The following is a 288,358-nucleotide window of genomic DNA, read 5'->3' on the forward strand; positions in this document are numbered from 1 at the left end:
GGTACACACTGAATGCACTCCCACTGTACTCCCATGGTGTCCTGCATTTACTTTATAAACTCAATACAATTGTACTTAATGTGTCTGTCTTTTTCTCTTTATTCTCTCAATTTAACCGGTACCAAAAACAAAGTGAGAGTACAATACACTTTTGTTTAAAATATAATTGAATGAATTAATGAATTAAAGTTGTGGCTCCAAGACCACTGTGTTCTCTTGTCAAGATTCATTAATGAGCTCTATTAGTAAAAATTTCACCTCAGCTCAAAGAAAGTTAAATTGAATGAAAACTTAGTGATAATATAGTTTAATTCCAAATGAGCAAACTGAGTTTCCTTCAAAGGTAATTTCCTTAGGGATATTTCTGTTGGTGGACTCTAAAATGGATGATTCTAACAGAGTTATAAAATGATATGTGTTTCTGCCCCTAACCTCTGGGCAGGGACATTTATTCTTGAACCTTGCCTTTTAACTGAGTCATGCAAGTCCAGGGCCCATAGAAGAGGAAATTTATGGGCCCATGAATTTTCATTTGCAACTCTTGAAAGTATAATGATGACTTCTGATTTAGAAATTCCCCAGCGATGCAGCTGAGCTGGTGCTAAAAGCCCTTAGCTATTTACTAAGACATCAGTCCTTCTCATCAGGACATTAATTCCTAGGAATGCCTTAGTCCCTCAATTGGTGATTTCCATCACTCATTCCATGACTAGCAATTAATATCCATTAAAGGCCCATAGGGCACCTAGCCCTCTCCTATGTTGGGCAGGCATCTATTGTCAGCAAGAGACTGGGACTTGGATCCCAAAGTCTTAGTTTATTTTAAATATTAGGTCGTTTTAAAAAAAAAAAAATTGTTTTCTATTTTACACCATGACCTGATACACACATGCACCCACACACTGAGACACACAAATACACATATCTGAAACAATAGTATTTCTAACTATGGTATTACTTTGGTATTTTCTTTTTCTATTTGAGTCTACTCCATTCCATGCTGCTCCGGTCTACTTTACTTTATTCTGTTTTTATTATTTTTTTAAATGCTGGTCAAAATCATTTTAACTGATTTTCAACTTAAAGATTGAAAAATACTGTACAACTTCAAAACAAAGATCAAGTATACAAAGTTTATTTGTATGTGCTGTTTTAAGAGCAATATGTATGAAGACTCGTGAACAACTTCTCTATATAGGTGTATAGAACTAGGTTTTGTCTGGTTGGTTGCTTTGGGTGTGAGTGGGGTCTGTGGCTCTTTTAATTACTGTTTCACAGGTATGAAAATTTAAGTTTGGAGAAGTCTAAAGTTACATAGCTGGCAGGTGGCAGAGTCAGGTTTGGAACCAAAGTCAACTGACACCATGTTTTATACCCTATCTATTTTTCCATGCTATAGGCATGCCTAGATCTAGGTATTCATGTGTCCTGAAACAAAAATCAAGATGTGTTCTAGACAATAAGAACATGATATTTGAAATAAAGACTGTATTAAAAAAACCTACGTGGTAAGTGCTTCTTGCTTGTGACTTTCATATGCTTTTCTGCTTTAGAGCTTGTTGGTATATCACTGTAGATGGAGATCTTTGCATTCAATCCAAGAACAGATGAGCTATGCCCCATCTTCACCCTGGCTGGTGTTTTTCTGGCAGTGGCAAGTTGAAGGAGCTATGAGACAGTGTAGTAGTCTCCATGAAGCCTGAGATATTTTTAACAGTTAAATTTCAATATTCTTATTTCGTTTTCCATCATTAAAAATACCTCCCCACACTCTTTTATTTATCTCTACTATTCAACCATTATAAGACACTGTAGTCCCATCTGGCTGTATTTATCACCATCCCTCCTTGCAGTTCACATGCCTGCCACACTAACCTCCTGCAAGTTTCAGGAACATGACTTGCTCATTATAGTTCCATTTCTTCGCACTGCCATTTCTGTTTCCTCTGCCTGGAATCTCTCCTCATCTCTTTGATTGAAGCATTACATCCTCTGGAAATTCCTCTAATGCCCCAGACTAACATGAGGGCTCTTTCTTTTATCTCCCATTGTATTATATGCAAATGTGTTATAAAGAATTTATCTTGTTGTTTTACTGTTTTGCAAAACAAAACTCTATGACTACAGCTAAGAAATCAGTATCCTTTATTCAATTTTCATCCTGCCAAACACTTGTAGCACACATCTGTCATTCTTGCCTGCCCAGTGCCCATTCTGCCTATATCTGAAGGCTGCCTTGAGGCTCTGATTTGGGAATCTACTCCTCTTCCATTATCTTGGTGGAACCATCAATCAAGATGACCCATCATCTCGTGGCCAAGAGTAAGTGTGTGACTCAAGCTAAACAAATTAGATAATCTGTTTTTCCCTAGAATTTGAATCTTGAGTAGAGTGACACAAAGACTGAAAATGGTTAGTTTTTGTTTTCATATGTCCTCTGGGTATAAATAGATGACAAAATAGATTAAATATTGAAAAAAAGATAACCATAACTATACTAATTGGCTCAAAAATATACACATTCCTTTGAATGAGAGTGGCTGAAACCATGGACACAAAGTAGCTGAGAGTTTGGGGTTTGACCCTGTGACTCTTTCTGTGATTTGTCCAACACCACCATGCGACAATCATTCCCAATCTCCTTAAAAATTTTAAAACTTCTACATAATTGAAAAATACCTTAAAAAGTTAAAAGACAGGCCACATATTGGGAGACTATATTTACAACACCTATAACCAACCAAGGATTAGAGTCTAGAACACATAAATAAATTTTATAATTTATTTAAGGAACAAGGAAAAGGAGAACAACTAAGTAGAATAATCCGCAAAGGATGTGAACATGGAGTTCATATAAAAGGAGACATGAATGATAAATAAGCTTATGAAAAATGCTTAATCTCACTAATTATTAGGGGAAATCAAGTTAAAACAGCAAAGAGCTACCACTTCACACTGATTGGCAAAAATAAGAATGGGTAACAATTCCAAGAGTTAGCGAAGATGTAGAGAAATCGAACTCTCATGTTATCCAAGGGGGAGCAATAAGGAGATAAAATAGCTCTTTGGCACTAGTTAGTAACATTGGAAACACATGTACCTTTATTTCCAAAGAAACTCTTGCATTTATTCAACAGGAGATATATACGAGGATGTTTCTTGCAGCATTATTTTTAATAGTACAAATTAGGAAAAGAATCTAAATATCTGAAATAAATTACTAAATAAAATTATAAATAACTGATATAAATCAGTCAGGCTCCAGGTGCAGGACCTTTAAATCACCCTGGGTGATTTAAGCAGGAAAGGAAACATTTACAGGTATGAAGTGGCTTAAAAAATCATTGCGGGAAGCACTGAAGAAATAGACTAGAGATTACAGGAACGGCCTCCAGAGTCACACCTCAGAACCCAGTAGCCAAAAGAACTGCTGCCTCCTCTCAGATCTCTGGCTCCAGAACCACCCTACCACGGACACAGTCAGGGAGCTGCCAAGATCAGAAGCTGTAGCTGTTGATTCCAGGACCATGCCTCCCCTGTTTTGACCTGCTTTGGCAGAATGGCTGCTCCAGAGGTTGTTTCTCAACACCCACAAAGCTAGCACCTGGACACTAGAAATTCTGTTATCACTGACGCAGAAATATCAAACCCTTTCAAGGCTCTGCTTGCCAGCAGAAAAGCAGAAGGAGCGGAGGCTGAGCTTCCACCTCACTCGCTCCTTTCAAACCTCATGCAAGTGCATCTGATTGGCTAAACCTAAGCCACATACACAGCACTAAGGGAGGCTGAGAAATTTAATTTTGTGCTTTCTGGGCTCCATTTTATGTCACACTAGAAGAAAGACAGGATAAATGTTGCATGTCAAACTACATCGGTAGTAGTAGACTATCGGTCTGTTGTGGCTGCTGAGGTGCTCTGAGCTTCTCTTCTAGCTGGCACGCCCATTCCCCAGTGACTGGATTTCCAGATGCAGGAGGTTCACATCTGTCAACCTCATGGGAACTGTCCTTGCCTTCTGGGAACTGACTCACCCAAGGTTATGTTCCTTCCCAGGGGTATAACCGCTAACGATTGGTTAATCTGGTGGTACAAAGGCCTGGCCACCTGGTCTCCATCTGGGACAACAATGAAGGCTATCTCAGTTTCAGAGCTTTCTGTGGCATGGGCCAAGTCCCCTGCTGCAGCCACATCTCAGTTCAACTTCTCCCTCTGCCAATCCTTCCTTCCTCACTTTCTTATGTGTATCTCCCAAGAACACTTCCTAATAAGCCTTATAACTCTCCATTTCAGAGTTTTGATCTAGAGAACTCAATCTAAGAAACCAAATTAAAGAGAGAGAAAGAATGAGAAGGACAGACAGAAAGAGAGAATGAGAAAGAAAGGGGACTTATTTAGATAATGGACTATTACACTACCATGAAAATGAATGAACTAAACCTACCTGAATCAATATGGTGGAAACTCAAAATCAACAGGTTGAGCAAAAAAAGGCATATCACAAAACAATACAATGTATTTTTATATATCCAAATACGTAATAAAATAATAAAAACATACTGTAAAGGATAAAAAGAGTCATGACCTTTGGGACAGAAGAGTGAGATAGGAGAGGGAGTACACAGTATCTTTAATGTTTTACTAAAACAAATATGACAACGTGTAACAGTTTGGTCCTGCTGGGTGGTGGGAACACAGGTGTTTATTGTGTGATTTTTTTATGACTGTCTTTATGTCTTAAATACTTTAAAATGTAGAAAAAAAGAAATAAAAATAAAATGGTTGGGTCTGACCCATCCCCTGTTGGCATCATCTGGATATAGGCATTCCTTTTAACATCCTGAAATCCCTGGGCTGCTCATTCCCTGCCCTTCTGGTCATTGATTCTTCCGATAGCTCTTCAATTCTCAGCAGAATAGATTTCTTTTGTTTCCACTCACAGTGCACTAACTAACTGACACATCATTGTCTTAAGTGTGTTACTTTATTACTCGTTAAATAAGAAATACAATAATGTATGGGAAAATACTTTATAAACTCCAAAGAACAATATAAATGTTTAATGAGGGTGGGGGAGGGTGAAAGGGGTAACAGGGCACAGGTGGACAGTGACGGATGGCAACTAGAGTTTTGGTGGTGAACACGATGTAGTTTATGCAGAAGTGGAAATATGATGATGTATACCTGAAGTTTATATAATGTTATAAACCAATGTTATCTCAATAAAAAATAAAAATAAATAAATACGTAAATAAATGTTTAATGAAAGTTTTCCTAAGAGCATAAGCTTGTTAAATTCTGAAATATGAGGAAAAGTGAGCCTTCAAGACAAACAGATCTGATTATGTAGTGCTCTGCTTAAGAACCCTTGAGTGGCAGCCTTTTGCAAGACACCTTAGCATTGTATGTGAGGCCCAGATCATCTTTCCAGACTTACCTCCCACCCACCCCCTCACCTTGTTCCTTTGGATTCTGGCTCATCCTTTCCCCTCAGTCTAGGCAGCCTCTCTGACTAGTAGACTGTTGTATAATCCTCAAGCCCTAGTCCCAGATTACGTTATTTGTAGGCCGTCCCACCCTGCATTCCTAGTGGAAGGAATCCCTCTCTCTGTACCACATTCATAGCATAACACATATTGTGCTGGGACAGCTCCTCTCACACAGTGACAGAGAATCTTTGTCCATTCAGGGACTGTCTTATTCATGTCACAGTTCCCCAGCCTCTTGCACAGCACTGCTACTCACAATATTGCTTCCCTCTCAGCTTGCACCATTGTAACAAACAAGGACATCTTTTCCCTTCCAGAGATGGTCCCTTAAGCCTCCCATTGGTTTCAGAACAATAGGCCAGAGTGAGGCTGCCCTGGATTTGATCTAGATTGGCCATTCTCATGTTACAATGGCTCCAAACGTGTTGGGACTTTAGGGAGTGCATGATTCTAAGAGACAGATGAGGACACTGGATGCCATCTGGATATAAATTCTACTGCAAAGCTCATTGACCACCATCCCCAAAGAGATGTTGGAAATCTCTGCTGGCATCAGCCCTTGTGGTCCTCCCCATAGTCTTCCTAGTCTAGTCAGCTGTGCTTCTGCAGGTGCCAGACTTTCCTGACTTGGGACATGGTCACTCCTGCAAGGGCAGTACTCAGAGCTCCTCTTTAGAAGTGAGGAGGGGCGGAAATTCTCAATTCTGGGGAACCTGCTGTGTATGTTTATGAATATCAGCTCATTAATCATAACATTCGACAGATGAGGTGACTGAGGTGCAGAGGTGAAGGGGCTTGATCAAGATCGTATACCCAGGAAACAGTGGGAACTCTGGTCTGGCTAACTCAGTCTCATCCTTTTTCCACTCCCTTATCTCTGGAGAGATGTCTTGTAAAATTCCACTTCAATTGCCTGATTAAATTTCCCTGGAAACTTACCCTAGACTTTTATGATCCAAGGCAAAATGACAAATGACTAAAGAGGAATAGAAATCATCCTTTAATCATCTCCAAGGCCATAAGATTCACATAAATGACTTTCCAGGGTGGACAAACTGCTTTCAGAGGGCAGTCTAAAATCTGGCTGAATAACATCAATAACAATAACAATAAAACAGAGAAAGCAAGAACCATATGGAGAAGCCTACTGAGGGCTTTGACACAATCAAAAGTTCACATTCTATGAAGGACATTAATATTTCAACATTGAATTCCTTTATTAACCTAGATCCCCAAAGGTCATCTAGAGAGATTTTTCAGGTTATCAGCTTGACAATCTTTATCTGGAGAAGAGACATCAGAGATTCCCACATCAGAGATTCCCAAGGTGAGATAGAAGATATCCTTCAGTTCGCCAGATGTGATGACCAGACAATAATTAGCAAGCTCATTACCACCTGCCATTTCAGAACTTCGTGTCAACCCAGATTCATTTGATGTCCAGTTGCTTCTTGACACTGAAAGAGGCATGTCAAGATTTTTCTGAGGGCCCCTTTAATATTGTCACAACAGTGTGTTTGTATGTGTGAATTCCTGTCCAGTTGAGAGCTGCTTAGGCAACGGCTGTGTCTTATTTTTTAAATTATGATAAAAGAGGGGATTAATCAGCTAAATAGTGTTTACTGAGGACCTTCTGGAATGCAGAACATTGAAGAAGACAGTGGAGGCAGTCAGGAAGTTCAGTATGGACCTTTTAAAATTTTTGTGTGTGTGTGAGGAAGATCAACCCTGAGCTAACATCTGTCGCCAATCCTCCTCTTTTTGCTGAGGAAGACTGGCCCTGAGCTAACATCTGTGCCCATCTTCCTCCACTTTATACGGAACGCTGCCACAGCATGGCTTGACAAGCGGTGTGTCGGTGCACACCCGGGATCCGAACCCTGGGCCACAGCAGAGGAACACGGGCACTTGACTGCTATGCCGCCACCGGGCAGGCCCCTTAAAGTTTTTTATGAGGAAATTTAAAATGATCTTTAATAGAGACACCTCTACAAGATATACACATATGTTTGCATGATTTTGATGTTGGTAGGATTGTCAGCTGCATAATTAGAGTTGGATAGGATACATCCATTCACGGAATATTTGTGACGAGATTACAATGAGCCAAGAAACCCTGGGAAGAGGACTAGACAATGATCAATAAAAATGAGTAGCAGAGGACCCATCAAGAGGAGACAAAGTGGGGACAAAGGAGGAGATACTTGAGGAGAGTCTAGGACCATGTTTCCAGAAAATGTGCTCCAACACAGAATGGCTTATTTGGTCTTAAACCATAAGCTCTGGATCCAAACAGACCTGGATTCAAATGCTGTCTTGGCTACTTCCTAATTCTTTTTCGTGGGGTGGGTTATTTAACTTCTCTGTGCCTTGTTTTCCCCATCTATAAATGGAAATAGTAAGAACCTCCATGCCACAAGGTTCTTCTGAGAGGCTTATGGACGTCATTGCAGTTCTTAGTACAATGCCTCACATATAAAAATCAGTTCGTATGTGTTATTACGACTGTGATTGATATAAGAATAAAAATTATCCTAAGGTCAAATAAGCGCCAAAAGCAAATTTTTAAAAAATGTTAAATGGATTTCTTTACTGTTGGAATTTTCATAGCTTCCAGTATAAATTCTACATCTGAGGGTGGGAGGGTATAGAGTACAGTGCTTTTCCAACGTGTAAAGCACAGACCTACCCTCACCCCCACCACCATTATGTTTTGGGTTTTTTTCCTGATGATCTGGCAGATCATACTTCTATAAATGCTGATCTGGAGAAAAGTGAAGATATGGATAAAAAGACCACAAACCATGTGGGCTTAGGGGTGGGAGACTGAGGGACAGGAAAAGATTATGATTTCTGAGTAAAAGAGGGGACAGGGAGAGGCAGCTCATATGTCTGCTTGTCTGTTTATCTGGAGATGGAAGGTTAGAAGTTGATTGGCTTTTGGACCTTGTCTATTAAGGATCCTGGAAAACCAAAGGGCCTTTCCCCTCCCCCTGAGATAGTGGAGGCTGGCATTCATCTTAGCTATGCTTTGGCAGACCAAGAAATCTCAATGTTCTGCACTTTCTTCCACTTGACATGTTTCTATCCTGTTTTATTCCTCCCAGACAAGTAGTCTGGGCTAGTATTTCAGTAGCAGAGGATTCATTCATTCACTGAGTCATTCATTTACTCACTTTTTGACTCTATTTTTTTTTTGAGGAAGATTAGCCCTCAGCTAACATCTGTTGCCAATCCTCCCCTTTTTTGCTGAGGAAGATTGGCCCTGGGCTGACATCTGCGCCCATCTTCCTCTACTTTATGTGGGATGCTGCCACAGTATGGCTTGATAAGCCGTGCATAGGTCCACGCCCAGGATCTGAACCTGCAAACCCTGGGCCGCCGAAGCAGAGCATGTGAACTTAACTGCTACGCCACTGGGCCGGACCCTGTTCCTTCTATTTTTCAATGCATATATCATTCAACAAACTCTTAGGGAAAACTTACCCTGTGCCAGGTATAATATTAGCTCCCAAGACACAGAAATGAAAAATACACAGTCCTAGCACTGAGTGAACACAAAGCCTATAAGGATATATGAATTATGTGAATTTAAACCTATCTCAGCAAAAATTTCCATAGAAAAACTATTCTAACACAATCTGGTGGCATCTGTAATAAAGGTAAATAAAATATGGTTTGAAGGCCTAATATCTGTGATCTCAAGCATTCATTGATGCTGTTCCCTGCCTGGAATGTCTTCATAGTCCTGTTTATACTCTAAGATGTTCATCTGGTCCCATCTCCTCCACAAGGCCTTCTGACCACTTGGGGTAAGGCTATTTCCATCTCCTTTCACTGAACTATTTCTCCTCAGCCCATCTGATTGTCCCCACTCTTTTAGGTCTTGGATGTGAACTGCCTTCCATGAGACTTAATTGCTTTATGAGATGATACTCTGGACAGCAGAAGTCATGTCTACCCTTATATTTATATCCCTAACAGCACAAAGAACTTGTAACACATTGTGATGTCCATAAATTCTTTGATATTTCACTATTCAAGAAGTGGAGCCTAATTCCCCTCCCCTTGAGGCTGGGCTGCACTTTGCAACTTGCTTCTATTGAACAGAATCAAGCAGAACTGATGGTGTGTAATATCAGAGTCTAGGTCATAAAAGACATTGTGGCTTATTGCTTGTTCTCTTTCGGGTCACTCCTTCACGAGGAAAGCAGCCATTATGTCATGAGGACACTCAAGCAGGCTAGGGAAAGTTTATGTGATAAGAAACTGAGCCCTCCCACTACACATCAGAACTAATTTGCCAGTCATGTGAGTGAACCACATTGGAAGCAATCCTTCCAGCCCCACTCAAGCCTTCAGATGACAGCAGCCTGAGCTGACATCTTGGCTGCAATCTCATGAAAGATTCTAAACCAGACCACTCAGCAAATCGTGCCTGGATTCTTGACCCTCAGAAACCACTGAGATAATAAATGCTTGTTATTTTAAGCCACTAAATTTTGGGGTAACTTGTTACATAGCAAAATCACCAATAACCGATACACATATATACTTGCTGTATGAAAGAAAGAAAATACTTCTTAGACAACCAATGACATTCATATTGCTGAATCCTATGGATACTTTTTAGTCTTAATTTTACTTGTAGTCAGAGCCCTCAACAACAAAGTTGAATGTCTTCTTTCACTCTTAAAAATTATTATAAAATATTTTTGGTATAAAATTTAAGTGTTTCATCAATCCCGTTCTCCTTACTTCCCCAGAGGTAATTATGATCCCTTGCTGCAACTTGCCTCTTTGTGAGTACAGCATTATGATGTTTAGATTTATCTATACTGACACATGTAGCACTAGAGCATTCATATTAACTGCTGTCTAGTATTTATTCTATGACTATACCATAGTTTATGTATCAGTTCCCTTTTGGGGGCATTTAGGTGGTTTCCACTTTTTCTCTCTTATTAACATCACTGCATTGTCATTCTTGTAGATGAATACTTAGCTCTCTATATGAGATTTCTCTAGGGTATATATTCATCTTTAACTTTTTAGATATTATCAAAATATTCTCCAGAATGGTTGTACTAATTTATGCTTCCATGTGATGTATGTGAACAGTCCCATTTCTCCACATCCTCACCAACATTTGTATTATAAGGCTTGCTTTCTTTTCTCTTATTTCCCTTTTTCCTTCCTTTTTTCCTTTGAATCTGATGTAAGTTATAGTTTTTGTTTAATCATTCATTTTGTGTTTCTAGGCCACTTACATTTCTTTGTCTGTGACTTGTTTATACATTTTGCTCATTTTGTCTTTGATCATTTTCATATTTTGGATTGATTGATAAGAATTATTTACATATTGTGTATACTAATATTTTCTTGAGTAAATGTATGGCTTGTCTGAGACACGGTTTTTCATAACTATGGTATCTTTTATTAAGCAGAAATTTAAAATTTTAATGTAGGCAAATGTAAAATCTTTTACGCTTTAGGTATTTTGTGTCCAGTTCAATAAATCATATACACCTTGGCATGAAAGTATTGTCATACATTTTTGTAGACATAAATTTTACTTCTTCACATTTAAGTTTTTTTCCCAGCTTTTTTGAGATATAATTGACATATGACATAGTGTGAGTTTAAGATGTACAATGTGTTGATTTGATATTTCACATTTAGGTTTTTAATCTACGTTTAGTTGTTTGGAGTAAGGTGTGATGTGGAGATCCAATTTCATTTTTTTAATAGATAACTCATTTCCTCAGCACTGTGCATTGTATAGTCCATTCTGTTCTCCCTCATTGGTATTCTTTCCTCTTCTCAGAGAAATCTCCTCCTCCTACTTGCCTTCACTCACTTCCTTCTGATTCCTTAGGTGTTATTGAAAATGTCAATTTTTCCAAGAAGTCTCCCATGACATGCTCACACTTGGAGTACCCATAAAACCTGTACTTTTCCTTTCATAGCACTTATTCTCTTCTAAGATATTACTTTAAAAATTAGCTACCAACGCACTGAACTTAAAAAATTCTGTGTGGCAAGTTGCCACATCAATCTTGCTCAAGCTGTTTTCCCAGGACCTAGCCCAGCATTCAGTGCTCAATAAATAGGATGGCAACAAATATGCTTTCGATCAGTGAATTTATATTTTTTCCCTTATAAGCATAAAATATCCCTGCTTCTATTAGACTGGTAACTATTCAAAACTCTGGTTGGAGATAAAGTCGGGCCTTGCTTGATATGGTAAATGTGTTTCTGAAGAAGTAAATTGAATTACTTTTTAATTTTCTAAAAGAGATTGCTATTTAAAGGATCCATTTAGTAGATCTTTTCATGAAGCAAAGAACGTGATTACAAAAGTAAGCATTGCTTATTCTTCTGCAACCTAAGGCTTTTGGAGGCTGCAGAGCCTCAGAAGGTTGAGTGCACCTGCTCATGGCTGAGGGGCATGGGAGAAGCAGTTCTTGCTGGACTTGGAAGAAGATTAAACACAAGATTTGATCAGTAACATAACTAGCACATTTTTACAAAATTTATCGTTCAGATTTTTGACCTCTCTTAATAGATCTCTAATATTTCAATCTTTTCACTTACAGATGAGGAAACTGAGACCACTTACTCTTACTTGGAGGAAATCTAGCATGGATGGGTAGTCCCTAAAATTCCCACGTCACAGGATGTTGGGACTGGAACGGAACTCTGAAATCAACTGTTCCAAATCCTTTGTGGTACAGGTGAGGAAACTGAAGTCCAGGTGGTAAGTGACCTTGCCAAGGCCAAAAACTTATTTATTAGTGGGATGGATTGCAACAGAGATCTTAGGTCTCTCAGTCCAAAGTTCTCTCTAAATAACTACATATGGCCAAGATACACAACTCAAAAATAAACTCCAAATTGAAGCAATTGGCTAGAAAGAAGTGGTTCTAACTCTTGAATAGATAGAAATTGACTGCATTTAACCTTGCTAAATGTAAATATGCTGCTAACAGCCTCTAATCTAACAGAGCTGATGTCTAGCCCCTACTTTAGAAAAACTACTGAGCAGAGACATTTATTTTTCTTCTCTTTCCCGGTTGTCTTCTCACCTCTGCCTTAAACAATAAACACATTTTCAGCCCCCAAATCAATCAATAAATAAAAAGCAAAGTAAAGCCTTGCTTTAAATCCAGCTCCAAGCAAAAATAAGAGGAACATTCTGTAGGTTCCAGAGCTGAGGATGCTTATTTTATGACTTTTCTTCTCTTCCTCTCTCTGCAGGCTTTGAAAATGTTAGGAAACAAGAGAGAGAGGAGCTTGAGCGTTGCAGCTTTTGGGTGAGCTGATTCCTAGGGGCTTTCTGCTTCCTAACACTACATATTCTTAAGATCACTTTAGTTTTCTTACGTAAAATTCCTGTTTCTTCTTCTACACATTTCAAAAGAAAATTTGCCCCCTTGGCTGTTTCCCCATAAAATATCAGCTCACACAACACAGACAGGGAGGACACTATTTTGTATCCTGAGATTAGATTTGAGCATCACCATTTGGAAGAGCATCACAATGTGTAGGAATGATCAGTGATGGCACTTAGGCTATGATGATGAATTTCCACCTGGAATCTGAAAAACATTGTGGAGCAGTAATTAACTCATGTGCCACTAACATTCAATGCAGCCCAGACAAGAAAGACATCATCTAGGATAAATACCCTGTAGTCACATTGTCATTGCTGTGCTGGCTGAATTCAATGGTACTTATCTTTCCAGCTTTGCCATCGCCCTGCATGGATCGTGGCACCTTCTTTTATTCTCTCGTGTTGTCCTTGACTGTCCGTGGTAACACGGCTGCTTGGATGGAGAGCTGGTCCCACTGCTCTCTTACAGCTGCTGGTATTGATGCTGCTCAGTTGCAGTTTGATTCCTCTTAGTGTCACAATGGGGCAAGTGAAGTAGTGCTCTGTGCTTCTCTACTCGTCTCACCATTTCACAAGCATGTTGTCTTTAACTCACCCACTGGCTTACTATCCCTTCTACTTTCAAGGGTGCCAGAGAAGGCCTTTGTCAGGGGCTCCACTAAACAGACAAAGGATGCACCTTAGTCTAAGGGAAACAAACCAGAGGGTGACCAACAAACAATTGGATTTCTTTTTTGAGAAATGACAGAATGAAACAGAGACTGTTGCGGGTTTTCTTGTTTTCTGCTTTTTGTTTTTTTTCCCTAGAATACTGTGAGACTTGAAGAGACAGGTCATGTGGAGTAAGGGGCCTGGGGCTGGGGGTGGATGGTCATTTTAAGCTATGTGCAACTGATGAGTAAGTGGAACAATACTTTTGAGCAAAACTAGAGCAAAGCAGGCACCTGTAGAAAGGTAGAGATTACATTAAAGAGAAATGAGGTAGGTTTTCCAATTGTCCATGAAAGGCAGAGACATTGACCATATTCCCCATGCGTGCCCAGCCCCTTCAATGCCTAGGAGTCAAACTATACACATTGAAACTCTCTGCCTTTTTCCTTCCTTCTTCTCTTTTCCTTTTCTTTTCTTCTCCCTCCCTCCCTCCCCTACTCCCTTCCTTCTGTCCTTTTCCTTTGTTTGGATCAAGTAAGTTTATTTTCCTTACAATGCCAGTAGTCTTTCCAAGCACACATGTCGCACACTTCTACGTGTCATATGTTTGCATATGGCAGTTCCCTTTAACTTTTCTTCCTGTTCTTCTCTATTACCTGGAAAATCCACATTCACTTTTGAAGAATCTCTTCACATGTAAGTACTGCAAAGCTTTCCTCTGCATCCCCATGCAGGGTGAATCATTGCTTTCTGTTGTTCCTATTACAGCATTACTCTGCATTGCCATTTTCTATAACTTCCAGTCGCAGGCCCCTTCACTTGCTCTTCACGTCCCACTGCAAATTGGAAAATCATCCCCAGGCCTTTTCTCGCATATTCTCCAAAGACGGAATGTGATTGATGACCATGAATTAGTTTCCATTGGTCAGATTTCACCTCTAATCCATGTGCCCTCTCCTCATCTCAGTGGGCTCCTCTTGTCTTATCCATCTCAGTATAACCACGTCTAACATTGGAATTAGCTCAAATGCTCGCCACATGCAATGAATGAATGATAGGCCTCGTGGGGAATAAGAAAAATATGCCTCAAAGCTATCATTTTCCTTAAGTTTAAAATTTCATTTGGGGAAAAGTCTTTGTATGCATTAAGTAGAAATCAATACAAGCAGTAAAGAGAAGCATGTGGTAGATGATATTTGTACAAAGAAAACATTGCCATCCTTGCAATGATAAAACTTAGAAAAATATTTGCAAGAGAATCAAGATCTACAGTTATTTGTATTTGCCTCGTCAGTGAAACTAGTTGTAATAGAAGGCATCCACTTCCTGGATCATTTTTCTGGTATCGCCCCCGACTACAACTGTGTGGTTATAGTGGTGGCCTCTGATGACAGTGCCTCAGTTGGTTGACAGGATTGGGAAATGTATTGTAAGCTATGCCGATCAAATTTTTCCTCTGAGAGATTTTGACTTTCCAAGGGAGGAAAAGCAAGTCATTCTTTCTGGGCAAAGATACAAGAGATGAGGTCTGAGAGTCTCCAGCCACCTTATTTCATCTATATTTTATCTATGCTAAAAGAATGAAGCTAGTTTGAGGGACTAATGGTGACTGTTCTCTGGAAGAGAGAAGCATAAACAAGGCATGGAGGGTGGCCTGGAATGTTTGAGTATTTCCAATTATATCTGAGGCCAGCTGCAGCTCAGCCCTTTGTACATTTAAGTGAAATTTCCAATCATTTGCCCTTTGTGTTTAAGGTAAATCTACCTACAGTTGGGTTTCTGTCACTTGCCACCAAGTATCCTGATGATGTAGATGCTAGCTCTACTGCTGCCCGGTGAGGACTGGTTATGCTGATCTCTTTCTCAGCTATCTCTATCCATCTCTCAGCAACCCAAGAACACATTTCAGAACACAAGATAACCACTGTTATTGGTAACACATTGCTTTTTAAATATCCTGCAATTGATCATGATAAGCCATTATGCTGTGGTAACAATGATTTAGACCCTGCCACTAACTACGTGTGATAACCTGGGCCAAGTCACTTCACTTACCTGGGCCTCTACTTCCTCTGTAGAATGAAGTGTGTAGATTACATGCCGTCTGTCTCCAAGTACAAGTTTGCATGGTATTATACGAAAGAGCACTTAAGGGCTAACAAAGGTTCACAATCTGAACCAGGGATTACCAATGGTCAGGCATGATACTCTCCAGGGCTGAAAATATGAAGGAGGCACAAAAAGGAATCTAGAATATTTGTTTTTTCAAGCTTTCAAGCCTCCCTCCCAGCCTTTGCCCATTTTGATACACCCGACGCTGGATCCCAGGAGAGAAGTTTGAAATAAACACAATTTCATGCTAAAAGCATGCTCCCAGAGCAGGAACTGAGGTGGAGGATCTGGGAGCAATAAAACCAGATGAAACAGCCTTTCTCAGCCCAAACCCATATCACTGTGGCCTCCTGGTGTATCTCGTCACTTTGGATCCCTCCATTCCAGTTTATCCTTTGTATGGTTACCAGGGTGATGTTTCTGAAACACAAATCCGATTGCAACATCATTTCTGGTTAAAATTCTTCAGAGATTGCTTTTGCCTCCAGGAAAAGACCAAACTTCTTAACATGGCATTCAAAGCTACAAGGTCCGCATCACCAGTCTCATTGCTCACCACGCCTGGCCCCCACATGCCTCGTGCTTGCAGGACGTACTGAAAAGCTTCTGCTTACGAATGGGCTACACTGTTCCTCGCCTCTGTGCTTTTGAACATGCTGCTCCTCTGCCTGAGCACTCCTCCTTCCTCCCCGACGTCTCCCCTACCTGCCCAGCAAATTCCTATCCATCTTTCATTGCAGCTAAAATACCTTCCTTTTGGAGCAATCCCTGATTCCCTCCTCTCTCAGGCATTTAGTCTCTGCTTCTGTTTTAATACTTCCTCTGATTTAATGTTTTTATTTATTTGCATCTCTGCCTCCCTCCTAGTTATCAGCAACCTGAGAGCCTAGATCATTGTAGGTAGTCAATAATGCTTATTGATAGGGCCCGGCCCAGTGACGTATGGGTTAAGTTTGCATGCTCTGCTTCAGTGGCCCAGGGTTCACAGGCAGCCTGGAGTTCACAAGTTTGGATCCCGGATGCGGACCTACACACCGCTCGACAAGCCATGCTGTGGCAGCATCCCACGTACAAAAATAGAGGAAGATTGGCACACATGTTAGCTCAGGGGCAACCTTCCTTATGCAAAAAAAAAAAAAATGCTTATTGATAAATAAATGCTTCTGAGCCACAGGATGAACCTAATTGTCTTCTTATGTATCTGAAAAGGAGAAGATGAAAAATTAACAAACATATCGGTTTCCTAAGGAAATCTCATAAAGAAGCATCAGTAAATGTCAAGAATTTGGCTTTGGGGTCATGGACAAGGCGCAGGACGTATGTTTTTGATTTTTGTTTTTTTCAAATGGCTGGGGCCACTGACTTATTGAAGCTGAGCGATTTGACTGAATTAGTAATGACAGCACATCACCTGGTGACAATCAAAAGGCTGGAAATAACTTCTGTACTGTGAGTGTTAGCAGCACCCTTTCTCGCAAGTAGGATTTATGAAAGTCTTAAAGGACCACTGAAAAGCCACACTTCTTGTGTGAGTGACATTCAGGTAACATTTTCAGAAGATTACGGCACTTCTATCAATCATGGTGACACCGAGTTGAATGGCCTCCACCCTCTTCTTGCTACCTTCATGTCTGAAATGTAGATAAAATATGGGATGGAAAAGAATAACGAGATGTTTGCATGGCTCTGAAAAGAGGAACATGAGTCTTCCCTAAAGATGTCAAGTCATTTGATTGTACTTTCCTCCTGACACCCGGCTAGGCTGGTTTCCCTCAGAGGTGCTCTCACAGTGCTGCATGTGTTTCCTTTGTCACTATGTATCCAGTTTCCAATGTATATTGATCATTGTAAGCATCTGCTTATTGCTTTTCTCTCCTGATGGATGGTAAGCCCCACGAGGGCAGTGGACGCATTCTTGGTACCCAGCACTGGGTCTGCCACATGGTCAGTGTGCCTTGCTGAATAAAGCGATGGGCAAAGACCCTGTGCAGAGAGCACGTGTACGTGTGTGTATGTTGGCATGTGTAGGTACATGGAGTGGGAGATGGGAATAGGAGTGGAGTATGTATAAGTGATGTGTGCGTGTGAATACACATGTATCTGCTCTGTGCTGGTCCTTTAATGCAAGTCAACAAACTTCACCCCAACCCTGCCAGTTTATAAAAGCAAGCTGCAAATGCTCACTAATATTCTTGGCAAATATTTCTCAAATTGCCCTTTCTTCAATAAGAACTCCCAGGCAGTTTATCTTATGAAAACAACAGATTTTTAAAACCGCTTTCCAGTAGGAATGTATAGAATCATTTGGAATATGCTTTTTAAAAAACTACGCAACTACACATCTCATCCCTGTTCCCCTGGAGATGTAAAAACCAGCTCATGGCGAGGTATGTAGGCCCTCTCCTTTACTCAGTTGAGAATCATGATTGCGGGTAATTGCTAAAGGCAGGCTCCAGACTCCTGGAGGGCCAAGATCATGTTGCCTTTGCTCACCATTTCAACGTCTGTGTTTAGAAGAGGGCCTGACACATGACAAATGCATAGTAAATATTTGCTAGGTGAATCATTGAATCTCCCTCCTGTTGTCTATATTTGTACCTGCTTTTACTCATTTGGTTTGAATTCTTGGCTCTGTATTTTAACACCCCTCCCTGTCTCCCTAGGATTTGACTCTCATCTGGAATTCTTTCTTGTCAGTTTATACTTCAGTGCTCTGGCCTGTCATTTACTCCACCTGTCTGTATGGCCTTGGCATCTTCCATCATCTCGGGAGAGAGCTCCCTGCCTCAGCTCCCTGATTTCCTGGAGGTGGTATCTGCTCCTGCCCTTTGGTTCTTGTCTAAATCTGATCGCCATCCTTTTTTCCTCAAGGTGAGAGATCTGGAAAATATTCCTACTGATGGAGCAGAACAATACACACGAGTGATACCTCCCCAAAGAGAGTGACTATTTGCTTAACAACTGCCTTCATTGGCATTTATAGTCAGGCCGTTAGATGTTGAAAGGACACTGGATAGGAAGGCCCAGAATTTGAATCCTAGTCTAAAATCTTCTCCTTGGGCAGTGTAATAGTCAGAGTTCTCCAGAGAAACAGATCTAATAAGATGTGTGTATATACTGAAAGAGATTTCTTTTAAGGAACTGGCTCATGCAATTATGGAGGCTGAGAAACTCAAAATCTGCAAGGTAGGCCAGCAGGCTGGAAACCAGAGATGAGCCAATGTAACTCAAATCCAAAAGTCATCTGCAGCATAATTCCCTCTTGGGAGAGGTCAGCTTTTTGTTAGATTAGACCTTTGAGTGATTAGATGAGTCCCACCCACATTATGGAGGGCAATCTGCTTTCTCAAAGTCCACAGATTTAAGTCTTAATCTCATCTAAAAGCACCCTCACAGAAACATCCAGAATAATATTTGGTCATATATCTGGGCACCGTGGCCCAGGCAAATTGACATATAAAATTAACTATTAACCATCACAGACAGTCTGATGTAACTCTGGGTCCTGATTTCTTCATTGAAAAATAAGAAAGTGGGATTTGATGTCTTCCAACTAAAATAGTGAATTCTATGTTTAAGAAGAAGACTAACAGCGTAGAGTCCTGGACTCAGGGACAAAGGATGTTCAAACATTTCTACCTCTTTTGATGCCTGACATCTCACACATTACCTGGTGCCTGGCTGGGAATCACTAATAGTTTGTGGATGGGACCAGAAGGCCTGGCTTCAAAAGGACCCCACCCATACTTTTTGCTAAACGTCAGTAGGTGGCATCTTCCTATATCAAATGAGAAATACATCCTAATTTTAATTTTAGACACATTACAATTTTTGTGTTGCCATTATTATTCCTTACCTTTCATTTTGATCATTAATTTTCACATGATTTAATTGGCCGTTTGGGCTTTAAAATCAGTTTGGCATTCTGTACCCTGGCCTCTTCAAGAGATAGTGTTTCTGGAGCTTTTGACTGCAAATCATCCTCTTGAGGCCTGCCACCTTTTGGTCAGTCCTGCTGCCTTCCACAGAAAGGACACTTTTTTTTTTCCTTAATACTTTGCATTTTCATAGGAAGTACAGCATGTGACAAATTTCAGAGATTACGTGGTTTCTATTAAAATGTGAATCTTGTCTTGTGACTCTCCAAGAAAAAAAAAAATGACCCATGATCAATAAGGGAGGGTCTGTCCAGCATTCATAAGAGGCTAGAAGGGAAAGTTGGAGTGTGAACACCACTAGCCTGTTGAACACTTTCACAACACTTTGCAGTGAACCAATGCCACAGGGCAGGCTTACAGATTCAAATACCTAGAGGGTGAGGCAGGAAGCAGAGATTACTGGCTGGGTGGGGTCTTTGGCAAACTGTAAAAGCATCGCTGAACTAAAACAAGCCCCCTTGTTGCCAGGTGGGAGTGGGAGCCCAGTGCTGCTGGAGTTTTCAATCAAAGCTTGAAATCTGGGGTTCTATGTAAAATATAACTTTTAAGGCTGACAATTCATTCAAATTGAATGTGAGAATCCTGTGAGAACCAGCACATCATGTCTGCAGGCCGGGTCCCAGCCTGCCAATGGCCGGTTTGTGGCCTCCCTCTGCCTTACACTTTACAAAGTTGATATAATATGCCAGTCTGTTTCAAACACTCACTCAAAAGATGTTTGTTCCTGTTCAGCGTATAGCAAGATGCTAACCTGGGACTCTGCCGGCTGCCTCTGTTTCGGTGGGGGTGGGAAGACAAGATTTACCCCGAAGCTGATGAAGCTGAAGCTTCAGGACCCCGCAGTTATAAGGCCCTTTCTAAGGCCCTGGGAGAGCCTGGCAGTGTGATTACATGATCATATGTTTTTGCAGAATTTGCAAAAGTAAAATATTCTAGCTGCAATGCTTTAGGACCACAGTCCGTATCCGCTCTGAGTTTTCTTTCTTTATACTTCCCCCAGTGTCCAGTGGTGTTATAGTGACTGGGGGCATATTTTGGAGATCCAGCTGGCAGGATCCGACTAGCAAGGTTTCTCAATCTTAGCACTCTTGACATTTGGGGCCAGATCATTCTTTGGTGTGGAGGCTGTCCTGTACGTTGAAGGATACTTACAGCATCCCTGGCCTCTACCCACTAGATGCCAGTAGCAACTACTACCACCCACCCCCACGGTTGTGACAAAGTCCTCTGGGGCAGGAAAATTGAATCCCCATCCACTGAGAACCACTGAACTAATGGGAAGTTGATTTGTGGGTACATTTAGCTTGGGTTGGAATATAATCGTGTGGCTCAAGGTCACATTTGTGTCAGTTTACGTTGTTGCTAATGGTTCCGGTGTGAGCGTGGCTTCTGCAAATGCTCAGACTGCTCTTAGTGCCAACTCACTCAGCCTCATGACACAAAGGGGCAGGACCAAGACAATAGATGCCAGCGTGGAAGCACGTGGGAGGGAGCAGAGAGAAAAGTTGGAAATGATGGAGCCAGAGACCAGTCTGTGGACATTTCTTTCCAATCTTACAACTCATGTATGAGAGAAACTTCCCCAGTTCTGGCAACAATCCTAAAAAACCTGTGACTTTACCAACGATGTATTGTGACTTTGAAAGAAAATTATCCGATCTATCAACAGTAAAAATAAATTCCAAACAACCATGCTAGAGGAAAGACTCGATTATCTTACTTTTTGCAATATTGAAAATATTACAAAGTTGTTGCTTTAGATAGAGGGAGTCAAAGAGTCTAGGGCTAAAATATACTGCTAAAAATATAGGTAAAAGTATTATAGAGGAATGTCAGGTAGTTAGTTAATAATGATATTTTTTTGGAATTTTATGTTTATAGTATTTGTCAGCTTTTTAAAATTTTTATTTTATCATGATTTATTGCCTCATTCAAAATAAATATTCATTTAGTACCTAGTTTGGTATTCATAGTTTTATAGATTTTTTTAAAGAAGGCACATTCCCCCTCCAAATTACATAAACTTCAGGCCCCTTAAAAGCTGGATTTGCACCTGGGTTTTAGATATCAAAGTGAGTTGTGAGATAGAAATCCCTGGAGTATTTATGAAAGAAGTGTCAGAGAGGGCTGCTGGTGTGCCATGTGTTCCCCCTCCTCCTCCTCCTACCCCACTCTCTCCAATCACCAGGTGAGGGGAGAGAATGTTCTACTTTTTGCGTCAGGTGAAAAGAAGTGCTTCAACAGGACCACTCTGAGAGCTCCAAGTTTAGCCCCTGCAGCTGGAGTAACAGCAGGGCTGGTATCTGACTCTCCGCTGGAACCTAAAAGAGAGAGTCAGGCTGGCTGCTGTCCAGGCAACTGCAGCCAAGGGGAGGTGACTACATCGGGCCATCGACACTCACAGAGTTTATTTGGGGTAAAAATGCAGGGGTGTTTCCCGTGAGCCAGAAAGAGACCACATGCATCTCTCTTAAATCCTGCCCAGGAGGTCCCCTCAGAGACAGGATGGGGCTCCACAGAGAGTCTGTGTGAAGTGGTCTGCTGAAGAGCTGGGGGCTGAGGGGTCGCCTCTGGCCAAGGAAAATGTGTCAATGCATCACAGGACGTCCTGCAAAATGTTCTCAGGGGAAAATTATGAAGAACACATAAGGATGCCAATAAGACACAGTGCCAACCTTTGAACACCAGTCAGACCCAGATGTGTGAGGCCAAGTTAAAATGGTACCAGTTAAGTAAGAAGTTTCCTGTTCCCCTTACCTCTCCTGAGTTCCTCCATACTCAGGGCTGGCGTTAATCGAGAGGAGGTAAAGAAGGTAGAAAGAGGAGGGCACACTACTTTCCACACTGAAGGCAACTAGCCTTCAGAATTAACATCACAGGCTCAACCTTAGAAAGGGCTACTTACACGGTTGGCCCTTGGCTGGTGTCCGGGAACTTGGATTTCGAGAGTTTTCCTATCCCTCCAATTGATCAGAGTAGCTCACTTGGCCTAAATTGTTTATGCAAACAGTATGTTTTACGCTGAACTCCTGCTTTTCTCCTGGGAGTCTGGAATTTTGGTACATGCTAGGCAAGGACACCTATGGGATAAGCTCCCAGTAAAAATGCTGGTCTCTAATGAGCTTTTTTGGTTGGCAACCTTTCACACGTGTTGTCACAGCTCATTGCTGGGGGAATTCAGCTCATCCTATGGGACTCCATTGGGAGAGAACTATGGAAGCTTGTGTCTAATTTCCCCAGACTTTGCCCCATGCGTCTTTCTCTTTTGCTGATTTTGCTTTGCATCCTTTTGACATAAATCAGAGCCATGGGTACGACTATATGCGAATTCTGTGAGTCCTCCTAGGAAATCATCAGAGAAAGGGTGGTCTTGGGGACCTCCCGACACAAGGCCCTGGATGTGGAGATAGAGAAGTTTTACCTTTGGATGAAGCTCAAAGCTCTCATTATTATACGGACTAGACACTTTGAATGATTGAACTGACACTGTACTTTTGGTTTAAAGTGGGCAGAAATGCCATGAAGCTGATCAAATGTTCATGTAGTGGTAGAACAACCCACCCTATGTAATAAGTCTAATGGAGTGGTGGAAAACAAAACTAAAATTGCATTCCGATTATATCCTATGAGGCAGGCTTAAGGTTCAACATGTTGATGTCATACACATTATTCCATTGAGTTCTCATAGCAACCAGCATAGACAGGAGGAGCTTTACAAACAAGGAAACCAAAGCAGATAAGTGTTAAAAAGACTTTCCCAAGGTCACATGGTGATGAGCGGATGGGCCAGGTATTGAGATTAGGCTCTCTGCCTCCAGCATCTCAGCTTTTTCTACTTGGCTACATTGACTTTGCTTCTTAGTGTAGCAAAAATCTATCCTCTAAAAATAAAAATGATTTTACTGCTCTATGGACTCTCCGTCTATATTCATTAAGCTCGTGTTCTTTGAGATATATATTCTATCTGGGGTCTTCGTTTAGACCAGGTCATCTCCTCTACTTGAACTAATGACCCTAGAGCAAACTGGCTTGTAAGAGAATTTGAGCCTGCATCCTTGATCTTATTGACTCAGAAAAGCCTTGGGTGATGGCCTATGTGTATTTGTGTTCACACACACAGAGTAGGGGATAATTCTGTCCCACTTGAATGACATACTGAATGTGTCACATCTGCTGTAATGCTGATCAATAGATATGAAATCCAGTCTTTCCTAAATGCCTCGGCTGGATTAATTCAACAAGAGCAAAATCCAAACCAAACTCTCTCAAACTTCCATCTGTTCAACAATTGAGCACTGATGTTGCCAGATGCTATGCTAGATATGAGAGAGGCAGTAATGAACAGAACATAGATGTTGGCCCGAGGAAGTTCAGAGTCTAGTGGGGAAGATAGACAAGAGAATCAGATAACAATTTCAATGGGATGTACTACAGTAGAATCAGGAGGACAGGCTATTTAGATAGACTGCTTGTTTTGGATCATATCGTAGCTCTTCTATTTTCTAGCTTTGTGACCTTGGGCAAGTTGCTTACCCTTTCTATGCCGCAGGTTTATCATCTATAAATATTCAACCGGCACCAATTATATGTGAGACTGTTCAACTATATGTGAACCAACTATATGTGAGCTTCTGGGTTACAATTTTGACAAGATCGTCATTTCTCCTAGGAAGTTCTCCTACTGGGGGAGATGCACAGGTAAATAGGCAGCCGTTATAGTCCAGAATAAGTGTTCCCATGGGGACAATTAAGGGTGGTGTGGGAGCACATTGCTATCCAAATGTAAAGACTGCTCTTTGTTAACTAATTGTTATACCTGGTTACAGGTTCCATACAGAAAGAGGGACCAGATACCCTGACTCACACTCAAAGGAAATGGATGGGTAGATTCAAAGGATGATGAAGGGCTGCAAAATCAGGTGACAGGAAGAACAAGGGAATGAACTAGGGAGATTTGTTGGACCTGAGGAAGAAAAGATTCAAGACACATGACAGGAGATTGTCATTATCTGAGGGTCTGTCATTTGAAAGCTTCTTGGTTTGGGCCCTACTTCTATTCCTTACATACAGCAGTTTCTGGGAGAATGATCTTACCAGGGTCTTCCCTCCCTGCTTTGTCCCCATCCCACTCTGTTGTCTCCCTGACCTTCCCAGTGTTCTCTCCTCAATTACTGCTCTGATCACAAGGGCATCCTGCTGTTCCTTAAATACTCTGGGAACATTTCCTCCTTAGGGCTTTTGTATTCCTTGTTCGTTGGGCCTCTTCTGCCCTGTCTCCAGTTACCTGCTTATGTACTTACCTTCTTTAGGAACTTACTCACCACCATAGGTCCTCCTATTGCCCTTCCCTGTTTGGTTTCTCCCTGTAGATCACGTCTTCTCCAACCTAAACTAGATATGTCACATACCTCTCTTTATTGTCTATCTTCCTGAACTAGAATGTAAGTCTCATGAGGACAAAGATATTTGTGTAATTCGTTTATGTTGGGTCCCAGAGCCAATGACAGTATCTGACAGTAGGAGACCCTCAGTACGTATTTGCTGAAAGGAAGCACATGAGAATGGACTCCATGACAGCCAGAGCTCTTAAAAGGTTGAATTGGAGGCCTTGGAATGAAGTGAGAACACTATCATTGGAGAGGTTGAAGCTCAGGTTGGACAACCCTTGGCAGTGGTATTGTAGAGGGTATTTGAGCATCGGGTGGTAGTAAATGTGTTTTGTTCTTTTAAAGCACTAACAGTGTCTAGTTTATAATTAGATGAAGGGTAGCCAACACCATGTTTTAAAAGAGCAATACTCTTCCTGTCTGGATCTCAGATTGTGCTGCTAACAGAAAGGTACTTAATTGCTTTATTGGCTGGATTTTAAAATAATCACCAATGATTAAATATTTATAATTTATTTAATGCATGTTAATTATTAAATTATGTTTAATGATTAAATAATTTTACTAATCAAATACTTTTTTAATAATTAAAATTTAAGCTGTGCTGTATTTCAGATAAATCGCACCATCCTAAACCCAATCTTTAGGGTCATGTGATCCTAACACAAACACTATTCACCCCAGTGGCATTTTACCTCAATTGCATGACCCAATCTTAAATTGACATCTTGAAAACTAGAAGTATAAATTCCACCGGCAAAATAGAAACAAATATGTCAATCTGGATTGTGTGTTTTCTATAGTCATTCTTTTTTACATATTTGATCTTCTTAATGGACAGGACACACTCATTTTTAAAAGAACATCACATGGCAGGAAAATAGGTCATTTAATCATATCTCGTTCGTGGTTTTGGATCTTTTAAATTAAGTCTTCTTTTCTTATACTTGCTATGGCTGCAAATCCCTGGCCCCTTCTTTCAGGCCCTCTAGAGATACTGAGTCTTAAGCATTTTTATGTTCCTCCCAATTTAAAACCTCAGCATTTCCCTACTACAAAATGACAACAAACTCTTGTTAGTTTTCGAGGGCTTGGCTCACATACCATGTCTATTGTATTCACCTCACTCCCATCTCTCACATGTGAATCTGCATAAGACCTGTTGTGTGCAAAGACAAGAATCTATAGAAATTTAATGTTTTATATTTTTGAATTTTCAAGTATTTTACATTATTTGTAATTTTTTGTTGTGTGTGTGTACATGTGCATGCACACGCATGTTTTAATCTCATTCTAATTAGTTTATTTGAAACACCTTAATTGTCAATACAAACTCTAAATGAGCCCTTGAAAGACTAATCAGAAGCCCACAGTTAGCAGTTCTATTAGAAGGATACAATTTTCTTTATCAATGATCAACACCAGAGAGTTTGTTAATTGATACAATGGATGTTAAACATGATTTTTATTTATTTTTTTTATTTTTATTTTCTTTTAATTTTTTGTTTATTGCAGTAACATTGGTTCATAACATTGTAAAAATTTCAGGTGTACATCATTGTACTTCTATTTCTGCATAGATTACATCATGTTCACCACCAACATACTAATTACAACCCATCACCACGCACATGTACCGAATTATCCCTTTGACCCTCCTCCCTCCCCCCTTCCCCTCTGGTAACCACCAATCCAATCTCTGTCCCTATGTGTTTGTTTATTGTTGTTATTATCTACTACTTAATGAAGGAAATCATACGGTATTTGACCTTCTCCCTCTGACTTATTTCACTTTGCATTATACCTTCAATGTCCATCCATGATGTCACAAATGGCTGGATTTCATCGTTTCTTATGGCTGAGTAGTATTCCATTGTGTATATATACCACAGCTTCTTTATCCATTCGTCCCTTGATGGGCACTTAGGTTGCTTCCAAGTCTTGGCTATTGTGAATAACGCTGCAATGAACACATGGGTGCATGTACCTTTACAAATTGGTGTTTTCAAGTTCTTTGGATAAATATCCAGCAGTGGGATAGCTGGATCATATGGTAGTTCTATCCTTGATTTTTTGAGGAATCTCCATACTGTTTTCCATAGTGGCTGCACCAGTTTGCACTCCCACCAGCAGTTTATGAGAGTTCCCTTCTCTCCACATCCTCTCCAACACATGTTGTTTCCTGTCTTCTTAATTATAGCCATTCTGACGGGCATCAGGTGATATCTCATTGTAGTTTTGATTTGCATTTCCCTGATAGTGATTTTGAACATCTTTTCATGTGTCTGTTGGCCATCTGTACATCTTCTTTGGAGAAATGTCTGTTCAGGTCTTTTGCCCATTTTTTAATTGGGTTGGTAGTTTTTTTGTTGGTAAGATGCATGAGTTCTTTATATATTTTGGAGACTAAGCCCTTATCAGAAGTACGGTTTGCAAATATCTTCTCCCAATTGTTAGGTTGTCTTTTCGTTTTGTTGATGGTTTCCTTTGCTGTGCAGAAGCTTTTTAGTTTGATGTAGTCCCATTTGTTTATTTTTTCTATTGTTTCTCTTGCCCGGTCAGACGTGGTGTTTGAAAAGATGTTGCTAAGACTGATGTCGAAGAGCGTACTGCCTATGTTTTCTTCTAGAAGTTTCACAGTTTCAGGTCTTACATTCAAGTCTTTAATCCATTTGGAGTTAATTTTTGTGTATGGTGTAAGGTAAGGGTCTACTTTCATTTTGTTGCATATGGCTATCCAGTTTTCCCAACACCATTTGTTGAAGAGACTTTCTTTTCCCCATTGTATGTTCTTGGCTCCTTTGTCAAAGATTAGCTGTCCATAGATGTGTGGGTTTATTTCTGGGCTTTCGATTCTATTCCATTGATCTCTGTGTCTGTTTTTGTGCCAGTACCATGCTGTTTTGGTTACTACAGCTTTGTAGTATATTTTGAAATCAGGGAGTGTGATACCTCCAGCTTTGTTCTTTTTTCTCAGGATTCCTTTTGCTATTCGGGGTCTTTTGTTGTTCCATATAAATTTTAGGATTCTTTGTTCTATTTCTGTGAAAAATGTTGTTGGAACTTTGATAGGGATTGCATTGAATCTATAGATGGCTTTAGGAAGTATGGACATCTTAACTATGTTCATTCTTCCAATCCAAGAGCATGGAATATCTTTCAATTTCTTTGTGTCTTCTTCAATTTATTTCAGAAATGTTTTATAGTTTTCGGTGTACAGATCTTTCACCTCTTTGGTTAAGTTTATTCCTAGGTATTTTATTCTTTTTGTTGCAATTGTAAATGGGATGGTATTCTTAATTTCTCTTTCTGCTACTTCGTTGTTAGTGTACAGAAATGCAACTGATTTTTGTATGTTGATTTTGTATCCTGCAACTTTACCATATTCGTTTATTACTTGTAAAAGTTTTCTGGTGGATTCTTTAGGGTTTTCTATATATAAAATCATGTCATCTGCAAATAGTGACAGTTTCACTTCTTCCTTTCCAATTTGGATCCCTTTTCTTTCTTTCTCTTGCCTGATTGCTCTGGCTAGGACTTCCAGTACTATGTTAAATAGGAGTGGTGACAGTGGGCATCCTTGTCTGGTTCCTGTTCTTAGAGGGATGGCTTCCAGTTTTTCACCATTGAGGATGATATTAGCTGTGGGTTTGTCATATATGGTCTTTATTATGTTGAGGTACTTTCCTTCTATACCCATTTTATTCAGAGTTTTTATCATAAATGGATACTGTATCTTGTCAAATGCTTTCTCTGCATCTATTGAGATGATCATGTGATTTTTATTCTTCATTTTATTAATGTGGTGTATTACGTTGATTGATTTGCGAATGTTAAACCATCCCTGCATACCTGGAATAAATCCCACTTGATCATGGTGTATAATCTTTTTAACGTATTGTTGTATGCGATTTGCTAGTATTTTATTGAGGATTTTTGCATCGATGTTCATCAGTGATATTGGCCTGTAATTTTCTTTTTTTTTGTGTTGTCCTTGTCTGGTTTTGGTATCAGGGTAATGTCAGCTTAGTAGAATGAGTTAGGGAGCTTCCCCCCCTCCTCAATTTTTTGGAAGAGTTTGAGAAGGATAGGTATTAAGTCTTCTTTGAATGTTTGGTAGAATTCACCAGGGAAGCTGTCTGGTCCTGGACTTTTATTTTGGGGGAGGTTTTTGATTACTGTTTCGATCTCCTTACTGGTGATTGGTCTATTCAAATTCTCTACTTCTTCTTGATCCAGTTTTGGAAGGTTGTATGATTCTAAGAATTTATCCATTTCTTCCAGATTGTCGAATTGGTTGGCATATAGCTTTTCATAGTATTCTCTTATAATCTTTTGTATTTCTGAGTTGTCTGTTGTAACCTCTCCTCTTTCATTTCTGATTTTACTTATTTGTGACTTCTCTCTTTTTTTCTTGGTGAGTCTAGCTAAAGGTTTGTCAATTTTGTTGATCTTTCCAAAGAACCAGCTCTTGGTTTTATTAATTTTTTCTATTGCTTTTTTGGTCTCTATTTCATTTATTTCTGCTCTGATTTTTATTATTTCCCTTCTTCTACTGATTTGGGGCTTTGTTTGTTCTTCTTTTTCCAGTTCCTTCAGGTGCATTGTTAGATTGTTTATTTCAGATTTTTCTTGTTTGTTGAGATAGGCCTGTATTGCTATAAACTTCCCTCTTAGAACTGCTTTTGCTGTATCCCATAAATTCTGGCATGTTGTATTTTCATTTTCATTTGTCTCCAGGTATTTTTTGATTTCTTCTTTGATTTCTTCATTAACCCAGTCGTTGTTCAGTAGCATTTTGTTTAATCTCCACGTATTTGTGGCTTTTCTGATTTTCTTCCTATAATTGATTTCTAGTTTCATACCATTGTGGTCAGAAAAGATGCTTGGTATTATTTCAATCTTCTTAAATTTATGGAGACTTGTTTTGTGGCCTAATATGTGATCAGTCCTGGAGAATGTTCCATGTGCCTTTGAAAAGAACGTGTATTCTTCGGTTTTTGGATGGAATGCTCTGTATATATCTACTAGGTCCATCTGTTGTAGTGTGTCGTTTAAGGCCAATGTTTCCTTATTGATCTTCTGTTTGGATGATCTATCCGTTGGTGTAAGTGGAGTGTTAAAGTCCCCTACTATTATTGTGTTACTGTCTATTTCTGTTTTTATGTCTGTTAATAATTGCTTTATATATTTAGGTGCACCTACATTGGGTGCGTAGATATTTACAAGTGTTATATCCTCTTGTTGGATTGTTCCCTTGATCATTATGTAATGCCCTTCTTTGTCTCTTTTTACAGTTTTTGTTTTAAAGTCTATTTTGTCTGATATGAGTACTGCTACCCCGGCTTTCTTTTCATTCCCATTTGCATGGAGTATCTTTTTCCATCCCTTCACTTTCAGTTTGTGAGTGTCTTTAGGTCTGAAGTGTGTCTCTTGTATGCAGCATATATATGGGTCTTGTTTTTTTATCCAGTCAGCCACTCTATGCCTTTTAATTGGAGCATTTAGTCCATTGACGTTTAAAGTAGCTATTGATAAGTATGTACTTACTGCCATTTTTTAACTTTTTTTTTCTCAGTGTTTTAGTAGTCCTTCTCTGTTCCTTTCTTCTTCTATACAGAATTGATGGTCACTTTAGTTTGACCTCTGTCTGAAAGCTGTACTCTTTAAGTGCCCTCCTCCCTCATGTTTTTGATATCATATCTAACCTCTTTGTTGTGCATTTGTATCCATTACGTTCTAATCATGGAAATAGATAATTTTTCCTATCTGTGGTCTTCTCTTTTCCCCTTAAATCAGTCTCTTTAACATTTCTTGTAGCACTGGTTTCTTGGTGACAAACTCCTTTAATTTTTGCTTGTCTGGGAAAATTTTGATCTCTCCTTCCATTTTGAATGATAACCTTGGTGGGTAGAGTATTCTTGGCTGTAAGTTTTGCCTTTTAGCACTTTAAATATATCGTGCCATTCTCTTCTAGCCTGTAAGGTTTCTGCTGAGAAGTCAGCTGATAGCCTTATGGGGTTTCCTTTGTACATAACTTGACATTCTCTTGCGGCTTTTAGGATTCTCTCTTTATCTTTAATTCTGGACATTTTGATTATGATGTGTCTTGGTGTGGGCCTCTTTGTGCTTGTTTGGGGCTCTCTGTGCTTCCTGTACCTGGATGTCTGTTTCCTTCCTTAGGTTAGGGAAGTTTTCATCTATTATTTCTTGAAATAGATTCTCTGGCCCCTTGTCTCGCTCTTCTCCTTCCGGGACACCTATAACACGGATGTTAGTGTGCTTGATGTTGTCCCAGAGGTCCCTTAGACTGTCCTCAGTCTTTTTAATTCTTTTCTCTTTTACCTGTTCACCTCAGGTAATTTCTCCTAGTCTTTTGTCCAGCTCACAGATCCGTTCTTCTGTATCCTCTACTCTGCTTTTGAGTCCCTCTAATGAATTTTTCATTTCCAGTATTGTATTCTTCATTTCTGATTGGTTCTTTTTTATATCTTCCATTTCTTTGTTGACATTCTCACTGAGTTCATCTATTCTTCTCCCCAGATCAGTGAGCATCCTTAACACTCTTAGTTTGAACTCTCTGTCGGGTAGGTTGCTCATTTCTGTTTCACTTAGTTCCTTTTCTGGGGTTTTGTCCTGTTCCCTCACTTGGAATGTATTCTTTTGCCTCTTCATTTTGCCTCTTTCCCTGTGCTTGTGTCTACATATTAGGTAGGTCAGCTACGTCTTCTGCTCTTGGATAGGTGACCTTATGTAAGTGATGCCTTAGGAGGCTTCCAGTGTGCTTCCCTCAGTTCTCAATGTTCCAGGGGTGACCCCTATGTGGGCTATGTGTATCCTTCTGATGTGGCCTGTTTGCTCTCTCTGTAGGTGCCCAGGGAGGCTGAGTTATGCTCCTGGCCAGCTGTTGTAATGCTCAGCTGCTTGTAGTTGTTGTGGGCCCTTCAGTCTCCTTATCAGGTGTGGGGAGCCCCAGCAGAGTTGGCTGCAAGTTCTAATACCACATTTGTGTTGCAGTATTTCTTTTAAGTGAGTAGGCCCCCACCGTGGCAGGTTGTTAGGCTCAGGGCCTTACAATTGCTGTAAGCCTCTAGCCTATTAGGTCTCTTGTCAGCTCTCTGAGGATTGCAGCTGGGTGGGGCTGGCCTCAGGCACAGGAGCACCCAATTGTTTCAGGTTTTGGAAGGTGGAGCAAACCTCCTACGTGGGTCTTTGAGAAGCACAAGTCTTCTGCAGCTGACAAGCCCTGCCGCCCACAGGTCCACACACACAGTCAACACAGTCCTGCCCCGTGTGAGCGCCCCGACCTCCCCAAGCGGACCCAGTCTCTCCACGGCGGGAGCCCCACACTCCGCCACCGCCCCACACTCTCCACCTGCTCCTTGTGCACACCCTGCCTTGCTCAAGTCGGCTCAGTTGCCAGGCTGCAGAGAATCCAGTCACCAATCTATGCAGGCCCACAAGTTGCCTGAGGGCTTGTTGTTGGGTGGGGCCAGTCTCTAGGGTGGGCTGCCTGCCCTGGCTGAGCTGGATTAAATCGGTGCTCTAGCGGGTGGGGCAGACCCTGGGCTAGCAGGCCTCAGGGAGATCTCCAATGGCGTCTGTGTCAGCACACCCACACCAGGCCACAACAATGGCCGCCGCCAATGGCCCCGTCCCTGGAGACGTCTCACCCCTCACCGAGATGCATTCAGGGCCTATTAGGTGAGTCTCTTGTCACCAAAGCACTGTACACCTTTTTTTCTGGTGATTTTAGGATGCTTTCTGAAATGGGTGAGTTTGCGTGCGGGGCCTTTAAGAGCCAGTTTTAGTTTCTTTGTGAACCGGGCTTTCTGGGGGTACTCCCCCATGCTTTAGTAGCAGGCACAGTCAGATATTATGCTGCTGGTGTCGATTGTGCTGGGTCCACAAAATGGCCACAGCGGGGGGCGCTCCCCGGCTCAGGGCCCGGAGCCTCCAGGGAGGGTGTGTACCTGTGAGCTGCTCCCGGCGGCCGTGAAGCTGGCGGCTTGTGAAGACGGCGTTTTTCCTCTCCAGAAGGGAGTCTCTGCCTCTTCCACCTCAGTTAGGATTGTCCATTGTTGCAGGAGTTCCTCTCATCCAGTTTTCAGTTCTGTCTCAGGGGTAATTTTTCCAGGAGTTGTTGTAAATTGGCCGTGTCCACGGGAGGAGGCGAGTTCCGAGTCTGCTTACGCCGCCATCTTGACTCCGCCTCCTCTCTAAACATGATTTTTAAATTGGTGAAATGACTGGGTCCAAGATACATAGATTGGCCAGATGACTTGCATGAACATGCTATAAAGATCTATTGATATAATTACTCCAATTCAGGATAAAGCTTTGGTTTTGGGATTCTATCCAGGTCTGTGTGTAGATCCTTACCTAGGATTCTGTCACCTCATCCCTACTGGAGTGTAGCTGAATCCTGCTATTAGACTATTGTAAGCCTACCTCAAGAAAACTTTTCATCAAATGCATGTGTCAGAGTATATAGAAGAACAGAGAGTGGAGATATTATCAAGCTTGCACAATTTGTTAAATTACTGTTTTGTTATTGCTTTACTAACAAACATCTGAATACCTGATCAAATTTGCTCAGAGACTAGCTTTTGTGGGAACATGCCAGTTGGTAGAAAAACTCTCAAGGAGGAAACCCATCACACTCACCAAACTCCGACCGTGGAAGCCACTCATATCTAACAAAAAATCTGTTAGTTATCAACAACCACGTTGGTTAATGGCAATGAAGGTATGTCCTTCACACTCACCGAGGATTTCAAGAAATTAAAAATCCCAGAAGTTTAAGTATATGATAACAGTCACAAACATTTTCCAAGCAAGAAGAAAGACAACAAATCATAAGATTTGTAAAAATCAAGTGAGCTATGAACTTTCTAAAATCCACTAATTGCTTATATCCCAGTATAAACTATCACACAAATGAAGTATGTCCCCAAAATGTAATTGTGAGTGGGCCGTTTGAAATTTATCCTCAGTACCTGTATAAATACTATTGTGAATGGTGGTTAAATATGCTATTTATGCCGTAAACCCACCTAAACATAACATAACAGAAATACTGTAGCTGCAAAGACAAAAGGTAATTAAACATCAGTAAATTATCTAGCAACTAAATAATCCCAAAATATGCAAGTCTTGATGATGAAATATAGTTTCATTTATTTGAGTAATTGAATCATTTATTTGAATAATGAACTTGGAAAAATGCAGAGAATGGGATTTCTGAAGGGGAATCCTGGGCATATTTATGGGTTTTAGATGTTGAGGACAGTTAGAAACTATACTTCTTTTACTCCACAGTGCAGTGATTTCCTCTTCTTTGATAGACCTATTTTTATAGAAAGCTCAAGAAGCTGGGATTGCTTGGATGTTCAAAAAAGTAACAAGGTGGGAAAGAAGATAGAGGTTTTTGAAATAATTTAATATATTATGAAGAAGAGAGGAGAGGATACAAGCAGCTAAGGGGAATGCATATTGTTTGGGAATTAAAAAAATGACCTGGGATGATATTAACTTAGCTATGACTAGAGGTGAAAGGCGGAGAGGAACAAGAGAACAGTATGGCTTGAGTGATTTATCCTGAAAGGGAAAGGAGAGAGGAGGTTGTGGCAGAAGAAAATCTTTCTAGGGAATAGATTCCCACACTCATCACTAGGGCACATGTAGCTGAAAACAAGGGTTGCTTTTTAGCAGTGACATCTGGATCGTCGATCCATAGGGTGGCAACGCATGCAGTGATCCTCTCCCCTTCAATCTCCATTTCCATTGCTTGGGTTTGTAAGTCAGAGACTTTCAGTATATGTATAGCATGACTTATTCTCTGCTTTCAAAACATCAATTTTAAATCTTAGGTCTTAACTTTTAGGCTCACATTTAAAAAAAAATTCTACTTGTGACATAGTTGATGATTAAATACAGTCAAATTTCAATTATGTTCCTAAGACAGCCACTAAGCAATGCAAAACAAAACCACAAAACCCTGTTGTTACACAACTAACTTATGAACTCACGTTAGTACTTGCTTCCAAAGAATAATACTATAAGATGGAAAGACAAAGGAAGTAACAGCAATTGAAGTAATTCCGTACCTACTATGTGACAGACACTGTAGTAGGGATGGTGCAAACGCTGTCTCCTTCATTTAAAATTCTATGAAGAGGATATTATTTCCCTCCATTTTACAAACAATGAAAACAAAAGTCAGATACAGCATGTTAAACATGGAAAGTGACACATGTGAGTAAATAGTAGCTTTCGGATCCAAAACCCAGATTCTGTTCCGTTACGCCATGCTGCTCCTCAATGCGTTAAATTCTTTACTTAATCACCTAACGGGCGTCACATCCAAAGGAGGAAAAGATTTATCAGACTTAACCTCAGAAGACACGAGAATCGGTCACTTTTTAGATTTGGCAAGTTGGATTGCAAGTAGGGTGGCAGTCGTTGATCGCTCCATCTATCATTGTTGCCAAATACCACGTCCAGACAAAAGTTCCATTCCAAATGACCCAAGTGTCCAATAGAGATAGAGATGACCCCGTCATAAACGAGGCTGGGAGTAGGTTCTGTGCCCACTGACCAACAGTGCCAGTGATTGTTGATGTCAAAGGTGCTATAAAGCCCATGGAATGTTATGCCAACCCGAGCGCTCACATGCTAATGGAACTCATTAACACACCAACAATTCTGGGCTTTTTTTTTTTTGATAGAAAGTGCTAAAATCCAAAATAAATGGCTGAATGCATTTCGTATTTATATCTGTCTAGTTTTTATTTGAGCACAAATAAAATCTTTCCACACATACCGATGGAAACCAGTTTTGCTTTTCTATTTATCTCTAGGTTTGTTTTCTGGGAAAAGAAAAATAATAGGTCAGGTTCATTCTCTGTCATCAAGGGTAGTGATTACAGGAAATCAAATCCAAAAGTTAATCATAACAATTCATTGCTACAAGTATGTATTGAATGGTGCTAGTCTCTCAACAAAGATGTATTAAGCATCTATTCTATGCAAATCCCTCTGAGGACACAAATATGAATAAGACATGCACTGTGCCTTTGTGAATTTCAGACTTTAGTAAAGGAGATGAACAAATGCTCGCCAATAGCTCTAAGAGTGGGTAGAAATGAAATCAGCATCATAAAAGAAGCAAAATAAAAATGGTGTATGTGGTGTACTTGGAGCTTAAAAAGCAGTACATGGGCTTTGAGGTCCAAAATAACTGGCTTAGAATCCCACTTTGGACATATATTGTGACACTGGATACATCATCATGCTGAATCTCAATTTCCTCTTTGTAAAATTATTTCAGTAACACCTATTCGTTGTCTAAGAGTTAAAAGGCATAATGTATGCAAATTGCTTACACAGAACCAGGCAGAAATTGCTGTTATAAAGATAAAAGTTTATTTCAAGTTAAGATCATTAGGAAAAGTTTCACGGAGGAAGTGACACTTTATCTGAGTCTTGGAAGCTGGATGGAAGGAATGACAATGCCAAAAGAGCTGACACAGAAGGGCACAGGACACATTTAGGGAACAAAGTGTTGCTCAGTTTAGCAGGCCCGGTAGTATGTGGATGGCGAATTGGGAACGGTAAAAGCTAATGCTGATGAGGTGGCTGGATTGTGAATGAGAATTAATTTGGATGTTGGCCAAAAGGGCTTTAGACCAGGGAGTCAGGAAATTGCAACCCAGAGGTCATATCCATTTTGTCACCTGTTTTAGTATGGCCCATGACCTGAGAATGGTTTCACATTTTTAAATGGTTGGGAAAAAAATCAAAAGAAGAATAATATGAGCATTTTATCAGATTCAGATTTCAACGTTCATAAATAAAGTTTTATTTGAACACGGTCACGCCCATTTGTTTACATATTGTCTGTGCCTGCTTCTGCGCTACAGTGGCAGAGGGCACATTTGAGTAGTTGCAACAGAGATCATCTGGCCTTCAAAGCCAAAAATATTTATTATATGACCCTTTATGGATAAAGTTTGCTGACCTCTGGTTGAGAATGTCTTCCATAGGCAATGGGAATAAAACGAAGTTTTTTGAATTGGGAGGTAATAAGCAAAGACATGTTTACAAAATTAATTTGGCAGTTGAATTTGAGATGGGAAGGGCAAGAGTTTATGACACTTCGGATGAAGGTGATAAGAGCTGGCCCAGAATGGGGCAGGAGGAATAAAAAGGAAGGGGGACATTGGAGAAATGCTAAAGGCAGCTACCAGCCTGATCACTCCCTATTTCTGAGTATCTCATTTTGGAATTTCAATTCACTTAAAAAGGCTACATTAAGATCTTTCACTCACCAAAGACCTACTGAGCATCTATTCAGAGGAAGAAAGTGAGAAGGAATTCTGTTTATCCAAGATCGGACTGGACTTTAACGGACCTATTGGCCCAGCTGGTAGTACCAGGTATATGATAATGACCCCAAGCAGAGGGAGAGATTGGGAGATGGTCCAAAAGTTGAATTACCTGGCTTTTTTCCATGTGCATAGCAAACTAGAACTAGTCCTCTAAGCAGACTTGCTATCCTAAGGTGCCATCATCCATCTTTTCCCCCCAGAAGACAAAAACCCTTTGTGAAAGGAAGATATTTATTTCTGTGGCACTGGTATAACCCTAGATGAGGAGGGAATATTTTGTGATCTAGGTCTCAACTAAAAAGAGGCCAGCTCATCTCTGTTCCAGTGTTAAATATTTTAGAGACACCAGACACTGGGGCAGCATTATTTACAGACTATTGTCAGTAGTAGCCAGAAGAAATTAGAGAAGGCTTATCAGGCCGAAGTGTTTTGCTTACAACTAGTCATTAAAAAAATTATAATTGCCTAAAAGTTTTCTATACCATTTGCAATTTTTAAATACAACAGTGTTGCTTTACCATGAACAAACGTCAATAATACCATGGGCTAAATGGCACATGAATATTTATTATTGTACGGATATTGTTATTATATATTTATAACACAGTTGACTCTCACTCAAAGCAAATGGCTTCTACTGGCGTGGCATTCGTATGCTGTGACTATTCTATGACTTTCTGGATTTGAAATGTTGTATTCAGTTGTTTTGAGACATTCACTCTTTCTAGACCCAGTGACCTGACATTTTTGTTGGGTAAATACGGTTATCATGCATCTCTGGGGGCCTGGTTGTCAAACTGATTTGTTGGGTTGTAACAAGGAATTGCCCAGTGATGTAGTTTTCTAAGTTGCAGAAATTGATTCAGGGTTCTATAAGATATTTAACTAATTCAGTGCTGGCTCTGCCAATTGCCAGGCATTTGACTTTGGGCAAATATAGTGGACACACCAGTTACCTATACAGCCCATTCTCCCTTCTTCGCTCTTATAAGCACCCTATTTTTGTTCACATATGCACCTCTCACCTTCATGATTTGGAGGAAAGTGTCCCATTTCCAGGTCTAGGAATGGTCCTCATTAGTTTGAGCATCCCAGCACATGATATCCCTTAGCAACAGTTATTAATTCGGGTGTTATTGTGCGACCTAAATTGTCCCGTCAGCTTGAGGGGAAGAATAGATAGTCTATACCAAGTAGAAGAAGGGTTCTCTCTCCTGCTGGACAGAAACAAGGAAACATGCAGCTCTGATTATCACTGTGACCCATCTTGTGTGAACATCCGGTGGTACAGATACAGGACGGAGCTGACACTGACAACAGAGAGAATTTAGGTCCTTGTACGACACCTAGAGACTCTCTCCCACTGCACTCTCCATTGCAGGCAATAATGTGTTTCCTTGTTAATTGAGTTTAAATAGGGGTTTCTGTTCCTTGCAGCCAAAGCATTCTAGTGGTTTGTTAAATGTCCTTAAAACTAAGCTCACTTATCTCAAGTATCCACCTCATAGGGTTTTTGTGAGAACTGATTGAGAGTAAGCGCTCAATTAATGTAGCAACCACTCTTTGGTAATCCCCTTAGTAGATAGTATCCTTCTGGGCCCAAATAACAGATACTTCATCATATTTGTTCATTCACAGTTGATGTGAAACCTGCTCCATTTGCCAACTGCTCACTGGCTTAGTTTTGATTTTTTTGTTGTTTCTACATTCGCTTAAATAAATTCTTTTACCAGATGAACAATCTGTGGTGTTAGCAATAGCTTTTAGAAATGAACACTCTCCTTACTTCCCAAACATCTTTTCCTTTTCCCCAATCTTTAAAATAAGATAGAAACCTAGAAAAGAGAGGTTGCTTTGTCCAGGGTCCAGTGGAAGAGCTAGTCATGTGAGAAGACAGTTTTCATATTTTGTTTAATATCAGTGGCAATGTTTTCATTTAACATCACTAGTTAGCAATGAAGTTAAAGCTAGAATCCAGTTCAAACCCCTCCCCCTATTTTTGGTCCACTTTCATTTTTTTGTTTCCATACACTATGGGTGCTTAAAATAACTCAATGCTGTGGCAACAGGTCTAACAATAAGTTATCGTTAGTTTTATTAATTTTCAGAATGTATGGTTTATTGGCCAGGATGTGTTAATCTGCCATTATAATTTTATCCCTGTACATATTGAGCTGTAGTCTTTTTTGCATTAGCACTTCTTTATTATCCCATGTCTGGGGGCTGACTGTGGGTGCGTAATTGAAATGATGTTATTAGGTTTGCTGGTGTAGTCCACAGGAACCCAGGTGGCACAGTCTTGAATAATGTGTTTAATTGCTTTGTTAAATGATATATATCTTCTAGACCTTTCATTATGTTTCCTTTGTTACATGCTTGCAACAATTGCTCTACTGTCTCTAGCCAGTAGATTTCAAACTGCCATTACTCTGGGGAACTTCAGAGGTGCCCTGGGGAGCCATAGACTAAAACCAGGAGGAAATCAAAGTTGGGGGATGCAGGCTGGTGGACGAATCCTTAGGACATATCTCAACACAGCCCCTCCAATAGTGGTTACCAGGGGATTGGAAGCAAGATATAGTCTCTTTACCATTCTGAGTGTAAAATAATTTTTAAAAGGTATCTGGGAGTCTGGCCAAAGGTGAGAGGGAGAGGTCTAGGTGGATAACAAGGGTCAGAGAGGTCTGGCTGCAGAGTTCTGACCACAGGGGACAGCACTAGACAGTACTCAGGATTAATCGTGTGGCAGGCAGTGCACTAAGCCTTTTTAAACATTATTTCTCTATTTAAGTTTCATAGAGGTAAGCCAATGTGTTCAAGGCTATTTAGCTTGTAAATAAAGGAACAAAGCTCTGCCTGTCTTCAAAGCTTGCATCATTATTTTTATAAAATCCCAATATGTTCTAAATATAAGGGCTGGAGTTTGTTGGCCTCTACTCTCTTGAGTGAAAACTGAATGGGAGCATGACCTAAATGGAATATAGATTTAAGGCACTGTAAGGAGTCCAATTTAAGTAGAGAAACAACATGCTAATCTAGTCGGATCTAGAGACTAAATATATTCCCATTTTCTTTTGTCTGATGTCAACCAGCCAAGTCGTTCCAGCTGCTTGGCTACTAAGAGCTGCTTCCATGGTGAATGCTCTCATGGGCATTAAACTACAATTAAAAGATGGCCCCAGGGCCGGCCCCGTGGCTTAGCAGTTAAGTGCGTGCACTCCACTACTGGCGGCCTGGGTTCAGATCCCAGGCACACACTGACTCACGGCTTCTCCGGCCATGCTGTGGCTGCGTCCCACATACAGCAACTAGAAGGCTGTGCAACTACGACATGCAACTATCTACTGGGGCTTTGGGGGGGAAAAAAAGGTGGAGGATTGGCAATAGATGTTAGCTCAGAGCCAGTCTTCCTCAGCAAAATGAGGAGGATTAGCACGGATGTTAGCTCAGGGCTGATCTTCCTCACAAAATAAATAAATAAATAAATAAATAAATAAATAAATAAATAAATAAATAAATAAATAAAACTGTTTAAAAAAAATAAATATGGCCCCATGTCCTGGCCCCTGGCATAGGCCCCATCCTCATGCCTCTTCTCTAGACCACTTGGACCCTGATCTCCCAATCTTTCTCCTTTGGACCTCTGACCAATTGACCATGCGATTTGCCTGCCCATGTGTCCATATATTTCCTTATCTCGGCCATCTTTCTTCCAACATAAAGTGGATGACCAGGTGCACTAACCAAAGCTCTGCTCACTGGGAAAATGAACCTCCCCCCTGTTTTCAGAGGCACCCTCAGTATGTCTTCAGTTCAGCAGCTGTCCATTTTCAGCTTCAAACCACATACCAAGCCAACCCATCATTTAACCAAGCTTAGCCCTTTTCCTGCTCTGTCAGCTGGTCATAAAGTGTGAACAGATGGAGAGGCACAGTGCAATAGCAATGGGTGGCATGAAGAAATCGGCCACCTCCTCGTAGAAACTACTTATATCTCATTAACATTTAATTCTTGCATCTCTTTCTCAAACTGTGAGGTCTTTGATGGCACAGGCCATGACATTGAAAACCTAACCCCAAGAGAGATCCTGGCACAAAGTAGGTCTTCAACAACTGCTTATTGAAATGATGTTAATGGTTTATAGGGACAGGACAAGAAGTTAGATGAGCACACTTAATTTAGGGCCTCTTCTTCCACGTCTTCCAGAGTAATCCTCTATGAAATTCTTAGTGGAACATCTGAGAGACCAAAATGACAATGAATGTGGTGGGGGCAGGAGCACTTCTCTGTGAGGCCTGGATGATCATCCTAATTGATCAAATGACTTAGATTTAACTCTGAAGTTCCTATTTCCCTTAATAATAGCTCAAATAAACCCAAGAAAAACACAATGCACAACTTCTGCTTTTTTTATTTTTCTTTGAAACCCAATCCCTGAGAGATTTCAGGGCCAAAAAGAACCCAAGCAGCATCTTCTTTCTCTTCTTAGAACAACTTCTCCATTTTATTTCTTCCCTCTCTTTTTATTTCTTCACTCATGGAGTATTTCTGGGAACACAAAGACAGAACAAATTATTACATAATTTAATTAATTAAATTAAATGGTCTTTTAACTTCTGTAATAGAGAGAGATTGAGTGTTTGATAGTGTACAACGAGAAGTGATAGGATCAGGGGAGTCTTCTCCAAGGAAGTGGTACTATTTAGGTTCAGACTTGAAGGTTAAAAGATTTTACTAGGTTAAGTGTAGCCATCCCCTAGAGTGGGGAAGGAATGTGGCATTTGAGAAAGTGCCCAGAATACCTAGAGTCTAGAGATGGAAGAGGAGATTCACCCAATAAAGATGGAGAGATTTTCTGATGTCAGACCACGGGGAGTTGTTGGAAGATTTATAAATTTTTACCTTTATTCTTAAGTATGTTGGAAATCCATGGAAGTGTCTAAAGGAAGGAGTTACACTTTAACAATATCAGATTTAGATTTTTTTTTCATATATCACTATAACTATAGTGTGGAGAATAGACTGGGGGAAGGTCAAAGAGGCTGTGGGACTAAAGTTAGGAGGCTATTGGCAAAGGAACAAGGTGGCTTGGATTAAGTTGATGGCATGAGGAGAAGTGGAGAGATTCAAGAGAAATAGATTCAACTTGGTGAATAGTTGGAGGAAAGGCACAGAAAGAGGGAGATGTCAGTTTTGACTTCCATTTTTATGGCTTGAGTAACTGGCTGGATGATGGTGCCAGTTACTGAGCTCAGGATATAGGAAAAAGGAGCAGATAGAAGGGCCAAAACGTGAAATTGTGTCTTGCTCTATAAAAGAAATTTTTCTTAACGATAACCTCTGTATAGTCAGTTCTATTTTCTCATTGGCTCTTATTATAAAATAAGAATTCTGGATCCTAAGAGTGAAGAAAACTTTAAGATTTCATATTTCATGGAAAACTATACCACTTTGATGTAATGGAAGTAGAAACCATTATCCATAAAATCACAGAAGTCTCTGATAAAAATGTTTGCATTCCCAAGGTTGCCATCCTTGGCCTCTGTTCTACGTCTTCCTTGACAATCATATCTTCTCCCATGTTTTCCACTATCATGTATAGTTCAATGATTCTCAATTGCTTATGTCTAGCTTGGACTTGTCTTTTCAGATCCAGATTCTTATATCAACTGCCTACTTGATATCCTCACCTGGACATTAATCAAAATATCTTAACCTCAAATATGTCTATGCATGAACAAATTGTCCTTCTTTATCTACTCTTCTGCATTTCCTATCCTGGTGAAAATCTCTGCCATCTACCCAGCCACTCAGTTTGAGCTTGCGAACTTGACTCTCCTCCTCTACTTCACCACCTACGTCCAGTGAGTCACCAAATCCTGTGGATTAAATCTCCTAAATATTTTTGATCTCAGTGCTTTCCTTTCCATTCTCATTGTGATCATTTTGACTCAGGTCTTCAACATTTGTTACCTTGATGACTACAAGAGTTCCCACTGGTGGTCATTCCCCTGTGTTTCTCTCTCCAATCCATTCTTTGTACCACCACCATAATAATCTTTCTAAGGTGCATATTGGATCAGTGCTACTTCCTAGTCTCCCATGAACTACTGGATAAAACTCAATGTGCTTATTGAGGTACACATACCCTTCCATGATTCATTTTGTTTCATTCTTGTTCACCCTTCTATTCAAGCTTGAACCCCAGGGAACTGCTGAAGATTTTCTGATCAAGCTCTGCTCTATCATGTCTCAGTGACTTCACATGTTTCAACTGCTTCAAATGCCACTTTCATCTTCATCTCTGTATTAGTTTCCTAGGGCTGCTATAATAAGTTACCACAAACTGCGTAGCTTAAAACGACAGAAATTTATTCTCTTATGTTGTGGCCACTAGAAGTCTCAAGTTAAGTGTCAGCAGGGCAATATTCCTTCTGAAAGCTCTAGGGGAGGATCCTTTCTGTTTCTTGCAGCTTCTGGTGGCTCCAGATTTTCCTTGGCTTATGGTTGCCTAACTCTAAAATCTTCCTCCATCTTCACATGGCCTTCTTCTTTGTGTCCGTGTCTTCTCTTCTGTTTCTTATAAGGTTACTTGTCATTGAATTTAGGGCCCACCTAGATAGTCCAGAATGACCTTGTCTCAAGATCCTTAATTTAATTATTCCTGCAAAGACCCTTTTTCAAATTACGTCACATCCACAGGTTCCAGGGGTTGGGATGTAGACATATCTTCTGGGGAGACATTATTCAACCCACTACAACTTCCCTAGAGAATTACTAACTATCTTTCAACACCCGTTTCGGTCAGTATTGCGAAGAAGCAAGAGTGCTTCAAAATCAAAGACGTGATCAAGGTTCTCCAGGGGCACATGCCTGTGCATGCCAAATATCTGGAAAAACTAAAGCTAGGCAGTTCCCCAACCGATGGAAACTCCATGGTCTTGTCCCTGTCAGAGAGCAACTCTCAGTATGTACCACTCCTGCACAGTCTTCTGCTTTTCCGCCTGCCTTAAAATAAATAATGTTTGGAGCACCTCTAAGAAAATGGGGGTCTCTCTGCAGCAGAATGCTTGGACTCCGTCAGACCACTAAGCCACACGGCACCCTCCCACCTTTGGTGCCAGTGCTGTTCTTGTAGAGTTCTCTGTTATAGCACTTGTCACACTTGATTGCAATTCTTTGTTTATCTGTCAGTCTCCCCGACAGGCTGTGAGCTTCTTGAAAGCAATAACTCATCTTCTTTTTCTCTGTGGTCCCAGAAACTACCATAGTATATATTCAAATAGCATTGAATCAGATTATAAGAGAGAAAATGGTGGGCACTGACATCTAGAAGTTATGCACTTAGGCAAGAGGAAGCAGTGAGTTAAATCTCTTGGATAGAAGGCTCAGTGAGGATGAGTCAGATTTATAATGTCTTTTTGTGCTCAGTACCTAAATTTGCTTTCAATGGCTGAGATCTTTCCCCTCAGTCTGCTTTCCCAGAAGAAGCCCAAATACCCACAGATCCTTCTCTTCATTGCCCAAATCCCATCCTATTTAGGATCCAAATGGAATTAACAGTGAGGTACAAATGTCCTGGTAGGAAAACAACCAGAGGTTTGAAATGAAACTTCCCAGGAATCCTCAATGATGAGCTCAAGAATGACCCTTCGCTCGCTGTGTGGCCTGGAGGAAGTCATTAATTAGCAAGATCTGTTTCCCTATTTAAAAAATGGAGGGGAAAAAACTCAACGTTTCCTTCTTAACTCCATTCTTGGTCGTCTTTTATTAAACAGTCTTTGACTGCCTACTATGGAATCCCCTGTCACATAGCCAGGAGGTGACAAACCCGGCTTTGAACCCAAATCTGTCTAATTCCAGCCATTAAGCTGTGTAGATTATTTCCATGCAGGGTGGAAGAAGCATAACAACAAAGAGGTCTCGTGGACAAGGTCACTGAGATGCATTCCAAGCAGAGGAAGTAGAGAGAAGACCATGAGCAGGGCCATAGATTTGTAACAATGCAGAGTATGTATGAGGAACAATGAGTAAAGAAAGATAGGAAATCATCAGGCAGTGTTCTCTCAAATCAGTTCTTGAATTTTCCATTTCAAATATATGTTCAAAAGATTTGCCTGGATTCTACCTTAGAGTATTCTGCAAAGGCTGGGTTTCCTTGCTTTGAAGGGCTTTACAATGTGATTTGTTTCTCAACATTTGAGCATGATCTAGGCACATTTCTCTGAGGTGGCTATATGGAATTATAACATCTGATTGTAGTACAATAAGTTTCCAGTACAGCATATGGTGTCCACTAAGCCCTCAACTCGTGTTTATTCAATGAATATTGCTTTTAATTGAGATAGGCTTTAATTGGTGGTATGGTAGGGCAGTGGAGGAGGGGAGGGGAGGGCCTCCCTAAGTATGTAATTTGATTTCAAGTTTGCTCTGCTAATTGAGTTTAGGCAATTAGTCAGTCTAAATTTCAGGGTGTAATTGACGGCATCACGAGTAATAGAGGGGTAATTTCTTACACTAGTGCAAAAGCATTAACAAGCAGGAAAGAGGAAAGAAAAAGAACGAAAGTCACTGAGAACAACTAGACTATGTGTAGTTGGGAAAATTCAAGCTTCTTTGTAAAACCCCTGATGATATACTTGCAGTTTTAGGCTAGCAAACCCTCATAAAAAGTGAAACCAAATGAAAATCAGCAGAGCCATAGATTTTGAAAGAAGTAGGAAAGAGGACTCATTTATCGACTTCTCCAAAAAACATAGTAATATTTTGGAATGCATTCTGAGATTGTCACTGCAAGTGAAGGCATTTGAAGATGTTATGCACAAATGCCTCTGAATAAAGATATGTCTCTGCTTCTGGGAAAGATTTATTTACAATGATTTTTTCACATTCCAATGCTTTAAAATTGAGGTGGTATTAGTAAGATACACTGTTTATATGGGTCAGACCCTGTACTAGACTCTTCATAAACATTAACTCTATTTAATTCCTTAAAATAATTCACCGTTGTTGGTATCATTCCCCTCAATTAGCCTTGTCTCTGGAATATGTCAAGCCTGCCTTCTGCTTTGCCATCCCTCTTCATTTTCCCTTGTACTCATTTTGCACTTACTATCTCTGGCTGCACATCTCACCTCTCACATTTTATCTCAGCACCCTCTTCCTTGTTATTTATAGCCATAACCACAGTACAATACCTAGTACCCTTGGTATGCAAGTGATTTATCAAATGGATGACCATTTGAAACCCTTGATCTTCAACATTCCTTTTTGGATGTAAGACTTAGCTCCTCTCCTTGTTGCTTTAGGGAAAAGAAATTCTTACTTTCTCATCTCATGGACTAAATGTTCTATGAGCTCTAAGCAATTCTGCTCTAGCCACTAGACAGTCCCTGAAAGCCATTGGGAGTGGCATCATAATCTGGCAAGAAATTATAGCACGGGTAGGAGGCCAAGAGAAAAGCTAAGCATTCACTGCAGGAGTCCAGAGGAGAGGTAATGAAGAGCTGAGCCAGGGAGGAGGCAGAGGGACACTCTTCCATTGCTGATGTGGCTGCTATGGGCATTAAAACCATGAGACAGTGCAGATGGAGGAAAGGCTAAAGAGCCAGCCAAGGCAGGGTTCAATCTCAGGTTCCTAAATGCCAACTATATGACCTTGAGTCAGTTTACTCATTCCTGGGCCTCTCGATGCTTATCTGTACACAGAGATAGTCGTTTTTCATAGGGTTGCTGATAAATCTTTAAATTAGAGAGTATTTGTAAAGCATTTAACACAGTGCCCAGGCATATAGCAAGTACTTAATATCAACCCGAGAAACAATTTCTACCTAAAAAATACCAAACTGCAGGATCATAATGTTGTAAAACCAAGGGGAAAAAAATGATGCAGGGAAAAATGTCAAAATGCTATCAATGAAGAATATGGTCAAATCTTTAAAATATTTGTAATTTTCAAAATTTCTGTAATGATCATGCATGCATTTTATTTTTTAATTTCTATTAAAATTTTTCAATATCCAATTTTGGTGAATATAGGTTTTAATTCATAACATAAAATTTCACCACAGTTTGAAAGGTAAGCAGTGGAAAATAAGTCTGTCTTCCATGTTGGACACCAGTTCTCTTCCCACAGACAACGGCGATTCTGGTGTGTCGTTCCAGACATGTCTACATATGTATTATCAATATTAGTATTTTGAAACCATCTTAAACTTACACAAAAGTGCAAGGACAGAACAAAGACTTTTGACCTAAACCATTTGAGAGTTGCCAATCCGATGCCCCATCACTCCTGAATTTTTCAATGTTAATTACGTATATATGGGTATTCTCCTACATAACCAAATCACAACCATTAAGATCAGAGTTAACAATGATACATTACCACCTTCTAATCCTCAAGATCCCATTCAAATTTCTCCAGTTGTCCCAATAACGTCTTTACAGCCAAAAGATCCAGTCCAGAATTGTGTGTTGCCTTTAGCTGTCAAATCTTCTGTTTGGTTTCCTTCAGTCTGGAACAGTTCTTCTGTCTCTCCTTAACTTTCATTATGTTGACACTATCAAACATTACAGGCCAGTGACTTTGTAGGTGTCCCTCATTTTTGGTTTGTCTGATGTTTCCTCATGATTAGATTCAGGTTGTGCATCCTTGGCAAGACTATCACAGAAGTGATGTTGTATTTTTCTCATTGCGTCTTATCAGGAGGCAAATGATATTGATTTGTCTCATTACTGGTGATGTTAACTTTGACCATTGGATTAAGGTGATGTCTACCAAGCTTCTCACTGTAAAGTTACTCTATTCTTCTTTGTTGTTAATAATTATTGTGTAGGCAGGTTGTTTGAAACTAAGTACATATCCCATTGCTCATCAAAATTTTATTCATTTATATATGTATTTATTTATGTTATAAATGGATTTATTTGTGTATGTATGGACTCATCATTTTCAGTTCTATTAGTGGGCTATAATCTGTTACTATCACTATTTATTTGGATGTTCCAATTGCATCTAATTTGGCCAATAGGAGCTCCTTCAAGCTGGCTTCCTTTTGACAAGTCCCCAACATTCTTTGAGTACTTTTATACTTTCTGGCACAGGTATTCCAGGCTCATCTTGTACTTTACCTGCCCCTCTCCACTGAAACAGCCATTTCTCCAAGGATCTCTAGTTCATAGTAGGGGAGAAGGATATTTGGCAAACTCTGGATGTGTTGATTGCTACTAGGATGTTGCTATTCCCAGACCCACTCAGTAGACAGATATCTTCGGATGCTCATTTCTGTAGTCAATGATAGATTCAATTTCTGCTGAAATTGATAGCAGGGCAGAGTTTCCTCCAAGGACACTAAGGGTACTATTGTCAGGAGAGGGGGAATATATACGGGATAGCATCAACAGCATATGTTTGTGAGAGCTGGAGAATTAGGATTGGAAACTGGGTCTGTTTGACACAAAGAACAATGACATTTCCATCATTCTGGGCTGCCCGTAGTAACTGGATCCCCTAAGACTAGCTATCTACTGTAGAATTGTGTAGTCATTTAGATATTTCTGGTGATTATTTTTCCTTTTATAGAATAGTAAACACATCAGCTCACCTAGGCTAGGTTGTGAAGCTGCACTCAGAAAACCCAGGTCAGCATCTTTGTAGGAAGACACAAGAGATATCAGCTTATAACCCTAGGTAGAAGGATACGTGGTGAATCTTTCTTTCTCAACAGCTAATGACTAACCTTGTAACATCCAAATTCAAATGTTGGTATGTGACTTTCTGTCCTTCAAGGTTCTCAGGAACTTAAAAATGTGCATAGGATCCAAAGAAACAAACACATTATGGAAATTTTTTATACTATGCTGTAATTTTCATTTTTTCACTCATTTATTCAACAAGTATGTATGGAGAACTTATTATAAGCCAGAAATAAATGGTTATAATACTTATATAACATATATATATACTTAAATTCATATAAATAATTGTTAAGTTTTAAGCTATATTTATAACACATAGTGGCATGTACACACACTTTATCATTAAATGTATTTTTATTATTATTCCCAACTTACAGACAAGGAAATTGAGATTCAGAGACTATAAGCGAATTTTCTAAAGTAAAGCTATTATTAGTGATTAAATTCAATCTGTTCTATTTTAATGAAGTTATAAATCAGCTTTTTATCTAAGGCCTATAAGGTTAAACATTGAACTAAATCCTAGGACTAATTCTAAATTGTGTGTCCTTTAATCTAGAAGTTGCCTTCAAGTCTCCAGTTTGGCCTGTTGTGTAATTCTCATTCTCTCTGCCTCACTTCTTCTTTTCTTTCTTTTCCTCCCTTCCTCCACTCTAGCAGCATAGTTGGTATTCAAAGCTTCAGAAATTCAACGACAGATTTCATTTCTGTTAATAAAGCAGTGTGGAGTTTGAAATGATTTAAGAGATAACTGGCATCTTACATAGAAACTGTAAGAAGGCAAAGCATCTAGGAAGTGTCTATACAAAAAGGGAAAAATTCTGTTTTGATTTCAAGTTCACTGTGTTTAAGGAGGAGAGTAGCTGTCTGTTGAAACATCCATTTCCCATCATTGGCCATTCTTTTCCAATGATATAATACAGTGGTTAGCCTACTACCAGGCACAAGTTAAGTTCTCAGAAAAAATTTGGTTGTATGAAGATCATACTACAGTTCCTGGGTTGGCAAACTTTTTTCTGTAAAGGGAGAAGTATAAAATATTTTAGCCTTTGTAGGCATACAGTCTATCTCTCAACCCCTCAGCTCTGCCACAGTAGCTCAAAAGCAGCCATAGACAATGTAAGGAAGCATGTCCTTCCTGTAGAGAAAATCGAAGAAGGCCAACGTGGTAGGAACCAGATTGCAGGGAGTGGTCTTTGATGGGTAATGTACCTGGAGAAGCAGGCAAGGAACAGATTACAGGGGCTTTTAAAGCTCTTGGTAAGACAATTTTGACATTTTCCCCAAAGAAATGGGAAGTTACCCAAGGATTTTAAGCATGTATGTGACACAATTGGGTTTGCTTTTTTAAATAGTTGTCTGACTTGCGGTGTGGAGAGCAGATTGGAGCAGGGCAAAGGTAGACCCTGGGGTCTTTGAAAGGCCTGATAGCAGCTTGGTACGAGATAGTGGCAGTGAAGACGGAGAAGAGTAGGTAGATTCAAGAAAAATTAGGAAGTTAAATTGGTTGGCCTTGGTGATGGATTAATTACTGGGAATGAAGGAGGCCTCAAGGAGTGCAGATGCAGGTTTCGGACTTGCAGGAGGGTGGTGTCCTTCACTGAGAGAAGAGATGCTGAAGGGGGATTGGTTGAGGGATTTAGGGTGGAAGTAGTTCATGAGGCCTGATTTGAACATGTTGATCTGGGAAAGTATAATGGCTTACATTTGCCATATTTGAGACAATAAGCGAATATGTTCATTAGCCAGGTAGAAATAAGTCTAGGACACAGAGGTATGTTATAGGGTAAAGACAGAAATTTGGTAGCCATTGGAATGTAGTTGGTTGTGGAGCCAAGATACTGAAAGATGGAACTTCTTAGAGAAATAACATACAATGAGAAGAGAAAATTACACATATTTATGCTTCTCAAAATGGGGTACATACCCCAGAGGAGTATCCTCTGTATCCAGGAATGATTGAGAAGGGTAGGGAAGATTTCAAGTCATAGACACAGCTCAAATTCCTGGAACACCAGTTTTATTTGAATCTTTTGAATGCGGAATGCTGTGGAGTAGAACACAAAATTCACATAAATCACGAGACAAGAAAATAAAATTAAGTTATGTGTTTGACGTTGTTGCCTTGGACTAAAACCTCAGCTCTCCAACCCAGGGTGTGAGAAATAACCAGAAAAGAAGTTGGATCATAATTATAGCTGCTAATTAGATAGTAATTCCCTTTCTTTCTTTCCATTGTATAGTAGCTGATTTAAACTGGGAGAGAAGAGTGTCATGCTTTTGTGACACTTGCTTGGCAACCCCCAAAGCAGAGTTAGCATGCCTTAGGAGGTCAGAGAGGGGGTGATCGGCTGAAAACTGTTCCCTAGCAAGTGAAAGTCTAATCCAAATGCTTCACAAGTAACAGGACTGTAATGTGTTGGGTAAGAGAAATTTAGCCCAGGTTTTTCCAACCTTAGACCACATTTCTTCTTTGGAGGCACTAAGTAGCAAATAATAAGGAACGTCCACTTAGTATTAATGAACATAGCTAACACATATATAGCTCTTCATCTGTGCCAAGTTCCGTTCCTAGTACCTTTTTTTGTTTTTTTTTTTGGTGAGGAAGATTGACCTTGAACTAACATCTGTCCAATCTTCCTCTATTTTGTATGTGGGACGCTGCTACAGCATGGCTTGACAAGCAGTACATTGATCTGCACCCAGGACCCAAACCCGTGAACCCCGGGCCACCAAAGTAGAGCACGTGAACCTAATCAATAGGCCACTGGGTTGGCCCCCCTAGTTCTTTACTTATATTAATGCATTTGCTCCCGTAACAACGTTGTGAAATAGATGTTTTTATTATCTACATTTTCTAGATGAGAAAGCTGAGACACAGGAAGGTGAAGTAATTATCCAAGGTCACACTAGTGTATGTTGGATCCAGGATTTGGACCCAGAAAATCAAGAGTGTTCTCTTGACCAAAAAAACTAACAGCCTCTTTGGTCATCCCATGGGGTCCACCTCCTCTGGGTGACTCGGGGACAAACCATCTCATCAGAATGAAAGAAGAAGAAACAGTCATCAACCAGCTAAATGTTATTGCTAGTCCCAATGCTTAGTAATCCTCATTTACGAGGAACAAAATTATTCCCCTCTCTCTAGCACTCTTCTCATATTCTCTCTAGTTATGACTCCACTGTGCCGTGTCTTGTACCTACTCCATCATGAAAAATCACAAACAAATTAAAAAAAAAAAAAACCTGGATTTATATATCAAAGTCAATTACGCAATTTTCACACCAAACAACTTGAGGCTCCCAGTGATTGCGGGTAATTTTCAGGGCAGGGTGTATGGAATAAAAAGAATTAGGATCCAACAGACACAGCCTCCCTGTCTTATTAAACAAAGCCTTTTATCAGAGGAAGACCAAAACCTAATCTACATGCATTTCTGAGATTCTGACAAGCAGGTACTGTATCAGATTAATGCTGTATAACTTAATTGTTTCTGCCACCTCCTGATACTTCAACTCTGGGATAATGTGGTACATGAACAGAATGTTGATAGATAGTAGAAATTCATGTTCTGCTGCCCATTTCCCCACGTCAGGCTCCTCTCCCACCCAAATACACACACCATCCCTCTCGTATATAATTTTGATTCAAATCACATAAGACTATAATTCTTAAAGGCAACTGCTGTGAAGAGCAAAGCCACAAAGCCTCTCTATACATGATGAAGTAGTGAAAGTAGCAGAGGTGTACATCAGAGGGATACCCACCCTGAGTCAGGTAACAGCAGGTTCAAGATCTTTTTAAGCCAATACTTTCACAGATCTAAGTTAAAAGACAATAGGAAAAACGTGGCAGATCTAAAAATGATCTTATTTAGTTGTGTTCTTCAGTCTGAACAAAATCGATGAAGATAATGAGATTCAAATTCAAATTATGATAACAATTAGTATATAGCAATGAGTAAGTTTGCTGACTCTAGAGTTAGATTTGTCTGGTTTGAATCTAGACCTTGAGCACATTAACCTCTCTATGTCTCCGTCTCCTCACTTGAAAATAGAGATGCAGAGGAATGCAACACAAGGTGTGCACAGGAACTTGTAATAGTCTGACACTGCAGTAGGGGAGCAAATATACCCACACCTGCGTACCTGTGTGTGTGTGAGTGTGTGTCTGTGTGTATATGCATGTGAGTGTTGGGGCTGGAAGGGTTGAGGAGGCAAGATTTTGGAGTGTAGGCAGGGACATGATCTTGAAGATGTGTTCAATGCTAAGGACTTGGAAATTATCCACTAGGTGATAGCTCACTGCAGTGCCATGAACAAGTTTTAGTTGTGCCAAGATAACCATCCCCTCAGTCTTCAAGGTGACTAGATAGGACCTAGAATAACCACAACTCATTTCAGATCACCTCCAGCTGCAAGCATCTTTGTCCTGTGACCACAGTGATCTATACAAATATTAGTATTTTCTACTAGTGTTTTGATGTAAAGTTTGGGAAGCACTGCTATAGGCAGTAAGGACCCAGAGAAGACATTGCAGGAGAGTGTCATGTTCCGGAAGGCTTACGTGACATGATGTTTCTAGTGTTAACTTAGTACTACATCTGGTTTGTTGTAAATGCTCAGCTAAGGTATGTGTCCGGCTATATATGTGCTAGTTGAGAGAAATACACTGAAAAATATTTGCCATGGATTCAGTAATAGAGTTAAAATAAAATCAGAGTTTGTTAATAACAATAGATTAACAAATACAATAGATCATACAAACATTTTTCCAGCATTTCATATATAAGACATATTAATGATTTGATTCTTTATGCAATGCTTAGAGTGCATATAGATTTGAGGAACTCTCAATAAATCCCCAAGTGCCCAGGAATTCTAGGCCTTCACTTTGGGATCCATTTCCACAAAAACTGGGAAACCAACCAAGATATCCTCAACAAATTCTTCCAGCACTATACCATTTCTTGGCCCTCTAATAAAGATTATAGAAGAATAGAGAACTTAGAAACAAATCAGAAATGGTCATTTTCCTTAAGAAGGTCACATTCTAGTAGGAGAGGTTAGGTATATACATAAATAATTGTGATGCATGATAGAAAGTGGTAAGTTCTGCCAGAGGGATACAGAAACAAATACTATAGGACTATACAGAATGAAATGCTGTAAGAGGAGAGAAATCAGCTCTGTTTGGGAGGATTAGAAAGGCTTCATGGCATGTGTGTCCGTTAGGGCTCTGTTAGTCATTACCGATAGAGAATCCAAATGATAAAGGGCTTAACCAAAAAAGAGAAGATATGGATTTCCATAACTGATATTCCAGGGAGAGCTTTAGCTTCAGGAAAATCTTGATCAGGTGTCGCACAGCCGGGACCAGTGTTTCCCTCTTCCCTTTTCAGCTTTGCTTCCTCTGTGATGGTTGTATTCTCAGACAAGCTCTCCCCTCAATCCTGCACCCTCCCAGGTTCAAGTCCAGCTGCTTGAACTTGGAGAAATTTGTTTCTCCAGCAGAATGGAGAAAATTGTTTCCTGATAGATCTCACACGAGTTCTAGGAATTGCTCAGATTTGCCCAGTTTGGTTAAATGTCTACCCCTTGGGCAATCACTATGATTCTGGGGAATGAATGCCCTTCCTGCCTTAGACCTAGTCACATACACTGCTCCTGAGCACATGAGCTGAGGAAGGGCATTTTCCAAACAGAAAACCAGGGTTCTGTTTCCAAAAAAAGTAATATCTGCAGGATAGCAATCAAAGGGTTTGATCTTTGACCTGGGCCTTGGAGAATAGGTGAGATTAGAAATGCTGAGATCAGAGTAGAGTGGAAGGAAGTGAATAAATAAATTATTGGCACACTAACCCTTTTACAAAATTTCTTCACATTCCGCCGATACTGTCCTTGAACTCCATCATGGTCATAACCTTTCTCCAGGGACACACTTCAATGCCTTTAATTCTTCCCCTCCCCTCTTTCATTTATGTCATAGGAATAGCAGCAAACTCTGAAACTGAGCTACCCCAAATGCCAAGGAATTCATTGAAATTTAGAAGTGAGTTCTTTAGGCTTAACTGCCTCTGTAGGATCTGCCAGTTAATGGGACAAGAAGATGCCTGGAAGTTCCATATTTCGGGAAGAGAAAGGTGGATTATGTATCATGTACCTCTCTTATGCCTGACATATTGCTTATTAATGTCAAAAACGATCATGATAATGACAGCAACGAAGAATTTTTGAGTGCTTAGGACGAACCAGGTACTGTGCTAAGCATTTTACGTTGATTATTCCACGAGATCTTTAAAACACTACAAGGTAAGGGCCATTATTATCTCTATGTTATGGACAGCAAAGCTGATGGAGAGGTAGGTCATATTGTCTAAGGAAACACAGTTAAAGGGAAGGGTGGATCTTGGATCCTAAAATGAACTCTGATCCCTGTACCTCCTTTCTCCCAAGATTCTCGACTCTTCCCTGGTCTTAATCTCAGCATCTATGTAAATCTAGTAGCTCAGTCTGGAAACCCACAAGTCATCCCTAATGCCTTCTCCTTTATCCTGTGTAGAGATTGTTATGTGTTCATAAAACCCCATTTGTTTTTCCTACGGGGTCCACAACTGGACTACATTTCCCCAAATGTCTGTCAGTTAATGACTATAGAACAAAATCTTGGCCAAGAGACTATGATGTGCACCTCCCCTGTGATCCTCCACATTCCTGCCCTGTCCCCATCTGAAGGGAGAGGGCTCTGAGGAGGCAGGACGGGGGCAGAGGTGGGACTGTGCTGTGGATGACATGGTTCCCTGGATGACAGCCTGAGGCAAAGCCACTTTGCTAACGTGCAAGAAACACACTTCTATTGGTGTGAGAAGCTATTGAGATTGTGAGCAGTTAGCCTTCCATGATCAATACACCCCCATTGAACTCATTACCAAAATATATCTTCAATGTATCCATTCTCCTGATTTCCATGCCTCCATCCTAGTCCAAGTCACCATCATCTCTTGTCAAGATCATAACAATAGCCACTTAACTAATTTTTCACCACTATTCTTGCTCCAGCCACATTTTCCACATACTTTCGAATTAGTCTTTTGTTTAATAAAAATATTATAGAGTGGTAAAATTATTTTGTATGATTCTATATGATACTATCATGTGTGATACATGACATTAGGCATTTTTTAAAACCCATAGAAGCATACAACACAAAGGGTGAACTCTAATGTAAAAAAATGGACCTTAGTAATAATAATGTATCAATAATAGTTTATAAATTGTAAAAAATGTACCACACTAATGCCAGATGTTAATAGTAGGGGGAACTGTGGGAGAGGAGAGAACACGGGATACATGGGAACACCCTGTACTTTCTGTGCAATTTTTATGTAAACCTAAAACTGCTCTAAAAATAAGGTCTATCCACTTTAAGAAATATGGTTATATCCCTTCTCTGCATAACATCCTTCAATCGCCTCCCACTGTCCTTAGAATAAAACGTGATCTGGAGAGACCCTGGTTGTCCAGCCCTCCCCATGCCACCAGGTTTCTTTCCCACTCCTTCAGCTCCCTTACTATGCTCTGACAAGGGAGCCTTACACCAGTTCCTCACAAGTAGCAAATGCTCTTCAACCAGTGCCTTGCACCTGTCATCTCCGCAGACTGGGTGTTTTATCTCCCCTAAGTCACCTAACTCTCATCCCCTCAGACTTTGGTTTTCAGATCCAACGACATCTCTTTTCCAGAGAGATGCTTTCTCACCATTCAATAGATTAAGTCACCCCACAGCCCCATTATTTTCTCTCATAGCTCTCTACTCCATCCCATCATGATATTATTAGTGGTCTACAAAGTGAGGGATAGTACCTTCTTTATTCCCTCTCCAATCCTCAGCACCTACTGTGGGAGTTGGAATATAGCAGATGCATGGGGGGAAAACAGTAAGAGCAAACCTTATATGGTGCCCATGATGTGCCAAGCACAGTTTCAATCAACCTACCTGTGTCAACTCATGACATCCTCCTTGCAACTTTGTGAAATAGATATCATCATGCCCTTTTTGCAGATGAGTAAACGGAAGCCAGAGAGGTTAAATAACTTACCAAAGGTTGCACAACTTGTCTGTGGTAGAATTGGGGTTTGGTTCTAATCACTCTGGCTACAATGTCTACACTTTTAACCATGATATCATGCTCTACATTGTCAAATGAATTAATTAATAAATGAATGAACCAGTGAACTTAGGTGTGTCTGACTCAAGCCAGTACTCCTAAACTTTCGTATACTGCCCTCCCTGTTCCCTAATGTTCACTGGAATGTTCTTGACTGTTTCGCCTTATGTTTTTGCTCTTGAGCATCAATTTTCTTCTGAGTCCAAAACTGAGGTAACTTCATTATCATTACTTCAATCCCTCCTCTTTTCTTCCTTTTTATTATTTTTTCCAAATAGCAGGTGCTTTTGAGGTCTTTTGTTTAAGGGCTAATACAGATGTTGCCTTTCTCAGCAAAAGAGTCCTGGGTGAGTGGTATTCTGATTTTAGAGGTGATCAATTGACTTTAGAGAGTATAGGAAGATAAATCGGTGTGTCCCATATTAAGCCAGTTTTTTCAGTGGATTGTTACTTGAAGATCAAGCTATAATAATGAAGAAAAAATCCTCTAGAAAACACTGGGGTATCATCACATTTTGAGTCAATGGAATGCATTTCTCATTTATTAGCTTTGGGACTTTCTGCTTATAGTCTGAACCTGGCAATGTAGGAATGTAAAGACAGAGGCAAAAAGAGAGAGCAAGAATAATCAAGAAGAAATAAGAGTATGTATAGTACTACCGCAAGGGCTCATCTTTAAATTTAGTTGTAGAAACACAGGCAACAGCATGCAAAGACATATCAACTGACTTGGAATAATGTGATCCATGGGCTTAACTGAGAACTTTGCCACAGGGAAGTCATGCACACCAGCGGTTGCTGTGTATCCATGATTTGAATTGTTGTTTCCCTCTGGGGGACCCAATGGTTTTAAAGAGAAACGGCATTTGCTTTCCATCAGCTTACAGCATAGAAGCAATTGCCTCTTTGAAAGATATATCTAAATAAAATGTCAAGATGATACATGCTTTTAAAGGAAGCTTATAGAATGCTCAACGTAGCTATGATTCTTTCCAGCACAATTCAATAGTGTTCTCAATTTTCTTTGAAGGGAAATATGCAGTATGCAAAGAAATCCACGCTATAGAAATGACAAATGCAGTTGCCAAATCAAAGCAATGCTTTTAGTTATGGTTTAAGTATATTAATTTAGATTTTAGTGGTGGATTACTTTTCTGTTTAGTTCATTGAATTCATTAATGTTAAGATACAGATTTATTGTCTGTATTTCCTTGTGGGCATCTATATGAATTATCAGAACGGAGATGGTGAGGGGAAGGCAAAAAGTAAGCAAAATAGGATTAATATTTTAAAAAGAAAATGATAGGATGGTAGGTGCTCTGAGCTGTAGTTTTGGTACTAATCAATGAGCTGTTCGATCTTAGATAAGTGACAACTTTTCTAGCCCTCATTTTCACAACTTACAAATAATAAAAACTAACTCTCTTATTGTAGGGTTTGATGAAACAGTGTGTATATAGATTTACTAGCTGTGTCACCTTAAGGAAATTAAAACCTTTTTCATTTAATTATTTTTTGACAAATATTTATTGAATGCTTACCACATGCCTGGTCTGTGCTTGGCATCAAGGTTACCGTAGTGAATAAAGAAATATGTAATAACTTCTCCGATTGTTCCTACAATGTACTAAAAGTGAAAAACCTTAAATAACTGATCCTGCTAATAAGGGTGTAATTATATTCTGAGCCCAGGACTGGGCAGGAGAGGGGTATGGTTCTCTAAAGCATGACCAGGGATACTGATCGCTGGAAGGAAGGGAAAGCTTCCTTGAGAAGCTATCCTTGAGCTGAGATCTAAAGGAAATAACAAAACAAAAGAGGGACTAGAAGTCCAGACTGAGGAAGTAGCATGTGCAAATATCCTGGGGTCTGGGAGAATGGTGGCTTTAATAAACTGAAAGAAGGCCACAGTGGCTGGAGCAAGAGTGTGAGTTGGAGCAAGTTTCAAAAGGAAAATGGAAAGGAAAGCAAAGCCAGAATAAACAGTCTGGAAGGCAGCCTTCAGAGTTTTAGCTTTCTTCCCAATAACAGCAGGGACCTCAATTTCCTCACTTAAAAATGGGGGAAATGGGAGAGGTGAAGACTTAATGTGCTTGATTACACAAGTAAATCACACAACACGGAACCAGTATACAGTAGACTCGCTAAAAACAATTTTCTCAGCACACGTTCTGAGCTATGAAAATCTTTCACTGTTAGTCCCACTTTTCATCAATAGGTGCTTATTTAATGCATATTTACAAAACCTGATCCATTTTCTCATAGACAATTTTCTGTCTTTATAGCTGTAACGAATAGCGAATAGCAGATTAATACCAGTATCATAGTATCTAATACAAGTATTCTATGCACAACTTGCCAAAAGAAAACTTGTCTCTACTTCTTAAATAGTTTATTGAAACATAGTATACATATAGAAAAGTACACAAACCGCAGGTGTAAAGCTTGATGCATTTTCCCAAAGTGCACACACACATACCACTACCGCCCAGATCAAGCAATAGTGTACTTCCAAGAGCCCTCTTCATGCTCTCTTCCCACCACAGCCCCCTTCCTTCCCAAGGGTAACCACTATACTGACCTCTGCTATCACTGATTCATTTTGCTTTTTTTGGGAATTTTATGAGTGAACTCATACAATATGTATTCTTTTTGATCTAAATTCTTTTGCTCATCACGATGTAAGATTTTTCTATACTGTTGTATGTGGTAGTAATTTATGCATTTTCATTATTACATAGCATTCCACCATGAATACGTTAAATTTATTTATCTATTCTAGTGTTGATAAACATTTAGGAGAATTCAATAAACATTTTTGACTGAGCTAATGAATGAACTTGTCTAAAACTCAGTTTCCTCGTCTGTAAAACAAATTCAATAACAAAATCAATACTTATTCCATAAGACTGCTGTGAGGACTAAATGGGACAAAGCATGCAATATGCCCATTCAGAGACATATAATAAATGTTCATTAACTGGGATCTACTTATAATTATTTCAGGAGCCTCTGTCTAAAGGATTAGACAATGAGGGAATTATTACAAGTAGAAATACTGCCCTAATCAAAAATGTCTAGAATAAAGTTATAGAATCATGAGGAATGAAACCAATATGAATATTTGCTGTCTGTCACAACCCTGTACTTGTGAGCTGACTTGGCCCATCCAAGAACCATGTCCTTGATAAACAATCAAGTCAATATACGGATGCTTAAGCACTGTAATTGCCTGAGTCTTCCATCCTCTCCTCCTTGGTTTACACCCGCTCTGTCTTTTTCTACCTGTCTCTTACCCTTGGCATTGTCCTCTGGTTTCTGCAACACTCTTGCTCTTTGGGTTTGCTAACCCATCTTGATTATTGCAGATTGACACTTGATGTTTTCTATGCCTACAACTACAATTTACTCTGCAAGTTCCTCCTACTCTTGGTCACCTCATCTAGGGTCCTTTGCCTTAATTCTAGCCCAGCATATCTAAAACTCAGAAGAGAATTCAGGTAGTCACTATGCTGAATGTATCTGGGGCACTCAATATATAGATATTGATTGGCATATTGGCTGAAGATTGAAATCATAGTAAACAGGAATCAGTGGAAGCCTAGTAATAGATTAATGCAACAAGGTCATTGGAGTGACCCTTAGGAAACTGTTTGCTTGGTGTGTCATTGATTACAGAGAGGAATTATAACAGCCCCAGGATAGCTGTGAAGGGCTAATTCACACAATGCTGTCACATTTCTCTGATTCCTCTGTTCATGGACCATATTCAATCAAAATTCTTACTGTAGTATATGCTGATGCCAAGAAGATCTCTGAGTCTGTCACAGAGCTCTCCTGTGAGTACAGTCAATTCAACTACTTGGTGATCATCTCCATTTACATGACCAACAGACAGATGAAACTTAACATGTCCAAGTACAACTTATTATCATGTCCTAACCATTTCTCCTGTATTCTCTAACTCCAGTCGGAAACCTGGGTATTGTCTTCAACACCTCCCAACGGTCACCTGCCACATCCAATCAATCACCAAGACCCGCCAATCCTATAACTAAACAGTCTCTTTACAGTTTGCCTACTTCTCTCGATTCCCTCTCAGTTTTCTTAGAAAGCATAATTTCTAGTCCATAATAACACATAAGAATTCCAATGGAATGCCTGTTTTTTAACTTGATCTCTCCACCTCCACCCATGCTTTCTCCATTTTGCAGTCAAAGAGGTCTTTCTAAATTTCATACCTGATATGTCACTTCTCTGCTTAAAATCCTCTCATACTTCCTTCTTGGCCTGTGGGTGAATTCAGGCTAACTATTTAGCGTGGACTATAAGTTCCTTCATGATTTTGTACCTGGAGGTTCACCTTTTGTAAACTTTTCCTCTCCAGCCATTCTGAAATATTTGCTGTTCCAGGAACACGTCATTTTGACACTCATTTCTAGACCTTTTCATATACTCTGACCTCCCCATGAAACATTCTCTTTCCCGTTCCACCTTTCCAGGCTAGTCCTAAGTATCTTCAGGTTTCCACTTCAATATTAGCTCCTCCAGGAGAGGGCTAGGTGTCCTTCCCTTCCCCTGGGACCCTATACTTACTCCATCCAGCCAATTTGTTGACTTCGTTGAAATTACTTGTTTATTTGTCTTATATCTCAACTGTAGACTGGTTTAAGAGTGGAGATATTCTATCTTGTTTTCATTTATCACCAGCATCAAGTACAACACACAGCAGAATACCAACTCAAAATATATCGACTGAATAAATCGGTAAATCCATTAAAAGTTAACCAAAGATGTGCTTATAGGGAAGCATCCCTCAGCTGCCATTCTATTCTAAGATGGCAGTGTACTAGATATCAAACCAAAAGAATCTCAATGTATTTAAAAAATACACACTTGATCAAATGTGTTCTGGAAGAGACAGATAATCAGGCAAATGCTAGACGCTAATCAGGTGCATTGAAGTAAATGCTTTCTCCCAAGAAAGTCATGTTTTCCCTCATATACAGAGCTGACATCACTGACCCAATGTCGTTCATTTTATTCTTTCCATAGGACTTTTACTATTCTTAGCAAAAAATCCAAAGACCATAAAATTTGAGTTCTTTTTCCACTTTTGGGGATGCAATGCTGATTTATGCATACAGTGATTCTTTCTCTTTCAGTGCCTAATTGTTTATAGGTATCTAGGTTAGAGGAGAAGGTAGCTATAATGTAGGGTAAAAGATATTAGATTTGGAGTCAAATATGTGGGCTTTGCCATGTACTAGCTGAAGGACATCCTATCAATTCTATCACCTAAACATCTTTATATCCTTCTACTTCTCTCAAATTTCTGTTACTAGTCAAGCCGAGGCTACCATTACTTATCATTGAGTCTCCTCATTTGTCATACCCCAATCCATTCTCCATCTCTCAAATAACCTGGGTTATCTTTTCAGAAGACATTATCATGATATTGCTCTGCTTAAAATTTTTTAGCAGTTTCCCATTTGTTTCAAGATAAAATTCAAACTCCTTATCATTGCCTAGAAGGGTTTGCGTGATTTGGCCTCTGCTTACTCTTACCTTCCATCTAATACCACATTTCCTCTTGTTCTCTCTTTCTCTCTCTTTTTTTTTTTTTTTTGCTTTCCATTTACACTGGATTTTTCTTGGGTTTTCATATGAGCAATACTCAGAGCCATTAATATCTCTTGTTGTTTGTGAATAGTCCAAACTCTTCCACTGTCTTCAACCAGGCAGGATGTGGAGCTCTCATTGCTCTCTGCACAAGCCCTATGCTCTAGGAACATGGTGAATTGTAGAGTGCACAGCTCCAAAGGCAAAGAAGTTTTAAATGCCTAAATAAATGAGTATTTAATAACAATAATAAAAATAAGAAGAATAGAAGGGGCCAGCCTGGTGGCGTAGTGGCTAAGTTCATGTGCTCCACTTTGGTGGCCCAGGGTTTGCAGCTTCAGAACCCCAGCGTGGACCTACACCACTCATCAAGCCATGCTGTGGAGGCGACCCACATTAAAAATGGAGGAAGACTGGTACAGATGTTAGCTCAAGGCGAATCCTCCTCAAGCAAAAAGAGGAAGATTGGCAACAGACGTTAGCTCAGGGCCAGTCTCTCCCACCAAAAAAAAAAAAAAAAAGAAATAAAAATATTCACTGTTTATTATTACTGTAGGTACTAAACGAAATTGGTTTTCATGTATCACCTCTTTTAGGCTTCAAAACAATCATATGTATAATTATTCCCATTTATATATAAAAAAATTAATATTAAAAGAGGATAAATATCTTTCCCAAGTCATCCAGTGAACAAGATGAAATAGCAATTTAAAGCAGAGTCTGGTGATTTTAGACCCAGAACTTAATTTCTGTACCCATACATCATATATAGGGGATATGCTGTAATAAGTACTTAGCGTGGTGCCTAGAGTGTGTTAACTTTTTACTATAAATAATTGTCCTTGCTATTCCTCCTTTATAAAGGGAACCAACCCTATTTCCTCTCTGTCTAACCGCATTCTTTTCTATTCTGCAATGTTAGGCTCAAGCATAGCTTTTTTCAACCCCTGGTGTCACCCTGGATCATCCTCTTACTGTGTCCACCATTCATTATGGCTTTTTATTTTTTCACTCACTGTGCAGGATCACACACTCCTGGAGGGCATTGGTTGCTTTTCATGTTTTTCTGGCATCCCTCTCAACCCTTTGCGTGGTGCAATGTAATTGTAGGCCACTCAATAAATGCTTGTTGACTGAATGCATTAAACCTCAGAAGGATCAATCTTCTGACCTTGAACTAATTAGTACTATGCTCTAAAGAGCTGAGCTAACTTGAGTTAGACTAAGCACAATTAAAATAAAATAGATTTTATTTTTTTTTATGAAAGGAGAGCTTCGGGAGCCCAATCATTGGTTTGTCCACTGGTTCTTAACTGGGGGAGACTTTTTTATCCACAGGACACATTTGGCAATGTCTGGAGACACTCTTGGTTGTTACAATTGGGAAGTCTAGAAGCATGTAGAAGCCAAGGATGCTGCTAAACATTCTACAGTGCACAGGACAGCCCCCAACAACAAAGAATTATCCTGCCTCAAGGTCAACAGTGCCGAGATTGAGAAACTCTGGGGTAGATAAGGCTATCAAAAGAGATGATAAAATGTACGTAGAATTTATCAAACAGTTTATAAATTTGTACTATGTGTCTATGTTGTACGTGACTTTAGATCGTGTATAAACACATGAAAAATAGGACAAAATCTCTATTGCTAAATACTTTTGAATCAAAATTTCAAAGATACTGGAAAAATTCATGTATAGTTAAATTTCACTAATTCAAAATAACTTGAGGGAAATCTATTCCTTACTGTGTGATTTATATAAGAGCATCCAGGTTTGTTAGTTGACACGAGGTGCAATAATTCAACGTGGCAACTAACAAAGTGATGTTCATAGTTTCTTAAAATAGCTTTTGTGAATTGATAGGAATCATCTGTAATTGACGTGTTTATACTTAAAGGAGCCATAATAAATAGATTTTAAAAATACTTTGAAAATTGTTTCTAATAACCTTAACACTTGCTTCTCTCACACTTTTAAAATTTCAGCTAAGAATTGCAACCTGCTTATCAAATAGCACAGATTCCAATTAGCAGCAACCAAATTAACAAATTGTTTGATGACAATATCATAATCACATAATTCTTATGAAATAGATTTCAAACACATACACACACAATCAATCAGAACAATAAGATCTTTGTACAGAAGCTAGCAACAGGGTTATGAATGAAGCAAAAAATGGCCTTAAGAAAGCACAGGATTACAAAAGTAGAGACTTTATTTGGAGTACAACTTATGTACCTTCAACAAAGGAATTTTTATATCAATTATCATAATATATTTTTAAAATACTTGATTTTATAAAGAAGATTTAGATTCACAGCAAACTTGAGCAAAAGGTACAGAGATTTCGCACATACCCTCTACCCTCACACATGCTCAGCCTCCCCCATTACCAACATCCCACACCAGAGAGATACATTTGTTATAATCAGTGAATCAATGAATCTACATTGATATATCATTATGATCCAAACTCCATAGTTTACATTAGGGTTCACTCAGTGTTGTACATTCTATGGGTTTAGACAAATGTATAATGAGAAGTACCCACCATTACAGTATCATACTGAGTAGTTTCACTGCCATAAAACAATTGTCTTAAATTTTAAAATAAAAAGTCAGAATAGATGAAGGCCTATAAAGTTTCCCAATACCAGGAAGGTAGTTTTTATGTTAAAGAAAAGCGTGTCTTTCCTAGGTCATTTACACAAAGATATTCCATTTCCTAAGGGGAACTGGAAACTCTGTTAGACATCAGATATAGACATGCTTCCACATTCAGCCCTTAGTTTTCTCTTTAACCACATTATCCCTTAGAGTATGTAGGAAATCACTTGATAAAAATTTCCATCTTGAAGCATGGAGAAAGTTGTGAAGCCTCTGACAAAGATGAGAAGATTGGTTATAAATGAGACATCTTATTAAACAGTGAGTTATAACCAAGAATTCCTCTAATTCTGAATCCTTCAACATCAGGGAAAACTTGAAGAAATTAAAATGTTAAAACTTTCAGGCAAGCCAGATAAACTTGTAAAAGATATTTGCAGCCCTCTTAGAGAACCTGCTACAAAAAGATATAATGGCAGTTTGGATCAAAAATGGAATTAAACTCATCATGAATATTGCCAGCAAAGCTAACCAAAATGAAGATGTCCATGTGCTTAAATAGTTCATCCATGTGATCAGGAAGAGAACACTGAGATTGAAAAATAACTGATACATCAGGCTTGATTGTTGATGACTGTATTGTTCGAAGAATGCAACTACTTCAATTATGAATGGAATTCCTTTATAATTTTGCTGGAAATATATGAGACTTTTGAAAGTGAGACTAATTCTTATAGTATCAATAGCACATTTGCAATGTCATAATAATTTTTTCAACTGATTCTTAGGAGAGGCATCCTGGTGCAGTGTAATAAGTACTGGATTAAGTACAGAGGTCAGACAACCTGTGTTCTATTCAGCCCTGCCACTAGCTAACCATGTGGCCTAGGACATGTCCCATAACTTCTAGGAGCATCAGTTTTCACATGTTAAAATGGAAATGAGAATGTTCACTCAACTCTGAATTTTGTTAACTGATAATATTTGCTTAAATACTAAGAACTGGAAAATGGATAACAGTTGGTGATGAAGGATTGACAGTAAGGCAAAGTAGAGCTTGAGTTGGAGGTGACATGTATTTGGTTTGGAGGAGAATTAATACAAGCTGAGTTTCATTTCCTTATTCAACACGATTTTGAACCTTGATTGTATACACTACTCTTATTATGAAGATATGGGGGTGAGACGTTCGCTGGGAAGAGAATACATGCTAGACCTCCCTAGAGTGTCTGAAGGAGGAATTACACTATGAACAACATATGTGGAGTGTTTGCTTAAATTCTCCATCCACAAAGCACATCTTTGGGTACAAGTGGCTACTAGCCCCACGTGTATGTGTACATGGTTGTGTGGAGAAGAGAGATGAATGGGTCCTCTCATTTGGAAGATTTTATCTTTTAATTATTTGATGACTGTCTTCCATTCTGAAACTCCTCAGAGTCCCTCTCATTATAAGTGACGTTAATAATTGCCCTTATATGTTGGTTACTATTCACATATAAATCCCCTTTAATACTCACAATTTCATAACGTATATGTTATTACTTGCATTTTACAAATAAGCAAATCCACGTTCAGATAGGTAAAGTGATTCGACCAATTCCTCACAACTGCTAAGTAAAAGAAGCAGGCGTCATCCCTAGGTTTGCCTGCGTGGAAATCTGAATTTACCGGGCATTCTTTTTATGGAGACATTTCACTTTCTTGCATAAAATTGGAGAAGCACTCAATGCCTGGGATGGACTCCAGGCTTGCCATTGTTTCTAATGATGAATTATAGCCATGGTTACCCCTTAACCCCAGCCTCTCAGAACACTAGCTTGGCGATCACTGGCTGGAGTGATTTATTGAAATGTAGCTGCTCTTGTTTCAATGCACATAAATGCATCGCCAGTGCACCTTGGGGTGATTATATTGTGGATGAAGAACTGCCATGGCAACCACCCATGGAGTTGTTTATGTCCTGGATCTGCAGTGCATGGCCCCCCAGAGGGCTCTTCCTCCTGCTTCCGGTTTGCTATGGGTGGTGGAGGTCGGGGTGGGGGTGGGGGATGAGCACTAACCTATTACCATGGAGACAGGGATGCTGATAAAGAGCAGACATCCTAAGGAAGAAGCGCCTAGAGTAGCCGTATTGCTACTTTTTGCTGACTTTTTTCAAAAGGCTCATAAATAATTTACAACTCATCTCCTAAATTCGTTCCCCCCACCTTTTTTGCTTCAAACATTCAACTCTTTAAGCAATAATCAAGTTCCAATTGAAAATATATTCTGATTGTTAAAACATTTTCACCTTAATAAGCTCTTTGATTGAAATTAGTAATGATGTGGCTCATCTACCTTCAATAGCAGAGTGGACATTCGTGGATTTATTTTTGCATTTGAATTCCCTGTAAATAGCACTTTATGGTTCTTTGAATAAAAGCTTCACCAAAGAGCCTTTATTTTCAGCTGTATTTAATTAAAATTTTAAGAACAGATCTTCTCCTCTACATTGGAACCCAACCAAATTTTGCAAATAAAAAGTGAAGGAGAAAGTTAACGGGTATGTGTTGAACAACCGTTTTTTAAAATCAATTTTACTTCTATGTTCTCATAAAATGGCAGTACTTATTTCATAGAGCTTTTTCAAGGATTAAGATGTGATGCAGCTGTGGCAAATTGAAAAGTCTTCAGGGGCCAAGAAGATCATGTACACGGGCAAAATGGGCTGAGTGCCATGCAACAGGGCAGGGTGGGGCCTGAAGCAAACCGGAAAGCACATGTCTAACCTAAAATTGGCATTTGCTATTCAGCTAAGCCATTTTTTAAAAAAGGAAGCCAGAATTGGGAAAAAATGGTGAACTTTCCCCAGCTTTAAAGGATGACTAATTAAAAAATAATAAAACATCTAATAATTTTAAAACATGCAAATACACAAAAAATATGTCATGGACTGCCAGTTTGAAGCCTCAGATGATACATGGTAAAAGCTTAGCACAGTGCCTGACACCTAGAAAGCTCCCAATAAAGGTTAGCTATTCTCATTTGCTTTACTTGGAGAGATGCTGAGAGGTTTGTATTTTTGTCTTATTTACGGATGGGGAATCTAAGACTCAAAGATCTGAGCTAGGGTGTTACATAGCCTGACTTAGGTCTTTCAGATCCCAACCCTCAGCTACCTTACCCAGTACTGGGTGTTTAGGAGTGTCATTAACAGCTTATGTTTTTTCATGCTGACTTGATACCCATGATGTTTTTTAGCAAAACATTTTTCTTGCTGCTTGCGTCACTCTTGTATTGTACTTTTGTCTTAAATTCAGGGAATTAATAGGCAGAAGCTTCAAGTGCCTTATTTATTCATTTATAAAGGAAGAAGACTCGTGCATAGATGTCTCCATTAAAATAAAAAGAAAAAGAAAGAAAGGCCTGACAGGTCTTCTGGATTCACTGCTTCTAGGCTGAATTATTTGCACTGTGGCAGCCGCAGGGTCTGAATTCATAGCTGTAATGCCCCTTGCTTATCTCCAGAGAGAACGTCTCTAAAGACCCTGTATGGTCTGAGCAGCCTAAATACTAGGATCTCTAGTGCTTTGTCACTTTTAGGATAAAGAGATTTCAAACAGGCAGAGGTCTCTTTCATTCTTGGTATTGCTTACAAAGCAAGAACTGTGAAGATAATCATTCATGTTTTTGCCTCTTCGTTTTCCAGGTCCGAACACATCTACCTTCTAGTTGGGAGAACCAAGAAGTAAATTAGGGTCAGTTAAGAGATGTGAGCTAATGACCCAGGAAGCAAAACAAGGTCAGTGAGTGGAAAGGTGAGCTTTTGATGCCGGAAGTAGAACTAGATCAATAAAACAAAGATGAACTCATGTCCCAGGAAGTAGAAGGTGGTCACTGAGTGGAACAGTGAGCTTGTGAGGAAGTAGAATAAGGTAGGCAAAGTAAATTAAGTAGAAAGTAGCTGGATTTCATCGTTTCTTATGGCTGAGTAGTATTCCATTGTGTATATATACCACAGCTTCTTTATCCATTCGTCCCTTGATGGGCACTTAGGTTGCTTCCAAGTCTTGGCTATTGTGAATAACACTGCAATGAACACAGGGGTGCATGTACCTTTACAAATTGGTGTTTTCAAGCCAAAAAAAAAAAAAGAAAGTAGCTATTGGAAGCCAGAGATGGTGTTTTTTTTATTTTCCTGCCTTCATGCCAAGCAAAGGCCAGCAGCACAAGAGGATTATATGAACGACATTTCTTTCAAATTACACTTTGTAGATTTTCTGCCTCTGCGGCTGTAAGGCTTTGGGAATTTACTTAACCTCTCTCTGACTCAGTTTCCTCATCTGTAAAATTGAGAATAATGTTGTCTGCCTCACAGGTTGTTGTAAGAATTAGATGATACATGTAAATGCTTAGTATGGTGCCTGATACAGAGTAACTATTCGATAAATATCTATTATTACTATTATCGTTACCATTCTCATTTAAAATTTTTCAAGTAGTCTTTCTCCTTCTTAATGAGCATATGCTTTCACCTACTGGTGTGTCTCTCACTTACCTCCTGGCTTTTTTACTGCACACAAGCATCTACTAATTATTAATTAATAGTCAACAAGGGGGTACTTGGTGAGACAGGCTCTCTCACGCTATTAAATGCTATTGAAATCACATCTACTAATTCAGTAGCGCAGAGCCCCACAGTCCCAGGGCACTCTCTCGGAGTGAATCTATGGTAAATAAATTTATAACACATGAGCTGTTTATTTCCTGGTAAAAGGATCATGGGAGGACTAAGAGAAATTTGTTTTGTTTTGTAAAGTGGATTTTCCTACAAAGGATAGCTTTAAATTAGACGATCTGAGTTTGGTACACGTAGTGCCTGGAGATGGATAAAGAAATTTCTGCCACCTTTTCTTAGCATCACTTGTCAGTTGAGTGGCAATTTCCTCTCTATTGCATGGACATGAGTATGATGAAAATCACCTCTACCTGGCTTGGGGTTCTTATAAAGATGAGTTTGGGTAAGTGCTACATAAGTATTAATAAAAAGCACACTAAATTTCTTCCATCTATCCCCCTGGAAGTGTGCTTTTCCATCCAAAATCTTTTTGTTATTTCCTTCTTGCTTTTCATTGTTCATTGATGTGCATTTTATTAAAATGCTGCAAAATATGTATTGTTTATCACAGGGTGTGGTTACAGGTCCCTGGCAAAGAAAAAGTCCACATTAGTGTATTGTATGTGTCCAGTGTTAATAGCCTGATTTCTATTGGTTTGCTGGTTACTTAAACTACTGAGCTATAATCAAAGCAGAGCTACTACACACCATGTATACTTAGCCTTTGCCCCAAGTTTCCACATTTCACATAAAATGGCTCAAGGAATGTCATTTCTGCAAAATAATAACCATTCTTCCCGTGTGCATGGTGCACTACATTTGCAAAAGCTCTTTCCCGTGCATTTTGTCATTTGATTTTCGTAACAAAACTGAGTCCAGCAGGGCATTATTAGTTCTATTTTATATATAAGGAAAATAAGGCTGAAAGAATATAATCAATTCATAAAAGGACAGAGTGAGGATTTGAACTCAAGAATATATGACTCCAGGGTCCTTGCTTTATCCTCTATTCACAGGCAGGGAGAGGTGATTTCTCAAAACCTCCCTATTATTTAGAGTGCCTCTTTTTCTAAAAGGATCTATATTCCAAAAGAATGCTTAGAGGCACAATCAGAGCAATGAAATGCTGTCATTTTTATCCAGGGTGCCTCTGATCCTGTTCTAGTTCTTTACAGTTTCAAAACTCTCATGAGAAAGTCATAAGGAAGTGCGGATTCTTTCTGAGTTTCAGGTTTGTTGGGACAAAAAAAATCACCCTGACGTCACTGATGTCACTTGGCACTGGTGAGGTGGCATAAAGAAGTGAAGTGGAGTTAGACCTGGGTGTGGATACTGAATCCACCAGATTCTAGCTATATTATCATTGACAGTCTCTCTGGGCCTCAATTTCTTCATCTGGTAAATAGGATAATAACAGTATCTGCCTTTGATGGATGGCATGAAGATTGAAAAACATACTTCCTGTAAACTGCTTAGCAAAGAGCTTAGTTTCATAACCACTCAAATAAATAATAGCTGTGGTTACTATTACTTACACTAATTTTGCCTTTGCTATTTGAATGTCATAATATAGGGAAATCAGCGGATCGGAAGTTCCTCAAGCGTATTTTGCCTTTGAGGTCTTACAGGTCTCTGGTTCTTCAGACCCCCAAAAGGATGAGTAAAGAAAATGATGAATAATAAGTGTTCTTTACTCATGCCTTCTATGCCCTATTTCACCTTCTGCAAAGACTTAGCATAATACTTACCACATTCCTTTCAAAAAATTCAATTAAGTTTACCAATGTTATCTGAGGGCCTGCTATATGTCATGCACTGGGGTGAGAGGTGAATAAGACGTGATCGTCAGCTTCAAGAAGGCTTTGGATGAATGGAGATGATGGAAACATGTTTTTAAAACAGCGCTGCAAGTGCTATGATGGTTATATGCTGAGAATGGTATGAAACCTCTAATAGGGTGACTTAGGCAAGACTAGGGCTTAGAAAATATAGGGTTCTTAGAAGCATTTTGGTGTTACCAGAGTATAACGTTAAAGTCAGGAAGAGGTGGAAGATAACTGGGAAGAGGAGTTCTGGAGCCAGGTCATGGGATACTATTGACAAGGTGATGGGCTTTATCTTACAGGTTAGAGGCCAGAAAACAGCATACCGTTAGCCATATACAGCCCATACAGAGTGTTTGATCTGGGTCTTTGAAAAAAATAAATGCAAAATGTGATTTCACTTACAAATCCCAATGACTACCTTCTGGGGAAATCACTCAACCCACTTTTCCAAGTAGTATCAATTAACTGCGGCTAAAGTAAGGCTGCCTATAAAATAGTAGGCATGTGCTCTCAGATTTGCCACAGTCCCTACCAGTCCATTTTAACTATACTTGGCCTACTGAGTTCATTCTTATTACATGTTTGACACCTATAGGCATTTGAGATTGCTTTCTGCTTCTTCCGTTGTCCAGCCCTTAGCAAGCATATGAAACTGCAACTATCAGAAAACTGCATGTCAATCTCTTTGTTGTGTGGGTACTACCTTTCAAAGAGCCAAGAAACTGGTTTGCTCCTCAGACACAAACAATCTCATCAAGCCATCTCTAAATCCAGCATTTTCATCGGAGTGGGAAGCAGGTGGTAGCAAATAAATAGCCACAATGTTGGTACTAGTACTTATGTCTATTAATAATAATAGCTAACATTTATTTAATTCTAAGTGCCAGCAACTGTGCTATTAAGTTTACATGTATAATTTCAATTAATACTTTTATAACATCAATACTATTAATAGCCTCATTTTACAAATAAGGAATAAGAACTTTAGAAAGGTTGATAATTTTAGGTTGGCTATCATTTTGTTTCAACATTTTGAAGATATCATTCAGTTGTCTTCTGGTTTCTATAGTTTCTATGCATAAATCAGCTGTCTTATCACTGCTTGTCTGAAGGTAATATGCCTTCCTCACTTCCTCTTTGTTCTTAAGTTTTTTATCTTTGTTCTTGGTTTTCAGCAACTTTTTAATTACGTTCTTTGGTGTGGTTTTCTTTATATTCGTCGTGCATGGGATTTGAGTCGCTCAAGCTCTTTGAGGCTTACTTTCTTTATTTATAATATTGAGATAATGGTACCTAACTCTCAGAGGTAGGTTAAATAGATATTAGACAATGCATGTCAGTGGGATAAGTAAATTACTCTAAAAATGTTAGTACTTATTATTACTCACGGTTTATGCAGCTTCCAGCTGAATTATGAGAGTGGCTTTGTTATGGACTGAATGTTTACGTCCCCCCTAAATTCATATGCTGAAATCCTCAATGTAGTGGTATTAGGAGATGGGGGCTTTGGCAGGGCTTCACCCTCATGAATGGGATTAGTTCCCTTATAAGAAGAGACATGAGAGCTTGCCCTTGCTCTCTGTTCTCTGCCATGTGCAGACACAGAGAGAAGACAACCCTCCATGAATCCTGAAGCAAGCTCTCACCAGATACCAGATCTGCAGGCATCTTGATCTTGGACTTCCCAGCTTCCAGAACTGTGAGAAAAGAGTGTCTGTTGTTTAAACTATCCAGTCTGCAGCATTCTGCTATAGCAGCCCAAACTGATTAAGAAGGCTTTTAGTTTTCTTTTCAGGGGATAGTCATTTCCATGAATAAATGATTTGTTGTGGAACAGTGAAGACAGCTCACTGTATTTGAAAACATAAATCTTTTTATTATAGGTCTCAGTTAGCACAATCCAAATCTAGCTACATAGTAACAAGCATTGCTTCCTTCTACAGAATTCTACAGAACTGGATCTCATCCTCAAGTCTTTGTGATCTCCTATATTAACCAGTCAGGTTACTCTTCTAATAGAAGCTGTTGTCCCTATTCTGAGCATGCGCATTTCTTATTCAGGGTATATGTACATGCTCTAATTCTGGCCAGAGTGGCCTTGATTCTGTGTCTTCAATTTCCTTTTCTGCATGAATGCTTTCTTCCTATCTCCAGACATACATCATCCCTGGTCAGTCCTTGTTAATCTTTTAGTTTGAACTCCACAAGCGCATTATCAGGTTAATCATATTCTTTACTATCCTCCATTACCAATTTAGGATTGTGTGGGTTACATTTTGCACAAACATTTATGCTGGAATTCCAACTAAACTGTAATTAACTGATGACCATAAAAATCTGTCTGACAATAAAACAATGTTCATGACTTAGCATTACAAAGAATAAGGAAGTAAAAATTATGTGTACCACACAATCTACACTATGTAAAAATGAAGCAAAGAGATTAGAAAGAATTGGGCTTCGTGGTGAGAGTGGTGATGTCTAGGGGGTTGGATTAGCACTTTATTTCAGAAAATTGGTTTTATGAAGCAATAGTTCTCTGAGATATTCCAAGTTGTCAAAATGTTTGAGAAATTCTACAAGCAAAACCATCATCTCAGAAATTTGCATCATAAGCAAAAGTATTAAGTGATATGATAAATAATTTAGTAAAAAAATACCTTTAACTTTTTTTACTCCAGATTCCTAAATTTATTTGGAAAAAGAATTCTTTAAATTTATTATCAAATATAATTCCCTGGAACATGCTTTGGAAACTAAACATTCCAAAATGTCCTCTGTGGGCATAAATTATTTAAAAATATTTTTTTATTTTTTCTTCATTTTTTATATTACTAAAGTAACATAACCTATTTTGAACCGGTAAAACAATGCAAGTTTGTATTTAAAAATTAATAATCTCATCCCATCCCATTTTCATTTCTTTCTCCTGACGTAACAGATATTATCATATCAATGTGCGTTAACCCATTTATTTCCCCGCAAAACAAGTATATACATTCATATGCACAAATGCTTAGGGCTAATGTTATTATTTTACAAACTGATTATTTTCAAAAGCAGGATCATATTAACACATTATCCTGCCTTTTTTTATTTTCATCTACTAAATATGTCTATCTCTCAAAGTCTAATTCAGCCTTTTGAATAGCTGGATCATTTTGAAAAAATGGGTATACCACACTTTTACAGCCATTCCCCTGTTGATAGACATTTCACTTGCTTCTATTTTGTTGCTAACACAAACAATGATGCGTCCTTGCACAAATATATTTATTTAGAGGCAGTTTTTGTAATGAGATCAATTCCAATAAGTAAAATTCCTGAATCAAAGAGTATATATTTTTATTTTAGTAGGTAGTGCCACATTACTTATCAATAACATTGTAGCAATCATGTTCCCTTCCAGTAAATATGCTCATTGCTCGACATCTTCACTAGCACTTGATACTGCGATTATTTTTATTTTAGTCTTATATTTCCTTAATAATACTGCCACATACGTATATATCTATAAAATAAAATTCTTTGTTTTCGAACTTGACAAAATTGTATTGTACTATAATTATTCTTACACAACTTGCTCTTCTATTCCACTTTATGTTTTTAAAATTCATCCATGTTGAAAAATATAGCTACAATTCTTTTTTCACAGCTCACTAGTATTCTACTGTGTGAATATGTTTAATTAATTTATCCACTCTCCTTTTTTTTTTTTTTTTTACATTCAGTTTCTTTCACTTCCTGGTTTTTATTTTTTTTTTATTTACTTTTTTTTTGTGAGGAAGATCAGCCCCGAGCTAACATCCGTGCTAATCCTCCTCTTTTTGCTGAGGAAGACTGGCCCGGATCATGTTAACATCTATTGCCAATCCTCCTCCTTTTTTTCCCTGTTTCTCCCCAAAGCCCCAGTACATAGTTGGATGTCGTAGTTTCACATCCTGCTAGTTGCTGCATGTGGGATGCCTCCTCAGCATGGCCGGACAAGCGGTGCGTCAGTGCGCACCCGGGATCCGAACCTGGGCGGCCAGCAGCGGAGTGCGTGCACTTAACAGCTAAGCCACAGGGCCAGCCCCTCCATTCTCCTTTCAATGGATATTTGTGGTGCTTCTATATTTTATTCTACCTATTTCTATTAGTATCAAGACTACCATAAAGATTCCTCCAAGTATCACTTGATATACATGTTCAAAGTTCTTTACAGTTCCATACCTAAAGATGAGATTACTGGGTTATAGGATATACAAAATTTCTACTTCATAACTTTATTTAACAAATAATTTTTGAATGAATTGCTATAAGTTTATATATTAGAGTTTTATATGAGTTCTCATTTCTACAAATTCTTGCTTATACTTGGTGCTGTCAGGTCTTAAAAATTTCTAACAAAAGTGATTTCTGATGGTCTGTCACTATGGTGTCTCATTTTAATTTTCATTTTCCATATTAAAAATGAGATCATACAGATATCCTTTTATGTTTATTAGCCTTTCACATTTCCTCTTCTTGGAAATGTGTATTCAAAGCTTTTGTTCATTTATCTTATAAGATGTTCGCTATCTTTTGTTTACTAATAGTCTAGAGAATTCTTTTTCATTTACGTTTGTGGAAAATATTGGTTAACAGTTGGGGCTTGCCTTCACTTTATTTAATGAATTTTCCATAGGGTTATGTTTGATTTGTTAAATTAACATTTATTAGGTAGAACCCCTGGGTGCCAGATGGTGAGTCATGGTTCAACAGAAGTAGAACCCCAGGATGCTAGACAGTAAGTCATGGTTCAACAGAAGAACACAAGAGAAATCGAAACAGAGAAGTTTGTTACTCACTGGTCCTGGAGGAAGTACACAGCACACCTGGAGAGGCTACATGAGGAGGTCAAGACAGGGTGCAGGCAAAGAAGGAGACAGGACCTGGGGAACATCTTTTTATTAGAGTCTGCAGGTGGAGTGCTTTGGTGTTTCAAGGCTATTGCCAGATTGGTCAATTCAAACCAAAAAGAAGTGGGTTTTGGTAAGCTCCATGAAGGTCTTATCTAAAGGACACACCAGGGGAAGCCCTTGAGAGGAAGGGGAGACTGTTGATCACAAGGGCTGTTGGGGGAGTCATATCAGGAACTTCCATTTGCTGTGACTCTGCTGGCTGTTATCTAGGGCATGTGCTTGCGTGAAGGGCTAGTGTCAGTTGACTGCGGCGCAGGCTGCTTGGACAAACCAAATGGATGCCGAGGCCACAATACGGTGGAGTAAGCTGAGCTAAACTCTCCACAGTCACCAGCTGTGCTGGTTTGTTTGGGACTGAGGGGTTTCTCGGGACACAAGATTTTAAAGTGCTAAAACCCTAAAAGCCTCAGGCAAACCAGAGCAAACTCATCACCCTTGTTTTCAATGACTATAAATTCTTAATTTCAGCAAAATTGAATTTACTAATCTTTGCAATAACGGCTAGTGCTTTTTGTGTTTTTTTAAAAAAATACTTTCTTTCCTAGATCAGAAAAATGTATTCTTGTATTTTATTGTGAAAGTTTAAAAGATTGTTTTTCATATTTGTCTACAAATCATCTGGAATTTTTTAATTTTCTGGGTGTTGTGATATAAAGATTCAATTTATCGGGGGCTGGCACTGTGGCTTAGTGGCCCAGGTTCAGATCCTGGGCACGCACTGACACAACACTTGTTGGGCCATGCTGAGGCTGCGTCCCACATACAGCAACTAGAAGGATGTGCAACTATGACATACAACTATCTACTGGGCTTTGGGGAGAAAAAGGAGGAGGATTGGCAATAGATGTTAGCTCAGAGCCAGTCTTCCTCAACAAAAAAGAGGAGGATTAGCATGGATGTTAGCTCTGGGCTGATCTTCCTCACACACACACAAAAAAGATTCAATTTATCATTTTTAAAAAACTTAGTTTATTAACAAAACAATTATGCATTGTTTACATACAGTAAAGCCTACCCATCTTAAATGTACAGTTTGATGAATTTTGGAAGTTGTGTATAGCACTTTAACCTCCAATGTAACCAAAACATAGGGCTGTTTTCCCACCTTAAAAATTTCCTTATACTTTGCAGGGAAATCCGCTGATCCACACTTTGCAGTTGACCCACTCCCAAACCCAGGCAAACGCTGATCTGATTTTTGTCCCTTTAGTTTTGCTTTTCTAGAATTTCATTTCAATGGAACATGCACAATGTACTCTTTCATGTTTGACTTCTTTCACTTAGCACTTATTCTGAGACTAATCCACAGTAATTTTTTTCCTTTTATTGTTGAGTGGTGTTTCATAGTATGGATATGCCAGATTTGTTTATCCTTCACCAGTTGATTTGTTGACATCCTTTGAGATTAGTTATTTCCAATTTTGAGCTATTATAAATAATGCTGCTATGAACATTCACATACAAGAGTTTGTGTGCACATATATTTTGTTTTTATTTCCCTTAGATAAATACCTAGGAACTGAATTGCTAGGATAGATGGTAAGTACAGACTTGACTTTTTAACATAAGGCCATATTGTTTTACAAAATGGTTATACCACTTTTTTTCTTTGTAGTAATGTTCATATATATATAAATATATATTTTTTGGAGCTGTTTAAGAAATACTTTCCTAACTGTACTTCAAAAATTTTTCTCCTGAGTGACGTCAGCATCATGGTGGAGTGAGCTTTCCCGTGAAATCTTCCCCTGACAAGATACAACAAAAGGAACAGTCACAGACCAACAACGGAATCCCAGACAGTGAAAAGCTAGATGGGAAAGATCCACACTGCTGCACATGTGACAGTGGAACGTGCTGGGCCCTGGGAGGAAGTGGGGAGAGGTAAGGAGAACTCCTCTCCCTCCCCATCAGATCAGAGATCCGGTCCACCTGGCTCCCAGAGAGGGGGGAGGGGCGGCCCTCTGCAGGGAAACAGTAGCTCTTCCGGCCCTCACAGCCAGTGGGAAACTCCCGCACAGAGGACTCAGAAGAGCCACAGGGCTACCATCAACATCTGAGCACCCCAGAGAGCATATAAAGAGGGGCGAACGAGAAGCCCCCCACATCAGGGACCCAGAGGGCAAAAGAGAGCGCTCCCCCCTCCCCACAAACCGGACCCTGCAGCTCAACTGACCAGACCAGACCAAGCGATCTGTGGCAGACCAGACCAAGCGACCCGCGGCAGACCAGACCAAGCAAATAAAAATCACATGATCATCTCAATAGATGCAGAGAAGGCATTTGACAAGATACAACATCCATTTATGATAAAAACTCTTGACAAAATGGGAATAGAAGGAAAGTACCTCAACATAATAAAGGCTATTTATGACAAACCCACAGCCAACATCATACTCAACGGGGAAAGACTGAAAGCCATTCCTCTGAGAACAGGAGTGAGGCAGGGCTGCCCACTCTCACCACTCCTGTTCAACATAGTACTGGAGGTTTTGGCCAGAGCAATTAGGCAAGAAAAAGGAATAAAAGGAATCCAAATAGGTAACTAAGAAGTGAAACTCTCACTATTTTCAGATTACATGATTGTATATATAGAAAACCCTAAAGAATCTGTTGGAAAACTATTAGAAACAATCAACAACTACAGCAAAGTAGCAGGGTACAAAATCAATCTACAAAAATCAGTTGCATCTCTGTATGCTAATAATGAACTAACAGAAAGAGAGCTCAAAAAGATAATACCATTTACAATTGCATCAAAAAGAATAAAATACCTAGGAATAAATCTTACCAAGGAGGTGAAGGACCTATACAATGAGAACTACAAGACATTATTGAAATAAATCCATGATGACATAAAGAAATGGAAAGATATCCCATGCACGTGGATTGGAAGAATAAACATAGTTAAAATGTCTATATTACCTAAAGCAATCTACAGATTCAATGCAATCCCAATCCCAATCAGAATCCCAATGACATTCTTCACAGAAATAGAAAAAAGAATACTAAAATTTATATGGGGCGACAAAAGACCCCGAATAGCTAAAGAAATCCTAAGAAAAAAGAACAAAGCAGGAGGCATCACAATCCCTGACTTCAAAACATACTACAAAGCAATAGTAATCAAAACAGCATGGTACTGGTACAAAAACAGACACACAGATCAATGGAACAGAATTGAAAGCCCAGAAATAAAACCACACATATACGGACAGCTAATTTTCGACAAAGGTGCTAAGAACATACAATGGAGAAAGGAAAGTCTCTTCAATAAATGGTGTTGGGAAAACTGGACAGCCACATGCAAAAGAATGAAAGTGGACCATCTGCTATTGCCTTTCACAAAAATTGACTCAAAATGGATCAAAGACCTGAAAGTGAGACCTGAAACTATAAAACTCATAGAAGAAAATATAGGCAACGCACTATTTGACATTGGTTTTAAAGGAATCTTCTCGGATGACATGCCTACCCAGACTAGGGAAACTAAAGAAAAAATAAACAAGTGGGACTTTATCAGATTAAAGAGCTTTTATAAGACAAATGAAACCAGAGTCAAGATGAACAGACAACCAACCAACTGGGAGAGAATATTTGCAAAACATACATCTGACAAGGGGTTGATCTCCATAATATATAAAGAACTCACACAATTGAACAACAAAAAAACAAACAACCAGATCAAAAAATGGGCAGAGGAAATGAACAGACACTTCTCCAAGGAAGATATACAGATGGCCAATAGGCACATGAAAAGATGTTCAACATCACTAATCATCAGGGAAATGCAAATCAAAACAACACTAAGATACCACCTCACGCCCGTTAGAATGGCTATAATCACCAAGACAAAAAACAACAAGTGTTGGAGAGGATGTGGAGAAACAGAAACCCTCATACACAGCTGGTGGGAATGCAAACTGGTGCAGCCTCTATGGAAAATGGTATGGAGATTCCTCAAAGAATTAAAAATAGAGATGCCCTATGACCCAGCCATCCCACTACTGGGAATCTATCCAACGAACCTGAAATCGACAATCCAAAGAGGCTTATGCACTCCTATGTTCATTGCAGCATTATTCACCATAGCCAAGAAGTGGAAGCAACCTAAGTGTCCCTCGTCTGACGATTGGATTAAGAAAATGTGGTATATATATACAATGGAATACTACTCAGCCATAAAAAAGACAAAATCATCCCATTTGCAACAACATGGATGGGCCTGGAGCGTATTATGTTGAGTGAAATAAGCAGAAAGAGAAAGACAAACACTGTATGATCTCACTCATATGTGGAATATAAACCAACACATGGACAGAGAAAACTGTACTGTGGTTACCAGGGGCAGTGGGGGTGGGGGGTGGGCACAAGGGGTGAAGGGAGTCATATATATGGTGATGGACAAACAAAAATGCACAACCCAAAATTTCACAATGTTAAAAACCATTAAAACATCAATAAAAAAAATTTTTCTCCTATGTTTTCTTCTATGAATTTTATAGTTTTAGATCTTACATTTAAATCTCTGTTTCATTTCAAATTATTTTGTGTATATGGTGTGAAGTAATTGTCAAGATATTTATTTTCCAAACATATCCAGTAGTTTCATCACTACCTTTTGAAAACATTAACCTTTGAAGTACGTTGAAATGCTTTGGCACTTTACTGAAAATCAGTTGACCATAAAAGTGTGATCTATTTCTGGACTCTCCATTCTTTCCATTGATTTATAGGTCTGTCTTCATTCCAACATCTCTCTGTCTTGACTACTGTAGCTTTGTACTGCCTTGAAATCAGATAGTATGAGGTCCCCCAACTTTTTCCCAAAATTATTTTGGTTGGTCTATATCCTTTGCCTTTTCACATAAATTTTAAAATCAACTTAGATCAATATGCAAAGGATTGCCACATTAACATGGCATCATCTACTTCTCCACTCTAAAGTTACTGTTTGTCCTATGTAATCAATACATATTTTGTGGCAAGTAGTTTAAAACTACATACATATTCCATCCCTCATCAAACTTGCAATTTATTTACTTGCTAAATAATATTTGTATGATTTGCAGTTTACTATTTTATTCAGTGGGTTATAATGTTCTACTATCATTATTTATTTTAATACTTCAGTTGTCTCTAGTTTGGCCAATCAGAGCCCCTTCAAGCTGGCTTCTGGTCTTTTTGTCACATCCCATCATTCTTTGAGTACTTTCTTGCTTTCCCGCACAAAAAGACGTTTGGGGCTCATCTTCTACTTTTTGTGACTCAGCTCTGGATCAGCCGTATCTCCAAGGAGCCGTGGTTCTTTTTGATGGAGAACGTTACTTAGAAGTTGAGATCTGTGGTTATGTGTGCTCATTGCTATTGCGATGTTATCGATCCCACGATCTCCCACTGACAGAACTAGGGAATAATGTGTGTGTGTGGATTATCCTAGATCATCTGGGTTGGTCCAATGTAATCACAAAGAATCTTAAAAGTGGAAGGGGAAGGCAGAAGACAAGGTCAAAGAGATGCGATGTGAGAATGGCTTGACCCATCATGGCTGGTTTTGAAGATGGAGGAAGGAGGGCACAAATCAGGGAATGCAGACAGCCTCTAGAAACTGGAAAAGCAAAGAACTGGATTACACTTAGCACTTCTGTAAGGGCATGCAGCCCTGCCAAAACATTGATTTGAGCCCAGTGACACTTGTGTTGGATTTCTAACTTACAGAACCGGAAGATAATAAATTTGTGTTAAATCACAAAGTATGTGGTAATCTGTTAAAGCAGCAATAGAAAACTAATACAACGTTGATACTTCCAGTTCTAATCCAATAGCCCAGGGTTATTCTAGTTTTCTCCTTTTTTTTTGCGCATGTAACTCCCTTCTCCAACAATAAGAATTTCAACTCCCATTATCCTTAATAAACTTATTTGATTAATCCTCTTGTGTAATCAACTTCTCATCTTCACCTCCACCCACCCACAAGCATAGACATGCTCCTCAGCCTACTCGGTCTGACTCTCCACGTCACGTCTTCCCCACACTGAGTCACTCTCAAGTAAGGATGACCTCACCTTTCTCAGGTTGTGACACCACGTGCTGGGCCACCCCTCAACAGGTTTACTTTCCTCACCCTGCTTGGGAGAGAATTATCAATATTGCATCCCCTCTCGTCTTGCTCAGTTCTGACACTCCACGCAGCTGATTATTCAGAGAAGCTATGTAAAGGGAAAGGAAAGCATGAGAGAGAGGGACGATCTTTTCAATATTTTCTAGAGAGCAGATGTTTTACATGTTTTCTATTTCTTTTTTTTTTTTTTTTTTTTTTTTTGTGAGGGGATCAGCCCTGTGCTAACATCCGCCAATCCTCCTCTTTTTTTGCTGAGGAAGACGGCCCTGGGCTAACATCTGTGCCCATCTTCCTCCACTTTATATGGGATGCCGCCACAGCATGGCTTGCCAAGCAGTGCGTCGGTGCACGCCCGGGATCCGAACCAGCGAACCCCGGGCCGCCGCAGCGGAGCGCGTGCACTTAACCGCTTGCGCCACCAGGCCGGCCCCATGTTTTCTATTTCTTCACTCTGCTACATTCTGGTTAATTTCCTTGATTTTATTTTCCAGTTCTTTGATACCTTCTTCAGCTATATCTCCCATGGTTTTTTTTTTTTTTTTTTTTTTTTAATTTGCTGTTTGTTTGGTTTTGTTTTACTTTGACTTTCTCAAACAACCAGTTGGTTTGAGCTAAGTTTATTATCATTTTTTTATGCTTACTAGAATTTTGTCTTCTGTAAATTACTTAGTCATATTTGTTGCCCAGATTTTTATTGGGCATAACAATAAAACATCCTAACAACATAAATGTAACATAACAACATCTCAACAATAAATATAACAACATCCTAACAATGGTTATCTCTGAATGATTGATTGCACTCTGGTTAGTTTTATTTACTTGTCTATAAGTGTATGCATTTTCTAAATGCAGAAAATGAATTCCAAAATAAAACAACTAAAAAGTAGTTCTGTGATTTATTCTATAATTTTTTTTTTTTTTTTTGTGAGGAGATCAGCCCTGTGCTAACATCTGCCAATCCTGCTCTTTTTTTGCTGAGGAAGACTGGCCCTGGCCTAACATCCGTGTCCATCTTCCTCCACTTTATATGGGACACTGCCACAGCATGGCTTGCCAAGCAGTGCGTTGGTGCGCACCCAGGATCGAACAGGCGAACCCCGGGCCACCGCAGTGGAGAGTGTGCACTTAACCGCTTGCGCCACTGAACCGGCCTCTATTCCATAATTTTTTTGACAAAAAGAAAATGGGAAATGGTGATAAATGAGAGAAGATGAGATTTTTCTCTATCTCCTAACTAATTGGATTACCCAGGTAAGGCACATTGCCCCTATAGCTTCCATTTTCCCCCTTCAAACCCAGTGATCTATTTTAAATTACCTACTTTTAAATAACAATTAAAGCCTTTCAAATATTCTACATCCAGAGATGGACGATGGTTGATTCTCATGAGGTCTTAGGAGAAAGTTACTATCAGATGGCCAGTGAAATGTAGGACTCTTCATGAAAGGTATTACATTATCTCATGAATTCAGTCCCTGTGTTTGGCATTCAATAGATTAATTTTGCTTTCATTGCTTTCCTACAAACACACCATCCTCAATATTTGTAGTTGCACACTGTTCATAAAAGGATTAACTTTACAGAAAAACATCACTAAGCTTAGAAACACAATCTGTGGAGAACAGAGGAGGCTGGCAAGCCAGTGTTAGGGCTCCAGCTGAAGTGATCAATTTTATTTTTTTTGTGAGGAAGATCAGCCCTGAGCTAACATCCGTGCTAATCCTCCTCTTTTTCCTGAGGAAGACCGGCTCTGAGCTAACATCTATAGCCAATCCTCCTCCTTTTTTCTGCACCCCCAAAGCCCCAGTAGATAGTTGTATGTCATAGTTGCACAGCCTTCTAGTTGCTGTATGTGGGATGTGGCCTCAACATGGCCAGAGAAGCAGTGCGTCAGTGCGTGCCCGGGATCCGAACCTGGGCCGCCAGTAGCAGAGAGCGAGCACTTAACTGCTAAGCCACGGGGCCGGCCCCTGAAGTGATCAATATTAATCTACGTTTTTTTTACTTCTTTTTCTTCTTACTTACTCCTCTATTTTGCCATCTCTGCAGGTACCTTTGTAGAGTATAAAATTTTTCTTTATAGGAAACTCAAATTTTGAAGGTGATTTTAGCCAAAAAAAAAATATTGAGCCACATGGAGACCATGCACTATGCCCTGTACTGTTGAGAAGTCAAGGTTAAATTCTAGAATCAAGAGGTAGAAAGGGGAAGGAAAGAACTGGGCTTTGACATTAGACATACCTGAATCTTAGCTCTACTACGTACTGCCTCTGGGAGCCACAATTTCCTCATCTATAAAAGGCTAACAATAATTAACTGACAAATTCATTTATTAACTCGGTACACATTTACTGAGCACCTACTATGTGTCAGCAATGTGAAATATTTAAAATATTAAATCACAAGAAAAATGATGCATTTAGGAAGTCAATAAATACCAATTTCCTCCCCATAAATAAGAAAGTTGATATTGAGTTCGTGGAATTATAAATTTCCAGTTCCCTAACGATAACTTTAAACTTAAATAACCCCATTATTGGTCCATTAACTTGGGCCTTTATGGTGAAAAGCACTGTCTTATTACTTGGGAATTGACTTGTGAATTTAATAAGTAATAACATTCACCACCTTGAAAATCTCAGGAGAGAAATGTCTCGGAATGTAATTGAGATATTCTCTGTCAATTTATTTAGTGGCCATTGAGGAGTAAGCGTGAAGTTCTAAATAAAGTCCTTTGCACAACACCTTACACACATGAAAGTACTCAATTAATTGAAATTCTGACCATCATCTTTATCACTTCAAATGGGATCCTTTAATTTGAGTTCTGAAAATAACAAAAGAATCATACAATAGTGTTTCTTCAACAATTTGTCTATTGCATACTGTGCTAATCAACAAAAATCACTCACACTTATACACATAAAATACACATACATACACACACACACAGAGCTCTCAAAATGCTGATATATTTCCTTTGGAGTTGAGAGGAAGCGATAGCTAAGAACAAGCTCCATTTATAATCACTCTATTTGCCATATACCTCCACCAATCAAGGTATACTTTGTTATTATAAAATGATGACTCTTTTTTTTGTTTTTCCAAGTATAAATTAAATAAAATTGTATCTGAATATTAATCCAATTTTTCTCCAGTGATGTGCTCTGGAGAATCACTGATGTAGCTAATTTCCAAGTTTTGTAAGTCCAAACGTTGAAGCCCAGAGAGGAGACTTGATCTGTGAAGTACACACAAAAAGCTTGAAGTATACACAACAAGCTTGAAGTATACAAGCTTGTTGACAGAGCCAGAACAAGACACAGCTCTCTTTCCCTCCAGCCCAGCGCTGCTCATTCTGTGTCTCACGCCTGCCTTCTTTAGAATCAAGGAAAATGATAATGGGATCTAAAATAAAGCCTATATCAACTTCAGAAGTTTTCTTCCAATAATTGAATCAGTAGGTTTGAGGCTTCTTGGGAATCATTACGTTAGACCTGGGATAGAAATAGCCTGTCCCTTGGTTGAAACGTGTTACATTTAAATTGATACTGCTGTTCCCCAATGTGCAATCAGAAAAGTCCAAGACCTACTTTTGTGACTGTTGTTAAGGGAAAATGGAGCAGGTGTCTCCTTCCTCTAATTTCTCTAGGTCAGTCGTATTCCGGGAGTCTCTCTCTGTTTAGATGTCTATTGTTGTTCTTAATTGCCAGGAATGATTCTCCTGGTGGCAGCAGATGATTGCTCTAGGTGAAAAGACTAAGTCACAGGGCCAGAGGAAGGGGACAGTTAGCATGTGCCAGACGCTTCCATACACTGGCTCATTCAGGCTTCACAACCACCCTGCGGGCGAGGCGTTATCGTTCCTTTGCGTATTCATTGTCCGTTCATTGAATACATCATTATTTAGTGCCCACTGTGTGCCAGCGCTGTGGAGGTGATGCTGAATAAAATAGACTTTGTTCTAGTCTTTGTGGACCTTGCTTTCTAGTACAAGAGTCAGACATCAAATCAATAATTAAATATAACCGTCATTATCAACCCCATTTTAAAGATGGGGAACCTGAAGTTTAGTCAATTAAAGTGCCTTGCACAGAGTTATTCACCAATCAGCCAGGAGAATTCAAGGTCCACAGCTTGCCCAGATCCCGCCATGCTGGCTCTTAGTTTTATGTTTCCAGAGAGCATGCATAGATGAGGTGTGCCCTTTACTTATATCTGCATGATGTTTTTCTGGAGTAGAGATCTGCTTGTCCCCTAGACTTAGTATTTGCCAGACTAATGTTCTGGGCCCATGGTTTTGGGAAACAGCAATCATATTGCACAATTTCTCAAATTGAGATAAAATTACGTTTTCTTCAGTGTACTTGTTGGAAGCTTTTATCCAGACACTTTTACACATCCATTTCCCCTGATAGGTTGAGCTTCTAGAAAGCCCATACTATATCTCATTCCTCTTCATACTCCTGGCAACTAGTCTGCCACATATTAGATGCTCAGTGAACAGTTGCTGATCAGAGAGTGAAATCAGATTATTAAAGTCTAGTGCAGCCTTACTATAGAAATCCTAAAAGCATTTTTTTTTTACCCCATCCTCTAAGATAGGGTATCTCAACTTCACCACTATCGACATTTGGGGTGGGATAATTTTTTGTTGTGAGGGGCTGCCCTGTGCATTGTATGATATTTAATAACATCCTGGGTCTCTACCCACCAGATGCCAATAGCATCATTCCTTACCCCACCTAAGTTGTGACAATTAAAAATGTCTCCAGATATTCCCAATATCCCTGGCAGACGAAATTGCCCCTGGTTGAGAATTACTATTCTAAGATAACTTGGTGACTACCTCACCCACCATAAGTTTCCAATTAAACTTTTATCCTCTCCATAAAATGCCTTTACTTCCTTTTCTGATATAGCAGTATCCCAAGATGCCCAGTGACTCAGGCTGAAAACCTCAGAGACCTCTGTAATTCCTTTTTCCCTTTGTTTTCCTCACATCAAATCCACGGTTAAGTCTTGAAGTTTCTACTCTCTGCTTGCCAGACAAAATATGAGACACCCAGTTAAATCTGAATTCCAGAGAAGCAACAAATAATATTTTTGCATAAATATGTCTTGACTGTTGCACAGGATGCACTTATACTAAAAAAGTAGTCGTTGTTTTTCTGGAATCCAAATTTAACTGTGCATCTTGTAGTTTTATTTGCTAAATTGGCCACTCCTCCTCTAGGCCTAAAGTACCTCTCGAATTTGTTCAGCTTGTTCTGTTCTTGAGGACATTGTCCTAACTCAGGCCGTAATCACCCTTTGCCTGGATCGTTGTAATGGTCTCTTTATCCATCAGCAAGTTTTTGGCTTTCAGTTATATAAAACTTTGACCCTATTGGCTTACCTGATGAGGAAATGTATCTTCTCTATAATAAGGAACCCAAGGTGGCTCCAGACTCAGTATGGTAGGGCTTCAGGTCGGTTTCTGTGCATTCCCTTGGCTCTGTAGGCCTTATTGGTCAGCCGTGCCCGCAGACTGATTGCATGTTGGCTACAGCCCTTCTACATATCATATGCAGACACAAAAACATCCCGAGGCAAGAAAAGGGCTGGTCTTCTTTCCTTGTATTCCTCTAGCAGAATTCCCATATGTCTCCATAGGCCAGAATTCCAACATGTACCCAAGCTGGAGGAAGGACTACCAGAATTCTTCTGGCTCAGCAGGTCCCAGTCCCTGGGGCTGGAGCCACCCTCCTCTGAAGTGCACTCCTTCATAGAGGCGTGAGGAAGCCAGAATGAAATTCAGGTTCTGTTTGAGAGGAATAGGTGGGGAGATGGGGTTTGGGTGTGTGATGGACAGTGTGTTACAGCCGCCGAATTGGATTCTCTACTTATCATTTCTATTTTTTTCACAGCATATTTTACTTTGCTGCCATTCGTCCACAGAACATTTGTTGAGTATCCACTCCGTGCCAGATACCAATGGATAAATTTTCCTAAGACGCAAATCTGAACATATTCTCTCTCAGTCTGAAAGCTTCAATGGTTGCCCCTTGCCCGCCTAATTAAATATCCACTTTTCAGGTTGTCCTTCATGGTCCTAATTCTTGTTCTTCTTGACTCACACTAGGCTCAGCCAAGATGCACGCTGTGTCTTCTGAAGATGGCTTAAGGGTTTTCCGACTCCGCCCTTTGCTTATCATGTTTCCTCTGGCTAGACCACGTCCATCCACCACTCTTGTCTCTGCCTGTCAAAATTATAATTCATCTTTCAAAGGTAAAATGCTACCTACTACATAACAACCAACCAAATTTTTACAGCAATGATACTGACTACTCTTTATTTTGTCTGCTGTATTACTAGGAATTTTATACTTTATCATTTATTCCACACAAAGAGCACAGAAAGTGAGTATAATTATCTCCATTTTCTAAGAAACAATCTAAGATTCTTACCTGAGATTCACATTCCTAGCAAGTGGGAGAGCCTGGACTTGGACCTAAAATTTCATTTTCAAACTGAAGTTATCCATTATAATGTTTAAATACATACATATAGGAGGCAGCCAGATCTAGTTTTCAAATTCCATTTTCCCCGTGTGGCGTTGAAAAGTCCCTGAATTCCACTGCTTATCAATATCCCACTGGTTCTCTGTGCCCCAGCAAAATGGGAATTTTTTTAATTCATAACACAGTGTTTCTCTAAGTACCAGATCAACCCATTATTTGGTCATGACCAATAGTTTTTAGCAGCCTTATTGAGATATAATTCATATATCATACAATTTTATCAGCCCCAAAAGAAACTCTGTACCCTTTAGCTATCACTGTCCCATTCCCCCATCACCCTCTCAACAGTGGACAACCACTAATCTACTTTCTGTCTCTGGATTTGACTATTCTGGACATTTTATATAAATGCTATCATATAATATGGGGATTTTTGTGACTGGCTTCTCTCACTTAGCATAACATTTTCAAGGTTCACCCATGTTGTAGCATGTATCAGAACTTCATTCTTTTTTATGGTCAAATAATATTCCATTGTATGGATACACCACATTTTGTTTATTTGTTTATCAGTTGTTGGACATTTAAGTTGTATCTACCTTTTGGTTATTACGGTAATGCCGCTATGAATATTCATGTGAGACTTTTGTGTGGACATATGTTTTCATTTTCTTGGATATAAACCTAGGAGTGGAATTGCTGGGTCAAATGGTAACTCTTTGTTTAACTGTTTGAGGAACTGCCAGACTATTTTCTAGAGTAGCTGAATCGTTTTACATCCCTAGCAGCAGTGTATGATCTCTGCATCCTCCCCAACATCTGTTATTATTTGTCTTTTTGATTATAGGCATTCTAGTGTATATGAAAGGGTATCTCATTGTGGTTTGATTTGCATTTCCTTCATGATTAACAATTTTGAGCATCTTTCAAGTACTTATAGGCCATTTGCAAATCTTCTTTGGAAAAATGTCTACTCAGATCCTTTGCCTATTTTTTAATTGATTGTCTTTTTATTGTTGAGTTGTAAGAGTTCTTTATATATTTTAGATGCAATTCTCTTACCAGATACATGATTTGTAAATATTTTCACCCATTCTGGGATTTGCCCTTCTATTCTTGATAGTGAACTTGAAGCACAAAAGTTTTAATTTTGTTGAGATCTTTTTGATCTACTTTTTCTTTTGGTGCTTGCATTTTTGGTGTCATGTGTAACAAATCATTACCTAATCCAAAGTCATGAGGATTTGCGTCTATGTTTTCTTCTAGGGGTTTTTAGTTTTAGCTCTTAGACTTATGTCTCTGATCCATTTTGAGTTAACTTTTGTGTAAGGTAGGGATCTAGCTTAATTCTTTTGCATATGGCTATCCAGTTATCCCAGAATCATTTATTGAAAGAATATCCTTTCCCCATTGAATGATTTTGATGCCCCTATTGAAAATAAATTCTTATTAGTCCAGGCTACTATGACAAAATACCATAGACTATGTGACTTATAAACAGCAGAAATTTATTGCTCACAGTTCTGAAGGCTGGAAGTCTGTGATCAGCATGCCATCACGATCAAGTGAGGGTCCTTCCTTCCTGGTTGCAGACTTCTTGTTGTAAGGGACTAGGGAGCTCTCTGAAGCCTCTTTTATAAGGTACTAACCCCATTCATGAGGGCTCTACCCTCATGACTTAAGCATCTCCCAAAGGCCCCACCTACTAATACCATCACGTTTGGGGATTAGGATTTTAACATACGAAGTTTGGAGGGATACAAACATTTGGATCATGAATGTGTCTCTCATATATGTATATGAGTTTATTCTAGATTCTCAATTCCATTCTATTTTTCTGTGTGCCTTTGTTGTGCCAGTACCACAATGTCTTAATTACTGTTGCTTTGTAATATGTTTTGAAGTCAGAAAGTGTAAGTCCTCCAACTATGTTTTTCATTTTCAAGACTCTTTGGGCTATCCTGCGTCATTTGAGTTTCCATGTGAATTTTAGGGCCAACTTGTCAATTTCTACAAAGAAGCCAACTGGAATTCTGACAGAGATTATCTTGAATCTGTAGATCAGGCAGTATTGTCATCTTAACAATATTAAATCTTCCAATCTATAGACACAAAATGTCTTTCAATTTATTTAGATCTTCTTTAATTTCTTTCAACAATATTTTGTAGTTTTCAGAACATGAGTTTTGTACTTTGTTAAATTTATTGCTATGCATTTTGTTATTTTTTGATTACACAGTAAATAGATTGTTTTCTTAATTTCATTTCTGGATTATTTATTGCATGTGTATAGAAATACAATTCCTTTTTGTGTTTTAATTTTGTATCTTGAAACTTTTTGATCTCATTTATTAATTCTAATAGTTGCTTAGTGGATTCTTAGGGATTTTTATATACAATATCATGTCATCTGCAAATAGAGATAGTTTACTTCTTCCTTTCTAGTATGTATGAACTTAATTTCATTTTCTTACCTAATTGTCCTGGCTAGAACCTCCTCCAGTACAATGTTGAATAGAAGTCATCAATGCAGACAGCCTTGACTCGTTCCTGATGTTTGGGGGAAAGCATTCAGTCTTTCACCATTAAGAGTGATATTAACTGTCGGTTTTTAATAGATTCCCTTTATCAGGTTGAGAAAGTTCTCTTTTATTCCTATTTGTTGAGTATTTTTATAGTGAACAGGTGTTGGATTTTGTCAAACGCTTTTACTGCATTTACTGAGATGATCATGTGGTTTTTGTTTTTTATTCTGTTATTATGATATATTACATTAATTTCCAGATGTTAAACTAATCTTGCATCCCTGGTATAAATCCCATTTCATTGTGGTATATAATTTTGTTTTTCTAATGTTGCTGAATTTGGTTCCTCGGTATTTTCTTGAGGATTTTTCCACATATATTCTTAAGATAAATTGGTCTGTCACTTTCTTTTCTTGTAATGTCTTTGTCTGTTTTTGATATTAGGCTGTTACTGGCCCCACGGAATGAGTTGGGATGTGTTCACTCCTGCTCTATTTATTTTATTGTGGAGTTTTTGTTGTACATTATCGTTTATAAGTGACCATGTAAGTGCATCCCTCCACCCCTTGTGCCCACCCCCAACCCCCCTACCCCTGGTAACCACCAAACAGTTCTATCTGTGCGCGTGTTGGTTTATCTTCCACATATGAGTGAAATCATGCCTGTTTGCCTTTTTCTTTCTGGCTTATTTCAATTAACATAATACCCTCCAGGTCCATCCATGTTGTTGCAAATGGGACAATTTTGTCTTTCTTTATGGCTGAGTAGTATTCCATGGTATATATATACCACATCTTCTTTATCCATTCATCAGTCGAGGGATACCTGGGTTGCTTCCATGTCTTGGCTATAGTGAATAATGCTGCGATGAACATAAGCCTCTTTGGATTGTTGATTTCAGGTTCATTGGGTAGATACCCAGTAGTGGGATAGCTGGATCATAAGGTATTTCTATTTCTAATTTTTTGAGGAATCTCCGTACTGTTTTCCGTAGAGGCTGCACCAGTTTGCATTCCCACCAGCAATGGATTAGGGTTCCCATTTCTCCACAGCCTCTCCAGCATTTGTTGCTTTTTGTCTTGGTGATTATAGCCATTCTAACGGGTGTAAGGTGATATCTTACTGTGATTTTGATTTGCATTTCCCTGATGCATATCTCTTTGGAGAAATGTCTTTTCATTTCCTCTGCCCATTTTTTTGATTGAGTTGTTTGTTTGTTTGTTATTCAATTGTGTGAGTTCTTTATATATTATGGAGATTAATCCCTTGTCAGATACACAGTTTGCAAATATTTTTTCCCAGCTGGTGTGTTCCCTATTCATTTTGATCCTGGTTTCATTTGCCTTGTAGAAGCTCTTTAATCTGATGAAGTCCCACTTGTTTATTTTTTCTTTTGTTTCTCTTGTCTGAGGAGACATGGAATTCAAGAAGATCCCTTTATGACTGATGGCAAGTAGTGTACGACCTATATTTTCCTCCAGGAGTTTTATAGTTTCAGGTCTCACCTTCAGGTCTTTGATCCATTTTGAGTTAATTTTTGTGTATGGTGAAAGAAGATGGTCTACTTTCATTCTTTTGCAAGTGGCTGTCCAGTTTTCCCAGCACCATTTATTGAAGAGAATTTCCTTTCTCCACTGCATGTCGTTAGCTCCTTTGTCAAAGTTTAGCTGCCCATAGATATGAAGTTTTATTTCTGGACTTTCAATTCTGTTCCATTGATCTGTGTGTCTGTTTTTGTACCAGTACCATGCTGTTTTAATTACTATTGCTTTGTAGTATGTTTTGAAGTCAGGGATTGTGATGCCTCCAACCTTGTTCTTCTATTTCAGGATTGCTTTAGCTATACAGGGTCTTTTGTTGCCCCATATGAATGCTAGTATTCTTTGTTCTACTTCTGTGAAGAATGTCCTTGGGATTCTGACTGGGATTGCATTCAATCTGTAGATTGCTTTAGGTAGTATGGACATTTTAACTAGTTTATTCTTCCAATCCAAGTGCATGGAATATTTTTGCATTTCTTTATGTCATCATTGATTTCGCTCAATAATGTCTTATAGTTTTCATTGTATAGGTCTTTCACTTCCTTGGTTAAATTTACTCTTAGATATTTTATTCTTTTTGTTGCAATTGTAAATGAGATTGTCTTCTCAAGTTCTCTTTCTATTAGTTCGTTGCTGGTATATAGCAATGCAACTGATTCCTGTAAGTTGATTTTGTACCCTGCCACTTGGCTGTAGTTGTTATTTCTAATAGTTTCCTAATGGATTCTTTAGGGTTTTCTATATATAAGACCATGTCATCTGCAAACAGTGAGAGTTTCACTTCTTAATTGCCTATTTGGATTCCTTTTATTCCTTTTTCTTGCCTGATTGTTCTGGCCAGAACCTCCAGTACTATGTTGAATAAGAGTGGCGAGAGTGGGCACATTTGTCTTGTCCCTGTTTACAGAGGGATGGCTTTCAGTTTTTCCCCATTGAGTATGATGTTGGCTGTGGGTTTGTCATATATGGCCTTTATTATGTTAAGGTACTTTCCTTCTATACCCATTTTGTTGAGAGTTTTTATCATAAATGGATGTTGGATCTTGTCAAAAGCCTTCTCTGCATCTATTGAGATCATCATATGGTTTTTATTCCTCGTTTTGTTAATGTGGTGTATCACACTGATTGATTTGCTGATGTTGAACCATCCCTGTGTCCCTGGTATAAATACCACTTGATTATGATGTATGATCTTTTTAATGTATTGCTGTATTCGGTTTGCCAATATTTTGCTGAGGATTTTTGCATCTGTGTTCATCAGGGATATTGGTCTGTAGTTTTCCTTCTTAGTATTGTCTTTGCCTGGCTTTGGTATCAGGGTGATGTTGGCCTCATAGAATGTGTTGGGAAGTGTTCCATCTTCCTCTCTTTTTTGGAATAGTTTGAGAAGGATAGGTATTAAGTCTTCTTTGAATGTTTGGTAAAATTCTCCAGAGAAGCCATCTGGTCCTGGACTTTTATTTTTTGGGAGGTTTTTGATTACTGTTTCAATCTCTTTATTTGTGATTGGTCTATTCAGGTTCTCTATTTCTTCTTGATTCAGTTTTGGGAGGCTGTATGAGTCTAGGAATTTATCCATTTCTTCTAGATTGTCCAATTTGTTGGAATATAGTTTTTCATAGTATTCTCTTATAATCTTTTGTATTTCTGTGGTATCTGTTGTAATTTCTCCTTTTTCATTTCTAATTTTATTTATTTGAGCCTTCTTTCTTTTTTTCTTGGTGAGTCTGGCTAAGGGTTTGTCAATTTTGTTTATCTTCTCAAAGAACCAGCTCTTTGTTTCATTGATCCTTTCTACTGTTTTTTTAATTTCAATTTCATTTATTTCTGCTCTGATTTTTATTGTTTCCCTCCTTGTGCTGACTTTAGGCTTTGTTTGTTCCTCTTTTTCTAATTCTGTTGGGCATAGTTTGAGGTTGCTTATTTGGGCTTTTTCTTGTTTGTTAAGGTGGGCCAGTATTGCTATGATTTTCCCTCTCAGGACCGCTTTTGCTGCATCACATATGAGTTGGTATGGTGTATTTTCATTTTCATTTGTCTCCAGATATGCTTTGATTTCTCCTTTAATTTCATCAATGATCCATTGGTGGTTTAGTAGCATGTTGTTGAGTCTCCACAGCTTTGTCACTTTCCTGGTTATTTCCTTGTAGTTGATTTCTAACTTCATGGCATTATGGTCTGAAAAGATGCTTGTTACGATTTCAATCTTCTTAAATTTATATAAGCGTGCCTTGTTTTCCAACATATGGTCTATTCTTGAGAATATTCCATGTGTGCTTGAGAAGAATGTGTAATCTGCTGTGTTTGGATGGAGTGCTCTGTATATGTCTATTAAGTCCATCTCATCTAGTTTTTCATGTAGGTCCATTATTTCCTTATTTATTTTCTGTCTGGATGATCTGTCCATTGATGAGAGTGGGGCGTTAAGATCCCCTACTATTATTGTGTTGTTGTTAATATCTCCTTTTAGGTTTGTTAATAGTTGCTTTATGTACCTTGGTTCTCCTGTATTGGGTGCATATATATTTAAATGTGATACGTCTTCTTGGTGGAGTCTCCCTTTTATCATTATATAATGCCCCTCTTTGTCTCTCATTACCTGTTTTATCTTGAAGTCAACTGTGTCTGGTTTAAGTATGGCAACACCTGCTTTCTTTTGTTTGCTATTAGCTTGGAGTACTGTCTTCCATCCTTTCACTTTGAGCCTGTGTTTGTCTTTAGAGCTGAGATATGTTTCCTGGAGGCAGCATATTGTTGGGTGTTGGTTTTTAATCCATCCCAGCACTCTACATCTTTTGATTGGAGAGTTCAGTCCATTTACATTTAGGGTAATTACTGATATATTGATATATTATTGACATATTATTGATATATGGGGGCTCATTGTTATTATTTTATCACTCTTTTTCCAGTTCTTTTGCATTTCTTTTGTTTCTCATCCCATATGTTTTGGACTACCAATGCAGTTTGGTAGTTCTGTATGGGGGTTCTCTTAGTTTTCATTTTCTTTATTGTGTGTGATTCTGTTCTGATTATTCAGTTATTGGTTACCATGAGGTTTGTACAAAAAATCTCGTGGATGTGATAGTCCATTTTTTAACGGCCTCTTATTCCCTTAGACTAAGTCGATTCAATCCCCTACTTTTTCCCCTTCTATGTTATTGTTGTCACGTTTTATTCCTTCTTGTGTTGTGAGTTCGTGTTTAACATGATGAGGTTATATTTATTCTTGGTGCTTACCCTCCCTTGATCTTTGGTTTTATAATTAAGTATTTGCTAATCTATTTTGATAGAGGACTGCAATTTTTCTGGTTTGACCTATTTTCCTCCTTGTTCAAAACTTTGAATCCCCTTTCTCTTTTTCTCCTCAGGGATGAGGGCCTCCTTGAGCACATCTTGTAGTGGGAGTCATGTGGCAATGAACTCCCTTAGCTTTTGCTTATCTGGGATAGTTATTATTTCTCCATCATATCTGAAGGATATTTTTGCTGGATAGAATATTCTTGGCTGAAAGTTTTTGTCCTTTAGAATTTTGAATATATTGTTCCACTCTCTTCTGGCATGTAAAGTTTCTGTTGAGAAATCGGCTGACAGCCTGATAGGAAATCCTTTGTATGTTATTTTTTTTTGTCTAGCTGCCCTTAATATTTTTTCTTTGTTGTTGACTTTTGCCAGCTTTACTACTATATACCTTGGAGAGGGTGTTTTCGGGTTGATATATTTAGGAGATCTATTGATTTCATTCACTGGTATTTCCAGCTCCTTCCCCAGGTTTGGGAAGTTCTCAGATATTATTTCTTTTAATAAGTTCTATGCTCCTTTTTCCCTCTCTTATCCCTCTGGAATACCTATAATCCTTATGTTGGATTTCCCAAATGAGTCAGATATTTCTCAGAGAGTTTCTTCATTTCTTTTTAGTCTTAGTTCTCCTTCCTCCTCCATCTGGAGCACTTCTGCATTGCTGTCCTCAATATTGCTAATTCTTTCCTCCATATTGTCAGCTCTGGTGCTTAAGGCTTCTGGATTTGTCTTTATCTCCTCTATTGTGTTTTTCATCTCTAAGATTTCTGATTTTTTTTTTTTATAGTTTCAATCTCTTTTGTGAAGAAACTCCTGATTTCACTGAATTGTCTGTCTGTGTTTTCTTGTATTTCATTAAGCTTTTTTATGATGGCTATTTTGAATTCTCTGTCATTAAGGTTATGCATTTCTGTGCTTTCCGGGTTGGCTTCTGGGTGCTTATCATTTTCCTTTTGGTCTAGAGATTTAACATATATTTGCATGGTGCCTGTTGGTGTTGGCTTACCTTTCCTCATAGTGAAAACATATGGTCACATTTTCCTCTTGCTGCCGCTTGATGGGGGTCAAGCGCTGTATATTGCCCACCTCAATCCATGGGCACTCTCGTCAGCCCCTGGTTAATCTGAGGTGTGGCTGAGTGGAGGCTGCTGGGGGGGGGAGCGTGGAAACAGCTGGAGCTGGAGCGCAGCTAGGCCAAAGTAGCTGGGGCTCGGGTGTGGGTGGGTTGACGCAGCTGCAGCTGAAGTGCGGCTGGACCAAAGAAGCCGGAACTGGAGGGCGCTGGGCCCAAGAAGGAGGAACTGGAGGGTGCTGGTCCCAAGAAGCTGGAACTGGAGTGTGCTGAGCCAAAGAAGCTGGAACTGGAGTGTGCTGGGCCAAAGAAGGAGGAACTGGAGTGTGCTGGGCCGAAGAAGAAGGAACTGGAGGGCGCTGAGCCGAAGAAGCTGGAACTGGAGTGTGCTGGGCCAAAGAAGGAGGAACTGGAGGGCGCTGGGCTGAAGAAGCTGGAACTGGAGTGTGCTGGGCCAAAGAAAGGGGAGCTGGGGCGCCGCTGGGCCAAAGAAACTGGAACTGAAGTGCACTGGGACGAACAAGGAGGAGCTGGAGTGTTGCTGGGCTGAAGAAGCTGGAACTGGAGGGCGCTGAGCCAAAGAAGCTGGAACTAGAGTGCCGCTGGGCCAAAGAAGCTGGAACTGGAGTGCCGCTGGGCCAAAGAAGCTGGAACTGGAGTGCCGCTGGGCCAAAGAAGCTGGAACTGGAGTGCCACTGGGCCAAAGAAGCTGAACTGGAGGGCACTGGGCCAAAGAAGCTGGAACTGGAGGGCGCTGAGCCAAAGAAGCTGGAACTGGAGTGTGCTGAGCCAAAGAAGGAGGAGCTGGGGCACCGCTGGGCCAAAGAAGCTGGAACTGAAGTGCACTGGGACGAACAAGGAGGAGCTGGAGTGCTGCTGGGCCGAAGAAGCTGGGACTGGAGCGTGCCGGGCCAAAATAGCTGGAACTGGAGGGCGCTGAGCCAAAGAAGCTGGAACTGGAGTGTGCTGGGCTGAAGAAGGAGGAACTGAAGTGTGCTGGGCCAAAGAAGCTGGAACTGGAGTGCACTGGGCTGAAGTTGCTTGCGCCAAGTCAGCTGGAGCCTGCGCACAGGCCAGGCCAAAGCAGCTGGAGCCAAGGAGATGGAGGACTGTCAAGCCAAAGGAGCTGGGGGTGGGGCACATTCCAGCCAAAAGAGCTGGGGCCGTGGCGCAGTGGAGCCAAGGAAGCTGGGGCTGTGGCTTGGTCCAGCTGGAGCAGCTTGGGCTGTGGTGTGGTGGGGACTAAGCTGCCACTGCCTCTGGTGCTGGGGTGCAGGCTCGCCCCACTGCTGGTCAAGCTGGGCACCTGGGGGCAGCTGCCTCTGGGGACGGGCTGAGCTGAAGTGCCGCTGTGCTGAAGCACTAGTCAGGCGGGCTGGGTGGGGGAGGGGCACTTAGGTTCCCCTCCCCTATCTCAGAGGTTTCTCCCCTCGCTGTTGCTTTCTGCTCTCCTGAGGGGCTAGCTTGTTGAAACTACCCTCACAACAGTTCTGCTCCCTCCATAGGGGGATTCCCTCAGGCTGTGAGGGGTCTTGGAGAATGCCGTTTTTCACCCGGTAAGCTCCCCCCGCCTCCTCTGAGAGCCACATGGTCTCAGTCTCTGTGTTGCTGTCCTTGGGGAAGGAAGGGAGCTCCTCTTACCTCCTTCCACTTACTCTGGGGATTCCAGCACCTCAGTCCTCGGGTGTATAGCTGCCTGGGTGCCTCAGACGTCCCCTGTGTTTTGTGAATAGCTTCTGTTGGAATATGAATGTCCTTTGTGTTGTGTCTTAGAGGGGGAGAGTTCAATGGGAGAAGTTCACTCCACCATGATGCTGACATCACTTCCTGCTCTATTTTTTGGAAGAGTTCATGAAGTATTAGTATTAGTTTTTCTTTATATGTTTGGTATAATTCACCAGTAAAGCCATCTGGACCTGAGCTTTTCTTTGTGGGTAGGTTTATTTTTACTAATTTAATCTCTTTACTTGTTATAAGTCTATTCAAGTTGTCTATTTTTTCCTGAGTCAGTGTCCAGAATTTCTCCATTTCATCCAACTTGTCTAACTTGTTGGTGTATAATTATTCATAGTATTCTGTTATAAACCTTTTTTATTTCTGTAAGGTTGATAGTAGTGTCTCCTCTTTCATTTCTTTTCTTTTATTCCTCTGATTTGAGTAATTTGAGTCTTCTCTCTTTTTTCTTGGTCAATCTTGCTAAAGTTTTGTCAATTTTCAAAGGACTACCTTTGGTTTTGTTGATTCTTTCTATTATTTTTATATTTTCTATTTCATTAATTTCTGCTCTCTAATATTTATTATTTCCTTCCTTGTTCTTGCTTTAGGTTTAGTTTGCTCTTATTTTTCCTGTGTGTTAACGTGGAAAGTTAGGTAACTGATTTGAGCTCTTTCTTTTTTCTTCCTCTTTTTTTAAAAATATAGGTATTTACAGCTCTAAATGTCCCTCTAAGAACTACTTTAGCTGCATTCCATATGTTTTGGTAAAACGAATGTTAATTTTCATTCATTTCAACCTATTTTCTAATTTCCCTTGTGATTTCTCCTTTGATCCATTCGTTACTTAGTGGTGTATTTTTAATTTCCACATATTTGTCAGTTTCCCATGTTTATTTCTGATACTGATTTCTAATTTCATTCCATTGTTTTCAGAAAGAAATTTGAATTTAACTCCTTTTAACTTTATTAAGGTTGATTTTATGGGCTAGGATATGGTCTTTCCTGGAGAATGTTCCATGTGCACTTGAGAAAAATGCGTATTCTGGTGTTGCTGGATGACATGTCCCATTGATGTCTTCTGTTTCCTGGTTGGTCTTCTGCCAAGTTGTTCTATCCATTTTTGGAAGTGAGGTATTGAAGTCTTCAAGTATTAGTATTTGAATTGTCTATTTCTCCCGTCATTTCTGTCTGTTTTGCATCACATATTTTTGTGCTCTGTTGTGAACTGAAACCTCAAATTTTCAAGTAAAAGAAAATATAAGAGTGCATTTTTGCAGTAATGTTAACAATGTCTGGGCAAGTCTTGCTGCACTTATGTGTGTTTGAGTCTGTGTGCATGTTACACTATAAATACATTTCTTATTATAAGTTGTGGTCAAAAGCATTTGAAAGCCATGACTTTGGCAAGCCCTGGTCTTGTTTCCTTTGGGCTTTTACAGGCTGAATTAAAATCCCACCCTATTTCTCCCCCTTACGTGGCTAACCACTACTATTTTTATTAGCTTCAATTTAGATAATACTTCCGTGAGGGGACTCTCCTAATTCTACATGACAAGACACCTTACTTTTGCTACATGCTCCCATAGCACCCTGTACTTCCTCTATTGTAGAACTTACTGGCATGATTTATCTCTGTCTCCCTTCCACTACTATAAAGCTTGTAAGGACATGGATCATGTAAATCTTATTCACTACTCCATCTATAGCAGCAAGCAGATGCTTGGCAAGTTGTCCATGTTCAAGAAATAATTACTGAGCATATGATCGAAGCACAAGACAGTGAAAAATGATACCTTCTATATTACCAAAGGCTGGTAAATAAATACGTATGAAAATTTCCACAGTGCGTTAGGCACTGTGCTAATTGCTTTACATGTATCATTTCATTAAATCATCTTAACAGCCTCATGAGTGATATTCTATGGTGGTTCCCATTATATAGAGAAGCAAACTGAGTCTTGACTAAATAAAAATAACTTCCCCAAATGTCACACTGTACTCTCTAGAAAGGAACAAAGCAAAAATATTATAACAATCTAAGAAATAGAGATAGTAGTGGACTGCAAAGGTCAGCGAAGGCTTACTACAGGAGAGGAAGCCACCCTACGTCTTGGAGAATGCTGGAATCTGAGACAAGGGAGGCAGATAAGGCAAGCAGCCTATGTTTAGAGGTGGGGGTGGGAGAATCAGAATTCATCTCGGTTGGCATTTGAAAATACTCAAATTCTCATCACAGCATCAATATTAAAAAAAATTAAAAAGCTTCAAGATGAGCAAAGTTAAAGATGTATTAGGCTCAGCTCCTCACAAGATCATCAGCAAGTTAGGAAGGTAACTGGAATGATAAATTAAGATAGCTATGGTAAGTGTCTCTTGTAAAGGACTAAATTCCCTTCCTGGTTTTAGTGTTCATGAAATGTGAAGGCATGGCACCATCTAGTGGTTTTATGGACACGCATCTACATTGGTTTTTCTTGGTTGGTTCTCACTAATGTTACCTGACACAATGGAGATTCTAGTTTGCTGAAGGATAGGATATGTTTTTGTCCTTCAAGATTCTCAAGGACCAAGGTGTGTTGATAAAGCGGAGAAAGGAATCAAGACTTTCAGGCACTATGGTGGATGGAGATGTCTTGACAGATCTGTTTGGCTGCTCCAAACACCTGGAAAATCTTATGTAGATTTTACAAGAAAATTTTTAGAAACGTTGATCTTGAATTTGACAGAGAGAAAATTTCCAAGTGTTAGAAACAAAAAGAGATCTCAAAGCCAGAGTTCTGAGCCGCAGCTCAGTCAGAATCTATCTGGTTTGGGGAACAAGTTCTATCACCTGTCATTTCTGGGTCAGTTTTGATTAATTGATTTATATTCTCATTGTGGTTTGTATGATGTTGCTTTTGCATGCCTGGTCATTTTTGATTAGATGTCAAACATTGTGAATTTTACCTTGTAGGGTCCTGATATTTTTGTATTCCTATAAATATTCTTGAGTTTTGCCCGAGGACCCAGTTAAGTTGCTTAGAAATAGCTCGATCCCTTTGAGCTTTGCTTTTAAGCTTAGTAAAAGTGGTACTAAAGCAGTGTTTAGTTGAGGGCAGGGGCTTCTTCACGCACTACCTACAAGCCAAGAATGGATTTTACATTTTCAGATCATAAAAGAAAAAAGAATATGCAACAGAGACTGAATGTGGCCTGCGAGGCCTAAAATATTTACTACCAAGCCCTTTATAGAAGGTGACTAGGGTTAATTTTTCCCCAGTACCGAGGCGGACCCTTCTCAGTATTGTAACGGATGCCCTAGCTATTATGAGATTTTTCCCTCTGGCTCTTGATGACTCTTACAACTTCTGCTGGGATGTGTCTTATGTCAGATCCATTAGCCTGCCATTAGCCAAAGCAGATCATGTGACAGTGGGATGGAGAGGTAAGCTTCCCCATAAGGAAACACTTCAAGTTATGCCACTTCATGTCAACAGGAATGGACCTACAACCATTTTACTGGAAGAAAGAGTGCACAATGGTAAATCAAATCTAACGTACACGCCTAGATTAAATAAGATAAAGAGATTCTTTTAATGCAATACCAACTCTGAGCCTTTAATACGTGATTGTAGAGTTTCTCCTAATGCCAATGAGCTCTCAAGAATTTTTGTTTTCACTTGTATTTATATTCCAGGGAGTGTTGCAACAATTTTATACAAGCTTGTCTGAAAATATTAATGAAAATCTTGAATTTAACTATTGCTGAGAGTTTTAGAGCCCACATTTACATTCACAATTTTGATGAGAAGGGATGGAAGCAAGAAACAAACAAGCGTACAAATATATTTGTGTGTCTATGATCTTGCAAGCATTGTGTAGAACCTATATATTTGTTCATTCTTTTCATCCTCACCAAAACTCTCCATGTAGGTGTTAGTAAGCCCATTTGATGGACAAGGAATTTGAGTTTTATAGTAACTAAGTTGATCATAGTTCAGATTGTCAGGAAATGGTGAAGTGGGGATTAGAGTTCAGGTCTGTCTGACCCCACACCTGTCATCTTATCTGCCATGACATCTTGCTCCCCCACAGCAATCAGGGAGGGAGGTGAAGTCAGAAGCCGTGAACAGTCAGCAACTTATACCTCCAACACCTCCTCCCTATTCATTCATGCATGGTGGCCATTAAGAAAATGAGATCACTTTTGATGAGAAAATGTCTGAGACTGCTGGCTCACAGTAACTCATGATTCTTCTCTGAAGAGGAATCCAAATTTGATACTCACATTTCCTGATTCACGAGGGCTGAAAGCAACGATCTGGTCAAAGCAGTGTTTTGGGGATGGTCCCTTGATTAATGCCAATGATACTGTGAAAAATTAAATGCTCTGTATACTTAAATATTTGTAGATTCTCAAAAGAAATAATTACTTATGATTATTTCAAATCGATCTAGTTAAATGGCAATTGCTCTTGCTGTTAAAAAAATTAAGCATAAAGCATAATAATCCTTTGTGTAGTTTGTCCATAGTTTATTCAATCAGTCTCCTATTGATAGACATCTGGGTTGCTTCCAATTACTTGCTATTACAAATAACGCTTCCTTTGTATCAGTTTTTGCTACAAAATGCAATGTAGCAAACAACCACAAAACGTCACTTGAATATAAAAATAATCGTTTATTGTTTACATCTCTTAAAGCCCAGCTTTGGGTCTGGCACACTGTCGCTTCCGTTCACACGCCATCATTCAAAGCAAGCCTTGTGGTCAAGCCCAAGCAAGCCTCGTGGTCAAGCAAGCGTCATGAGTGGAGAACTGCTCCTCCACCGATGATGAGGCCATGACAAGGCTGGAGATACAAGGAAGGCTAAAGAGTTGGAGTGAATGACACAATCTACCACAGCCTTGTGTAACATTTTGTCAATGTATCTTTGAAATATATCCTAAAGGTGGAATAGCTGGGACAAAGATTAAGTCCACATATAATTTTTCTAGATATTACCAAATTCTCCTTCCTAGTAGTTTAAATATACATATTTTTTATTTCTAGAAGCAGTATATGAGATTGTTTTCCCACAGGCTGTTTGTCAGTCAGTGTAGTTTTAACTTTTATTTCTCTTATTATCGACAAGGTTAAGGATCGCTTAATGAATTTAAAGCCATTTACATTTCTTTTTTTTTCCGTGAACAGTTTGTATCTGTTGGCCCAAGAGCTGGACCCAGGCAATTGGAGGCTCTTCACCCCCTCCCCGTCCTTGAAGTGTACATTCTGCCCACCGTTCCCACAATGGGAACCGTTGTCAAATATGTAGCCTTGAGAGAGTAAGGTGTTGTTGAGACCATCTGGACGGTATATGTGACTGACCCTAGTTAAGTCTTCTATACAAATTCTTAAGATTCTGTCTGGGCAGATGCAGAGATCTATTTGTCTCGCAGCCACCCAAGACAAGCCTCCTAAGTAAATTCTCTTGCTTCTTAAACCTGCCACCTACCAATCTGGAGTGGTCTGCCTCTTTCTTCTTTCTTTGTTCTCTCTTTCCCCTCCGTGAATGAGGGCCAGTTTCAGATTTCACCCAGGAAGCTCCCCGAATTTGTGAACGAACAGTATCTCTGGCTCTCTCTCTCTCTTTTTTTTAATAAAGTTTTAACCTTTTACTTCCTTATCTTTAGAAGCTGTTTATACAATTGGGAAATTACCAGTTTGTAAGTATTTTTTCTGTTTCTTACTTGGCTTATTGTGTTTTAGCATACAAATGTTTTAAATTTTTATTTAATCGAATTAACCAACTATTTTCCTTTTTGCTTCTGGATTTGGAGGCATAGTTAGGAAATTTTTCCCCATTGATGAAAATTCACTCATGTTTTCTTCTTGTGATCATATGGTTTTGCTTTTGTACTTAAATCTTTTACACATTTATATAATTTATTCTGTTGCAAGTAATGAATCAAATTTTAACTTTTTATATAGCTACCCAGTTATCACAATATTACTAGTTTGAGATGCTGCCTTTTAATATATTAAAAGTTATATGTAATTGGATCTATTTCTGGATTTCCTATTTCATTTCATTCATATGTCTGCCTATTCAGGTCCTGAACAAACTTTTAATTATTGAGGCTTTATATCATGTTTAAATATCTGGTGGGCTAGCCTACCCAATACTTATAATGTTTACCAATTTTGTTCAGAGTTTACTGTATATTTGTATTAGTTACTCCTATTGTTGCGTAAAAATTACAACAAACTTAGCAACTTAAAACAACACGTTTATTTTCTTGCCGTTTCTCTGAGTCAGGAGTTTGGACAGTCTCAGCTGGGTCCTCGGCTTGTGGTCTCAGGAGGCTGGTGTCCAGGTGTCGGCTGGGCTGCATTCTTCTCTGGAGTAATGGGGTTCTTGATAGTAAACCACATTTGAATCACTGGCATAAATCATCCTTGGTGATGATGTACGTTGTTAATGTGCTGTAGGATTCTATTTGCAAATGTTTTATTTAACATGTTTGCGTCAACATTTAAAATGGAGGTTTGTCTCTAGATTCCTTTTTTTTTGGTTTGTTTGTAAGATTAGCCCTGAGCTAACATCTGTTGCCAATTCCCTTCTTTTTGCTGAAGAAAATTGGCCCTGAGCTAACATCTGTGCCCATCGTTCTCCACTTTACATGTGGGACGCCTGCTACAGCATGGCTTGATGAGCAGTGTGTAGGTCCGCGCCTAGGATCCAAACCTGTGAACCCCGGGCCACTGAAGCAGAGCATGTGAATTTAACCACTATACCATCAGGCCAGCCCCTCCTTTTTTTTGTATAATTTTTATCAAATTTATGGATCAATATTATTTTACTTCATTAAACTAATTTGGAATTTTTTGGTTTTGTTTATTCTTTTAAATAGCATTGGGTTTATCAGAATTTAAAAGATTTGGAAGAATTCCCCTGTGAAATTATCTGGGACTGGTGTTTTTTATGGAGGAATTTTTCAACTGTTTTACCTATTTCTCATAAATATGTTCTTAAACTCCGTCTTTACTGGGGTCAATTTAAGTTAGTTGTGTTTTTTTAAAAATTACTGATTCCACTTAGATTTTGTAAAGTAATCTCTCATGAATTTTAAAAATTTTTTCTATTTTTGGATCATTTCTAATTTTGTGTATTTGCATTTTCTGTTGTCTTTTTTGTCTAGATTTGTTAGTGATTTATCTACGTTTTTGTTGGTTTTTTACAAAGAATCAGCTTTTAGATTTATTAGTTTTACTATTTTTCTCTTTTTCTAATTCTTTATAGTCTAATCTTTATTAAACTTTTTCTTTGTTTTTTTTGTGTTTTTCATATTTTGCTAACTTTTGGAGTTCAGCAAAACTTATTTTCATTTTTTGCTTTTTTATTGATATACTTTTTCAAGGCTATAACATGACCTTTGATAACTACTTTAACTATATCTCATAGAGAAGCATATGCTATGTGGTCATTATCATTATTTTTGAGAAATTTTGAAATTTTATCTTCCCCATTGAACTAAAACTTGTTTAGCAACATATTTTTTAAAAATTCTGGGTAGAAGAGCCATTTTTTTGCTATTGTTACTAATTCATAGTTTTACTGCATTATTGTCAGAGAATGCTCTTATTGCTATTTCAATTCTCTAGGAATTATAGAGGTTTTCTTTGGAACAGATATTTAATTTTTGTGAATATTCCATGTGTACTGGTGAAGAAAGTATATGCTCTAACAGTGCAGAGTTCAGCTATATGTATATATATAGTCTACTTTAGAATAGATACATATTTTTGTATATTCTTTCTATTTATCTGTCTATCTTATATATATATATATTCTACTTAATTGATTATGTAGTTATCCATGTATGGATCCCCTCAGAGCAGACCCTCAGACAAGGACTTGTGTTGTACAGATAGTCTATTTATAAGGTCATCCTGGAAGCACGAGTGAAGGACTGGAAAGAATGAGGGAAGGAGGAACAGTCAACATAAGAGTGTGTTATTGAGGATGCCACTTGGCGACCCTAGGGCTCGATGCTCCCCAGGCTCTCCCAGATCTTGCAAATCCTCTCGCAGTTGTCCATTCTGGGTTGAGTAATGAAGTAATTTTCTCCAGTGTTGAGGGTCATCCTTAGAGGCTATGCTTCCCTGTGCTCTGGGGCTGTGCCTATGTGCTTGCCAAGTGGGTTCTGGCCGGTGTCTACATGAGAATTCCTGCAGAAGAAAGTGAAAGGTGTGTGGAGATATGTGCCTACGGTGAGACCCTGTCAGCAGGAGTTGAGTCAAACCTCACCTGGAACTGTCTACCACCCATGTGGCAGAAATGAGAGGCGAGGTCCAGGGCTTTGCATCAAGATACTAGCAGCATCAGATGCAGTTGTTTAAGTCTTAAACGTACTCCCTAGTTTTGGGTTGGCTTCATCTCTCTTGAATCGAGATATGTGTGTTCAAGTCGCCAGTTATTAGTTTGTGTATTTTTTCTTTTGTTCTCATTTAGACAATCATTTATAAAAAGTGTTGCTCTGTTGTTAAGTGAAAAAATATAAATATCTGCAATTGCTTTATTATAAATTGTTGCCTTTAGCATTATAAAGTGATTTTTAATACTTTGAGATCTAAAATGATCTTGTTAATCATAAAGCTTGTGACCCTGATTTCTTTTCTTTTTTCTTATTTGCTTAATATAACCTTTAACTCTCCTTTTGTTTATTTAAAATATTTTAGTAGACTACTTTTTAGAGCAATTTTAGATCCACAGCAAAATTTAGCAGAGAGTACAGAGATTTCCCATAAACCCCCTACCCCCCCCCCCCACAGTCTCCCCCATTATCAACATTCCACACCACAGTGGTACATTTGTTATAATCAGTGAACCTACCTTAATGCATCATAATCATCCAAAGTCCATAATTTCCATTAGAGTTTACTCTTAGTGTTATCCATTCTATGGGTTTTGACAAACATATAATAATCTGAATTCGTCATTACTCTGTCATACAGAATAGCTTCACTGCCCTAATAAATCCTCTGTCTTCTACTGATTCATCCCTCCCTCTCCCCAACCCCTGGCTACTACAGATATTTTACTGTCTCCATAGTTTTGCTTTTTCTAGAATGTCATATAGTTGGAATCATATAGGATGTAACCTTTTCAGATGGTCTTCTTTCACTTAGTAATATGTGTTTAAGGTTCCTCCATGTCTTTCCATGGCTTGATAGCTCATTTCTTTTTAGCTCTGAATAATATGCCATTGTCCTTTAGTTTTTAATCTTTCTGAATCTCTTTGTATACAAATATGCCTCTTGTATACAGTACAATATTGTGTTTTGCTTTGTTAACCATTCTGAAAATCTTTTCCTTTAATAGGTAATATAAGTCCATTTATATTTACTGATACAATGATATGATGATATGGTTGGTCTCAGTTCTGATATATATATGACTATATTACATATATATTATATATGATATATGCATCCCTATATATTTAAATATGTAATGTTGCATACGTAATGAATGTTGTATATTTGTATATGTTACATATAAAACCTATTATAAAATTACATATATTGTTATTTGAATATGTACGTAACTATGTATAATTATATATAAAATTATCCTTCAGTATCTTATCTATTTAATTTGCTCTCTCTTTGGATAAAGCTTTTGTCATTTAGGAAGGTTTATTTATTTGTGGTTATAATTACTTGTGTATCCATATTTTTATATAATACCCTTAGGTCATCTTTTTCTTAGCTATTATCTATTGGTTTGGTTCTATGATACTGTTTAAATTAGCTGGTACCCTCTTATTTTTCTCAGCATCTGGATTGAAGTAATACTCTTTTACCCCAAATACTGCATAAGGCCTTCAGCAAGTTTAACGTACATTTCATATGATCTCTCTGTTTCCCCCCGTTTTCTGATAGTTGTACTATATATTGTCAGAACATGTAGCGGTTACGTGCTCTACTGTCTCATTTAATTATTTAGTCTTACAACTACAAGTATATGTGTGTGTATAGATTCATATACACACATATGTGTATACACATACACATATGTATATACACACATGAACACATGTACACACACACACGCACACACACTCACATATCCATCTCTCAAATCCAGGTATACAGGTATCAGTCTCTCTGCTCTTGATCTCTCTTTCTAGCTCCATGGTAGTGTACTGATATTTAATTTGGCAGGCAAACTATGACATTTTTCGTGTTTTCAGAAATTCCTTCTCTGTATCTTGTTTCCCAGAGAGCACATTCCATTCTTGTCAACTAGATCTAAGGGAATTCCTTCTAACCAACTAGGATATGACCCCCTTTCTTGTTCTCCTCCCTGACTTAAAAGCTGAAATTCCCTATCACCTTATAAAAACACCCAAAGAAAGTCCTTTGTTTCCTCATGTTTGCTGTTCAAAGTATCCTATTTCTAGCATTTTTCTCTGTAAAGCTAGATAACTTATGGGGTACACTGGGATATCAGACTTTTGCACAGTTGCTGGTTAAATTTAGTCATGGCCATTATAATTGCTAACCGTTAAACCAATCATGATTGTGGCACCTGGAAACAATAAAGAGGTGGGAGAGGAAAGAGAAATAAGTAATTTAGAAAAGAGTAGCAGACAAGAAAGTAGTGGAATATTTTAGAGAGAATGATAATTAATTTGGATATGAATGGAAAAGGACAATGCACATTTGCCCTTTCCTTTAGAGAAGAGCTATTGTTGGGAGACTTGACATCTATTCTTTGGTAGAATTTTGTTGTTTGGAGAAACAAGTTCAAATATTCAAATGTAGAGAGAATCTTCAACATGCCATCATCATACAGATTTGAATGTCAAGTCTTACCACTGTTAACCATGTGATCTCAATGTCTTATCAAATGTAAATTTGACACTTTGAAGTATCAAATTTACAGATTTATTTTTAAAAACCATTAATATGAGAAGCATTATTTGTGTGTGTGTATGCTGATACAGACATGTAAGAAAATGTTACTACATCCAACCATTGTCTGTCCAATTCAGCATTTGTCAAAGATGGAGCACAGAGAAGATTCAGAAATAAAAGCAATTACTTTGCACTTTATTACTCATTTGACTGAATGGTTATACTATGTACTGTTTTCTTTATCACTGTTGAGAAAGGCATGCATATTTTTTAACCAGTAATGTGATTTACTTGAAGTCTCATTTCCAATGTTGATAAAGATAGATAAAATGATTTTAGTTTGCAATAAATGGGATTTTCCTTTTACCTTTAGGAAAGAACTTTTGGACCAGATGGTTGATTGCACTCAAGTATGAGAACACAGTGCAGAATGGACTCGGTCCACTCTTCATGTGACACCTGGCAGGGTCCAGAGAACAATTTGTTCTCCAGCTTATTAGAAGCTAAAACTTCCCATTTTGCTCTCATTGAATCCAGAGTATCTGTAAACTTGGGTTTCCAGTTAACCTAAACTCTCAGACATTTTTCCATTAACCAGGCAGTGGACATATCTTTCCAGGTCTATATGGAAATTTCTCTTTTAAACTTACATACAGCTTCTTGTTCTCTGCCACCTACTTTGGCAAACACCACAAAATGCTTCCACCATTACTTTCATGAGTAATGTCTTGCTTTGTCCGAAAGCTTGTTGGGGGTAAAGGGAGTATGGATTACATATGTTTCAAAACAGGTTTCAGGTTAATGTGGAATTTGATCCTGGCAATACCACTTACCAGCTGTGTGTACTTAGTCAAACCACTTGGCCATTTTGAGCTTCAGTTTCCTATGTGAGATGGGAACATCGGCCTTCCTAGTCTAGGTGCTGTGCTAAATGCCTTACAGCTATCAACCCATCTTAACATCACAATTAGTGTGTGATGAAGATACTGTAATTATCCTCCACTTACAGATGAGACGGTAGCAACAAAGATGGTTAAGTGAGCTGGGACTGAACCCAGAAGGTCTACCCTCTTTGCTCTTAACCCCTGTCCTGAACCACCATGGGAAAGTGCCACACAGAATGCCTGGCATACAGAAGATATCCAATAAATACATGTATCTCCAAATAAATCATTTAAAAGTTGTTACTGAACTAACAGAAAAGGAATTTGCATGCAGAAGCATGGTATTTCTTAAGTGTTGTTTGTGGTCCATGCACAGCAGAATCTTGAACTCAACTTCACACCTACCAAATGAGAAACTGCAGGGCCTGAGACACAGTAATGCTCATTTTTTGACTCTCTCCTCTGGCATATGTTTTGAACACGAAAGCTTGAAGGTTATCAATGTGGTTAAAAGATTATGAGCTGGGATGCAAAATATCCAGGACATTAATATAATATCTGGGAGATATTACTATCTGGGATCTCTGTAGTTTACAATTTGCTTTTGTGTGTTCAAAAATCATTTAAAAAATATATGTGTGCATATTCAAAATAATTTAATAGCAAAATCCCAGAAAACAGCTTACAGCAAGCTTCCCACGCCCCCAGGGTCAAATATGTTTATTTGTTTGTAAACTGTTACTAAGCTATTGCACTTCTTTTTTTTGTTGAGATATAATTGGCATACATTATATTAGTTTCAGGTGTACAACATAATGATTTGATACTTGTATATATTATGAAATGATCACCACAATAAGTCTAGTTAACATCCATCACCATACATAGTTATAAATTTTTTTCTTGTGATGAGAACTTTTACGATCTCTCTTAGCAACTTTCAAATATACGATATAGTATCATTAACTGTATTCACCATGCTGTACATACAGCCAGCTTTTAGGTACCACCTTTGCAATCAGCAGTATGGTTTATGGTGGGAAAGGGGAAATAATCAGATGATACCTGGACACCAACCATCCTTCCTGCTGGACTATGGGTTTTGTGGGGTTGTAACCAGTCTCTCTTGCTATATTAAGAATGATGCCCACATATAGCTGATATTTAATATCTGTGTAATTGAGGAAAAGAATTACGTACAATGGAGAAATAGTTCTTCAACCAACACCCAACCCAGCCATTGCACTTTTGCTACCTAAATCCAGGAAGGTCTATAAAATGCTTTTTACCAGGGCCAACATTTTTATAGTGGCTTTCACAGGCAGAAGGAATTTATCAGAGCAAGTTCCCCCTGGAAGATGGCTTTGCCTTTTAAAATTTACGAATTCACCCATATTTTGCATTGCCGAGTTAAAAACAAAATGCACAATTACATAAAAAGATTTTAAGAACTTCCTACAATTAGCATATTAGCTCTGAGATAAGAAAGTGGCAGAGCTGCTATGAACCTGGATGTGATGATGCCAAATTAGGTAAAAAAAAAAAAAGAAGAGAAAGTATTTTGTCACTGTTTTCCAAGGGGAGAAGGTGGTGTCCTGGTAAATTGGTAAGGAGGGTAGGTAATTAACAGCACATCTGTACCTTAGTTAATACGGGCACAGACCAGTGTGCGCAGGAGCAGTTATTTATATAACTTTAACCAAAGCACTGTCACCTACTACCCACCTTCTCATAGCCAAACTCACAGAACGCCACAGAAGAAGGGGGACCCATCAGCCTTGATGACTCAATTATCCAAACAATCTTGATGATGCCAAAGCTAGAAACTACCAGGTAAATGATATCTTTCAAAGAATGGTACCTTTTGAATCCTTTCAAAGCCATTTGATCTTTATTATAATGCTGTTTTAGAGATGGGAAACTGAGGTTGGAGAGGGTCAAGAACTTGCTCAAGGAAATAGCTAGTGAGGAAATACATAGTATTCAAAAAAGAGGTTTCCTAACATGGTGGGATGTTCCTCAGACCACAGTACAATTTCTATTAACAAGCTAACTGACTTTACTGAGTGAGGCTTTTCAACCCCACCTTCTTCATCTTTAAATGAATTAAGTGGAATAGACCAACTCTAATATTCATGACGAGGAATCCTTTCCTAAATTACTGACCTCAGCACAAACTGCCAGCAGAGGGCGCAAGAGCCCTTTCAAAGTTTGTTTTTTCCCGTCAGCGTCTCCGCATTCAAATTACTCAGCCTGCCTGAATAAAATTATTGCTTGGGGGTTGGGAGGGAGGTGCCGCGGAGTTATCTGACTCCCTCTTTCATTTTCTTAAGGAGAAAGAAAAAAAGAAAACCTCTTCATTAAATTGTAAGGGATATGCAGTTACAGCATTACTTGTTAATCAAAACAGGATTCCCAAATCCAAATGCAATTAAAACTGAGTTTTCACACCTTTATCTCCTTCCTCCTGGGTGTGCAGCCCCCTCTGGGAACTCCTGCTGGGAATACTGCTTTGAAAACACTAATATGTGTAGCAGGCCCCTGGGTATGGCACCACGGAAAGAGGAGGAGGGGAGCTGGCCTGTCAATTACAGCGACAGGAGTCTGAAAGATGAGAACAGATGCAGTGGCATTCTGTGGTGACAGAAATCTCTGCAAGGCACGCCCCAGAGACCAATAGCAGAATCATTCTCTCCTGCGGTCTTGGACGAAAGAATCGCTAGCCAAGCTTCACGGGCCAAATTCATGGCGAGTTTTTTGGGGGGAGGGGCAGGTAAGGGAAGAAGGCACTATAAAAGAGGAGTGTTAAATAGGATGGATTCATGTCTGACACCTCGGAAAACATCCTCAGCAGCATTATTTAAGACTTTTATGTAACTGTGACATTTCAGGTGAGGTAAATTACCCCTCTGTAGGACAGTTATACTTGTGGTGTATTTGATCCTCTTATTAGATATTTCTGACTCAATTAGAGTATTTCTGAAAATTGTTTAAGGAAATAAAAATGTGAGACTTTAATCTTAGTTTGAATACTTTTCTTGTATTAAACAAAATTGAAGGTGGAAGATATCAAAATTATACATTCTATTTGCTCTTCTCATCACTAAGTTAGGAATAATCTGACATTTGCATCACCATCACTTCTCTTTCAAAGGTTGGTTTTCAAGGATGCTATGGGAGGAGGAAAGAAGGTCATCCACCCCAGGGTGGGGAGCGCATAAGGGAGGTGGTATCTAATTTGACACCTGAAGGATGCGTCAGATCTGTCCAGGCATGGAGGGGTCTGGGATGCATGTTTTGGACAAGAGGAAGGCTCAGAAGGGAGACAGTGCTCTCAGAGCATGTTGCCCACTTTTCCAGAAAGGCAATGCAATGGAAAATGATCACCGTCCATGATACTGCTGTGACTTAAAAGAAGAATGAAATCAATTCATCAGCAATATCAAATATGAGCAATGGAAGAATTTGGTCAGATAGAATTTATTTATTCCAAATTGAGAATTGGACATTGGATAGGTCTAGAAAGAATTTTCTATTCCACAGAAATCTTGTGGAGACAGAAGACTCAGATCTGATCTGAAAACCCACAGGACCCATATATTTCCACTTATATTTCTGTCAAATCTGATCTATAAAGTGGGGAGAAGAGAAAGAGCACTGACCCAATTGAACAGGTTTAAAGAGGGCCAATTTAACTTAATTACCCACAATGCCAGCCTATTTTCAGCTTAATACATTTAACTTGAGATGTTCCAGATCTATTGTTTTATATGTGAATGGCTATCGAATGCTGTTCCCCAGGCCTAGAGACATGCACCATGTTTGTGTTGAAACATGCCTTATCTTGTTGCCTCAATTTCCCAGCAACACCTGGGGAAGACGTCAGTAGATTAAAATCCAAATTTGAAATCTCTGTTTTTTTCTATTTTAATTACTTGGCTAAAGAGCAGTCTACAAGCAGCTGAAAGGCCACCGTCACCAAAGACCCGACGAAAAGTCTAAGGAAAAGATGGCCACCTGCATTCCTGTGGTTGCTTCTTTTGCGTTTAGAATCTGAGGAATTGGTCTGGGGTGGAGGTGGGGAGGATGAGGGCCACCTTCTAGGGGAATCTGGAGGAAGGGAGTTCCAGTAATGTGAGTTCTCTGGCTTTAGGGAGAATATTTGAGCTTTAACGGAACTGTGGGTGTCCTACAATTCAAATCCCACTTGTGATAAAAGGAGAAATGAAAGCCCAGACAAGTTAAGCAAGAGGGTAAAAGATTTTCCAGTACCTCTTTATGTTTCAACTATTATTATCAACTTTAATTCCAAATGTATCATTCCCTCAGTTCCTGCTATGTTCATGGCACAGAAGCTTTAGAGACACGAAGATATTTAAGACATGGCTGCTGTCTTCAAGGAGACAATACACAAAAAATTCATGAGTCTGGGGATCATCTGATGGCAAGGATTCTGTCTTATTCTGAAATTCATCCCAGATTTGTCATTGCAAAAATACTTCTTGAATGAATGTACTGGGTAATATGGAAGGATACAAGGAAGGGATATTCTGTTGGGGATTTAAAGATGGCATCAGAAATGGCTTCAGAGAAACTGTTTCAGCAGAACTGTAAAGGATGAGAGAAAGTTGGCAGACAAGGCTGGGAAGGGCATTTCAGAAAGAAGAATTAATATGTATGCAGTGTTTGGAGAATTGTCAAGGAGCTTCACAGAAGGGGAGAGGGTATAGGAGTTCCAGAAGATGTTGGAAGAACCACAGACATAGGCTAGATAATGAAGGATTTGGAGTGAAGCCTTTGGACTTTATTCTGTAGTGCCATGCTTCTCAAACTATTTGTGGTGAAGGACCGCTTGTTGGTTTTTATTCTCCAAGCTTTCACAAAGCAAGAGGAGTATGGCATTTGTGCCACAGATGATTCACCATGTGAGTTCAACAGCACTCTGTAGGGCCCTGTTCAATGACACAAGTCTACTCACCACACACTTGGATAACATGGCAATGTCAAAAGTCTATAAAGTTTCCAAACCCTTGCTCTCACTTCTCTACTTACCTTGTCACGGACAGGAACAAAGTTCTCGGGATGGCTCCTGTCCATCAACCATGCTTTGAGCATCATGGTGGAGGATGAGGAACCACCAGGAATGACCTAAGCAGGAAAATGACTTGATAAAATTCTTGTCCTGGGAGGGTGACACTGGCAGCAAGGTGGAGAAGGGTTTACAGGTAGAGACTGAGTCTGGAAGACGATTCAGGAAACTGGAGCATGAGTGCAGATAAGAGATGGTGAGAATCTGAACTGAGGTCTTAAGCGTCCTACGGGGGAATCGATCATGCCCTCAAGGACCATTTCAGAAACAAAAATACCAGGACTTCCTGGCTGGAATATGTGAGAAGAGAAAGGGAGCGTTAGAGATTTCTGAAAAACTGGGGATGTTGGGATCCAGTTAACAGAGGTTTGAGCTTGAAACCTTGAAAGGGGATCCTGAAGACTCCAAGGGAAGGGGACAGCTTCCCTATATGAGGGAAGGCGTTTTTCTTAGGACAGAACAAACATAACACTCAAACTTTAAGAATGAGCACCAGCTCCAAGCAGCCACATTGGCCTAAAGACATGTATATATATTTTAAACTTGGTTGTAGCAATGCAGCTTTGCAGGGGACACTTCTCTGCTCTAAAGTCATGAGCAAAGTTATAGATTTGTCAGTGTACCTCTATCTCCACTTCCTGTTGGAGAGCTTCCTATCTTTCCATAGACTCAAAAACAAGCCCCAGCTGGCCTGATAACATTAAAATTGCTCTTTAGGAGCAAAGAGCCACCAGATCTGCTGTGCGGTACAGAATGTTGTTTTGCTGCTGGGGTTCATGGGGCAATAAGGTGGGGAGCATGGAGGTGGGGGACTCGTAACCTGGGACACTGACTTCATATCTCCTATTACTTACTAATAGAGGTAGCAATGATTCTGAAGGCGTTTTTCAGTTTGCTGATACTTGCCCAAACCTCCCACCCCTCTACGCCTCGACACTTCATACAACTCAGATGGTCTACTCACCTGTCATTTTCCAAATGTACATGTGTCTCTTCCCCGTGACAGTTGCTTGGCCCTCCAACCCCATTGCCAACACAAGGCCTGTTTTAGACTGTCAAACTGAATGAGGGCTGCCTTGAACTTCCAGTGCTATGTTGAATAAAAATGGTGAGAATGGATATCTTGGCCTTGTTCCTGATCTTAGGGGGAAAGCATTCCGACTTTCACCTTTCAATATGATATTAGCTGCAGGGTTTTTTGTAGATTTTCTTTACAAAATTGAGGTAACTGCCCTCTATTCCTAATTTGCTGACTTTTTATCATGAATGGTTGTTGGATTTTGTCAAATGCTTTTTCTGCATCAATTGATATGATCATGTGTTTTTTCTTCTTTAGCCTGTTGATATGATGGATTACATTGATTGATTTTTGACTATTAGACCAGGTCTTACATAACTGGAATACATCCCACTTGGTCATGGCATATAATTCTTTTTATACATTGCTGGATTCAATTTGCTAATATTTCATTGAAGATTTTTTCATCTAAGTTTATAAGAAATATTGGTGTATAGTTTTCTTTTTTTTGCACAGCTCTTTTTTTGGTTTAGTATCAGGGTAATAGCTAATAAAATGAGTTAAGAAGTGTTCCTTCCTCCTCTATTTTCTGGAACAGATTGTGTAAAATTGGTGTTGATTCTTCTTGAAGTGTTTGGTAAATTTGTTTGGTAAATTTCTTCAGTGAAACCATCTGGACCTGAAGACTTCTTTTGCGGATCTTTAAATTATAAATTAAATTTCTTTGGTATTTATAGTACTATTCAGGAGCCTATTTCATCTTGGTTGAGTGATGGTAGGTTGTGGTTTTTGAGAGATTGGTCCATTTCTTCAACGTCGTCAAATTTATAAACATAAAGTTATTTGTATTACTCCCATATTATCCTTCTAATGGTCACAGGATCTATAGTAATATTCCCTGTTCTATGCTTGATATTGATGTTTTGTCTTTTCATCTCATATCTTTGTCAGTCCTGCTAGAGGTTTATTAACTTTATTGAAGAAACTAACTTTTTGTGTCATTGATTTTCTTTATCTTGCTGTTTTCAATTATGTTTATTTCTGCTCTTATTTTTATTATTTCCTACCTTCTCCTTGCTTTGTGTTTATTTTGCTCTTCTTTTTCAAGTTTCTTGAGATCAGAATTTAGATTATTGATTTGAAAGTTTTCTCTTTTCTAATGTCTTAGGTGCTATAAATTACCCTTTCAGCACAGCTTAAGATGCACCCCACATATTTTGATATGTTGTATGTTCATTCAGTTCTACATATTTTTTTAAATTTCCTTTGAGACTTCTTTTTTGACCCATGAATTATTTAGAAGGTGTTTAATTAAGTCTTTTGAAATTTTCCTTTCGTTTTTCTGTTATTGAGTTTTAGTTTGATTCCACTATGGTCTGAGAACATACTCTGTATGATTTCAATTCTTTTAAATTTGTTGAGGCTTGTTTTATGGCCCAGAATATATCTGTCTTGGTGAACGTTTCATGGGTGCTTGAAAAAAACATGTATTCTCCTGTTGCTGAGTGGATTGTTCTGTATATGTCAATTAGATCCTGCTGCTTGGTTGTGTTGTTCAATTCTATATCCTTGCTGATTTTCTCTCTAGTATTTCTGTTTTTTCTATGATGGAGTGTTCAAGTTCTCAACTATAATTGTGGATTTGTCTGTTTCTCCTTTCAGCTCTATCAGTTTTTCCCTCATATATTTTGAGACTTTATTGTTGGTGCATACATATATATTTAGGATTGCTGTTTTCCTGGTGGATTAAGGCTTTTATCATCATGTAATGTCCCAATCATATCTTTTTTCACTATATAATCCATTCTCTTTCCATTTTACTGTGATATATCCCTGTTTTCATTTAAGAGATTATTATCATCAATATAGCAGTTGACATATGTCTATCCAACTGGATTAAAAAAATGCTTTTGGTTGCAAAAGTCACAAACTCAATGGAAACCAACTTAAGCAACAAAAAGACAGAGTTACTATATTTACATAACTGGGAAGTTCAAAAAGAATGGTTCTAGTTTGGGACATAGCTGAATTTAAGGAAAAAATAAGTTATTCTCTCTCTCAGTCTCAGTATCTCTCACCTGTTCCCGCTCTGTCTTCTGTATTAGCTTTATTCTCACTTACAACTTTCCACACAGTGTCCAAGATCACCACTCACAGTTTTTCACATGCTGTTAGCAATGTCAGATAATCTAAACTGTCTCTTTTTCCAATGGCTTCAGGAAAAGATCCTAGGACGGCTTTGATTTGTCTGGGGCCTGTGTCATGTCCTCATGCCTAAACCAATCATTGCAGTCAGGGACATGAGATATTCTGATTGAGTAGTTTGGATAATGGTGCCAAATCTATGGGCCATATAATTGACTAACTCAAAAAGAATAGAGTCGTTGTCGGGGGGTGAATTCCTGAAAGAAAGATATTGTGGGAGATAAAAAGTAACCAAACTCTTCTGTAATACCTTGAAATCTTAAGATACTATTACCCAAAATACAATTCCCCTATTGTATACTTTGAGTAGAAATGATTTGTGTAGCCAACGAGGCAATAACAATAAAAAGCCACGTTGTTTCTAAGCCCTTGGATATGCCACTTTCCTGAAAATGTAAAAAGAAAAAAAAAAAAAGATGAACCCTCTTTCATATTAGGATCTTTGACAAAGCAAAATTTTTCTCTCGTCCATTGTTAAGCAAAAATTAGTGGAAGCAAAAATCTTTGCCCCAGGAGGTCAGGAGTGAGTAGCTTAGAGATGGGGAGTCAGAGGAAGATAGGATTTGAATGATGGATGGATTGATATACTGCAAACATATGTTTTGGGGAGTGCATTCCACATGTCAGAAATGAAACAAGTACAGATGTAAACAGGTAGGAAGCATATATTAGAAGGAGTAAAATAGGAATGGAAGGTTGTTGAGAGGAAGAATGAGAAAAGGGTGACAAAATTCAGACAGGGAGCAGAGTACTGATTAACACGTGTATGAGGAGCAATGAAGGACCCACAGGGACAAACGCAAAAAAATTGTGCCAAGGAGACCACTTTGCACCTTGGCAGCCTTAACCTCTCTTCTCTTTTTGCTACCCTCCATCCTCCTCTTCTCCACTCCCCGCATTCAGCCGCAGCCTCATCCATCTTCTCTTCAGTCTGATGTGCGTAGTAGGCACAGACCTCCATTGCGGCGCATACTCCACTGGTAACTGCCTGTTTATGTGGCTTTCTCCAGCTTGCTACTGTTGAGTTTCTCAAGATGTGGGACTGTACCTTATTTATCTTCGCGAATGTGGTGAAAAAACCTTTTGGAGCTGATCAGTAAAGTATGATAGGAGATTTTCAGTCTCATTAATTGTAATAGCAGAAGTGATCATTTCTCCTGGTCAACTATTCCTTTTGATTAACAAATGTCTTAGTTTCAGGAGGGACCAAGCCTTCTCTTTGAAGGATTGTTTCTTTTAATTGATTGATGTACAAAAATATGATCATGAAATCTTAGCTAAACATGCAGACCTCTAGGTTCAACAGGAAATACGTGAGCATCAGGGACCTCCACCATCTGCTTCTCTCTTTCACTTTGCTTTTGGGAAGAGGTTCTGTTGTTTCAGAAGAGGTTCTGTTTGGAAAGAGCTCAGGCAGTCAGGGTGAGAACTGCCCGTGTCGTTGGAAGGGCTTTCTCCCCCAGAATCCCTAATTGACATGCTCAGCAGCTGTACCACACCGCTGCCTGCGTATTTTGAGACTGTAATGACTGTTTTCAGGGTTCCCTGGCCTGTTAATTGTCCCTCTCCTGTTACTCATCGCTCATGAGTGATACTGACATTGTTTATAAGTCCAGGCATTCTGGATCAGACAGGGACTCCCAACTCCAGACTCCCTAGGCTGGTCTGCTGGGAGTTGGAAATCTTCTGGTATCTCATTCCACAAAGGAAGTGCTATTCTCCCAGGAGCACTCATCCTGGCCACCCAGGCTGCTGATAACAAGCCTCACTGTCATCCACGGGGGTGAGGGACCCTCCTGCCTCCTTTCTCAGCTTTTAGTAACGGCAGCAGCTGCCTCAAGCCATACAATCTCTCCTTGATGTTCTTATTCTCTTTCTTTCTTCAAAAAAAAATTTTTTTAACGGAGTCTACCTTCCTCAAACTGCTTTCCCAATGTGAGGCCAAGAGATTAAATGGCCTCGGGGTAACGCAGACCCACCAGCTGTTGCCGCTGGCTTCCTGTGATGGTCAGTGACTTCATTGAAAACGTATGTGTGATCTTTCAACATGTCCACAAGTGGAGTGGAAAAAAAAAAACAACTTACTGCTGGAAAAAGTTTCCTAATGTGTCACTAAGTGCACCCACATGATGAAACGGGATCTCAGGACGTCAATTCCAAGGACTCTCTGGCTGCTCTGTTCCTCCTTCCTTTGGTTTTAGCAGCTGGATTCCACAGCTTTGCCACACAGAGAGTAGGGTCTTTGGGCTGTGCAAGCGTGGGGTTCCAGAGGAGGGCAGGAAGGGTGAGCAAGGCCTGGCTACCCACTCAAGGCCATTATCAGTGTTTTCAGCAGTACAGTTACTGCGTTTCCAGCAACTCCCTTTCTAAGAGTGATCTCAGCCCTGTTCGGGAATTCATTCAGCAAACCGACCCTAGGATATGCCCTGCAGATGGGGTGGCTTCTCTCAGGGAGCTTTGGGTCCAGTAGGGAAGTGAGATACTGCCCAGGTAAATATGACTGTGAAATGCAGAAGTGTCAGATGCTGTGGGGACTAAAACAGGAGGACTTACCTAGTCTGGGGTGGAGGAGAGACAGAAATGTCTTTTTGAGAAGAAGCTGACTCTGCAGTTAAATTTGGTACATTATTTCATTCACTCAACATTATTGAGCTTTTGCAAAGCCAGTCCCTGTGCTATGTGTTGTGACTACAATATAAATAAGACATGGCACCTACACTCAGATATATAAATATTTGATTAAAACATATTGTCACAGTCCTGCAATAGAGATAAACCAGGGGCTATGAACACATATAAGAAGGGGCAACTCCCCTAATCTTCCCAGCCTCTCAAGGTTATAATAACTGCTCTTCTTATGTGTGTTCATCGTCCCTGGTTTATCTCTACCACAGGACTGTGACAGTAATAATAACTGCCAACAGTTCTGGAGGCCTTGCATGTGTCAGGCGTTGTTCTATTTGCTTTCCATGTATTATCTCATTTAATCATGGCAACACCTCTATGATGTAGCTACTATTGTTAGCCACACTGTACAAGTGAGGACATTTTGCCTTCGAGAGATTAAATCATCTGCCCAGGTCATGCTAGAGGTAAAGGGTAGAGCTGGGATTCCAATGCAAGGTCTCCCTTTTCTGTTCAATTGTCTTCCTGGAGTTAGCAGGAAAAGAAGGGAGAAAAGTATTCCGGATGCTGGGATCAACCAACAGCAAAGGTACAGAGCAGTGAGAGGGCATGTTCATTCCAGGAGATACACGAGTTTGGTGTTTCTGAAACCCATGGCACACCTGGGGAATGAGGGAGGAGATGAGGCTGAGGAGGGGGCACATGATAGATTTTGATAAACCTCTTTTTCTGAGGTTTTATTCATGACCATGGCCAACATTCTAAAAGGAAATTTTTGTCAGTAGAGAAGGAAATGATGAAAAGAAAATTCACGCATTAAAAAAAAAATCAAGAAAAAGAGTGAAAAAGAAAATTGCATTGACCAAAGGAAATAATATACTTTAAGTGGAATGAAGCCTAACATGGAGGATGAATCCATATGAAAAATAGGAGCTCCATAAGGGCAAGGATAATAATAATAACAATAATTATAATAAATTAAATAATAAATTGTTGTTATTATTATTTTGGTCTGATGCCTAGAATAGTGCCTGTCTCATAGTAAGTACTCAATTAACATTTGTTGACTGACTGACTGGATGAATTAATGAAAGAGGCTGATAAGATGAGTTGGACTCAAATCATTGAGGTGTTTGAGTGCTATATGAGTAAAAATTTTAAATTTCTTTTTTCTCTGTAGAAGGATTTTGTGTGTGTGTGTGTGAGGAAGATTAGCCCTGAGCTACCATCTGTTGCCAGTACTCCTCTTTTTGCTGAGGAAGACTGGCCCTGGGCTAACATCCGTGCCCATCTTCCTCTACTTTATATGTGGGATGCCGCCACAGCATGGCTTGATAAGTGGTGCATAGGTCCGTGCCCGGGGTTCCGAACCCATGAACCCTTGGCTGCCAAAGTGGAGCGCGTGAACTTAATCACTATGCCACTGGGACGGCCCCTCTGTAGAAGGATTGTGATCAATGGTTTTTGAATGGAAGAATGATATAAGTGAATCTAAGAAGAATATCTTTGGCTATAATGAGCACTATGGATTATGACCAGGAAAAATGGCAAGACTGCAGAAATAGAGCATTTAAGGGGCCTTTGCAGAAGCAGAGCAAAGAGTGATGAAAGCCATGTGTTCCTTTTGAGACATGCATTTGACTCAACCATCTATATGGGGATGTCCAGTAACTACTGGAAATCTGAGGTCTGGAACTTAGGAAAAAGGTTAGGGCACAAAGAGGGAAATACAAGTTCAACATTCAGAGAACAACGAAACTGACCGAGGAGAAGGAACAGGAACAGAAGGAAGGAGAAGAGAGAATAGACTTTTGGAGAATGCCTCCAGAAGTGGTCAGAAAGCCAGGAGCCAGGGAAGGACAGTGAGAAGAAACAGTCAGAAATGTTGCAGAGAAGCACTCAGAATAATATGATAGAAGGGGGAATGATATTTCAAGCAGGCGGGCATTACCAGGGCTAAATGCTACAGAAAGGAAAGAGAAGTAACATGAGGCCTGAGGAAGATCCTTAGAACTCATCACTAAGATGGCCATTAGTGACCTTGGAGAGAGCCATTTGTCTCAGGAGTTAAACCACATTCCTATGAGTGGAAGAGTGAATGGCGGAGGGGTGTGAGAAAGTGTTAGATGTGCTTAGTGTGTTTAAAACAAAACAAAAAATGCTTGTTTTGTTTTCTGAATGCAAGCTCTCAAAATAACTGAAGAATAAGGACTTGGCCAAAGGGAAGACATGAAGAAAAGTGAAAATGGATACCAAAGGAAAAGGCTGAGACTGGAGAGGAATGCAGACGAAGAAACTAGACTTGCAAAGTAGGAAGCGTTTCTTCCTTAGACCGAAGAAAGTGTGGATCGAGTTTGAGACAGTTTGCAAGCAAGGAGAGACAAGTGTATTAAAGGTCCTGGTATTCTTTCTGAAGTAGTAAGACCATTTTAAATAAGTGAATGAATGAATGAATGAACAAATGAGTCTCAGACTTCCCTTAGTGTGAGTAGTCTTCTTGCAAACCACTAATCTGGTTCATGGAAGAGACTGAGTAAATATTGACTGAGTAAATTAGGACATGTGGGAAGAAAAGAATTCATTCATGCTGAGAGGGAAGGGCTGGCATAACAGCTTCCTGTGTGGAAAGTGGGAACCTCATTATGGAAAGTGGGAACTAGGTATGACTAACAGAGATGCCTCTTAGCATTCTGAACCCAGCTGAGGCTGGGTATGAGTTTACAGTGTTGCCAATTAGCATCCATAAGTTTTCTCCTGACAGTACTGAGGAGGCCTGGAACTAGAGGGTGGAAACTGGCAGATGATGTGGAAGGTTAAGGAGAGAGAGTAGAGGGCTTGCAAGATTGCTGTTGAAACAGCTCCCTCGTGGTCTCTGGCTAGCAGGGACTCAAGAATGACAGATCTGGGGAAATGGGAGATATTTAGGAAAAGAGTAGGAAATATGGCCAAAGAGAAATTTTAGTGGAAATGAAGAAGTGGAATGTAGAAGAATAAACGTTTGCTTGTGGGGGCCGGCCTGGTGGCTTGGCGGTTAAGTTCACACACTCTGCTTCAGTGGCCCAGGGTTCCGGGGTTTGGATCACAGGCGTGGACTGACGCATCACCTGTTGAGCCATGCTGTGGTGGTGTCGCATATAAAATAGAGGAAGATGGGCATGGATGTTAGCCCAGGGCCAATTTTCTTCAGCAAAAAAGGAGGAGGATTGGCAGCAGATGTTAGCGCAGGGCTAATATTCCTCACACACACACACAAAAAGTTTGCTTGCATTTTTTAAGGTAACATTTATCAAGTGCTTTTATATTCCAGGATTTCTTGTACCTAATACTCCCATAAAGAGATAAATGTCAATATCACTCCCAATATTGCAGAGGAGGAAACTGAGGTGTACAGAAGTTAAGCAATTTTCTCAAGGTCACACAGCTTGTAAATTTCAGAACAGGAACTAGCATCCTAAGCCATCCAATTCCTGAGTCTGAATTCTTAGCCCCAACATTATGCCAGCACCTTAGGTTGTATAAAAAAACATGAATTTCAGAATCTGAGACATTAGAATTGTATTGGGTTTTGGTGATGGTGATAGCTAAGAGAGTGGTCTTGTATGCCAAATGGTTGAAGGGCAGTGAAGGTGAAGGTTAAAGACTTAGCTCTAGATATTGTGTCAACAATAGGAATATTGAAATTTCCATGATCGATTGCCAGAAAAACCCAGGCCTATGGAGCTCTCTTGGACACCATCATCTCCCCTTGTAACCATATGTGTGCACATACAGATTGATTTAAATTTCCAGAAGCTGAGTTAGAATCTGTTTTTGGGAAATTTTCACAAGAGCCATGAAGGTCTTTTTCCTTCCCCTATCCGGGTTTCCCAGAGGGATCAGTTGCATTTCAGTAGCAAGAAAAAAGACATTCATCTCCATGCCTGAACAAGTCTTTGGAAAAATAAGAACTAACATAATCCTAACTATCTGGGTTTTAAGTCAACTCCTTAATTGGGAGTTGACCACTTATTGACAATTAACTTGGAATTTAATGGACCTTGGTTTTCCTTGTCATTAGCTCGACCACACTCTGATAGATTTGTCTTCTAACTGAATGTGGCATGTCCTGGTCAGACACGCATTAGCATAAGATACCCAGGTTTTACAGATAGTTGTTAAGACACTTGGAGCCTAAGACATTTGGAGCCTAGGAATTGAGAAAATTCTCTACGTAATCTATCCAAGTCAAACAGGTTTTAAAAAATGAGAGAGGTGACACCTGATTGATCACATGTCCTCATTTTACAATAGAAGAAACTGAGGCTCAGAGAGGCAAAAGTTTTCCTTCCCAAGGATCTTGGCTAGTTAATATCATAGCTGGCTTACAAAACTTTTTTTTGTTTTATTTTTAGCTAATTCATTGATGACTGTGGCAGAGATCACCTATAGCTGAGCTCATAATCCATTCTCCTTTTTCATTTAGTAATAGGTCCTAATTTTTACCTGGGCACATAGCTGCCTGGCCAAATTTCTCACCTTTCAACAAGGTGTAATCATATGACTACATATTGGCCAATGTTAATATCAGCAATAGTGTCATTGGGATCTTCTAGGAACTTTCTTGAAAAGAGAGGAGACTTGTCCCTCTCTCTTCATTCATTTTTTTTTCTTCTGGAATAGGAGTATAATGGCTAACTTCAGCAGGAAATTTGGATCATGAGGCTATTTTGGGAATGGAAGCCATACATTTTTTGTTAGTGCCATTGAGTCCATTCCAACTGCTAATGACCCTGAGTACCCCAGAGCAGAACCCTGCCTGGTCCTTTTGTGCCATCCTTTCACCTTCTGGTGCTATATCAGATTAATGATCCAATGCTATTAATAGGGTTTTCATGGCCAATTTTTTCAGAAGTGGGTGGCCAGTTCCTTGGTCCTAGTCTGTCTTGGTCTCAAAGCTCCACTAAAACATGTTCACCATGTGTGATCCTGCTGGTATTTGAAATACTGGTTGCATAGCTTTCAGCATCATTGCAACATGCAGCCACCAGAGTATGACAACTGATGGATAGGTGATGTGGTTCCCTGACTGGGAAACAAACCGCGGGCCGCGGTGGTGAGAGCTCCGAATCTTAACTACTAGACCACCAGGGAAGCCGTACTTAGAGGACTAAATATAGAAGGATCCTGGTTGTTAACATTGTGGACCCCACGTATCAGCTCTTGAATGCCCACCTCAAGACTTCTTAAATGTGAGAGAAATTAACTTTTTCTTTATTTAAGCAACAATTTTCTGGGTTTTTTTTACTCATAACAGAACTTAATCCTAATGCACTCAAATATGTATGACTTTCTACCTTGGAAATACCATCCCAATGTCACTTTGACCTCTGATGTTTGAGTTAATACCAAGATACTTTGTGTTCCCACCTAATTTTCTCTAGGTATCAGTAATTTTGAGGTCCTAGCAGCACTGGCAGTTTGACATATTCCCTGTTCCTAAATCATCCATTGTGATGTTTGGGTCTCCCATACTGCTGAGGAATTAAAGAGAAGTAGGATTCTTTGTGGCCAGGTAGATGTTGAAAATCAGGATTCCTGTGATTTGGGGGCTCCCGTTCTATTCCAAGGATATAAAAAATTAGGATTCCTGTGGGTCTCTGGACTTCTGTAACTGCTTCCAGCTTCAATGGTCCCTCTAGAAACCCCAAGACTGGTTGGTGGCCAAAATCAATCTGATCTTGACCAAAGGAAGCATTTTGCAGGAATGACACATCCTCATGTATGGAGCACTTATACACATAGCTCTAGGCTGAACCACTTGCAAGAATGAGCGTGATAAGCAATTTTGCAACATTCTAGATTCTTTATCTGGAAATATCCTAATAACTATAAAGTATGTGGGAGAAGGGACTATGGCAATGTTGTTCCTTTAGTGCTTGGCACAGGGTAGACCCTTTCACGAATGAGTTTAAAGAAAGAAAAAAGAAGAGAGAAAACAGAGAGGATACAAAAGAGGAAGAGGAAAAGAGGAATGTCTAAATGATATATAAATGTGTGTGTGTTTAGATCAGTTTTAGGTAAAACTTTTTGATAACTAGACTCCTCTTTTCCGTTTCTCACCCAGGTTCTCTCAATTATTAGTGAGTTTTGCTAGTGAAGATGTTCTCTCAAATGTCAAGATGCGGATGCCTTTCAGCCAATTAATCTCCCAACTCAGAGTTAACTCTGCTGCTTGTTTTAAAAGGCCCCAGGCCATTGACCAAACAGTTTGCTAAGAGTAATTAGCTTTAACTTCTCCTAACTTAGTTTTCCCAATGCTGCCCCTACATGTTGGAGATTTCTCCAGCTTCCTTAAACTCTGCTGTAGGGCATCTTCTTGAGGAAATGGTTTTCATGAAGGGCCTTGGGAGATCTCTCAGTTTCTATGAACACTTGGCAGGCCCCAAGGCAGCTAGCCTGTGACGTGGAGATTGCTCTCAAAAGACTCCCATTTCAAAGATCTTTGTTGAAGAAAGACTGGAAGGCTCAACCTAGACCCCTGGTAGATGACGAGCTCATGGGACCCAAGGACAAAATAGAAGGTCACCAGCTGTCTCGTAAGTAAGAAGGAACAAGGTTAGTGGTGGGTTTATGTCTCTCCAACTTAATTGCAGCCTATGGTCATAAAGATACCTCCCTGAGCTTTGCAGAAGCAATCCCAGTGGTAGCAGTATGTACAAGATAAACCAACAAGGTTACTTTCTAAAAATCACGTTATTGAGATATAATTCACATATCATACAATTCACCCATTTAAAAGTGTATAATTCAATGTATGTTAGTATATTAGAACAAACTCATTCAAAGAACTGCTGATCGCCACCCATGATCTTGCTCAGGGTGAACCCTTATTCAGATGACATACCACTGCTCAGAACATGTTTGGACATTCCTGAGAAATGCCTTCAGAGCTTAAAGCACATTCTTTGGACTCTTCCCTATGGTGCTGAATCTTTATTCTTTGAGGGTGGAGTAGATTCTGTGTAAACAGAGCCAATTCTGTTGAATTAAGTCTGTGATCAAGTTGTGTAATAACGTTTGGGGTCCAAAACCAATGGGTGGATTTAAAGTCTTCATTTATTTTCTTGTGTGGCTGGGAAGTGGGTCCTGAATGGAGTGAAGAAATCATTTGACTTTAATCTCACTAGCTAGCATTATTGGATTAATTGGCCAAATTTCCATTCAAAAAGCTAAATTGATTTCTTTCCCTTATAGTCACACGTATTTGCACATGGTCTCTTCACTAGAGAGAGAATGGTGGACAGAACACTGGACCAGAAAATGTAAGATCAGAGGAAAAATCCAGGTCCCACCACTTACTATCTGTTTGACCACAAGTATGCCACTTAATAGGTTTCCATTTCTGCTTTTATAATTGAGGATAATACCATCTACCTTGTATATTAGGTGAAATTATACATGTGATTCTGCTTTGTAAACAGTGAGTGGATAAGTGCTGTACATATGAAAGGGAGACCATCTAGTCTAAAAATGCTCAGTGTTACCACTTCAAGAAAAAATTTTTTCCAGCATTGAAAACCATGAGTACTAGGGATTGGGTGGAGATTTTGCTTGGAGGCGTCAGTTTCTAATAGGGCCAGGTAGGGAGAGAGTAAATCTATGAGTTTCCTATTCTAGCTCAATTATCTTGATTAACTTGTCCTTAAGGAAGCTTTACGGTTCACTTAAGGTACATTTTTCCGTGTTTCTTTCTTCCTACTCTTCACCTAGTTAATTCCCATTCAGCCTTCATATTTCAGTTTAAATATCATTTCCTCATGTATTCCTTCCTGATATCTTCCTACAACAGGGTAACATCTCCTGACACATGGTTCCATAACGTATATACTTCTCTTCTATCCAAATCTTTTTCTATTTACATTATTTGTTAATATCTCTCTCTGTTTAGGTCATCTCTATATTCCAGTAGCTACCACAGTACCTGGCATGAGTTAGCTGCACAGCAAATATTGACTGACAGTGTACAACCAGATTCTCTTTCCCTAATATCCTTAAGCTTGATAGGATATCTCACACAGGAACTCCTGCTGTATTTTTCTAAAAATTATCATAGGGTAGTAAATTTAAAGAGGAAATCTTAAGGTAATGCCCATATTCTGCTGAGGGGAAAACTGAGGCTTTAAAAAAGAAGTGATTTATTGAATATTAACAAGCTAACTAGTGATAGAAGCTGGACCAGAACTCGCCTTAGTTGTTATGGGTTATCCAGTGACCATTTCCTGGTTCAGGACTCAATGTGTTGTAGCATGTTGTATGAATAGCATTGCTAAAGTTTTCTGAGTTTCAGCTCTGTATGAGTCAGGATTCTCTTTAACTATATGGGAGAGAAAACATCATTTTTTATTGTTTTTTTAAACTGAGGATTATTTCCCTTTTAGGTCTAAGGGGGCCCATATTAGGGACCAGAGTCTTCCTATCTTTTACTTCTGTACATCTGTCTTCCATTCCCAAGTTCATCTCAATATCCAAGATGGTCATTCCAGCTCGCACTTCTAGAGAAAGAGGAAGCAAGAATAGTCCCCTCTGGTTAAGAACATTTCCAAGAAGTTGCACTCACCACTTCTGCTCACATCCCATTGGGCAGAACTAATCACATGACCACACCTAGTTTCAATGGAGGCAGGAAAATATAGTGTTTATCTGGGGCAACCATGTGCTTAACTGAAAAAGCAGGCTTCTGTTACAAAGGAGGCAGCAGTGCATGGACACTGGGAGACAACTCCTACAAAATTCCTAGATTTCAGAGGACGGTTTGTTCATGTATGCATGTACGTAAAATATTGGAGTGGAATTTGCCAGAGCTGGAAGAAAAAAAGTTTTTAAAATACTTTAAGCACTCTACTGTGGTTATGCATGTAGAAATGTCATGAGAGTAAAATACTCTGGCATTTTGCCTTCAGAAAGACTAACTTGGGGAGTGGGTAGGTATGTGTGAAATGGAAAATTCACAGCACTGGTCTTATAAAATAGTCCATTCTTTTTTTTTCATTTATACACTGATTCACTAATTCATTCATTCATTCACTGAACACTCAGTGGGGGCCTGCTAGGTGCCATGCATGAATTCAATTTCCAAATGTTGCCAAGGCAAGAATAAACAAATCTTCCCTCCTCAGTTCTGCAAGCCCAGTGCTTTATCTGAGTGCTGATGGAGCCCTGCAGCTACCATCTGAAACGTTCCATCTTCTCAGTGATCTTATCTAAAACCTTGAGAACTAAGAACTAAGACAGTGTTTCCTAAGTGAATAAGTGAATGAGCTCTCAGGCAAGAATGTGAATGTTCAGATCACACCGAGGGAACCCCCTGAGGAGCTGTGCCCTTGTTTCTACAGAGCTAATTGTACTTGGGGCAGGAGGATGCTGATTGATAACATTCATGCACAGCTAAGTGTCTCTGGAACCAGACAATGGACCACTTAGAACTTTAAAGCAGGACTTTCGAGAATTAAGTCCAACTCCTTTATTTCATAGTTGAATAAATGGCGGCCCAGAGAGCTGCAGCAACTTCCCATGGTCACACATTGAGCTAGTGACAGGAGTGAGACAATAGCCCAAGTCCACTGCCCACTGTTACTGAAGACCCTTTATTCTCCACTATGTGGGGAATGAGTAAAGAAGGGGGTAGATTCATAAGGCAAAAGGGTGTGTAATCATGGAGTATAAGGATCTTCTGTTTACTCTATTTAGAGGTTAATGTTTGAGAGCTGTGGAAAGACTAAATTATGGCTGACTGGTAAATGATGGGGGAGAAGACACTTAAATCATTTCCCACCCCCTCTTGGAGTGTGTAGATATGAATAAGCCCACTCACTCCATTCCCACTGGAAGTGGTTCACACCTTAGTTGTTATCAGTTACACCTTAACTACCCTATCCAGTAACCATTTAATGAGGATCAGTTGATAATCAGTTGAATAAAGGCAGATGATATCAGAAGGAGGATCATGGGGCTTGCTAATAGAGTACTTCATATTATTTCCTTGGCTCTGGTCATATTGCTTAAAAAATTTCATTTGTGCCAACATCGTATGGCAGAAAGGGCTCCTCGATTAGAATCCTGGTTCTATCCTGTGCTCCACTCACCCTAGGACTTGGGGCACAAGTCAAAACCAACTTCAGCTACAGGAAACTAATTCTCCCGACCAGATGTGTTACGACAGGGACCCTGTCAATCTATTCATCAACGTATCCTCAACATGGAGTGCATGCTGGACATAGTAAGTCTTCAATTAATAATTGTTGAACAAACTGAGACTTGTGAAAAATACTCAGAATTAAAAGGGGACTGGGAGTTGGAGGGGGACTATTTAGAAGCTATTTTCACAATAAGGAGAATGAGGAAGCGGCTCATTGCCCAGGACAGAAAACATGATATTAACAGATGACAGTGAGGAAACAGAGCTATGTAGTCTTATAAAATATGTCATCTCTTCAAGAAGAATGATCTTCCAACTGCAAAGGGTAGAACATGGAGAGGAGGGTACATGAGGAAACACTATGAAAGCACAGAGGTCAAGATGCAGAAACAAAGCACACAACTCTGTGGAGCAGGGACAGACGTTTATTAAAGGACATGTCAGGCACTGTGTCAGGAGTTTTAGGTATGCTATTGAATTCCTTTCTCATAACAATGCTAGAACACACAGATTATATCTATTTTACAGATAAGAACACTGTGGTGCAAATAAAATAAATAATTTGCTCAAGGTTACCACCGTGAATAAATAACTTTAAATAGAGACAAGATTTGAACTCGCATCTAAATCTCATGCTTTTCCTACTAAGAACATAAAAATACATTTGTAACTCTAAGTGATGTCCAAGGAACTGCAGAGGACAATTCCAGAGGACTGAAGATGGACAAATTATTCAATGTTAAGTAAGATGGGAAGATGGATGTTAGAATTTGCGTCTAAATTTTATATCTATCCCTAAGAAAACTCTTCAGTTGAGAAATATGTATATATTTCTCAACACTTAGGGAAGGAAGCTGTGATTACAAGGAACTGGTGTGGATTACCTAAGAATAAGAAGAGGTGATGACAGGAAAGGAAATTCACCTCTTTCCTTTTCTGATAAGGTTGCTAGACTAGCAGAGCACTGGGTGCCACCAAGGCCATGTGAGTCAATTTCAGCAAAGCAACTTGGAAGTTTCTTTCAGAATATTTTGGAAGAAAAACTTGAGAAACGAAGGCTGAATGATCCCAAATTTCAGTAGAGACACACTGGTTGAAGAATGAGGTAACTTGTAGCTACCCACTCTATCTGTCTGTCTTTGACTTTCCTTGTAAATATTTAAGTGATTGCTTAAAATGAAGACTGACTTTGTTAAAGTGTCTGATGCCATGGGGTTGGGAAAGATTGTTGGGTAGGGACCTGGGATCAAGACTCCAACCCAAGAAACAAGTGTGATGAGAATGGACCAGTCATGAAGAAGAGTGGTTTTAAGACAGGGGCACACTCAGAAAATGGCAACAAGACTCAGTGATGAATTGAGCTACCAGTTGGGGAGTTGAACATGGACATAAAAGGAATGCAATTGTAGTAATGACCACATAAGTGCTGAGTTGCACCATCAGCAAGCTTCACTTTAAAGGAAGTCTCCTGACTTCCTTTTAAAGTCTTCACACTTTACTTAGGGGCAACATCAATCTCAGAGTTTTAAAGAAGGAGAGTTGAACCTGCCAATTGATAGTGTATGTGTGTGAGTGCGTGTGTCTAGGGAGAGAGTCATGTGACTCTGGACCTGGGAATCGGAGCTAGGCAGAAGTGGTATTTAAGCTGGATGGAGAATAGAAGGATTAGAGGATTTATTAGTCATCTTCGAATAATCAATAGGCTTTTTATGTGGAGAAGAAATCATTTGTTTCTTTATTTTATTTATATACGTTTGCTCTTCATGTCTTTCTTCCAAAAAGGTTTTGAAGTTGTGAAAAAGTATTCAAAATGGACTCTGAGTAGCTTCAGAAGTCAGAACTAGGACAAATGGTGAATATTATAAGGAGCCCATCCTAACTACTTGAGTTACAAAACAACGGACTGACCTGCCTGGGCAAGTAGTTACCTCCCATGCCTGGAAGTATGTAAGCGCAAGGTGACCAGAAGTGATGTGTGAGCACACACACACACTCACACACTCATACACGCACTCACACTGAGTAGACTCAGTTGGCTTGCCAAGGTGTCTTCCCGTGTAGTTTCTGTACGTATTTATTTAATTAAGTTGGATCACTCTCTTGTATGTATTGTTTTATTTTCAAGATTTTCTTTTTAATAACAAACATACTAGAGTTCCAACAAACTTTAGGCCCTGGATCCAGTCATTAATGTCCTACACAGCTAAACCCAAGCCTGTGAGGATAACACTGTCTTTTGGAAACATAGCTAGTTAGACCTATCTTCCTAAAACACATAGTGATCATGAGCTTATTATTAAATAATTTCTAGTTATTTTGGAATGAGACTAGACACTGTGGCAGAGTTCAGAGCAAAATATACAACAAGACTTTTTCTCCAATGCCCCAGCCCCTTCTTTCTGGGCAACGCTATTCTGCATATATGGGCTCTTCATTTTCCCTCTCCTCTGCCCATATACAAACTTGCCTGCCCTTGACTACTCTTTAGCTCCTGGAGGAGAGGGGATTAGAAGAAGCTGTTGACATAACCAAAAGAGGCATTTCACATTTCATCAAGGGAGTTTATGTTCAAAGAAAGGGAAAAAGATATAGAACGTGACTCACTGCTCCCCGCCCAACTAAGGACAAATCAAGCAGCTATGAAATTACAACCGTCAAACCCTCCCTCTTGTCTTTAAAATCATGGCCAGAAGAATACGGACTTTGCTATTTCTGCAAGAGTCAGATTTGCAAATGCAAGAAAACAGACAGCATTTCCTAGAGAAGACTTTTCTGGCCTCCCCGAGAAAGATTTCCTTTCCTTCCTCTAACCCTTGTACACACATCTTCTATGTTATCATTTATTTCCATGCTTGTCTGTGTTTAAGAGGCAAACTAACAGAATGCTTGCAGCATGTGTCCTGGAGCAAGACTTCCTGGGTTCAAATCCTGGGTCTGCCACTTACTGACTTTGTCTTGGACAATTCATTAATTGGCACGATGAGAATAACAGTGTCTACCCCATGGGTTGTTTGAGCACATCCTGAGATCACGATGTATGCAAAACCCTCAATAAAAGTCAGCTACTGAGATGATAGTGGTTAATAGAATGGGCTCTGGAATCTGACCTGCTTGGGTTCAAGTTTTTTAGGTTTGTTAAAATGCTCTGTCGTTATCCTCTCTTAGCCTCAGTCTTCCTTGGATGTAAGATGGGAATAACCACACTCTCTGTCTCAAAGAGGTTGTGGGGTAATGCAGGGAAAGTGCCTGGCATCAGGTTTTTCAGGGCAGTGACTTGCTCTAATTCGTTTCTGTACTCTTAGCACCTAGCCTGGGGCTGGCACATAGTTGGAACTATAGAATCTATAGACTCTGGATCTCTTGGCTAACTACCCCCTTTATCCTGCCCTCCTCCTACACACACACGACAAACACCATACACACCACACATGCCCACACATATATACAACATAACACACCACACACACAAGCACCACACACGCACATATACCCTGCATATACAGCATACACATACAAATACCACATCAACCACACATACCACATACCAAGCACATGGGATCAAACACCAGACCCCCACCACCACCACACCGTACCACACACATATACCACACACATACACACAAACACCATACACACCATACACACTCACACATACATAAAACACACACACATCACAAACACAAACACCGCACACACATATGGATAACTCTCCCTTCTCCCTCAGCGGCTCTGTTGAGCTAAAGGGAGCTATGTCAGTTTCAAGGATATGATTCAACTTCCAGGGCCTGTTGCCACAAGCATGAGGTCCCTCATCAGCTGTGGCCACCTCCCTGGAATGGCATGCAGGGTGAGCTCCAGATCTGCATTTTGGTTGAGGAAAAGGGTGTGGAGTTATTTTCTTTCCCCTTCTGATTGTCAAATAACACATCTGCCCAGGCCAAGAGACCATTTCTCCAAACAGAGGTATAGGTGAGGCTGGTTATTCTTTCCAAAATTCCACACAGCTCTAATGAATGCCATATGTGTCACAGCTAACAAGCATTTCTCCCTGAGTGGTCAACACCACAGAAAATGATATACTTTAATGCCACATGTCAGAGAGGCACAGAATGTTGGGGCTAGAAGGCTTATTGGAGAGTATCTTTCTTGTCCAGTGGTTCTCACACTTCACTGGATTTTAAGAACCCCTGGAGCTCATGCTATTCATCCGTATTACTGGGATCCAGTCCTCAGAGGTTATCATTCTGTAGGTCTGGGGTAGGTCTGGGGTTGTGTCCAGAAATTTGCCTTTTTTAGTGTGTGTGAGAAAGATCAGCCCTGAGCTAACATCGGATGCCAATCCTCCTCTTTTTTTCTGAGGAAGACTGGCCTTGGGCTAACACCGCGCCCATCTTCCTCTACTTTATATGGGATGCCGCCACAGCACGGCTTGACAAGCAGTGCGTCAGTGCGCGCCTGGGATCCCAACCAGCAAACCCTCGGGCCGCTAAAGCGGACGGCATGCACCCAACTGCTGCGCCGCCTGGCCGGCCCCGGAAATTTGCCTTTTAAATCCAAGTGATTCTGATGCAGATGGATTCACAGATGATACTTTGAGAAACACTAAAATCTCTTATTTTATATATGGGGAAAACTTGATCCCAATTGTCAACTGATACCCACACTTAGTTAGTGGCAAGGCTAGGGCTGGACCTCCTTGGTCTCCTTCTTCTAGTCTAGTTCTTTTTAAGTATTTGACTTGAGTCCATTGGTTCTTTCTGCCTTTACATCTCCAACCACTTGAGAATAAGTCTGTGGCAGAGAAAAGCACTGAATTAAAGAGAAACAAGGCTCCTCTGAGGCCACAGTGGGAGACTCAGTTTCCCCAACAGAGCCTGCCTCTTGGCTGTCAAGTCTACTGATTATCACCTAATTCTTAACCAACGCTGGCCAAGTTCCAATTGCAGAGTATCACAAGAAGGGAGACGTTAAACTTCTCAGTTGAATTGGCCTGTGCCTCATCCAGCTCAGATGCCAAACTTATTCTCCAAAGCAACACACCTCAAATCTTCAGAGACATCCTGATAGCTTAGATCAGTTGTCAGAAAATTACAGCTCGTAGGCCAAATCCGGCCCTCCATCTATTTCTGTAAATAAAGTTTTATAGAAAAACAACCATGGACATTTGTTTACATATTGTCTATGGTTGCTTTTTTGCAAAATGGTAGAGTTGCAACAGAAACCATATGGCCTGAAAAACCTAACATATTTACCATCTGGCCTTTTACGGAAAAAATTTTCTTAACTCTTGGCTTAGATTGTGACTTGGGGCACTCCCAGTGGCCATGGAACATATAGTGCTAATTAAACCTGAGCACTCAAAACAAAGAACCTCCACTGAGTGCTATGATATACTCTACAACGTCCCTTTCCACCCCATAGTGTAGCCTTTATTGATGATCAAAGCACAGCAACCTGAAGACTATCGTGCTGAACAGTCTTGGTCATTTCAGAAGATTATTTAATAGGCTAATGAAATTTTCATTAGATGAACTGACTTTTTACTTTGAGGAATTTTTTGGAGAGTCTGCTTTATGAAAGTCTATCCTAAGTCAGGCTTGATAAGATGTGATGTTGGTTTCTTTATTAAGTGCCAGGCATGTCTTCTTCCCCTACTCTTCTTCATTCTCACCCGCTATTAAATATGGTTAGTTGCGTTTCATGTTTGCATGGGTATATCCCTTCCTGGGTCCAGCATCTTTGTGAAAGTAGGTCTAGAAGGGATGGACACAGAGCAGAGGGATGCTCCCAGAAGCAGATTCTTTCCCCTCCCCATTTTTGTTGTTTTTGCTTAGCAACAATTTGAGAAGGGCAAGAGAGATTCCAGAGGCCTGAGGACTTGGCATAAAATGATGTATGGGCCATTATTGAGAAATGACCCCTGAATTATATTTTTCATTGCACCTCTCAGTTTCATATATGCTTGTATATTCACACTCCATTTGGCCATTCAAATAATTTGCACTATAAGAAGGAGTTTGATGTATAAACTCTTCACTAAAGAGTTTTTACTGGGAGACAGGAACAAAGTGTAACAAAAGGCCATCATCATAATAGATATTCCTATAGGTGACATAATTTCAAACCTGCTTTTACAGGAAAACTGACCTCATGCTTAAGCCCATGGAGTTTGGAGTTAGAACATTTGACTTGAAACTGTAACAGTATCTACTTTACAAGGTTGTTGTATGGATTAAATAAAAATATTTGTTATAGTCTAAGCACAGCAATTGGTATTCCATGAAGTGTAATTGTTGTTGCTGTTGTTGTTGATGATAATGTTATTTCCAGAAGGGATTAAATTAGTTAGGGCATTACAGCTATACTCTTATGAGGTACACAAGTCAATAGGAGAGTTTGGAAAGTGGTAAATTAGTTGCACTGATGGGCCCACTTAATAGCTTCTTGTTATTCATGCCTTTTATTTTGCAACTTGAAGCCCCTCTCCTTCTGACTTTGGACTAACAGTGTTCTTTGCTTTGGCCATTAGGATGCTGGCAAACATGCCACAAGGAGAGGCTTGGAAAGCCCTTGAGTGTCTCTGCTTCTCTTGCATGATTGAGTTTGCTTGAACATGGAATCCTACCAAATCCGTGGGACCAAGCCTGGATTAGCCTGCTGGAGGATGAGAGATCAAACAGAGCTAAGTTGTCACAGCCAAATTCATCTTGGACCAGTCCATCTTCAAACATGAGACACAGGGCCAGCCCTGATGGCCTAGTGGTTCAAGTCTGCTGCTCACCACTTCGCAGCCTGGATTTGCTTCCCAGTTGTAGAACCACACCACCAATCTGTCAGTAGCCATGCTGTGGCAGTGGCGAACATAGAAGAACTATAATGGCTTACAACTAGGATATACAACCATGCACTGAGGCTATGGAGAGGAAAAATAAAAAATATGCAAAATAGAAGCTCAGCCAAGATCAGCAGAGCTGCCTACCTCACTCAGCTGACCGCAGATGCATGAGTGAGCCCAGGCAAGATCAACCAAGCTCAGATTGACAAAACTTCCCAGATCATCTGTAAGTTCATGGGAAATAATACAAGTTGTCATTTAAAGCTACTAAATTATGGAGTGATTTGTTGAGGAGCAATAAGCAACTGGTAGAGAGAGTATAGAGTGTTCATTTAGTACTCATAAATGATTAGTTCATGAAGGGACTTGAAGTCTGAAATGTTCTGGGGTCATCAGATATTTTCCTTCCCTATACAAATGCTGGTGGTCTAGAAACCCAGAAATAAAAATCAAGCTCAAATTAGCATCTATTTCCTTTGTCAAAATACCAACCCAGCCTATAGAGATGGCTAACTAATAAATAATATGATTGCTAATACATTAAAATTGAGGATGCATTCTGAAGTATTTTCCACTGCCTACAGAAAGGAAGTCTCCTGGAAAGAGACACACCTAATTCAGGCTAAAAATAACACAGCTAAATTTCTGGGAAAAGGGACAAGATTGGAAGAAAAAATACTCAGCTAGAACAAAAAAAAAGAGAGGTTTTCTTTTTCTGTAGACATTATGGGCTTCCTGGATGCCTGTGTCAGCTTGTTTGTGATAAGAGAGGCTGAGTGAGATATTATTATGGTTTACAGTGCAGCAAGAAACAGAATTGGTTTATGAAGGGAGAGCAGAAAAATGTAAAGAGAAGATCGTGGGTGAGAGGGATGCTATCATCCAGCTTTGATGCTGTGCTTTGTGGATGATTCAGCTCTGAGTGATAGGGTTGAACAGTTCTGCACCTCCTTGGCCAAATTTAAGAGTTCTCAGCATTGGAGAATCAAAGCAGTGAGGAAGAGCTGCAGCATTCTTCAACTATAGGCCTGCAGCAAAATTGTGAGGTACAGATCGTTCAAGCTGGTAGACAACATATGATGAGGAATCAGAGTTAGTTATAGAAAGTATACAAGTATATATCATTCATTCATTTCTTCACGCAATTCTGTTATAAGATATATTACGAGCCATAAGTATGGTATCCTCTGTCCATTCATTGACCTTTTCATCCATCCATCCATTTTTGAAGATATTTATTGAGCCAGATAATGTGATAGACACTGGAGATACAAAAATGAAGAAGAGCATGGTCCCTGTCTTCCAGGAATTTACATGCTAGGGAGAAGAGACAGAAAAAGAAACTGGTATTGACCATACTGAAAACCATCATGAAGGAGGTATCAGGTACCGACTTTTCCTCTGTCAAGTTCTGAGTCAGTTGAGAGGCACAAGGGAGAAACATATGGACAGCAACACGCTAGTTCTCTTAGTGATAAAAACTGGATTTGAGGATGTGATACCAGATCCGTCACCTAGAGGTCTCACTAACAACACTTCAGACCAGAATTGAACTTAGCCACCCAGCTTCTCTTATACTGGGACAGCAGAGAGAAGCTCTTACCACCTGGTGGAGAGCAGACCAGAACACGTACATCCTGCAGACAGTCAAGCTTCGGGGAGTAGAGGAACAGAGAGGGAGAGAAGAAAAGAAGAGGTCAGGATAAACTTGCTCATCCCCTTCTCCCAAACCCAGGAATCAGATACCTCACTCATTCCTTCCCATGGAAGGACTGGAGAGAGAGAACCCAAATGTGTTTCTCTCTCAGTGGTGTCTCCTTATGGAAGGAGGGAGCCAAAGACAAATGAAGGTTTTCCCCTAAATCTTTGGGATAACACAGAAGGAAGCCCAATCTTAACCTGGACTTGAAATCAAAGAAAGTTTCCCTGAGGCATTGACCCATTCCTATCACTGAGGAGGAGCTGTAAAGGTAAGGAAACAGTGTGTTATTGGGTTTCAGAAAAGACAGCCATCAAGAAATGGTTCACAAAGACATAGCACCTAAAACGAGCCTTGATTGGTCAGTATCTTGCAGTAAGTGGAGTGGCTTGGTAAGCTCATTCAAGACAGGAAAAGAAAGGTAGCTGCCATACAGTGATAGGAATGCTCATGTTCACGGAGATGAGCTGCCCACTTCAGCAAGTCTGTGGAGAATATGTAGGAGTGCAGTGTTTAAGATAAGAACTGTGTTTGGGGCCACGTATTGGAGCTTCTAAGATGCCAGGATACAAAGATGGAATGTGAGCCCATTTTCTTTGTACTCTATCACACGTGACCTCCTGGCAGGACCCCAGTGAGAGGTGATGAGGTCCTGGAACGAAGTAAGGTGGGATGGAGAAAGGAATAGATATGGGTAAGATATCATGGAGACCAAGAAGGTAGAATCTGTGGGACCCTGCATAGCTAGCATTGGTGAATGAAGACCCAAGTATGATAACAAGATGTTTGAGGAAAGGGAGATACAAATAGAAATTAGAAAGTCAATACCATGGGGACGATTCAGTTCTCTGAATGTCCAGTTTGAGAAACAGCATTCTCCCCAAGGTAGAAATACCTAGAAAAAGCTGGAAAAATGGGCAAGATAAGAAAAAAATGTTAAGTCGAGATTTAAAGATTCTAGCTAAATTCTGAGAGTAGATGAAATCACATACATACGAAAAAGTAGTCAAGAGAAAAAAAAAGTCAAGGAAATTACTTTGGAGAAACTCTTCTGTTTAAGGAGTAGAAGCAAGAAGAGAATTCCTCAAAGACAAAACAGAAGATACAATTATATTGGGCAATTTCCGAAGTGCAGTGTCACTAAAGTGACAGATATTTAACTTGAGGTATTAATATATTAGGATTGATGTGCACTCGATTTTATTTCTGACTTTCTTCATTTTTGTCTTTCTTCTTATCTGAAAAATGGGAAGCAAGATTGCTGCTCTAGTATTTGGTGACTGAGAATCTGGATACTTCAGGATAAAAATAATGTTATTTTAAGATATCTATCAATTGATTTTACTTTAATATTTTTGCCTTCCTGTGTCCTGTCTGCCAGTATAGCACAGGGTTGGACGCCCTTGGGAAGTAGGAGGATCACGCATAAGGTAAGGCTCCCTATCTCTGAGCCTCGAGGACTGAGAAGGCAGTCCGAGATAGGAAAGGAATGCATCCCCATTTCCCCAATAGTGTACTTCCATCTCCCACTCTGGAGGGGGAAGGAGATGTGCTGGCTAGATTGGGGGACCTATAAGGCAGAGGGCTCTGGCCCACCTCCCTGCTGAGGACTCGAGGAGGACACCATAAAGCAGAGCAGCCACAAGCCAATAAGAAAAGTCCTGGCATGGTTTAAGGGGATGATCTCACAGAGAGAGGGGGGTTTATCGGCAATCCTGAGATTCCTTAGGTTCCAGTGCAGCATATGAAACACAAGATTTAGAGCCCTTGGGGGCCGACTAAGTTGGAGTTGAGGAGACCCTTCAACAGAAGTCAACGATGGCTTCCTGGGCTAGGGCTGGAGGGAGGAAGTGGCGTAGATTCAGAGAAGTCTGTGGTGTAAGTGAGAACTGAGGAGGCTCTTGGTGGGGGCTATGGAGTGCAGGCATCTGACTCAACTGGGCTGAGAAAAGTCTTTAGAAGAGTTCACTATTCATGGATGTCTGCACCAACGTCCCTGAACACCCAGGGGTGAAGCAAAACCAAGGATACTTGATGAGATGCTGCCCAAGATACACTCAAATATCAGTTCTGAGGAACTGCCTTCCACACAGTTCCATGGGGTCATGTCAGCCATTCTCTCATGTAGCCAAAGATGAGCAGGGGTAGGGATGGGACCAAGAAAAACAGCAATTATTTCAAAGAGATGGCCTTAAATACAAATAAATGGTTTAACTATTGATTAGATTCATTCTTCAATTAGCATGGACTAAATTTTTAAATATTTTTCCTTAAATCTTTAGCAAATTTGGGATCATGTGAAGAAGAACAAAGTAACAGTAGAGAATAAAAGAGCCACATGTTCTTTGTATGTGGAAGTTTGACTTCATTCTCCTTCAGAACTTCAATTTCTCTTGTTTGCCATAGTTCATTTACTGTTTGCCTAGCTTGTATAATCTCATGACTAGGATGGTAAGCTCTGTTAAAGGTGGGTACACTTGTGTGTTGTTTGCTGCTTAACTTGATGTCTGGTAAATAGTAGGTATTTGATAAATATTATGAAAAGTGAATGTTTCCTTCTACTGTTTATCATATCCAAACTGTAATCAAGGGTCCTAGCAAAAGTGTGAAAGGGTTGACATTTGGTTTGAGGTCATCTCCTCAGTGTCTCTCCATCCTTATCTCTCAAAATCTGTGTCTCAGTCTTTCTCCAACCAATTTTTAATTGGAATAAAGGATCAGAATCTCATTTAGACTAACAAATGGCAGATAACAATGTAATACGTCATGTCACCTACAGATGTTGGTCCATTAACTGATTCCAGTCGTTGGGCTCAGGATGGCATTCCTGCAATGGGGTGGAACCTATGGGAACAGTTGGAAGAGAGATTTTAGATTGAGAGACCCTTCACATTATACCTCAATGGCACTGGGTTATTCTGCTTAGGTGAAGCCCCTGCTTCAGCAGTAAACTCTGCTGAATTTAACTAACCAGTAATGCAGAGATTTTCATGGGGAACAGAGACAACACACTCTCTCTTAATCCCCAAAAAGGGAACGAAAATCTAGTCTTGGAGTTTTAAATTTCCACCCAAAATGAGCTTTTTAGTTTAGTTTTTTTTAAAATCCAATTTCATTGCTTTCGCCTTGTGAATGAAATATCACACGGGCATGGGTTTCTGAAGGTTATCTATAGCATTGCCTAAAATGGTTATAATTGGAGAAATGAAATAGTGCTAACTGCAAAGCCTGAATAACCTTATAACATTATGCAAAATGAAGGCACTTTAGAAGAATAAAGGAATGATGACAATGCAAATCAGAGCCAGTGAAGGTCAGATGTTTTGCATAAAGTGTCTTGCAATCTAATTCATGTGAACTTCGCCCGAGGAGAGAAAAGTGACTTATTAAAGCACAATGTTTTTTCAAAGAGCATTACTGCGGAGCTCTGGATCTGCTTACAAGTCCCACAGGCGGCTGCAAGGATTGGGTGAGGAGCTGGATATAGGCATAGCCAAGCTGAAATTATAGAACCTTTGTTCAGAAATAAAATATCTCAACCTCATGACTGCACTCAAGCCGGCTTTCTTAACCCTCTGATGGCTGAAATGAATGGATATTGTTTAGGGAACAAAACTGGGCAGTATTTTACAGTTATTTACAGGCTACCATGTTTATTATCTCCTTTTATTCTCAGATCCATTTAATGCAGGAAGTTTTTTTTTATTCTTTTTACAATTGAAGCTTTTGAGCCTCCTAGTGTTAAAGGCATTAGCTTATGGGGCCCATACTTGTAAGTGTTGGAGCTGACGTGCAAACTCTGTTAGACTCTGAGGTTCAAGGTTAATCCACTGTATCATATGACCTAGAGATAATTGTTGTCTGTGCCTTATGAGAAGATCAAGTCCTTGCACTTAGAGTGAGGTCTTACACACGGAAGGAAGGTTCTTTATCTTGACTTCATAGCATTTTAAGTCCCCTGACAGCTAATGACTGCCCTTGTTTCTCCTATATCAGATTCCCTTGCTCTAAGACAGAGTTCCAGCCTGATCTTGGGTTCTAACTTCCTATCCTCTTTTCTGGCTCAGTAGAAAGGACAATACTTTATAATGCCATTGAGAAGCTCAAATGTGATTTAGAGCAGGAAGCACTGTACGGAGCTAAAACCAAAGACTAAGGGTCACACTTCCTGGATTGGACCTCTGCTTCCACCTTTGACTAACTGGATGACCTTAGGCAATTTTCCTTGTCTGTAAAATGGGGTAATAGCTCAATGAGTAGTGTAAAGAAGAAAATAATCATTCAAAGTTCCAAGTAATTTGCATTGTAGTAGAGGTTCTATAGATGTTAGCTCTGTTATGTTTTACAAAACCTCCTAACACTCTGCTGGCACACTCAAGCCTAGGACTAGAATAAATTCTCCCAAGAAAGAATTTGTACTTTTCCCTCAAAAAGGTCATATATGTGGCCAGTCTTGTATAGACTAGCCTGATCATTAGAACCTCCTAAAACTGTTGGGTAAACACCTCAGTTCCATCTTAGAACTGCGGTCTGGGCTGCACGTGAAAACTTAGGGAGGTTTTAAAAAATACTGGTGTCTGGGCTCCACCAAGGTCCCACTCCAAACTAGCTAAACCAGCCATGCTTGAGTACCACTGTATACCATAATTTTAACAAAGTACCGTATTCTTCAATAATGCAAGGGCACGAATGTCAAGTGTTCATTGGGAAGCTTTCTTTTAGGCTCTGATATAAAACCCTACAAAGAAAACTCACTTGGCTAGTTAGACATGGTAGAGGATAAATGACCAGGACTACTAGAGGATCTCCCTGCCCCTAGAAGGTGGAACTCTTTTTGTATAATTTACACAAATAAGTAATTCATAGAATCCTCTACAGGAGAGGATAGAGGCTTTGGCAGTACTCTAAGTTCCACAGGAATTCAGTAGAGAAAATGAGCACATACGTTAGAGGGGAAAGAGAGAATGTCTTTGGATCCAGATAGAGTTGAGTTCAAATCCATGTCCCACTTCATACTGATCATGGTGACTGTGGAAAAGTTACTATATGATGAAGGATGTTACCTATTTGGCAGGATTGTTGTGAAAAGTATCATAGTATTTCAAATTTAGCCTAATGTCTGGCTTATAGTAAACATTCAATCAATGGTAGCTATAATAACTGTGGGCTAAAGTCTTCTGAGATGGCTTCCTGTAGGAAACCATTCAGGAAGACATAAGCCAAGCCTTGAAGAATGAAAAGGTGTTATTTTCTGTTTGGGGTGAAGGCAGAGGAGGGGGAAGAAGAGACAGAGAACAAGGCACTGAAGGTAGAAAATGGTCATCTGATGGGACAGAGGTGTTAGTTATCTGCTTAATGTCCACTTCCATCTTCCTCCTTGATAACAACCTCTGCAATGTGCACAGTCCCAGGCAGCAAATCATGATTGGTTGAATTCAGTCATCAACACCTTTTTCTCTTTGCAAAAGGCAATTTTCTTGCCTCCCTTCAAGCTAAGGGCGATGATGTAATCCAGTTCAGGCCAATGAGAGTAAGGGGAAGTTGGCTGGTAGCCTGGGACATTTTCTTTCCAGATAAAAGGGACAGATACTTTCTTCCCTCTTTCTTCCTACCTTCATTGAAGTTGTGTTTCTTGAAGCTTTGGGATCCATTTTGTAACCATTAGGTGATAGCAATGAGGATGCAGTACCAATTTACTACAGGTAGTGAAGTTGAAAGATAGAAGGAGTGGGTATTCCTGATAGGTATCCTTGAGGTACCATAATACTTTAGGACTGTCTATCTACACATTTCTTGATACATGAGGGAGAAAAACTCAGTATTTGCCACTGTTAGAACAATTTTCTCTTATTTGCCACCCAAAGCATTCGTAACTGATACACATAGCTAAAGCACTAAGAAATATTACTTCCTCTTCCCTCTCTAAAAAACACGGCCTGATTGATCCTCTTCTTATAATTGTACTCACAGATCTAAGAGAAGACCCAGAAGGGCCCTTTTTTGGTAGAGGGATAAATAAGATGAGAAAGAGACCTTCATCACCTAGGGTTTTTCTTCCAGGAAATACTTCTCAAAAGTTTCTTTTTATAGTATATATTTCTCCTACAGCTTAAGGAAAGGCCACGTGGAATCCAGCCAAGATGGAATAACCATTACCTGCTTGAGACAAATGATTCATCCAATTTATGGAAATCACAATCACACCACCCAAAAGAAGAGAGCCAGTCCATTGTTTCAATACAATGTGAAGCATTCCCAACAGTTTGCTCAGTGTCTTCCACCAGACCATAAAAGCTAAATTCCTCCTCCCGAAACCTAAGTGAGCCTGGCCACTCTGGGGGGGTTGGGGTCACATTTTCTGGAGGTAGATGATTCCTTTGTCACTTCAGGTATAAGCCGTTATACATGAGCACTGTGGGCACTGCTACTAGTGCAACATCTGCTTCTATCAAGTTTCAAGGAATATAAGGGTATGAATCATACTGAAATTGTATATTCTCATGAAACCACCCTGTGATTGGTGTAACACACTGCCCATTATTGCTGCTCAAACATCAGATGACGTTATTCCTGGATTCAGAGTTATCAAGCACAGTATGCCGATAGATGAAGGATGTGGATATCCATACAATGTATTCTACGGAGCCCATGAAAATTGCTGTCCTCCAATTTTTTCCCCATCCTGGTGCTTGAAATTCCTGCATTCCTTTCCTTTAATTCTCATTTAAACACATATGCTGCTAGGAGAAATGTCATATTGACTAGCTTATACAGTATAGGTCATTAATTTCACCCTATTCTCTTGGCTGAAGGACCCAGATAAGCTGAGGCAGGAAGTTCTAGACACACCACACTCTTTCTTATTCCACAAACATGCCCTGTACTTTTTTACCCTGATTCCTTTGATCACGTGTTCTTGGCTGGACTATACTTTCCTCTTCCATCTGTATCTGCCAATATGGTATTGACCATCCAGTATTTAGCTCAAGATGGTTCAAGGGTCCTCTCTGTGGTTCAAGGGTCCTCTCCTCCATAAAACTTGCAGCATACCTGCTCAGAACTAACGCTTCTTTCACCACCTTTGTGCTCTGTAACTCATGCATTGGTTCACTCACTCATTCACTCACTTGTTCATTTCTCACGATCCCTGCCTTTGTGGAGTTTAGAAAGGGAAATGGAGGTTACTCAAAGACTCACAGTATTCAATATATAATTACCACTCTGGAAAGCATAATGAAGAGGTACTTGGCTGTAACAGTGTGTTGTAGGAGAATTTGACCTGGTCAGGTAGGTCAGGGCTTCTCTAAGGAAGTGAGGATTGATCTGTGTTTAGAAGGGAGAAAAGGCATTAACTAAGCAGCTGCAATGGACTCGGGGCACTCACAGGATTGTGGATTGTTAGGAGGAATAAATGAGTCTGTGAATGCCCTTAGCAGGGTTTCTGGCATCATATGCAATAGTTTGGCCTTTTAGCCTTTGGCAAAGTAGGCTCAAGTCATCTAGATACAATGTCTATCCAGGAACTTATCCTTTTGGTAGCTCAATTTTTACACCATGATATGTGGGACTGAAAAAGCAACTGGACTACTACTCCAGCTATGATATTGGTCTCATTTCTTTACCCTCCCTCCTAAGATATGGATTTTTGTCTTCTGGCCACTATTGTAGTTTGAAAAGTAGAAATCTTATTTCAGTGTTTATCAAAATTTTAAATGTGCATATTATTTGACCCAGCAATCCTCCTTCTAAGAATCTAACCTGTGGAAATACGTATATGCCTAAAAACGTAAGTCCAAGATTGTTCACTGGAGCATTATTTATGTCAATAAAGTACTAGAATCATTTAAATGCTCATCAGTCAAAAAGTGGTTCTATTTATCTCTCTATATCCTATCTATGAAAGACTATGCAGGGGTTAAAAAAATGAGGCAGAGCTGTATGAACTGACACATCAGGAAGTCCAAGGCATATTTTGAGTGAAAATAAAACAAATCATGTGTAGTATGATCCCATTTATGAAAAACAAAGCCAAAAGCAAAACACTATGTGAATCATTGAGAAAATGAATAGTATGTTGGTCAACAGAGCGTGCTCTAAAGTCAGACTACCTGGGTTCAATGCCCAGTTCCTCCACTTCCTAACTAGCTGAGTTTGTGTAAGTTATTTAGCCTCTCTGGCATCAGTTTCTCCATTTGTAAAATGGAGATAAAAATAATACATACCTTAGAGGGATGTTGTGAGGATTAAATAATTTAATACATACAAAATGCTTAGAATACTGCTATGCTCTAAGGGCTTACATGTGATGATGATGATGATTATGATTATTATTACTAAATGTATGTGTAGTACATAGAAAAAGGACTATAGAGAGATTGCATATTTTTCAGTAGGTTATGGATTGATAAAAACAGATGACACCTGTGTATGTATCATAAGTTCCTGCTTTATTTAGCCAAGGATACACAATGCAAGGGAAGCAAGCATGATCCCATGGAGCTCACCTTGTCATGGCTTTCACTCTGGAGACTTGGATCCTTATCAGGGCCAAAAGCTAAAGGCAAAATTATTTTCCCAGGTTGGGCTCTGCAATGTTGCGAATATTCGCAGCTGGGGAGGGACTTCAAAACACTACAACCATGGGGGAAGAACTTAACCTTTACCAACTGGGCATTTTGGTTTAAGGGAATCTTTGCAAACTTCAGGCTCTTCTGGACGATAATCCACACTCAGTATTAGGAAGGCCATATTTTCCTACTGGGGAGAATGCAGAGTGAGCACCTAGGTGTCTTTCCAAAAATAATATACTGGCATCCAGCTTTCCAGCGATTCAGAAACCTTATTTCCTCTTATTCTGCTCCTGTCCCCTACCCCACCCCATGACTCTGCTTTTATCATTTTTTTCCTGGATAATTTTGGCATTGAGTTTGGCCCAGGATTTGTGTCCTACTCACTTCCACTAAACTGTTAATGGTGGGAGAGGAGTGGGGCAGAAGCTACTGGGGGGGGTGGACAGGGAGAGGGCAATCCAAAGAGAAGGACACTCACTTGTTACTCTTTATATTTCTTGATGGTTAGAAGTTTTTGCAATGAGTAAATATTCGTGTACTAGTTACCCGTGTGTGCTTTTAACGTCAAAGAAAGGCATTCCTGTTCTCTATATTATAGCATCTATTTTGGAGGTTGACCTTTGTCTGGTGAAACAAGATAATATAAGGTGATGTTCCATGTCTCTTTTTTTCTAATTCTAACAGAATAACTTTATTTCTTTTCTTAGTTTTTAGTATTCAAATTTTTATATACAGAAAAGTAGAGAAAATATGATAATGGATGCTTATACCTTGATTTAACACTTACTAACATTTTGCTGCATTTGCTTTCTCCTTTTTTTAAATTTGCTTAGTATTTTAAAGTAGTTTCTATTTTAAAGAAAATTACAGACATTATGACATTTTACTCCCAAATATTTCAGAATGCATCTCTAAAAAGTGAGGCTATTATCTTACATAATAATAGCATATAATGCCCAGTCGAAATTCAAATATCTTCAATTGCAGTGCCGGCCCAGTGGCGCAGCGGTTAAGTGCACGCGCTCCTCTTCTGCGGCCCGGAGTTCGCTGGTTTGGATCCCTGGTGCGCACCGACGCACCTTTTGTCAAGCCATGCTGTGACAGTGTCCCATATAAAGTAGAGGAAGATGGGCATAGATGTTAGCTCAGGGCCAGTCTTCCTCAGCAAATAAAGAGGAAGATTAGCATCAGATGTTAGCTCAGGGCTGGTCTTCCTCACAAAAAAAAAAAAAAAAAAAAGTCTTCAATTGCCCCAGACTTTTCTTTCATAGCTGATTTGTTTAGACCACACACTGCATCACTGCCCTGGGGAGTCTTCTGCGTCTTTTTGAAAGGCGCCTGAAGGGCATCAGGATTAGGAGGGCTCCATTGGTCCTCAGCTGGAAAGAGGCAGTGATGGAGAACGGCCTTGCATTCCTTGGGTGATGACTACCTGGCAGCATTCTTGTTTAATGACCGAGAACCAGAACAGGAACAGGCCTGTGATTACCCAACAATGTGCATCAGGAATTGGGTGACCAGTATGGAAATCACATGCAAATCTAAGCAGACTTTGCTAACTTCCCTCAAAGAGGTCAATGAGAAGTGACATGCATGAGGATTATTGCATCTATTAGGAAAGAAAATATGTTCTGTTTCTAAATTTGTTGAATTGAGGCTTTGTGGGTGGAAAGCAGTTTTAACTTCATTGTCCCTCTCCAGAGAAGAGAATGTAGCCACTTATCCACTGCTTTCTGCTTAAACATTGAAACTTGAATTATTTGTGTTCAGCAGCAAATCTCCTTAGCTGATTACTGCATATGCTGTCCCTTAATTACCCCAGGAGTCCCGAGTTCAAGCCCTAATTCTACCAATAACCCCATGTGACCTTTACTTCGGCTTTGAAAATCACTCATATACACCAGAAAATGGGTGGTTTGACCCAATACTCTTTAAGATGATTTCTGGTTCTGATGTTGCAGGTATCCCTGAAAAAGTCTGACTTTTTTGACTCCAAATTTCTCTCTCTATCGTTTAGTGGAGATAGAGTTCATACATATTCCTTTAGTGTGCACTATTAGGAAAAAAAAAATTCCTGTTAACTTTATTAGCTGTCTTCTTATATTGTAATTTTATTGCCCAACTTTGTTTTTTGTTTGTTTATAGGAGAGACTATCAATAGGGCATTTGGATGTCTTCATCAAAACTGGAGTTTTGCTTCCTTTGAAGGATCTTAAACAAACTAACACCCTTTTTAAAATAATGTCATGGGGGCTTTATGACAGATCTTGATAACTCAATATTCATTAAGACAGAAAAGTCAAACCCCTTCAAAGATGGAGGATGAGTGAGGGGACCTGGGGTTTGAAGATTGTGTCTAGCTTCCCTGAACAACTGTCAACTTCTAACTTTGAACACTGAAAAGGGGAAGGGAGAAAACATTCCTTGAGCCCTTACCATGGGCCAGGCATCATCCATGCATAGCTTTATTTAATCTCCACTACAACTATAAGAAGTAAGTATTATTATCCCATTTTCCAGGTGAGGAAACTGAGGTTTAGAAAGCAGGTTTAAATCATCTTCTTAAGGTCACACAGAAAGGAGAAGTCAGTGGATTCATGGCCAGACTTGATGCCAAAGCCCTCACTCATTCTCCATCGCATTGCCAGCTCACTTGTCCTTCATTTCTCTCTCTTAAAATGATAGATGTTGACACTGGCCAAGACTAAAAATTGGGAATGTATATATGGCAGAAGTAGCATTCAAGAGATTTTATTTGTGAGTGTAAAGTTGGTTTATTTTTGATCTGCAGTCTTCTTTGGGAATCAAGTACTATTCTATCACATAATATTAAATTAACTAAGCTCTCAATTAATTCCAGGTCTTCACCCCTACTCTTGCACTGCTGGGGTGACTCACGCCTTTTTTACCTGGGTTCTCATCACCTCCTTGGCATCTTCTTTCTCATCACCTCATCAGAGATCCTTCTCTGACCACTCAGACCAGGTTAGGGCTCCCTGGTACAGTCTCCTAGCTCTCTGGCCATCTCCTTTTAGAGCATGTATATACATATATACATATATATATGTATTTAGTTGTCTGGTTAGCATAGAGCTTAAGTGGGCTGCAGAACTGACCTGTCTGGGTTCTTAACCTAAGTTGTACTACTTACTGGCTGTCTAGCTCTTAGCTAGGTTACTTAACCCCTGCATGCCTCAGTTTCCTCATCTGTAAAATGGGCTAATGATAGTAACTACTATCCATTGGATAGCGGTGATGATTAAATCATTTAATCCATGTAAAGTCCTTAGAACAGTGCCTCGCACACAGCAAGCACTCAATTGTTGTTAGCTATCACTATTTTGTCTTACTTTCTCAATGTGTAGTAGTTCTATTGGGGCAGACACTATACCTGTCTCATTTACTGTTGCATTCCCAGTGTCTACCCACATTGTGGATACTCAAGAAATGTTTGTTGCGTGCTGTAGTTACTACCTGTCTGAATCATACAGCTCTCCATCCTACTGAATACTTACTGTGTGCTGTGAACTTTCACATATATATATATATATATATATATATATAATCTCTCATGACTCTCATAAGTTAGTTATTACTGGCATAACTATTTTATGGATAGGGAAAGTAAGGTTCCGAGAGGTAAACTGCTCTGCCTCAGGTTGCACAGCTATTAAATAGTTAAGATTGTATTAAAACCCATCTCTGGGCAACTCTGGACCCACTGTCCTTGCTCTTTTCTCTCCTCTAGGCTGCCTCTTTGTGCCACAGAAAGAACAATGAACCTTATGTAAACCCTATGTAAATAGGAGGTTCTGGTTTCATGAAACCAAAGCCAAAGCAAAGTAAGCAGAAGTTAACAAAAGAGTCACAGTCATCTGATCTTTTAATATAAAAAAAAAAAAAGACATCTCCTCCTTTTTTCCTAGATACTAGAATGGATGTTGATTCCTGAGTGGAGATCAAAAATCCTTAAGGGCTCTCCCACGGAGGTCACAGATTTCTGTATGGGGGACTGAAGAACCACTCGCTAATGCTAATTTAGAAGTAACTATTATGGTCCTCTTGGGCTCCTCTGAACTGTACTAATAGCCAGTGTTGGACTAGTGAGCTAGAAGGCTGTTGGGGCACTGTGAGTGTTTGTACTGAATTAAGGACAGTTTGTGTCGGTGCTGCTCACTCGGGCATGTGCACATGGATCACCTGGAGGCCTCATCACAAAGGCAGGCTCTAATTGAGTAGGTCCGGGGAGGGGCCTGGGATTCTGCATTTCTAGCAAGTTTGATGCAAATGCTGCTGGATCACGGACCACCCTTTGCAAAACAAGGGTTTATGGGACTTCCTTGGGCTGTCTTCTAGCCAAACACAGTGACTCCAGTAAGGGATGGCCTTTGCAGTCACAGAAAGAGCAGGAGTCTGCTGGACGAGCCACCTGCATTCAAATCCATCTCTGCCACTTGATGGGAATGGACCTGTGGGCCAGATTCTTCTTTTGAGATTTGGGCGTCCTTATGTATAAATGGGCGTGCTGAGCATTGGGAAGGAGCAACAGTTTGATGCAAATTATCTCCAGGGCCCTTTTCAGTACTAAGATTGCATGACTGTCCAACTCATTCTAACGCTGGCATTAAAGCTGAAATTTGTATTTTTTAAGAAGGAAGCCAGGAGGGGCTTGGAATCTTGTGAAAGAGACTTCTAAGCAGTAGCCTTGGAAGCCAGTCAATGCCCAGAGAGACCCCTGTCCATGATCCACCTCCTTTGCCCCTTTCTGCTCCTCTATGATCAATGACCACTCCACTAGCTAGCCAAGAACATTTTGTCACCATGATACACTGGTATTTGGTCCTAAAATTTCCTGACCATGAAGGAAGCTTTGGAAAAATGACAGTGACCTTTAGCTAGAGCAATATGTCCATGGACCTTCAGAGCTGTAGTGACACTTGGGATGCCACGGAGCCAAAAGACCTTATTTCAGAGGGGAGAAGAGACTTATCCAAGGACAGTCAGCTGGAAAGAGATCTGGGCCCAGAGTTCCTGTTGGCACACTGCCAAGCCCACATTCTCCCTACAGTGTAAACGAATGCAATGTGCGGGTTTTAATAATATGTCCTGGATGTCCTTAGGCAACTGTCATAAAATAAAATAACATTCCAATATAAGGAACACTACCTGTGTTTTCAAGTTCCTTTTGATGTTCCTATTTTATTTATTTATTTAGGCCATCCACTTTAAAAATAAAATTCCTAATACTTGTCTCAGGTATTAGGTATTGTTGGCAGTAACTGAAGACACTGAACTTGAAAGCTGCCTTCCTCCTCCAATAATATGTGGGGAGAATTAGGCCTATTTCCCAGGGACTGATGCTGCCATCTTGCTCCAAATATACTGAATACTGAGCAGTGCTTTTTATGTTACAGAGCCATGAGAGATCAAGGAAAGACAGAAAAGGAGACAAGAAACACAGGGAGAAAAACTCTACTGCTGTTCATGGCATTACAGACAAGATAAAAGGCACTCACCATCTTTCACACTTCTCATCTTCCTGGGTCCCGTACTTGCTGTGGAATTTGCATTCTCTGCCACATTCAGGGCTTTTAGAATGTTATTATGAACAGAAAGAAAGTGAGAAGGACGGTAGAGAGGGAGGGAAGGAAGGAAGAGCAGAGAGGAAGGAAGGAAGAAAAGCTTACTGTTTCCCTACGTTTATTAACATAAAACTTTATGAAAATATGCTTTATCATAGAGTATTATTAGCATTGGCTTTCTTTCCATGAAATGAGATATTAGGACTCCTATGAGAAGAAAGATGTGCCCTCACAAGTAGACAGAGTCCACATCTCATGGTGAGAGCATCTCACTGCCCACCATCACTGACTTCTATGGATAAGCTGTCCATCAACGTATATTCAGAGCTGATTCAGTGTCAGGTGCCAAGGAAGGTGTCATAGGAGGTACAGATACACATCGTACATGGAACCAGGTTCCCAGCATGGTGAATTGTCAGGTCTCCTCCTACGAGAGCTGCCAGAACTATAAACTATCAGGCATATCCTTGCCTTGTCATAACATAGACAGGCATTTCTCTCTCCCTTCCCTACCACTGTTTAAAGTTCTGGTCTTGAACCACATACCGCTTGCTCCCTACATCATACCCTCCCCTGTCCTTGATCTTCCCACTTCCTCACCTTGCTATTTGCTTCATCCCATCATCAAGTCTTAGTGCTGAGGATGACTGTTCAGGCTCTGCTCATCTTTCTCCTCCTTGCCTTGTCAGGTCACATTCTCTTCTGGCTACACTATTCCAGGCCATCTGAATAAACTATAAGGCAACACTGTCCCTGGGAGCTCCCACATTACATAACCCCACGGGTCAGTGTATTAGTTTCGTGTTGCAGCTAGAACAAATTACCACAAACTCAGTGGCTTAAAACACATTAATTATCTTATGGTTTGGAGATCAGAAGTCCAAAATGGATTTCCCTGGGCTAAAATCAAGACATCAGCAGGACTTTTGTAGGCTCTAGGGAAAATTCTGTTTCCTCGCTTTTTCCAGCTTCTAGAGGCTCCCACATTCCGTGGCTCATGGCTCCCTTTCTCCATTTCCAAAGCCAGCAATACCCCGGTGAGTTTTTCTTGTGATGCTATCTCTCTGGTTCCCATCCTTCTGCCTCCTTCTTCCCCATTTAATGACCCTGTGTTTACACTAGGCCACCCGGATATTCCAAAATAACCCCCCTATCATAAATACAGCTGATCAGCAACCTTTATTCCCCTTGCCACGTAGTATAACCTATTCACAGGAGCTGACCTCCAATTTGTTCCCTGGACCTGGGAGAAGATTCTACCTAGAGATGGGAAGGAGATGGCCTGGGGAGGCAATTGGTCAGAGAAGACAAAAAAAAGGCCTCAGAAACATTCTTGCCACCATACTACACAGCTTGCTCTCACTGACTTCACAGTTTTGCTAGAATCATCAGGTCTTGCTGAAAAACATCTTAATCACTCTGAGACTACAACAGAAATTTGATATGTAGCTATTACCATCAAAAAGGCAAAACAAAGATGAGTTAAATATTTAAATCACAACGTATGGAACATCTATTATTAAATGCTACATAGTTATCAGTGTAATAAATAATAATAATGTATAGTTTTAAATATTTTTAAGACAACTGTCAAACAATGAGCTGAGTACTCTACACGCAGATTATCTTTTTTAATTTCTAAAACAACTTTACGAGTTAGGTGGTATTGATATTCACATTTTTAAATAAGGAAATGTAGGTTTAAAGAGGCTTGGTATATTGCAAAAGATAACACAGCTAGTATATAGAGAGGCAGGATTTCAACCTGTGATGGATTCCATTGCCCAAACATAACCACTAGGCTACACCACCACATTAGGAGTTCAGAGAAGGGGACAATCGGAGTGAGGCGTACAGTAGCTGAGAAATGCTTCCTGGAGAGGGTGATATGTGAACATACATTTAAAGCGTTGCTCAGAGGGAATCCCCTTAAAATTCCTCTAAGACTGTAGGGGAAATCAGAATTTATTTACACTCCAGCTACTGACACAAGTTCATCCCCTAGGGCTTGCCTGTGCTATTAGGGCACTGTTAGGGCCATGTGCACTTATCAACAGTGCTTCTTTTATTTCAACTTCCCATTCCCACCTTTGTGAGGCCATTAAAAGAGAAGTCACTTTTGTTTTCTTTATGCCTGAGATCGGCTTCTACCCTGCAGCCCTTAAGGGAACATTTCCCAGCATGGCCCCATGAAGGAATGCTTGAGTGTGGGGAAAGGACAGATGGGAGGTACTGAGTATGGGGTGTACTCCCAGTGCGCTCTAAAGGCCATTTTATGGAGCACGAATGAATATGGTAGAAATTACTTATATCCCAGTAGAGACTCTGCAGGCCACACAAGTCATTTATTCATTCATTCATTCCTTATCAAGCCTTCATTTTGCAAGCAATGTGGATATGGAAATGAGCAAGAAATGGCCTCTTCTTTTAAAGATCTAAGAACCACAGGAGAAAATCATCCTTTATGAACAAATAGATTCAGATTCAGATGCAGCAAATAAATATTAAGCACAGACAAAATTTCAAGAATCTATCATATATATATCATATGTATATATATATATCACTATATTCTAATGTATTTGTATACATATTGTAACTTGTACTAGGGTGAGAGCTCTTTGCAGACTGAGTCACCTTTGTTTCTTTAGAGAGCACCACATGAATTCTTACCCACAGTAAAGCCTAATAAATGATAGTGTTGGGACAGATATAAGCCACTTTATTACACCAAGGAGACTCCACTGAGGTGGCCGTGCATATTTGTTTTCTTTTGCACCAAGTCGCTAATTCTGAGACAGGAAAAGACATAGCGTTGCTCCTTGGAGTGGTTTTCAGAAGGCCCTTAGGTTTCAGGGGTAGCTTGGTTTTCAGGCATCACTACTCCTGGGCACTTGATGCAGGACAGCCTCATGCTTAAGATCCTAAGCTTCAGAGGCAGAGATATCTGGCTCTTAAATTTGCTTCTGCCACTTTTCCTTCTGGGAGACCACGGTTCACAAGTTAGAATATATCCACGATGATAAGGATGATGTTTATGATGATAATGAAGAAAAGTTCATATTCATTAAATCCTTACTATGGCCAGATACTAGTTTGAGAGCTTACATATGTGAAATCATTTAATTCTCACACCAACTCTCAAAGGTAGGTAATATTATTGTCCCCATTTGTTAGATGGAAAAACTGAGGCACAGAGAAAGGTTAAGTAATTCTGTCAAGGTCACCCAGCTAGGAAGTGGCAGGATGGGATTCAAATCAGATTAAGCTCGCTATAGAGCCTGTACTTAATTATTATTAAAATTCCTATGATATTGGTGGCTTCTCCAGGGGAATTTGTATGAGGAATTGTGATTTCAATAGAACTGGGATGGAAGTTTCTCAAACCTGAGTTTGGAACCAATGGTGGCTCTTTCTTTCATCTTTTCCCTCTGAAATTATGAGCACTATAAAAGCAGAGACCACATCATCTGCTTATGAATTTTTTTTTCATTCATTGAGCAAGTGGATGGTGCTGCTAGAGAGTGGAAGTCTCCACCACACCTCTCCATTCTTCTATTAGCAGATGAGTCTTCCTCTGTGTGGTGTGAGATTATTTGTGCTGTGGTGGTTAAAGTGGGATTGAGGGGAAGAGCTGTGTGTTCACAGGAGCACAGCCATTGTGGTGAGAAGACTTGAGACAGTGGTTATATGCAGGTAGTCAGTCTCTAGAAGAGAAGTTTCAGGTCTCATTTTCATGGTTACAGCCCTCAACCATCTGACAGATGGATGTTGCACAGAGACTGTCGAGCATCATGGTCAAGCCCCTGATGCATGGTGGGCTATGAGTGAGGATGACCTGTGTCTCACACCCGACTCCACACTTCTGAGCTGTGTGCATCAGGGAAGCTACTTACAAAGACGCATGTTCTTTATTTGCAAAATGGAAATAGTAATACAAATCCAAAATGCCTCATTTCCGTTTCTGAAATCAAAAAGTGTCTGAAAACTGAAAATATTTTCAGAAGCCTATGGCAAACTCATTTGGCAGCTAAACTTGACCTGAACTGGCATGAAGCTTGTTATGGGCTGTCTTTATTCCACTCTGCGTGAATATGCATGTGTTTTGTTGCAAAATATTAATGTGTTTGATTAAAACACATTATTATCCCAGGCCCTGCTGATGGTGTCAGATTAACTACTATATGTTTACTATATTACCTCTCTAAAATCATAAAAATAGTTATGAATTTCAAAATGCATCTTGCCCCAAGAGTTTTGGATAAGGGGTGGTGTACCTGTACTAACTACCTCATTAGGTTTCTACGTGGATTAAGCGGAATAAAATGTGGAAAGGGTTTAGCAGAGTTACTAGCACATCATAAATCAACAACAAACATTTCATTTCCTAAATAGTTATTACACTCAATGCATTAGGCACATCAGTTAAGCAATTTTGTTGTATTGTGCCATCAATTTTATTCCCTTTATAAGAACATTGTAATACAACATTGTTTAAAAGTGCACCACTGAAGTTTCCAGGATTTTTTTTTCAAGGTGCCTTCTGAATGTTTTGATGCTTGTGCTTTGTGATTTTCAGAAAGTTTCAATTGTTAGGTTTTTTTTAGGGCCCAAAGAGGACTTACATTCCTCATTCCAAAACTACTTAAATATTTTGATGACAGATGTTGAGAGGTTGTGGTTTACAGCACACCACCAGGAATAGCCAAGCTCACACAAGCATCTGTGTCACATCCACTGCCCAGCCAAGCACAGTCAAAAGATGCCTTCAATGGTTAACAAGTGCTCCAAGTTCAGAGATCAAATGTAAACAAACATGCATCTTAGAATTGATGAATTGCAGTACTCTCCGACAAAGAGTAGAATTTAGGTGGAGTTCAGGGAGGCTGTTTAGAGCAGGCTGTGAAAAACCAAACATCAACTACAACAAAACTTCCTCACAAATAGATTTGTTCAAAGATGGAATGGGCTACCTTCGGTTTTATTAAACTCCCGTTCTCTGGCAGGGGACAAGCTGAGCCTGGGCAAATGCTTATTGGGGATATTGTAGCAGGACTTCAAATTCCTCAAAGTGGTTTGCATTAGATGACCTTTGAGAACGCTCGTAGCTCTGAGATTCTACGCGACTCGAGGAAGCAGAAGAAATACCCCAAGCATCTGGGAGAGAAGCCCATGAGATTTCCTCAACCTCTCAGGTTTTGCTTGGCTCTTGCACAATTCTTTTTTGAGTGACTGGTTTTGAAGGCCAAGTTAAGTTCTCATCAGTCATACATTCTGTTCTGCTTCTGTCCAAAGAGCAAAGTATAGAAAAATAGTGTTGAGTTTTGAAACATTTTTCAACTGTGATGAAGAAAAGCATTTACATTTTACATGAAATTGTGGATCCACTTGGCATTTGTAGAAATCCTGAGGAAGCTACTCACAGTCCTTAAATTAGCTACTGCTAATGCATATTGACATTCTCTGATGGAAGGGGTGAACACAGCACACTCTTTATCCCTATCAGAGCTCTGAATCAATAGGAGGCATAGGAGGTTGACAGATGGAGAACAAAATGCCAGCTTTATTACTGACAGAGAATACTGGAGATCAAGGCAACAATGGGCTTAGCAAAATTGCTTGACCTTTCCACCCGGCCACTGACAGTGCTAGGAAAGAAGACATTTTTCCCTTTGGGACAGGACCTTATTCTACATGGCAGGGAACACAACTGCCCTCTGCCAGCAGTTATGGGATGTTAAAGTGGGGGAAGAAGATGGGCTATGTCCCAAACTCTCCAATTAGATGACATTGAGGGCTCTCTATGGGGAGCAACAGGCAGGGGGCAGGAGTGTTTAAGGAAAATTTCTCTCAGGGAGACCTGTGGAGTGGGGAATAAGCATTTCCCATGTAATTAGTCTTTTCTTGTTTGAAGCTTTTATTTTGTGAAAGAGCCTACATTCTTTATGGTTTGGGAAACATTCCACACTCCTGAATGGAATTCTATATTTTCAAACTTTCACATACAAATAATTGTAAATAACCCTGACCTTGATGTTGGGGAAAAAAGAAGTCACTTATTCGATCAAAAGGAGGCCTCCGTTTTACGGCGTAATGATGTGATCGTGAAGCCTTCCTAGAAAAGTCTTCTTTAGATACATCTGTGCAGAATGAACTAGCTGTGTGAACTTGGCCAAGTCATGAACCTCTCTGGGTCTCTTTTCCCTCAGGGGTTAACGCAGTGGTGTGTTGGATGGCTGCCTTAATCCCTTCCATCTCTCACATTCTCTCATACTCTGCTCTCCTATTTCCAAGAACAATAATTACCGCAGAAAATATCATCTTGCCCTAGATTGTAATCTTCATGACTTCATCTGTGTGAACAGACAAACATCAGAAAACAGCTGAAGCATAACACAGGATCTACGGTGATGTCAAGGGGCCCCTCCTTAAAACCTCCCGTTGAGATGAACTTTCAAACAAACAGCACTGTGTGTCAGCAGGGAGGTGGGAGAAGGTGGTACAGTATGAAGCAGAGTCTTTATTCAGGGTATAAGCTTCCATTTCCTGTGACAGCGAGAACTCTGTCTTTTCAGAAAGCCAGCCTGTCATGCTCGCCTGTGTTGTTGCTTGAGGACAGGGAAGAAGAACGGGCTGTGTATGAGTTGCTTCCTTCCTAAATCCTTCAATCACTCTCTCAACCCAAGTCTGCAACGTCTGTGGCTTCTGGTTAGGCTCCTGTGCAGGGAGAGTAGGCCAACTTGCACATGTGCACACACACACAAATATCTATACACACAAGAATAATTATACACACACCTTTCTACTACTGAGTTGAACTAGGACGGAGTCCCCTGTGGAGGAAGAGACAACCTGCTCCATTGTCCTCACACAGTGTCCACCCTTGACTCACCTGGGAGGACTTAACTGCTCCTCCCTCAGAGTCATCACAGCATGATTGATACACATGTCTCCATTACACTTTTTTGCCTAGTAGGACACCTATGTTGTCTCCATATATGACTATTCCTTCTAGACCATGAGCTCTTTGAATGGAAGGACTGTAACAGATTTATTTTTGAGGCCCTAGTATATAAACAGCAATCGATAAATGATTTTTGAATGAATTTGGGGTTAAGGAACATAGTAAACACCATTGGGGTCTCTGCCTATTTCCCAATCACCCCTAGTTACTGAAAACAACCACTGCTCACTAATAGGGGTGGGCCCCTGGCAGTTTGTTTATACTACGTGAGACCCCTCCCCTGGCAACAATAGAATAGACTTTGACTCTGGCTGATCAGAGTCCCTCTAGCAGGTTCAGATGCAGGTCTCGCCTTTCCCATGGCGGGAACTAAATGAGAGGTGGTTCTCTTCCACCAGCTACCCAAAGAAACAATGTAAGTTCCGCAGAAGATACAGAAATGAAGACTGTTTTTATTAATGAAAGTAATGCCTATGTACTATAAAAATCCAAACAATGTATACATGCACGATGTAGAAGTTAATGTTTAAGAATGGCTAAGAATATTTTGTAAAAGAAAAGTAGTAAGGTGTGGGGGCTTGTCTTACCAGATAAAAACAGTATGGTAGTGGAAATGCATAAATATGTTGGTGAAACAGACAGGAGCTAGCTATAAATGGGCACTTACTCTATGATAAATGTGCTATTTCAGGTCAGTGGGGGAAAGACAGATTTTTTTAAATGGTGCAGAGACAATTGATTTCACATTTGGATAAAAATGAAGTTAGCCTATTATGTTTTCTTTACTTTGTTTTTTTCTTCTATTGAGGTACTCTAGGACCTGGATCCACCTTAATAACCAGAGTTCTTGCAATTGATTGGTGCTCATTCTTTTTTTTTGCGGAGAAAGATTGGTCCTGAGCTAACATCCATTGCTGATCTTCCTCTCTCTTCTTTTCCCTCCCCAAAGCCCCAGCACACATATTCTAGTTGTAAGTCCTGCTAGTTCTTCTATGTGAGCTGCTGCCGCAGCATGGCAACTGACAGACAGGTGGTGTGGTTCCGTGCCCTGGAACCGAACCTGAGCTGCCAAAGCAGAGTGTGCCAAACTTTAACCACTAGGCCATCAGGGCTGGCTCGGAAGTTAGCCTATGTTAAAAGAAGTATAAAAATAAATGCTCATGGACTAAATATAAACATAAAAATAAAATAATTGTTAAAAAATAAAATTAAAGACTATATTCATGCTTTGAGGTAGAGGAGGCCTTCCTGAGCAAGACAGGAAACCCAGAAGCTCTAAAGGAAAAACAAAATTAGCAGCTTTGGTTACGTTAAAAATTAATATTGGGGCTGGCCCGGTGGCATAGTGTTTAGGTTTGCACGTTCCGCTTTGGCGGCGAGGGGTTCTCAGATTCAAATGGGTGTGGACCTACCCACTGCTCATCAAGCCATGCTGTGGCGGTGTCCCATAAACAAAATAGAGGAAGATGGGCATAGATGTTAGCTCAGGGCTAATCTTCCTCAGCAAAAAGAGGAAGATCTGTTGGGGCTGGCCCAGTGGCTTAGGAGTTAAGTGCACGCGCTCCGCTTCAGCGGCCCGAGGTTCGCAGGTTTGGATCCCGGGCACGCACTGATGCACCACTTGTCAAGCCATGCTGTGGCGGCGTCCCATGTAAAGTAGAGGAAGATGGGCATGGATGTTAGCCCAGGGCCAGTCTTCCTCAGCAACAAAGAGGAGGATTGGCATCGGACGTTAGCTCAGGGCCGATCTTCCTCATAAAAAAAAATTTCTATTAATAATTTTAAAAATTCTAATTATTAGGAAACTCCATAAAGAAAGAAGGCAAATAATTGATTAGGAGAAAGTGTTTGCAACTCATATAACACACAAAAGGATAATATCGCCAGGATACAAAGAGTTTCTACAAATTAAGAATTAGAAGACAAACAATCTAACAGAACAATGGATAAGGGCATAGTTATAAAGCTTTTTTTTTTTTTGGTGAAATACTGATTTTTATTCAATGTCAGCAAAAGCATAATTTGTTGTGTGCTCCGTAGATGTGGAGCCCATGAAGCTCTGTGGGAATCAGCTCTTCTTAAATATGAGCTGCACTATTTGACACTGAATTCACCTAACATATTTTAACAGTCATCAAGAATGTGTTGAGTGATCACTTACACTCATTTGACAACTCTTTGTCAATAACACCCCCTACCACACAGAATTAACTGTGATAATACGTGTAAAGTCCCAGCTACGCAGGAAGGGGGGCTGGCAAGTAGTGGAACTTAACTCAGTTATTTCCCTTCCTCTTTTCCCGTCTCTTTCCCTAGACTACTTAAAAGCAGTTGTTGTCTCAAATGCATTTTTGTATTCCAGTGTTTTTCACAGTGTAAGGAAGGAGAAAGGAAAGAAGGGAAGAAGGAAAGGAGAGGAGGAAAAAAAGAGGAGGGTGGGAGAGAATAAAGGAGAGAAGGAGGGGAGGGGGAAAGGAAGGAAGGAAGGAAAGAAAAGACAAATGGGTCCATATCAAATTTGGCTATTCCGTTCCTGGTGCAGTTCCTCCTCCTGCCACATGATGGCGGCATGAGCATTGCAGCGCTCCCTCGCTCGCAGATCTAGCACTTTAAATCCCCATATTCTAAAGCCGGGGCGCCTGGGTGTGTTTGTGTTTGTGCCTGCGAGTCAAAAAGCTACGCCCAGGATCAGCGCTGTCAGCTGAGCTGTAAGGCCGGTCGACGCGAAAATTTTCAAAGGTTTCGCGGTTTTTCTTTCTAGAAAAATCCCAACAGGCGTTTGAGAGTGAAAAGGACTTTGTAGTCATTTTCAAAATGGGAGGAATTTCCTTAAATACACAACATCTGCTCCGCTGGGTTTGCAGTCTGTGGGCAGGTATGGCAGTTAATGAGCCACCGGCTTGCTGCTCCCAGGGCCAGGCTGGAGCAGTCAGCTGGTGGCATGATGGGAACCACAATGAGCTGCTCTGCACCAACATGCCCTGGGATGGAAAATGTGATTTGTGACACAGCAGCTTGGGAATAATCATGAAAACATAATTGCTCGAGGAAGATTGCTCTCTGTCTTTCAATTGCAAAGCTGCTTCACATCGTATGAGAGAACTGTAGTTCTTAGCTTTTGTTTCTCTGGGACAGCCAGAGGCACACCCAGCAACTGTCCTTCTGCCTTCAGTTACTTCAAGGTTTCTTTGAACCCCAGAGAAAGGCTGTCCCCAAACCAGGAAGAACCTGCCTCAGCTCCATGCTCCCTGTGGCAGCCTGTCTCTTCCAGCAGAACCACCCAAGTCACGGATGTGACTTTGAAACCTGTTCATCCCATCCTCTGCTGCCAGGAACTTGCTGTTATAATTTTTTTGCCCTTTGAAAAAAAATTTTAAGTCCTTTCATATGCACGTTTCTTTCTAGTTTACACACATTTCTCATTTTGTCTTCATCACAGCCTGGGCAGGAGGCAGAGGTCATTGACACCATCTTATACGCAAGGACACCAAGAATCAGAAAGATGGAATTACGTGTCCAGAATCTCCATTTCCCAGCTCAGTGATGAAGAGTAGAGGACTCTGTGGTAGGTGGGCCGAGTTTGAGACCCTGTTAGGCCATGTTAGGTTACCTACCATCCAGCACCTTTTTCTACAACTTCCCATCCTCCCAGCCCCGTCGTCTGTGCAGACAGTTCCACCAGCTTTCGTGGGGGAGCCGTCCTGCCGGGGGTTTCCCTGGCTCACTGTAGAACTTGGCTCAGCTTTTAAGGACTATCACAGAGGTTAATGCTGGAGGAGTCACCCCTGACCAATGGGGAGCTGGAACTGTTGAATAAATGCTTCTCCTCTTCATCCCCAGGTGGATATTTCAAATGGGGGAGAGACTAAGCCACAGTCACTCCACTGGGGACCAGATTGAGAGCCTAGTTCGCATTTGTGTCCTTCCTTTCGATTTCATTCACCTGAGCTTCACTCACGTTCCTTGTGCTCGCCTCTCAAGTAAACGAGCTTGCTGCAGTTTCTAGCGCAGGCTCTTCCTTTAGGAACCCAGGCTAGGACAAGATGGGAGAGAAGCCAGACCTGACTCCAAGGTCAGGAGTTCTTCAGTTCACACACACACGCACACACTTGACTCTGTGTCCACAGCAAGCAGAGGGAGCAAGGGGTAAACTTGATTAGCTCTAGAGTGTTTTCAGAGCATGTCATAAATTGTTGGGGGCCCCCAAAGGGCAGGAAGCATGTTTGTCAGGTCCCTTAAGGACATGGCTTCCTGTGCATTGAAGGGCATTAGCTTTCAACCCCAGATGCCCCGACAGCAGCCACCTCCTTAGACCCGGGGCTGGCATCAGGTAGAGCCAGAAGCTGTCTCCATGATGTGATTTAACTGCCCCATAAGGCTCTGCAATGAATGGGTGGGGTGACGCATGAACCTCAGGCTATTTGCCACACCGGGGTAAGTTGGAGCTTGCAGGGGAGTAGGCAGTCCCAGGTGACTGCTTTTTGCCCACCGCTACCTTAAGCTCCCATTTATTGATGACCAAATATGAGTCAGCACAGCTGACACTTCTGTACACATCAGTCTTTTCTTAACAAGGCTTCCCAATAGAATCACCTGAAGCAACTTTAAAAATGCCAGTGTTGGTCCCCACGCCCCATTCTGTTTTAATTGGTCTGAGGGTGGGGCTTGGGCATCCAGAAAGTCCCTCAAGTGGTTTTCATGTGCAGTCAGGTTTGAGAACCATTGATAGGAATTGTCTGAATTGTCTTTTTTCACTGTCACCCCCACCTTCCGGGGAAGCTATCCTTCCCCCTCACTTTGCAGAGAGAGAGGCAGTGGGTGTCTTGGGGCACTTGGGACACACAGCCCGTTAGCAATGGAACAAAAAGTCAGGTGCAGGTCTGTCCGACTCTGACATGTCAGGCTCCAACAAAGAGACTACTTGGCGAATTTCTCGTCTAAAAATCCCAACACAGAGGAGAGTAAGCATGTCCCTTCCAGCAAGGATATTAGGGGGACAAAAAGGAGACTGGGAATTTTTTTGCAGTCCCATGCTTCATCTTCAAAGCTTCTTATGTGCTTTTATAAAAAGATAACATTTGGGGCCAGCCTGGTGCCGCAGTGGTTAAGTTCGCCCGCTACACGTCAGCAGCCCAAGGTTTTCGGGTTCCGATCTTGGGCGCGGACCTACGCACCACTCATTAAGCCATGCTGTGGAGGCATCCCACATACAAAATAGAGGAAGGTTGGCACAGATGTTAGCTCAGGGACAATCTTCCTCACCAAAAAAAAGATAACATTTTACATAATTCTCCATGAAATTGATACTTTGGGGAGATGGGCTGGGGTCGCTCATACCACACCATGGTTGCAAGAGGATCGCATACTCTGGTTTGAGCAACTCAGTCCTGATCTATATTCCACCCGCCTAAATGGACAGGAGAGAATTGGGGGTCACTATGAGGGGATGGACGCGGATCGAAGAGAAGGGAGAAAGTAGAGAGGAAGAGTGATGAAAGTCTGAGGCTCCTTCAAGGTCAAGTCTGTTAATATTTCCCACCATACTGAAAAAGAAAAGTTCTTAGCTTTGGAAGACGCAGGCACTAAAGATCCATACAAGGACACCAGCTCATAATGTGAATTTCACTTACCTTCTATTTCAGGAGTCAACAAACATTTTCTGTAAAGGGTCAGATAGTAAATATTTTAGGCTGTGGCCCATATGGTCTCTGTTACAACTACTCACCTCTGTTGCTGTAGCGTAAAAGCAGCCCTAGACACTACAGAACTGAATGGGCGTGGCTGTCATCCTATAAAATGTCATTTACAAAGACAGGCAGGCAGACCAAATTTGGCCTGTGGGTAGCAGTTTGCTGAACTCTGCTGTATTTTGCTTACTTATAAGCGTGACTGAGGCAATTAGCTTAACTCCTCCTATCCTCACTGGATTCATCTGTAAAATCTCAAGGTAAAGGCTGGGCTAGATACTCATAACACCTACCATTTTTTCTCTCTCTACACACACATGCACATACACTTGCGGGCATGCACATGTGTACGCAGGTTGCTAACCCTCACAACTTGGGTTTGGTTTCTTGTTAAGAACAATGAGGCTTAGGACAGTTTGGTGTAATACTTCACACGTAATAAGTACAAGGCCGTTGTTTATACCCAGGCTTTCTGTTTAGTAAAGCCCCGATTCTTTTCCAGGCTATAGCAATGCTTCTAAGCAATTGTTTGAAAATACTTCTAGTCCAAGAATCTATGAGGCTATGATTTCATTTACCTGCTCTAGGCGGCTCTTTGCCCAATATGCAGACAGTGCAAAAATGTACCAGCCATGCCACTTTTTTTTTTAATAATATACCTAAGATTGAAATCTTTTCAGCTGAGCATGTTGACTTGGCATCCTGTAGGCAAACGTCAGGAGACCAATTTCTATTGGACCCCGCCTCCCGCATCAAGGAAATATTTGGAAATGCATCTGAAGCATCTCCTTATTTCTGACCTTCCAGCTGTCTCCATTATCACAGGGTCATTTAAGCATTTAGAGAGTACAATCCTAATGACACCAGCCTGCTAATGCAATAAATGCACTCTCTGTGTGTATTGGCTTTAAATGGCCTCTCCGGAAATATCCAAGAGGCCGAAAATCACTGTGGTCCAGATGCCCACTCAGCCTGTCACTCATTTCCCTCTACTTAAATTTCAGCCCAAAATGTATATATGTGTCCAATGATTATAGGCACCCAAATGAAGAATAAAAATATGGTCTCTGCATTGCCCTCTAGGAGCTGTGGTGCCAGGGCCAACGTTAAATACTTAAATATGTTACATACGTTATGCCATGTAATTCTTCCAACAGCCATATAAGGTAGAGGTTACCTTCATTTTACATGTATAGAGGTTGTGTGCCAGGGCGGTGCCTCTTGCCCTCAGAAAGCTGGGTAAATGTGGCTCAGATCTCCACTCTCATGGGTGGGTAGAGTCTTTAACCTTCCCCTGAGATTGCCGTGAGGCTGTCAGTGGGAGTGGCCCACATGCCTGCTCTATGATGCACTCAACATATTTTCAAATGGATGAAGAGAAAAGGGACAAGCCTCGAGTCAGATAGATTCATATACCATTGACTCAACTCTTTGGGGTCGTGAATCTTTTTGAATATCTGATTAAAGTTTAGCATCTTTTCCCTTAAAAAATGTACAGTCATCCACAGTTTGGATAACATTTCAGAGGGTTCATGAATAAAAGCAAGTTCCTGCTAAATGTAGGTTACTATTCAAGACACTGATCTATGACTGGCGTACAGTAGACACTTGGAGCAGATGCTTCTGGAAGGCCCTCCCGCCCATATCCCACTGTTCTTACCACTTCAGTGTACACCGGACCAACTTCCAGCTGCAGCTCCTGCATTTCTCTGCCCAAGGTCTTTCTCCTGGAGCTAGATTCACCACCCTCATGGCAGCCTGAAGTGCCAGGAAATGAATAGCCCCTAAGAACAGCCCTCAATCAAAGATTGACAGGTGTATAAATACCCCAGCTCCCTTTCCCTTTGGTGGGATCAATCTGAGGATCATGTTCTACATTCTTTCCCCATTTGTTCAGTGGGATTAAGCTCAGTTTCCCACACTTTCCAAGAGACTTGCCCTCTTTTCCATTTATTTAAACATAAAACTGCTATATACCAGGCATTGAGTGAAATGTTGGGTATACATAGGATAGCAAGTCAGATATGGTCTCTCATTATATGGAGCTCATATTCTAGGGAAAGGAGAGAGACAATAAGCATATATAACAATGAAATAACTGTGGGTTGTGATGAGGACTATCAAAGAAATACATAGCATGGTATAATATAAAAAACAATGAAATTGGAGGGAAGGCCAACCTTAGAAAGTGTTTGAGGGAGGTCCTTATCCTCCTAGGTTCTCCATCTTGGTTCATTGTACCTCCATTATTTAACTACGACTAATACTTACTGAATGCACATTATGCAGCAAAGAAAATGGACATAGTGTTTACTCTTTGGGAGTGTATAATCTACACAGAAGAGATAGGGAATAAACAAATAAGTAAATAAATGAGGAAAAATACCAAATAACCACTTTTAGAAGAGGAATAACAGGTGATGATAGAGCATATTTTGCCTTTTTCAAAGGGATGCCCCTAGAGAATTAAGTCCAACTGCCCTAAGGCATACATTGGGTATAATTAACTAACTTCTCTTCTGTGTACCTGGAATGGTACTAGTAATATACAACCATTGAGAAAATTGGGGGGAAAAGTTACTGAAATCATTTGCTGTGTTCTGTGGTTCATATGAGGAATGCCAGTTAAGAAAGTCTCTCTAAGAAGGCATCATTTAAGCAGAGCTCTGGATGTCAAAAAGAAGCTAGCCATTGAGGATCAGAGCTAGGAAGGTGGGAGAAGGGTGACTGCAAAGTACTGAGAAGGCCAATGAGACTGGAGCAGAGTAGATGAGAGGTGAAGGGGAGGAAGTGGTACTAGGGAGGTGGGAGAGGGCCAAAACATGGAGCATCTTGTACATGAAAGTTAGGAGCATGTGTTTTATTCAAAGTCTGGGGAATAGTTTATAGAAAGCCAATAATCAAAGAAGGAAGACTAGTTAAGATGTTATTGCAGTATCTAGCCGAGAGGTGGGGGTGGCTTTATCCAAGATGGTAGTGGAGTCAATAGGACTTGCTGATGAATTGGATATGGGGAAGAAGGAAAGAGAAATCAAAGATAATGCCTGGCTTGATGAATGGTGGATGAATGATGGAGCTATTTACTAGGGTGGGGGAGACTAAGGAGCAGCAGGTTGGCAAGAGGAAACACAAGAATACTCTTTTGTCTATGTTACAATTGAGGTGACTATTTGAATCCAAGTGGATATGTCAAGTTGACCACTGAGTATGAGTCCAGAGTCTAGAGAAAGATTTAAGAATCTTTGCCTTGTAGAGGATGGGGTTACCTAGGAACACATCTGTGGTCCTATAATACTTATTGCCCGGTTTAGCATCTTAGCTCCCTCAAGTGGATGAAAGTGGTTTTGGATGATAAATTAAATAAGCACCCTCCATAGAGAGAAAATAGATGGAGAAGTAAAGAGAGCTTAAGAAGGACCTCAGGATGCTTCAACTTGTACGGGTTGAGGAAAAGAGGAGGAGTCAGCACAAGAGACTGAGAAAGAATAATCAGTGAGGTAGGAGGAACACCAGGAAATTGTGGTACTAGGAAGACGAAAGAAAACATGTTTTATGAAAGTGAGATGTCAATCACGTCAAATGTTGCTAGAAAGTCAAGCAAGCAAAAACATCCATGAGATCCCTATATTTCACCTTCTGGAAGTCACGATTCCAACGCAAGAGAGAACAGCTCTCTATAGGACACAAAACCACCTGCTCCGGAAGAAATCTAGTCTATGGCATCACAAATGATTTAAGGACAATCTGCAGTGTACGTGGAAAGACCACAGAGTATTTTATTTAGCATGCTCAGAACAACTTAGACAAATTGAGATTTCTTGAGATGAAAGAATCACATCTTGCCTCTGACATTGACTGATACTAAGCTCAGAAAACATGGAAATTTATTTCAGAAAACGGAGAGACTGCGAGGGCTCAGACCAACTAATGACTCTTCCACTACTATTGTTACCACTGTCTGTTACTACTATTGTTACCACGGTCTGTTACTACCACTACTGCCTCTACCACATCATCCCTTCCAACTCCCAGGCCAGGGCTGTTTTCTAGCAGATCATGCTGTCTCAGCAAAGCTTCCTGGCAGGTTATAGAAAAAGCAGTGTGGGAAAGAGTTAATTGGCAAACAGAGTGACTACATTTGCAACCCAAGAAGGCCTGCTGTTACTTGTTATCTGCAGAGCTAAGCAGCTTGCCGTACAAGTGATATTCTAAGCTCCTTGCTGTTAATGCCAGTGGGGGTACTTAACACCTCTCTGTAAATGGTCTCAAGATTAATATCTTGCCACTTACTTTATGTTATTTTTTCCCCTTTGTGGGGGAAGCCTTTCCGCATCTCTTGCCTTCAGGAGCCAGAGCTGAGAGAAGGTCAGATCTGGCAGAAATCCGGGGTGAGATGCTAACTTGACAGTTCCTTCCAAACTTCTCCTTGTGTAGCATGAGTCATAGAGTTGGAACATTACTCAGCAGAATGGAAAGAGCACGGGTTTGGGGATCGAAGACCTGCATCCAAACATTTAGTAACAAAATGAAAGAGCTACTTAACTCATCTCAGCATTATTTTTTTCATTTGTTAAAATAAAAAATATATATATAATGAAACCTGTATCACAGGCTTATTATGAACTACTCTAATTATTATGAATCTAATGATTATGAATCGTATTATGTATCTACTCTACTCTGCTGCCTACTCCACTTACTGAAGTTAGTCTTGAAGTGGTCTCATTTCAATTGTATGTTCATCCCAATGGACCCACCCTCCTCCCTGAAACATGCTCTTCTTTTCATTTCTGTGACCTCATGCATGGCTTGTTTTCTTTCTACCACTGTGGCTACATCTGCTCAGTCTTCTGTGCTGGCTTCTCCTCCTCTATCTGATCTCAGAACTTGAAAATAGGTCCTCTTCTCTCTTCTCTTTACAATCTCTCTTTAGATAATAGCCATTATCATCTCATTAAACACCGTGTATATGCTGACAACTCTCAAGTTTATCTGTCCAGTCTAGATGTGTCTCTTGAGATATGGACACATCTAGAGATATGTGGCTAGATATGTGTCTCTTGTTCATTTATCTGCCCACTTGACATCTCCATTTGAATGCCTTGCAAATGCCTTACACTTAACATGCCTATGAATCTGGAGTTTCTTAAGAATCCATTATACCCCAAGTCTACCACGTCATAGTAAATAGCAGCATAATCAAGCTCATGACTCCAAATAGAAGCCTAGGGTTCATAGTTAATGCCTCCCTCTCCTCTACTTTCCATATAAAATACATCTGCACCTGATGGGAATTCTATATCCAAGCATATCTTGAGTTCTTTCATTTGCCTTCATGTCCACTCTCAGCTGAGCGGAATAATTTTCATTTTCCCTTCCAGTTCCATTCTCCATCCTTCTCCATCCTGCTTAATTCTTCAGCAGGCTGATCTGAATAAGCTACATCAATAAGATCCCTTGCCCTTAGGCTTCTGGTTGGAATCAGTTCATGGATAGTACTAGCAGGAAATTGGAGGGAGGGAGGAGAGTGAGGTGGGGGTGTGTGTTCCATGGGCTCCCTTCTTTCAGGATTGCTACAAATTTGCAAGGATTTTCAACAGAAAGTCTCATTTCCTGTCAGGAGGCGGCCCTCTGTCTCCATGTTCTAGTTACCCTTCCCTCCATTTGTGCCTTTGGGTCTGGTGTAGTAATGGCTCTCTACTATTCGTTGTCCTCAAGGAACTGCACTGCCCTCTTCTGGCTTCCCTATACCCCACCTCTACCTCTACCCTGTATTAAACTCCCATATTATCCTTGTTTGAAAGTGTTATCTATTTCTTGCTGGAGCCCAAATCATGAGTCACCAAAAAACAAACAAGAAAACAAAAGATGCCATCCTAATTGGTCTCCTACAACACTGAAACCAGCCCAATACAGTTTCTCTGCAGCAGCATTGAGCAATCATTTTAAAACATATGTCCTTTTACTCCTATGCTGAAAAGCATTCAGAAGCTTCCTGTTGTGTTTGTAATAATCTCCTTGTTACGGGATTAAGTCCCTTCATGATCTGTCCCCTGCCTACTTCTCTAAGCATGTCTTGAACTCTTCTGTGGCTTGTTTCTTGCCCTGCAACCATGCAGATATCTAAAACACTCCAAGCTCTTTGCTGCCTCATAGATTTTACACATGTTCTTGTTTCTGCCTGGAGTGTTCTCCTCATGGAGAACATGCATATTTGCCTCCTTCCCATTGTTGAGGTCTCAGCTTAGTTATCACCTCATCAGAAACATTTTTTCTGTCACTCATCCTGAGTAGTCCTTTCCCCACTCTTTTTTTTTTTTTTTTTTTGTGAGGCGATCAGCCCTGTGCCAACACCTGCCAATCCTCCTCTTTTTTTTGCTGAGGAAGACTGGCCCTGGGCTAACGTCCGTGTCCATCTTCCTCCACCTTATATGGGACACTGCCACAACATGGCTTGCCAAGCAGTGCGTCGGTGTGCGCCCGGGATCCAAACTGGCGAACCCTGGACCACTGCAGCAGAGCGTGCGCACTTAACCACTTGCGCCATCTGGCTGGCCCCTCCCCATTCTTCTCTGTCATGGCTTTCTCTTCTCTTCTTTCATAGCAATGATTTCACTACTAATTATTTATTATGTAGTTATTGAATGTATGTATCCCTGCAGTAGACTACGTAAGCTTAAGGCCTTGGTTGTCATTGTTATTTTTAACCCCATTATGCACATTGGATGGTATAGAATAGCAACTCAATAAATACTTATAGAATTAAGGAATTAGGCAAGTGGAAATACCTGGCTCATAGTATGTGCTTTATTGTTTTTTCTTTTTTTGCTGAGGAAGATTAGCCTAAGCTAACATCTGTTGTCAATCCTCCTCTTTTTTTGCTTGAGAAAGATTAGTCCTGAGCTAGCATTTGTGCCAATGTTCCTCTATTTTGTATGTGGGATGCTGCCACAGCATGGCTTGATGATTGGTGAAGGTCCACACCCAGGATCTGAACCCGTGCACCCAGGCTGCTGAAGTGGAGTGTGCCAAACTTAATCACTACACCACGAGGCTGGCCCCAGTATGTGCTCTATTTATTGAGCATATACTATTTACCAAGTACTCTCTGCTACCTGATGTTAATTAATAATTAGTAGTAATAATTAGTAATAATTTTTAATAATTTAGTAATAGTAATGAATAATTAGTAGTAGTAATTAGTAATAATTAGTAATATCATCAAGTCCACTCTCTCTTTGGGGACTTCTGGTTATCATGGGTTGATTTTTGGGACATAATCGGTGGGAATATGTAGGGTGACTAAATCAGTTGATTTTCGTAATTAGGAGGTGTGGAGATATCTATTCTCCAAAGGCACTATTTTCTAAATAGTGATATTGTTTTGATGAGTCAGAATAAAGAGAATGAAGCACATGTACTCTTCCAGAAGCTCAGAAAATGGAATTTATTGGTGGATCCTAGGACGAATCTATCCTAAAAAATACATGTGACTACTTTTTTCTAAAGATTTATTATTCGTGTTATAGTAGATTCCAACATAAAGAACTAGAGAAATGCTTTTAGATGAACTTAACATGATCTGAGACTTCTCCACCTAGTGGTGTTTATCTGAATTACAGGCATAGTACCAACCAGCCTCCAGGATGCTACTATTCCCAGTGTATTTTAATAAAGACAGATAATAAATACAAATAGACGTAATGGATAAATAGCATCACAGACATTTTTGACCCATTCAGGTAATGAGAAAAATTAGAATGCCTGCTAGAGGACTTAGGTTAAAATAAGTACTTTCTTCCATGGAATTATAAATTTCAAATGTAGAAGAAAATCTCAACTGATTGTCTTCTGTGGGCCCATGGCATGTGGGGAGATAGATGAAGCACCAGTCACATCGTTTTATAAATGAGATAGCTGAGCACTGTGGAGGACTATACCTTGTCCAGGATCAAAACGTGTGTACTTGAGTACTTGCCTTCTGATATGATGACGGTCTGGCTATGTGATACCGATGTCCTCTCCAGGCACATATTTCAAGTCTTTTAAATTCATTCAGCATCCATTTTGCACCAAGTGTGGCAATTTTAAAAAGATGAGCAGTTGAAAGCAGGAACCTTTTCATATTTCTATTCTTAGTGAAGCCTCATAGCCACTTTGTGAAGTTGATATTTTGATTAAAGTGAGATTCAGACAAGGAAGACAGCAGCTTTCCCGTGGTCAACCAGAAAGTGACAACCAGAAAGTGACAAAATAAGGGCTCAAATTGTGGGTGTGCTGATTCCAAGTGTTATCACCTGTCTGCTTTTTGGTGTAAAACCAGTGGCAATGGCATGGAGTCTCTTTTATTCTTTTCTTTCTGTTTTTGTTTTTATGCAACAATTTTCTTCTAACAGCTGTAACAAAAGTGTGACATACTTTCTTATTTATCCCCAGAGGCCAAAGGGTAGCTCCTTCCTCTGATGGCTGCTAGAGTCAGTGATCTGTTATCACTTGCTTCAAGGCAGAGCCACCTACAGGATCATGAAAAGACAATTTAGCCCAAAGGGCCTTGCTCAATAAAGGCACCAAGCAAAGGAAAGTAGGAGGGAATGGGGCTTTTCCCTACTGTCTTTATAATTACTTTTTATCAGCCATGTTATAGCAATGTATAATTACAGGCAAATAGTAATAGCTCTTGTTCTTGGGCCCAGGATTCAGGCTACGTGGTTTTGCATACATAGAATCTATCTGTCAGTGCTATGTGGTATGGGGGAATGAGAACAGGTCAGGGAGGACACAGACTTGGGTTCAAAGCACAGCTTCATCACCTGCTTGCTTTGTGGCCTTGGACAAGATACTTAACATCTTTGATCCTCACTTCTTCATATCTCAAAGAAGGATAATAATATTTACCTCAATAAGCTTTTGGAAGTTTCATTGATAAAATATATAGAAAGTGCATCATATAGTACCTGAAATCAAGTAGACACTTTATAAAGCATTGATCTCCTTTCCCTTCTCCATCTGATAGTGAGTAGAATAGACTTCACCAAAACATCCACCAATGGCAATGCAAACGAATCCTACTTTCACCTTGAGTAGAGGTGTGCAGGTAAGGGATTGCTAATATTGTGATGCTATCAGGTTCTCCAGGGAACCATGAGCCAAGGAAGTGACACTGAAACTGAAATTTAATGGATGAATAAGAACCAGGAGAAGAGGAGAGAGAAAAAAGTTTGAAGCAAACGCCTTGGTGTGGCTGTGGAACAGAACTGAGATCAGGTGTAAGGAACCTAGAGACTGAGGGGAGATGGGCAGGGGAAGCTGGAGAGGCCAGCAGGGGCCAAGACCAGGTGGCACCTTGGAGGCCATGCCAGGGATTGTGGATTTTGTTTTAAGAGCAGAGAGGTCATTGCAGGTTTTAAGCAGGAGAACGACATATGATTTTCCGAGTGCTTGGTAAGTGATGGGTATTATAATCCTCACAACAACTTTATGAGTTGGATACAGTTGAGTAGACTGAGGACTAGGGAGATTAACTGACTTGCTTAAGAACACGTAGGTAGTACATGGCCATGGCAGGATTTACCCTGAGGCTAACCTGCTCCAGGGCCTTAAGTTCAACCACAGCATGGTCCTGTTGTTCAGAGTACACCCCACACTCTGTGACACATCTCTCTAATCTCTCACCTGGCATGATTCCATCCAGTCCCATTGCTCTCAATCCTTCCCACACACCAATGCCTTCCCTGTTGATGTGTCCAGTTCTAATCGTTCCTAAGAATGTCAGACTTACCCGTCACTTGGCATCTCCACTTGGATGCTTATTGGCATCTCCAACTTAACATGTGAACTCTTGATTTCTCCCCAAAGTTCTTCCCCATGCAGTCTTTCACAACCCAGTAAATGGCAGCTTCATTCTACCCATTTTCCAGGTTATGAAGCTGACTGTCAACCCCCACTTCTCTGTCTCATTCCCCCAATCCAATCTGTCAGCAACTCACTTTGGCTTTACTTTCAAAACATATCCTCTGCCCCAGTCTAAATACAAACCACCAGCATCTCTCCCCTCACTGTTGTAAAAGGTTCCTCAGCATTCACCTGGTTTCCAAAGTCATCATTCTAAATAGAAGGCATAGCTTGTCACTCTTTTGTTCAACCCTCTGGTGGCTTTCTGTCTTACTGAGTGAAGGCCAAAGTCCTCACCAGGGCCTATAAGACTCTACCTGTTTTGTTGTGTTTTTGTTGCCCGTGTGGTTACCTTCTGTCTACGGCTGCTTTCACCCTACAACAGCAGAGCTGAGTGCCTGCAACAGAGACTGTGCGGCCCACAAATCTAAATTCTTTGCTATTGGCCCTCTGCAGAAGAAGTTTCCTGAGCTGTGCTCTATATAACTGCACACACTCCCCAAGACATGCACACACACTCGTACACACAACTCTCTGATCTCATATTGCAATACTCTTACCCTCTCCTGCTCTGTTCTAGCCACATTGGCTTCCATGCAATTTCAGGAACTTTCTAAGCGTGTCCCCACCTCAGGGAATTTTGCTTGCTACTCCTATTGCCCAGACCACCCTTCACTCATCTATCCAAATGCAAACCTCCCTACCTGCCTTTCAGGTCTCTGTTCAAATGTCATCTGATTTAAAAAGTCTTCCCAGATTGCCCCAGACAAAAGAGCACCCTCTCCCATCACTCTCGCCTCTTACTTTCCTTCTTTATCTTTCTTTTATCCTTCATCTCCACTGGCAATGTGTTGTCATTGTGCAGCCTCTGTCCCCCTACTGGACTGCAAGGCCACGAAAGCAGAAACTTTATTAATTCACTGTTTTATCATCTGTGACTTGTAAGGAACCAGGCACATAATAAATGCTCAATTATGATTTTTGAATAAATCTGAAAATACTTGGAATGTAGTAGATAATCACAGCATAAGTTCTATTCTAGAATGTTCCTTGGGTGCCTGCTGTGTGCTAGCCACTTGCTGAGCACTTTCATATACATTGATTTCATGTTTACCCTCTCCACAACCTTGTAGGAAGGGGCCCTTGTTTCTCTCCTGTGCTTTCCACAAAAAGATACGGCTATCTCTGAAACAATGTGCTGTGAATGCTGCTGCGCACAGAGTGGCAGGAAGGGGCCATGTCTCCGGTGCGCTCACAAGTGACAATTCCTGAGGTCTGAGCCACTTCTTCCCTCCAGGTGGCAGCTGAGAAAAGCACTATCTCTTTAAAATAACTCAGAGCATTAAGATACTAATAATAAATCAGAGTTATGTGATTTTTCCTAAAAAGATTAAATCCAGGATCCTTCTCCAGAAATCCAGTTCCTGCCACAATGGGCATCCTGTTTACTGTACTCTCTGTAATAGAGTCCTAATTGGAAGATGTCACAATGGAGTTAAAGGCTAAAGTACATATGGGTGGAACACTTTGAATTTTTCTTCTTTGTTAAATACTATATCTACATATCTATATCTGTATTTCTCAAAACACTGCCTAGCATCAACCTTTTTTTTTTTAATCCTTGTAAAATGTACATAACATAAAATGTGTCATTGTAACCATTTTGAAGTGTACAATTCAGTGGCATTAAGTACATTCACAATGTTGTGTAACCCTTACCATCATCCCTTTCCAGAAATTTTTTGTCTTCCCAAATTGAAACTCCGTACCCATTAAACAACAGCAACCCATCCCTCCCTCCTCCCAGTCCCTGGCAATCACTATTCTACTTTCTGTCTCCAAATTTGACTCCTCTAGGCATCTCATTTAAGTGGAATCACTTTTGTGTCTGACTTATTTCACTTTGCATAATGTCTTCAAGGTTTAGCCATGCTGTATGTAGCATGTGTCAGAATTTCATTTCTGTTTAAGGCTGAATAATATTCTGTTGTATGTATGCGCCACATTTTATTTATCCATTCATACATTGATGAACAGTTGGGTCGCTTCTACCTTTTCACTACTGTGAATAACGCTGTTATGAGTATGGGTGGACGAATATCTGTTTGAGACTCTGCTTTCAATTCTTTTGGGTATATGCCCAGGAGTAGAATTCCTGGATCATATGATAATTCTATGTTTAATTTTTTTTTCCTTTCTTTTTTGGTGACAAGACTGTCCCTGAATTAACATCTGTGCCAATCTTCCTCTATTTTGTATATGGGACGTTGCCACAGCATGGCTTGATGAGCAGTGTGTAGGTCTTTCCCTGTGACATGAACTGGTGAACCCCAGGCCGCCAAAGTGGAGTGTGCGAACTTAGCCACTGGGCCAGTCTCTATGTTTAATTTTTTGAGGAACTGCCATACTGTTTTCCAATCAATCTTTATTAAAGTTTTCTTAAGTAACATTTTAAAATCTGGATTAGAAGACTAGTTTTGAGAAATGTTACAAAATAACAAATAGTACTGTTCTTCCACCTGGTCTCAAGTCTTACAACTTATTCACTGACTTCCCAGGCGGCCCTAAAGACCACTTTATCATTATAACAAGACACAGGTATTCTGTATTATTTTCCTGTGTTTTTGTTCCCTAAATGAGTCAGCAGAGGAAGCTAAGAGACTGACGGAGCAATGCCAAGTTTTTTGTATTTCTTCCTTCCCTGTTCCCCTAAGTCCTCCAACTCAATATCATTCGACCCGAGCCAGTGAGCCAAGCATCCAGGCTATTTCCTTATAGCCCATCTGTGACCTCCTGAACCTCCAAATGGGCATTAACAGACCCTGCCAGAGCAAGGTAAAGAGCTGGAACCACACAATAACGTTAACTCAGCACTCGGATTGGAACATTAAGCATGTGAATGCCTGCACTTTGGGGTCATGAAAATAGCCCTGGAAATAGGAGTTAAACATTGCGGGGTCCTAGCCTGTGCCCTGCTCCCAACCCATTTAGCCTAAACTTTGCAAAGTTACTTAACTCACTCTGGGAGTGAATTTGTCCTCGCGCTCTTTTTTTTCTTTTTTTTTATCAATAGGTCCCCAAAAGCAAATAAAATATTGCACAGAATCTCAATATATGGCACAAATGATAATAAAGGTGCTAAAGGAAACCTCTCTCTACTCATAATTCTTCTGACACCAAATGTGTGGGATTTTTCCTTGCACCACTTCTCCAACTCTGCACACCAGCTGGGTGTCCTACAAATTAATTCAATTCTGACACTATCTACCTGGACTTGGTACAGACCCCACAAGTTAAGGGCTCAGTCCCACGAGACTGCCCTCACTTCAGATGCTAGTCCCAAGTCCAGATTGGCACCTCTACTTCTGACCAACTGGCTATAAATCAGGGATTCCTGCAGCCCCCTCCTCAGGTTTGATAATTTGCTAAAATGGCTCAGAGAACTCAGGGAAACACTTTACTTACATTTACTGGTTTATTATAAAGGGTACAAAGGAACACCTAGATGAAAAGGTACATAGGATAAGGTCTTCAATGGTCGAAGCACAGGAGCTTCTGTCTACATGGATTTGGGCTCTGCCAACCTCCCAGCACATGGATGCATTCACCGACCCAGAAGCTCTCTGAACTCTCTAGTTTAGGGATTTTTATGGAGGCTTCATCACATAGGTATGATCCATTGTTAACTCAGTATCCAGCTCCTCTCCCCTCCTTGGAGGTTGGTTGGTGGGCTGAAAGTTCCAAACTTCTAATCATGCCTTGATCTTTCTGGTGACCACCCCCATCCTGAAGCTATCCAGGAGCCCACCAAAAGTCACTTCATTAGAACAAAAGAGGCTCCTATATCCCAGGAAATTCTGAGAGATTTAAGAGCTCTGTGTAAGATGCTCCTATCATCCCCATCACTCAGGATTACAAGGGTTTTAGGAGCTCTCTGTCAGGCACTGGGGCAGAAACCAAATATATAGTTCTTATTATGCCACAGGTGCTTTTCCTAAAAAAGATATGGAGGGTATGAAACTCATCTACTCATTTTCAGTCACTTATTTCACCTCTCCTGTCCCCCTAGAGATTTTTGAAGCTCCATTGTGGCACCCTAGTGTCCAGTGGAACCTAGTTTGGAAACCACTGAAGTAGGTAACTTGATATCCAGCTGTACTATGCAGTGAATGAAACTCTCCAAGACCCCAATATGGAAGCTCCTCTAATTATCAACTGGCTTCCTAAACGCATTTCATAAATACAGTTGTTCATCAGAAGTCTAGATACAGGAATACATCAGCAATGAATCCTACCATCTGTTGGCGGTGAGCAAAGCTGATGAAATTTTACTCTGATTCATTGCTTTGTTTGTATTTATGAAAGTATCAGTATTTTAGAGATGGGAAAACTGAGGCTTAGAGAGGCTATGTGATTTTCGCAATGCCACATGGGTAGTAGGCAGAGGAGCCACAATTTGAACCTATGAAATTTGGCTCTCAGAGCCTGTACTTTGAAAATGGTCTACATTACAGTCTCCTTTTAAAGCCAGAAGTGGATAAGTAGAGAAGCTTCTGTATACAGCAAACGTGAGAGACAAGAGCAGCATCCCTTGGACTGCCCACCACTATTGTACCAAGACCACTATGAGAGGTGCCCGTCTCTGGCCAAAGTCACCAACCTTCTTCCCTTCAGAGACTCATGTCCCCTGGGCCAGCCCTGTGCCCACATACACATCAGCAGAGCTCTTCAGCAAATTCTACCAATTAAAGTGACTCAGTTAAAAGTTCAGAGCTACAAAAACAATTCATTTGATCCAAGTTTGGGTCTCTGGAATTGAATTTTCCATCAATTTCCATGTCTCTTTCACTCCTTCATTTTGCCTTATGAGGGGGACTTGTCCTCTTTAATTATGCAAGTGCTTCCTCTTAGGTTTTATTTTCTTCCTCAGGCATCCCCACAGAGAATTTACTATAGTTTGATTGCTAAGAAGGTATTGATTCCAAAGGCAGAGTTCAGAAATATTCTTATAAATGGATTATATTGTTAATAAAGGGTCACCCCAAAAGGGCTTAGCGTAGGGATCAGAAATCAGAGCTCTCAGCAATGGTAGCAAGAGAGAGAAAATGGCCCAATGTCCCATGCTCAAGAAGAGAAATTAAGAGAAGGAAGGGATGGGGTCAAAATTACCATTTATCAAATATTTCTGGTATGCTAGAATCCTGGATCTGCTAATACTAACTTTGTGACCTTGAACGTGCTTCTTAACATCTCAAATCTCAGTTTCTTCAACTGTAAAGTGATATAAATAACATCTTCAAAAGGTGTCGTTGGGGTTAAATAAAATAATATAGGTAAAGTGCTTTACACTGACGCTGTCACATAATAGGCAATATAGAAATGGTTGTTTTTATAGCCATTATTACTGTTACTGTTTGTGCTTTTGTTAAACCCTCACTAGCCTCCCAAGTGATAGGAATGAGCTGGAATTCTGGGTTTCAAAATCATGAAGCAAAGTTGTTGCACAACTCTTGCTTGTTGGGTGATGGAATAGCGCTTCTGTTTATGACTTATGTATGAAAATCAGACAAAATGATTGCTATTGGGAAAGAGAAAGAGGCAGAGAAATGAAGCCAGCTGAGGGGGCAGAACTTGTAAATTTTGCAACTGTCCTCAGTTTAACATTTGGCGTTCTATCCTCATTACTGACTATGTATGTCTTCACAACAAACTGAGAATTTGCTATGTGAGAAAATGAAGATTTATGTAAAGCCAAATTGAACAAATGGTGAATAATTGATTTAGCTGACCTGGTAACTCCCACTTGTAAATAATATGGAATGTTTTGCTCTGGCAGTAATGTAATTTTCTGGGCACCCTGACTCCTTTTAGCAGTTCACTGTAAAGATCCAGGGCTTCCTGACCTTCCTATAAAGAAAAAATCTTTAGATCATGAGCTCTGTTCTCATGTCATCTTGGCATAATCTATGGGAACTATGGCTCATATTAGATACTCTGAGGAATGTAAGGGTCCTTTATTTAGTCCTCTGATGTAAGAATATACTTTGGCCTATACTTAGTAAAACTTGAGATATCTTTGGTTGGATTCAAGAATTAACTATGTTTACCAGTCTTATAATACAGCCTTTAGGAATAAAGTAAAGTAAAATAAATAAATTAAAATAAATATAAAATAAACAACGTGTGTCATTGTTTAAAATCCCCTTGCCGGCATCCAGGTACAGTACGTGCCATCTGAGAATGCATTAGCAAAGGAAACATTTATTTCCAAGCTTCGTATACCAAGGAATGGTCTAGATGAATATATATGAATCATCCATGGACATTCCCTCCCCAAGGGCTGTATGAATCACAGATGGCTTATTAAACAAGACACAGAGGCAAATAAGGATATTTTAGAAGACACCTTTGTAGCACTCCAAAATCATAGATTACTAGGATTAAAAGTGTCCTTGAGAGATCTTTATGGTTAACCTCTATAGATTCAGTTTCATTCAGTCAACACGTAGTGAGTCTCTACAGTGTGACAGGCATTAGGCTAGGATTATTGGTGGGGGCATATGTGTTTGGGGCATGTGTGCTTCTGAAAAAAGGGAAAAAAAAAAAACCTGCCATCAAGGATTTTATAGGCTGGTGGAAGAGCTATTTGGGTACACCTGGACTGGGGCAAGTGTGACGAGGTCGATATGAATAAAATACTCTAGGAACAGTTTAGGAGGAGAAATCTAATTTGTGTTATTAGCGTGGCCAGCAGAGAACCATTCATAAATATGAGCTCCTTTTCATTTCACTCGTTCGTCGAAATCTATTGACCATCTTCTATTTACCAAAACCCTGTGCTGGGCATTTGGGGAGACTGAATACAATAATCATGATGCCTTCATGGGCCCGAAGTCTAACAAAGATGGCTGGAAATTGAGCAGGAAATTGCAGTGTTGTGAGTACTGTTAAATGTTATTGTATTCCCCTTCTTCAGATGGACCTATGTGTAGCTGTCCTGGAATGTCTGTGGGAAGAGATGACCCAATACAGGCGAGAGAATTGTCTAGTTTTTGATCCTTCTTTCTGAAGTTGGAAAGATGAGGTATATGAATGAGAAGACAACTAGCTTATCTTTCTAAAAAATGTGGACCTCAAATAAACATGAGTTGTGCTAATTTTGCTAGGCAAAATACATAATTAATGAACTGAAGAGGTCTTTGTGATTTCTTGCTATGATTTTGTGCAGTTGGATACTTTCTGGACTGTAAGTCAGGAGTTCTAAATTTAAGCTTCAGCTCTGCCATGAAAGTAGTTGTGTATCCATATTGGTGGGATCTCATTCAATTACATTGCAGCTCAGTTTTCTTTGATGTGAAGTGAGAAAGTTATGTCAGCTGACCTCCAGGTTTGTTTGTTCTTCTTGGACAGTCAGTGTCCAATGCTGTTTACTGACCACTGAAAGTAACATCACTCATGACGTAAGAAGGCTCTTTGGCTGTGTGGTACAATTAAGCTGAAATACATTTCAAAGGTAATATATACTTTGGACACAGACCCAAATGTACTGCCTTCAAGGACCCCATCAAATGTATGATACAGCTATTCCCAATTTTTGGTTTTTATATATATGAACAACCAACATTTGAAAGGCAAATTTTTCCAACAAACCATATCCTGGAGTTATTTTTAACAACCAATGAGAAAATGATGTGGCAGTGCGCACAGGCTCTGTGCATGGGAGTGTCATTTGGGGCTGTGTGACGCTAGAGAATTTATATAACCTCTCTGCATCTCAGATTTCTCCCCCTAAAACTAGGGCTAATAACTGTGTCTGCCTCATTGGGCTATTTAACATAGATAAGGTATGCAACCATCACAGTGTCTGGCATGTGGTAAATTCTCAATGACTATAGCTCCTATTGATGTGGATTTCCCAGCTAACAGTGGTGTTCTCTCTCTTTTGACTGGACTGATTTTTTACTTACATAGGTGGAAAGTGGCAAAGCTGGGACTTGACCCCAGTCAGATATCAGAGACTGTACTCCATTCACTATATTGTTTCCCTGCCTGATTAGTTGGTGACTTTTAAACATTAAGACTCGTTGACAATATAAGCCTATGAAACTCTCCTTCCTGGAAGGTTTTTCATACTTGTCTGTTGATTATCCCATTAATTCAATGAATACTGATAACTATTATTAATACAATTCTTCCTGCTTTGTCCTAGGACCAGAGTTGTAATCCAAATAAGTTTTAGTCGTGATTAAACATTAGCATCTCAGAGTATATTTCAGAACTACCATTAAAAAGGATAATTTTTTGAGTTTTCATCTTTTACATATTTACTGTGTGTGCGCCAGAGGTCTCTGATTTCTTGCTTGCATAAAAGCTAACACTTGGAGAGGATGTGGAGAGACGGGAACTCTCATACACTGCTGGTGGGAGTGCAAACTGGTGCAGCCACTATGGAAAACAGTGTGGAGATTCCTCAAAAAATCAAGGATAGAACTACCATATGATCCAGCTATTCCACTGCTGGGTATTTATCCAAAGAACTTGAAAACACCAAGGCATAAAGATACATGCACCCCTGTGTTCATTGCAGCGTTATTCACAATAGCCAAGACTTGGAAGCAACCTAAGTGCCCATCAAGGGACGAATGGATAAAGAAGCTGTGGTATATACACACAATGGAATACTACTCAGCCATAAGAAACGATGAAATCCAGCCATTTGTGACAACATGGATGGACATTCAGGGTATAATGCAAAGTGAAATAAGTCAGAGGGAGGAGGTCAAGTACCATATGATTTCCTTCATTAAGTAGTAGATAATAACAACAATAAACAAACACATAGGGACAGAGATTGGAATGGTGGTTGCCGGGGGCGGGGGGGGGAAGGGGGGGAGGGAGGGGGGTGAAGGGGATAATTCAGTACATGTGTGTGGTGATGGGTTGTACTTAGTATTTGGGCGGTGAACATGATGTAATCTATGCAGAAATAGAAGTACAATGATGTACACCTGAAATTTTTACAATGTTATAAACCAATGTTACTGCAATAAACAAAAAATTTAAAAAAAATCAAAAAAAAAAAGAATTCCATATGAATGAAAGAAAAAGAAAAAGAAAAATACAAAGGAAAAGTAATAAACTAAAAATCCCACTAAAAAAAAAAAAAGCTAACACAGCTTTTTGATTTAGAGGAGCAGGATATTGAAGCATGTGATGGTGAAACATATGAATAAGGTAGCTGTTATTTGTTGAGCACATATTATGTGGCAGGCACTGGATATCTTTTGTTTCTATTTTCATAATAATCTTGCAAGATAGATATCATTAAATCCATTTGACTGATTTAGAAATAGAGGTTCAGAGAATTTAAATATCCTGCCCAGAGTTAGTAAGTGTCAGAGCTGAGATTGCAACCAAAATTACCCCATCTCCAAAGCTAGGCAAATTTTACCTGCCCTCTGCCTCTGCAGAGTGGAAGGAAATGTTGTTTACAGGAGAAATAGGAAGGGAAAGCCTTGCTCTAACTGATTGAAAGTGTGTGTGTGTATGTGTGTGTGTGAAATGATTTTTTTTGTGGCTATTGTATACTTTCTGAAGACCTTACTAACTTAAATGAACCAAGTAGTGATACTTTTTGCAAAACGAAAAGTATTTTTGTACAAGAAATAACTGCCCCATAATAATTGGTGTGGGAAATCTTCATTTCAATCTAACAGATTTACTTAATTTGCTAGGTACACACGGTAGGCTTTTTCTCATGACACCCAGGATTGCACCTCTGATTTCACCCCCATAAGGGAAGTGATTGGAGAAGGAGCAAATAAATATTGTTGGAGGAAGGGCAGCTGTTAAAAAACTAACAACAACTTAGGTTCAGGTAGAACTTTAACATTCTTATTGGTTCAACTTCACAATCACCCTGTGAGGTAGTCATTTTATCGTTATACCCACTGAGTGATGATGCTTATAGATGAGTCAAATAAGGTACAGAGAAATTAAGAGCTTCCCAGATCTCAAAAAGTCAGAAGAAGCAAAATCAGGACTTAAACCTTAAACTTTGGCTGCCCCAAAGAGTGGTATTTCATTCATCTCAAACTGTTTTGTGGTGGAGAAGGTGGATGAGAGGGGTTCTAAGAGTTTTGGGCAGCAATAACCAACAGAAGCAATCATTTAAATGCAATAATTAGCACAGGTTGGTGTTCCTTTGATATTGTCAATTTTTAACCAAGTACTCACTTTGGTCACTTGGAAACGAAATTTAAATTACCAGTCTTATCCCTTATAGACTATAATCTGATTTTTGCTACAATATTTAAAAAAAATATTTCAGAAAGGTTAGAAGTAAATATAATTTATGCAAAACTCATTGAGCATATACCATGTGCAATGCAGTTTTTATTCTAGGAGGATAAAAGTAAGTATATAAATTATTACAATAGAATAGTAATAAGCTTTAGAATAGACATTTACTATGGATATTGGAGGGGTATGGATGACTTACTCTTGAGGGCAGCATTAAAGATAGCCTTTATACAGGTCTCAAATGACAAAACTAAAACAATTTGATGTCTTTTATTTAAGGGAGAACAATCCATGGGTTGGGGGAATACAATGTCTCACAAGCAGTGGAGCATTATTTCTGAGGGATCTTGGGCAATAGCCAGTTTTATAGAGTGTTGGAAGAGGCAATGCAGAGACAGGACATGATTGACTAGGAGGTTGAGGATTTCCTTATAAGCCTAGCAGGTCCTGTTTTCTAGAGTAAGGTAAGCTAGCTAAAGCTGAGTTGGAGGATTGTGATTGGTATATGTTAGTTTTCCTTGAGGTGTCTCCCGTAAGCGCAGGCTGACTTAGGTTTAGATTTGCGACGTGGGCTAGGCCACTGAGGTAGCCTCCATTTTATAGGTCCTGCTACACAAATTAACTTTATCACAGGTGAGGTTATTTGGGATGGGTCTTGAAGGATATGTAGGCATTCATCACAAGTGCATAGAAAGAACTGAATTCACATTGAGGGAAATAGCAAATGAAATGACATTAAGTCATGAAAAGGCAGAAGATGTTTTAAAAACAGCAAATGGTGAGCAATTCAGTGTGTCTGGAGAATAGAATATGAAGAAGAAACATCTGTAGATAAAATTGAACAAAAAATTTGGAGTTTGATTGTGACGAGCCTAGTTTGCTCTGCTAAAGAGTGTAGACTGTATCCTCTAAGCAGTGGGAAGTCATTGAATGTTTTCAAGAAAGGGAGTGACATGACCAAATGTATGAGAAATATTTCATAGGCAGCAATGTGAAGAACGCAGGATGAGACTGAAAGCAAAGAGACAAGTTCAGAGTTTTCAACGTTCATGTGAAACATGTAGACATATATTTTGGTGCTTTTTATTAAAAACATCAAATTCATACACACACATATTTCTTTGACTTGCTTAAATTCTCTATAAATTTCTCACTTTTATAACTCATCCCTTGAGGGCAACAGATAGAGATCAAACTCACCTTTTTAAATGGCTGAATAATACTCCTTGCGTGGACGTGCCACAACATGCAGCCATTTTCTTATTGAGATATATTCAGTTTGTCTTTTTTTGTCACTAGAAACTATTAAATAATGGTATTTACATACCTTTTTATTAGATTAGCTAAACAATGGCCACAGAAGTTTTAAAAAAGTCACTTTGCTTCCTTTCACAGCTAGAGTGGACCTGACAAACGTCAGCCAACCTCCTAATTTATGAGTGAGACATCTGAGGCACTGAAAGGTGCAGGGATGAGCTCCGAGTCACAGAAGTAGGGTGGCAGCCCCTCTGCAGCCAGAATCCAGTCCCCTGGCAGCAGCTTAGCTCCCTTTTCATAGGGGAAAGTGCTTGTAGAGAATGGAGATGTGGATTCCTAAGTGGTGGGAGATTTGTAGTCTTGACATGGAATCCACATGCAGAACTGATCATCCAGGCTTCATTTAAATCATAAGGCAGCCCTTCTTCTAGCAAACAAAGCTTCCTGTACCACAGGCCAGGGCTGGCATGATGCACTATAGTCCCCTCAGCCTGTCCTGGGGCCATCTGGGGTATTCACCCTTCCTTCAGCTCTAAGGAAGTGCCCTGCTAGCAAGTGTGTGGGGTTTCCTGGGTAGGGGACAGAGGGCACCTCCTCTTTCCTTTCTAGAGCAGATTGCTTTGACCTCTTAATCATCCTTGGAGGCCCTATCTTACTGACTCATTTACATGCACAGACTCCAGGCTCCTGGAAACAGGTAAGAGAAAAATCTCAATGTTCCTACCAAGAAATGCTACCTAGAAGACTGGGGACCTTTTTCCTCTAGTGATTTCTAGACCTGTCAAATATTCAGAATCACCCAGAGAGCTTATTTACAGTACAAATGATGAGCCCAAACACACAAATATGTATATAAAATTATATACATTATTTTTCCTTTGGAATTGCCATATGTATTATTTATGTACGGCATACATATATGGCATATATATATTATATATGGCAATTCCAAAGAAGAAAATATTTATTGTATATTATTTTAAGTCTATTATCTAAAAATTATATTTATACATATTTATTAAAAAATATATATGGTATTTTTCCTTTGGAGTTCCCAGATATTGCAATGATTAGCACAGTTTTGACCTCTGGACCCTGTCCGACATTGCTATTTTCTCAATGAGAAACTTGAGGTCTAGAAATGCTCTACAACTTGCCAGAAACCATTCGGTATGTCTGTGGCTGAGCCAGGACCACTCCTAGTCTCCCAGGTCCTGGGTCAAAAATTTTTTCACAGAATTTATAAATACAGATTCCTTCTAAAGCAGAGGAGAGATTTATCTTTGTCAAAGTGCCATGGTGAGAGGATGTAAGAAAAAAAAAATACAAACCAGACTAGTACTCAGGTTTTCACGGGGTTGAACAGAAGCAGCATTTCTGAACTGTCTGATGGGGGTGCAGGAAGGTGGGTAACCAGAGTCCCGGGGGTACATGGGGGGCAGAGGTCTCCCTCGTTTGTAGTATTTCAAAGGATGGTGAATGGAGAAAGCCATTGTGGTGGAGGCCAGTCTCATTCATCTCCTAAGCATGTGAAAGACATTTAGAGACTGAATGATTTTCAGTCCTTCTAGGTTGGGGAATTAAAGGTAAATATGGTGCGGAAAATGCTTTGGCCTGGCTTTAAAGGCTTGTGTGAAATGCTTCCCGAGAGGGGAATTGTGGGTCACTAAAAGGTTGCTTCTCGCTAATGCCCTTGATTGGCTGTTGGTGCACAGCTCCCTCTGAAGTGACAATCAGTCAGAGTGACCACTGCCCTTGTGCTGCAATTATCAATGGTCCGGCAATCTCCCTCAATTTTAATCAATTTGGTTTCTGAATAGCTCTTTTCTTTGTTTTGGACAAAAGAGGCAAGTGTTCAGTCAGGAAGCCTCCCTTCTTCCTGGCAGCCCTTGTTTTCTTTAGGAAGCTCTTGGAGACCTTGTCCACCTTTAGGCGGGCAGAGGGCCCACATCTCCTTTCATTAAAGCAAGAGCCATCCTGGCTGACATTCCTGCTCGGCCCAGCGTGATCAGCTTTGTGAGTGCCAGGGGTGCCGTGGATGGGGTGGTCAGAGATGCGGTGGGGGTGGGGACAACTGTGTCCTGAAAATGGATTTAAATGATTGGGGCTGTGAGCATGTATTACGGTTGCCAGTTAAAGTATAAGACTCTCAGTTAAATGTGGATTTCAGATAAACAACAAATTCAAGTGGGATATACTTATACAAAATTTTTTTTCACTGATTACATGAAATTCCATTTTAACTGGGTGCCCTGTATTTATATTGGCTGTGTCTGGCAACCCTAGCATGAATAGATGAAGGTGAGAAGGGAATCAGATCCAAGTCCGTGAAATCAAGAAGGCGATGGGCAAGATGAACAATAATAACAATGGTGACAGAGAAATTTCATTCATTAGTGCATTTGTGTATTTGAAGATTCATTGATTTAGAAAAGATTTCCTGACTCCTGCTATGCAGCCAGCGTTATGATGGGGATATTAACATGAATGAAGCAGACTAGTCTGATGGAAGGCATACAAATCAATGTTATGATGCGGTATGATAAGTTGGTACAACTAGGGTTCTTGGTGCTATTTCCCATCCATCACGCTGGAGAGATGTGAGCAACAATAGCTGAGATCTCAAGCCAGTAAGTCTTTGGGATATACCAATCTTTTCTAATCAGGAATCATCCTCCTTTTATTATCTTCTCCTTCTGACCACATTCAAAGTAATTCTTCAGGAAGTAGGCTGAGAGGGTGAAGCATGAATTCCAAACACCTATATGTTTTATTTGTAAAATAAAAGGGCTTCAAATGAATATCACTCTAAGTATGGGAATTGGGCCATAGCCATCAATATATTCCACAGCTGTGTAAAAAAATATAATAAAGGAAGATGTGATATGTCTACTTAAAGTTCTCTCTAGATGGGAGGTCCTAAGGGATCTTATTAAAATTTCTTTTAAAACTATATCCAGACCCTTTGCTTGCCATTGTACTTTCTGTAAAGGATTATAATACCTTTCTAGTGTGTTTCCTGCGGTCTGTGGTATGTGCATACCCACACATGTCACATGCACAAATACACTCTTTTCAAACCAGACTCAGAATTAATGAAAAGCTAAAACCAATCTAGTGAGAAATCAGTAAAACTGGATTTTAAAAGCGTTTGTGCAGTACCTGTTAGTTCCTGTTGGGGATACAGCGATATACAAGAGACTGTTTATCTCTTAAAAGGAATTTAGAGAACCATAATGGAGACAAGATAGTTCACTGGAGAGTCCTTGCTTCAGATGCCCGCCACGCCATGCCACCTTTGTTGGAGTTCCCAAACAAACACAACCAACTCATGTAAGAAGTCTTGCTAGTGCTGGATATGAACCCAGCATCTTGGCCAAGGTTGACTTGCTTGGAGAGGACACCTAACTCAAAGACAGTCAATTGGCTGGAAGACTATGGGACCCAGGTGACCTTCTTGTTTCTGAAGGTGTTTCCATCTCTCTGAGGCCTAGGTGTGTGACCATCTCTGTTCTTCTGGAGGCCAGATTGTGGGGGTGCTCCTGGTTCCCATAAGACCTCCTTGAGATCCCTGTTTTTCTTATGGCCATGCATTTTCTCACAGTAACTTTTTATAACCTGAAGTAATCCAAGGGAGGCCTGTGCTCCTGTCAAGCAAAAGATTAAACTCACAAACCCAGGCCCAATAGGATGACTATGTTTCAAGGCAACACAGGACCTGTGCTTAGAATGGAAGGAAAAGAAGCTGAGAACAATGGATGGGGGCTGGTTTCTGCTGGGCGAATTAGACATAGCCTCATTAAAGACACAGCATCTGAAATGGCCTCTGAAGGAGAGGTCAAGAGTTTCCTAACCTAGCCTAGTACCTTCTAAGGAATTAAATAAAACCATGTGGTTGTAATAAAAGCATTCCTCTGCCTACTTAGTTGAAATCAGTTGTCCATATTGCAACTCACTAACACACACACATTTGGCATTTACTTGTCTGACTATCTTCATTATGAAACACTTTCATGTCTTTCCATTTGCTCCTTACAGGGAAAAATTATGAAAGAGAAAGAAATCTAAGAAAACAAACAGACCGTCACTGAGCTAATACTTGCCTCGTCCCAGAGGCGTATGTTACCTCATTGGAAACACACAAGAATATGCTGATATGGTGCTTCCTTTATATAGGTGAGTTACGGAATCAGAATGGGTAGTGATTGCCCAATATCACACAAATATTAAGGATACAAGTTTCTTTCTTTTTAAATAAAAATAATGTGAAAACAAAAACTCAGGTTGTCATATAGGACCTGTTCTCAAATCCCCCATATGCTCTGGATCAAGGTCCTCTCAGTGTTTCCTGGTGACTTAGGACCCTTTATGACCACACTTCAGTCACGGCAAATTTCCTTTCAGTGACCCAGGATCTATGATAATTTTGACTCTCCAGACCTCATCTTAAAACTTACCTGCCCTATGCCTTTCTCCTTCAGATTCTTGCTGAATGATTGGTTGTGAAATAAGCAAATTAAACACTAAGGTATTAATAGATGATTATGGTCAAAATGCAATCCCCTATTGAGACTGTATTTGCATTTTATCCTGGAGAAACTGAGAACTCAGCATATCCCTAAGAGTGGAATTCACTTTAGCAGCTCAGAATGTTTTTTAAAAATAGGTCAGGCAGATCATTAGTTAGAGCCTGCAAGATGGTCCTGCTTATGAGTTCAGCCCTGACGCTCTTCCTCAGAAAGTACTACTTGTTTTTAGCTTTTCCATATAAATCCTGGAAGTCTCAAATACCAGACCCAAAGAGTATAATAGACACAGTTTTTTAAAGCCCATCTCATATTGCAGCTTCAAGTACAATATCCTTTTGTAAAAAGTGGAATTTAATATTTGTGCGCTTACTTTGAATTGAAACTATACTTGGAAATCACCACAGCCATAGGCTGACTGACCAGTGTTTATTTTCTCAACAACTGTGGCCTTTTGTAGCCTTTCCTCAATGGTATGCAGGTACTGCCCTGTCCCAGCTTGCGAGAATTGATTATTAAATTTTCAGAAATTTTGTGAGCTGGTTGACCTCACATTGAAAGCTTGTAATTGGCCATGGTGGGAATATTTACACCACAGGAATTGGCAAACATTACAAGTCCATGATTTATTTATTTATTTATTTTTACCACAGAGCTAGTTGTTAAGTTGTTAAACATTTACCAGCATACCACTACTTGTGTCTCTCCCTCCCTCCCTCCCCCCTTTTTTCCCGTCTCCCTTCTTCCCTCTCTCCCTCCCTCACTATTTTTCTTTTATTTTCTCTGTCTTCTAATATTTCTAATAAGTACTGGGTGTTTTAACAAGCCATTTACAAAATCTCTCATTTCGTCATCATAACTATTTTAACTCAGTTTTTAAAAATAGAGAAATAGAGGCTCAGAGAATTTATGTAATTCCCAAAGGACACTACCAGTAAATAGTAGAAGTGGAATTGAAACACAAATCTGTCTCATTTGAAAGCTCATATTCATCAGTCAAACCTGTACTAACACACACACACACACACACACACACACACACACCCCAAAACAAAAACAAACAAAAAATCTAGGTTGGCAGTTCCCAGACAGACTTGCTCTTTTTCCAGATCTTGCCTTGAAAGATATGTTTCCCGATGACAACCACGTCTTAACATCCCCACCAGACTTCTGCCTCCAAATTAATGTATCAAAGTTAATAATGAGGACGGGAGGTGGCAACCTGTCCTGCCACTGTCTGAGAGTAGAAGATGCAGGTAGAAGGTTTCACTATCCATTGGAGAACATGAGATTTCTTAGGGTGGACCATAAGAGCTTGCCGTGTCTTGACAGAGAAAACTAAGGGTAGAGGTTACTAGGTACCACTGCCACCCCCACCAAATCCTGTAAAATTCCAACTGGAAATATAATTTAGAAATGTTCAAGCTCTTTTTTTCCTCCTTAATCCTCTGTCTCTGGGGGTTGCTTTTTTCCCCTCTCTGGGCAGTGGTTTACTAAAGGAAAACCTCCATAATGCAGCTCTTACAACACCAAATTCTGGCGAGTTCAGGCCGGATAATTCAGGAACATCTGGATGTAATTTCCTTGTTCATACACATGGGATTAGAAATTAAGGGGAAAAGTTTTTGGCACATGGTATTTGGGGAGATTGTCAAGCCCCAAACTAAACTCAAAACCTAAAATAGAAAAGGATGAATTCATTTATTCACTGAAGACACATTTATTCAGCAGGCGCCTCTTGTGTGGCTGGCACCAGTGTACACACTGGAAAACAGTCATGAGCTCGGCAGGTAAGGCTCCCCATTCTAGCAGAGCAGGGCGGAAAATGAATTTGTAAACCTGAAAATAAACAGTATGCGTTCAGATGGGGTTAAGTGCTGTGAAGAAAATAAAATAGGGTCTAGAATAGTGCCAAGTAGGTTATGAATGGTGTTGTTGTTTTGGATTGGGTGTTTAGGGAGGGCCTACTTGAGAAGGGAAGATTGGAACTGAGACCTCAACCACCCAAAGAAGCTTTGTGAGATGTTTAAAACTCAATAGTAAGTGAATCTCTTTGGGGCTCTCATTCTCCCTTCTATACTTCTGCTACACACGTCTTTGAGTCAGCCTACCCTGGTTTCATTAATTTCTAGTCCAGCTACTTTTCCACTACTTCATCCTCCCTGCTGCAGGCTAAATCTCCACTCAGACTTCAAGGTCTGGTTCAAATGTGACAAAAAAAAAAAGGGACCAAAGACAGGGATTTTGAGGTCAGACGATTAAAATCTTGGCTTTACCACTTAATAATAGTGTTATCTAATATATACATTTAACTGTACGTGATTAAATTGCACAATTCGATTATTTTTAACATAAGTATACACCGGTAAAACCATCACAAAAATCAAGATAATGAACACATTCATCATCCCTAAAGTTTCCTCATGACCCTTTTTAATACTTCCCTCACAACTCCGTCCCCATTCCAATCTCCAGGCAACCAATGATATGCTTTCTGTCACTATAAATTAATTTGCATTTTCTAGAATTTTATGTAAATTGAATCATACATTTTTTTTGGAGGGAGGCTGGTTTCTTTCACTTAACATAATGATTTTAAGATTAAGCCATTTTGTTCCATGAATCAATAGTTCATTTCTTTTTATTGCTGAGCAGTATTTGGTTATATGGATGTACCATGCTTTGCTTATCCAATCACGTGTTGATGGATAATTTCCAGTTTTTGCCTATTGCAAATAAAGCCTCAATGAATATTTATGTAGAAGTCTTCTTGTGGACATATGCTTTCCTTTCTCTTGGATAAATTCCTGGAAATGGAATGGCTGATTTTTATGTTAGGTGTATGTTTTACTTTTAAGAAACTGCCAAACGGTTTTCTGAAGTGTTTAGACCATTTTAAATCCCACCAGCAGTGTATTAGAGTTCTAATTGGTCCACATCATCACCAACTCTTGGTATGGTGAGTTTTTCACTTTAGATAATTTTATAGGGTTGTAACAGTATCTTACTATTCTTGTAAATTGTATGTCCCCAACTACTAATGATGTTGAGCATCTTTTCATGTGTTTATTTGCCATGTATCTCTTCTTTGGTAAGGTCTTCTTTGGTCTTCTTCAATACATTTGCCTATTTCTCATTAGGTTTTTTATTTTCCTACTGAGTTTTTACAAGTTTTTATATATTCTGGATACAAGTCTTTTATCAAAAGTGAGATTTGAAAATATTTTCTACTAGACATCGCTTGTTATTTCATATTATTTACAGTGTCCTTTAAAGAGCAGAAGTTCTTAATTTTTTTTTTTTTGTGAGGAGATCAGCCCTGAGCTAACATCCGCCAATTCTCCTCTTTTTTTTTTTTTTTTGCTGAGGAAGACGGCCCTGGGCTAACATCTGTGCCCATCTTCCTCCACTTTATATGGGACGCCGCCACAGCATGGCTTACCAAGCAGTGCGTCGGTGCGCGCCCGGGATCCGAACCAGCGAACCCCGGGCCGCCGCAGCGGAGCGCGCGCACTTAACCGCTTGCGCCACCGGGCCGGCCCCAGAAGTTCTTAATTTTGATAAAGACAATTTGATAATTATTTTTCTTTTTTGGATTGTAAGTTTCATGTCATATCTAAGAAATCTTGACCTAATCCAATGAAAAACTTTTCTCTATTTTCTTTGAACTCTCAAAAATAATTCTAAGTTTTACATTTAGCATTATGATCCTTTGTGAGTTATTTTTTGTGTATAATATGAGGTATGGATTGAAGTTCATCATATGCATATGAATATCCAATCTTTCCAATACTATTTGCTGAAAAGATTATTCTTCCTCTACTCAATTGTCTTTATGCTTTTACCAAAGCTCAGTTGTTTGTACATGTGTGCATCCATTTTGGACTCTTTATTCTGTTGTATATCAGTCTATTTGTTGATCTTCACATCAATAGTACACTGTCTTGTTTACTGTAGCTTTAATAATAACTCTTGAATTTGGGTAGTATAAATCTTCCAACTTTGTTCTTTTCAAGTTGTTTTTGCCATTCTAAGTCATTTGAACTTCATATATTTTTATTGATATTATTTATATTATATTTATACTGTTGTCAATTTCTACAAAAATGTTTGCTGAGATTTTTGGGGGGATTAGCTTGGATCTATAGATTAATTTTGGGCAAATTGATATCTTAGCAATAGTGTCTTCCAATCCATGAACATGGTATAACTTACCATTTGTTTAGTTCTTCTTTAACTTCTCCAGAAGTATTTCTAGTATTCAGTGTCTAGGTCTCGCACATTGTTTGTCAGCTATATCCCTAAATATTTTATACTTGCATAAGTATAGTATATATATAATTTTTATTCAGTTCAAAACACTTTCTAATTTTCCTTTTGGTTTTGTTTCACTGACTCATATTTATTTAGAAGTTTGTTTTTTAGTTCCTACATAGATAGGAATTTTCTAGAGTTTTTTTTTGTTTGTTTGTTTTGCTGAGGAAGATTTGCCCTAAGCTAATACCCGTTGCCAATCTTCCTCTTTTTTTGCTTGAGCAAGATTAGCCCTGAGCTAACATCTGTGCCAGTCTTCCTCTACTTCGTATGTGCGTTGCTGCCACAGCATGGCTAATAAGTGGTCTAGGTCTGTGCCTGAGATCTGAACCCGCAAACCTGGGCAGCTGAAGCAGAGTGCTCCAAACTCAACCACTAGGCCATGAGGCCAGCCCCGAGATCTTTTGATTATTAATTTTTTTAATTTTATTCCACTGTGATTTGAGAGCATACTTTGTATGACAAAATTTTAAATTTATTGAGATTTATATTATTATATAAAGATATTTAGATAATGTAAATAAAAATAACTAATTAAATACAGAGTTAATTTAACTTCACCTAATTATCCATGTTTCTTCTTGATTTTTCTTCCAATAATAGGTATTACAAAGTAGAGTATAAAATATGTCTTACTGCAAAAGAAGTTCAATGCTTTAATATAGTTGTCACACACCAGAATATCTAGTTTAAAACTTTCAACATAGTATGCATTATATAATCTTTGTTGAATTGAAATTCACTTTCAATACCTGTTTTTCTCCCTTATTCTAATTACTCTTTCAAATGTGCATTAGAAACACAAGCAGTTTATGTGATTGATCCACAGGAGGCCATGTTACCATAAACTCATATACCAGCTTCAAGGCCAGGGTCCACACATCCCCAACCAGCACCCCAAATTACTTATCCTAAATCATATTTAGAATTTACTTCAGATTTTACACACTCAGGAATGAGTTTCAATGCAAATGAGACTCAGATTAACAAGCTGACAAATAGAGCAAATATTTTGTATCACTCTGAGAAGAGCCATTTGTCAGAGGGAAGGTTCTGCAATAACTCACATTGACTTTCAAGAAATGATGCTGACCCATTGATTTATTGGGTCAATTGCTTATAAATACAAAGCAGATTTCAACTCTAAGGATTTTCCAAGATCTAACTCTAGAAACCAATAAAAACTGGGTTTAGAGAACAGAGTCTTACACTGTCAATGTGGGGTATAATCGTGCTATTGTACTGATGGCTCCTGAATGTGAAGAAAAGTGACCAGGCTTTTCAAACTTGGAATCTATACAGTTTAATATGCACCAAAGTCTTTCTAGGAAGAACGGAAGATAAAAGAAAATCCAGATTTGTGTGCCAGGTTTTATGCGAAGCACTTTTTATGTATTATGTCTTTAATCTTCACCATAATATTTTGTGAGGTAAATATTATTTTCCTCATTTTCAGATACGACAACTGAAGCACAAAATGGGTAAGTAGCTTGCCTAGGGTCACACAGCAAGAAAGTGGCAAAGCTAGAAAAGCTAGAAAACACTCACTGTATATGTGTGAGTCACTGTGCTAAAATCTTAAAAGATATGATTTTGTTTCATCCACACTTCAACCTTCTCAGGTTGATTACAGCATTTTACACATGAAGATATGGAGGCATACAGAGCTCAGACATCTTACCCAACATCACATAGCTAGCAACAGGCAGTGTCAGGATTCAAATCCAGGTTGGTTTGATTCTCAAGTTCTTCTGTCCTCTCTGGTAATTAATTGTGCCAAGGAAGGAAGTCTGCCAGAGAAGTTTCATGAGAGAGCTCACATTTAGGCTAGATCACAAAAGAAACATAGGCGTTATTCCCCAGATTTAAAGAGAGATATTTGTAGGAAAGGGAGATTTCAGACTGAGAAGGCTTACGGGAATGCAGGGATAAGAACACCATTTTCCCAGCCTATCAACTGGGCTTGAAGGTTCAATTCTAGGAGGAACTGGAAAGGCAATCAGCCTCTAGGGATTCAGAGAGAAGGTTAAGCGAACTAATGTGCATTTTGACCTAGGAAATCATTGAGGAAGCTGCCACACGATTCCCTCACAGACTGCCAAATGGTTTCTCCATATGCCACCAGGTGAAGGCATAGGTGAGTATTTTCAGACCATTTTTGCTAGAGTAAGGAGAGATCCTACTTCTCCTTGGTCTGTATGTTTTAAACTCTAAATTCAAACTGATGTGGTTTCTAAGCCTACATTAGCCGCTTACTAGCTAGATGACCTTAGACAGATTATTTAAGCTCTTTGAACCTCAGTTTTCTCATCTGGAAAATGGGGATAATATGAACACTTAGCTCATCATTGTAGATCAATTAGGAGGAGACTGGGACAAGATATAACCTTTACAGTAGATGTCGTTTAGTGACCTTTTTCCTAAGCTTTTCTGATATTAAATTTGACAAAGCATTGAGTCTTTAATGGTGGAAACCTGGGGTTAAAGATATTGTTATTAAGTATATTGCCTGGAATCTCTGAAAAAACTTACTATCCAGGCAGCTATATCTAAGATAGATCCACTCTTTTTGCACTCAGAAAGAGAAAAAAGAAATAAATCTAAATTTATCGAGCACTTACTGTCAGGCAATATACTTTCCACTTTATATTCATTATGGTATTTAATCTTGCAAAACCACATTTGGCAAATAGTCTTCATATCATTTTGCATATGAGAGAAATGATATATAATACATAAGAAATAAAGAAAGTTTCCCCAAATTGCAAAGCTGACAACTCAAGGATCCAGGATTTGAACCCATATCTGTCTGACTCCAAAGTGTGTGCTCATTTACACTGTGCTGCCTTCTCAGCTGGAAGTGAGAGGCTGGGCACAAAAGATCTGCTCTGAAAATAGACCAACTTCCCTCTCATGGCCCCTCCCTGAACAGACCCCTTGTCCGAACTTAGAAAAGTCCAAAAGGACAGACCTTCCAGGGGAGCTGGGTATTGTTCCTCTGCATTCCACAAACTATTTTCTAACCTGCTCACATCCTGTCACTCCAACTTCCTTCCCTTGCTGATAACCCAGCCGACTGTAAGCTGCAGACCTAAGGTACACATCACTTGCCTCTTTGCCCCATTGATGCAATGAACCTTGATAGAAAAGATTTACGGCACGCCTACACTTCCAAGGAAGCACACTCCAGATGTAGAGTGAAGTTTATTGACTCTTCTCTTAAAAAAAAAAAAAAAAGGCAAAAAAATAGATACATAAAACAAGGGCCACTGAAGAGCCTGGTCCACACCCTCCAGGGCAGACACTTAATGTTCCTCCTGTGCGGGTGTAAGTGACTTCCCTTTTCCTTTCTTCTTATCGCTTTCCTTTAAAGTGTGCCTGGAAGCATTGCAAAGGGGAAAGTATAAACAATGTCAGGGGTGGTGCTATATTTAAAGGAAATTTAGGCCTTGCATCCTGTTCTTCTCCTAAAATAAATAAATAAATAAACTCGCAAGAAAATCCTGTACATTTTGTAACCTTGCCTGGGTGTGATGGCTTATTTAAACAGATAACCAGTTTAGATTTTAAACAACCTGAGAGCTGACTCTCTGACTTTCATGTTTGAAGTGAAAGGCACCAAATCCCAGTCTTCTGGACAAATCTCTAATCCCTCTAACAACTGTGTTTTTTTATAATTCCAAGAATTTCCTCTTTAATACTCCCCCAAAAAGGTAACATAATAGGGTTTGAGTTAGAATGACCTTCAGAGATGGAAGGAAAAGTAGTGGGAGCAAACTGGAGACATATGAGTGAAATTTTATACGTACGTTTTGCTTGACTTTCATGATATTTTTAAAAGATGTGAGCCAACATCTAATCATTTATAGATTTCACATTTAAAATCTGAGTTTTTGGATTATCTGGAAAAAGTGAAAAATATGGTAACCTGGGCTGAAAATTCTACCTGGTGACAATTTGGTGAAGTTCTGTGACTACTGGCCCATGTAGGAGAGGTGAGGCTCTCTCCTTATCTGGTCTCACGCCTCCCTCTGTGTCCCCAGCATTGAGGCCAAGGGTAAGTTGCTCCTTATGCCATTATATTGCGTTTGCACTGTCGCTGATGTTTCTAAGACAATAATTATTTTTCTCTACGCATGACTATCAAAAATGGGATCATAAGAGTTGAACCAAGGTATATGATATTTTCTTTACAGCTGACTCACCCTTTAATCTACGTGGCCTGCCTTCCCCACTGACACTTAACCTGGCTGTTCTTGATCTAGGCCAGTGCCTTCAACCATAAGATCGGGAAACTGAGGCCTGGAAATAGATGCTGACTTGCTCAAGGTCAGGCACTAAGTTAAGCGAAATGCAAGGATAATTCACATCTTGTGACTTTAATCTTATGTGGTAGCACTTGCAGGAGATGTTTTGGAATTTTGTGAGGACGTTTTTGGTTGTCCTGATGAATGGAAGGCTCAATTGACGTTTAGTAAGTGGAGGTCAGAGATGCTAGAGTTGCTGTGGAGCACAGTTATAATCAAGAATTGTCCTGTGTCCCACTTGAATCCTTTGCCAAATTACTTGAAAAACCCATTTATAATTACTTGACCCTACAACCTATTTCAATTTTACATTTACATACGTATTACTTATATATTATTTTTTAATGTGTAGTTTTAATATACACAGAATTTTCCAGAAGTACAATTTCAGTGTCAATCAAGAAATGCAGTATATTGGTTAAGAGCACAGTCTCTGGGACCAGACTGTGAGAGTCTGAACCTCAGCTATACTACTTGCCAGCTGTGTCCTTAAGCCAGTGACTTAACCTCTCTGGGCCTCAATTTTTTCCTGTATAAAATGGGAATCATAGTAGGGACACTATGTCATTTGGATGTCCCAAGGCTAAATAAACTAATATATGTATAGTGTTTGGAAGAGTTCCACGCACACATTAATTGCTGCAGACATATTATTACTGTCATTTAGTTCAGAATTTATCAAGAATTGTTCACTATTTCAGAAAATTGTGGTTTCCAATATAGCTTTCCTCTATCAGTCTGCCTGTGTAGGGTTATATTCTTGGTGATTTAAAATTTATGAGTATCTCATTACTTCATGATATCTTCTAGGGTATTTCTATGGGAAGACACATGCTATTTTATTTTAAATCACTTTCCTTTTTCCCATTTATAATATTTTTATAATATGTTATATCCGTGAAATTTATTTCTGATAGCAAAGACATCGCAAAATACTTGCTCTGGAAAGAGTACGAGTTTGATTACACTGAATACCATTGGTCTAGTGCTTTCCACACATGGCCTGACTTCCTAAGACTTTTAAGGGACCATTTTGATCAATTCCCTGTCTGACTTTACAACATTTGAAGAAGGTCAGTTTTACGCGTAAACAGAATAGGGATCATATTACTATCTTTGAGTGACTGAGTCACAGATTTCTGGAAGGGTACCACCTACTAATTGTCAACTTCCCAAAAGGAAGAGAAGCACTCCCCGAGGGGAAGGGAAAGCTTATGAGAGATTTATCCTTCTGCTGCCTATTACCTGGCTCTTGTGGCTCAAGGTTGAAGAAAGAGTCATCTAATATTTCATTCAAACCCCAAGGTACCTATTAATATGACTCCATTTTATTCCAAGTTTGATGGGAAACTATTGGAGGATTTTGAACAAGTACTTGATTAGACTTAGTTAAAGTTAGTTACCAGTCTGAGGAACAACAGACCAAGAGTGGCAGTAGAAACATCGGTTAGGAGATACTATCTCTGGTGAGAAATGAAACTACAAGTGGTATCAGTGGAGGTGATGAGATTTGGTCTAATTAAAGATGTATTTTGGGGCTGGCCCCGTGGCTTAGCGGTTAAGTGTGCTTGCTCCGCTGCTGGCGGCCCGGGTTCGGATCCCAGGCGCGCACTGACGCACCGCTTCTCCGGCCATGCTGAGGCCGTGTCCCACATACAGCAACTAGAAGGCTGTGCAACTATGACATACAACTATCTACTGGGGCTTTGGGGGAAAAAAATAAAAAATAAATTAAAAAAAAATTAAAGATGTATTTTGAAGGCTAACCAAAATGAGTGTGCTGATGGATTAGATGTGGGGTGTGAGTGAGAAACGTCAAAGCTGACTCTTTTGGAATCAAACAACAACATGAAAGGTGGTGCTGTTGACCGAGATGCAGAGCAATGGCTAAGAAGCAAGTTTGGGCATGTGGAATCAAAGGTTCCATTTTGAACATGGTAAATTTCAGCAGCCCATCATTATCTAAGTGGAAATGCCAATAGACAGTTGGATATGTGAGTCTAGACTTTCTGGAAGAGATCAGAACTATAAATATGATTCTAGGGTCATCAGTGTGTTGATACATCAAAAGCCGTGAGCTTGGATGAAATCACCAGGGAGTGATCACAGGGGCCCACCAATGTTGAAAAGCTCAGAAATATGAAGAGGATCTAGCAAGAGAGAAAAATGAGGAAGGGACAGAGATAGGACAAAAATATGGGAACACAGTGTTATGAAAGTCAAGTGACAAACGTCTTAAAAGGAGGAAGTAATCAATTATGACAAATGCAAATGAAAGCTCAAGAAAAAATGATAAATGAGAATTGGCCATTGGACTTAGCAAAATGGCTTTTCAGTTCCTTCTTCCAATTGTTTTAAAATTTTCATTATCACATGCCTTAGAGTGAGACTTTAAATATTTTTGTACTGAGCACTCAGGTTTTTAACCTGAGGACTTGTGTCTTTCTATTCTGAAAAAGTGTCTCATGTTATTTCATTTTTTTCCCCTTCCACTTTCTTGGATCATTCTTCCTGGAAGTCTTGTTATTCAGATGTTGAACTTCCTGGATTGATTTTTTTAATTTTATTTTCTCTCCCATTCTCCATCTCGGTGTGTTTGGTTCTACTTCTGGGAGATTTGCTCAACTCAACTTTTTAAAGAGAAAGAGAAGCCAGAGTCAGCTAGCTGGCAAAGAGAACCTAGGGGATCCATTTGCTTTATATACAGACTTGAAAATAATCTCTTCCAACCTTATACCTCAGATCTGGGGTATTTTATAAGAGGATGTGCATATCCTTTGGCAATCTCCAGTAGGATTTTGAAACCTTAGAGGAAGAGAAAGCATACTTTGAGGAGAAGGAAAAGTACTCAAGAGATTTACTTGTTTTGTGGCCACAAGTTGAAGAAAACTTCTACCAATACCATGCTAAATCCCAGAGGTTCCTGTTGGTCTCAGAGGAATTTGAAATGCTGCAGGGCCTCATTTTACTGTGGGTTACTCATCTGCTGATAAGAAAGACAGACTTGAAGCAATTTTATCCCCAAGTTCCTTGAGGCTTTGGTGCTCAGAGGGCCCCAACCTCCAGCTTGTTGCTACCATGCCTGTTCCTTGCTCATTCAGCTCTTTGACTCACAATTTGTCAGTTTTTTTTTCTAGATTTAAAGTTCTGTGATTCTATAATGTTATTGTGTCTTGAAGTGCTGAAATGTTATGATTTGAGTCCATAATTTTACATTGCATTTTCCATCATGTGTTAAGTACCCTGAGAGATTTAAGAACAAAAGACATGGTCTCTATCTGTCACTTTTATGAACAAAATAAAAAGATGGGGAAGGGGAAAGTCATGCATAAAGGACAAAATTGGACTCTAAGTTTGAGATGGCAAATATGTTTTTTCTTGCATGCTAGTGCAATGGAATTTGCAGAGATTGCTTTGAGTATCATGAATTTGTATTAAGAAATTCATGTTGAATCACACCTAGGTTCAACATGAAGAAGTGTCACATTTGATAAGAGATAATCAGCCTCGAGCACAAAATGGAAGAATGGCATTTTTTTCCTTCTGTGTATTTTTACCCTTCTCTAAGTGTTTTAAAAATTTATGAAAGGGAGAGATTAGTGATCAATGTAAGCTGGATCAGTTAGAGAATATTATAGAACGTTTCCTTTGGTAAGTGTAATGTTTTGCTGTGAAGAGACTCATGAATTATATCTCAGGGGAGGAGAACAGGAAGAAAGAGCAAAGATGAATGACTGTTTTATGCCAAGGCTTCATTAACATAACCAATAGCATCCAGGAGCTCTGACCTCTGGCCCCAGGTCCATCAGTCATTAGCTGTGAGTCCTAACACAAATCGTTCCTTCCTTTTCAGTCTGTATTGTGATTCATAAGTGACAATTTCATTGCTGACCCAGTATTGTCATTACTAAAATGAGGGAAAGATAACAGGATGCAATGTTATGTTCCCCAAAGAGTGTTCCATGGAATTCTATGTTCATGAAATCTTAATGGATGTTATCTGAAAAAGCGTTCTGTGATCAAATTAACTTAGGAAATATTGGCCAAACAAATAGATTATTTGGGACACTTTAGAGTTTTTAATATGTCAATGACATTATGGAATATTTTATGGGAGAAATGTTATATGCAGAAATAGTCAACTTGTTTGATCACAGATCCTTTTTATATAGACGATCATGAGGGGCTGGTGTTGATGAGTTGCTGCTCCTAATAATCATTTTTCTAACATCTGGCACTGTGCAAGACACTCTGAAGAGAAGCAAAAGGAGTGGACAATGTACAGATGGAACATGGATAGTGAGTCACAGACTGGCTTTGCATTCCAGGTCTGCAACTATGTGAGCTTGGAAACGTTGACTAACTTTTTTGAGTCTCAACTTCCTCATCTATATAAGAGCTAATAAAATCTACTTTGTGATTGTTGTTACGATATATGGAGACAGAAAATATAACCTAATGTCACAGTTCCTGGTACTAAGTAGGTGCTTAATCAATGTTAGGTCTCTCTTTTACTTCCTTCCTACTATATAATTTTGTACTTTAGTGAGGGGTAAATGGCAATGGGGCTGATGTTTTTGAATGTTTTGTGTAAAGGAATAAGGAAAAGGAGAACTCTCCTTTTCACATCAAAACATTATTGATCTAGAGGGGCAAAAGGAAAATTTCCACATCACAGTGTGACCAGATGTTTACAAACTTATTGCTTGCACAGGATCACCAACATTTGTGTAAACATTTATTTTCATCTATTTGAAGTGGCACTAAGAAGAAAATGCTAGAAATCAGCTCCTGGCTTGTGGTTGCGAAAGAGCAGGTGTACCAGACCAAGCTGTCGTGAAGTCTTATCCTTTCTCGTATCTCCTTCCATTTGAATTTCCCTACCTATAACATGCTTCTTTAGAAAGAATTTCTAGACTGTACTTGGTGCACGGATGGCCAATAACAGATAGAGTGGGCAGCTGACCCAATAGTAGCCTATATCTAATAATACATGGAGGTTTGACATCAAGGGTGATTAACAATTACCAGATACTAATCAAACTGACTTCCTTTGTGATTGAGGCTAGCGTAAAAAGAAATTGACCAACCAGGGGAGAATAGAAGACAGGTAAAAAGAAGACATACTGCTATAAGGCCTTTTTCTTGTGGCTCCAATGAGTTCTTCCTTCTTAAATAACAAGAATATAAGTAGCATATCGAGTTCACCAATCCCTCTGCCTCAATATTTCCATCCTATCCTTTACAAAAGTCTTCCTTCCAGCCAAAATTTGGGACAAAACTGAAATATCCCGTTGCTCATTTTTCTTTAAAGTTTACAGCTTGACTTCTATTCTCTCAAGTCCAAAATGAGAGGTAGTCTCTGAGTTGATTAACGAGGAAGGTTTACATCAAAGTGACTGAGAGATGAAGGTCAACACGAGTTTGTACAGATCCAGACGTGCCAAGCTTGGGTGGACTTTCTCTCGCTTGCTTGTCAACAGCTTTGATGCTATGCCAGGTGAAGCTATCTGTAGCCATTAGCTACTTTAGTGACATCAGACAAGTATTACCTGGCAGTATCAGCCCTGCATTCCTGTGGAAACTCAGGTTGATCTTGGAGGATCCTCTGAAAAATTCTTTTGGTAGTGTAGGGGAGAAAGAACTATTCCTCTACCCTCTAGGTCCTTCTGGCTGGTCTAAGAATTAAATTGACGTGAGACTGAATAATAGGAGAAAAATCAAACAAATTTAATAACACGTATACATGGGAGAAACCCAGGAAAATTGAGTAACTTGCCAAAATGGCTGAAGCCACCACCTTAAATACCATCTTTAGTTAAGACAAAGGAGGATGTTGGGGTAGTGTTTGGGACTTCAAAGGGGAGGAAGAACGTTTCCATGGAGACGGAAAAGCAAATGTTTGATAAACAAATATTTGCTGGGCCATCTACAGACAATGTGACTCAAGAGAGAGCTTTGATAAAAATGGGCTTAACAAGGTTCCTCCCAGTCTATCATACTCAGAGTTATCTATGAAGATAGCTCCTTCTTGGAACAAGCCTTCTATCCTAAATTCTTTTAGGCAGTTAGGGGAAAGGTCAAAGTTTCTTTCTGAGTCTTTTGTTCTTAAAAATAATCAAGCCAGGAGACACATTTTGGCATGGCAAATTCTGATCCCCTACAGTATGTTTTTTTATTAAAAATTGTGGGCTTTATTAAAAGTTGTGATCTAATATTTATGTTTCAGATGAGGTCAATAGTTATATCATAATCTTTTGCAAAGCCACAGATCCTCCAAGCTAAGGACTAATGCCAGCAATTATATTTTTTGCAGAGTTTTTATGAGGGCCCTCCATGTTTTAGTGGCTATGAAACTGAAAAGAATAGATACTGGACTGGGATTTATGAATCTCAGGTTTTAACCCATGCTCTCCCACTATCTCTGTTGCCTTCTTATATCTTAGCCTTCACTTTCTAAATTGGGTAGAATTTAGATGACTGAGCTAAAAGGTTTCTTTCTCTAGAGATCAGTGTGTCCAACTGCCTCCCCTTTGCAATTGAGAAAACTGTGGCATTGTGCAGCAAGCTCTTGCTAGGATCCAGGGATGCTCATGAGCATTTTGCCATTCAGCATTCAGTTCCCATTCCTCCAGTAATAGAATTCTGGTTTCCTTTGGAGAAGTCCCTGCTTCTCTCATTCTCCATCCGTTTAAAAGGAGCTGACCACAGTCCCAGCTCTGAGGATGAATGATCGATTCCATAGACTTAAGGATTTGTTGAGGGATGGGTCATAACTCAAGCTAGGCTAATCAGAGACAATGAAATTTAGTTAGAAACTTTTGCATTGAGAATTGTTGGGAAAAGAGACATATACTTTCTACTGGGGTGATTGACAGTAAAGGTAGAGTAAATGAAAGCCATGCTTCAATCATGAGAGGAAGCTTTGCTTAAAAGTGGAGCCAAAGAATAAGTGGGAGAGCATGATATGAGAGGAATATTGAGTCCTGTAGATAAAATTTGAGACTGTAGACACAGCCATGTCTTAAGCTAGATGTTGGAACCAGACTGCCCTAGTTTGAGTTACAACTCTGCTACTAACAAGCTATGTGACCTCCTTGAGCAATTCACTCTATCTCTGTATGTTTCAATCACCTCACCCAAAAAATGAAGATAATGAATGGAAACCTACCTCATAAGGTTGCTGTGAGAAATGAATGATTTCATACGTGTGTGTGTGTGTGTTTAGAGCAGAGTTTGGCATATAGTAAGTGCTACATAACTGTTTGTTAGTATTATTATTACTCTTGTTATAAACGGACTTTTCAGCATATAGGCCAGTAAATTCCATCCTTTGTTTAAGCCAATTTGATCTCTGACAAAATGGATTAGTCATCAACTTAGTGGCAGATCGTAAAACCAGGTCTTCTGATCTTCATTTCAGATAAATTAATTCCCCATCACCACAACTATGTTATAAGTTTCAGGACAGAAAATTAGAGTATTGGGGGGCCAGCCCTATGGTGAAGTGATTAAGTTTGGCGCACTTTGCTTTGGCAGCCCAGGTTCGTGGGTTCAGATCCCAGGCATGGACCTACACCACACGTCAGCCATGCTGTGGTGGTGACCCACATAAAAAATAGAGGAAGACTGACACAGATGTTAGCTCAGGGTGAATCTTCCTCAGGAAAAAAAAAAAATAAAGTATTGGACTGGACAGAGGACCAGTCTGTACATTCTCTAGTTTATTGAATTACACGTCAATTGATGTTAAAGACTGGGTATTCAGTGTGAGGAACTGTTGATTTTAATTTAGTTAGATGTAATAATGTTGTTGTATTATACAGGAAAATGTTCTTTTTTTTTTAGAGAGGTACACACTAAAGTACATAGGAGTCAATGTTATAATGTCCCTAATGTACCTTAAAGTAATTTAGCAAAAGCCACAAAACAAGATGAAACAAATACGACAAAATGCTAGCAACTGTTAACCAATTGAATGATAGATAATTAGGTGCTCGTTATAAAATTCTCTGAATTTTTCTGTATGTTTGAAAAATTTTACGGAATAAATTTTGATTACAATTACTGGCTTAATTGTATGCCTTCTTTACTTGAAGGTAGGAACCATAAGGGCAAGGAACATGGATGCCTTGTATACTGTTGTATCTCAGTGGCTGTAATATGGTTCATGATCAATATGTAATTAAAGATGAATGGGTTAGACCTTGTCAGTTGAGAGGGAGGGCCTTTAGGCCAGGTATAACTGAAGCTGTGGGTGCTCTGCCATATCCTCTCATCACCAATCATTCTCATGCATGCTGATTCCAAGCATCCGGGACTATGCTCCTAAGGGCTGTCCTCTGGGTACTCACCCTCTGCATGGGGCTGGCCAGAAGTGCTAAGAAGTTATCATCTTCTAAGAGTAACCCTGAACCCATGAGTAACAGAAACTGGAGGATAAATATTTTAGCTTCCTTGCCCCTCAAGCGGAATAACTCTGAGCCTTATTCCACGTTATCTCTCAACATTCCTCAGTGTAACTGAGCCCCAATTGCCCATAGCAGTAACCTGCTCATTAATACACCCTTTATCGGATTACTTTCCTTCCCTGTCTTAGATCTGTACTCCCTACCAATGCTTCTTGGGATCACTTCTGAAATAAACTATTTGCCTTCAAATCCTTGGGACAACCTAAGGCAGAAAGGGAGAGAAGATTGAGCCTAAACAAAATCACCAAGTATATATAGAGAAAGGGGATTGGACAGGAAAACTTTCTGGCTAGATTGAACATAGCTTGGTCTCCTACTGGTGTGGGGATATTAAGAGCAAATATTCCTTCCTAGGGCCATCTTATGTGCATCCTATGCATCCCAGGGTCTATGCACATCTGACCAGGTCACTTGGTTGCCTGGACATTGGACACTGGGAAAACCCTCTGCTCAGTACCAGCTCTGCTATTTCTAGAACTAAATTACTTAGCTATTCCACTCTCAACCCCACTTCTGCTTTCTCCATGGAGAAATTTCTTGGTGCTGGTTTTTGAATCACCAGCCAAATATTCTTTTCCTCTCTGCATGGTGACTTCATAGTACAGTAAAGACATATGCCCTTCCCTGAGAGCCAAACCTAAATTCCATCCTGGCTTCTTCAAATGCCCTTAGATGAAAATAGACATTCCTTTCTCCTGCAATCTTTGTGTTAATTCTTACTCATTAGACATGCTATGTTAAATCCATTAATGGACCAGTTATGCCTATGAAGCGCCTATATTGTAACCAACTCAAAATAAAGCCCTCACAAAATGAAACACAAAGGAGAGAAAAAATAAAGCTGTCTCAGCTATTCATTGTCTTCGGGGTATAATGTAATCTGCTCAGTGTGACAATCAAGGACCTCGAAGATTTAAAGCTCCAAAAGTGGGAAGAATCAAAGAGACCTAAATTTGATTTCTGACTCTGCTTCACCACCCTCCCAAGGGGTTTTGAATCTATGGCCTGTGTTTTATTATCTCTCCAAACAGGCAACAGTACACATAATCCATAATAACACTTCAAGTCTTATTTTCCCAGGCAAATGAGGAGCTTGATTCTCATAAGAGAACCATGTTAAAGAGATGAATGAATCAAATAATGCATCCTTTATCTTACTTCATATTTCCAAATGCTCACCCTGAATTATTATAAATCTACTCACCCAAGTGGGAAAATTCAGAGTCATCCTCAACTTCTCTTGCTTAAACTTTTCTCAAAGGTCTCCCTAAATCCCGTTGGTGCTTCTCGGCAATGTGCCCTCAAAACTTTACTGTCCTTTCCACTCCCTCTTCTCCTGCCTATGAAGAGACAACTTTACCTATTGGTTGTATAATTTCAAAGCTTCTCTAACTGGTCTCTCTGCTTCCAGCATCCCTACCACCACCAGTTGCTCCCACTCCAATCTCTTTTTCACTCTGCTGCCGGTGTGATTGTCTTTAACATGGGTCTTGTTAGATCAATCTCTGATTCTCAAATATTCAGTCGTTCCTCCACTGAATTCTACTTTGCCTCTAGCTAACTAGATCCAGCTTTATTTCTCTATTCAATACCTTGAATACTATACTTCATCCTCACAAGTCCTGGAATGTTCCCTCAATTTTCCTGCCACTGTGCCCTCACTCAAGCTGTTTCCTCTCCTGGATGCCCTTGTCAAAAATACATTTCTCAAAGTCCTCTATGTCCTTAAGATGTAGCTCGAATTTTATCTCATTTCCAAATAGTCATGAATTTTTTCTTTATGCATAATCCATAGCTCATAGTTTCTCTACAATAAAGTTTACTATCTTGTTTTGGAATGATTTTTTTCATGTTTTCTTCATTTGCTGATAAGCTTTTAGAAGGCAGCTACTGTTTTATTCATTTCATAATCACTCCTAGGGGCTGGCCCCGTGGCTTAGTGGTTAAGTGTGCGCGCTCCACTACTGGCGGCCCGGGTTCAGATCCTGGGCACACACCCACGCACCGCTTCTCCGGCCATGCTGAGGCCGCGTCCCACATACGGCAACTAGAAGGATGTGCAACTACGACATACAACTATCTACTGGGGTTTTGGGGAGAAAAAGGGAACAAAAGGAGGAGGATTGGCAATAGATGTGAGCTCAGGGCCGGTCTTCCTCAGCAAAAAGAGGAGGATTGGCATGGATGTTAGCTCAGGGCTGATCTTCCTCACGAAACAAACAAACAAACAAAAAAGAAAAAAAGAAACAAAATCACTTTTTGGCCCTTAGAACTGTGTTGTGCACATAGTAGGGGCTCAATAAATGGAATCCCCAAGAACAGTTATGGGGGAGGGGAGGGTTTGGCTCTTCGAAGTGTAAATGAGAATGCAGTAATACCAACACTTCTGTTGTCAGTCTCTCCTCTGAGAACCAACAATTATGTTTTGATTTAAGGAAACAAAACTTCCAGGCATCTACTGTGGTAAGCAGTTTCTGATGACTCTCAATGGTTCCCACCTTCTGGTTTTCATGTGCTTGAGTAATCCTTTCTGTTTGAGTGTGGGCTAGATCTCAGGACTCAGTGCTAGTGAGTATAATATGGAAGAAGTGAAGGGATGTCACTTCCATGATTAGGTTATCAGAAAGCTATTGCGTCCATCTTGCTAGCACTCTTTGTTTTGCTGGCACCCTCTTTGTCTTCTTGCTTACTTGCGGCCCTGCTGTAGAGAGAAGCCCACATGGCAAGAAACCAGGGGAGGCCTCTGATTAACAACTTGCAAGTAACTCAGGCCTCAGTCCAACTGCCTGTGAAAAGCCAAATCTTACCAATATAACCATGTGGGTGAGCTAAGAAGCAAACCCTTCCCAGTAGCCTTGAGATGACTGCAGCGTTATGAGAGACCCAGAACCAGCAGACCCAGCTAATCTGTTCCAGATTCTTGGCTTACAGAACTGAGATAATAAAAGTTGTTGCTTGAAGTTGTTTTGGGGTAATTTGTTATACAGCAATAGATAACCAACACATCTTCCTTTGAAAATTCTGACCATCATGTTTAGGCTATCAGGATGTACTTTCTTACAGATAGATTGCCAGTGGCATCTATTTATATTGTCCCTCTATCCTCTCTAACTCTTTTCATTTCAGGGCTTTGTATAAAGGTTATTATCTCCTAAGAACATGGCTTATACGTTTATCTGCATAGAGCTAGAATGGAATTGTGTAAAACTAGAACTTTAATAAATAAGAATTTAAAATAAATCAGTGAAAATATATCAATTATGGATTGCCTACTGGTTCAGGCATTTATATGGTGGTAACTACTTTTCCAACTCTACAAATAAGGACAATGAGAATCAAGTTAAGACGTTTGCTCAAGGGCGCATATCCAGCAAGCGTTGAAATCAGATGTCAAGCCCCGATATGCGCACTGTCAAAACCAAGTTCTTTTCCCTAAACCAGGCTTCTCAACTGTAGCTGTCCATTGTAATCACAAGGGGAACATTAAATAAACTTTGAGAGATTCCAGTTAATTCTTCTGGGTCACAGCCTGGGTATTGGGATTTTTAAAAGTTTCCCAAATGATTCTTATATATATCCAAATTTGACAACCACTAGACCACCATAGACTCTCCCAAACTGAATTCATCTCCCATGGAATTTAGCCACACTCTGTGATTTCTCCCAATTTCTGCATTTGAAATTAAGCCACTTGAATCTGTTGAAAAGGACAAAAACTCACCAAGACAGAAGCATCCGTTGAGTACAAGCTATGGGGAGAAACATTGTAGGTGAGGAAGAAATAGAAGAGAGAAAAACTCTGACCTTGAGTTACGCTGACATTCAATGGAGGAGGAGATTTTATTACAGACCAGAAACTGATCAGCAGTTTTCCCCACATTTTACGTAGCTAAACTATTTCTTCATATTTCACTTGTCCTTGAGTAATGGTCATTTCCCTTGAATGATAGGATATTAGAGCTAGAAGGGAACCTAGAATTTGATTATTTTATATACAAAGAACGTGAATCTTAGAGAACAGAAGTGATTTGCTAAAGGACATACAGTGAATTAGTGGCAGGACTGGGTTTAATTTAAATATTTTGACTCCTAAACCACAGATCTTTCCACAACACAAGAACAAACTCTTTTCGACTGGGGGAGTAAGTAGGTGTCTGTTACCCATACATCTACTTTTTGCTTTCCAAAAGTATATAACTGACAAAGACAATTTCAGCCTTTTCACATCCGTGGTCTGCTTCCCTCTACAGAGTGCTAGATTCTAGGGGCTTTTCACATACTCTTTCTTGTGCCTGAAAACTCTTTCCTTAAAGATGCTATGGCTGTCTCCTCACTTCATTCAAATCTTTGCTCAAATGTCTCCTTACCAGAGAAGCCTGCCCTGACCGCTCTATATAAAATTGCAGTTATTCTTTAGCACTGTCTGTTCCTTTTACTCTATTTTTGCCATTGCTTTTATCATCAATGAAAATATATTTTGCTCAATCATTTATTTCTCTCTTTTCTCCTTACCCCCCTGTAATGAAAACTGCACAAAGGCGAGATCTTTGTCTTATTCTTTTGCCTATTTATAGCTGTACTCCTAACACTTGGTAGCCCAAAGGAGGCCCTCAATAAACATTAGCTACTTAAATGCAGAATGAATAGTCAAATCTTCAAAGATGAACCATCCTGAGAGATAATAAATTCAACATCAAGAAACACATTCAAGTATTGGTTGGATTACCTCTTAATGGGGACAGAGAAAGTGGTATTCAAACACAAATGGGACACTGAATCTGGTAACTTCTAAAATCCCTTCCAAAACCAAGATTCTGTGATGTAAAAGATTTCTTCTCCAAACAGAAGACTTGGGTTGTTAGAATTTTCATGGATTCTTTGAATAAGTGTTTAATTGATCCAATGTTTTCATTCATTCAAGACATATTGAATGAGAGTCTGGTATATGCATGTTGGATACAGTTGTTGTATGAATGATGCAAGACTAAAGTTATTATCTTGAGCCTATCTCTTCACTACTGATTGCTCATCTTCCTCTAAGTATCTCCCTTCTTTCAAGCATTCTTTTGTCATTTTTAGAAAGTCAAATTTATCCTAAATGGTGGCCATTGGGAAAAATAATAGTACATCAGTGGCATGATTTTATAGTGCATGATGTTCTGACCTTCTTTGCACAACAACTCATGAGAAAGGCAACGCATACCATGACTCCCCAAGGTTGCACTCTTTCTAAGACGAAATGAAAGAAGGCGATGCTAGACCTTCTGTCTTTTTATTTCTTGCCCTTGGTTGTCTTAGAGCTGTGATATAACCTACAAATTCAGTCAGTTGCTGGTAAGGAATTAAAAGACCAGAAGATGTTCTTTTCACTTATTCTGAAGTATTAAACTCTTCTTGGAATTATTTCAGTTGTCAACCATTCTCCATTACGCATTCTGGAAGAAGGATTAGAAATAGATATTTGTACTTTAAACCACCAAACCTGACCCTTCTTAGGTGTCCTCACTCCCAGGCACTTAACTCACACAATCTTCCAAAGTTTTTATCCATGAGAATCATCCATGTGCCAAAAATACTGTGTTGAACTTTGTGATTATGAGGAATAACATTTAAAAAAAATAACAGATTTACCTCCAGATATAATTCACATACTATAAAATTCACCCCTTTAAAGGGTAAAATTAAATGGTTTTTAGTCTATTCACAGAATGTGTAACTCTCACCACTATCTAATTTCAGAAACTTTCATCATCCCCAAAAGAATCCTGTACCCTTTAGAAGTCCCTTCCGCATTGTCCCTTGCCATTAGTTCCTGACCAGAAATAATCTACTTTTTATCTCTGTGCATTTTCCTCTTCTGGACGTTTCATATAAATAGAATCATACAATAGGTGGCCTCTTTTGTCTGGCTTATTTCACTTAGCATACTGTTTCAAGGTTCATCTTTGTTGTAGCATGTAGGGCTATTCCATCCCTTTTTATAGCCAGATAATATTCCATTGTATGGATATTACATATTTTATTTATCCACTCGTCAGCTGATGGACATTTGGGTTGTTTCCACTTTCTGGCTGTTATGAGTAAGGATGTGGTGAACATTAGTGTACAAGTTTTTATGTGGAAATATGTTTTTAATTTTCTATAGTGTCTACCTAGGAGTACACGTGCTGGGTCATATAGTAACTTTATGTTTAACCTTTGGAAGACTTGCCAAACTGTCTTACAAAAAGGCTGCACCATTTTACATTTTCAGCCGCAATGTATGAGGGTTCCAAATTCTTCACATCCTCACCAACATTTATTAGTGTCTATCTGATTATGGGCATCCTAATGGGTGTAAGTGGCATCTGTTTTGTGGTTTTGATTTGCATTTCCCTAGTAACTAATGACGTTGAACATCTTTTCATGTGCTTATTGGCCATTAGCATATCTTCTTTGGGGAAATATTTATTCAGATCCTTTGCCTATTTTCACTTAGGTTTTTTTTTTTTTTTTAATTGTTGAGATGTATGAATTCTTTATATATTCTGGATGTAAGTCCTTTATTGGATATTTGATTTGTAAGTATTTTCTCCCATTCTTTGGGCTGTCTCTTCACTTTCTTGATGTGATGTCTTTTAAAGTACAAATATTTTTTATTTTGATCAAGTCAAAATTATTTATTTTTTCTTTTGATTATTGTGTTTTTGGTATTATATCTAAGAGGCCATTACTAATCCATGGTAAAAAACATTTATTCCTATATTTCGTCTAAGAATTTTATAGTTTTAGCCATTACATTTAAGTCTATGGTCCACTTTAATTTCCATATATGGAGTGAGGTAGGAGTCCAAGTTCATTCTGTTATCCATGAATATTGTTTTCCCTCCACCATTTGTTGAAAAGGCTATTCTTTTCTCTTTGAATTGTCTTGACACTCTTGTTGAAAATCTATTGACGATAAATATAAGGGTTTTTTTCCTAGTCTCTTAATTCTATTCCATTAGTTTGTTTATCTTTATGCCAATACCACACTGTTTTGATTACTGTAGCTTTGCAGTAGGTTTGAAATTGGAAAGTGTGAGTCCTCCAACTTTTTCTTTTTCAATATTGTTTTGGCTATTCAGGGCCACTTGCAATTCCATATAAATTTTAGGATTACTAATTAATTTCTTCAAATAATGCAGCTGGGATTTTGATACAGATTGTGTTGAATCTGTAGATCCACTGGGGGTATACTGTCATCACAGCAATATTAAGTCTTCCAATCCATAAACATGGGATATTGTTCCATTTACTTATGTTTTCCTTAATTTCTTTCAATGATGTTTTGTGTTTTTAGCGTACAAGTCTTGCACTTTTTTTGTGAAATTTATTCCTAGGTATTTGGTTCTTTTTGATGCTATTATAAATGGAACTGTTTTCTTAATTTTTGAATTGTTCATTGCTAGTGTACAGAAATAAAATTGATTTTGTATATTAATCTTATAGTCTGAAACCTAGCTGAACTCATTAAATAGTTCTAATAGATTTTGCAGTTTCTTTAGGATTTTCTACATAAGACATCATGTCTTCTGCAAATAGAGATTATTTTACTCCTTTTCAATCTGGATGTCTTTTCTTTTGTTATCTGCCCTAATGGCCCTGGCTCGAACCTTCAGTACAATGTTCAATAGAAGTGGCAAGCCCAGACGGTCTTTTCTTAGGGGGAAAGTATTCAGCCTTTCACTATTAAGTATGATTCTAGCTGTGGGTTTTTAATAGATGCTCTTTATCAGATTGAGAAGGAAAGGTTTCTTCTATTTCTAGTTTGCTGAGTGTTTTTGTCACAAAAGGGTGTTGTTTCTGTCAAATGATTTTTCTGTATCTGTTAAAATGATCTACTAAAATGTGTTTTTTGTCCTTTATTAATATGCTGTATTACATTGATTGATTTTAATATATTAAAGTGACTCTGCATTCCTAGAATAAATCCTACTGTGTCATGGTGCACAATTCTTTTTATGTGTAGCTGGATTTGGTTTGCTAGTATTTTTTTGAGTATTTTTGCATCTATATTTGTAATATATATTGGCCTATAGTTTTTTTCTTTTTGTGTCTTTGTCTGGTTTTGGTATTGGTGTAATACAACTCTCATATAATGAGTTGGAAAGTGTTCCTCCTCTTCTATTTTTTAGAAATGTTAGTGAAAAATTGTATTAATTCTTTTTTAAGCATTAAGTAGAATTCATCCATAAAGTTATATGGTCATGAGCTTTTCTTTGCAGGAAGCTTTTTGATGAATAACTCAATCTCTTTACTGGTTTAGAGCTATTTAGGTTTTCTATTTCTTCTTGGGTCCATTTTGGTAGGTTGTGTCTTTCCAGGAATGTGTCACTTTTATCTAAGTTATCTATTTTGTTGGCACACATTTGTTTATATTATATTGTTAATCAATTTATTTCTTCTGTAAGATCAGTTGTGGTGGATGATTTTCATTTCTGATTTCAGTCATTAGAGTTTCTTGGTCAGTCTTGCTTTGTTGATCTTTTCAAAGGACTAATTTGTTCACTTGTTAATTTTCTCTATTGTTTTTCTATTCTCTATTTCATTTATTCTCAGTCTAATCTTCATTATTTCCTTCCTTCTTCTTATTTAGGGTTTAGACTGTACTGTATACTGTACTGTTTATAGTTTGTTAGGGTGTAAGGTTAGGATATTTATTTGAGATGTATTTTCTTCTTTTTTATTTCTTCTTTTTAAATATAAATGTGTAGAACTATAGATTTCCCTGTAAACACTGTTCTAGATGCATCACATAATTTTTGGTATCTTGTGTTTTAAGTTTTCACTCATTCGAGTATTTTCTAATATCACTTTTGATTTCTTTCTTTGACTCATTGGTTAGTTAGGAGTGTGTTGTTTAATTTCTACATATTTGTGAATTTACCCAATTTCTTTCTGTTATTGAATTTTAATTTCATTCCATTATTGTCAGAGAACATACTTAGTATGATTTAAAATCTATAAAAGGACCAAATAGAAAGTCTAGAGTTGGAAAGTATAGTAACTGAAATTAAAAATTCACAAGAGGAGCCCAACAGCAGATTTGAAATGGTCAAAGAAAGAATCAACAAGCTTGAAGATAGGTCAATAGATTGTGTAGTTTGAAGAACAGAAAGAAAAAAAGAATGAAAGACTGACAATTAACAGTCTCAGAAACCTGTGAGACACCGTCAACTGTACCAGTATACACAGTGCCACTGAGCCTGATTTTCACTTGGAAGTAATTAACAGGCAGTGAGTAGCAACTATAGAAAATGTTCATTTCCTTTCACTACCATTCCTACAACTCCCTTTTCTTTTATATCAGGCAATCTTCGCTGATTTTGTGTTACCTGCCTAGCTCCCCTGGTGACTGAGTTTTCAACCTCTAAAACAGAGCATCAGAGATCAAGGAAGAGCATTTTAGAAAGGAAAATAGTAGAAACAAAGAATAAGAGGTAAGAAAATACACAGCTTGATGGGGAGAGTGAAGATGAGTTTGACTGAGGAGGAACTCTCTGTGGGAAGGCAAGATTAGATACATCTGGAAAGAATAATTAGAGCTAGACTGTGGAGAACATAAAAAGTAAAGCTTTTACATACTGTTTTGTAGCTCTTCATGTGTTTTGGAGAAAGGAACACCAAGTATCTTATTTGATCTTCTTAGATACTCTATAAATGGGGATTACAGTTATTATTCTACAAATGTGGAAGATAAAGCTGAGAATAACATAGGCTGTCAATAGTTAATGGCAAAACTGGAACCAGAATCCAGATCTCTGAATTCTACCCCACTGCTGATAAACAGACAAACAAGCCATCACAAACAAGCCAGAGCTTCATTTGTCTTGTTCTCTGCTCTATTCTTGGCACCTTAGAACAATACCTAGCACTTGGGTAAAAGAAATGATTGAATCCTGCCAACCACAATCTGTTTACTCCACGCTCAAATATCATTTTGGCTTCCACAGGGGCTCAGTGCATAAATAGCTCCTGGAAGGCAGGAAGGCTTAACCAAGAGCAGCTGTTTGACTTCAGCATATACTGAATTGACTCCTTCATTGGGAATTTTCTGTTTCAGAAGGCTCCAGGGACTGAGCTCATCACAGGACTCCTTATAATGAGGAAACCTGGCTGCCCTGTGAGATGGTCATGATTAGGCTGGGCAGTGGGTAGGGACTGAGGGCCACGGTGAAGTCAAAAACATACTCTGTTTCCAAGTCACTCCAATAGCACTACAAGGTGTGACCACTATTTGCTTAGGCAGGAAAATTTGGCCCAAACTTTGTCCTCTACAGAGGCATTCTTGGACCTTATATCAATGTATCAGTTCCTCATAGAGTATTTGCGAATGATTTGCTTTTGATTGTGGCATTACAAAAGATGGCAGAATTTTAAAAACCCCAAACATAGATGTTATCTTATATTTTTTTCACTCGTGAATCTAGATTTAGGTTGGTTTATTATAGAGAGAACCAGACAGGGAGTCCAGAGGCCCAATTCTTATACATGTTCCAATGTAGTAACCCTTAGCCAGTCTCATAATATCTTTGAGTCTCAGAATCCTTCCCTATGAAAACAGGGGTGGGTAAGTCCTAAGAACCTTCCAGGTTTATGGTTCATTTACTTGAGTTTCGCAAAGTTCTTTGAGAAGCTTCAAGTTCTGTGATTGATTTTGTTGTTACTCTTGTTCCTAATTCCAGTTGAAAGGAATCAGGGCTTAGTTACATCTATGACATACTTTTACAGTGATCTCAAATGGTTCCAACCAAAATAAATATTTGCTCCAGCAATATTTTGTATTTACATGCACCTTGTAATTTTTTAAAAATAATGTAGATTATTTAATTTGTTTTACTTTTCCACAATAAAGTAAGGATACCATACAGGTGGTGGGGAGTTAAGGAAATCATTCCCATTTTAGACATGAGAGAGAAACTGCAAATAATTTTAGTAATTTAACTAAAATAGTGTGACTAATTAATGGAAGAGGTGGGACCAAATACTAGGTCGTCTGGTGCATGGCCCAGATCTTCTAAAATTTTTATTAAATAACTACTTATGTATAAATTATTATGCTAGACATTGGTTATGTCTTTAAAATAAGGCATGTCCCAGCTTTCCAGGAGCTTTGAATCTGGTAGATTTGTTTTCAGATAATTTGGGTCAATTGTGTGGGAATTAAAGTAGCAATGTAAGTTAAGGGAACACAGAACAGGGAGGAGCACAGCCCAACACAGGGGGTTCTTGAAGGGCTCATGTAGGAGATGGCCTCTAACTTTGATCTTAAAATATGGATGAGTTAGCCAGGCATAGAATGGAGGAAGTGCTTTCCTGGTGGAAAGAACAACATGAGCAAAGGTACAAAGATGGAAAACAATCATTTTCTATACAGGGAAAGATAAGCACAGATTGGGGAGCATGGATTGGAGTGAAATGAAGCTAGAAAGGTAGCTGGGGTCAGATAATGGAAGGCCATATTTGCTTTGCTAAGGAGCCTTGGAGTTTTGCCTGGAGGATGTGGTGGAAAGCTGTTGAAGAATTTTATATGGGGACATGACTTGGCCCCATTACAGATGGGCCACTATTGTGCCTACATGGGCGTTATGAGACAGAGACAAGAAAGAAGGCAGGTAAATCAGTTTGGAGGCTTTGGCATTGTATGGGAACTTCTCAGGGGTCTTTTATGGAGGTTTCACGATAAGAAAGCGAAAGCAGGCAGGTGAGTAGAAATTGTAACAGAAGTCATTATCTTTCAAGAGGAAAGTGAGATATTTTGGCTTAGTCCTTAGCTCCTTAATGTCGTGCACACCCATTCTCTTAGAGTTCTGGATGATGGTTAGATTTCCTATTGGAGTAAACTAAAAGTATTCTGTAAACAAGATAAAGCTAATGTGATTATTAATACATATAATTGACTACTGCAGTCTAGGCAGTGAGCTAGGCCTTATAAATTCATATATGATTCTCAATATTCTCCAATTCATATATATATTCTCAACAGCTTTGTAAAATAGTTATACTTGTCACAGATGAGGAAATTGAGGCACAGAGCATATAAGATACCTGCTAAAGGTCACAGAACTAGTGTGTGATCGATCTAGAATTCAAATCCAGATGGGACTATTTCCTCAAATGTAGCTCTTCATTGCTCTTAAGTAATAATAATCAAACTAGAGAAAGAATGGAGGACACAGAATACCAACAGGAGAGGAAGGGGTGTTGTACATAAAGGGACATGTGTTCCATGAATGTAGTTCAGTGGGAACTGTGAAACCCAGTGGTTCACTGGTTTCAAAAATGCCTATGACCTCACCATGGAATAGGAGAATACTTGGCCATAGTTACTCTCTGAGTCCTATAGAAATAGTGCAAAACTATTTTTGCAGGCTTGGATGACAGGCCAGTGCATGAAGTTAGAATTTCCCTAACTACCCACTCTGTTCATTCCCATTTTAGGTTTCTTATATAGACTCCACGTTCCGAGTCCTACAGATTTTTCTCTTATTATTTAAAGCTTAGATTTTGGGAAACTTTCCCAAATGCTTGGCTGTAGCTCATTTTTCATGACTATTGTTTTTGCTATGGGCTAAAAAATAATCTACTTGACTCATTGTTCCTTCTGGATTATTTTCTATCATCTTTCTTCAGCCTCTGGTGTGGAAAGGAGGAGAGGCAGGGAAAAGAGTATTTTGAAGAGATAAAAATGTGCTAGACCATAATTCAGAACATTATCCCACTAAATCTAAACATTGCTATCTATAAAACTCCAGAACAACCTAGAGTATTATTATGACCTTTCAATAGAATTTACTTTGTGAGCTCCCTGAGAGCAGGCGGTATGTCTGTCTTGCTCACTGCTGTATCCCCAGTGCATAGAATTGTGCCTCACGCAGGGAGAACACACAAGAAACATTTGTTGGTTGAATAACTAAATTAATAGTTTTCAAACAATCTGTTCCTCCTTGCATTGAGATCGTAGTTCACTCTATTAATTTTCAGAAACACATCAAGTACCTGTGATGTTTAGGTAGAAGGGATGTCAGTGCAGGGACATAGAGCTGACTTCAAGTAATGGAAAGTCTGCTTTTGAAAGAGAGAGTAGGTTGTTTCAATGATGTTCCAAACTTGGAACAGAGAACAATTGGTGCAAATTACAAGTAGGCAGGTTTCAGTTCTTTAAAAGAAATATTCTGACAGCTAGAGCAGAAGAACTATAGAATCATCTGCCTTAGGATCTTGTGAGGGTCATGTTAACAGATCAAGTCAGATAAGGACTGAGAACTGATCCTTGGATTTAGCAACATTGAGCTCACCATCACTTTGAAAAGTGGTTTCAACAGAGCAACAGCCTAATGGGACTGAGTGTAAGAGGAAATGAGAAGAGAAGAGTTGGGTACCATTTAGTAGCTTGCTGTGAAGGGGAGCAGAGAAATATGGGATAACTAGAGGGGAGGGGTGGATTTAAGGGAGAGATTTTTTTTTTTTTCCAATTTGGAAGGAAAAATAACATGATTGTATGCTAGAGGTAATAATCCTTCAGAGAGGAAAATTTGGTGACAGAAGAGAGTTGAATTACTGGAGTGATGCCCTTGGGTAAGTGAGAGAGATGATCTGCTGCAAGGTGAAGAGTTGGCTTTAGCCTGGGACATGCACAGTTCATCTGCTGTGATGGGAAAGGTAGATGTCCATCACTGAGTACAGATGCTGATGGGTGGATGGATGTAGAGTGGCAGATGGTTCTCTACGAAACTTATTATATGTTATCTTGGCTTACACGTTCTTCTCTCTCGTCAGGCTTTATAGTCTCCTTTGGGACAGTGGCTTAGACTTAATTGACCCTGTTTTTTCTGTCAGATTTTAGCTACTTGGCACTTGGTAGGCACATTTAAGTGAAAAAACGAATGACCAGTAGATACATCTGCCTTTTCCAAATATTAATGTAATACTGGAAGTGTCCGGGAAACAGAGCTGGTGGTGGGGAGTTAAAACCTAATTACAACAGTATATAATGAAAAGAAGGAATGTGATACAGCTGTGAAAAGGCTGTAAAGTAAGCATTAACAAGATGGGTGGAGTGCAGATTTATGGAATCAGTCAGCAAGTTTTATTAAGAGCCTCTCAGGACCCAGCCCTCTATTCTGTACTGTTGGAACTTGAAGAGAAGAAGGATGTGGGATGGCTCTTGAAGACTTTATAATCTGGTTGTTGAGTCACGACCTTATATAGTTAGATGAAAAATCGTATGGCTCTGACTCTATGCCTTCTAGCATATTAGTTAATAGTGCAGGCTCTGAAGTAAAAAATGCCTGGATGTGAATCCAGGCTCTGCCAAGTGGTCATTGGATAATCTTGGGCAAGTTATTTTCTCTGTACCTCGTTTCTTCATCTTTAAAATGATGAAAATAATTGTCCCATATTGTAGGCTGTATCGGAATTAAATGAGTCAATATATGTAAAACACTGAGAAGCATTTGACACATAGACATAACCCCTATGTGCTAAACACTATCATATTCAGAAGAAAGTGTGAGTATGCACTAGGCAGGTAGTATAGAGAAGGCACATTCTGGGGTAGCTACTTATGTCCAGATAAATCTTCCCAGTAGCTATGTTCTCCTTACCTTGTGACCCCTAACTATGCTGAACTGAGGAGAGGGACTTGACCAAAGCTGGAACAATCAAACTCTCCCACTTAGACATTTGACATTAATTCACACAGGAATTGAGATTAGTAGGAGCAGAGTCACATTGGTGGCATCAGCTTAGCAAAAAGGCCCACAAAGTCCATATGTTGAAGTCTTGGTATTTCCCTTGGTGGTTTTTTCTGAAGTTCAAGTGTTTAGTTTCTCATTTGAATCTGTGACGACTCCATTATCTTGCCAATAAATCCCCTTTTCACCTGAAGAGCAAAAGTTGCTCTCTATAGCTTGCAAACAAACAAACAAATTTTTGGATATATTAATAGACTCCAGGCTCAATGGAGCTCCCTCAAGGAGGATCCTGTATCATAGATTTTCCAGCTATTAAACAGGTCATGTAATTCATCCATTTACTAAGCTGGCATTTAGTGAGCAAGGCCTGTTTTAGTATTGCTAAGTATTAGGAATACACAGATAATTCAGACACAATCCTGCCTTCAAGGAGCTTGAGTCTTGTAGCCAAGAGATTTATGTGCCAGATTCAGAAGAGAAAGGGATCAGGTTCGTTTGTGGAGTTTAGGCGAAGTGACTGGGTAATGGCGATACCACCAAGTATTGTTGGATCTGGACAAGAGGTGTGGTCTTCAGAGATACAATCCAGTCCCCTTCTTGTGAGGGGTTAAACTTCTACCTTTATTCCTCTCTGATTAAGTAACTCCAAATGATTCCCTTCAAAATAAAAACTTTCAAAATGGAAATCTTTGGTGCTGGTGGAAATATCATTAGAAACATGTGCTATTCTATTTATTTGTTAAAAGAAGGTAGCATATACCTCTCCTAGTTTCATTTGTTCAATTTTAAGGTTTTAGCATGGTATCATATTTTCAAGAACAAAGAATTTTCCCATTCTGTCCACTGTTATTTTTTTTTAATTTTGGAATATTTTTATCTCAGTTGATCTTTTCAATTTTGTTTCTTACTGTTCTTCTATAAACACTTCATACTCCAGCCATTATGCTAGCATCCCTTACATACTCCATACTTTCCTCCCTCTGTCCTTTGTTCACACTTCTTCTCCCCATCTCCTGAAGTCATTCCTTTTTGTACTTTCATGCATGAATCATTCTTAGCTTTTGAAGTTCAACTGAAATGTTGCTCACTCTATGAAAGATTTTTATCCACCTTTCAAATGGTTATCTCTCTCAAATTCCCAAGCATGTTATCTGTAATTTTTTTATAGATTTTATTACTTGATACCTCATGTTGTAGTTATTATCTTCAAAAGTTATCTGTCTTTCTAGAGCTGATTGAAGGCATTCAAATAGAATGTTCTAGAGACTCAGTCTCATCTCTCCCACAGTTGCCCCTGCTCAAGGAGCCTTCAGGTATCTTCCAATTTCTGAGGTTGGGGGAAAAAATGCAGATTCTTGTAAGTCCTGATATGCAAAATGTAGATTTTTTAGCTGGCTTGATAGGTAAAAGAGAAAGAGATGAATTTATGAGAAGGAATGAGGTAACATGAGCCTTGGACAGAGAGAGTAGGAAGGAAGCATGAAAGACAACAAAACAGATCAGTTGAGATACTCAGACAAAGACACCTCAGTGGCTAAACCAACATGAGGAAAGAGGCTAAGGAAGAACAGGCTGGGTTCCAAAAGTCATGACCCAAGTGGAAAATGGGTAATAGGTTGGATTCTCCAGGAAACAGTCTGATACGTAGATTAGCATACAGACGTTTTCTTACGGGAGGTTTTTAGAATCAATACATGTGGAAAGGAAGGGAAGGAAGTAGGATTGGGAAGTAGGAGATGTCATGCTGCAATGCAGTCTCAATAGAATCCTCAGCTGACTCTGTATGGAATCCTGAAGATGAGATGACCCTTCACCGTTGTTCTGAGTTAGGGCAAGAAGGATAAACCTTTATCCCCAAGCATCAAGCTACCACAGGAAGGAGCACGCCCTCTGGCAAAGGGTCTCCTTTCATCAGAGGTACTCCCAAAAGGTATTGACAAACAAGGGCTGTCTGCCAGCAGCACTTCCAGCAGCTGTAGCAGTAAGTCTTTAACTGTGGATCTGGGCATTGCATCATGACGTCCAGCACAAAGTGTTTGTGTGCGTAGGGGCCATGTGGGTAAACTGGAAGACAAAGTGATGAGGTTATAAAATTGGTTTTCAGCTTCTGAACCTTGGACCTAAGTAGTCTCAATAGGGCTTAGTTTCCATCAGTCAATACACTGGTGACCAACATTATCATATCAGTAGTGACCTCTATTCAATTATGAAAATGCAGCATTACTTCTTGGCCTATTTCTGATGGGAATAATGCCAGACAGCCCAGCAATATGTGTACAGTGACTTGCACATAGTAGATTATTCAGCAAATGACTGTTGAATGAATGAATGACCAACTAACCCCATTGAATTTCTGGAGAGTTGAATATTCTGTTATATTTTATGAATCTCTCCTCATTGCCTTTGAAGACCCTTGCATTGTCTTCCCCATTTCAATCTTGGTTTACACTAGTACTGTCCATCTTCATGGTCTCATACTTGAGTTGATTTTTTTTTTTTTTTTGTATGGTACCTCTTCTGTACACTGTCTCTTCTCTTTGGAATTGAAGGGAGCTTTGTTCCTTTGTTCTTTTTGCACCTGAAGGGTGTGTGTATGTATGTTTGATCTTCAGCACACCTTTCTCCTGGCCTGGAATGAAAGTTTCTCATTTACAAACATCCCATCTTCACCACCCAGGCACAGACAGCTGCTTGTGAAAACTAAAATACAAGTTCATAGGAAGGAGAAGTGGTTTCTTAACAATGTCCTTTGGCCAGGGCCTGGATCTTACTTATGCCTTTCTTGCTTGAGTCTAAGACTGGGTGGTCTAGGGCTTGTTTCCTGGCATTGGTAAAATCTAGATGGAATAGGAAAGTCATGGGTGCAAAAGATGATAAACTAATTTGAGGATCAAAACAGATAGTCCTAAGGAATCATGGTTTGAAGAAGAGTAAAAAGGGTTGGATTACAAATTAATTAACCTTCTCTAATCCCAGATCTCCTCATCTAGAGAGATAGTATCTAATTCATATATATTATTAGGATTAAATACAATAATATGTACAAAACACTTAGTGTGGTAGCTGGTAGTCTTCAATAAATTGGCATTTTATTGTGTAATATTAACAATTGCTGTTACAATTAAAGAATGTAGGATAGAGTAATGTATTAAATGAAATAGTAATCTCCTTAGAAGCAATAAAAGATATGAAAAAAGATGGCAGCCAGTGGTGGCAATGAGAAAGTGGGCTTCAAGACGTCAGAGAACAGATATTTGTAATATACTTATAAAACAAAGAGATGGGACACTGAACTGAGACACAGGATAACTGACATCCAGGCAAGCATCTTCCCACAGCGATTTTGGGTGAACATTTCAACTTACTGAGGATCCATAGAATCATATTTAAAATATTATAGAATAAATATTTATTGCTCTTCACATATTTCGTGTTCTCCTCTCTATCTCTCAATTTCCCTCGTAGTTCAATTGTAAGTAGTTCTGACCGTAAGCTGTCATCAGAAGTAATTGTGTACTTAGGAACAGATGTGTGGTCTTCAAGTTCTTTCTTCCTGTGTTACAGTGATGATGGAGGGTATGTGTTGAGATGAAGGAGCCACAAGATGGAACCAGATTGAAATACCTGAGTTACCACATGGAAGAGAGTTGCCTTAAGGAGATACTGAACTTTCAGTGTGAGCAATCTAGTATGAGAACAGTAAATGCATGTCTACATGTTAAGCCATTGAGGTTTTGTTTGTTTGTTAGTGGAATACAATATAACCCATCCTGACTAACATAAATGGCATGGGATTAACTGACATCTAAGATTTCTTCCAGCTCTAATTCTTCTCATTCTGACCATTAGGATGAGTGGAGAATGTGAACACACTGTACATGAACATACCTCTATCCTGTGTGTCGCCGCTGTGGAACTTAGGAGCCACTTTATAAAGACTTCATCACAGATGTGGTGATTAGGGACCATGACAGTAATATTGACCTTTATCCTTTTTCTTTTAACACATACACATGTGTATGTATGTGTATGTGTATTCTATTAGCATGAATAAATATTTCTATTACTGCTTTTAATCACTTTGTGTTCTTATATACTCTAACTCGAAATGAGATTAATGAGCAATGGCCCAGTGTGCTCATTTTTCAAAAATATCAACTTAGTAAAAGAGGAAGGAAAGTGGGAGAAAATTATTAAATTATTATTCATTCAGGCAAAAGAGGTGGAATGATTTAATGACAGTCTTAAAATTGATAGAGATAATTATAGAATTTAGCAGTTAGGTTAAAAAATAAGTACATAATGTATGGGTCTATACAATTAGAGTGTTGTGTCTAAAACACAGATCATGTACAAATATTAGGGAGTTTCAATTGATGGCAAAGTCATTCTGAACCAACAGTGTACATTTTGCCAATAACAACTACAATACACACACACATACACACACACACACACACAGATACACATATACTCAACCTCTACGTCTATGCAAACTTTAACTGTATTAATAATATTAGAGCTAAATAGCTATGAGCTTGAGTTTTGCAGTAAAATATCTCTTATTATCCGGATAAATTTAGAAAAGTTATTTTGTATGTCTAAGCCTCAATTTCCTAAATTGTAAAAAGGAAATAACAGTGGAAGAGTAGTACCTATCTCATGGGATTATTCTGAGCAATAATCGATAATGATGTATGTAAAATGTATAACATAATGCTTGGCGTAGAGGAAGCACTAATAAAAGTTATCTATCAACATAATTAAATCACCTCAAAGAAAAGAGTAGCTTTTGTGTGACAGAGGACTGTTTACCTTTCTGGCTGCCAAGACCATGTGTTTGAGATAATGTTAAGGTAACTTCTGTATTGATGTGGTATTTTGGACCAGATTACTTTCCGATTGAAGATTATTTGATAATATGTTTTCTTGAGTCCTATAAAACTAAACACCCTGCCATAGTCTGAAAATGGGCATTGGTTCCTGTCTTTCTCCCCCCAGCCCAGCAAAAGCATAACTTACTCACTTCGCAAAAGGAGCAAGCTAAAGGTATCATCTTCTACAGAGATTGGGAAGGGACGTAATGGCTCTCTAATCAGCATTTGGGATTTTCTACGTAAATTCATAGTGCATAACTTTTTTGGAAGGAGTAAAAATGATCTACTTTCCAAATGCCTAAGATGTGTAAAAAAATGAAGACCTTTGCCTATTGCACACATTCGGAAGACTGACTTAAAATATGTTTCTACCGTTAAAATCAACACTAATCAAAAGAAAGTTGGAGTGATTATATTAATATCAGACAAAGTAAACTTCAAAACAAGAAATATTACCTTGTTTTAAGGGTATAAACAGAGACATTTCAAGATGATAAAGGGGTCAATCCACCAAGAAAACAAACCAATTCTAAATATTTATGCTCCTAAAACCAGAGCTTGGAAATACATTAAGCAAAAACTGATAGAGCTGAAAAAGAAAAATAAAAAAAGCCACAGTTGTATTTAAAAATTACAACACTCCTATCTCAATAATTGATAAAAAAGGTAGACGAGTAAATTAAATGGGATTAGGAATTTAACAAATGGTATAAATGAATATTTATACCTCTACTGCCTACACAAAAATGAACTCCATAGAGATATTATGGCTATAAATGTAAAAGCAAGAGCTATAAATATTTTAGAAGAAAACAAAGGAGGAAAATTTGTGACTTTGGGTTAAGCATGTATTTGTTAGATAAGACACAAAGAGCTGTAACCATGAAGTAAAAGTTTTTGACATATTGGATTATATCAAAAATTTTAAAAATTATGCTCATCAAAAGATACCGCTAAGTAAATGAATATCCAAGCCACAGACTTGAAAAAATATTTGCAAAACATCATACTGATGATAGATTTGCATAAAGGATGTCTAAAGAAATCCTATGAACTAACAACAAAAAGACAGACAACCCAATAAAAATGAGCAAAAGTCCCGCATGGACATTTCTTAAAAGAAAACAGACAAGTGGTTAGTAAGCCCATGAGTCTCATCATCATTAGTTATCAATGACATGTAAATAAAAATCACAATTAGATGCCATTTAATACTCACCATAGTGGTTAAGATTGAAAAGGGTGACTGTACCAAATGACGGCCAGGATGTGGCACAACTGGAACTCTCATACCTTAATGATGGAAATATGGATGGCACAATCATTATCTTGTAGCCATTCTTCTCCCACCTGTTTACCAAGAAGAATGAAAAAATATTGCTCAAAATTATTCGTAGAGCCTGATTTATAACAGCCCCAAACCAGCAATAGCTCAAGTATCTATTGGTAGGTAAATAGATAAAGAAATTGTGGTATATTCAAACAATAAAATACTACTCAACAAGAAATAAGAACAAACTACTGATACATACATAACATGAATGAATCACCAAAGCATGAAGTTAACTGAAAGAAGCCAGACATAAAAGAAAACATACTTGAGATTTCAATTTTATATGAAATTCCAGAACCGTTGAAACTAATCTATGTTGATAGAAATCAATAAGGGGTTGCCTCTTTGGGCAAGGGAATGAGGTGACAAATGACTAGAAATGGCCGGGAGGATACTTTCTGTGAGTATGTAAATATTCTATATTTAGCTTTAGGTGGTATTTTCCTGGGTATGCAAAATTAATACTTATTCAAATGAACTTATAAGAGTTTTAAATTTTATTGTATGTAAATTACTTCTAAATTTTGAAATACAAATAATTATTAAAAGAGTGCCTCTGAAGTGGAGGTGGGATGGGGAGAGAGAAACAGAAAGAGAGAGATGGGGGACACTGTTTTTCTGGTTTTGTTTTGCAATAAGTGCTTAGAAAATAAGCTTCCAGATTAGAAAAAAATAGATGGCTACAACTTTGTATATTTACATGTAAATGTATGCACATGTACAGAAATCCTTGAAATTTGTTTTCCAAAAAATATTGATATGAGTATCTGCTTTCTTAGACATGACTGAATTCTGGAATATATACCCCAAGTCTTATGGAGATTAAGGGAAGCAGAAATAGATGGAAATTGTATAAATTTCTTCCCCCCATTTCCTGCCCTCACCTTAGTCTTTGTGACAGCTCACAAGAAGGGAGAAGAAAAACATTTAAACTTTCCTAATTATATCTAAGTTCTCCTTAGTGTAAAATCATTGAAAAAAGACCAATAGGAGTGAAAAGATCATTTATAATGGCAACGCCTTGGGGAAAGCCATCATGAGAAAGACTCTGGAAAGATTACAGCAATTTGAGGCTCAACAATTATTTGGAGGTTTTTGGGAGAGCTTCATCCCTGCTACAAGTCACGTCATCCCAGAACAGGTGAGCTTCCCTTTTGTCTTTACCAAAGACACAAATCCTATAACTTCCCCCAAAATATAACTTAATGGGAAACAGCTCTCAGTTCCAGGGAATATTTATTAAGCAGGGACTGTATGACAGGCATAATGTAGATGCTTTACATAAAATATTACCTAATTTAATCTTTATATCAACCACACAAGGTGAATCTTTTCATTATGATTTTACAAATCAGAAATCTGAGAATCAGATAGCGTCTTATTTTGAGCTCCTTCAAAATCAGATCGTGAGGCAAAGATTCAGATGTGCAAAGTTTATTTGGGAGGTAGAGATAAGAGTGGTGGATATGTGAAGAATTAATACAGCAAAGGGAAGTCCTTAATAAAGGATGTGTTATCAAGCCAGCTATGATTATAAGCTATTGGAATTTAATTCCGTGGGAATGTATAAAAGACATTCCTCAGGTTTTCCAACCTAAATGGTGAGGGAACTGGAGTATTTATACCTCACTCTATTAATTATTGGTTGAAGGATGCTCCTGGAGTTTTGATTCCTTCTCAGTTTTTCCCTTTCTTTGATATGAGCAGAAAGCTTTCCAAAGTGTCAGAAAATATCCTTAATCAAAGAGATAAAGTTACTGGCAGATGGAAGACAGTTGGGACCCAGTGAAATAGTAGAATCCAAGTGATATGGTAGGGGAATTGATAGTCTGTTACAGAGGGATTAAGGAAATTGTCCAAGGAATACTCATGCTCCTTAACAATGCTTATAAATACATATGATGAGTAACAAAATGAACAAAAATAAAAAACAAAATATAGTAAAATATCTTATTATGCTGCAAGTAGATTCTAAAAAATCAATCACGTGAAAGGGAAAGTTATGTTATTTCAAGATTAATGAAAAATTATTTGGAATCAGCTGTATTGAATACAATTGATATACGGTAAAGTTTACCCATTTTAATAATACAGTTCAACAAATTTTGACAAATGTATAGAGTTGTGTAAACCACACCACAATAAAGATATAGAAAATTTCCATCACCTCCAAAATTACCCTTGAGCCATTTTTTATCAATCTCTTCCCACAATATGAGCCCCAGGTACCACTGATCTGTTTTTTTTTAATCACTATTCATTTTCCTCGTAAGAATTTTTTATAAATGCAATCATACCATGTTGTCTTTTTTTGTTCGGCTTCTTTAAATTAGCATAATAAATTTGAGATTTACCCCTATTTTGTGTGTATCAGTAGTTTATTCCTTTATATTGTTGCATAGTATTTCCATTATTTGGATATATCACAAATTGTTTATCCATTCACTAATTTATGGACATTTGGATTCTTTCAACTTTTTAACTATTCTAGTTAAACATGCAATGAATATTTGCATACAAGTTTTTTCATGGACATATGCTTTCATTTCTCTTGAATGAAAATGTAACAGTGGGATGGATCATTTGGTAATTGTATTGTTAATTTTACAAGAAATTGTTTTTACAAGTAGCTATACCATATTGCATTCCCACCAGCTATGTCTGATAATTCTATGTGCTTACATCCTTGCCAATACTTAATTTTAGTCATCTTAATAGACACATAAAGGTACCTTATTTTGGTTTTAACTTCCATTTCTCTGATTACCAATACTGTTGAGCATCTTATCATATGATTATTTGCCATTCATATATCTTTTCTGCTGAAATATCCATTCAAATATTTTGCCATTTTTTTAATTGAATCACTCTGCTTATTGAGTTGTAAGAATTCTTTATATATTTTGTATACAAGTGCACTTTCATGGATGTGCTGTGCAAATATTTTCTCCCATTCTGTGGCTTGTGTTTTCTTTTTCTAACCACGATTTTTTTAAAGTAACAGTTTTAAACTTTGGTGACGTACAACTTACTGAATTATTTTATAGTTTGTACTTTTTTTGTCTTATCTTAAAAATCTTTGCCTAGTACAATGTCATGAAGATATTTTCCTGTGTGTTCTTCTAAGAGTTTTATAGTTGTAGCTCTATGATCCATTTCAAGTTAAATCTTTTATATGGTGTGAGGTAAGGGCTTTGTTCAAATATTTGCATATAAATATCCCAATGTCCCAATATCATATGTTGAAAGATTATCCTTTTTCTTATTTTATTAACTTGATATCTTTGTTGAAAATAGTTTGACCATGTATGTGTGGGCCTATTTCTTAACTCTATTCTGTTCCGTTGATCTATGTATCTATCCTCATGTCAATATACACTGTATAATGATTGCAGCTTTATAATGAGTCTTGAAATAAGGTAATGAGTCCTCTAACTTTTAAAAAAAAATATTTTGGCTATTCTGAGTCTTTGTATTTCCATATAAATTTTAGGTTCAGTTTGTCCCTTTCTACAGAAAATGTCTGTTGGGGTTTAATTGCACTCAATATATTTTGAGAGAATTTGAAACCGCAATGTGAATATAAAATACTTTGAAATTCCATTATATTTTCTGACATTTCCCCTTTTCATTCCTGTCTGCACATCTGGGTTTCCATCTGGCATTATTTTCCTCAAGACTGAAAAATTTCTTTTAGTATTTCTTATAGGGATGATCTACAGGAGTTAAATTCTTTCCCCTTCTATCTTAAAATGACTTTATTTCACCTTTATTTTGGGGTCTATTTTTTGCTGGATATAGAATTTGGGGTCGATAGTTTTTTGTTTTGTTTTGTTTCTTTTCTTTTTTTTTTTCCTTTGCACACTTTAAGTTCTCCCATTGTTTTGTGGATGAGAAAACATCCAATGCAGGCTAATAAGAAAATCTCTTATCTTTGTGTACCAGTGTATAATGTGTCCCCTTTATTCCCTTTTACAACTTTTAAGATTTTCTCTTTATCTTCGGTTTTCAGCAGTTTGAGTATGATATGTCTAGGTGTGGTTTTCTTTATTTATATCCTGCTTCAGACTTATTGAGCTTCTTGGAACTATGGGTTGATATAGTTCATCAATTTGGGAAAATTGTTGTCCATAACCTCATCAAATATTTTTTCTGTCTTATTTTGTCTTTCTTCTCCTCTGCAACTCCAATTACACATATGTTAGACCCTTTGATGTTGTCCCACAGATGATGTCCCAGCCTCTTAATTTTTCCTTGTCCTTTGCTCTTTTTGTTTCAGGTTAGATAATTTCAATTGAAGTGCCTTTAGACTCACTGATTTTTTTCCTTTGCTAATCCTGTCTGCTGATAATCCCACTAGATAAATTTTTCATCTATGATATCATATATTTTTTATTTTAATTTTTGTAGTTCCCATTTGTCTATCTGATACTCCTCTTTTGTAAGCGTGTTTCCAGCTTTCTACTAGATCCTTTAAAATACTTATTTTAAAGTCTCTATATAAGGTATGTACTAACTGTGCCATCACAGGACCTGTTTCTTTTGTTATCTTGACCTCACATTTTCTTGATTCTTCACATCTCCTCATTTTTATTGTATATCAGATATTATGTGTAAATAACTGTAGATATTGAAGTAAATAATGTTTTTCACAGAAAAGGTTACACATCTTCTTCTCTAAGGCTGCTAATGTGGAAGCCTGAGTCAATCTACCCTGTAGCTGAGCTAGGTCTGGGCTGTATGTTTGTTTTATTTAAATTCATAATACTACTGGCTTCTAATGATTTGAGATCAAGATTAGGAACTCTCCTTCTACTGATTGGGGATCTGAGATCTCTTTGTGGTTTATAGTCCACTCATCAGCTTTCCAAACTATGGGAAATCTCTATCTGCATTACAGTCTGCCACATTTTTGGGTTTCTGAAGAGTTCTCTTTTCTTCCAAGGATGTTCCTACGTTTCTGCTTTTTGAGAGATTACTCCCTTCCTGCTGTCTTGTTCAGCCTTTGGAGACTTATTCATACTATGAAATCTTTCTTTTTTTGTTTTTTGGGTTTTTTTTGTGTGCGTGAGGAAGATCAGCCCTGAGCTAACATCCATGCCAATCGTCCTCTTTTTGCTGAGGAAGACCGGCCCTGAGCTCATATCTATTCCCAATCCTCCTCCTTTTTTCCCCCTTTTTCTGCCCAAAGCTCCAGTAAATAGTTGTATGTCATAGTTGCACATCCTTCTAGTTGCTGTATGTGGGATGCCACCTCAGCATGGCCGGACAAGCGGTGCATCAGTGTGTGCCTGGGATCCGAACCCGGGCCGCCAGTAGTGGAGCGCGTGCACTTAACCACTAAGCCACGGGGCTGACCCCCATGCTGTGAAATCTTAAAGAGGAGTCTCAGAAGGAATTCTCTCAGTCTCTTGCCCCATCTTCAGCCTTTATCACTGCCTTACACTCCTTTCCTTCTCCAGTCTCTGTCATCCATTACCTCATACTCGGTGTGGCCTTGAAATTCCTCAGAGGGGTTTATCAATTCTCACTCTGAATACTGATAGATATGTGCAGACTTATTCTGTGGCTGAAGTTTCTTTGGGGTTCCAAATCTTCACATCAGCTCACTCTGCCATTAAAACTTCATTAAACATTGAGCTATTTTCCCCTTATTCATCAATGATGGATTCTAACTCCTCTTGCCAGACACCATTGATGAAAGCAACAAAAGCACGCTTCTCTTTTAGAAGTTCCTGTTACTATCTGGAATTGAGTTCATTGAGGTTTTATCATCCTCAGATTTCTAATGTGTTCTCTGATTGTAACAAATATGATTTTGTAGTTTATACAGCTTGTTCTTGTTGTTACAGTGAAAGCAATGGATTCTTACAACTTTTTTACATCCTAACTGAAATTCTATAATTCCCTATTGCTACTATTACTCTTCAATATTTTACTACCTGGGTTAGGTGTGAGCAAACAGTGGTTAGTAGGCCAAATTCAACTAACCACGTGTTTCTATAGCCTGCAAGCTAAGAATGGTTTTAAAGGGTTGGAGAAGGAGAAAGAGAAGGAGAAGGGGAGAAGAAAGAGGAAGAGGGGGAGGAGGAGGAGTTGTCTCAGACTGTGTATGGTCCACAAAGCCTAAAACACTTAGTATCTGGCCCTTTACAGAAAATGTTCACTGACCCCTGACCTACACTGTGCCAATTTCTGTGTCATAAGATTGTTTTGCCTTTTCTATAAGAAAGAAGAGTATTCAATATGTAGTATGGTTGCACTCATGGAGCAGAGAGAGCAATGTAGGAGGAGAAGGTAGAGAACGTGGGAGTGGGATGTGGAGACGGTGCAGGCCACATGTGCTGGCCTTGTGGCTTCAATTCAAAGAGGCATGTAAGAGGTAGAAAATCTCGTTGACATGATTTTCTGAAGGTCTTTCTGGCATTTACTGGGGATATAGTATTGGCCAGCCAATGTTGTCATATTTGGATGACACTTTATATATAGTATAAGGAATTTTGGTTTTGGAACCCTTTCTTAGTTACAGTGGTGCAACAAACAGAATTTACTCTGTGTGAACTCTGTCTGTAAAGAGAAGTCACTGGCTGAGCCTTCCACTTAAATGACTTTGTGTCTAGGCTGACCAAAAACGCCCATTTTGATATCTATGCTGTAGAGATGGGGTCCTGACAGACATAATGTCCCTTTATCTAAAGCCATCCAAATCATTGTTCCTGTCTTTATCCTTCCTCAGTCATCTCTGCTCCAGATAGCCAGGTGATGGCTGCTGAAAATAGAAACAGCAGAAATAGAGTTACTGTCACTGTGGTTAAGGGCACATCATTTAAACATGTTAAAGGGAAGTTTGAAATTTGTCATCCCGTTTTCCTCCAACACCCTCTGCACTGTATTTGTTTAATGTCCACAATCTTTGGCTAGGTTTAAGAAAGGGAGAAGAGTAGCTTTTCTCACGCCTGTGTACCAGGCCATCAATCAATGAACTTTTAGTGAGCATATTACATGCTAGGACTCGAGGAGGTCGTTGCCTTTGAAACTTCCCAATGTTCTTGTTGCTATAATGACTGTTCATGTACCTCTTTTTGTACGGTTCTCACCACAGCCCTATGAGTCATTTATTATTTTTACCATCATGTTCATCATCAATGTTAATTCCATTTTATAGATCAGGAAGCTGGGACTGAGAAAGGTTCAGTAAATTACCATGCAGATAGATGTGAACAGATGAGGCTCAAACCAGGCCATCAGATTCCAGACCCCAGATTCTGGATTCTAGGCTCTGGCCTCTGTACCACAGCTGTTTCCCAAACCCGTAGCTTCCTCTTGGGCCTAATGTGGAATAATTCAAGGATAGGATTTTTACCCTCACTTTTTATAGGCTGTTAGTATACTGGTGCTCTTATAATAGCTGCATTCTAGCATGCTTATAGGAGTCAGTTATGTAACACACGTCCTTCTGAGTTCCAAGAATTTCTCTTTGTAAATGCCAGTGGATTTGAACCATGGAGTTTAGATCCCAAATTGATTCTTAAAATACTTCAGGAAGAAAATTTGCCATATAATTTCCAATGTAATTACTGGTCTAATATAGTACACAAACTGAAGAATTGATTACTAGAAACTTTTGTGATAATATGAGAGAATTACTGAATACTAGGAATGAAAGTCTATGTAGATATCATCTCATTACACTCCATTGATTTGTGGGTGAGGAATCTGAAGCTCAGAGTGGTTAGGCAATATGTCCAAAATCATTTACTTGCTTATGATGAGACTTACACTCATATTTTCTAGCCTCTAAACCTAATACTCTTTCTATAACACTTCATTGAGATACTGTGGAATTGCCTCTCTTATATGCATTGTAACTTACGTGAATACAACCATTTTTATTCAGCATCTGTCAAAAAAGGACAGCAAGAAATTGATAATTTTAAAATGGCAAGTGATGCGACCCTAACTTAACTCCATGAGCATATCCCAAAGTGAGTAGAGCTGGAATTTGGAGTCTGCTCTTCCTTTGGGTAATCCCATCTTAAGGCCCACCTGGTCTCTCACCATGACCATCATCTGCCTCTTGGTATGGTTCTGGTATCTTACAATTTGTATTTTTTTTTGTACAACTCTAAGCCCAGTACTTCATCACTCAACCAAAGAAACAATAATCTTTTTTAAAAACTGAAGGAAAAAACTGATTGTCTTGAGTATAACAGAACTGAGAATTGTAGGTGCACTGGTGTCCAAAATTCCCAATAGATTTTCAAGAGTAATTAATGCTGAACACAGTTTTCTTCCTTTGCATTGATTTGAGAATGTGGGCTTTACATCTCCTTCTTTCTAGTCCTAGTAAGATGGGATTCCATCATATCTCTGTTAGCAATAGCCACTATTCTCCAGCAAAGTCTGAGTTAATTCTTAGAGGGGAAATACGTTTATTAAACATTCAAGCTCTTATTTAAATGTTCCTTCCCTTTATATAATATTTTTTGTCTCTTCCTATAGTCATAATTGTCAGTTTAATTCATTTGGGAATTTATCTTCTGTATAGACCCTTTCACTTGTGCCTGATCTCTTCTTTAAGTTTTTTTATGATTAATATGTTTATAGTTTATCTCCACACCTAGACTTTAAGTTAATTGAGGATCAACATCTTGTACCTTGTATCTTATTGACATAGTGCCTTATATACACAAGGCATCCAATAAATACCTCCTTTTTTGAACAAATGCCTGGAGATGCATCCTAACTGAAGTATCATGATTAAATTCTCCTTAGGTATCAGGATTTTGTTAAGTACTTTATATATACCATTTCAAAGATGCTAAGGGTTAAGAAATTTTGAAGAGGAAGGAACAATTCAAATCTGGAAACTGAGCCTAGGAGTGGTTTAGTGAGTTGCCAAATATCAGACTGCTAGGAAGTGAGGAGCGAGCCTCTGTCTCTGCATGCCGTGTGCTGGAAGGGGTGATCATGATTCATTCGCTAGTGGATATGCACCGCTGATGCTCACTGAGAGGAGAGATCAGGCAAGCCTTTGCACAAGCTGTTCCCTCTGCCTGGGACAAATTTCCTAGGCATTATTCATTTGTCAAGATCAAGGTTAAATGTCACCCCCTCTGTGGAACTATCCTCAAGCAAAATGTGGTTTTCTCTCCACTGGACTCATAGTCTATGCCTTGCAAGTATGCGCTATTTTCCCCCACCCCATCACAGCTCTTACCAACTTTGGTGGTAAATATCTCTTTACTTGTCCATTTTCTTGGCTAAAATGAGAAACCTTTAATGATAGAGACTTTGTTCATTTAATCTCCCCATCACTAACTCCAATAAGTGGTTAATTTAAATAACGAATTAAATTCTCCCCTTTACCATATGAATTCCTTCTTAAGATCTCTTGAGGAAAAAAAACAAAAACAATTCCAACCTTCAACTGTTTGCCCACAAAATGTCTCACTGATATTTAGGATCTAAAGTCCCATGCAGCAAAAAGATTCATTGTGTTTGGCATGGACATTCGGAGGTTGAGAAGCTATATCTCTATTCTGAATTTCCTTCTATATTAGTCAAGGAGGATAAAAGAATCCATCATTCTTTCAGGCTTTGCCTCTCGAGGCTTTGAAAGTGCCGTACACAACAGGCTTATAAATCATCTCACCTCCAAAGCCCTAATAAGCTAGCTAGAGGTGGTTCCACCGCTGAGACAATACCCATAATCATCAGGTAGCTCCTTTGGCCTGGGCCCCAAGAGCCCCTGAAGCATTAGCTTTGAGCATTACAGTGGGAGATTTCCTTCACATACCCCTACATGCTTCCAAGCAGTGAAATGGTCATGAGTTAGATGGCAAATGAGCACACCAGCCCATCAATCACTGGGCGTCTTTATTTCCCTTTTCGAGAATACAGGGAAGCAGGGCCCCCTAGCTGAACTGACTCCCTTGTCCTTTGCACACGCACAGCTGCGTTTGTTGACAGCAAGATGCCCAAGCTTCCAGGTTTTGAAGGAGCTGATGGAGATTATGGATCACTTTTCAATGCAGATCCCTGGAAGATCTCTGCAACCTTGTGGAGAGATGCTAATGAGTCTGGCAGGTGATTTTCTATGGCAATGCCTAGGAAAGTAGTCCAATCTCAGCAGCCTGAAGTCAAAGGACGCCCTGATGAGTGGTTACAAGATTCCAGGGACCTATAGCTTTGGAATGCTAGGGCCTCAAGGGACCTTCAAAACTCGCAAGACTTCTCTGCAACTCCAGGCTTTAAAATAGTATTGATTTCTCCTTTTCCTTTTACCCTTTCATGACCAGTCAAGAGTCCATACCTCAAGACTACCTGAGGACATCATTTCAATATGTTCTCTCTTCTCCAGATCCCTTGTCATCCTCTTCTCTGTCTTTATTGCTCACACTCTGGATTGATTTTTTTGTCTCCTTTTCTTTGGTCTCTGCCTATATGTCCTTCCAATCCATTCCCCGCACCTGCCATTTGGTTTCCCAAACTACATAACAATATCGAGAAAAAAGGAAATGATTTTACGGTCAGACATACATGACTCAGAAGGCCTGCTTTACCAACTACAAGTCCCCTCCAGGCTTCAGTACTTCCATTAAAAAAAAAAGGAGTATATATATTCCCTAGTAAGATTATTGTAGGATTGATCTTATGTATTTCAAGCAACTAGCAGGATGTCTAAAATAAAGCGGATTCTCTGCTCCACTATTATGCTAATTCCTTCCTCAAAGATCCCAATAGCTCCCTATAGTGTATATAGAGAGATATATGGGAGATGTATGGATATATTTCCAATATATCCATATATCTCCCTATATGCTGGCTATAATGGTTTCTATATTGCCTTTAGAATAAAATCCAAACTCCTAAACCTGCATTCAGATAAAGAATAGGGAGATTCAATCCATCCATCTTTTTCGTTGCTCTTCTACTCTGCCCCTTCAGTACTGGATGCTTCAGCCAAATCACACAACCCACCGAGCTTCAGGCTGTTCTTTCCCTGTGGTTTAGTTCTGGCTGTTTTCTCCACCTAGAAGAACATTTTCCCTGACTCCGAGTGTTGAAATCCTCCCCATCCTTGAAGGCCCCTTGCAAATTCCTCCTCCTCCCAAATACAGAATTAATCATTCCCTCACTGAATGATGGTTATATATTATCTAACTTTTCTCTGGCATTTATCATTTTCCTCCTTGCATTTTTGTTAATACACACACATATCCAGTCTGTCCTTCAGAGCGGGTGCTAAGTCTTATTTATCTACCTTCAGAAGCAAGCATGGTGAATAGCACAGCATACGGACCCAACACATGCTCGTTGAATTGAATTAAGGTGGATTATTAGACCTTGAACAGTTGGAGGGTGGGACTGGTGTCTTTTAATGCTGGTATTATGTATTTCTAATACTGCCTAGCCTCTGCATTCAAGACCTGTGAGAGGATTGCAAGGGTCTCATGGACACTTGCAATTTTGGGAGGAGTCTGGATCCTCTTCACTCCATCCAAGGACCCTACTGAGTATCCCCATGGAGGGCCCAGGATGCAAACTTTCTGTCCTAGTCTATTGTGTCCCAGGGGCGGCACCATAAACCCCTCAGTAATTCCACTGTGGGTGCAGAGAAATGACCACACATTCTTGATTGGTGCAATAACAACACAACACATTTCTAGAGAATGACCCTGGAAAAGATGCTCTGTTTCTTACCCCAACCTTCACAATCAAATTAAGAAAAGAAGGCACTTTCTTCCTCTCTTATTACATATATTCATAGTCTGAATTTCCATGGGGACTATAATGATTGCCAAGTGTTGTACAGCTGAAGTGTAACATATATGAAGTTTATCATTTGAAGAAAGGTGGGAGAATGACAAAATTCTGCCATTTCTACGGGCCAAAGAAGATGAAGTGGTCTTTTATTACGGTAGGTGAGAATTTGGTTAAAAGTAATGAAGAACTGATAGATAATAAATTATTTATGCAAAAGGCACACAGAAGGAGTCATGAATCTTTTTATTATATCGGAAAAGCTTTAGGATCTATCTATCTATCTATCTGATTTGACCGCTGACGTTATGAAGATGTGGGACTAGACCAGGAACATCTACTGGTCCTTATTTTTCAGAACAAAATTATAATTATGTAATCAAATACAAAAAGCCATAATGTTCTCATCTACCAAATGGGCATGCTAATGACATTACCTTTCCCACAGGAGAAGTAAAATTATTCATGCAATATGCTTAGTGCACTGTCAGGAATACAGTAAGCACTTACTAAATGATAGTTGAGGATAAAGATGAAGATGATGATGATGATGATGATGATGATGTTGAATGGAAAAGATGGCTACAAATATAAATTGTTTTCTAAGGGAGGCAGCTGGGGTCTCCTATGGGAAACATTAGACTTAGAAGCAAAAGACCTGATTGAATCTGACTCTGAATTTACTAACCACATGATTTTGGAAAGTTACTGAACTTCTCTGGGCTTTGGTTTTTTCCATCTGTCATTCTGGGGTGACATATTGTTCACAAGGTTATGATAATTAAGTGATAAGGTGTATGAAAGTAAGTAGCATGAGGTTTAGTAAATGCTAGGCACCTCCAAGTTAAAAATGAGTGAAGGATGGGAATTTGAATTCCGTTTATCCATACCAATAAATAAATTAAATGATGAATAAAGCAGTCAACATAAGCTCATTCATTCCACTAGTAAGCCCAGAACACAATGCCATTCTTACATCTGGACCAAATCACCAGTCACTTCATATGTTCTGACAAATACCAGGGAGGTCTTTTCACGTCATCCTGAAGTTCCACTCATAGCAGTTTTCTGAATTTCATTGACTCTCTCTCCATCACCTTTTAAATAAAGTGCAAATTCTCTTATTAAGGATTGATATCCAATTCTTAGTGCCTTAGTAAGGAAAGAAAAATTACTTCAATGAGCAATTATTGAGCATATCTTTATGTTCCAACCCCTGAGCTAAGAAGAAATTCCCGGTTGCTTTCAAAATCCACACCATGCACTGGTGTTCCAGAGAAGTTGTAAGAGGTAGAGACACTGAAAAGAGAAGCAGGTTTTCAAAGCTGCAATCCTCCTTTTATTAAATGAATGAAGATCAGCGGCTGGGAGTGAGGCGAAAGGGTTTGCACACAGAGGACCCCCGGGAACTCCTAATACCTACAGGCATACAATCCATTTAATGCTTGCTATTGCTATTACATAGCCATTGCTGCTAAATTAAGTAATCTAACTTAACAGAAACTTAAGAGTAATTGTTTTCTACTTCAGATATTCCTATGAGAGCTGGGAAAGTGAGAATATGCCACTAAGTAATATTTCATAAAACTATCCTGGGGGAATTCTTAAAAACGTGTATGCATGGAGGCCCTCCTAATTATGCATGACAGGCAATGAGAAGCCATTGAACTCGCAATGTTGCAGGAATTGAGATGTCCTTGCAGATCTATTTACTGTCCCAGCTGAACTCTATTTCCTCCCCATCCTTTGATTCACGCTCAGGTGCCCACCCACAGCAAGCTACTGAGCTTCAGATCCTTTCTATCGCTGGCATTTGGGACAAAGAAATGCTTGTCTTCTTGCTCTCCTCCTTTTTACAATTTACTCCCCATACCTCCAAGTTGTTAAGCATCCCTACCAAAGCCAGGGAGAGGGAATTAAGAGAACATGAAAAAGAAATGGGAGGGCAATGGCTGTGCCCAGAATCCTGCTTCTGTTCTTATCTCAGGCCTTCGCTTCTTGCTCCATTAACTGGGAGGAATTGGACACAGGTGAAGGAAAGAGTTGGCATTTCTTGATATTATTAAGAACTTGCCCTCCAAAAACACCACTTAGGACCTGACCTACTCAGAATTACCTAGGTGAAGTGTCCCAGCGAGGCCAGCCACAGTTTAAAGACTAGCTGGGATTCTTCTCAAGCTACCACATTGCTAGTGGTCAGTTATGTCAGAGTGATTCATTCCATCAGACACACCGGTCTACCTCCTTCCAATCAGGTCTCCAGTGAGATGCCAGAAAGATCCAGGAACATGCTGGAGCTGACTTCTATGAGTTCCCAGGAGCTGATTGTGCACATCTGTGTACAGTGATGATCATGTCCGGAGCTAGAAATCAGCCACAGTGGGAGTATTTACACCAAGGAAAACAGCAAACACCACACATCAGGATTTTTCTTTTTTCTTTCTCTTTTCCTTTTTTCTTAAATACTGCAGAACCAGTGCCAGCCCAGTGGCATAGCGGTTAAGTGCACGTGCTTCACTTCGGCGGCCCGAGGTTTGCAGATTCGGATCCCAGGCATGGACCAAGGTACCGTTTGTCAAACCATGTTGTAGTGGCGTCCCGTATAAAGTAGAGGAAGATGGGCACAGATGTTAGCCCAGGGCTAGTCTTCCTCAGCACAAAGGGAGGATTGGCATCAGGTGTTAGCTCAGTGCTACTCTTCCTCACACACACACAAAATTAAATACTGCAGAACCAGTTGTAAATCATTTACCAGCATGCCAATGAGGGGATGTTTTCCTAACGCAAACCTGATAAGGTAACGCCTTTGTTTAAAACACTTCCTTCTTGACTTCATGATAATCATAAATGAGTTTTTCAGCCTTTTAATTATGACCTGGTTACCTCTCCAGACTCACCTATCCCCACTTTGCCCACTCAGAGTCTGTACCACACCGTCTCCGGAGGCTTCTGGGCATAATTTTACCCCATGTGGTAGGCTGAAAAAATGGATCCCCAAAGATATCCATGTCATAATCCCTGGAACCTGTGAATGTTACCTTATTTGGCAAAAACAAAAACTGTCTGCAGATGTGATTACGTTAAGGATCTTCAGGTGGCGAGACTATCCCAGATTCTCCAAGTGGGCGCTGAATGCAATCACATATATCCTTATAAGAGGGAGATGGAGGAAGATTCCATGGTACAGAGAGGAGAAGGTGATGTAAATGTGGAGCAGAGAAAGACTGGAAGATGCTTGCCTTGAAGATGGGAGTGATGCAGCCACAAGCCAAGAAATACCAGTGGCCACCAGAAGCTGCAAAAGGCAAGGAACATATTTTTCCCTAGAGCTTCCAGAAGGAACACGCTAACAACTTTATTTCAGGCCAATGATACTGATTTCATATTTCTGGTCTCCAGAACTATGACTGAAGAAATTTCTGTAGTGTTAAGTCACCCAGTTTACGGTAATTTGCTACAGTAGCCACAGGAAACAATACACTCTATCTGGTACATTTCCCAATCCTCTTCTCTTCACCAACCTTCTGTTTTCCCTTCAGACCTCACCTTCAACATCACTTCTTGGTCTGTTTTTACTGAACCTCCATGGGCTGCACTCAGTGTCTTTTTGTTTTGTTTTGCTTCCACATAATACTCTCTGTTTCCTTTTTCCTTAACCCTGATCTAAATGTATATTTATCAGTTATTCAACCTCCCACCCTCCTCCCAGGCTAAGTTGTGTGATGGCAGGAACTTTGCTTTATGAAGTACACAGACGGCACTTAAGTTATATTTGTTGTAGAAAGGATGGAAGGAAAGAAGCAAGGAATAAGTTTTTGTGAAAGTTCCATATTGTTAATTATTTAGTAGGAAGTGTCCCTAGAAAAGGGAAATATGTGCTTGGATCTCTTGAGTCAGTATTCTGGGAAACCTGTGCACAGGTTGATGTTCTGTATTTGACCCAGATGGTCCATATGACTCCCAGACTGGGAGCAATCTGCTTCCCTCAAAGTGCTTTAGAGAGTGTATTAGTTTCCTATTGCAGCTGTAACAAATTACAACAACTGTAGTGGCTTAAAAGGGACTAAACAGAAATTTATTGTATTATAGTTCTGGATGTCAGAATCTAAAATTATGGTGTTGGCAGGGCCGTGTTCCTTCTGAAGGTTCCAGGGGAGAATCTGTTTCCTTGCCTTTCCCGGCTACTACAGGATGCCTACATTCTTTGGCTTGTTGCCTCTTCCTCCATCTTCAGAGCCAGCAGTGTAACCTCTTCTCTCCTCTCTGACCTCCTGCCTCCCTCTTTAAGGGATCCTTGTAATTATATCAGGCCACTGGATAATCCAGGTAATCTTAATATCCTTAACTTAATCATATTTGCAAAGTTCCTTTTCTCACGTAAGGTGACATATTCACGGGTTCCAGGGATTAGTGTGGGGACATCTTTGGGGGGCCATTTTTTAGTATACCACAGAAGGGTAATTATCCTCCCTATTTGTTAAGACAGTAACATAAGAACAGAACTGAGAGATCATACAATGAGCGAGACTACTTTATACACTGTAAATTGTTCTATCCAGAGAGTACCAATGATGAAGATCATCCGTTTCTTTCTATCTGGCCTTGTCTCCTTCCTATGGAAAGGGTATTGATTCCTCAGATATCATAAGAGCAAAACATGCTCATCTCTCATTGTCTTCATTAAATGTCTTCATTAAGGAGTAAGAATATTTACGATTATATATGTGTCTTGAACTTTAAGACAAAACAACTCTGCTCACTAGTAAAACATGGCTCAATGAATGTCCCAGGCTCTGACCAATCATATTTAAAATTTTTCCTCCTCAAGGAGGAGTTAGCAAGGGACATGGGCAGAGAGGCAAGGAATGTCCCCATTCCTAACATTATACAATAGTTGCCAAGTTCAAGACCTTACTATGTGCTAGACACTGCTATGAGCCTTACCAACATTGTGTCTAATCCTCTATATATCCATGATGTGCTGTGCATCTGTGTATCCACCACTGCATCCATACAGGGCTGGATGCAGTTAGGTACTTAATTAAAGTTGATAAATGTGATGCTCTTACATCTGCAAAGACTATTTCCAAATAAGGTCAGATTCATAGGTACTGTGGGTTAGGACTTGAACATATCTTTCTGGGGGATACAATTGAACCCACAAGAGTCTTCAAAGCTAGTTGAATAACAGCTAATGAGAGAGGTTCATTCCCATGCAGCCATGCATAACGCATGACCACAAGGGTGATACACATTTTAGATTTCAATATTATTTGGGGTTTTATATCCAAATACCACTAACTAGAACCTGTCCTACTTCATAGGAGGCCTCACCTTAGAGAGATAGTAAAGAAGTGAAATTGTTAAGATAAATTCTCATGTTCTGGCTCAAAACCTGATGCTGTGAGCTTGTGTAAGTTACCTAAACTTTCTGAGTCTCTCTTTCCTCATCAGTATGATTGAGAGAAAAATATGACCCCCACGGTTGTCCAAGATCATGGATATGAAAGTACTACAAAATTATACAGATTTATACAAGGAATGGCCGTTTCCTCCAAAGGCCCTATTAATTAAAGTCAATTCTAATTTTTAGCCATCTTCATTGACTTGCTGTGGTACAAAAAGTCTTTTTCTACTAGACACTGGGTCTGAGCTGAGCCTCAAACATGGAGAACTTCCCAGACTGTCAACAAGTCAACGAGAGTGATTGACTCCTGGTGAGCTTGCGGCTTATCATGACCCAAGGGTCTTTCTTTTTCCTGGAGGCCTGACACCTTGCCAGTCACTTCTCATTGGTGATTCACCTTGTGGCCTTGAACAGACTGTCTCCATTTGACCCCAGTGCATTTCCACCTGTTTATGCTGCAATTCACCACTTTTTCCTCACCCTTCCTGCCTCTTACCTCAGCAGTGACAGTGAGGCAATGACAGCAAATGGCAGTTGGATTGCCAGGTGATGGAGGATTGGAATGATTTCTCTTCTGTCAGTGTCTCCAGCAACTTTGCCTTCCTGTGTGGTTTTATCTCTTCCCCCGCCACACACAAACCAAAACTAGAAAATGTCTTTAATGCTCAATTAGAGGAGGCGTTTGTATCAAATTAATCAAAAAAGTGTCCCGGAGTATAAATTATTTCCTTGAGTCTCAATGACATCACAAAGCCTTTTACCTATAGCAGAGGCCCAGGCTTTGGGGTCAGACCTTGGCTTTGGATGACTTACATAATCTCTGAGCTGAAGTTCCCTAACCAAGAAAATGTGAATAATTGTAGAACTTTCCTCACAGTTCCTTGCACAAGTGCCTACTGAATCGTAGGCCCTCAATAAATGCTTGTTGAACGAATGATCAGGTGGGGAGTGAATGAGGTAATGCAGGTAAAACACTGAACGTAGTGAATGGTACAAAATAGGGGCTCAATGCACAATGGCTGTACCTATTGCCCACAGTGCTGCTTCAGTCCAGGTGGCTGTCCAGGCCTCTTCCTTCTGCTTCCTTGTCCCTTCCTTGTCGTAAAAACTTTGCAGAGTGATTAAAAGCTTAGACTCCAAAGCTGGATTCTCTGGACTTAAGTCCTGGCTCAACCAGCTGTGTGACCTTGGGCTAGTTATTTATCCTGTTTCTGCTATTGTTTCTTCACATGCATAATGAAGATAATATATATTTCATACAATTATGAGGATTAAATGAGTTTATACATGTGTTATGCTTAAAATAGTGCCTAACAGGTAATAAATACTCTGTGAAATTAATTTCTACTTTTTAATTATTATTAATGTGTCTAGCTTGGCTCTTAGAAAGTCCAGACACAAGGAAGATTGCTCCAAAGGCATTCTCCTAGGCACCTAATCATGTATCACTTCTCTCTACTGGTCTGTGTTGTATTGTCCCACTGGACTATGACTTCAACAACTAGGGTCTTGCTTCTTTCATCCTTCCCTCCTGCTCCTAGCATAGTGCTGGGACAGATTAATTATTGTATTTGCTTTAGAAAATTGTGTGTCATGGAATTGGTATGAGGTGAAATCTTTTTAACTATGAGGTGTTAAATCTCTCAGGGCCTTAGCTATACTAGCATCTATTCCTTCTCATTTTACAGGTGAGAAAAATGGCCCAGAGAGGTTGGAACTTGCCAATAGACACCTGGTTAGTTAGTAGCTAGCTTTCAGAACCAGGCCTCCTGGCTTCTTAGCACAGCACCCCTGTTCACCCATTAGTTAAACAGACATTAAAAACAAAATTCACAGTATATGGATCCTAAAAACTGCCTTAAAAAATATAAAGCCATGATCTTATGTTACAGATTTGCCAATGTTGATTGCTGGAAGGTAAAAGCCACCTTCTGCAGGGCATTCAACTGATCAAATAAGAAATAGGAACAAGCCCAATGACCTGAGATTACCTTCTGCCTTTGTTCTCTGTCTGGTCTAGATACAAAGGGAAATGTAGAAATGGAAGGAGAATTTGCAATTGTAAGAAGAATCAGAGTGTTTTTACCAGATGCATCTTGGACTGGGGAGGAATTTTGCTGCTTTTATTCATGTCTCTTTGACCCTTGCCTGGTCATTTCCCTTCTCAGAGTCTCAATTTCTTCATCTTTTCAGTAAAAGGATCAGAACTAACTGGGTTCTAAGTCGTCTTCCCATTCTACCATTCTGTGAGGCTAGCTATGAAGAAATGCTAAGTAGATAGTCTGGGCACAAGTGTTTCATTTGTTATTACCTCATGCTCCAGCTAGGAGGTTCTATGTTGCCAAGATTCTTTACATACAATGCATCTCTCTGAGTGACACATGGGTAACTGTTAAACATGACTATAATGTAAGACTATTCGTTAAATTAGTGAAAAAAAACTGTACATCTCACAATTTCTAGATGTCAGTGTCTCGTAATGTTGTCATTTCTCTTTTTTCCATTCAGAGGTTCATACGAATGGAAGGAAAATGGCTGCAGGAACCATCTCCCAACAGCACATTCCTTTCGACTTGCCCTACCAATTTGTTGCTGGGGGTTTACATACTCTCTGAAGGCTCGCCAGAGTCAAATCATCTTTCAGAATATCACAGCATGGCAGCAAAGCCTCCCTTGTGCATTGCCTAAAATATTGACTGCTGTGTGACTTTGAGCACTTGAAAACACAGACAGCCTGGTGGTAGGCAGCATTTACCCAAATTAGAGAAATTAAACTCTGAACTATTCAAGTTTCAGGCAATCAGTTCCAATTGGTACACACTCAATTCCAACCTTAGGCATCTGAAAAGAAAATGTGATTTTGGCAGCGAGAATTGCTAGTAGTTTAAGTCCTAATCAACATAAAATGTACATAAGTGCCAAAGCTGAATATTGATCAGGAGGTTTTCTTTTGCCTACTTTATATCAGCTGAGATACTTAAAGGCTGCCTTCTTCTATCAGAGGAGAGGAAACAATATGCAAGCAATATAAAGAAAAGATTAAATCTCCTTTTTATGTCATGGGGAGGTTATAAAGCCATGATGAAATAGCTATAAATTATTCTACCTTAAAATCATTGTTGCTTTAATCTTTTTATTTAAGACGATACCAAATTCTCGTGTTATGGACACTTTGGAAGGAAATGTGTCTTTCTTTCTACCTTATGTAGCTTGGCTGAGCTACACAACTCTAGTGGGCATGGTTCCTATTGTTCTCTACACGCATATTCACTGAATAGAATGGGATAGTGCCCTCTGGAGGTGTTCAAGGGGCCAGCTCTGACCAAATCTGAATGTGAACATGAGAAAAAAGGGAATGAGATCAACACAGAATATGTGTGTATGTAGATTTTATATATTTCAATAATTATAAGAACCCTATAAGATATATACAGATGAGGAAACTGAGGCTCAAAGAGGTTAAGCAACTTGCTGGACTTGGCAGAGTGGGCTAAATTCTGTGACAATCTACCTCAGGAGCTCAGTATTTCTCACATCATAATATGCAATAAGCAATCTATTTCTCACATCATAATATGATACAATATTTGGCATATGGCTTTCCAAGTGGAGATTCAGGGACCCAGGTTCCTTCTTTCTAATGGCTTCAGCCTCTTATGAACTCAGAGGGCTGCAGAGGATCCTCTGCATTAGATCTGCAGACAGAGAAGGGTGAGAGACAGAGATTTAAGAGTCTCCTGGGCCTAGAATTCTAGGTAGGACAGGCTGAAAGTGGCTGGACCATACCACTTCTGCCCACATTCCACTGGCCAGAACTCAGTCACATGGCTTCATCCCACTGCAGAGGAATCTGGGAAATGTGGTCTGTCTGTGTGCCTAGCAGGAAAAGGGAATGGGATTGGTGAACATAGTGCATTGTCTTTGTCTCTTGCCAGCAGAATTACTAAGAAGAGCAAGGATCCCTTCAGTACAGCTCCAAATTTTATGTTCTTTCCATTGCACCGAGCTATGGGATTCATTTACGAATGATTTTTTATCTAAACTACAAGGACAAGCAGAGGTGGTACACATCAGTGCTCGACGTCAAAAAGAGAGACTGATGGGCTGGCCCAGTGGTGTAGTGGTGAAGTTCCCACACTCTGCTTCAGCGGCCTGGGGTTCGAAGGTTTGGATCCCAGGCATGGACCTACACACCACTCGTCAAGCCATGCTATGGCAGTGTCCCACATACAAAATAAATGAAGATTGGCACAGATGTTAGCTCAGGGACAATCTTCCTCACGAAAAAAAAAAAAAAAGAGAGACTGAAAACTTGTCCAGATGTTCCCAAAATGCCTCTTTTTTGCCTATATGGACACAAATTTGAGTATTTGACAGAATTTTCCATTTCTCATTCATATCTAGCTCAGACATTACCTAAGAGTTTCTTGGAGGTATTTGGTCTGATTGTATGTATGATGCAAGGTATAATGGTGGAAAGATTCTTGTCCCTGCCCATTTTCCTTTCTCTCTCTAAGGCCTCATCTTTGAGATTTTAGCTACTTCTCTTGTTTCAACTATAAACACCATGTGGTTGAGCCCCCAACACATATTTTCATCATCCACTTCACTCTCTCTGTTGAACCAACCAACTCTGTTGAACCTCCTCAGCACCCCGTATGCTCCTATGGTCAACACGTATAAGATTGAAATTTATGTTTTTTCCTCTCAAAACATGTCTTTATTACCACCTTTCTAGTTATTTAGGATATTAACATGATTAATCTGCATCAGTGGATCTAGGTTTTATGGGTCCTGAAGCTTTAACAAATTTTTTAGTACAATACTATGAATACAAGTTGATTCAAAAGTAAATATTTACAATAAAGAAAGCAATTAAAACAAATTACAAATTCAAAATCCTGATAAATGCCACAGTCACACAATTCAGAAAAATAATATTTGGTTTTATTTAACTTCTTGACAACTCTGTAGTATTTTTTCTCACATTTTTTTAGCTGCATAAGGAGAAAGATAAAGATAACTTAGTCTACCATTGTTGATAGCAATTTATTTTTGTTTTTGATAATTTATTGGAGTCTTTTCAGCTTCTCAGCTCATCAATATGTCATGTAAAGTTGCAGAATTTTTTGTCAAATTTGAAAAACTTCTATCAAAGTTCATAGCATTTTATATTTTCTTTTAAAGTGACTGATCTTAAATGCTCTTTGAATGGGCAACACTTGTGGACACTGGCAGGGCCTTAGAAGGTGTCTGCGCAAGGGCGGGGCCCTGTATTTAGACTTCATTAACTTCATGGTAAATCTACTCTTGTTTACCTGTGTTCACCCTCACTCTCTTTTCCAAAGAATAATCAATTGCCAAAGTGCTTTCAAAACTTTTTTCGTGGGATCTCACCTCCATTCCACCAGGCTTTTATTTTTTATTTTTATTTATTTATTTTTTTAATTTTTGTTTATTTTTTTCCCCCAAAGCCCCAGTAGATAGTTGTATGTCATAGCTGCACATCCTTCTAGTTGCTGTATGTGGGACGCGGCCTCAGCATGGCCAGAGAGGCGGTGCGTAGGTGCGCGCCCGGGATCCTAACCCGGGCCGCCAGCAGCGGAGCGCGCGCACTTAACCGCTAAGCCACGGGGCCGGCCCCCACCAGGCTTTTAAAGACCGTATTACCTTGTGCAGGAACCATTATGAAGTTCTTCCAAACTTACCACCTGAAGTCTTTGCCCCCTTCGTGTAATTCTGAAATGTAATTCCAAATTAATCATTTCTACTTTTTAAAGCCCTCTTGTTTGCCAAATAAAGTCCATAAACCTTTTACCGGGTTTTGCAGGCCATGCATGACCTGGTCCTGGTGCATCTTTTGAGTGTGATCTCCTATGATTTCACTGTAGTCTAGAGGGTTGGACTTCACCTACACGGGCTTACTAACATGCCATTCATTCTATCTTGAACATGATTCCCCCTTAGAGTACAGGGATAAAATTCCCAGCATCTCATTAGTATCTTGACCTTCCAGAAGGGAGAAGGTAGCATACACAGTGATTGGAGAGTTCAGACGTAGCTCACTGACACTTGATCTCTTTTCCCTCCTTCGGTTTTTCTCCACACTCCTTCAAACAATGCCATCCTAAGTCTTAGACTTTGTCTTTTTGTTTCCATTTACTGGATCACATGTTCCATGAAGGCAGAAAGTGTTTGGTCTGCTTTGTTCATTACTATATCCACGCTGCCTACAAGAGTGTTTGGGATATAAAATTTTCTTAAAAATTGCTGAAATATTGGCCACATTTTGCTTGTGAGATCTTGAGAAATTCTTTAACTGTGCAAAGCCTGAGTTTCCTCATCTGTAAAGTAGAAATTATAGTAAATATTTCAGACAATTACTGTGAAGAATTAGTGATTAAAATCAATTAAAGCTCTTAGCAGAGTGCTTGGCACATTGTAAATGCTCAACACATATTATCTAGCATTTCATTTGAATTAGAACCTTCACTTGGGAGTGCTCAGAAAGCAGCAGGAGGGACTAGCAGAAAGAACTTGAGAGTTTGAGTCCCAGAAGGACCTGACTTGACCATTGACTAGCTCTGGGACCTTGAGTAACATACTTTGATTTTCTGAGCCTCAGTTTGATATATCTACGTAATGGGAATTATGAGAATCACTGTGCCACAAAGTTATGATGGGGCTTAAATGAGGTCTTAAAAAAAATTTATGCAATCCTACAAAGTACCATTATTAGATACATATTAGAGTAGGGGGGCTTTCCGTGGGCCCCTCACAGGCAGCTGTCTGAGGGTGCCTGCTGTGCTGTTTAGATAGTGTAGAGAGGCCATTGAGAATCCCTGATAAACTGTGCTATGGAAGGAAATCGTATTATTGTTTTAATTGTAAACCTTAAAATGTTTTCACAGAATAACATTCATGATTAACACTTCTAATTTTGGAGATAAAAATAAATCTGATGATAATCATTTGAGCTAATTTTACCAGATGGGAATTCGCTTTTAAATTTGTTTTATTGCTAGCCAGCTTTGCTCTGGTATAGTCTAGGGAGACCTTTTTCCCTTCTCATCTACTTGTTTTTAAGGGGTGGGCAGAGAGCCTGTTTTCCTCTCTGGGAAGGACACATGCCGGTGCCAGAAGGTGAATGAAGCCAGCTTGACTAGAGGTTTCAGAGCCTTTGAAACATAGCCAAGGCCAGCTCAGAACCGGAATAATAATTTCTCCAAGCTGCGAGAAACAATAAAAATCCAAAATAGAAACTACCATTGTGATGCAAACAGGGAAGCAAACACGATTAGCACAGAAGCCATTCTGGAGGGAGAAAGATGAAGTGCTGAACTGATCTTAGTGGGTGCTACCCTGATTCCATATTTAGGCATCAGAAGTTGGTCATGGAGCAGCCAATAACCAGACCCTATTGGGGGGAGCTGGCCTCCAATCCTGGACAAAATCGTTCTTTTTTGGTGGTGGTGGTCTAGGGTCCATTGTGCAATTGTGGAGACAAAATCCTGTCACCAACAGGTAAGGCATGACATCCCTGCCATTAGGTCTTCTGGTGATAAATAAAGGGAAGAAGAGCCCAACACTTGTTAAGAGACGTTTAGCATAACAGTTATGGGTAAGGGCGGTGGAGGTGGGCAATCTGGAGTGAATCCTGGCACCACTCTATAGGAGCCATGTGATCTTGACCAAGTTATTTAACCTCTGAGCCTCCATGTCCCTACCTAAAACATGGGGATAATAACTGCAGTACCTCACAGGGCTGTCGTGAAGATTAAATCATGGAAGGCCCTTAAAAGAGCAAGTTGCTCTGCTAAGTTCTTTTCCTGAACCACCTACTTCAAACCTCTCAACGATTCTTTGAGGCAGGTTTTGGCATCTCCATTCTATGGATGAGAAAGCTAAGGCTCCTTGCTCAATTGCTGACCAGGTGTGTTGTCCAAGGCCTCAAGAGGTTGTTGTAGAGTAAAAGGTGTCTCTGTCACTTTAGGATGAGATGGGGAGACTCAAAAGGGAAAAAGGAACATTTGAAGCAGATTCATTTACCAGTACCACTCCACAGACCATTGATTCTGGGTTTCCTCCTCTCTGAAGAAGATTTAGGAGTTCCTTCCCGTTGGACTCCTCCTTCCCACTCATCCCTCTATCACAATAGTGGCTCTAGACAGTTCTGGAATAGTTTAGAAAAGTTTTAAGAGAGTTAGTTATTCCATAAGGGAAACTCTTTGTGTAAGTGAGGCAAGTGAAACCAGTGAGTCTGATGATTGAACAATCGTGTTAAGAGTCACTCCAGAGAAACTTGAGTCCTTTGTTTGCAGCCTTTCTGGTTGGTTTAGAGGCTAGCTATATTTCAAGGAGTCCATTGTTTGTAAGAGATTTCATAAGACTATAGGAGATGGACAGGATGTGAGGTGTCATCTAAACAATCTTCTGTGGTCGACAGATGAGGAAGCTGAGGCCCCGGGAAGGGAGGAAACTAGTTCCTAAAGTTCACAGTTACTTCAGTGGCAGAGCCCCAGTCTAGTGTTCTCCACATTATCATTCACCACTTCCTCCCCTTGCACCAGATGGAGCTCTTTGCAGCTCCCCAAATATATTTTCTCAAGGCTCTTTGCTTTGACATGAAACATATACTAATCCTGGAAACCCAAATATATTCCTACTTTTCATGTTTTTCTTTTGTTTTGCTTAACTCCTCTTCATCTATAGTAATCAGATCAAACACCATCTCCTTCAGGGAAATTTACCTTTCATATGCTTCTGCAATAAGCCCCTGTTTATCAACACCACAACCTGATTTTATTATGTCTGTGTATGTGTCTGCACTTCCTGGAGGGCAAAGACCATGTCTACTTTGCTTATTACTCTATTTTCTTTGTCTCTGGCACGATGACTGGCATATAGATGGAGGGTCAAAAATGTTGGATAGGGGGCCGGCCGGTGGCCCACCAGTTAAGTGCACATACTCCACTTCGGTTTCCCGGGATTCACCGGTTCAGACCCCGGGCGCGCACTGATGCACTGCTTGTCAAGCCATGCTGTGGCAGCATCCCACGTAAAGTAGAGGAAGATAGGCATGGATGTTAGCCAGGGCCAATCTTCCTCAGCAGAAAAGAGGAGGATTGGCATCGGATGTTAGCTCAAGGCTGATCTTCCTCACCAAAAAAAAAAAAAAAAAAAAAAATGTTGGATGGGTGCATGGATGAATATGTAGATTATCCTTGAATATGTATAGAATTACCTGAAACCCTCTACAGGTCTCAGATAACATTTATTCTTTCATGTTTCCTGCAACTTTGCATCATAATATTCTTTGTTATTGGCCCAGCATATGGTCCTCTGATGTTTCTAGGAACAGAAAAAAAAATATGACCTAATGCAGTAGTAGGTAGAAATCAAATGTCTCCTCACTGTGAGTTTTGGTTGAAAGGTTTTGACTCACTCTAAGAATTTCCTCTCAACAGTCTTTCAGTTTCTGTGTATGTGTGAGTGTATGTGTGTATGTGTCTATACTCGTTAGTTTATCCCCTTAGACCCAGAAGATAGAAGCACAACTGTACAGGAATAACAAACAGCCCCTTGGACAGTCAGAAAGGTGAAGTTCCTTCACATGAACATGTCCAATTTTATAGGGAGCCAACAAGGTCTGGACAAGCCCTAGTGGCTGCTTTGGTTAAATACCACCTTGATTTAAAATCCCTGCTATCAGGAATTCCATGTGATGTGTGCAGTGGCTTGGCCTTGCCTACATTTCAATTCTGAAGCAAAGAAGAAAGGATGCTTCCGGGTTCTTTGAGTGACAGTAGAGTAATAGACTATTGCATTTTGGCTTTTAAATTTACCATAATTTTGATTTTCTTTCTTCTGTGCATCTTCTCTTTTGTAGTCTCATTAGCTCAGAAGGTCAAAGTTGAGATACCTGGCTAGACAGTCAAAATGTAGAACAATGAGCCCATGACAAAAGCGAGGCATGATATTAATTGCATATTAAGCTTTATAGGTCTTTGAGTCATTCATCCCAGTGACAGTGGTAATAGGAATCCTGAGTGCTATTGTATTTCCTTCACGGCAAAGATTGTAAAAGGCGAGAGGAATTATATATGTTTCTATCCCATCTTATCAGCACTCAGACAAGGCCTACAAGTGTGCGTAATCACAGTGAGTTCCAAAAGGTTTCACCTTGGTACTTTTGCTAATTTAATTCAGTGTAACAGACAGTTGTTGTTGTTGTTAGTGCCATCAGGTCAATTCCAACTCCTAGCAACCCTGTGTATAGCAGAGTGGAACCCCACCCAGTCTTTCCGCACCATACTCTCATCTTCCAGTGCTGTATCAGACAATGCTCCACTACTATTCATAAGGTTTTCATGGCCAAATTTTTCAGAGATGGGTGGCCATGTTCTTCTTTCTAGTCTGTTTAGTCTGGAAGCTCTGTTGAAACCTGTCCATCATGGATGACCATGTTGTTATTTGAAATACCAGTTGCATAGCTTTCAGCATCACAGCAACACACAGCCACCACAGTATGACAAGTGACAGAAGGGTGGTGTGGTTTCCTGGCTGAGAAACAACGCAGACCGTGGGGGTAAGAGCTCCGAATCTTAACCACTAGACCACCAGTGCTGGCCAACAGACATTCACTGAGTGTTTTTAAGTACTAAGCACTGTGTCTGATGTAGGGGACAGAGAAATGAGTAAGTGGATACAGTCTTCGCCAATAGAAATAGGAAGTAGAGGCATGTGCAGTCAGTTTACATTTTAAGTTAAATTTGGATTCTTCCCAGCAGGTGGATTCAGACCAAATTCCAGTTCATCTTTAGTACCAACCATTTATGTGACTTTGGGCAAGTCAGTTCACCCCCTTAGGCTTCAATTTCCTCGCCTGTAAATGGAACTCATTTGACCCCAAGTATTTTGTACTTCTGTCGATTTTCGTGTGGCTTAGAATTTAAAATTTATTCTGTTGGAAAAATACCTGCCAAGGATGAAACTGGGACCTGAAGTCTGGGTTGAAAGAGTCTGCAGTCACAGCAGCTAATTCACACTCTTGAAGTAGCATGTAGGAGGAGGTGATTTCTTTGGAGCATCATGGAAAGCAGCATCCTTTACGTTATCACCATTGCCTGAGAGGCTCAACAAAGAGATTCTCTCTGTAAGGCTTATGTCAAACACTTTTGCCCCATCCTTTGAAACCTTACTCGGTGGAGGGGAGGAAAGCAAATCAATCACCACATGTGAGTAGCTCCTTTCTTAACGGATGTTTTCTATAGTAAATTAGGGCTCTGTGTCAATTTTAGGGAAGTTAAAATACTAGATGTTTCCTTCATATGCACCAAGTGAATTATTAGAATGAATGGGTCCATTTTTCAATTGTCTTAGACTCAATATCACATTGAATACTCTTAATTATTCATTAATGATGATTAGATTCTATAAACGGGATTGCAAGTGTAACGCTTACAGCTTAGTTATTAAGAATCTATACATGATACTTATATATCTGCTTATGCTCTGTGGAGGTTAAGGTTTTAAGATAAACACATTGGTAGTATGACCACTAACATTCACAAAGGCATATCTATGATTCTTATCCCAGGGCTTTGTGGAAAGACATTTTCTTTCTGCTTATTGGAAAAAAAAAAACATTCTCTGTAACTAACTCCCTGTGTAGTTAGATCCCCTAGGTATAATAAGGGAATATTAACCAGAGAAGCAATAGGATGGTGGACAGAGAATGGGCTTGGGAGTCGAGGAATGAATTCCAGTTCAACCACTTAGTAACCGAGTGACTAGAATAAGTCATTTAACATCCCTGAGCCAGTTTTCTGACTTGCAAGGTAATGACAACACTAATACCTACCTCACTGGGCTTTGGGGAGGATTAAATAAAATGTTGTTTGTGAATGTGCCTTGAAGGGTAAAAAAAGTAGAAATACAAACAAATTAGCAACAGAGGAAAGTTTACAAATGAGCTTATAGTGCAAGATCCCTTTATAACTTCATAAATAGATCATAAGTGTTCTTTTCTTTGTTAAGAATATGGAACAGACATTGACCGTTGCACTTGCCTCATCAAGATTTGGGTTTTATTAGAACCAATTTCCAATCCTATTTTCTTCAGCTGCAGAGCAAAAAGTAAGGACAGAATCCCTTGACTGCTCACCCTTTGTCTTGTTCTTCCTTTTCAAAGACCAGAGAGAAAGTCTAAAGATACACGTCCGGCCTCTAGTGGTTTCTTCCCTATCTGATCCCTAAAATTTTCATCCAAGTGATGCAATCTCACCCCTATTAGAATTCTAAAACTGCTGTATAAATAGTAAAGCAGTCAGAGCTCTCCCAAGCATGGTCCAGGGGTGGTGATCACGAGCAGCCATTTGTTACCAGTCCATGAGATAAGCACAGAAATTGAGAGTAAGTGGTTAGAAACTTTATAGAAATTTGACAGAATAGTTTGTTTCTGTTGAATCTAGTAATACAAAGTTTGAATTCATATTTTTATATCTCTTTAATTTAATTTTTCTAGTAATTCATTCTATTATACTTTGAAAAAACATTGGACCATGATAGATTGGAAATTAATTTTTAAAATTGGATCCTTCAACTCAGGCAACAAGAAAGGCCCTGCTGTAAAACAGCATAGACATGTTCTTTGTTATTCAAACTTTCCCCACTATCTAACTTCTCAGATTATTTCTTTTCCTGTTCAAAATATTGTGTGTGGAACTCGAGTTTAAATTAGATAAAAATCTTGTGATACTTCAGATTTCTATTTCAACAAAAATAGGTGAAGAATATCAGTACTGTACCCCCCGAGGCTGACACTGGGCTGGGTGTCCTGGAGAACACCAGCTTCGGTAAGGAAGTGGAGGAAATCTATGGAGCTTACAAGGTTGTAGGGGAGATAAGATATGCCCACCATTAACCATCATAGGAAGCAGAGGGTGGTAAATGACAAAAGTGAGATATGGATAAAGTTATAGGAGAAGTCAGATATGAGAACTCTTACTTTCGGTTAGGAGAGGGAGAATGAAGAAAGGGCAGTGAAAATGGAATGAATATCACAGAGGTCACAGTCAGGAGAAGGACTCCAATCCCCCTTAAAAGTAAATGATGTAAACACTAAACCTAAGTATGTAAGTAGATATGAAATACGTCACTCGACTGGTTACTTTTCATTTTGGAGTAAGAGAATTGAAAGGAATCATTTCATTTAAATTTCATATTTCACAGAAGTAGAAAACAAGGCCCAGACCAAGCAAGTAATTTGTCCAAAGTCAAATGAGCAAATGCATGTGAAGGCATCCAGCAAGTAGACAGTGTGCTATGTCTGCCTTACTGTTATCTAGTCCAACGCCCATTGGACCGGAAGGGTTTTATTTGAGGTTGGTTGTAAGACGGCCATTAGAGTTTAAAGGACAATGTCAAAAAGAGGTAAACTTTGCAGGATATTTTCAAGGCAGCACGATATAGTAGAAAGAACACGGATTTGGGTTCAAAATCTGATCCAACAAGTTTTGACCTTCAACATATTAATCAACCAATCTGAGCCACAGCTTCCTCATGTCTGGAATGGGTATTGTAATTAGCATGGGCAAGAGATTAAAATAAAAGGTATATATTTAAGGACATAGCATTGAACCCAGAGTGAAGTAGATTCTGAATATGCATTATTCTCTTTACCAAGCTCACCACCTGGTTAGCAAAATTGTCAGGTATAAAAAGCATCCAGATCTCCACATTCCCAATCAAGCATTCTTTCCGCAGCACCATGCTACTTCTCTTTTACCACTTCCTTGTTGGCTCTTAATTTCCCACTTTGTTGTGTGTGTTGCAGCATTATAGCAGCACTTTTTGAAGTTGTGATAATAGCCACAGCCAAGATAGGAGCTGGGGGGCAGGATCACATACCTCCAGGAATTGGCTTGCTTCCTGCAAGCAAGATGTTTAAGTTTCCAGTTTTTTTGTCACCAGAAAATGAGGGTAGGCCTTATTCAGCATAAATTCAGTGTTTCATCTGGTTGACCAGCTGCCAATGGGTCAAATCGCCCAGTAGGCGTAAAAGTAGGTCTTCTCTTAAAACAAGAGATCTGAAAGATCAAACCACTGTCTGGGAGTATAAGGTGGACTTTCAGCACCCCAGAAACATTGCATTAGTTGCATCCTTCATTTTTGTCCTGATTACATTTGCTTGGGGAAGTTTTGCTTGCCATTTAACTTGTAGTTACAGTATGTGGGCATTGTCCATAGGTGCTATAGCAGGAATGGCCTGATAGAAACTTGGAAGCCTTAAAACACCCTTGGGAGGAAGAGAACACCCAGCTCACAATACCATGCAGGAAACTTACACCACCCCTCCACAGTCCCTACTCCAGAGCAGGGGTAGAGTAGGAAGAAGGTGGACCTAATGTTGTCATTGGCACATGCTTTGCATACCATGCATCAGAGTTAACTTTTCACTCAGTGCTGATTCCAGGTCTCCTGCCTTTCACTGAGCCACTTGCCTTTAAGAATGTGTGTTGATTAAGTGCCACAGCTGGGAACATAGTTGGGTTTTTCATGATGCTGTTTAATGTTCAAAGTCATCCTTTGAACCTTACAATGAACCCTTAAGGGTGAAACCTTGAGAAGGTTTGTTTATGTGGCAGCTTCCTCTGATTCTCTTCACTATTGTTGGCAACACCATCTATTACCCTGAGAAGCCATTCCTACTCATGTAGGATATCCTGTTATGTGCCCAAATGCTGTCTTTATAATTTAGCACTGGCCACAAATAGAAGGGGAAGGAAACAGATATTTATTGAGAGCTTACTTAGCATCAGACTCTCAACATACATTATCTCATTTAGTCTTCACGATAATAGGACAAAGTAGAGATTGTTACTCTCACTTTACTTTTAAGGGAATTAAGGTATAACATATTGATGAAATTTACCCAAGGTCACACAGCTAATAAATGACTAAGTCAGGAATAGAATCCATGTTTCTAACTCAAAAGTTGGTCTTGCTACTTCATCGTGCTGTGCCCTAAGAATAATTCCTTCTGGGTAGTAGCAAATGAACAAATTGGTCTTTTCCCTCATTTCACAGATATTTACATATATCTAAATAAGCATATACTTATATGTACTGATACTGGTTTAGGATCTGAAGATACAGCAATGAAATAAGCAGATATAATTCTCGTCCTTAAGGATTTTACAAATGAATACATATATTCAGAAATATAAATAGGCAATTATACCCCAGGGAAAAGTGATATAATAGAGGAAGTTTGAGGTGATGGCAGAACACACAGAAGAGGCACTTAATCCAGGGTTAGGAAATGCTTCAGGAAGAACTATCTTGACAAAAATCCATAGGAACTATAGGAGATAAAATGGAGATGAGGTTTGGACAGATCCTCATCTAAAACGCAAAGATCCAGAGACAAGAGAGAACTGCGTACATTGGGAGAAGTGATAGATCTACATGAATTGTATGGGAAGAATTATTTACCAGCATGTTACAGCCTCACCCCACTCCTAGCCTTTAACACACCAGGTGCTAGAGATACCAACATGAATAAGCCATGATGCCATGATGCTTCTCTTTGGGGAGTTTATGCTTTGATGAAGGAAATAGACATGCAGAAAAGTGACTTCCATGGCGCATGATACATGCAACAGTTACAAATAACCAAGAGGCAGGGGATGCTAGAGTGAAAAGAAAAGCTAATTCATAAACTTGGGGGGAGGAGATGAAGTAAGAGAAGACTTCAGAAAGGCTCTGAAGACTGAACAGAGCTTTGCAGTTCAAGGTCAAACAAAGATCTACCAGGTAGAGAAGCAGAAAAGTGCATTCCAGACAAAGGACATGGCATTTTCAATGGGAGGCCAGGTAGGATGCTTTCCTTGGAGATTTCCAAAGAACTCATTAGTCATCTGCTTTTCTTGATTTATTTGAGTACATTCTTCACCAAAGCAATAAGAGGATACAAGATGACGTCAGAGTGTTCATACTAGAAGTTAAAATTCCAATCCATTGAATGTTCTCTGTTGACTGGAAGTGGATACAAAAAGAAGCTTGAGGAAAACAAACTTTTGAAGGAAATAGGTTGTCTGGCTACACCAGCACTGGACTTGCAGTCAATTATCACAAGATTCTAGACTGCATAAAAATCAGGGATTTTTGTCTACTTATCTTTTTCATTTCTATGTTCCCAAAACCTAGTTCAGTGTCTGACTCATAGTAGGTATCAAAATATTTATTGAACAAGTGGAAAAGTAAGAGGTATTTTCACCTTGCTGGGGTTCAGTTTTCTGATCTGGAAAAATTGGGATGATACTATATGGTTAAGCACATATGTGGACTCAGCTTGAATTTGAATTCTGCTTCACCACATACTTCCTGTTTTCTTTTGGATGAATTACTTAACTTCTAGGGAATACTGGGTGCTCATCTGGAAAGTGGAGTTGATATTAGATCCTCACAGGGATGGTGAAGATGAAATGAAATAAGGCATATAAGTGACTTAGAATAGTGCTACGCACATAGAAATTTCTTAGCAAATATTAATTAACATTATGGTAATTGTTAGGAGAATTTTCAAAAAAAATGTAAAATCATGACTCTCATACAGATATAAAAATAAATCCATATTAAAGATTTGATTTAACTCATTAATGAGGGAACTAGTGAGGTGTTAAAAACCAGCTCAAAGGAGATTCCAAAGAATGGACCCATGTATTGATCAGGAATGTTAAAATGAATTTGCAAATGAAGGGAAAATTAGTCTCTTGTACAGTGGGGGAGGGAAATCAATTGAACTTTATTGGACATAATTGACAAAATTTACATGTCTGTGGACATGAATCACTTTGCTTTGCTATCAGTTATTTATAATGCACAAGGTTGTAAAATAGCTCCCATAGACGTGGAAATGAGATAACTTGGAATGCTGTGCTATAGATATTGCATCGCTTTCCATCGAGAGAGAAATTTTTCTGTATGTTATCATTATTATTACATACTTAGTCCTATTAATGTGGAAGTTATATGAGATCATATAATGATGTTATGTAAAGAGAAATGATTCTTTTTTCATTTTTTTCTACTTTTGAAATCGGTCCCTTTAGTATTTTTATAACGTTATTCATTTTTTAGCATATGTTTAGAATTTATTAACGTATTTCACTTTCAAAATGGTAATGGCTTGACTAACTTTTGATTATAAAGATATTGCATACTCAGAGTAAAAAAAGTCAATACAAAGCTATATAGAAGAAAGTAAAATCATCTGTTATCCATCACCTAAAGGTACCCATTGTTAATATCCATATATATATGTTTAGGATCACACAACACAGTCTGCTTTGTCACCTGATTTTTTCACACTTTACAGCTTATCTTGCTCATCTTTTCATGCTAATAAATATCAACATCTTTTTAGTGAATGAATATTCGAAAGTGCTTAGAGTATTTTATTCAAGTTTTCTCTGTGATTTGTAATTGAGTAGGAGCGCAGGCTGATTTATTTGTCCTATTCTGGATCTTGCCATTTGTATGCTCATAAATAAACACCATGCTTGTATATGAGGATTTGCATTTTGCCTGAGATTTAATCTATGAGCCTGAGCAATTTCTATCCCACTTTTCTACCTCTTCATTTCCTTAAAGGGTGAAGGAGAACCTGTGGTGAAAGGACAAAGCAAGTTGCTGAGATGTAGACTCATGAAGAGCTCACAGATAGAAGATGCCACTGTTGGCCTTATCAAAGCTGAGAGATCTCTGAGTGCCTACTGCCCACTCGGCCAACAGTCACGGCTTCTCTTCTGAGACCCTGAGAGGAGATATTAACTTAGAAGAGGGGCTGCATAAACAGCAAGGGAAAAAATGTGAGCATGATCATATTCAGTCCAAGTGGGAGTTGTCTCCAAGTAGATTGGTCCCCTCTGCACTATGTGTCTATCTCTTTCTTATACATGTCTTTCTCCAGCTAGCTCAAAAGCTGCTTAAAGAAAGGGACAACATCAGATTCATCTCTCTATCTCTTGTGACTATCACAGTGCTTGAAGCATGATAGATACTCAATTAATGTTACCTGTATGAATGAGTGGATGAATGAATGAGTATAGTAAGGTAGATTTCCACTCACGGCACGTTTCCTAATGAGCCTGATCAAAAGCTCCATAGTTGCCCAGTCAAAGAGCTTCCTTTCCTCTACCTGCAACTCCCAAAAGGGTACCACCACCACCAAGATCCCTCAGACTAGGGGAAAAAATTCAACTTGAACTCTTTGATCTTCTATATCGCCTCATTTTTCCACTCCCATTCAGTGGTGAGGTTTGATGGTTTGACTACCATGCACCATCAATCCTTTCTCTCCCTCCCATCCCCCGCCCTTCGCTCCTGTTGCTTCTCCCTTTGACTACAACAACAGCCCCCTAAAGCGTCTCCAGGGTCGCTGTTTTCAATTCATTCTTTACCAGGGGAAAGGGTGATCATTTGAAAACTCAAATCTGACCATGTTGTTTCCTTATTTAATATTTTTACAAATAATCCCTCTTGCCTATAGCAGTAGTCCTCAAACTTGCATCAGAATCACTGGGAAAATGTGTTAAAACATGGATTGCTGGACTCACTTTCATAGCTTTTGATTCAGTGCATCTGGGGTAGGGTCTAGTAACTTGCATTTCTAAGCTCCCGGGTGATGCTGATCTTGCTGGTCTAGAGATACACTTTGAGAACTACTAGCTTGTGGTAATAAACCAGATTCCTCAGTGAAAAATTTACAGAACCATTTACGATATTCTTATATTTATACCATACTTTGCTAGATCCATCTTCCACTATTTCTACCCTCTGTTCTCTCACTTCAGGCACACACGTCTTTCTTCAGTCACACCTACCCAACAGCCATTCTCCACAAATTCTCTATTCTTTCCCAGTTCTGCTTGGTATGTAATGTTCTCCCTCATCAACTTTAATCTGTCAAAATTCTACTTATACTTAAAGGCCCAATACAAACAACCAAGACCTCTTCTTGAAAGAATCTTGACCCTTCTCTGAACTACCTCTCTTCCCAAACACCCAGACAGACTCAGAATCACAGGCAAATTTATCTGTTTACACTTCATTCTGCCTCTTCCATGAAACCCTGAAGTCAACTATGTTTATTTCTATGCTAATGTACTTAGCTCAATCATAATCTCCTGGAAGGCAGAAGTTTTCTTCTCTTTCTTTTCTTTTCCTTATTTCCTTCCTTCCTTTCTTTCTTTCTTTTTCCTTTTAAATCATGAGAGCCTAGAAAATAACCAAATGAATTGGTCCCATTTAATACTTATGGGCTTTACTTGAATTTGTGGTACGCTTTAGTTTAAGGGATGAGCTATCAGATCAGCTTCTAATATTGTTCATTGTTGGACACATGGGCACTTGGGGAAAGATCAGGTAAACAGTTGGGTGATCAATCATCTGCCAAAATAGATTTACAAGGGAACATTTTTATTCTGGGTAGGTGTCATAACCAATGCTGGTTTTATAGGAGCAATGCAAGTGAAGAAAGAAGTCATGATAGCAAATTGGTTCCTTAATATCTACATTTAGGTAGAGGGGCAAAGGTAAATACAGCAAGTATTACTCCAAATAGTAATATGTTAATATATGAATACATATCATTGTTAAAGTCTTGATATATGCCATGCACTGTTGTAAAAATAAAATAGAAGCCATTTTATCTAAAACAATCAGGACTTTTCTAGTACAATTAAAAAAAGAGTCGCTTTTCAAAAGCATTCCAGGGTTTCTCTGAATTCCTTGAGATTAAAATCAATCACTTTTAAATCTCCTGTGGTGTCATGATCATGATTAATTTTTCTCTTCTTCAATTGTTAACATGTCTAAGCCAGATCTTTGGTTGTAAATATCTTTGAATATGATTCAATCAAGTCACTTTCCTGAACCTTTTGCAATATTTGTAATTTCACTTTAAAAATGCTTTGCATCATTTGGTGGAAGCCTTCTTAAACAATTAAGCAAAATGAAAATGTATCCTAATAATTAACTTCAACATATAGGTCAACATTTCTTTCACCAGTCTTTTGATGAAAGGTAAGACCTTACCTTCAGATATGACTCCATAAAGTAGACTTCTGCATGATGTTTCTTCCATAAGCTACACCCACAATGCATGCATACATTTATCTGTGATTTTTGTTTGTGCTTCATTTGAATGGAGAGAAAAGGTAAAGAATATGAACAGCAGTCTGAAGGCAAAATCTAGAGAGGCAAACCCCTCTAGATTTTTAAGTTTTCTCCAATTTTGTGGCATGTATCAATTTGGAGAGACTTGTTTTATCACCTCTTCTATAATATTCACTTGTTTTCATAGAAATAAACCCTTTTTCTTTACAAAATCATATTTGATGTGTTTACATAGCCTTTTGTGAATCAATTAATTCCACTAGAATGAATAGGTTTGGGAGTCAATACAACTGATTCTCGGCACATATAAAATTTAACTGCTAAGAAGAGAAGTGTACGGGATCACCTGAAATTGGCCTACTGGAAACCAGCATCAGATTATTATGGAACCCATTCTCTCTCTTCCTGTGTTTCTGAGCAGTCCCATAAAATAAGGATTTCTGTGTTTTTGGAAATATTAGGAGCATTCTAAAATCCTTGTCTTTCTCTTTCCTACCTACTCATTCTGTTCCAAGGGATATAGAATGCACAATGTGATTGGCATTGGAGAGATTGATAAAGGAGAACTGGGCACATGGAGCCCACCTCTATTCTCCAGTCTTTTTTAGATCCAGTCGGCTCCTGTGATGAACAAGTTCTCCTCAGCTGCACATTGTGAATTTCTTCCCATTGTAAGAGAGGCCAGCTGTTGATTAATGGCTTTGCCAGTATTGAGTTCATTCAAATCTGAAAGAAGTAGATGGGGACCTATTTTGGCTTGGGGCCTAAGCAGTGTTCTCCATTCCAGTTTCACTAGCAATGGTCCACTATCTATTTCACATAATTGGCTCAGAGAATTGGAGGGAAGAGGGTGTGACTGATTTCACAAAATGTCAAACTTATTAGTCTTATTTTACCCACCATTTTATCATGCCTTAGGTGTACTATTTTATTTTGAAAAATCCCAAAGAGGTAGGCACTACTATTATCTTAGTTTTACAGATGAATTTGAAAATAACAGAGGTTAGATGACTAGTTGAGTTCTTACAGCTAGTAGGAAGGAGGGCTGAAATTTGAATCTATTATTCATTTATTTAATAATTTGGTATTGGACATTATGCATGTTGGTGATATGTGAACAAAATAGTTATAGTCCCTACCTACCTGGAATTTATAGCTTAGAGAGGAAGATAGATGTTAACTAAGTAATCATATAAATAATTATGTAATTTCAAGCTGTAATAATGTCTTCAAAGTCCATTCTCTTAACCATTGCTTTGACTTAGAGATTTGCTAACACTAAAATTCACATTATTCTTTATCTTTTATCCTTTTATTGAAGCATTCTGTCATTCCTTATTTGATTGCTTTATTATGACCAACTGGTACATAAGCACACTTCAAAACCACTGACTTGGTAAGATCATGAGGGTGCTTTGGAAATCTCTTTGCCACCACCAGTTCCCATCCTACCACAGTATTGTCCTTTAACAGGGACAGAAGAGTTCCTAACACCTAGATCAAGAAGGCAAATCTCCCAACAGGGAATGTTAATGGTAGAAAGAAAACTTCGAGATCTTCCAACTGAGCCCTCTTATATTACAGAAGAGGAAACCCCCAAAGCTGGGGGAGATTAAGTTACCCATTGAAGGTCACATAGTCTGTAGATGAGGGTTACCAAGGTTGGGTTCTACAGGGTTCTAGTACAGGGAAATGCTTACTGTTTCTTTTAAAACGTTAGCTTAAATTCTCTACATATTTAAATTAGCTGAAATCAGACCTATTCTTAAGAAGAGATCGTGGTAAAGCAAACTTCTATGTTCTTTAATTGACAGAAGAAGATGAGAGGACTGAGAGGGGTTGGACATGGAACTTTACCGTTGGAATAATTTGAATATGAATATGATATGAATTTAAAAGTTCATATGGGACTCCCAAATGAAGAATGTGATTATTTTTCCTCCTCCATCCCCCTAATTTTTGAGTATACAGAGTGACTCTGTGTAACTGGAGTAGTTCGTTGAACACACTTTCTCATTTGCTCAGTTTCTTCGTGTGTCAAGCAGAGATGATGATAGCACACAGCTCATAATGTTGTGATGAGAATTAAATGATGTAATGTACCTAAATGATTTAACACAGTGCCAGACACGTATGACAAACACACTCAATAAGTGTTAATTTTTGTGGGTGCATTGCTTTTGTCGTTGCTATTGTTGTTTTCTTATTACCTTGGCATATAATGTTTCAAATAAATTATTTTAAATTTTAATGCCAGAGTAGGAGGGCAATGAAGAAGCAAATGGGCCATATGTTTTAGCAAAAAGCTTCTGATGTAAATTCAGTTTTATTCTACTTCCAACCTGGTGGAAAACCACTGCTTTATGTTTGTTGCTTTTTGTGTGTGTGTGTGAGGAAGATTGGCTCTGAGCTAACTTCTGTTGCCAATCTTTCCTCTTTTTGCTGAGGAAGATTAGCCCTGAGCTAACATCTGTGCCTATCTTTCTCTGTTTTGTATATGGGATGCCACCACAGCGTGGCTTGATAAGCAGTGAGTAGGTCCATGCCCGGGATCCGAACCCGCGAACCCCGGGCCGCCGAAGTGGACTGCGCAAACTTAACCACTATGCCACCGGGCCGGCCCCCTATAAGTTTGTTGCTTTTTGCTATCTATTTTAGTGCCTCACCTCAGCTTTACGCAGAGTACATGTTTAAGAGTCACTATCCACAACAGTTATCATAATTTGGCAAAAGAGTAAACTGAGTCAATTAGTAAGTAGAAGGGTCTTGTCTAGACTTCAAGGCTCTTCAGCCCTAATCTGCTTCCCCTTCCTAGAAAGTGGAACCTACCAAAACACTATCTTCATTTCAGCCCCCAACCAAAACTTTTCATTTTATAGCAAACTGTTCTTCCAGTCCTATTCAGATGATCCGCCTGCCCTCCTCAACCACCCCCATTTCATTTCCATTTCCATTTTTCTGACTTCAGGCCCCGACACTTGATGAAGGCAAAATGTTTTCCCTACCAATTAGTTTAGCGGAAACCTCACATGTTTGATATTGTAGCAGACAATGTTTCATTATGCACTCCTGATTTGAACAGAGAAATCGTTGTTCCTGAAGGCAGCCAAAGCATACTCTGAAGGGTAGAGTTACTGAATTACAGCCCAGAAATGTAGACCACAAGGGAGGCTAGACTCCATTGAGAAAATGCATCGGCAAGTGTGGGTAATAGGAATGCTTAAGAAAAGATTTTGTGATCAGCATCAATAGATGTGTGTGTTTTATGAAGAATAATAAGTGTATTCATGTTCCTAAAATGCTTCAAAATCTCTGGCTGAAAGGTGCTCTTAAGATTTATTCTCAGGGCTCTCCTTGAACTAATATGCCATTTTACACGCAGGAAATGGTGAGTCAGAGTTTCCCCAGACCCCCACACACTGATGGGAAGTTGAATCTTAATTATTTAAGAACCTGAAGCTCTGTTTTGTAGCATTTCTGCAGCAAAGAAACCTAAAACCAGTGGTCAAAAGTTATTTCAGATTCTCCACGTCTAAAGTATACAGACAGTTGTCAATTGCAACATAAATATGTACAGTTTCTCTTTGAGGGTAGGGAGTTTGAAGAGATAAACAGGCAAAAGTGTAGGAGAGGACCATTCCAGGTGGAGGGTCCTATGACGGAATGGCCTGAAGGCAAAAGGCATCATAGTTGTTGGAACATCAACTGTAGGCAGCAAATGGCCATAAACAAAGTTGGAGAGAGAGGAATCCATCCAGAGTGTCTTATGTGGCAGGTTAAATCGCACTCCATCAAAAGTCTGGCTTGGCGTGCATTTTAAATTTGTATTATGTACATTTACATTTGTAATTTACGTATTCTACCAACATCTGTTACGAAATTGGAACTTCTATATCTATCTTCATTCTTCCCTTACTCTTCAAATTGTTCCAGTATATCTCAAACTTTGAGTTATTGTTACTGTTGAAAATGATGCTAATAACCAGGACAACCTGTAGCTGCATTATGTCATCTAACCCTCACAATAACACTGGGAACCAGGCACAGTTGGTTTTATTATTTCTACTATATAGCTGGAGACCCTGAGGCTTAGAGATATTAAATGACACAGGAAGTGGCATAGCAGGTTTCCTTCTGATATTCCTAGTTATGACCATTAAATTTCTTTGAATGTTCCCTAGGATGTCTTTCCAGAGCTCCCCTCTCCCACCCGACACGTCTCTACTAAGTTACATTACACTCTAGGCTCAGCTTAGCTTGTGGTAAAATACCCACTTTACCTCTCCTCCTTCTAGATTTTTTTTAACCTAAACTGCAAACCTCCCTGGTCTTCTGCATTGATATCAAATCATGAAATTTTTTAATCAAAATGTGGGGCATTATCATCCATTTCATGTGATATGCTTCATGTAAGCACGTTAACTATCTCCTCTAGCTCTGTGTCACCCTTGAATTGGAAACCATGAGTGAGCGAGGCCCTAAAGGAATGTGCAGCAGGATGGACCCGTTTTTCCAGGAGACAGTGAGGCAGTGCATTTCCTGGTCCTTGAGGAGCTGTAGAAGGAGGACAGCATGCCAAAGCTAGGTATTTGGGGGCATAAGGCCTCCTGAAAAAATGTAGCCAAAATGAACACCACACCTCACAATTTTGCCAAGGTTCGGCTTTGCCAACCTCTGAAAAACCCTGTCTGCCTTCATTCTGGAGAGATCCAAACTGCATTTCTGAAGAAATGCAGAATCCTTTGACTTCATACTCAGGGCTACACATTTCCCTTGTAAATGTGAATATCTCAGTCACACCAACTGGTTCGCTACTTTCAGAGGGAGCAATTACCGGTTCATGGCCTCCAGCAGGTATGAATGTGAGAGTCCTTTATTCATGTGCAACGCACTCCACTGGGTGCTGAGGATATGGTAAGGAAGAAGACAGGCCTTTTGCCTGCCCTCAAAAAGGTTACTATCTGATGGAAATTTAGCAGGAATAGTAGAAGATCCAAGAGGCATTATTTAGTTGATGTTGTTCAACAGAATTGGGCTTTCCTCTGATAGTTCCTATTTACCTCTTTTTAAGTTATCTTGACAAATAGATTTTCCAAGTTGTCTTTCCACGGAAAAGTATGCTGTGAGCCTAAGAGGTAATTTTTATTACCTTGGTTTAGATTCTATTTATACTAAAGTAAATGATGAGCTTGCTATATTTGAAGTTTAGAAAGTTTGGGAGTGAGATATAATTAACTAATTCCTTCAACCTTTGTCTCCCCTTAAATAGAGCAAATTTACCCATCTTGAAAGCGATTTCAATTGTCAAAACATTGGTCTTCTTCATGGTTTTTAGAGTCTGACAACCATCAAAATTTGGCAAGCAGCCCCTACCTGCCTGGCAGGCAGATATATTTAGTACTGTGTGAAACTTTATTTTCCAGTTTCAGACATACTCACCCCTTGCTGTTGAGTTCCAACACTCACACTTCCAAATAAAGAGAGTTTCTGGAATTCTCCTATGGCTGGTAGATGCTTTGACAAATGTTCTCACCAAATCCAGAATAACCTGACACCAGCTGGGCCTCCACTGCTTGGAGACAGTCTATTGTTGCCTGGCCAAATTAAACAGGTCCGTTCTTTGTCATTCCTTTGCTTGTTTGTCAGTCTAGCCAAAGTCCAAAGGGAGCTTTTGAGCATTTAAAATCACATATCAAATTAAAAAATAATAAGAAGAATTGAAGAATTTTGAAGTGAGACTCACTACATGTTTCCTCAACCGTGTCACAGCAACATGCAAAATGGTGCCTCAAGATTATGTTTGAAAATCTTACGTGGTCCCAGCATTCAGTCATATCACTAGATTTGTGTAAGAATCCAGAATTTTCTTCCCATCCCATTTATTTTCTCGTAGATGTACTTTGTTTCTAAACATTCTTGAGGAGTAATTAGAATTATGGAATCTAGGATGCCACGATACACTAGTTATGTCCCAGCTCCTTCTTCTTCTCTCCCAACCCCAGCCCCTTTTCTTAACAGCTGTGTAACCTTGGAAAAAGTAATCAACATTTCTTATATTGCAGATCTCTCATCTGCAATATAAGGATAGTAAATTAGCTGCTGCACCTGTCTCCAAATGCTGTTGTAAAGAATGAATGAGCTTGCAGATAACTTTTGCAATAGATCTATTTAAAACAAATCTGGAGTAGAATAGGTACATAACCTATGTTGGATAGTTCAACAGATAAATGGATTCATGGGTGAGAGCAATCTATAAAGGAAACATTTCATACACTATAAAGTAGGCCACAGCAGCAGTGCTCACTTAAAGAAAGCTCAACTGTAGGACTTGTTAAAATATTTTATGTTCATAGTGATTTTCTGTGAAGGGGGTTCTGGGTAAAGTATTTCCTGGGACTGGACTTCTTAGAACAGGATTTAGCTAACCATGATCAGGCCAGTCAACGACGACGTAACAGACTGTTGAGTGGGACTTTGCCTGTTACTCCAAAATTATAACTAGGACCCAAAGATAAGGGTAAGAAAACACTAGGTACCCAAGACATCTATATAGAGCCACAAATAATCACAGACAGAAACTTCCCTTGGGGGTTTATTAAGAGGCACTTAAGCAGTTCTGCTGTTTCCCACCCTCATCCCAGGCCCCCACCTACCTCTCATATCAATCAATGTAAAAAGACACTTTGAGTGAGAGGTAAAAAAAGTTGGAGATTTGTCAGAGTCGTGAGTTATTGGACTAGTAGAATGTACATTGAAATCTTCCTATACTTTTCTGAAGCCAAGAGAAGGGAGTCGCTCCAAGGGAATTACACATAGATATTGAATGATATTGAATGCCTGCTTAGGCAGCTAACTCCACACTGATATCTACCTATGCAGGTGAGAAGAAACAGCAGAGTGACAGGGGGACAGAAAAAGCATCCTCTACTCCTACTATTTGGTGAGGATGTTTGAATTTCCACAGGTCAAATAAGAACCAAGAAGGGAGTCCCTTGAGTACAAAGAGCTCCCTAGGATGGTGGACTGGGGCCAGAAAACCACAGCATCAAAGGCTACAAGATGTACAGCCAGTAGGCGGATCTGAGGGATTTAAGAGATCAACTAATATGTCTCGTATTGGGCAACTGTGGAAGGCCTCACAATGTCTGAAGAAGAGTTCACATAGGCTCCACAGAAAGCCAGCATTCGGACCCTGCCTAGGATAAGGCCATGAAAGACAGTATGTGTTGTCAAAGGGGCAGAGACCACACCAACAGTTAAGGAACATTTATGTCTTTCCTCCCATACACCCCCAAGGCCCAGTGCAGGCGCCGCAGGTCGAGCTACAAAGGAAAGAGATAACGCTGGAGCTTAAAATGTCCTTTAATCATTGCAAGTAAGAACATGAATCTATTGAAACTTCCAGAGATCATCCCAAGGTTAAGGGGTGCAAAAAATATGAGGTTAGTTCTTTGTTGTTTATAAACAAGGGACAGTTATAGAATGGGCTGCCTCAGAAAGGAGTTCGCTGTCCCTGGTAGTGTGTAAACCAATGATGCAGAATCAGGTTGTGGGGATGTTGCCAAAGTTAAATGACTTGGGTCTCCCAAGTAGTGAGTGACAGATCCTTCAGATGATTCTCATCTCTCACCAGATCCCATGTTTTCAACCACTCTGCCTAGACTATAAGGAGGAAAGAGCTCAGTACTTAACCAACCCACTGCCTGTTTCTCCACAATATGCCCTCTAAGTCTTTGTATAGTCTCATATTTAATACCATCCAAGAGGAATCAGGCTCCAAAATTATAACTGGGACCCAAAACTGAGGGTAAGAAAACATTGGGTACCCAAGACATCTATGTAGAGCCACAAGTAATCACAGACAGAAACTTCCCTTGGGGGTTTATTAAGAGGTCTTGCCTGAGCAAGACTATCCCATGTCTGGATAATTCAACCTCTAGGAATCATCCTTATCTTTCAATGAAAGCTGTCCTTGTAGTTCTCTCTTTGCATGCTTCTTTTGAACTCTACGTACTGCCAGGCTAAATTGACTGATAGCAAATATCATCAATGGCCTATCTTAAATGCAGAAATCTAGAGGTATCTGTGTAGAAGTTGTAAAATCAGAAAGGAAAATCAACAACCTTAAAATCATCAACCATTTTATCCTTGGACAGGCACTTTCTACTGGAATGTTGAAATGTTATTTCTCCTGATTGAATAACACTGACTTTGAAGCTATTGGGCTATGTCAAATCTTCAGGGTGCAATGTTTTAAATCAGAAGTTGGCAAATTTTCTGTCAAGAGTCAGATAGTAAATATTTGGGGTTTTGTGGGTCATATAGTCTCTATTGCAACTAGTTAACTCTGCCATCTTAGTGCAAAAGCAGCCGTAAACAATACATAAATGAATTAGCGTAGTTGTGCTGTAATAAAACTTTATTTACAAGAGCAGGTGGCAGGTTGAATTTGACCCATAGGCTCTAGTTTGATGACCCCTGTACTAGAGAATTTTGCTGCTGGAATGTTTAAAGGAAATTTTGGTGGACTTTTATCACTACTGTAAAAAAAATTCATGCTGGTTACAGAAAAACATTGCAATACAGAAAAACATAAAGAAAAATTACTAGTATCCACAGATAATCACTATTAAATCAATACATTTTCTGTCAGTTTTAATAAGCTGTTTTAGTTACTGTGAATCTGATGTTTAAACAATTTTATATCTTGCTTTTATCGTTAAATGACATTGTAAGCTTTTAATATGTTATTTTAAACTCTTTATTGGCATTATTTTTAATAGCTGTATAATATTTCATTGAATAAATGTGCCATAGGAGAAGTTACATAATCAACCATTCCTCCTCTGTTAACTATTCAGATTGTTCCTCATTGTTTGCTATTGGAAAAAACACTATGGGAAAGTGCAATTATATATTTTTCCCCTGTATTTTAAGTCATTTCCATAGGTTAGACTTTAAGAAATGGAATTATTGGATAGAAGTTTTGAACACTTGAAGGGTCTTGTTACATATTGCTAAATGACTTTAAAGTGGGGTCACTGCCATCTACACTCCCAGCAGTAACATATAACCAAGTTTACTTTAATGAATCCTAGCATCACTAGGGCTTATCATTAAAAGGAAAAAAAAATCTATGTTTCATCATGTAAAAAATGGTATCATTGTATTTTTTTGGACATTTTTCATTGTTTACTACCCATTTATTATTTTTCTGCTTGCTACTTGTCTATTCATAACAAGACCGTTTTCTACCATGATGATTAATCTTAGGTACAAACATAAGGCACGATAAATTTTTCTAAGAGAAATAAGAGCTATGAATTGCTGAATTCTTACTATGTGCCAGACAATTATATATAATTGTGTTTGTGTGTGTAATTTTATTTAAACCTCACAGTGGCATTATACTATTGCTATCTGAGCCTTTTAATATAGGCTGGTATCCCATATGTGGTGAGTGACACATAAAACAAAGTTCAAAAAACTGATTTAGTTTGCATTTGCCCTGCACGTATCTCTGTTTACTACCCAATAATACTAGCCTGCCTGTATTAAGCACTTAGATCCTGGGAACTGTGCAACATATTTTACATGTATTATCTCAGTTAAATCTCACACTAACTCTATAATGTGGGTATTATTCTTCCTGTTTGACCAATCAAGAGGCCAGGATTCTGGGAAATGGAAGACTTTTCCTCAGTCAATGTGACTTGTAAGTGGTATAGGCAGGAACCCAAGTGTTCCTCCCTGCAAAGCCCATCATTAAACACTGCTGCTGGGAGCCCTCGTCCTTCTCCATCTGCTCTCTGGGTTTTGGTTTCTTGGTCCTGTATCCTTCTTAATCTCTTCCCTATACCTTCACTTGGGGATCCTAGTGGATGCCTCTTCTGGCTTCTTGGGCTTCAAGCTTCTAAAGTGGCTCCATTTTGCTCTCCCCTCTAGTTTTGCCACAAACATGCATCACACACACACTTACACATATGCACACACATACGTACACACACACACGCATGCACACCATTTCAGATGACAAACACTCTGTTCCAGAAAGTTCTCCAGGATAGGAGAGCCGGGGCTTCAAATGGCAAGCCCCTTCCATGTGGAGTTTGATTTTTAATGTTTTGATATTTGAGTTCTTTCACTGAAGGAGTTCTGGATTTTTTAAAACTTCATTAAATACCAACTTCCTGTTAGTGTGTAGCATTCTTTCTTCTAAGATAATTTACATAAGTAAGGAGAACCCAGATTTTAACTTTAGCCTCACTAGGGCTTATCATTAAAAGAAAAAAAAATCTGTGTTGAATTATGTAAAAAAATGGTATCATTGTTTTCATTTACCGATCAGATTACACAATGTTAATAAGGCTGGTGTTCTATTTTGCATGTATGAGGGACTTCATAGTCAAATCTCTTTTTTCTCTATGCAAATAAGCTTCAAACAAATGGCGTTGCTGGTCTCCACGCTTCTTATCCCCTTCCATGCTCTTCTTATTTCCTTTTTGGCCCAGGTGAGGAACCACATATTTGAATATCATTTATGGTTTAGGTTTTAAATTTGGTTGTGGTTTGTACTGAGAAAAACTGCCTGATACTGGAAAGGTACACGTCTGCAGTTTGTGTCTACCTGCAAATTCAAAGAGGCAATTTCTTGCTTCCCTCTAGTCTCCTTTCAGAGTTTGAGTAACATTGTGCTGATACCTATTATGTGTCGTAAATGGGGTGTTGCCCAAGTTAAATGACTTGGATCTCCCAAATGGTCAGTGATAGATCCTTCATTTGACTCTCATCTCTCCTGTATCCCACGTTTTCAACCACTCTGCCTAGACTACAGGGTGAGAAGAGCTTAGCACTTCGGCAGCCCCACTGCCTATTTCAACACAATATGCCTCTAAACGTTCGTCCCATCTCAGATTTAATAACAACCAGGGGGGATCGGGATACCTGAGCAAGATCATCCCATATCTGGATAATTCAATTGCTAGGAATCACTCTTATCTTGCAGTGAAACTTGTCCTTGTAGTTCTCTCTTTGCATGATTCTTTTGAACTCTGCATACTGCCAGGCTAAATTGACTAATATCAAACATTGTCAATGGCCTTTCTTAAATGAAGAAATATAGAAGTATCTGTGTAGAAGTTATAAAATTGGAATAGAAAAACAGCCATCTTAAAATATCAGCCATTTCATCATTTGACAGGCACTTTCCAGTGGAATGTTGAAATGTTTCTCCAGGTTGAACACCATTAATTGCCAAGCTGTTGGTTACATCATGGCCTCATCCAATGGAGAGTAAGATCTCCAAAGACTTCTGCATTGGTAGGTCTGTGGCCCCAAGTCCACCTTCCTGGGCCAATCCTGTTCATTCCAAGAAGCTCTGTACTGAGACGATCTCTTCCTGGATCAGGAACACTATTCCTGGAATATCTGCAACATAGTGGCCTCTACCTAGAATGGAGAGAGCCTTCCAGGCAATGAGATTAATATACAAAGGAAGGGAGATTACCTAGCACTACCTCATTTTTGTAACAACACTATAAAAGGTATTCCAGATTTACTTCAAGTTCAGGGAGCCAGGGCAAGGTCCATAGACCATACCATGACTTTAAATAAAAGGATCAGTGGAACATTTGAGCAACCACTGTGTCACCCATGTGACTTTGCTTCCCAACTGAAAATCATTTATGACCCCTCCATATAGACAAAATTTTCCTGATGGTGGAGAACAGTAGAAATTTCACTGGACTTGGAACTGAATACCTCTGGTTTTGAGTCCTGCCTGTGCCTCTTACAAGTCTTGTCTACTTGAGAAAATCCCATAATCTATTTAAACCTCTGTTTCCTCACGGGGATAATAATGTATGACTTGCAGAACATTTGTGAGGTTTCAACATTCTAAAGTATGTGAAATTCAAAGCATAGAACTTGGAACATGATGTATATTTATGTTATGTCCTGCCTGCCTGCCTTTCCTCTTTTCCTTTTTATTCCTTCTCTCCCTCCTTCTTTCTCCCATTCCTTCACTCTTAGTCCTTCCATTATTCTCCCATGCAAAGTCTAGTTATTAGTGAAATCTCCCATTTTCTTCTAAGCACAGCCTTGTTTTGGAAGGCTAGTCCGAATTCTGGGAGGTGGTAAAGTTATGTGTGCATTATGGGCTAGGAATGGGGCAAAATGCAGAAGGGAAAGTAAATAGAAATGTCCTTTGAGAGTATGAACCTGTAGTCACATCTTTGAAGAAACAAGAGGCTGATCTTGAGTTTGGGTCTCAGATTTATAATCCAACTCTGAGCAGACTGCTTAGTGTTCTTCACCCCTGCCTTCTCCCACTCATTTATATGGCTCTAGCTTCTTCTAAACCATTGGTTCTCAAAATGTAGTCCCTAGATCAGCAGCATCAGCATCACCTGGGAAGGTGTTATACATGCTGATTCTTGGGCCCCACTCCAGGGAAAGGGGCAGCTATCTACATTTTCAATGCCCTCCAAGTGATTCTGATGAGCACTCAAGATTGAGAACCACTGCCTTCACCAAGTCCAGCTCAGATTGTCTCTCCTGCACCAGCGTGGGAAAGGCAGCCCGGGAACTCAACACTGGATTGTCAAAGTTTTTCAGGCAGGTCTCATATCATGTTAGCAGGTTAGCTAACTCAATTCAGTCCCCCAGGCTATGACTCTGATATGGGTGAAGGATGTTGATTCATCTGACATGAATCTGCAAATGTTTCTCCAATAAATGCTTTTGAAGTGTCTGAGTTAAATAAATGCTTGCAATGAACCTAAACTTTTCTACTTGGCCTCTTTCATCAAGTCCCTATCAATATCTTCTCTTGGATCATGCTCAAAGGAGATTATGAAGACAAGACAGGCTTGTAACTCTTGCTTCCCAGGTCATAGGATTCATGCTGTATGAGAACCATACTGCTGCATATTTTCATAGCCTTCACTCTCTCCCCAGAGCATTTAAGGAAAATATTCCTTCTTAATAAAAATGGATATAGAAAATTTTAATGCCCACCACTGCCCTGTAATGTATAAGAAATTTTTATTTATAGATCAGGAAATCAAAACTGAGATTGGCTGCTATTACAGATGCTGCTCATTTGCTACTTCACATGCCCAAAGCCCACCCTGAGTTCACCTAGAGCTGACAACTTCTCACTTTGAGTACTTTTCCATTTGTAAGCACAGCAGCCCAGAAGTGCCAGGGGCAACTCACAGAGTGAGAGAAAAGAATCAGTGAATAAATATCCCAGCTGCCCTGTCCCTCGGCAGGACAATTTTGAGCTGTGTTTTATAGGATTACTGAGATGGTCTCCAGAAGGTTTGAGCGCCAGATGCCCACAGAGGTAATGGCTCATTCAGACACTCTTCATTGCTTTGTCTCCCTTCTCTCTCTCACTTTCCCCATCCCCTCCATTATTTGGGGTCAAATTCCAAATAAACCCATTGCTCCAAGTTTTTGTTTCAAGATCTGTTTCAGAAGCTCATAGGAAGACAGTTGGGTGATTTGATCAAGGTCGTACCTATAGTTAAAGCAGGCTAGGATTCATCCTTTTTCATCTATATTGCAAAGCAAGTGCATGATCCTGGTGTTGAGTTTAGTACTTAACTCTGTTTTTGCCAGCATCCCTCTAGAGCCTAGCGTTGTGCAAATACATTAGAGTGATCTATTATTATGGGTACTCTTCAAAGAGTAATTATGTATAACAAATTTATAATGAAAAACTCTATTTTGGGTTTTTGGACAAATTAAGTCTTTTGGCAGCTGAACGCGAAAAATATAATGATTGGAAAGTGAGCACTCAGGGTGGATTGTGACCAGAGCGCAACTCCAAGCAAGTATCTTCTGGAGGCTACAATAATCTCCAAGCTACACCACTCTGAAATGATGGCAATGTCTTAGGACACTTTTCTCTATCAGTCAGTAAGCATGCGTTGGACAGCTATTAAATGCAGACCCCTAGGCTACGTGCTTCTCAAAATATACGTGTGGTGGGTCTCTTCCCTCAAGGAGATGATAAATTTTCCTCTATCTATGTCTTTCCATCTTCCACCACCACCCCGAATATAGGGCACCATGCCAATGTAAGATACTATCATCTTTTGTGGATATAATTGAAATAACTCCATACCTGATGTTTGCATTAGGTTTCTGGTAAATACTATCCTTTATCAAGTTATGGAAGTTCTCTCTCTCTTTTTTTTTTTTTTTTTTTTGCTGAGGAAGATTCACCCTGAGCTAACATTTGCTGCCAATCTTCCTCTATTTTGTGTGTGGGTTGCTGCCCCAGCATGGCCACAAGTGGTATATGTCCATGCCCAGGCACCGAACCCAGGCCGCCAAATCGAAGCGTGCCAAACTTAACTGCTATGCCACCAGCGCTGGCCCAGAAGTTCTCTTTTGTAGTTTGTTAGGATATTGAAGTTTACCAAATGATTATTCTCCAGCTATTAAGATAAACATAGGATTTTTTCCTTTAATCCATTAATGTGGTCAACTCTTCTTGAGGAAGATTGGCCCTGAGCTAACATCTATTGCCAATCTTCCTCATTTTTTCCCTTTTTCTCCCCAAAGACCCAGTAGATAGTTGTATGTCGTGGTTGTACATCCTTCTAGTTGCTCTGTGTGGGACGCTGCCTCAGCATGGCTTGATGAGTGGTATGTAGGTCTGCGCCCAGGATGAGAACCGGTGAACCCCAGGCTGCCAAAGCGGAGAGTGCAAACTTAACCACTTTGACACTGGGCCAGCCCCTTTATTTAATTTTCTAATGTTAGATCAACCTTGGTTTCCTTGGGGGAGAAAACCTAAGTTGGTCATGATATATTCTCATCCTTGTATACTACTGAATTAAGTTGGCTGACATTTTGTTTAGGTTTTGCATCTATGTTCATGGGTGATATGGCTTGTAATTTTCCTTTATTCTTTTAGTTTTGTAAGATTCTATTATCGAGATTATTCTAGCCTCATTAAGTGAGTTCAGAAGTATTCCCTTTCTATATTCTGAAGAGTTTATTTTAAATAGGAATTATTTGTTTCTGGAATATTTGGTAAAACTTACCCAGATAACAATCTGACCCAGTGTTTTCTTTGTAATGAGATTTTAAAATACTGGTTTGATTTCTTTAATGTTTATAGGAATAATCAAGTTTTCTATTTATTATTGAGTCAGATTTTGTAAGCTTTATATTTATAAGGATGTGTCTATTTTATCTATTCTTTAATATTCATTGATATAATTGATCTTAATATCCCCATTATCTTTTTAACCTCTTCAATAATTGTATTAATGTCCCCCTTTCTCAGTTCATTCAAGCTGCTGTAACAATATACCATAGACTTAGTTGCTTAAAAACAACAGAAATTTGGGGACGGCCCAGTGGTGTAGTGGTTAAGTTTGCGTGTTCTGCTTCAGCAGCCTGGGGTTTGTGGGTTTGGATCCCAGGCGCGGACCTACACACCGCTCATCAAGCCATGCTGTGGTGATATCCCACGTACAAAAACATAGAGGAAGATTGTCACAAATGTTAGCTCAGCAACAATCTTCCTCAAGCAAAAAGAGGAAGATTGGCAACAGATGTTAGCTCAGGGCCAATCTTCCTCACCAAAAATAAACAAACAAGCAAAATAACAGATATGTATTTCTTACAGTTGTGGAGGCTGGAAGTTTGAGATCAGGGTGCCAGCATGGTCAGGGCATGGTCGAGTGAGGGCCCTCCATGTCACAGACTTTTCATTGTATCCTTACACCGTGGAAGGGAGGAGGGAGCTCTCTGGGGTCTCTTTTACAAGGGCACTAGTCTCAATCTTGAGGGCTCCGCCCTCATGACCTAATCACTTCCCAAAAGCCCCACCTCCTCCTAATGCCATCACCTTGGGAATTAAAATTTCGACATACGAATTTTGTGGGAATACATATATTTAGACCATAGCACTCATTTTTCATTTTTTGACCAATTTTAGCAGGCATTTATTCATTTTATTGGTTTTTTTAATGAAGCACTTTTTGACTTTTTTTTTTTTTTGAGAAAGAGTGGCCCTGCACTGACATCTGTTGCCAATCTTCCTCTTTTTCTTTTTTGTCCCCAAATCCCCAGTAAATAGTTGTATATCATAGTTGTAGAGTTGTAGCTCTTCTACATGGGACGCTGCCTCAGTGTGGCTTGACGAGCGGTGAGTATGTCCGTGTCAGGATCTGAACCGGCGAACCCGAGGCCACCGAAACAGAATGCATGAACTTAACCAGTATGCCAGAGGGCCAGCCCCTTGACTTTTTTGAATCTCACTATTATATACATATTTACTACTATAGTGTGCCAAATCTTTCCTCAGAAGTACCCTAGGGATCCACATATGTGGAAGGAGCAAGGAAAGAAGCAGGATTGGGTGGAGAGAGACATTGAGAAGCAATTCTGGCCTCGAGAGAGACTCCACCAACCCTATGGGGAGCTCTGGAGCTAAATGGCCCTCTAGAGTTGTCCTGCATTGGGCCAAAATAGCTGGGTCTATGCACTTTGCTTTGATCTGTCATTGCATATGGGCTGCCCCAGGAAGGGGTATGACCTTGGGTGAGGCACCTCTCCTGCAGTTTAGGCAATCGTGGAAGATGATGCCAGCTGTATGCCGTCAGCTAGCAATACTCCTAGCAGTTAGGAAAACATAGCTTGCCTTGAAACATCGTCTTGTTCAACACACCTTTATTATTTTCTTTCTTCATTTTTTCCATTTCTTTCTAGTTTTTCAAATTATATATTTACCTCATTAATTTTCAACTCTTCTTTTCTAATATATGCATTTTGGGTTAAACTTTTCTCTAAATGCTGCTTTAGCTGCATCCAACAAATTTTGGCATGTAGCATCTTTATCATTGGTCAGTTCTATTTATGAGTTACTTAGAAGTGGGTTTCTAAATTTCCACATGTAAAGAATTTCATAATTATATTTTTATTATTTACACTTAATGGAATTTGCAGTAGGTTCTCTAGCTTACAGCTGAATTGACAATTCTGAAATGGATATCTGTTCACATCACTTCAAATATTAAAACCCATTCAAGGGATCCTCATTGCCTACAGAATAAACTCTAAAGCATTTAATGCAACTTAAATGCTCTTGCTGATATGGATCATGCTTGCTTCTCCCTCACAACTCCTGCACCCTCTTGTTATTATTGAGCCTAAATTTTCTTTCATTTCCTCCACCCGGCCAAGTATGATCTTGCCTTCAAGGCTATTGCTCCTGCATTGATCTTGCCATCCTTTTTTGCCTAACTTATCATTTAGGTATACTCTGTATTTCCACCTTTAGAAATTCTTCTCTTAGCAGCAGCTCTGCTTAGATTAGATATCACCTTATGTGTTTCCTTAGTGTTTTGTCCCCATAGCCCTTACTTCACTGTATTTAAGTTGTATATTCAATAGGCTATATCTTTTATTTGACTGTAAACATCATGAGGACAAGAACCATATATATATGTATAATTCTCTATTGTATTTCCAATGCATTACCTGGTATATGTGAGTATTCAATTATATATTTATCAAATAATAATTATGATAACTAGCAATTATTAGATATTTACTACTTGCTTAGAAATTATACAAAGGCTAGTATGGTCAACAGAATAATGGCTTCCCATAGATGCCCCATTCTAATCCCTAAAACCTATGAACATATTGTGTTACATGGCAAGGGAGAATTAAGGTTGCAGATGGAATTAAAGTTGCTAATCAGTTGACCTTAAGATGGGAACATTGTTCTGGATTGTCTGAGTGGGTCCAATGTAATCACAAGGGTCCTTTTAAGTGAAAGAGGAAGGCAGAAAAATCAGTGTCAGAGGGATGCATCACGAGAAAGACTCAACCAGCTCTTGCTGGCTTTGAAGATGGAAGGGGGCTATAAGCCAAGGAATACAGGCAGCATCTAGAAGCTGGGAAAGGCAAAGAAATAATTGTCTCCTAAAGCTTCCAAAAGAAAGACATCACTATCAATACCTTGTTTTTAACCCAGTAAGACCCATTTCAGACTTCTGACTCTCAGAACTATAAGATGGTTACTCTAAGAACCATACTTCAGAGCTATAAGATAATAAATTTGTGTTTCTTTAAGCCACGAAGTTTGTCGTAATTTTTTACAGCAGCAATAGGAAACTAGTACAGATTCTGATACCTAGAAGTGGGGTGCTGCTGTAACAAATTCTTTGAAAATGTGGATGTGGAAAAATTCCAAAGATGGTCCTCCATGATTCCCACCCCCTGATTATTCAATCAAATGCTAAACCTAGATACTACTGTGAAGGGATTTTGTAAATGGAATTAAGGTTACTTATACACTGATGTTAAAATAAAGAGATTATCCTGGATTATCCATGTGTGCTCAGTGTAATTACATGAGCCCTTGAAACAGAAGAATCTGTTAGAGAGATTTGGCTGAAGAAGAGAGCAGAGAGATGCAGCAAAAGACAGAGTCAGAGAGATTCCATGTGTAAGGACTCACCTCATGGTTGCCGTCTCCGACGGTGGAGAAAGAGGCCACATGTCAAGGAGTGTGGGAAGCCTGTACAAGCTGAGAATGATACCTGGCTGTCAGACAGCAAGGAAATGGAGACTTCAGTCCTACAACCACAAGGAAGTAAATTCAGTCAACAACCTAAATGATCCTAGCAGGGAATTTTTCCCCAGTGCCTCCAGTAAGAAACATAGCTCTGTGACACTTTGATTTTAAGCTGATAAAAATCTTGTTGGATATCTGACCTACAGAAACTGTGAGATAGCAAATATGTGTTGTTTTAAGCCACCAAATTTAAGCCAATTTGTCCTGGCAACAATAGAAAACTAGTTCAAGTATATACAGAACTAGTTCAAGTATATACAGAAAAGATTGTTATGCATTTTAAATGTTTGTTTGTGTAAAACACTAAGAATAGTACCTAGGAGTTAAGTGATAAATAAATTCTAATTGTTATTATTAGACTACTCCATATATTATTTCATTCCCCCAGATCAGATCATATTTATCATAATGTTACAGTGCACATTAATATCTGGAATAAAAGGTACTCCCACTCTATGCTCCTTTTTAAATATGTTCTTGGATATTCTCATTCATTAATCTTTTCTCACTCGGTCAAATTTAATTCACCTTTGGAATTTTTACTAGAAATACTTTCAAATGCA

This window comes from Diceros bicornis, chromosome 21 (assembly GCF_020826845.1).
Source record: "Diceros bicornis minor isolate mBicDic1 chromosome 21, mDicBic1.mat.cur, whole genome shotgun sequence".
Lineage (NCBI taxonomy): Eukaryota > Metazoa > Chordata > Mammalia > Perissodactyla > Rhinocerotidae > Diceros > Diceros bicornis.